At 49.9% G+C, this 213,370-nt stretch overlaps 6 protein-coding genes, 1 long non-coding RNA gene and 2 pseudogenes across 20 annotated transcripts; 3 read left to right on the forward strand and 6 right to left on the reverse strand.

The window, feature by feature from the left end:
• Nucleotides 1–704: 704 nt before the first annotated feature.
• JPT2 (Jupiter microtubule associated homolog 2) lies at nt 705–20,281 on the reverse strand. The gene is made up of 5 exons (XM_036410479.2): nt 20,123–20,281; nt 13,714–13,862; nt 8,884–9,026; nt 3,925–3,973; nt 705–2,933 (listed from the first exon to the last, which is right to left on the reverse strand). Exons 1-5 carry the CDS (start codon nt 20,164–20,166, stop codon nt 2,746–2,748), a joined length of 573 nt encoding a protein of 190 aa, XP_036266372.1. The 5' UTR covers nt 20,167–20,281; the 3' UTR covers nt 705–2,745.
• LOC123651184 lies at nt 17,561–20,116 on the reverse strand. The gene is made up of 2 exons (XR_006739718.1): nt 18,462–20,116; nt 17,561–18,246 (listed from the first exon to the last, which is right to left on the reverse strand). It is a non-coding gene; the product is annotated as an uncharacterized LOC123651184 (long non-coding RNA).
• Nucleotides 20,282–21,748: 1,467 nt separating the features above from the next.
• CRAMP1 (cramped chromatin regulator homolog 1) lies at nt 21,749–97,782 on the reverse strand. Of its 11 annotated transcripts, none has more exons than XM_045571463.1 (23): nt 97,469–97,781; nt 96,660–96,707; nt 95,029–95,375; nt 80,057–80,250; nt 73,910–74,063; nt 66,644–66,727; nt 62,759–62,807; nt 48,914–48,999; nt 48,391–48,514; nt 47,182–47,263; nt 45,539–46,669; nt 41,890–42,070; nt 37,939–38,120; nt 37,758–37,850; nt 34,377–34,458; nt 33,327–33,431; nt 32,918–33,096; nt 32,192–32,260; nt 31,382–31,613; nt 30,463–30,627; nt 29,228–29,370; nt 27,273–27,444; nt 25,689–25,871 (listed from the first exon to the last, which is right to left on the reverse strand). In XM_045571463.1, exons 3-23 carry the CDS (start codon nt 95,372–95,374, stop codon nt 25,837–25,839), a joined length of 3,888 nt encoding a protein of 1,295 aa, XP_045427419.1. In that variant the 5' UTR covers nt 95,375; nt 96,660–96,707; nt 97,469–97,781; the 3' UTR covers nt 25,689–25,836. The 11 variants fall into 11 exon arrangements, with proteins under 11 accessions (XP_036266365.1, XP_045427422.1, XP_045427419.1 ...); XM_045571462.1 differs by having other exon boundaries at nt 96,656–96,707; XM_045571464.1 differs by lacking the exon at nt 96,660–96,707 and having other exon boundaries at nt 45,539–46,670; nt 47,189–47,263; nt 97,470–97,782.
• On the forward strand, nt 72,165–84,048 carry LOC118703493 (annotated as a pseudogene).
• Nucleotides 97,783–99,539: 1,757 nt separating the features above from the next.
• On the forward strand, nt 99,540–186,046 carry IFT140 (intraflagellar transport 140). 3 transcript variants are annotated; one of them, XM_036408875.2, is made up of 30 exons: nt 99,540–99,654; nt 105,191–105,368; nt 109,617–109,838; nt 118,590–118,711; nt 118,894–119,036; nt 120,840–121,015; nt 122,116–122,207; nt 122,702–122,808; nt 123,497–123,642; nt 129,415–129,618; nt 129,753–129,825; nt 131,612–131,703; nt 135,714–135,841; nt 137,640–137,757; nt 139,536–139,666; nt 140,234–140,402; nt 141,899–142,030; nt 145,137–145,336; nt 170,842–171,019; nt 171,797–171,987; nt 172,755–172,850; nt 173,218–173,350; nt 173,761–173,904; nt 174,512–174,640; nt 174,763–174,945; nt 178,407–178,613; nt 178,818–179,030; nt 179,123–179,289; nt 180,993–181,134; nt 185,273–186,046. In XM_036408875.2, the coding sequence occupies exons 2-30, from the start codon at nt 105,222–105,224 to the stop codon at nt 185,477–185,479; spliced, it is 4,392 nt and encodes a 1,463-aa protein (XP_036264768.1). In that variant the 5' UTR covers nt 99,540–99,654; nt 105,191–105,221; the 3' UTR covers nt 185,480–186,046. The 3 variants fall into 3 exon arrangements, with proteins under 3 accessions (XP_036264768.1, XP_045427428.1, XP_045427427.1); XM_045571472.1 differs by having other exon boundaries at nt 99,584–99,670; XM_045571471.1 differs by lacking the exon at nt 99,540–99,654 and adding an exon at nt 99,731–99,884.
• TMEM204 (transmembrane protein 204) lies at nt 146,573–167,227 on the reverse strand. The gene is made up of 3 exons (XM_036408884.2): nt 166,275–167,227; nt 161,012–161,167; nt 146,573–148,277 (listed from the first exon to the last, which is right to left on the reverse strand). The coding sequence occupies exons 1-3, from the start codon at nt 166,552–166,554 to the stop codon at nt 148,033–148,035; spliced, it is 681 nt and encodes a 226-aa protein (XP_036264777.1). The 5' UTR covers nt 166,555–167,227; the 3' UTR covers nt 146,573–148,032.
• Nucleotides 186,047–186,143: 97 nt separating the features above from the next.
• On the reverse strand, nt 186,144–199,416 carry TELO2 (telomere maintenance 2). Its single transcript, XM_036408878.2, has 21 exons — nt 199,190–199,416; nt 198,136–198,471; nt 197,225–197,502; nt 195,617–195,685; nt 195,209–195,356; nt 194,767–194,869; nt 194,459–194,527; nt 194,196–194,337; nt 193,977–194,113; nt 193,423–193,502; nt 193,100–193,201; nt 192,158–192,246; nt 191,855–191,946; nt 191,465–191,581; nt 191,283–191,354; nt 190,076–190,240; nt 189,319–189,410; nt 188,637–188,736; nt 188,399–188,463; nt 188,011–188,126; nt 186,144–186,732 (listed from the first exon to the last, which is right to left on the reverse strand). Exons 2-21 carry the CDS (start codon nt 198,468–198,470, stop codon nt 186,626–186,628), a joined length of 2,478 nt encoding a protein of 825 aa, XP_036264771.1. The 5' UTR covers nt 198,471; nt 199,190–199,416; the 3' UTR covers nt 186,144–186,625.
• LOC118704048 lies at nt 187,425–187,603 on the reverse strand (annotated as a pseudogene).
• Nucleotides 199,417–201,927: 2,511 nt separating the features above from the next.
• Nucleotides 201,928–206,629, forward strand: PTX4 (pentraxin 4). Of its 2 annotated transcripts, none has more exons than XM_036408882.2 (3): nt 201,928–202,690; nt 203,445–204,066; nt 205,776–206,629. In XM_036408882.2, exons 1-3 carry the CDS (start codon nt 202,550–202,552, stop codon nt 206,414–206,416), a joined length of 1,404 nt encoding a protein of 467 aa, XP_036264775.1. In that variant the 5' UTR covers nt 201,928–202,549; the 3' UTR covers nt 206,417–206,629. The 2 variants fall into 2 exon arrangements, with proteins under 2 accessions (XP_036264775.1, XP_045427430.1); XM_045571474.1 differs by having other exon boundaries at nt 203,484–204,066.
• The last annotated feature ends 6,741 nt before the right edge of the window (nt 206,630–213,370 follow it).

Genomic DNA, 213,370 nt, shown 5'->3' on the forward strand with positions numbered 1-213,370 from the left:
GCAGGTCTGATTCTGCAGTCTGCTGTTTTGGTTGAGTCTTGCTCAGGCTCTCCTCCCTCCCCTTGAGCTAGTTAGCATTCCTTGGAACTGCATCTATGGAAAGACATTTAGGCCCAATTTAAAATGAGTTGCTCCAGATGATTTATTTTCTTTCACAGGCATGAGGACACCATGAACACCGGGCCACACAGACTACGTAGTGTGAACTCTACCAAAGCCAAACCAAAATTATTGACAGTTTAACAGAAATGCTCTCACCCCTACTCCATGAAATGGATTTAGCACCATCTCTAATAAATAGTAAGAATCTCTTCTGTGGACTGAAGACCCGGGTTCGATTCCAGTCAAGGACACATGCCTGAGTTGTGAGCTTGATCCCCAGTGTGGGGCGTGTAGGAGGCAGCCGATCAAATAATTCTCTCTTGTCATTGGTTTCTATATCTCTCTCCCTCTCCCTTCCTCTTTGAAATCAGTAATTATATATATTTATATAACAGCTGAACCTTTGGTTTTCAAATGAAAAAAACCTAAATCCATAACCTTAGAGATAATTTTGGGCATCCCCTGGCTAAATGGGGAAAAAAAGGCAAACCCATTCACTGATGAAACGCTGTAAGAGAAGGAGCAGCGGTCAGGCATGATGGAGAATGGATGTTAAGGAAAGTATGTACACCCCCAGAGACACAAAACACCAAACAGGCAAAGACCCTGCATACATGATTACTAACTTTATTTAAACTGTTACACCCAATTCTGCCTTGTAAAAATAAAATGTTCCTATCAAAATTACATTGTGATGTGAGTATAGGTTTGTTGTTTTTGATACAGCTCTAGAAAAAAGTTGGCACCAAATGCACATAAAAAGTTTTAAGGCTTAATAAAAATAGACTGGTAATTTTTCAATGCAGCTTAGAGGCTGATAAGAGGATGCTAAGAGTTCATGGATCCCTGCCAGTGGATGGAACTAGAGTCCTCCTCTCATTTGCCTGACAGTGAGGGTGAGGGTGAGGCCGGAAGGGCCAGCAGCACAATGCCAGCAACCCAATTTGGAATTCGCAAGTTATTTTGTGTATTAAAAAGCAAAACGTAGTTATAAATGGCAGTTCATTTATATCATTAGTGCATTTCATTATAAGTTAAAACCAATTTGTGTGTTTGGGCTTAAAAGTTAATCACCATTTATGACATGTTTTAATGGGGGGAAATATTCTGAATTTCAAACAATTTTCTTAAAAATGACCATTTGAAACATGGAGACAGGAAGTACTTGATAAAGTCACATAAAATAAGTATTTCTTGGCTCCAAAATCGGCAGGAAAACTGAAAGGAGGGAAACTCTTTGGTTGACAAAGCCACATGCAGATCCCAATGTGCCGGGTGTAAGAGTGGGGTTTGGGGGCAGCTCCTGTAGGCACTTAGTGTCTCAGCCACTGGGGCTGCAACTAAACACACAGGTTTCTTTCCTCAATTTTGACAACGAAGGCATTCCCAGCACCTGGCATTAGCTCTGCAGGCACTCAAACCAACAGCCACCACCACACAAACCCTCTCTCCTCTATTTACTGTTCCAGCGTGAGTGATGGAGACTCTCTTAGGAAGCTCAGTGGGAGAGACTTCTGCCTGACAGATTAAAGCAACTCATCTTGCCAGGTCGTTACCTTTGCCGATAAGTAGCATAGAATTTGGCCAGTTAAGGCTTTTTTGACAAACTAATCTCCTAGCCTCAGGCCTCCCAAGTCTCTTCTGGAAACTGAATATGGTCCAAAGGTCCTGCAAAGCTTTATAAAGGGTGGCCTAAGTCAACTTTTCTTCCTTTGGTGTACCTGAGCAACTGACTTTTTTCTAGAGAGGTGTCAGAACAGACCAGAGTCAACAGTCACTTGGTATTTGAGATATTAAAGAACTCAAAGTTCTCAAACATCTCTTCTTCCCAATGCCAACAGGAGTAAAGACGCGTGAAAGATTTAAATAACCAATTATGTATCTGGATAGTGTTTTAGTCATACAGAAGTCAGTGGGCCTTGCAGATAAATGAACTGTCCACATTAGTGGTAAAGAGCTAAGGCTGAACTTTAAGGATGAGAGGAAAAAAAGCCCACAAAAACAATTCACAAGCAAAACCAGTCTGTGAAGAGACCGAGTCCAGCCCCTTGTGAGTGAAAGGCAGATAGATCACCCCAGAGGATCGGGGTTCAAATCTGTCCATAAAGCGTAAGACTGAGAAAACTTTTTGGTTTTTGTTGACAGCTGCCGATGGAAAGCAATCAAAATACTTCAAGACAAGACTGCAGAATACTCTGTGCCTGGTGCAAAGAAGGTCTCGGGTAGCAGCAGTAGTCCCAAGAATGGAGACTAGTGTTTCGGCTTTTGCTCTGCGCACAGGTTGTTTTGGCTTTCTTTCTGAGGCTTTAAACTCGGCTACTGTGTGAAGTGATTCCTAGATACCCGATTGGCTGGCAGTAACCGATGCAGCGACTTGGAAGATCTCACTTCACCAGCTCCCCACCCAGCCCAATGAAAGTTCCTCTCACATCCAAAATGACGTGGGACTGCTCCCCAAGGCGTCACAGCCCCCCAAAAAGAAATGTCTCTCGGCAGTCTGGAAGGTGAGGTCCTCTGTGGGGAGCCTGAGCAGTGGCTTCAGATACACGACAGACCCTCTATCCAACCCCGTTCCTAAAGGAACTATATTTGAAATCCTATCTCTCGATTTTCTTATCTGGCTACAGGGGAAGCAATGCTTCTCTAGTAGAAGGAGATGCTGGATTTGCCTCCAGGTGGATTCAGGACTTTGTTGTGAGATCGAGGACGTGGGCCCAGCCTGGGCTCATGGCTGTCAGCTGTAGGTGTGGGCTGGGGCTCCTGGGCACAGTCTGCTTCTCTTGGGCCACCTTTCTCTCCGGGCTCTTCTCTGGGCAAGGCGCTCATGGCAGCTGTGGGACAAAGCAGCAAACCATCCCGTTAGAGGCTCCCCAACACCTGGATGGGCAAGCTGTGCACACGGCAAGTCTGTGACATAGACCAGCTAGCAAGAAATGCACACGGTAATGGGAAGAGAGAAAAACAGAGCAAGGCTTCCGTCTGTGCCAGGAAGACTCACTGATTATAGCAGAGGCCATTCCTGAACTGGGCATAAAGTTGGGCTCAGTACTATAAATAATCCTTGATAAATTCCCAAATAAGCTCAATACTTCTTTATATTGCTTGTTGGACTCCGTTTCCCTTTTTCTCCACCCCAACATAAAAAGCACACTATCTCAAAGTAAGCATGAACAAAGAGGAAGTCAGTCTTAACTGGAGGGTCTAGCAAGATGAAGCAAGGTTTTCTGGACTTTTTGAGTGAATAAATGAATTCCCACGTATCTTGGTTATCAACTGAGGGAAATAGAGGCAGAAATCAGTGCTGTCAGCTTAGAGAACAACAGTGGGCCTCCCAGTCTGACAGCGACCACACCACGGGGGAAGCTTACTGCCTGGGTGATGGATTATGGAAGCACCAGCTCTCCCCACCACAGCAAGCTTACATTCTTCCTTCTCACCATTCCTGTCCCCGCTCTTCTCATGCCCTTCTTTTCTGCATTAGTTCTGCTGGTGCTGCCCGCAGTCCCGGGACTTGGGATCCCCGCCCTTTCCTACAAGAGATCAGCTTCTAAAATAGGACACCTTTTGTCTTAGGCCCGGGCTGATGAGTAATGACAAGATGGGAAGAAAAACCAGTGATGACCTGTTGAAAAGGTTTCATCAGGAATAGCTGAGCCCATTTCCCTGGCCTTCTTTAAATCTTAAACCCTCAGCAATAAACACAACCTTGTTTTTCTCAGCTGGCTTGCAAGGGACACAGGAATGCTACCTCTCATTCTCTGGGGTGCACCAGTAACTCTTTCAGAGTGACAGCACTTGGGAAGGGACAGGAAACAAATTCACCTGTAGGGTCCAATTTCCGGTCTTCTCCTTCACACAAGAGCACATGGTCCTGCAACGAGGCAAACCCCATGTCAATATGTAATTCAGAAACTTTTCACGCTCATTCAGATGGACGATGGAAATCAAGACATGGATGGAGGATTTGGGTCATTTTTCAACTTAAACCATAAACAAAGTAGCACTGGGAATCCTCTCAACCCGCTGTAGAGCTGCAATGACATAAACTCATTGCCATACGGTCTCAGTCACAATCTCCCAATCAAATCTCTCCTCCCTCTTGTGGAATTATTTTAAAGCAAATTCTAGAAATTTCAAGATGCGGCTCTTAAAAATGTCCTAAAAACCAACCAAACATCCGTAACACACACAGTTTCAAAAACAACTGATTCCTTAAATAACTAATACCTAACCAAATTTTATATTAGGTTATGTTTTCAAGGCTCATCCATGTTGTAGCATGTATCAGAAATGTCATTCCATTTTATGGCTGAATACCCTTTAAGTATGTATAACACATTTTATTTATCCATTCATCTGTTGGTTGACATTTGGGTTGTTTAATAGCATCACTGTAAGTACTGCTATTAAAATAGGTGCACAAATATCTTTATTCTTGTTTTCAAATTCTGGAAATATTGATATATACCAAAGAGGGAATAGCTGGATGATATGGTAAATTCTATGTTGAGCTTTTTCAGAAACTCCAACTGTTTTCCACATTGGCTAAACTATTTTACATTCACAATAGCACAATATGAGGGTTTCAATTTTTCCATATCCTTACCAATAAATAACATGTTATTTTTTGTTTACTTTTATAATAGTCATCCTAGTGGGTGTGAAGTGGTACCTCCTTGTGATTTTCCTGTACCTTTCCCCAAGGACTAAGAATGCTGAACATCTTATCATGTGCTGATTGAAGAAATGTCTATTTAAGGCCTTTGTCCATTTTGAATTGGGTTGTCTTTTGTTGTTTGGTTGTGGAATTCTTTATATATTATCTGGGTAGCAAACCTTGATCAGATATGTGATTTCATATATCCTATGGGTTGTATTTTCATTCTCTTGATAGTGTTTTTTTAAATTATTTTTTAAAATTACAGTTGACATACATTATATTAATTTCCAGTGTAAAAAAAAATTAGACACTTATATACCTTACAAAATAATCACCTCTATAAGTCTATTACCCATCTGACATCATAGTTATGTTGTTGATTCTATTCACTATGCTCTTCTTTATAGGACTGTGACTATTTAAAAAATATATATATATATTTTTATTTATTTTAGAGAGGAAGCAAGAGGGAGAAAGAGACAGAAACACCCATGATGAGAGAGAATCATGGATCAGCTGCTTCCTGCAAGTTCCCCGCTGGGAATCAAGCCCACAACCCGGGCATGTGCCCTTGACCAGAATCAAACCTGGGACCTTTCAGTTCGAAGGCCAATGCTCTATCCACTGAGCCAAACAGGCTAGGGCTTTAAGTCTTTAACTAGATTTTTATTGATTTCAGAGAGGAAGGGGAGAGACAGACAGACACACACACAGAGACACACACAGAGACACACACAGAGACACACACACACACACACACACACACACACACACACCAGTGATGGAATCACTGACTGGATGCATTCTGTACACCCCCCACTGGGAATTAAGCGGGCAATCTGGGCATGTGCCCTGACCTGGAATCTAACAGCGACCTCTTGGTTCATAGGTTGATGCTCATCTACTGAACCAAGCCAGCCAGGCCTGTGGCTATTTTTATAACTGGCAATTTCCCCCTCACTTTCTCACTCAGCACCCCAACCCCTCTCCCATCTGGCAACCACCAATTCGTACTCTGCATCTGAGTTTGTTCATTTACTTTGTTTCTTAGATTCCACATATAAGTGAATCATATAGTATTTGCTTTTTTTTAATATATATCCTTTAAGATTATTTTTATTTTTTTTGTCTTTTTAAAAATATATATATTTTATTGATTTTTTAAAGAGAGAAAGGGAGAGGGACAAAGAGCCAGAAACGTCGATGAGAGAGAAACATCAATCAGCTGCCCCCTGCACACTCCCCACTGGGGATGTGCCTGCAACCAAGGTACATACCCTTGATTGGAATCAAACCTGGGACCCTTCAGTCCACAGGCCGATGCTCTATCCACTGAGCCAAACCGGTTTTGGCAGTATTTATTTTTTTGTTTGACTTATTTCACTAAGCATACCTTCTAGTTCTATTCAAACTACCATAAATGGCAAGAGTGCATTCTTTTGTTATGTCTGAATAATATTCCATTGTATATATGTACATCTTCTTTATTTATTTATCTATCAATGGACACTTAGGTTGCTTACATATCTTGGCTACTATAATTAATGCTATATTGATGGTGTCTAAAATTTTTTAAATTGATTTTAGAGAGAAAGGGGAAGGAAGCGAGGAAGGGAAAGGAGAGGAGGAAAGAAAAATCGACTTGTTCTACTTTATTTATGCATTCATTGTTGATTCTTGTATGTGCCCTTACTGGGGATGGAACCCACAACCTTGGCATATCAGGATGACGCTCTAATCAACTGAGCTACCCAGCCAAGAAAAAAGTTTTTAATTTTAAACTTTTTTTTTAAAATATATTTTATTGATTTTTTACAGAGAGGAGGAGAGAGGGATAGAGAGCTAGAAACGTCGATGAGAGAGAAACATCGACCAGCTGCCTCTTGCACACCCCCTACCAGGGATGTGCCAGCAACCAAGGTACATGCCCTTGACCGGAATCAAACCCGGGACCTTTCAGTCCACAGACCGATGCTCTACCACTGAGCCAAACCGGTTTCGGCAAAAGTTTTTAATTTTAATGAAGTCCTATTTATTATTTGAAATTTTGTTGCCTTTATTTTTGGTGTCATAAGCCACTATCAAATCTAAGGTCAAAGATTTGTCCCTAAATTTTCTCAGAATTTTGTAGCTTTAGCCTGTAAATGTAGGTCTTTGGTCCGTTTTTAGTTAATGTTTGTATATGGCGTAAGGTAAGGGCCACCTTCCTTTTTTGCATGTGCATATCCAATCTCCCCAGCAACATCTGTTGAAGTGACTGTTCTATTTCCCGCTAATGATCTTGGCACCGTGTGAACATATCAATTAACCCATAAGAGTGAGAATTTATTTCTTGGTTCTTAATTCTATTCCACTGGTTTATATGTCTATCTTTATGCCAGTGTCACACAGTTTTAATTATTGTAGTAAATTTTGAAATTGGGAGGAGTAAACCTCCAACTTTGTTCTTAATTTTCGAAGTTGTTCGACTCTTTTGGCTCCCTTGAGATTCCATATGAATTTTAAAATGAGTCTATTTTTTTATAAAAAAAAAAAAAAAAAAAAAGCAAAGTTGATAGGGAGTGTGTTCATAAGTTGCTTTTTAAAAAAAATATATTTTATTGATTTTTCACAGAGAGAAAAAGAAAGGGACAGAGAGTTAGAAACATCGATGAGAGAGAATCATCGATCAGCAGCCTCTTGCACACCCCCTACTGGGGATGTGCCCGCAACCAAGGTACATGCCCTTGCCCGGAATCGAACCCAGGACCTTTCAGTCCGCAGGCCAACGCTCTATCCACTGAGCCAAACCGGTCTCGGTTTGTTTTGTTTTGTTTTTTTAATTAGAATATCCCTCAACTCTGCTATTCATTTCCCATATTTTCGATAACTCTGAAACCTGTAATATTGACTAACATGAGGTTTGATCTCTGTTAGGCCTTTCTTTTTATAATCAAAGTTGGTCCATGATGGCCTTCTATTATGAGTCTTATAGTTTTTGGTTTGTCTCTTGTTTTGTGATGTTAAGAACCACTGATGATCACTGCTTAGATCCACAATTTCATCAGAACTCTGCAAAATGGTGATATCTGAATTCTTTTATTCCTTCTTCACTTACAGGCTAGAGTACTTTCATAAAAGGCAAATTTGCCTTAAAAACTGATATCCTGAAGCACAATTCATGCAGAAAACGCTGTCTACATGCTTGGTTCTGTCTTGGTCGGTGTAGCTACGTTGGTTCAGCATTGTCCATGCTAAAAGGTTACTGGTTCAATTCCTGGTCACAGCACATGCCTGGATTATGGGCTCAATCCCCAGTAAGGGGTATGCAGAAGGCAGCCGATTAAATGCTTCTTTTTTTCCTCTCCCTCTTTTTTCTTCTCTCTCTAGTCAGTAAAAACATATTTAAAACAAACAAATGCTTGGCTGTCTTTTAGCAGTTTTCATGATACTGAGTTGATCCTCTGGCATTCTCCAAAGGTGATAAATAAGATTTAAAAAAAAATAGCCCTAGCTAGTTTGACTCGTGGATAGTGCATTAGCCCTAGGACCAAAGGATTCTGGGTGTGAGCCTGGTCAAGGGCACCTGCAGGAGGCAACCAATCAATGTGTCTCTCTCCCATCGATATTTCTCTCTCCCATTCTCTCTACAAATCAATGGAAAAGTATCCTGGGGTAAGGATTGACTGAAAAAGATTTTTTTTTTAAAGAGTGTAAGTAGGGAACCCATGAAGTCTAAATACTTGGTGAATTTTAGTCCAATGCAGTTGTACTTATCAATGACCATTAAACATTGTGAAATTTTTGTGAAACGTAAACTCATCTTTTGTATGAACAATTCTATAACTATTCTTGGCACTCTTCAGTGATCTGCAGTGATGTGCAGTGGGTAGTCGCTGCTGTCAACACGCTAAGACCAGCTTTCCCCAGGGCTCAGTCATCACGAGGATGGAATCTATTTCTCCCATGACTCAGGGGAGCTTTAAAACTCAATTACTAATGACTGCACCCAGGAACACCAGCGTCACCCTTCCGTCTATTCCTAATAACATGCCAAGGCTGCCTCAGGGCCTTTGAGAAAGAACCTGGCTCAGTGTTTGCTTTTCTTTCTTTTGTGTCTGCTATCTGAATGTAGTCCATACCTTGGGTTTGTTGGGATGCGCTGAGGGTAAAGTAGCCGTCACAGGGGACCCAAATATGTCACTGGTCTTCCCACCAGGGGGGTTCAGACGCTGTCGAGTGTGCACAGGCATTGACTCTTCAAAAATACCACTTCCTTTTCCTCCTGCAGAAACAAGCACAGAGCAGTGAGCAATCCAGAACATCTCCCTGCTCCTGCCTTTCCCAGTCATCACTTCAGAGAGCTCCTCTCACAGTAACCCTAGTCCAGTCACGAGTTCAGGCCAACAAGGCCGGGACAGTGAGAGTCCCCTTTGCCAGGTGCCTGCGGGGCCTTCGTTTCTGGAGCTGAGCTGAACTGGGCTGGCTACTAGAGGCAAGATGGTGAGATAGCATAAAGCGGCTTCCCCTCCCGCCCTAGATTTCTTTACCCCTGAACTTTTCATGTTTTTGTTAGAGAATCTTCTTCATTAAACCAATGAAATGTTCTTTAGTAGATTAAAAGCAAACAGTGCCTAAGTTTTTAGGTCAGACAGAAAAGACGGAATTTAATAACATGCCCTGTTAGAGGCAAAGCTGTAATCTGGAAAATAACATTTAGTAGTAATTTTCTGACCTCACTCTGGCTGGAATTTCCAGTGACAAGTAGATATGTCAGCAAATTACAGACATTTAACATCTTTGCCGCCAACTATAAAAGTCATTTGATAAGACATAAGCAAGATATGCATCTAAGATATCACTAAGGCCTGGCCATGAAAAGTAAATGTTAAAATACAATACCAATAGATCATTTATTCACTGAGCAAACACCACACACGCATTTCCTTTCCACAGGGTGCTAAGCTAAGTGCCGGGACCATTATGATCATGGCCCTGGTACACCAACAATTTATCTTATAGGAGGAAAGAAGATGCATTCCATTAAATAGCTATACGACCATACAGACGTTACTTGGCTGTTTTGTGCCCCGAATTCCTCATCTGTAGAATGGGGATAATAAAAGGATCTTCCTCACAACGACTTACTGTAGCTCATGTGTCAGATGCTTAGAACAATGCCTAGGAAATAAATGCTCAATAAGTGTTGGCTGTATTTTCTATGTGTTGGAATACTGTCCAGTATAAAACAATCTACATAGCACACAACGTAAAAAAAGGGGGTATTCTTTGTTGCTCCCATCTGAATAAGGAAAAGTGATTACAGTCACTTCTTGGCTATAGTGACCCACACTGTTTCCAAAGAAGACCCTGAACACTAAGAAGAATATGAATGACAAGCCCGTGTGAGCTCGGAGAGGAAGGAGGAGGCTCCTCTGGGGTTTGTTCTTTCTCTAGCCTTCAGACCCCTGCTGTTGGAGTGGATTCTAAAGCAGAGTGGATGGCCAGCTGGTGTGGCTCAGTGGTTGAGCATCAACCTATGAACCAGGAGGTCACTGGTTCGATTTCGGTCAGGACACTTGCCCGGGTTGTGGGCTCAACCCCCAGTAAGGGGAATGCAGAGGCAGCTGATCAAATGGTTCTCTCTCATCATTGATGTTTCTATCTCTCCTCTTCCTCTCTGAAATCCTATATAATAAAATCCTAATATGCAAATCCACTGAACAGCTGAACACTATGATGTGCACTGACCACCAGGGGGCATATGCACAATGCAGGAGCTGCACCTGGTAGTCAGTGCACTTCCACAGGGGGAACACTGCTCAGCCACAAGCCAGGCTCATCGCTAGCCAGCCCTCCCCCACCCCTGCTGCAGGCAGACAGTAAGGAGTGAGGAGTCCTGGACTGTTAGAGGGTGCAAGCCAGGTTGAGGGACACTACACCCCCCCCCCCCCCCAGTGCACAAATTTCATGCACCAGGCCCCTAGTAAAAAATAAGTTAAATAAATAAATAAATAAAGCAGAGTGGCCTTCCAGGCCAGCCCTCTAGGGCAACAGTTGCCAACTGATGGTCTGTGGGCTGCTGGTGGTCCGTGAGGTCCGAAAGTTTGGCGATCCCTGCTTTAGGGGACATGTAGAATCATATAATAGTTCATAGAAAGGAGCAACTGGACTACAGTTCCCTGCCTTTGTAGGTTGGGAGAACACAGAATAGTGGGATGGCTCTGCAGGAAAATGTGCATACACACACATTCATATAACATCAGGGTGACTACAAACCTGAACCTTGGCTATGGACCTTCCCAGATACCAAGCTGGGAACCCTGGAGATGGGAAACCAGCCTGCATGGTGTTAAGGACAGCTGAGCTGTGGCCAGACTGCTGGATGGAGACCCTGTTCAGTCACTGACTTGTGAGCCGGGATAAGTGGCCTCATCCTTTTTTTATCCCCATTTTCTCAACTCTAACAGGTATAAATAATAATAATACCTTCCTGGGGTGGTTGGTAAAATACATGAATTAATATAAATGAAGAGGGTAAGCCCTTAAGTAATGCTGCCAGGCTGTTGTTATTAACAGTGTGTTGTTAGCAAAAACGTCTAGACCACAAAGTGAAGAAAAAGTAATGCTTGAGGTAGTCCCCTTATTGCATTGTTTCTGGTTAGGCTAAAGTAAATTAATAAAAGGCTAATATACAAATTGTCCCCTCAACTGGGAGCTCAACCAGGGGGCAGGGCTGGGCAGCCAATCGCCTGCAGCCCCCCCCCCCCCCCCCCCCCCCCCCCCCCCCCCCTCCCGCCTACTGGCCCTGCCCACGACCTGCCAGATGGCTGGATCCCACGTGTACACAAAATCGTGCACCAGGCCTCTAGTTTTTAAGATGAATATTCAACTTAAATTTTTTTTTTAATTGTAAGATAGAAAAGTTCGTAAGACACAACTATCACAAATAAAGACAAAGCAAACACCCACATATATACCAACAGATCGTATAGATACTACCAGCTCACAGAAACCTGAGTGTTCCTTTCACATCACTCCCTGCCTCAATTTTCTAGAATCTACAAACTAATTTCTTTTAAGTTTTACTGTGTGTATGTCCAACCTTAAACAATATAGTTCTGTCTTTTAAAAAATTTATTTTAGCCGAAACCAGTTTGGCTCCAACAATAGGACCACAGGGAGGAGGAACTCGGCAGAAGGAGTCATGCTGGTTGTTAATACACCATGTAATCACGAACAACAGAGGCTTTCTCACTCTCAGGTCAAGTGGGGCCCGAGGGGGCCACAGGGCACAAGAGCTGGGGATCACACCAGGAAAGTTCCTAAGACACAACCATCACAAAGACAAACACACAACCACTGCTGGATCCCATAGAGGCTACCAGCTCTCAGTTCTGAGTAGCACTGTCCCCGAGTTGCAACACTTCCCAGGGAACATGACACCCAGGGACAGCTCCTCGTAAGCACACTGCTGAGTCAAAGCCAAGGGAGCTCGCCTGTCTACCTTCAGGTGCCCGAGGTTTGATTCACTCGGCCACATGACCCACTGTTATGCTATTACTGGTACAAAGGAAGTACAGGGCTGACCACTCCTCGCCCTACACCCATAAACTGGATGCAGTGAGCTCACTACTCAGCAAAACTTCCCGCTTCTCTACTATAACTGTTTCTACCCTTCTCTGTCCCCAACAAATCAAACAAAACACTAGCTTTTGAATCTACTGCTTTAGTTTCTTTAGGTTTGCTCAAGAAGTATATGCACCTGTCAAATTCACACACACCTAGAACTGAAGTGGAGTGGCAAGCAGCTCTAGCCCTGGTTCTGCTTGATTTTATTTGTCTGAAATAATGACTCCTATGTCTAGCCTCACAAATCTTTAAAGATAGAATAGAGCCTTCCTTTCCCTCATGGATAACTAGCTTCTTAGGTAACTAGCGCTGTATGATCACGCAACTGGACAATTTATTAGCCAAGGAAAACAATGTTCTAAGATACTCTCCCACTGTAGCCACTAGAATGTGGGATAACAGGTGTGTGCTAGACCAAGTCAGCCTTTTTTAAGTTTCAATCCCACCAACAAGCTGATTAAAAAATATCCTTCCTTCCTGCCCTGGCCTAGTGGCTCACTTGGTTGTTCTGTGCACCAAAAGGTTGCAGGTTCGATCCCAGTCAGGGTGTGAATGAGGGGCAATTAATTAATTAATGTTTCTCTCTCACATCAATATTTCATTCTCTTCCTAAAAATCAATAAAAACATATTTGGGTGAGGATTAAAAAGCAAACAGCCCTAGACGGTTTGCTCTGTGATTACAGGATCAGACCAGAGGGTCTCAGGTTCAATTCCCAGTCAAGGGCACGTACCTCGGTTGCAGGTTTGATCCCCAGCCCCGTTCAGGGTGTATACAGGAGGCAACCAGTCAAATGTGTCTCTCACATCAATGTTTCTTTCTCTCTCTCTCTCTTTCTCCCTCTCCCTCTCTCCTCTCCCTCCCTTACTCCCTTCTTCTCCCCTCATTCTTTCTCCCTGGGGATTGAGCCCGCAACCCAGGCACATGCCCTGACAAGGAATAGAACTGACGACCTCTAGGTGCATGGGACAACACTCAACCAACTGAGCCACACTGACCAGGGCAAGAAAAATGTCTAAATGTGTGATCTGTCCACAATTTCAGGAATCTCAAGGAGTCCATGGTACAATTGGGAAAGCCTCCCTGCCGGAGCCAGTATTCTACCATCACCGTTTGCATTCTCAGTGGCTACACCCAGCCAATGTCTGCTGATATAGAGGGAAAATTCAAGAATGACTGAGCAACCCTTTCTCACATTCTAGAACTCTAATGGCAATGGATAACCTATACCAGAAGACATGTGAAAGGATTAATATATAAAAAAAGAAAATTTAATCAAAAGAGCAGCTTCATAAGAACAGGCAGAGGCCGAAGGAACCGTGAGTCACAAAAGCCTATACCTGGGGGGTTGGTCCTCTTGGGCATGTTCTGAGGTTCTTGCGTTGGTCCGAAAATATTCGATGCCATCCTGTTGGGTCGACTTGAAGGAACAACTTCTTCTGGACTTCCAAAAAGATCACTCGATGCTCCTCCGGGGGGCTGCATGCCCCTGCAAGCACAGAGCAAGCATGAGAGATGGAGACTGACCTGGACTTCAATGTCCATGATTAACGTTTATGGAAAAATTATACACCGCAACATACCAAACTGGCATGGCTAGTTTACAGATGGCCATATGGCAGACTTCCTCAACTGCCCTTAAGGTTTCCTTAAAAGTTTTCTCTGTATGTCTTGATTATGCCAAAAACCCACTTGAAATGTGTATATTTTAAAAATTATTCCTGGGACTTCTTAGTGAAGTTTCCCTAAAACAGGCAAATTGAACTACATTCAGTAGAACTTAATACAAATTTTAATTAGTACACAGTAAATACATTCAGTGGTGTTTAATATGGTAGCTTACATTTGCCAAATGCTTAGTATATGCCAGCTATTGTTCCAAAGACCTTACACACAGCCCTCTAAGGCAGGCATTGTTTTCACAGACCATGCATCTGAGATAGAGAGAAATCACAAGATAGATCACACAAGGAGTGGCAGAGCCAGGACCCAAGACCAGGCGGACTGCATCTGGAGCTCAGACTATGCCCGAATGCCTCTTAGAGAGCTCCAAGAAAAAATGAGGGGGAGCTAACATTTAACCACAGATCAAGTCTGACCAAAGAGTTGGGTCTTCAGAAGGGCAGCCACTGGCCACTGTGGCTAGTGAGCACCTGGATGTGGAAGTAAGGACGTAAGTGTACTTAACTAGACTATACACCAGATTTCAAAGACAAAAAGGCAAAATATCTCTTTAATCTTGTCACTTATATAGATCACAGGTTGAAATAGTGTTTTGCATAGGTTGAATTATGTCTATTAAAATTAATTTTTCCCGATTTTTTTTCCTTTAAAAAATGTGGCTATTAGAACATTTAAAATTCCTTATTAGTTTACATTTTTTTATTGGAAAGTGTCAAGTTAGACTATGGGGAGTGCCACCAACATCAATCCAGGTGAGTCCTACGAATCTACACCAAGATAATCACCTCTGGTCCTCCAGTCCAGTAAAACCAGTGAAATGTTGAACATTGGATATCAGAGAACACACCTGCAAGCACCACTGTTCATTTCAGATCAACACATATGCACCATGTCATCTCTAAAACATCAGTGGCTGCCCTAGTTGGTTTGGCTCAGTGGATAGAGCGACGGCCTGCAGATTGAAGGGTACCAGACCCAGGTTCGATTCCAGTCAAAGGCACATGCCTGGGTTGTGGGCTCAATCCCCAGTAGGAGTGCAGGAGGCTGCCAATCAACAATTCTCTCTCATCACTGATGTTTCTTTCTCCCTCTCCCTTTCTCTCTGAAATCAATAAAAATAAAACACCTATGGTTGATTAGTTTTAATTCAAGATATTTTATTTCTGAGAGGAAAGAAGAAATGTCAATGAGAATCATTGATAGGCTGCCTGCTACATGCCCCACACAGGCATTGAGCCCACAACCTGGGCAGGTGTCCTCGAATGGGGACTGAGCTGTGACCTTCTGGTTCATAGGTTGACACTCAACCATTGAGCCATGCCAGTCAGGCTGGTTGATTTTTATTATTATTATTTTTTTAGAGTCTATTTAATTAAAGCTGGGGACAGTCAAACAAGGAAGGGCTTAGGACAGAAGACACAAAAGGAGAGAGACTAGACAGGCTGCTTTGGCTCATTGGAAACTCAGAGAAAAGGGGCCTGAAACAGGTTTAGGGGTGAGCCTGGGATGAGCACTGCTGCCCATTGCTCTCTGGGGTCCCTTAGCGTTTAGGAGACGCACGCCCGAGAGAAAAAAAAAGGTGCAGGTGTGTTTTCCAGAGGAATAGTGTACATGAGTGTTGGTTTTAATTTAACACCTACAAAGAATAATGGCATTCCCACTGTTCAGCCAACAATCGCAGTATCTACCTGGAGTATCCCTCTTGGGAGGATTTTTTTTATTGTTTGAAGTATTACAAATAGTAGTATATGTCTCCTTTTCCCCCCATTGACCTCCCTCCCGGCATCCCCCCACCTCCCGGCACATGCCCTCACCTTCCTGGTGTCTTATGTCCATTGGTTATGCTTATGTGCTTGTGTACAAGTCCTTTGGCTGATCACTTACGCCATCTTGGGAGGTTTTAAAGTGAACATTTCAGAAGAGGAAGATCAGGACTTTGAGTCACTGTCGCAATAACTGAAGAATTATATTTTCACAAAGCTCTGCCCGGATACCCCAAGTTTGTCTACTTTCACAAAGCAGCAATACAGTGAATTCATAGCATCTTTTTAGAACCCCTAGAAAGACTTTTTAAAGGCATCTTATAGGAAAAAGAGGCCTACTGAAATTGAGTTTTAAACTGGTGAGTGGTCCAGGCTCTTTCACTAGTCCTAAGCAACACCATTTAGAAATAGATGAAATTATGGAGCTCAACACCACATGAATGCTCTGATTCGAGGTTAGGCCTCACTGGAAACCTACGTAAACACGGTCAAAGATTTAGTTCACAAAAATAGGGTATTTCAATGTTTCCTCAAAAGAGCTAGAATGGGAGCTAATCATTCACTGTAACTTAAAGTGAACAGTTCTGAGATTCCATGGCTGTAAAGCAGGACTGCAAAAAGCACTCGCCTGCTCTACAGAGGGCAGACATGCCAGCCCCGGCCCGGGGGCAGCAGGCCAGCTCTACAGCACAGAAGCCAAGAGTGCAACTGGCAGCCTTCTATGTGGTGCCCATAGTTCCTGTCTGCTTTATGGAGGGCAAAGGGGGGTACCTGGTCAGCAGTTAGCATTTCCTTAAGGATTAATGAAGGGGAAAAAAATTCACTTTGGGGGGATTTTTTTTTAAACTAACCAATAAGTGGACTTCAAAGACTTAACAGGACTGATCATGCACTTTGTTGGTGGAAACGGTGAGGCCATGTGACCCCTGAATGCATTTATAAGTCACTGAGCCCAGTTCACAATGATATTCTTCATATTTTTCTTGGCTAGCTATAGCAGGTACAACATGGTTTGGGTCTTCACAGCCATCTCTTTGAAAAAGGGACTAGAGACCTGTAATCTTCAGAACGAAATTGAATTTAACTCCGTCTCATGCTGGCATCAGTTAAAATTCTCATTTTACTAACTTATTTGAAACATGGTTCTTCTTTCAAACCATAAAGGTCCCAGAAACTTGTCAGATCAGAGTCTGGGTAGACTCATCTTGATTCAAAGCTCTCAGGACGCTTTCTTGACTCTCACATTCTACATTCTTGGATCTCCCCCTCTCACCCTTGCTTCATTCAGTTCAACTCATGTCCACTGAGCACCTATTGCTGGCAAGCCTGTGGCAGACACTGCAGATAGAAAGATGAGTGAGAGCAAGTCCTTGGCCCAGAGAAACTCCAGGTTTGCTGGGAAAATGGAGCTGTGCAGAGGCAGTTTCAGTGCCCTGTGAGCGATGCCACTGAAGCACCGAGTGCTAGTGTAACTCCAAAGGCATCCTTGGAGAGGCCCAAACTGAGTCTGCGATCTCCTTGAGGAAAGAGTCTTTGGGGCACAGGTCAGAAACCACAGCTCTGCTCGAAATGATGAAATGTTAAATTGGGGTGGTGGAAATACAGTGTTTATTCTATTACTCTCTGTACTTTTGTGAATTTCATTTTATTTTGAAAACAAGTGAAGAAAGACTAGTGGTGCCAATGATACCACAGCAGATTCCTGTGCATAACAGCCAAGCTCCCTGAGAAGAGCCAGCAATTATCTCCATCACAAAGGCAGGTACACAGCCTCCTGGGGCAGTTAGACCAATAGCCAGGCTGCCCCTACAGGGTCTCAAATCAATGGGGCCAAGAGGTAAATAGACATTTCAATAAAAACAACCCACAAGGGCTCAATGTGGCTCAACCAGCTGAACTGTTTTCACTATGACACTAGGTTTGGGGGAGGGGGTGGGAATTCTAGTGCTCGAAGACATTTTGGGGATGAAACCACATGGCGGGCTGCCTCCCAGTTACTTCTTCATTTTGTAATGTCCTTTCAATATAAGTCAACAAAGATTTTCAAAATACAAGAGGAACTCAGGGGCATGTGACAGGAAGAGAAAACAGGCAGTTCCGGGACTATGGATAGCATGAGCAGAGACCTTCCATCTTGTCCCTGTGTCATAACTTTTGGAGCTTGGTGAAAAGTAGTGAAACAGACTTGCATTAAATTCCTTACAATTATACACCTTATAGCTTAAAGGAAAGACCTTAGATTAATGATGGCTAAAGGAAAATACTTTCATAGTTCAAAATCCCTTTAACACAAAATCATCCCGCATCAAGAATACAGAGATGCAGGTCTGAGAGAGGAAAACTGGCTGGGTGATCAATCCTACACCACCACTTGGTTCCCTCCCGACAGAGCCAATTAAAGTGTGAATCCTACAACGCTGTAGTTCCCTGGTCGGCAAACTACAGCTCTCAAGCCACACATGGCTCTTTGGCCCCTTGAGTGTGGCTCTTCCACAAAATACCATGGCCCGGGCAAGACTACTTTGAAGAAGTGGTGTTAGAAGAAGTTTAAGTTTAAAAAATCTGGCTCTCAAAAGAAATTTCAAATGGTTGTACTGTTGATATTTGGTTCTGTTGACTAATGAGTTTGCCGATCACTGCACTAGTTAATCAATTCCTTTAAGAAGGGGTCAATGCAAAGCTTCCAACAGATCCCAAGCAGGGCTTCCAATTACATGTAATCATCCAATTAAGACTTCTTTTCCTTCTTCAATGCCCTGAAAGGAAGACTTTTGTCTTTCTTCATAACGTTCTCTCCAAAAATGAATCTCCCAAAGTGTGGAGTGCTCCCTTAGAGCACCAGCTCTGAGCTAACGTCTGTCGCTCAAAGTCAGCATTCTGTCAGTGACTCATGGCGTTTTCTCCTTAGCCAGCATTTCCTGGGCATCCAGCGTCAGGCAGCGTAAACAGGGAGGGGATGTACTCCATGAACACAACTGGGAAAGTGCTGGGGAGAAGCTGGTGTGGGTGGGGCAGAACAGCAGCCACCAGGCACCAGGACCCTGATTCACCCTGAGCACTCACTCCGGAGAAATTTCTGGCTCCTTATCCTTATAGAGTTAGATGCATTGTTCCATGGATTAATGACCACTTACTTCGTTAGGTGTACTGAATACTGACCTAACGCCCCCAAGTTTACAGTCTTTTATTTAGTACCTAGTCTATACAGTATTTATCTTAACGGTGTACACACACACACACTCCCTTCTACTCTGATGGGAAGGCTGGGTCCCTGAAGAGCTCACAGTAAAGAAAACTCTTGGGCATCTGAAGACCCAAACTCCACAATGTAAGCTGGCTCCCCAGTGGCATGACAGACCTCGCCAGCTCTGACAACTCTAATTTATCTGACTTCCCATGCACAGAGCGCTGTGACTTGAAAGCGTGCTGCCCTGGCCACTGCGGTTCATTCAGCTGGGAGAGGTCTAATGCAAAGGTTGCCGGTTCCATTCCAGGTCAGGGTCCAGGCCCAGGTTCCTGGCTTGATCCCGGATAGGGGGTTGTACTTTGCTCTCACATGGATGCTTCTCTCTTTCTCCCCTAATTCTCTAAAAAAAAAAAAAAAAAAAAAAAAATCTCTAAAAAAGAACGCGTGCTGCGGTGTATTCCTGAATGTGGCCGCCCAGCCGAGACCTGCAATGGGAATCTCCGTTTCTATTAACTTGTAGTCCTGCCTAGTTCATCAACAAAGCAGGGAGGGCAGTGCCCGGCCTACCTCCCAGCGCTGCAGGATTAAAAGGCACCGCTCCGGGATTAAGGGAGGGCCCCACCTGACCCAGAGGCAGGCTCCGGGATTAGGGCGGGCTCCACCTGGCTCCCCGGCTGCGGCAGTAAGGAAGGGTCCGCCGGGCTGCCGGGTTCGGAGTGAGCTCCACCTGGTCCCACAGGGCTGCGGTGTCTGGGGAGGCTTTCAGGACGGTGCCCTTCCCCAGAGGCCCGCCCACCCGCCACCGGGCTCCCGCACGGGCACCAGGAGGGCGCCCCGCAGCCCGGCACACACCCGCCTAGTCCCGACGCACGGAACTGCCCACCGGAAGCAGCAGGCCACTCTGCCGGCATCTTTTCGGGGCGCTACAAACGGAACATGTGCGAAGGAGCCCCGCAGGCCCTCAGCCCAGCCGCTGGCGGACCCGGGAGCACGTCCGCGTGTGAGCCCATCTCTCCGATGCGGAAGCGGAGACCGAGGTTTTGTGAGATCACCCGCAGGCCTCCCCGCCGGCCGCGCCGCCCCCTCGCCCTCGCCCACACCGCGCCCGCGCCGTACCTGGAGCTGGCTCGGCCGCCCTCGCTCTCCGGCACATGGAACATGTCGCCCGCTGCTCGATGCCCGGTCGACTGCCGCGTCGCGGTTCCCGCCCGGCAACGCGCAGCTTAGAGGTTCACCAGCCCGCGCTTAAAGGACGACGCTGATGCCACTCATGCCGCCACACCCTATCCCGGCGCGCGGCCCCGCCCCCTCCCCGGACGCGAGGGCGTGTGGAGGGACGCGCTCGCAGCCGATTGGTGAGAGCAGGTGCCGCTGACGGCGTCGGGCGTCAGGATTGGGCAACAGGCCGGCAAAAGGCAGGCTGCTTTCCGAGGTGGGCGGGGTCAGGACGTAATCCGTGCCACTAGCGGCCACGCCAGAGGCCCCTCCCTCTCTCCGCGGGAACCTCTTCCTGGGCGGGAGCCGGAGTGACCTAACCTGCTGGAGTGGGAGGAACAGGGTAAAGTCTATACTTTTCTTAGGCGGCAACCGCTGCCCCAAGGCCTCTGACCCGCTGCTTTGGGATTTTGCAAACCGGTCAGAGACATCCGCTAGTTGACAAAAGGGCGCTAATCAGAATTATGTGTTCAGGGATTCAGCAGTTCCTGTCCTGATCAGTCCTAGGGGGTGGAAAGGCCTCATAGAAAGATTTCCTCAGAAATAAGAGAGCAAGGGGTAAGTTGCGCCAGTTCCCTATTTGTGACTCAAAAGAACAAAACACACAACTGGGAGTGTTCTGTTGCTAAATTACACCTCAGACAGCTCATCTATTCTGAGATATCACCCAATGAAAAGCACTTGAGCTTTTTTGTTGTTAATCTTCACCCAAGGATATTTTCCCATTGATTTTGAGAGTGGAAGGGAGGGGGAGAGACAGAAACATGGATGTGAGAGGCATAGATTGGTTGTTTCCCACACGTGCCCAGACTTGGGCAGGGGTTTGAGCCTGCAACGCAGTTATGTGATTTGACTGGAATTTAATCCCGGACCTTCAGTCTGAGGGCTGACCCTCTATCCACTGAGCCAAACCGGTTGAGTTTTTTTTTAAAAATATATTTTATTGATTTTACAGAGAAGAAGGGAAAGCGATAGAGAGCTAGAAATGTCCACGAGAGAGAAACATCAACCAGCTGCCTCTTGCACACCCCCTACCGGGGATGTGCCCACAACCAATGTGCATGCCCTTGACCGGAATCGAACCTGGTTTTGGCTTTTTTTTGTTTTGTTTTTTTAAATCCACACCAGTGTACATGCTTTTATATATATATATATATATCAACATGAGAGAGAAACATTTATCAGTTCCCCTAAGGATGAGGTGGGATAGAACCTGAAACCCAGGTATGTGCCTGGGTCAGGAATTGAACCTGCAGCCTTTCAGTGCAAAGGACAATGTGTAACCAACTTGCACTGTTTCTAGCCCTAGCTGGTTTGGCTCAATGGATAGAGTGTTGGCCTGTGGACTTAAGGGTCCAAGGTTTGATTCCGGCCAAGGGCCCATCCCCAATAGGGGTGGAGCAGGAGGTAACCAATCAATGATTCTCTTATCACTGATGTTTCTATCTCTCCCTTCCTCTCTGAAATCAATAAAGAAGTCTTTAAAAAAAAAAAAGTTAATACTTAAGAAAAAGGCAGAAACAATAATTATTAGATCAAGTATTAGTATGTATTTATGCACAATAATAAAAACAGATTTACAAGTTAAACTGGAAATTTAAACATAAGAAGTTTAACAGCTTTTGTTTATTATATTAAATAACCAAAACACCTTTTATTCCCAAAATTGGTAAAGAATAAATAATGTAATTTACAATATGGTACAAAAGTAATCAGGAAGGACAGGCATTCCGCTTTATACATACACTGTATATGTATATTTATTATCTATTAAACAAATTCACATCTCAAACAAGCCGAAAACCTTAGATGATATGGCTTAACGATTATTAAAAGAAACAGCAGGAAGTTCTGCTGCCTAGACAAGAAGCTCTGGAGCCGGTTATCCTGTTACAGAATGCAGGTACAGGTTGCTGTAGTGCTTCCAAGACTGAACTGACTTAACATGACTTACATATTACTGTGGGGTTAGGGGAGAGATTTGACAGTCAGGAAAGGTTTGCTGTGGTTTCTTTCTTTCCCCCCTAAGACAAAGTGCACTATTTCCTCACAAATGCATGTGATAGGTCTCAAAGTTTTCAACAACAAAAACCCACAGCAGCTGCTGTTCTCGTCCACTTATTTCCAGTGTTTCTATTCCATAACTTTTCTCTGCACAGGTTTGGATTGGATGGTAAAAAAGCTATTACACTGAAAAGGAAACCCGTCAGTAGTGACACAGGATGATAGTGACACAGAAAGAGCGGGACTCTGAGGCTGAGAACCCAGATGTAGGAAAGCAAGTAGATCAACTTATGAAATGTTTCCAATTATCCCCGCTCCCAGAGCAAGTGCTCTACACCTAGAAGATACAGAGAAATAAAAAATGTGATTTAAACCTCAGGTGGAACCATAAACTTCGATCTGCCCCTGCATTTCCTAAAGAAGAAAATGCTACCCACTGGATAGTCACAATAAGAATTAAGGCTACAACACCAACTCCGTTGAGACCAGACACAATCTCAGTCTTTATAAAAGATGAATCAGCAAAAAGATGCCAGGCATTAGAGTGACCATGGAAATAGGTCTCAGAAACTGATCGATTCTTAATTATAACATGCTCAAATGCACAAGGAAGCCACAGGTGCATACTGAGACTGTCAACTTCCACTGGAAAGGCAGAGAAAGATGCAGCAGGTGGGAAGCTTGGGTCTTTTGAAAATTCCACCCTTTAACAATTAGTTTGTGTGTGTGTTCTTCACCTTGCTTCTCATATCTGTTTTGAGTTGAAAAGGATTTCACTTAAAAAACATCTCCTACAGGTCAACAGAGCTTTTCTTCCGCATCCAACCATACAACATACCCACCATCCCTTAACTTGCCAATTTCTAAATTTAAGTAAACAGGAAAGCTTTGAGTCTCACACCTGGGTTATGCCTGGAGAACTGGCTTGTCACATACACACTTCTCTGGTTGCTAGGGAAGCAGCAGAATTCTCTGGAATTTTGTGAGTTTTATTAGAGGTGAGAAGAGTCAGTCTACTTTCCTCCCTAGCCCACTTCCCCACTGAATGACACTGGCCAGTCAGGTACTCCCAAATGGATTCTACGCCAGAAGCCCAGGCAGGGGCTGCAGCTAATAGCTACAAAAGCTGATCCAAGTCTCCAGAGTTTTTCTCCTTTTAGATGTCACTGGATGACAGGTGCCAGCCTACCAACTAAACTGCCTTGAGGTGACCCTGATGAACAAGCAACTCAGGATCCTTACTGTCTCTGGCACAGTAGACGCTGCCATTGGGCATCACATACAGCTCTAATGTTACTTGGGGTTCTGGTCCCAGACAGGTGAGGAGTATGAGGAAGCTAGTCATGGCCTAAACTTGGCATGGTCCATTATCCTACTGCAGACCTAACACAGTCAGATGCCCAGAGAGTGAGAGAGAGATTGATCCTGATATCGTTCAACTCAATATAAGGTGCTAATTTCAGAAAGCTGATATATTGACCACAAAACACAAGTAGCTTAAAAATACTCTGGTTCAATGCTGTCTATATCTCTTAATAAGGTGGTAGTATATCCCTTTCTTTCATATCTCCAGAGCTTTGAGACTTTTCCTAAGAGCTTAGAAGGCTTTTTTTTTTTTTTTTTTTTTGGTGATGTTGGTGCCTAGAACCAGATCTAAAAGGAAGCCACATTAGAGGCAAAAGCTTCAGAAAGAATTGAAACAAAGAAAAGAAGCTATTGCCTAAAAGCCAACTGTCTTGTTTCCTCCATGCCTGGGAGCAAAAGGGCTGCAAACAGCTGGTGAGACAATGGGGTCAAGAATGTCCACTGTTCTTGTGGCTGGTGCGCGCGCACGCGCGCACACACACACACACACACACACACACACACACACACACACACACGACCTTTCCTCTCCTTTCCGCACAGGCTGCTCTCTCATTGTGGAGAAGACTCTGGAGAAGACCAGGACTGCCTTGCTCCTGCCATTGTGCAGGATCAAGAGCTGCCATATTCCACCAGTCAGGAGAAGAGGAATGATGAGCAACAGAAACGAAGACTGGTTCAGGTGGATGATCCTGTCTGTTGGGGTGGGTGAAGCAGGAGGTGGGATGGTGGCTCAGGAATTACTAGTCCAACACAAGAGCACTGGCTTCTGGCCTCATAATGTGGCTGAAGAGTGAATTAAGTATTGAGTTTCCCAAGGCTGAGCAAACACGGGAGCCTTGTTAGCTCCATTATGGGGAAGAACTGGACACTGGACTACTTGCAGTGGTGACAACTGGTCGCCCCAGGAGGCTCACTGCGTACAGTACAGGGATGTGGTAGTGCTTCCACTGCATCAGGATGTATGATCCTTGTCTGCATTCCCTGAACATGAAGGAGCAAAGTAAGAGACCACTGGGCAAAAGGAGACATGGGGGATTAAACCTGCAGATCACAGTGTGCTCTGCGCTGAGCCAATGAAAGGAAGAGAAGACTGAAAAAAAGAAATTCCCCGGCAAAGTACATTTGTCTCAGATGCTAAAGAGTAACACATCAGAAATTCAAGGACTCTTCAGGTAAGTCTTAACTGTGGTTAAGCAAGTGCTTAGGATTGTCCCAATAAAGAGAAGTAGCATTATAGATCACCTAAGAATAAACTTGTAGATGGATGCAAGAAGGAAACCAACTAAACTGGTTTACCTTCTCATTGTCTAATTCTTAAAACACAAGAAAAACATTCTCCAACCAGCTTAGCAGGATTCTTTTCTGAAGTCCATATAACCTGGACAAGACATGATTTTCCCCCCCTGTCCTGTTCAGAAAACACATCTAGATAGGAAAGCACCAGGCAAGGATCAGTATTTCTGAGGTGATGGCTCCAGTCATGCTGTCCTGGAACCGTTCTGCTGTCCTGTGATCAGTGTCCCCTGTCCTAGGGTACAGATACCACCAGGCAAAGCCCAGGACAGACGCAGCGGTCCCGTCTCCCCCTCCCATCATCACTCTGCAGAGAAGCAGAGTGTGGTACAGGGTTGGCAGGAAGAATGCAGCCGTGACCTGGAGCCTCCTATAGAGAGCAGGAGATTACAGCTCCCCAGGGCACAAGGACTCGGCCGGGGGACACTCCCCTTCCCCTTTAGCTTCCAGAAAGGAAACCCACTAAACTGTCCAACACAACCACCAAGGCCGATGCACGGGCAGAAATGGGGTCATTACACAGACCCCAATGTGAGATCCCACGACTGGCGAAGAATGGCTCCAATGCCGGTGATGTATGACACTCCAGGACTCGTCCTCATTTCTCGGGCCACTACTGCCCTCTCCCCGTTGGGATATAGCTTCCAGCATTTTGTGTATTCTGGGGTGCAGAGGTGTCTCTATTCTGACCATCTTCTGGGGGTCCTGGGCTTGATTTGTATTTTCTCTACACCTATCACAGTTGAGGACTGGACCACCAGCCCTGTAAGCTCTCCTTTGATGCCTCCAGGACGCCCCCACCGCGAGGCACGTTGTATGTTCACTGGGATAGGTCACTGACAGGGGGGCCACTTCCACTGCCATCAAACAGAACCTCTCGGCGGCTGGGCTCGGCAATGGACAGCTCCTGGGCCAAGTCGTTGAATCGAGATATATAATCAACGCTGTTTTCATTCATCATGCACACCAGCTGGGAATCCACGACCTGTGGGCAGAGGACACAAGGTAAGACCACATCAGCTGGTGGTGGCCTGCCACCTAGACTGGAGGAGACTCGCCACCATCAGGACTTCCAGGAGAAGGTGAATGAACTTGGGTCTCTCTACCGTGAGGATTGGAATCTCCCATCGACTTGCCATGTAATGGTGGCCTAGTCCTCTGGGAAGATTCTCAGAATCGCCCATTGTTTTGAACTCTCACTGTTTTGACAAGTGTGCAGGAGAGCCTACTGTGAGCCTCGCACAGCTGGTTGCCGGGAGCAGAGCAGTGCTTCCCTGTATATGAGATCTGTCAGGGAAGACAGTCAAACAAACAGGCCAGCAGCAGAGTGGAAAGCAGAAACTGCGGGGTGGCCTGTAGGAGACTCAAGAGGAGAAAGGGGACAGAGTTTGCATGGAGAAAACGGAAGCACATTCCTATTAGAAGAAACAGCAAGTGCAAAGGCCCTTCCAGAAACAAGAAAGCTGGTGGATGTGACCGTAAGCACAACCGCTGAATGAGAGAGAGACGGTGTACAGCGGGGCCTTGGGTACTGGATTTTTTTTCTGTGGACAAAAACATGGAACATTCTGCCGTACAGTCTTCAGGATTTACTGTCTTCCTCCTTTGCTGGAGTGAAAGCCGCATGAGGTAGGGCCTTTGCTTCATTCACTCAGTTCCTGCAGCAGTGCCTGGCGCACCATGAACAAATTGCATGATATAATGAGATAATAAGCCTTGGAAAATTCTGAGTAGAGCCTGAACCGAATTTTAAATCTTTTATTGTGAGAAATATAAAACAAATTTAAATTTGTTTTCAAAAAGTAGAGCAAACCCTGGCAGTTTGGCCCAGAGGTTGGAGGGTTGGCCTGTGGACCAAAGGGTCTTAGGTTTGATTCCCTGTCAGGACACACACCTCGGTTGTGGATTCAATACCCCTCCCCAACTGGGTTACATGCGGGAGGCAATGAATTGATGTATCTCGCTCACATCGTTCTTCCCCTCCCCCCAAGCCAACACCCTCCCTTCTGCTCTGTCTGGAAAAAAATATCCTCAGGTGAGGATTTAAAAAAGAAGGAAAAAAGTAGAATAGCGACTGTTTTCTCCCCACATATCCATCACCCGCTTCATCAATCTATGGCCCATCTAGGCCCACATCTCCCACCCATTCTTTGCTCCCATCACTTTTGTTCAAATCCCAACATCAGATCATTTCAGCCAAACATTTCAGAATGCACTTCTAGATGATAAGGACTATCAGTATCTAAAAAACACACTCATGTTTTTTGAGTTGGAGAGTGCTTGGTCAGATCTTTGTGTTAAACAACTGCTATTTCTGGAGGTAGATATTTTACTAGCTATGGATTTAGTTCATAAATAGTACCCGTCTTTGTTCTGTGCTGCTCACCTTTGTGTGCAACAGGCCAGCCAGAGATCTTGTTAGAAATGCAGGTTCTGGTTCTCTGGCCCTGGGGTGGGCCCGAGAGTCTGCCTTCTAACAAGTGCAAGGTGTTCTGCAGTGGGTCCAGGTGTGTCGTTTTGGGATGTTTGTGCAGTGGCCCCTTCCGCAGGAGCCAGGGCTTATAAACAATGTCCACACAGACACAGAAGGGAAAGAGACCAGCCTTGTGTGGACATTACAGTCACAGGCTGTTCTCTCAACAAAGGTTCTATGGCCACAGAAACGCTCATTGAGGGGAGGAAATGTACTATATTACTCTGTTTAGTTTGTATTTGGGTGAAATTTCCATTCATGCTACGGGCTGGCTTAGAATCCTCCAAAAAGCCTTCCCACAAGCTCCTCAGATATTAAAACTCACATCAGGATACTGAGAGCTGAGGAGGTCATGGGACACCACAAGAATCAATATATATAAAAGGCTAATATGCTAAGTGCCGGACCCTCTGACTGATCGCTGTGATGCGCACTGATCACCAGGGGGCAGATGCTCAATGAAGGAGCTGCCAAGCTGCAGTGATTTGTCAGTGACAGTTCACGGGTGTTGCACCCTGAAACCAGAGTGTAGGGAGCCCAATTCCTCTCAGAGCCACGCAATTCCACCTTTGGCCATGGGTTATGTTGTTGCTGGGGCACTATTGGCCCCAAATCTGGTTTACTGCACACTTGTGTTTGTGTTCCAAACCCTATGACAGCAACTTTGCAGAGTGCCCTCTCACACTGACCATTCAGGGAATGTCAGAGAGCCAGTTTCAGCCTGTTCTCCATAGGCCAAGCCGAGGGACCCCACCTGCCAGAGGGACCCCACTCACTCCACAGATGCCCTTTGAGCCACAGCACCACCCTAGGTGCGGCCGGCCAGGGAGGACCATGGAGGTTGGCTCCAGGGCATGTCTAGCCCATGTTGCCCAGTCCTGTCCTGCCAGCCACCTTCCAATTAATGTCCTGTCAATGTGCATGAGTCTGTGCACTGGGCCACTAGTCTTACTATAAAATATAAAACCCCGAAGGACACCTACCAACAGCTCGGCATCTCAGGGAGCCAGGATTTGGGAATGCTGCTCCAGTACTTTAACAATAGGACCAAGCCCATGTGGCATTCTACATGTGGAATCTCTTCATTTTAAGCATATCCTCTGCCTAAATTATTCTTTCAGCACATGTTACTTCATACCTTGCCTTATAATTAAATGTACCTGTCTCTCCTCCTTCAATAAGTATACATCCTTGCAAGCCTTTCTTGCTCAAACAACACTCATGACATGTTGGATGGAGCCTGGGTGGCTACATGAGCAGATAACTTGGCCTAAGAAAGAGGGACAACTGCATCCTGGTCCAAAGATGAGGGCCACAAACTGAGCCTTGCCTGCACATCGAGGGTCTGCCATTGTGATTTTTGTTATCATCACCCTCACCGTGAGAGGAGCCTGAGGGAGTATCTGTGCCTTTCCTGCAGAACCCATTCTCCTGCTTGGGAGGCAGCAAAAGAAACGACACAGGGAGGGGCTGTTTGGAGGCCCTCTCCTGTCAGGTACCAACAGTGATGACAAAGTCACCTGCAAGTGCTCTTTACTTTTCTACCAACGGCATCAGCCCCGCACAGAGGCAGCATCGCCTGCCTGAGGTCAAGCGGCTGGTGTAGGCCACAGTGAGAGCCAATCCCTGCTTTGGTCGCCTGCAGAGCTCCCACAGTCAACCCTGAAATCCCAGCTTTTGACGCCTTCAGAGCTCAGCTATTACTTTGTTGTTTACCACTAGAATTTCCCTTCTCAGAAGCCAGAAACCTGGATGTACATGTGCTGGCCCCTGGTTTTAACATCTTGATGAAAAATTCTTAATAACAAACAGGTATGCTTGAGGGACTTGGCCACCTCTGGAATAAGGGCATAAGATTGTGTACTTACCTCTGCCACATCGGCCAGGGATCTGGACACAAACGAGTCTCTCGAGTTTCCATCTAGCAGGCTGGGGCCCAGCAGGGAGGTGCCACTGTGGGTCCCCACTGGAGTCGGCAGCATCTTTCGGCCTTTCTCTGAGATGAAGCTCGCTGCCAAGAGAAGGAGGATCAGCCCTGAGATGGCTTGGTCAGCTCCAGGTGAGGGAAGAATCCTGAGGACTGGAGATTCCCTCGCAAGGCCCATACAGACATTGATCTGCACGCGTGCACACAGTGCTTGGTGTGGAGCTGTAGCCAACCTGGCTTTTCTCAAATGAGAAGCCTTGGAGGGTCCTCAAAGCACATGCAAGTAGGCCTCATATTTTAGGGGCCCTCAGTGCTCCACTGTCCGGTCACCACTCCCACCTCCATGTAATGTGGTTTCCCATTTTTCACGATTTGTATTTGACTTTGCAGAGATCCGTACTGTTCTATGGACCTCTTCTAATAGGAAACACTCATCGGGTGCTGGCTCCCTGCATCACCCAGACCAGACCCACATTCTGGGCCATCAGGTGTGGCGTCCACACAAGGTACTGACCCTGTCCAACATGTGTACAGCACACCCCCTCTGGGGCTGCAGTCTCATGGCCAGTGCATGTACTGGCTGTGCTCTAAAGATGCAAAGCGCATGAATCCCAAACGTGTTCTGGAGCCCCTCTTACATAAGACACTGAGATCATCGTGTCTTTCCCTAACATCCCCTTCCCATCACACGAACGCCTGGTGCCCAACGAGGATGAACACATCCTGTGAAGGTGCCAAACTGGTCAGCATGTCACAAGACAGCACATGTACATCCAGGTTTCTGTCCACATCAGAATACTTTACTGAGAACAGAAAGAGGGAAGCCAATTTCTTCTACCCTGCCGATGGTGGGAAGAGCAGAGCTGGCCGGACTAGAGAAGAGCACAGGGAACTGTGTGGGGAGATGGACGTGGGCTACATCACAACTGGGCTGTGGGTTACAAGAATGTCATGTTTGCCAAAGCTCAGTGAACTGTACACTGGAGGTCTGGACATTCTCCCAAATGTAAGTGGTGTAGAAAAATAAACCCTGGAAAATAAGCACAGTCCTAGTGGGAGTTCTGCCAGATGGCAAGGACAATCCAGACTCTAGACCCCACCGAGTTCACCATGTGGAGCCCTGCTCGTCCCTGCTGGTCTGGGACAGAGACCTGAGCACCCCCCACAGACACTCACCAAACAAGCTGCCGAGGGACGAGTCCGTGGGGTCGCTGGGGCACCACTGGGGGTCATGGGTGGGGGAGGCAATCCAGTCTGGTTGGGGGCTGCTGGATGGCGAAGGAAGACTCTTGGAACTGTCACTGCCATTTAGTTTTGCTGGAGAAAGAGGAACTCCTTCACCTGTCAACCAAAATCCTGGGTCAGAGACGCCACATGGGGGTGAACAGCACTCTGCTTCTCCAACCTTCCACTAAGGCAGCGACTCAGCACAGCCGTGTGCCACTGACCTCTGGAGGTCCGGGATCCCCACAGATGATGAACAACACTGATCTGTGGAGGGGATCCCCTGCAGCGGGAACACATGCCCATCTTGGGGAACGACAATGGCCACAGCCATCACTAATGAGCCAGGCACTATGCCGAGAGCTTCACCTAAATCCCCTCATGGCTGCTTACTAAAGCCCTGTGAATCACATGCTATTCCCAGTTCACAAATGAGGGGCGACCTGCCCAGAGCCACTCACTACTAGCCTGTGAACTCAGTTTAAACTGAATCCATGGCCTGAATCACACCAGCAAGTGCCAACCACACCACTGCTACCAGGATACAAATCCAACCTCCTCCTCCAACTTGCAAAACCCAAAGGCATCCACCTAGATTCATGACTACCTAGGACAACGGCCCATCTAATCCTGTTGGTCTCAAGGCCATGAGCACACACAGCTGTTGGTCCTATTCGTACCTTGTTCACCGGTGCTGCCTCTGCCTCTGCTGGGCAAGGCCATGTAGGTGGCAGGTAAAGTGGGAGTGGCATGGGAACATACGGAGCAGGTTTGGCAAATGCTCATTGGGAGGTCAAGGACAAGCCTGCATCCCCTGTCCTAATGGGGAATTGGTTCCAAGAAGGGTGTGCAGGGGCAGCCTGTTCCTTACCGTATTGGCCAGAGCTGATGGCGATCTCAATGATGGAGTCGCTGATCTGAGTGGCAGGCTCTCCCTGCGAGAGCACGTCCTCAGGCGGGCCAGGCAGGGAGATGTCCAGAAGAGCAGACACGTTAGGCGGAGAGAGCCGAGTGCTGGAGCCCTCCGCCAAGGGCAACTGGGTGGAAAGCCCATTGTGCAGAGGAGCCTTGGATAGCTCAGTTAAGGAGAGGACAGGTGAACCCTGGTGGGAGATGGGCATTGTTCAGACACAATGGACCAATCAATCCCCTAATTCAGGAAAAATCAACCCCAAAAGATGATAACCAAGTGATGGGCAAGTGAACAGAGAGGCGATGACCATAGAAGACATCTCTTCCTTTTTAGTAAGAAACACATTAACTTCTCCAGAAACTACTCTGGGAATTCAGAGTTGGAAGGCCAGGTCAGTTGGGGGGGTTGGCCATGGCGCCCAGGGCATCTGGACCTGCTTTCCCTGCCAGCAAGACAGCTGGTAACACCCAGGCTTCTAGGCACTGCCAGTTGATGATCTCCCCTTAGCCCAAGAAACTGATCTTCCAGAACTGTGTCTGAATCAGCCAGCCACGTGGAAGAGAAGAAAGCTGAGATTGAAGATGTGTGCTTCTTCTATCTAGGGAACCGGAGGATAAAACCACTGGATAGCCGAGTGTCCTTATCACATCCTGGCTACTCACAGCAGGGAGGCTAGGTCTGCTGGCAAGACCATGAGCGTGGGGACTCAGCACTGGAGGGGGGCCTCTGGGGCAGCTATTTTGCTCAGCAGCCAACAGCACACTCTACCTGGAAACCTTCCGTCACTGGCTCCTGCTCAGGCCTCGAGGGGATGCTGATGAATGGATCGCTTGTACCCTACAAGAAAAGATCACCGTGAATGCCCAAGAGCCTTACAATCAGTATGCCAGAACTCTCTGCCCAATGGCTATTAAGCTCCTGAGACAAGAGCCATTCCACTCCCCGGCTTCCCCACAGCCACCATTACAGGAACCCATTGAGGTCTAGGTTGGAAATCTCTTCCTGTGAAGACAAGCAAGCTCACTTCTTCCAGAAAGTGGGCCAGGAAGTCATTGCACTTAAGATTATCAATTCAAAACCTCATAGTCCTCAGGCCGGGCTGGCCGTGAAACCAGAGCACTGAATCAGAGAGGAGTGGCAGTCAGGGGTCACTAGGCCCACTGTTGGTCCACTTGGTTAACCAAGCTGACATCTGAGAAGTCTGCCAACATAGAGATCTTGCTTATCTCAGTTCTGGATTCTCCAGTGTCACCCAGCAAACCAGTCCCCCCTCTCCCTCCTTCCATGGTTCCCCCGAGCCACGCAGAGCTCACGCTTGCCCCAGCCTCCCTGGTTGTGACTCCCCTCCAGTCCATCAGGCCCTTCCCACTCGTGAGGCAGAATTAGGGTCCAGCATGACATCAGCCCCATTATCTCAGCTCCCATCCCTCTAGAGAGTGACCAACCCATCCTGAAAGCTGGTGGTAACTCGAAGAAGCCCTTCTAAACACTCACCCCCACAGTGGGGAGGGGGTCTCCATTCTGGAGGGCGCCAGCGGAGTCCTGACCCGAAAGGGTAGCCGTTGCCTCATCTGAAGACAGTGGGGAGATGCCAGACAAACCCTCAGCATCCAAGACAGGGAGGGGGCTCCCGGGGATGATGCCGGCACTTGTAGCTGCTAAGTCGACAGCACCTGGCAACAGAAAAGACATTGCCAATGGGAGCTCTACTGACATCCCCAAACATACTCCACAGCGCGCACAGGAATAGCCTCTCCCTCTCGCCTCATTTCAAGGCAAGGGAAATAGATTTCCTGTTTTCTCTGGAGGATACTGAGAGCATGGTTTGGGGAAAGAAGAAAACAGAAACATCATTCACAAGCCTCACATGGTGTCTGTCACCATGCCAGTCACCAAAACTTACTGGCCAGGTGGCCTGTGGCCTGAGGAGGAAGGACCTTGGGCATGATCGGCCGAGACAGAGCCGCTTTGGTGAGGGAAGACTGGATGGGCCGGAATGAGCCTCTACCTGCGAGGACAAAAACAGAAGCAGCCGCGTCAAGACCACTCGCCCCAGGGCCCTCTGACTGCATGGCGGGTACTGCACAGGGTTGGCGTCACAGTCAGTTGGGACCATGGAAGCTGAGCCAAGGCGACACCACTGAACATCCCCAAAACATGCTAACTTGGGGAAGTCAGAGGTCAAACAGGCCCCCAATGAGGAGAAAGCTCTGGCACCCATGATGACAGCACCACTGTGGCCCATGGGGCTGCTGAAAAGGATGCTGTCAGCAGTGTCATCCTCTGGGGATGGCCCTTTAAGGGCGATGCACACAAAGTGAAGCTACAAGCTCCTCTGAAGCAGCAAGAGCATCAAATCTTGGACTAAGATTCTGCCTCTGCAATTGGGCTCTTTCCTACTAGGCTTTCTGTAGATGAAAAGAAGGCACGAGAAAAAGCAATAAACAGCTGAATGGGTCCAACAGTCAGTCAGTCTGAAATGTGAAAATCAAGACTGATTTAAAAGCTAAATCAGAGTTATGTTTCACTGAATAATTCTCACTGAAGTAAGAAAATTTACTTCAAAGAGCCAGGGCTCCCATTGACCTTAGAGACCTATCTATGAAGGCCCGAGTTGTACATTTACCCCCTAAAATGCCTGACAAAAAAACAACACACAAAAACCAAACAAACTCAAAACAAAATAACGAACATTATACAGAGAGGGTGGACTGAACTAAGAAAAGCATCCCTAACACGGCTGAGCCCAAGGAGGAAGCTGCTTGCGTTCCACCTGTCAGAGGGCCATGCCTGCCTGGCTCAGGGCCACACTCAGTCTCTGCTGACAGAATGGACAAAGGAATGCTGCAAATGCCACCCCAATAGTCATCAAAGCAAATGCCTGTCATCCCCAAAGATGAGGCCACATGAAAGTAAGGAGTGAAGAGCCAACCCCAGGAGACTCAGTGCTTACCGGTGATGGAGGAATTTGACATGATAGAGAAGGAGCAGACGTTGTGGGACTGGTTTTCAGAAGGTCTAGGAAGCAGGGTTCTCTGTGGAGGGAAACTGCCAATCAGGTACTAAAAATCACTCAGGAAACTAGCAAAGACTTACAAAGAGATATTCCAGACAACAGTGAGCTGAGTTTGTAAGCAGATGGTTCTGGGTTCTAGGACTAATAACACAAGAGGGCCTGGGACAGTCTGAGGATAGCTATGTCCCGTGGACCCAGCAAGCTCTGAACATTGGGTCCTCTCTGAAAAAAAAATCCCGAGGGATCATCCTTCCCCCAGGGAAACTGGAGGAATGTCAGAACCATCAACTGTTAATTCAGAATGTTCTTCTGGATTTGGATGGAATGCAACTAATTATATGTATATGTTTATAACTACTCTATGTGGACTATTAAAAAAAACACATTCACTTATTCTGGGCCTCCTCAAATTAGGGGTGTAAAAATAAAGTTACTGCCTATGACACTGACAGGCTAAAGGCCTGAGGACTTCCACCCCATCTCACAGTCCCAGTGCCCACTCCTCCCTGTCTGCCCAGGACTCCTATCTATACTAATAATATGCAAATTGTCTGGAACACCGTCACAGTAACAGTAATGACCTGCAGGCTGCCTGGGGTGACAAGGCTGGCGGGGTGGTGGTGGTGGTAAGTGAGGGACGACGAAATGACTGAACAGCAGGCTCTGGGGGGCAATAAGGCTGGCAGGGGGGGGGGCAGTTAAGGGCGATCAGACAGGCAGGCAGGTGAGCAGTTAGGAGCTAACGGTCCTGGATTTTTGAGAGGAATTGGGCCTAAACTGGCAGCAGGACATCCCCTAAGAAGTCCTGAATTGGAGAGGGTGCAAACTAGGCTGACGGGACCCCACCCTGCACAAATTTCAGTCACTGGACCTCTAGTGTATGAATAACTAAGGTATAATGTGAAGAACACCATTTAAAGAAATTATATTAGCCTTGGCTAATTAGAGCATCATCCATCCTAATATGCCAAGATTGAGGATTTGATCCCTGGTCAGGGCACATACAAGAATCAACCAATTTAAATGGAGCAACAAATTGTTTTTTCTCTCTTTCTTTCTCCCCCCCTACCCTGCTTCCTCTCTAAAAATCAAATAAAAAACTTTTTAAAATAATAAATTATATTAATTGCTCAAACTGTTATTCATCGAAGTAAAACATTAACAGAAAGTATATATCAACCAAAAAGTGGCTCTGGGGCACAGCTGCATCTCCACTAATGCACAAGGGACATCTATCTCCGTGCCCCTCAGAGGCACCCCCAAAGTGTTGGCAAAGAGTAGAGGAGGTGCCACTGGGGCTGCAGCCTCGACATTAGGTCTGCTTGGATGCTGCGGCGGCGGCAGGGTGACCAGTTAACCAGGTGAGGAGCTGCGGACGTGCCAGCTCTGCTCCAAACGCACTTTCTGAGAGGACTAACTAGGTAAGGAACATTTTAGGCTTTGGGGCCATATGTCCTGTACTCATCTTCAGCTACTCATCTTCACCCTGGTGGTGTGAAAGCAGCTGTGGGCACTAGGGAAATAAATGACTGACTGTGTGCCAATTAAATGCTTCATGAAAACAGTAAATGGAAAGACCACATACTGTGTGTGATCCCATTTATCTGAATGCCCAGAACATGCAAATTAACAGAGACTAAAAGTAGATTTGTGGCTGCCAGGGACTGACAAAGGGGGCAATGCAGGTAATACGTACAGAGTTTCTGTTTGGTGAAAATATTCTAGTATTAGATAGTGGTGATGCACAACCCTATGAAAAATCATCGAGCTGTACACTTTAAATGGGTAACCACAGCCGGGACCGGTTTGGCTCAATGGATAGAGCGTCGGCTTGGGGACTGAAGGGACCCGGGTTCGATTCCGGTCAAGGGCATGTACCTTGGTTGTGGGCATGTCCCCGGTGGGGGGTGTGCAAGAGGCAGCTGATTGATGACTCTCATCGATGTTTCTGACTCTCTATCTCTCTCCCTTCCTCTCTGTACAAAATCAATAAAATATATTTAAAAAAAAATAAAATAATAAATGGGTAACTACATGAGTTATATATCAATAAAGCTGTTAAAATAATCAAATATGCTAAAATCAATGCATTAACACTAAATTACAGTTGGCCCTAAAACACAGGTTTGAACTGTGTGGGTCCACTTACACATGTATTTTTTTCAGTAACTACCTGTACTGTTTTCAAGTCACTGTTGGGAGTCCGCGGATGTAAAGGGCTGACTATATGTATTGACTGACACCATTTTATATAGGAGACTTGAGTATCCGTAGATTTTGGTGCCCGTTGGGCATCCTGGAACGCATCCCCTGCAGATACTGAGGGACAACTTAAGTTTTGAAGGAGTCAAAAGTTATACACAGGTTCTTGACTGTGCAGGAGGTTAGCAACCCTTTCCCCTGCATTGTTCAAGGCTTGTAGTCTACACATACACTACCCAGTTGGGCTTTAGAATACATCTTCCTTCCTAGGACCATCATGCAATCTCTCATTTCTATATAAATTAATCTCAAAATATTTCTAAGGGTCTAACAAAAGAGACCTATGCATTAATCCCAAAACAATGCACATTAATAACTTTCTAAGCCCAAAGTCATACTAGAATTTCAACTTCACCTCTTTAATTCTTTTAGTTCCAAATAAACTGCCCTTTTTCTCACATGTGTCTCATTCCTGTATCTCCCTCTCTGGTCTGCATATGTCATCTACAGATCCACCAGGGTTTATCGTTATGGCTTATCCATATACCTTACCAACTGCTTCCACTGACTACATATTTACAAAGAGACGTTCTGAGCATCCTCAAATATATCCCAATCCAAAACATTCTTAGGAGTCCCAAACTTTCTTTTTTGCAAGTGGTTTTTGTTATATAAAGATTATCTTCTTTGTTTTGTTTAGTTAATCCTCACCCAAAGATATTTTTCCACTTTTTTTTTTTTTTTTTAGAGCCTGGAAGGGTGGGGGAGAGACAGAGAGAAACATAAATGTGAGAGACACACATCTATCGGTTGCCTCCTGCATGCACCCTGACCAGAGCCGGGGATTTACCCTGCAAATGAGTTCTGTACCCTTGACTGGAATCAAACCCGTGACCTTTCAGATCGAGAGCCAACACTTTAACCACTGAGCAAAGAGGCCAGGGTAAGATTATCTTTATTTTCACGTACAGTAAGGGTCACTGCTATTCCTTTATTTATTCTATTTCTAAGAAGGAAGAAAGTGGCAGGGATTATCCATTTCAGTTGAACACTCAAGACACGGGAGAAAATCAGTGGATCGGGCAGCTTGGCCAGGGGGAGCCCAGCTAAGCAAACCTGACCAGTGTTTCTTACCTGAACCACCAGAGGCTTCCGTAGGTGCCGGTTCTGCAGTTTCCGGGGCTTTGGCAAGAAGAAATCCGACTGCATCTATGAGGAAAACAGTGCTCAGTCCCTGAGTGTTTTCACAGCAAACATGGTCTGCAGGCAAGCAAAGGGGCACATTCCCTGCACTTACGCTGATGGAGTTCAGGTGCTGAAGGAAAGTCAGTTCTGTCTCTTTATTAGGAGAGAAGAGCTTCCCATGTCGGCTGTTGGGTGGCAAAGTTGTTGGGACAGCAAAAAGGCCACCATCTGAGTCACTGCTTCCTGTACTGGAGGAACCAGCCACCAACAGGGGTCTTGGAGGGTTTCTCAAACCTAGAAAAGGAGAAGGGAAAGTGAATAGAACTAACCTCACCCAGCAACATCTCCAGTGTGAATGGAGTTCTACTGGAAAGAAAACCAAGAAAAATTCCTGACAACCTGTTCCATTTCCTAGAAAGGAGTTCCCTTTTTCTTAGACCCATAAAACCTGCTTTTCCATCTTTCTCCCTGAAATTCTAGTTTCCATCCTGAGATCATAGCTCTTCCTGACAGGATAAAGAAACTTTACCATTCTGTTTGATCCTTGGTGGGAAAGGCAGCTAGGCATTCATTTTGCAGAGCTACGAGAACCTAGCAGAACATCTAGTGTAGAAGAGAGGCCAGCAAAATCTCTCTTTAAAGATAATAAATATTGCTTTGTGGGCCTGCAGCCTTTGCTAATCTCAACTCTGCAGCTGTAGTTCAAAAGCAGCTACAGACAATATGTGTGTGCACTAGTGAGCACAGCCATGTGCCAATATAACTTTATTTACAACTAGGCCGTGGACCATAGTTTGCTGATGCCTGATCTAAATCTCTAATTATACAAAAAACCGACCCAGAAACAGGGACAGAAAGTAGTTATTTAGGAACCACTATTTTGGAACTCTGCTAGCTGTTTTTATTATCATAGATGCTGCTGCAAAGCACCCTTGATTCATGGTAGAATTGGTCTCCTTCCCTTTTTCTTCTTCTTCTTTAAGACATTTTTATTGATTCCAGAGAGAAAGGGAGAGGGAGAGAGAGAGAAACATCCATGATAAGAAAGCAGTATTGGATTGGCTGCCTCATGCACGCCCCTTACTGTGACTGAGCCTGCAACCCCGCCGCATGTGCCCTGCCGGGACAAACTGTGACCTGGTTCTTAGGCTGAGACTCAACCACTGAGCGACACTGGCCAGGCTCCTTCCCTTTTTTTTTTATCTGCAAATCTGTGAGATTACACTGATACTCATGGTATCCAGAGACCAGGTCCACTAAGCACTAGTATGGCTTCTAGCACTGCAGGTGGATTAATTTAGAACAGTGGTCGGCAAACCTTGGCTCCCGAGCCACATGAGGCTCTTTGGCCCCTTGAGTGCAGCTCGGTGTTAGAAACACTTCTTCAAAATAGACTGGCCCAGGCTGAAAACAGCCGTCTGCGCATGGGCCACGAAGTTTCAATCGCACTGTATATGCGCATCCACACGTGGTATTTTGTGGAAGAGCCACACTCAAGAGGCCAAAGAGCCGCATGTGGCTCTCAAGCCATGGTTTGCTGACCACTGGTCTAGAAGCATCCTTAATTAAGAATGAGGGCAAATATTAAAGAATACATAAAATAAAATTTGTTTTTTAATATATTTTGACTTTTTACAGAGAGGAAGGGAGAAGGATAGAGAGTTAGAAACATCGATGAGAGAGAAACATTGATCAGCTGCCTCTTGCACACCCTCCCACTGGGGATGTGCCCACAACCAAGGTACATGCCCTTGACCGGAATTGAACCCGAGACCCTTCAGTCCGCAGGCCGACACTCTATCCGCTGAGCCAAACCGGTTAGGACAAAAATTTTAAAAACAGAATGCAAAAAGAACAGTCTACCAGCTAGCCCTACTATTGAGTACGGTGCCTATATCTGTGAGAACAACCAATTCAAAGTATGCTGCTGCGTCCTCATGAACTATAGCAAGGAAACAGGATAAAGGTGGAGAAAACACAACTAAGAGCTGCAAGGGATGGAGAACCTGATAGCAGCGGCCCAGTTTCCGTAAAGGCCCCTATGAACTGCTCTCAAGGAAATGGAATCTTTGAGCACTAACAGGCGGGCTATTTTCAACACAGCAAGTTAGAGAAGACGTAATGCTCAGAACATTCACTCACCAAAAAATAACCCCAGAGCAGGAATTTTTAAATGTGTTGCCACAGTATTTTTAAAACATGCAATATTTGAGTATTTAGTCAGAGGCACTAACTTCTTCCCTTAAAAATGTCAAATAAAAACAATGACAACAGCCAACACAATAGCTGTCCATGAGAATGAATCAAAATTATTATTTTTTTGGGGGGTCAGATTGGCAAAACATGTATTTTTTGGCGTGCCACAGAATTTCAGTAATTAGTTGATGTATGCCATCAGACGTAAAAGGCTGAAAATCGCAGCCCCAGAGAACACTAAAACACCAGGTAGTAGGTCTCTTCAGCCAAAAAGTTACTGCAGGTTTTGGGGCACCCATCTAGACCAGGGTAAGATCAGAGGCAGGACCGCCTCGCATCCTGTATGACGCACACTGGTCACCATTGCAGAGACAGGACAGAGGCCCCTGTAACTCTTCAGGCCTGGGGTGGAGGCCTTCTTGGCCACAGACACATAGGAACATTGCAGCCCTCAGCCCCACTGTCCCTGCATCCCCATCTCGTCAGGTCAGTCTCAGGAAGAGTTACAAGACTTTGTTGGTCGAGAGGAAGGAAGGCTCAAGTGCAGCCGCATAGCCTTACACCAGGGACATACAGGGCAGGGACGCAGAACACATGCACATTTCTTTTTCTACCTTTAAAATTCAGGATTCTAGCCATGGCAATTATTGTTTCACTATAAAAATACTAAGCAAGGCCAGGCTGGTGTGAATCAGTGGTTGAGTGTCGACCTAGGAACCAGGAGGTCACGGTTTGATTCCTGGTCAGGGCACATGCCTGGGTTGTAGGCTCAATTCTCCAGTAGGGGGCATACAAGAGGCAGCCCATCAATGGTTTTCTCTCATTATTGATGTTCAGTCTTTCCCTCTCCCTCTCTGAAATCAATAAAAATATACTTAAAAAAACACACACATTTATTTCCTCAAGAACATAAAAAAACTAAACAAAACACAAGAAAATTAAGCAAGGAAAACTGATGCCTCGGGGAAGCAAGTCAGGCTGATCCTGGTTTTATGTAGCCAGTAACCCAAATAAGGACTCTGAATTAAAATGTCACCCAGATATACAACTGGGGCCAAAGGAACACAGTGGACTGGCAGGTCAGACCCTCTCTTTTCAAGGTTTGTGTTGTATTAGTGGGATTTCCCTGAACTTGGGTTTCTTTACTCGAATATTTTAGGTGTAAAGAAAACAGTCTTGCTGAAACCGGTTTGGCTCAGTGGTAGAGCGTCGGTCTGCGGGTTGAAAGGTCCCAGGTTCAATTCCGGTCAAGGGCATGTATATTGGTTGCGGGCACATCCCCAGTAGGGGGTGTGCAAGAGGCAGCTGGTCGATGTTGCTCTCTCATCGACGCATCTAGCTATCTCTCTCTCCCTTTCTCTCTGTAAAAAATCAATATAATATATTAAAAAAAGAAAACAGTCTCATAGACAATAGGGTGGTGAAGACCTGTGGGGGTTTGCAGGAGCTGAGTGGAGGGGGGTTAAGAGGGGAAAACGTCTCTGTAATATTGTCAACAATAAAAAAATGTTTAAAAAGAAAACAGCATTTAGGAGATTCAGAAAGAACCAACCCTTCTTAGCCCCTAAACCTCCAACTCAGCATGTAATGGAGGCTCTGCTGCCCCCCCAAAGGGAACGGACTGGCAAGGGCTGCCTCGTGTTTTCCCGGGCTCATGTGCCCTAGGACCCACAGCCCTCGGTGACAGGCCCACACTCACCCTCCCTTTGAGGAAACGGTGATTTCCGTTTTCCTCACCTCCTCCGGGACCGTGGCTGACTGGGGCCAGGCCTCGGGAATCCCTGCGCCTTCAGACCTGGCACAATCCCCATGCCCAGCAGGGCTCCCAGGAGGTGGGCCCTTGGTCAAAGTGGCCACCGAGCCTCACCTGAGGAGGGACAAGGCGCAGAGCTGGGCGAGAAGGCCTTGCTGTTGCGAAGGGCAGACTGGTTTCTCGGGCAGCGGGGGCTCCGGGAGCTGATGTTCACCACCTTCCCAGGGGGCGTGGTCGACTGTTCCTCTGGGGCGGGTCTCGCTGAGGCCATGGAGCTGGCGTTCGATTCTGGAGCCTAGGACAGAAATGGGCAGGAACAACAGCCACACTCAGCCCGTGAACAATGGTTCTGGAATGAGTGCCCAGGAGCAGGAGGCACAAGAACTCCCTGAAATCAGATGGACAGCAAAGGCTAAGCGACTACATTCCATGGCAAAGGTCAGCATCCCTGCATCACTCAGCAGTGCCAGTTTAAAATCACCAGTCAGGTAGGCACTCAGGGTTCTCCCTCCTGAAAACCCTGCCCTCACTGCCCACAGACAGGTGGCATGGACTGGCAAATCATCAGTAAGTGACTAGAGGAAGGGGGGACATATGGCTGAAAGCAATGAGCATCCCGGCCTGGCCAGGAAGGGCTTGCTCTAGCTGCCAGAAGTTGCTGAATTGCAGCGGACCATAACTAGCCTTTAAAAAAAACAAGCTTAAGATGACTGCCAAGAAACCGGTTTGGCTCAGTGGTAGAGCGTCGGCCTGCAGATTGAAAGGTCCCAAGTTCGATTCTGGTCAAGGACGTGTACCTTGGTTGTGGGCACATCCCCATAGGGGGGTGTGCAAGAAGCAACTGATCGATGATTCTCTCTCATCTCATTTCTAACTCTATCCCTCTCTCTTCCTCTCTGTAAAAAATCAATAAAAATAGAAAAGAAAAGAAAAATACAATTGCCATGGCCTCTTCTTACTGAGAGTAGAAAAAGACATACAGATTTAACCTCTAGAATAGTGGTGTCGAACTCAATCAGAGAAGGGGCCAAAATCTAAAATCCAGCCTAAATCGCGGGCCGAATGGTTTACTGAACAGTCATAAACTGTCATTGTGATGGAAACGCAGAGGAGTGCAGTGATGACAGCGCAGTGCGGGCCACATTGCAAGGCCTGGCGGGACGGATTTGGCCCGAGGGCCTTGTGTTTGACACATGTGCTCTAGAATGAAACGCAATCACAGCTGAAGAGCTCCCTGCTGAGTCAATCCCAAACCCCAGGGGTTTCTCATACTGCTGCCTGAGGGCACTGCCTCCACTCTTGAGTCCTCAACAGAGACACTCCCTTCCATCCAGCTGTTCTCACCCTGGTGCCTTTGCCTACCCTGACCTCCACATTCTCCGAGGTATCCACACCCAAGGCTCACTGGGGGACCTTCCAGTAAATTACAAAACCCATTATCCACAATCTCAGCAGCTCTGCTTGCTCAGAGGTTCCATGCCTCCTCTGTACCTCCCATGGTCCTTCAGCCACCAGCCCTGACCCACCTTGCCCCCCAGCTCTTCCTGCTTAGCTTATTCAATCTGACTCATTATTCAATTGTCCAACTGAGTGCCCAGACGGTGTACCACAGACCCAGGGCACTTGCTCTTGTCAGTGATTCACCCGCACCTCAGCAGGAGGGAGACCAAAAGGCCAGGTTATCCATCTCTAATTCAAGGTTCCCACTCTCAGCTGGGGCATCTTGTCAGCAGCTCTCACACCTGAGAAGCATCAGTATCACCTGGTAGATCAGGCAGAGGGTGTCAAAACATGGTCTATAGCCGGGCCAGTGTGACTCAAGGTTGTGTGTCAACCTATGAACAGGAGGTCACAGTTCGACCCTGGTCGGGCACATGCCTGCTGCCGGCGTGGGTTGCAGGCTCAATCCCCAGTGAGGAACATGCAGGAGACAGCCAATTAATGATTCTCTCTCAACACTGATGATATATCTCTCTTCCTCTCCCTTCCTCTCTGCAAAAAAAAAATAAAAAAAAATTAACACACACACACACACACACACACACACACAAAAAAAACACCCACACACACAAAAAACACACACACAAAAACAAAAAACCAGCACAGTGTATAGAGCCCCAGAACCTGCATCAAGTTCCCAGGTAAAGCCAAGACTTGACAGGGGACAGACCCACTTTGGGAACCATGGCTCTGAGCATTCTGCTTTGTGTTCTGTGCAACAGTATTTCCAACCTGCTCCACTCCCCTCTTCGGTTGGGACAAGGCCCCTACCTCCGCAGTGTTTCCTCCAGCCTTCTCAGGAGCCAGTCCAGCTTGGCCTCCTTCCATAAGGTATTGGACATACTCATGTGTCCCCCAGTCTTTTCCTCACCCTCCAAAAAACAAACTTGAAAACGTTTTTAAACTCATAATCTCTGCCCAGTCACCCAGTATTGCCCATGCCTGACCGAGGGGCACCTCCACACTGCGAAATCCAAAGGCCATCTCCCACCCTCAGGCATGCCTCACCAGCCTCTGCAGCATCCAGCCAGTTCCCACGCACCTCTCTCCCGGCACCGATTCACTTCACCTGCTCTACTGAGAGCCTCTGTGTGCAAAGCATTGCATGGGGCACACTGAGAAAATGAAGAGGAGCCTGGTGGGAGGGTCACACCAGAAACCAAGGCAGAACAGCAAATTCACAGACTGAGTGACTGACCAGGTAAGTGGAAGGTGTGGTGTGAGCTCTCGGGCACCACTTACACTTGGTACTGACTGGGAATCAGTACTGAGGGGTGCACAGTGAGCCTGCAGTCCTGCCTGTCCTCCAAAGCCACAGCATTCAGCTCCCTCAACTGTTCCCCCTGGAACTATGAGCCTCTAGGCTTCTAACCACCACTCACACCCTGCTATTTCGGGAACAGCATGCATTAGGACTCTGCCCTTGTGTCCAGGAGATCCTACAAGACTTTCCCTTCAGCAAAAGTCTCTGCCCCATTTGCAGCTCTGCTAATCGGCCTCCCCTGGTTGGGGTCACAAGCCATGGCCTGCCTGGCACGACCACCCCTCCCTGGGCCATCATGGTCACTCCCTGGGCTCAGGGATCACCCACTCATCTAGGATCTTCCTGAGAAGCCCCAGACACTTCGACTAGCCATCTCCTGGACAGCTACCCATGGAGGCTGGCCTGCAGAGGTTTCTTGGGGGTAGCCCCACAAAGCTAAGCCTCACACGGTGCAGCTCTCAGCCCCAGTATTTCATTTGTCGCCTCCCAGCTCCACTGCCTTCACTGAGGCTGTGCCACCCCTGTCCTCCCAGGACAGCCATTCTAAAGTGCAAACTCAACCTTGTCATTCCTCTGCAGAAGCCTGCAACACTCCTGATACTTAGAGAAAGTCCAATCTGGCTCAGTCCTGGCCACGCCTGCCACCTCATCTCGGTACACTGAACCCTTGGCTGGCATGCACAGGGCTCAGCAGAAACAACGGATCCTAGCAAGGCCCTAAAGGAATGGCCCATTGGTTGCTGTCCTCTTTGGAGCCCTGTGTGAGCCTAGAAGGGAAGGACAGGGCCCTTGTCTGGCAAGAAGCCAAAGGCCCAGCCAATGCTCAGCATGGCCTTGCTGAATAGAATGAAACCTGGTCTGTGAGAACCTGTGTCTCTCTGGTCACTGAGGCCCCGGCCTCCTGCCTTCTCTGAGGAGCCTGTGGGCTCCTGGCCAGCTGCTAAGGGGCTGGGCCTGATTGCCCTCTGGGTGCCAAGAGCCATGCCAACACTCACTCACCAGTCTGGGGTTGACCTCAGTGGAGATGAGCTTCAGGAGGCAGCTGAGGAGGCGCTGCTTGTGAAAGGCGGCAGGTGGGGAACCGCCCGGGGCCTGGCCCTCAGGGCCCAGCTCGGCCAGCCAGTCGTACTCCAGCTGCAGCTTGCTCGGCTTTCCCATCATGAGGTAGACTTCGGCCAGTGTCAGGCTCTCGGAGGTCTGCAGGTTCCAGCCCTCTTCGCGGAGCTGCTGGGCCAGCCGGCTGGCAGGGACATCTTTTGGAGGCTTGGCAGGCTGTCCCTGAGGTGGCGGAAGGTCCGAGGGGCTCACCTTCTCCTGGGGCTCCTCCGCAGGAGCATCTGCTGAGTCTTTAGTGCAAACATCTGGCTGGAGCCCTGGGCTGGGCTGAGGCTCCAGGCCAGATAGGCCACGGACAGGAGATGGTGCCCTGGTCCGGGCAAGGTTGGCCACCTCTGCGCTGCTGGGGGCTTGAGTCTCTGGGGAGACACACACTGAGAGCCGAGAGTCTGCACAGTGGCATGGCTCAGGGAGGATGAGGTCCTGGCAGGACTTCATGTAGCGGGGGAAGGGGTCTAGGAGAGAGAGATCGTCCTCCAACTCTGGGAGCTGGCCACAGGCACAAGTCGTGGCCCTGGGCTCTTGGGCTGGGCCGTCCCCAACCTCTATAGGAGCTGCCGTAGGGGTCTGTCCCCCAGCATCCTGGAGCCCAGAGGGAAGCCTGTCGGGAGCGTTCGGGCTGCTGAGGCTTGGGGCAGCCCCCTCCCCAAGGGCACTTTCAGGGGAACTCTCTCCAGAGCTCTGAGAAGTGTCCATGGAGGGAGGAGGCCGCCCCCCGCCCTTGCCTTCGGTGCCGCTCCTTGGGCACTTCACCTGGCCCCTGGCCGTGCCCTGCCCGCTCTGGATGCCCAGGATCTGAGCTGGAGGCAGCGTGTGGGCATCTTTGGAGCTCTGTTTGCACCGGCCACCCTCCTGCCAGTGCACCGTGCAGAAGGCCTTGGAGTGCACCACACGGGCCACTCCTGGGAGGGGGGTCAGCGTACAGTTCTCCCCTGGGAACAGGTGCAGCATTACTTTCTCCTGTGACGGCTCCACAAACGAATCCTGCAGCTGCCGCTCCGCGAGCGTATTTCGCTTAGCGCACTGTCAAGGAACCACCTGCAGCAGCACCCGCCTCTGGGAATCATAGGGCCTTGGGAAAGGCATGACTCAGGTATTTCCTTCTCTAGGAACCTACTCCCAGCACACACTGTTCTGGCTGTGGACTGGGCAGGGCTGGGAGCTGGCTAAGGATAAGTCTGAAACTATCCTTAGTCATTTGATCAACCTGCTCCCAGGGATGCTTGGGCCATACTCCATGGACCAGATGGTAGTTACTCACCATGTGGAGGGCTGCTGTGACCGAGTTCTAACTCTGCCAGGTCTAAAATGGGACCTCACCCCAAAACCCAAAGGACAGGGGGCTATGGATTTTAGTTCCGGCTGTATACCATCTCACAGCATAGCTGCTACACCACATGGGCCCTAGTGCAATTCTGGGAGTGAGAGGCGGGACAGAGACCATTCTGAGGCAGCAGATGCTGTAGATATGATGGTGGTGGTGGTGCGGGAGGGGGGAGGGGGTTGCTCTAGTAGAAAAAAGATACAATCCGCACTTCATGGAGCTCCCACTTCTGCTTCAAAAATTCAATGAGGCTGGAGACCTTGCGATGGAGCTCCACGATCATCCTAGAGGAAACAATAGATGGGAAGAGGAAAGCTGTTACCATGGGGATGGAATCTTCTGAAGAGCCGCCAAGGCTGCTGGCAGCAAGTCAATGTCATAAAGAGTAAAGGCATCTAGAAAAGGTACCAATGCGGAGCCAGAGCCACAATGACTCCCTTTCTTTAAAATAAACCTTTTATTTTTTATTTTTTAATGTATTTTATTGATTTTTTACAGAAAGGAAGCCAGAGTTAAAACATCGATGAGAAAGCATCATCGATCAGCTGCCTCTTGCACACCCCCTACTGGGGATATGCCCGAAACCAAAGGTACATTCAGTCCACAGGCCGACACTCTATCCACTGAGCCAAACCGGTTTCGGCAAAAAATGAACCTTTTAAATTGAGTAACTAGAGACTCATTCAAAACTGCAAGAAGATAAAGCGGAGACCTATGTACCCTTTACAGTGCAAGATCTCACCCAGAACATGGATGTTGGCACAACCCAGCTTAATAGAATTAAACTATATAAGCACCTTTTGGGTTCAAGGCTGGCCAGCCTTAATTAACCCTCCAAAAATAAAAATACATACGGGAGGAATGAAGCGCACACACACTACAGTGTGGATGCTCAGCACCTTGAAAACATGATGCTCAGTGAGAAATCAGAAAGAAAGGATGACAATATGAGATTCCATTTATGCCTAACATCCAGAACAGCCAAATCTATAGAGATAGAAGGTACATTTGTTATTGCTGGGGGCCGAGGACCAGGGGCGGGGGATGAGAAGCAACTATTTAGTGGATACCAGGTTTCCTTTTGGAGTGATAAAAATATTCTGGAACTAAAATAGAAATGGTAGTTGTACAATACTGTGAATGTGAAAGTACTCAAGCATCCTGAATGGGATATCTTAAAAAGACTAATGGCTAGTTCTATGTTATTTGACTTTTTCCTCAATCTATAAAAATAAAAATGTGTAACTGGAAAATGGTTTGTACTCATGGTGGTGCCCCAACCACAAATCAGATACAAAACTTTAGGGAATGGTAAGAGACACATAGAAAGGAATCCACGAGGGAACCCAAATACCACCTTCTGTTCATTTCCCTCCCAGCTGGCTCCCTACCAAACTCCAAAGGCAGTTACCTGAGCCGAGGGTTCTGGGAGAGGCTCTGAACGCGGGCCCAGGCATGATTGTTCCTTGGCTGTAGCTCTACCGGGACTCTCAAGGGCAGACGCACTGGCTTCTGGTCCTCTTCATCACTTAAGCCTGCGACAAGAAGGGGCAGTGAGAGCCTGGCTAAATAGACTGCCATGCAGAAGGCAAAGTCCTTGGCCAGACAACTCAGTCAACAGGAGCCGTGGACAAATGGCCTGGGAGGCGAAGCAGAGCTGGCAGAGAAGCCCACAAGAACTTGTGCCTAGAGAAGCACCAACAGGCCACTAGGGTACCCACAAAGCCGGGACAAGGATTGGGCCACACGAGGCCACGGGACTCCCTCCTGCCACCACTAACACTCCATCTGAATGCTGTGAGTAGAGACACTGCTTTGGAGCCAAGAATTGCCCATGGAGTTAGGAATGCTGCGACACAGAGCTCGGCCTATCAATTGCTAATGGAGCAGAAAAGAATACACCTTCACCCCACCCCAGCCCACCTTCTACGTACCGTCTGGGTCACAGAGCTTCTTCAGGGCTCGGCACATGGGTGCTTTGATTCGCAGGTTTCTTCCTTTGTAACGTACTGTGGTGGCCCTGGGGAAAATTTTAAGGAAATGTTGAGACCTCTAAATGAAAAGTAGCTCTCTGTCCTATGCAGGGAGGGCCCTGGCTGGGCACCCATACTGGCTTTCAGAGTTCCTGCTCAGTCCCATGGCTCTGGATGTCCAATACTTTCCCACTCACAGCTCACCTGCAAATGGGATGCCTGCCATTCACAGGAAACTTGCCCTGCCTGGTAAGGGGTACAGAATCATCTGCTGTCCAACCCCCTGGAAAGCCCTTAACAGTGAGTCCCCTAAGATACCGGATGATGTACCCTTCACTCCTCCTCCTCAGGGTCCCTTGAGAGTAGGTTTCAACCCATCTCTATGTAACCTCAACTCAACTCTAGGAGACCATATCTCCATATCAGCAATGTCCCCCAGTACCTCTGTAAACCATACTGCTGAGACCTGGGGATATAAGGCACTCCCAGCAGGAACGAGGCATCAAGTCAGTGGGCCTGCTTCAAGTCTGTCTGTCATAGCTGAGGTGACACTGTGTGGCAATACTTTATATCCTATCTAATAGGGAATACGCTAATTGACCCTCACACCATCACAAAGATGGCGGCACCCACAGTCAATAAGGAGGGAACATGCTAATTGACTGACATACCCTCAAAGATGGTGGCATCCACAGCCAATAAGGGTATATGCTAATTGCTATCACACCCTCAAAGATGGCGTCCTCCAGTCCACTCAGCCCCTCAGGGCTGGCCCAAGGTAGAGGCAGGCCTGGGATGGGCTGCCTGAGGTTTATGCTGCTGCTGCTGGCAGTGGCGGCAGCAGAGGTATGATGGGGCATCACCTTCCCCTGATCACTGTGTCACCTCCTGCCCTTGAAGGCTCCCGGGCTGTGAGAGGAGGCAGGCCAGGCTGAGGGACCCCCTCTAGTGCATGAATTTTCATGCACTGGGCCTCTAGTAGTGTTAGAATTAAGAGAAATACTATAAATGAGTATAAGAGCCACAAAAAAATAGTTCTTTCTAATAAACACACTTAGAATGCTTTGGAATTACTCAATAAGGGTAGATTGTTTTTTAAAAATGGCTGTCAAGTTGAGTGTGGGCAAGACAACTATGAAAGACTGAGGGTGACCTGGAAGCACTCTGCAGTCCCACTGCTGTGTATTTCTATGCTCGTGCCACTTGAAAATGCTTAGTCGCAAGTGATGCATCTTAACGAGAGCTTCTAAGATAAAAGCCACCCAGAACTCTGAGGACGGGCCCATCAAAGAAAAGGCCTGGACCAGCCACTGTGTGTCTGGTAAACAAACGTAGGTTTCTGTTTTTCAAAAGTTTCAAGGTCTGTGTATATTGTTTTTTAATCCTGTTTTCTGTTTGTTTGACTGTTCTCTAGAGGCAGACATATAACAAACTCATGGGTGATCCAGGGCTGCGAGGTGCTACCGAGGAGGGAATTGGGAGGAGAGCTTTAAAGCAGCAGTAATTAAGCACCAAGTCGATTCTTGGACAACCTCCTCCAATAAAGGGCTCTGGGGACAGGTGGACTTTTCTGCCCATCACCACTTTTTGTTGCATCTGCTCCCAAACAAAACAACACAGTAGCACACAAGACTTAAAGAGCAGGTGGAGCTGTGTCATGTGGCACCTGTTTGTGATGATCACATTTTCCGTCAAACTGCCATTCTGAGACTTCCTTTTTTTTAAAAAGTGAAATTGAGCAGCCCCCTTTTTATGACTAGATAACCATCTTGAGAATACAATTCCTTTCCTTTTCTCTCAAATGGAAGCTCTATGAGCAGCCTGAGTTTGGAGCCTGTACAAGGTAAAGCTATGTTCAAGCTCATACAGAAAAGGCCTCTCAAGGGCTGGCCCCGGTCCTGGGACATGATCTGTACTCCCCGCCCTCACACACCAGCCCTGTGGCTGGAAGACAGGCGAGACTACTGACAGGCCAGGCCAGCTTGACCTCTGATGGGATGTAACAAAACAGAGGATTCTACCTGAACCCCTGAACTCAAGTGTTACTTTGACAGAACAGGCAATAGAATAAATCCCTCTAAGTGCATGGGAGTCTGGCTTTCCATTCTGAGAGATTTATTTTCTTCTCTGCAAAGTTATTTGGTAAATCCAATAAGCATGCTGCTGGGTCTGTGACCAATGTAATAAGATTTAATTTTGGAGCTTTTCTCAATTCATTTACTCTTTTATCTAATTCTATAAATTTTATAACAAAAGGAGATCCACAGCTAATTGAAAAAGGTCTGTAAGAGAAGCATAGACAGGAAGCTGGTTAAATACTCAATGCTTTTTGATCTTGAATCAAGGCACTGTATTAATTTCCCCGCATCTCCGTTTCACTTTACAAGCTTTTCACTTTGTACAAAAAACTGATGTCTATTGGTGAAAGAATGGACACAAATCAATAGAACTGACTTAAAGGTCTTAAAAAAGACACACTTAGTACTGTCAATTGACTTTAGATGATGGTCCTTTCTATAGAAAAGGCTGGGGCAACTGACACCCATAGGCAAAAAAAAAAAAAGAACCTAGGTATTAACTTTACATCATAAAAAAAAAAAAAAAAAAAAAAAAAAAAAAAATCCAAAGTAGAGCATGGATTTAAATGTCAAACAATAAATCTTTTAGAAGGAAACAGGAAAACCCCTTTGTGACCTTATTAGGCAAAGTTCTTAGCAACAACACTTTAGTCCACAAAAGAAAAGGATGGCAAATTGGATGGCTAATCAAAACTAAGTACTCTGTCCTTTGAAAGACAATAGTAAAGAGAATGACCAGACAAGTCACAGAGTGGAATAAAATATTCACAAATCACCTATCTGATAAAAGACTGGTGTCTAGAACAGTGATCGCCAACCTTTCAGACTCGGACCACCGGTTGGGATCTCTGCTCCAAAGTTTTCCTTAAACCAGCGGATGTCAACCGTTCGGACCTCACAGACAATCTGTGGTTTGTGGACCACTAGTTGGCAACCGCTGGTCTAAAACATATAAAGAACTCTCTAAACTCAAACATAAAAAAATAGGTACAAGATTTGAACAAACACTTCACCAAAGAAGAAATACACAAATGATAAAACAAAATAAAGATGCTCAACATCATTAGTCATCACGGAAATGCTAATCAAAACCACAATGAGTCCAGCCAGCGTGGCTTGGTGGTTGAGTATTGACATATGAACTAGGAGGTCACAGCTGAATTCCTAGTCAGGGCACATGCCCAGGTTACAGGCTCCATCCCCAGTATGATGTGCAGGAGGCAGCCAATCAATGATTTTTCTCTCATCATTGATGTTTCTCTTTCTCTCTCCTTCCTCTCTGCAATCAATAAAAATATATTTTAAACACACACACACACACACTGAAATACCACTTCACTACCACTAGGATTCAAAAGGAGCTACTGGAATTCTCCCTGGAAAGTTCTGGCAGTCCATATAGAGTTAGGCACACACTTACCATCTCCTCCACTGAAGATGTGCCCAGGAGAAAAAAAATGTTTTAAGTTGCTTATTTCTATTAACAGCCCTGTCCCTTTGGTGGATGTATAAACGGACCACGAAACCGCCACACTGGAGACACTGCAGGAAAAGGCGCGACCGGATCCCATGCAGCCACATGGATGGCTGTCAGTGTCTATTGCAGAGCGGAAGATGCCAGCCTCAGAAGGCCACCCGGACTGTCCCGTTTAGATGACATTCTGGGAAAGGCAGAACTACAGGGAAGGGAGAGCAGCTCTGTGGTTGCTGGGACCAGGCATAGGGCCAGGATGATTATAGGAGGAGAGCACAAGGAAACCTTGGATGAGGGAACTCTCTTGTATCTTGGTTGTGGTGGTATACAACTCTACACATTTGTAAAAACTCAGAAATGTAAGTAAAAGAGCTAGTCTGAAAAGGCTACCTGCTGTATGATTCCAACTCTGACTTTTTTGGAAAAGGCAACTATGAAGACTGTACAAAGTCAGAGGTTGCTAGACTGTAGGTTAGAAAGAGATAAATCGGTGGAGCACAGGGGCTTTCTAGGCAAGTGAAACTGCAGGATCCTGTAATAGTGGAGACAGGACATTATGCATTTGTCAAAAACTCTTAGAATGTACACCACCAAGAGTGAACTCTAATTGAACCGTGGACTTGTGAAACCTGAGAAAGACGACACCTACTAAAAAGGTCTCCTCATGGCTAACTGGACTCAAATTTTAAGAAAACAGAAACTCGCCCTGACTGGTGTTGTTCAATGGTCAGAGCTCCATCTTATGCACCGAAACGGCCATGGGTTCGATTCCTGGTTAGGGAACATACCCAGGTTGCAGGTTCAATCCCTAGTTGAGGTGCAGGTGTGAGGCAACTGATTGATGTTTTTCTCTCTCTAGTTTTAATGAAAAGTATGTTGTTGGATGGGGATTAAAAAATAATAATAATAAAACAGAGAGCCTAATAGCTATTTGTTCACAGGAATCTCTCATGCAAACTGCACTTTAGGGAGAAGCCAGCACTGAATTGCCTGGCTGCACTGTGTTTCTGCCATCTGAACCAGCCCTAATAAAGAAGTTCCTGGAATCCCATTTCAACCAACAGAACTGTTTTTCACCATTCAATTGGAGCTGTGCAGCTCCAGCCACTCAGAGCAGCTCTATTCTGACCAATCAGGACAGTGCCTTTTGAACTAACCAAACTAAGGATGTAGAGTCCTCACTTGCTTGAAAGAGCCATCAGTGACCAGGGAAGGGGACTTCTATCCCTATTAGCCAGTTCCCTTGTGACTCTGAGAGCACACCTTCTCCTTCCTCTGACCACTAAAGACTATTCCCTGGCTGAAGATGTCTTGCTGAACACAGCAGTCCAGGCTGGAGCAGACTAGCACAAAACAGACCAGACCAAAGTACCGCATGCAGAGCAGACCCGTGCAATGCAAAGCACATTGGCAAGAAGCAGAGCATTGCCAAAACCGGTTTGGCTCAGTGCATGGAACGTCGGACTGCAGATTAAGGGGTCCTGGGTTCAATTCGGTCAGGGGCATGTACCTTGGTTGCGGGCACATCTCCAACCAAGGTACATGTGTGCAGAGGCAGCTGGTCGAAGTTTCTCTCTCATCGATGTTTCTATTAATAGTTCTCTAACCCTCTCCCTTTCTCTCTATAAAAAAAAATCAATAATGTATTTTTTATAATAAATCTTTATTGTTCAGATTATTACAGGTGTTCCTCTTTCCCCCCTCTTCCCCTATAGCTCCCCTCCACCTGATTCCCAACTCTACCCCATGCCCTCACACCTTCCCCCAACCCCGTCTTCATCCATAGGTGTTAAGATTCTTGTCAAATTTCTTCCCTTCCCCCTCAGACTCCCTTCCCCCTGAGAATTGTTAGTCCAATCCCTTTCAATGTCCCTGTTTCTATTATGTTCACCAGTTCATTTTGTTCTTCAGATTTTTTATTCACTTGATTTTTAGATTAACTTTTTGGTAGGTATGTATTTGATGTTGTTTTGTTGTTCATAATTTTTACCTTTACTTTTCTTCTTCTTCCTCCTCTCCTTAAAGAATACCCTTCAGCATTTCATGTAATCCTGGTTTGGTGGTGATGAACTCCTTTAATTTTTTCTTGTCTGTGGAGCTCTTTATCTGACCTTCAATTCTGAATGATAGCTTTGCTGGGTAGAGTAATCTTGGTTGTAGGTTCTTGTTGTTCATCATTTTGAATATTTCTTGCCACTCCCTTCTGGCCTGCATAGTTTCTGTTGAGAAATCAGCTGAGAGTCGTATGGGTACTCCCTTGTAGGTAACTAGCTGTTTTTCTCTTGCTGCTTATAAGATTCTCTCTTTGTCTTTTGCCCTTGGCATTTTAATTATGATTTTTCTTGGTGTGTCCCTCCTTGGAATCCTCTTCTTTGGGATTCTGTATGCTTCCTGAACTTGTAAGTGTATTTCTTTCTCCAGGTGGGGGAAGTTTTCTATCATTATTTCTTTTTTTTTTAATTTTTAATTTTTTTATTTTTAACCCTTTGCACTCCGCTGTCCCCTCTCAGGGGACATCGGAATTCTAGCATATCATGCAGATGTCCCCTCTCAGGGGGGACATTGCAGTTTATTAGTGATTACGGGGAATTGAGTTAATTCAACGCACGTGTCCGCCGCAAAATAGCGTCGAGTAGCTGGTAGCCAATGCTCAGAATGGTTCGGAGTGCAAAGGGTTAAATATATTTTTATTGACTTTGTACAGAGAGGAAGGGAGAGAGATAGAGAGCTAGAAACATCAATAAGAGAGTCATCGATCAGCTGCCTCTTGCACAACCCCTACCGGGGATATGCCCGCAACCAAGGTACATGCCCTTGACCAGAATCGAACCCGGGACCTCTCAGTCCCCAAGCCGACGCTCTATCCATTGAGCCAAACCGGTTTTGGCTATCATTATTTCTTTCAATAGTCCTTCAATATCCTGCTCACTCTCCTCTGGCACCCCAAAAATCTGGATGTTGGTACATTTTAAGCAGTCCCGGAGGCTCCTTACACTATCCTCACACTTTTGGATTATTCTTTCTTTCTGCCTCTCCCGTTGGGCGACTTTTTCTTCCTTATATTCCATATCTTTGATTTGATTCTTGGGGTACGTTGATCTATAGTTGAGTTTCTGTATATTCTTTATTTCAGACAATGTATGCTTAATTCCTGACTGGTCCTTTTCCATTTTTTTGGTATTCTCTTTAAGGTCCTTGAAGTTCTCACCAAGCTTCTTGGAGGTCTCATCAAGTTTCTCAAAAGGTTTTTAGAAGACTCTTGAGTAATCTTATAAATGTGGTTCTGAACTCTGTGTCGTCCAGTAGTTTGCTTTCCTCCATCTCTCCCATTCGTGACATGTTTCTGTGTCTCCTCCCTGTGTTGATGGAGTGGCTTTGTGTGGTAGGTGACCTATCAGCTTCCCCAATCACCTGGGGTGGTCTCTTTTGGTATATCCCTTTGTGGGCTCAGGGCTAAGTCTTGGTCTAATTAAGCCTTGTTTGCTGTTGGTACTCTGGGAGGAATTGATCTCCAGGCCAATTGTCTGTGAGGACCCGCTGTATCTATAAAGGAAGAACAGCTGCGCTGGAGACATGGTTTATTTCAGTGGGGCTTTGGTGCTCACTGTGTCTGTCTCCCCAATGTGTCACTTATGGGTGTGAGTGTTTGAAATTGACACTGGGAACACTGGCTTCTGGATCTCCAATGGGATTCAATTCAGTTACTGTCTGAAGCCACCCTGCAGGAGCTACAGTGAGAACTACAGTTTTCTCCTGTTGGCTTGGGACTTAGAGGTTTTTTGTTGCTGGAGCTGCAGTTTATATCTGGTTAAGCTGCCTCAATACAGGCCATTCATATGTAAAAGCAGCTGTGTGGTGCCTGGCAGAGTCTATAGAATGTGTGGGCGGGGCCCCAGGGCAGGGTCACAGGGTGGGGTGGGGCCTCAGGGTGGCACAGGATCTCAGGACATCACTAGGTTGGGGCGTGGCTAACAACAATGGCTGCCATCAGCAATCCCTGCCCTTTGTTTCCAAGTCCCTGCTTCCCTGCGCTCCAGTGCAGTAAACAATGATTGCTGCGCACACCTCTGCAAGAGTCGCCCTCAGTTGGGACTGGATGGGCAACAGACCAGCTTCTCCCCTTGGGCGTCTGGGTCCCCCACGTGACCCCAGAAACTGGATTTCAAAGTGATAGGGAGCTTGTTTCCTTTCGGGTTGAAAAGAAAAGCCTCACTGCGCGCCCAGTCGCCGCCACGTGAGCCTCCGTACCTAGGCTCCTCAGCTTTTCAGCGCTTGTGTTCCCTCTTTCAGCCAGCCTTCCCGTGGTTTTGGATAGATGTCGTTTATATTAGTTTTAATTTTTAAAATTGTTCAGCAAGCAGCAGACCAGATGTTTATCTACGCCGCCATCTTGGTTTCTCCCAAAATATATTTTTAAAAAAAGAAAAAAGAAGCAGCAGCAAAACATACCATCAAGGAGGACATCAGAGGTATCTACTGTGTTTCCCCGAAAATAAGACTTACTTACAGGCTTCCTTCTGAGTGAAATATAAGGCATCCTGCCCAAAATAAGCGCCCCCCCCTCCCCCCAGGCTCTGTCTCAGAAACGTTGTGAAACCTAAACTGCAAGGAATTGTGACTTGGGTGAAGAACTCATGGGAGAAAATCACTGACAGTTGCATTGCAAATGCACTGCGAGCAGGCTACCTTGACAAGAAGTACTCATTTAAAGACAGTGCTATTGCTAAACATGAGAGATTTGGTCCACTGATTCTGAAAGCAATGGAGTCACAAGAAATTCACCAGGAAATTCAGGAATTGGATTGTTATGATAATGTTCCAGAAGATGATGACATGATTGTCACTGAATAAATGAGTAAATTCTTGATACTGTAGGATTCAGTTTGTCTGGTTTGTGTTGACAACTACTGTACTACCGTACCGTATACAGGTAATAAATTTCCTTTATTTTCACTTAACAATAAATGTGTACCATATTCTTCTTCATGGAAAAATAAGACATCCCCTGAAAATAAGACCTAGCACATCTTTGGGAGCAAAAATTAATATAAGACACTGTCTCATTTTCGGGGAAACAGGGTAGTTGGAGAGGGGCCTGGCTATGCTATATCTCAACTAAGTTTGTTTTGCTCTAGTTTCTTCTTCTTCTTCTTCTTCTTCTTCTTCTTAAAAAAAACATGTGGCTCATTTTTTCTTTTTTCTTTTTTCTAATATATTTTATTGATTTTTCACAGAGAGAAAGAGAGGGATAGAGAGTTAGATACATTAATGAGAGAGAATCATCGATTAGCTGCCTCCTGCACACCCCCGCACTGGGGATGTGCCCACAACCAATGTATAATACATGCCCTTGACCGGAATCAAACCCTGCACCTTCCAGTCCGAAGGCCGACGCTCTATCCACTGAGCCAAACCGGTTTCGGCCTCTAGTTTCCTTTTTTACCACACCCCAAACTGGGGATTCCTGGTTGGCACTGAATGCTGCTAACAACCATCAACTGAAAGATTTTATTGCAATAGCTAATAATGCATTTATACTGCCTTATCAATTCTAACAAATGTACCATTTAATATCAGATGCTCATAATGAGAACATGTGTAGAGAAAGGGGGTATATAGGAAAATTCTGTACTCACTTATCCTGTAAACCTAAAATGACTAAAAATAAAATTTGTTTAAAAAATGGATACTATGTATCCTGCCTTGCTCCTATATATATAGAACTAGAGGAATGCTTTCATCCAGAATTGGGGGCTCTGCTCCTCTGAGACTCTTGCCAAGACTACCCGGATCCCCAAATTCCTATTCAGCCTGCAGAGGTGCCTGGCCCAACATCACCCCTGCCCATCCCTGTTCACAGATTCCCCCAACCCCACCCCACACTCCAACAAAATGATTCAGTGAGCTCCATTAGCTGCCCTGCCCCAGCTCTACTAGCACTGCATAACCAGCACCCATATTTGTGCCTAGCACACATTTTAAGGTACTTAAATCCTTCTAGAACTTATGATGAACATGCCAGGCAGGAGGCTTTCTGCCTCAGATCTCTCTGTGGCTTCAGATAGATAAGTTTTCACTGAGCTGGCACACCACCTTATGTTGTTCCAAACCCTTTCTTGGGTGTCTCAAAGCACCTCTCCGAGAGATGGCAATGTAACGGGTAGGGCATCTAAGCCCAGAGTAGTCAGGTGAGCAGGTGAGACCCTTAAGAGCTGGAGACACCCAGCTTATGGGTTCCTTACAGCTGGATCACTCAGCAGTGTATCTCAGAGGCGGCACTGCATATGTCCACCAATGGCTGAAATTCTTGTTTATCTTTTTCACTACGTACTGAATGAGGACTACCCAAGCTACCTTGACACTAGCCTCTATGAAAAAGAGCATCTAATTCTCTTGACATCTACTGGTAAATTCAGGTGAAGGGTATGCAGGTGGCTGCTGTACCATTCTATCAATTTCTCTAATATTTAAACTTTTTTTATAACACTAGAGGCCCAGTGCACGAAATTTGTGCATGGGAGGGGGAGATGTCCCTCAGACCAGCCTGTACCCTCTGCAATCTGGAACATCCCTCTCATAATCCAGGACTGCTGGCTCCCAACTGCTTCTGCCTGCCAGCCTGATCACCCCCTAACTGCCCTTCCCTGCCGGCCTGGTAACCCCTAACTGCCCTTGCTGGCCTGGTCATCCCTAACTATCCTCCGCTGCAGGCGTGATCACTCCCAACAGCCCTCCCCTGCTGGCCTGGTAGCCCCTAACTGCCCTCCACTGCCAGCCATCTTGTATCCACATGCAGGCGACCATCTTGTATGTTGGAATGATGGTCAATTTGTATATTACCTCTTTATTATAGGATTTTCTAAAAGAGTAACAAAACAGTTGTCTTGCTTCTTAGTGCTCTTTTATCTCAATGGAGAAAACAGCTGGCAGCAACTAGCATCAATGTCCTTCTTGCCCAGGACCGTCAGAGGGTCTGTGGGACTCGGACTGAGCAAGGCCTGGGGCCTGCCCCAACGTATCAGGCTGAAGTGGAGACCCTTTCTGAGCTACAGGCTGGTGAGGATACTGAGAGGTAAGCACCAACAGCAGTGGTAGGAGCACTGTGCTGACGAGTCACAAATGAAGAATATGTGACCTGCAGACTTTGCTATTTCAATTGAGGGTGGCGTCGGAGCTTGTAGCAAAGGGTAAGTAGGAGCTTGTGACCCAGGGGAGGGGCAGCAACGGTCAGAAGGAAAGGCCAGTCCCTCAGCAGTACTCCTGAGCCCTAGACATCAGGTGCTGTCATGGGGCCTAGGAAAAGAAACAGGAAAGACGCAGAGGGTGCCAGGCCTTCTGCTGGACTCTCCTTCAGTCCAGAGCCTCTGGGCTCTGCTGGAGCCAGATCCTGATGGTGTTTGACACCTGTGGTCTCCAGACCTCACTGAGGGACAGGTTCTCCTCACACAAACTTCCAAAGGCTCCTACAGGGTTTTGCCAACAGCATCAATATACAACAGGGCCCAACCAAGCCTTAAGCCACATGTTACATATTTGTTGCCAGAAATACAGATAAATGTTATTTTTATAAATATATCCCCACAGAGAAAACTTGATCATAGTAATTTAAAACTAATAAAAGAACATCTTTCCCAATATGGAATTTTTTTTTCCTGATAAAAGGACATTCTTATTAAATGTTTTTCTTTTTAAAAGTAGGAAGTAGAAAGTGGGGGTAACCATGTACCCACTACCCCAAGAGAGCCCTGGTATAAGTGTGGGGTTATGTGTCCAAAGGACCTGTTTCAGCCACGCAGTCACACAGGCACTGGCTCGGCCTTGCTTCTGAAAACAATCCTGCCCGACACTGAAGCAGCTCTTCACTCTTTTATATATATTTTATTGTTGTTGTTGTTGTTGTTGTTGTTGTTTTTCAGAGAGGAAGGGAGAGGGATAGAGTGTTAAAAACATCGACGAGAGAGAAATATCGATCAGCTGCCTCCTGTACACCCCTTACTGGGTATATGCCCGTAACCAAGGTACATGCCTTCAACAGGAATCGAACCTGGGACCCTTCTGTCTGCAGGCCGATGCTCAATCCACTGGACCAAACCAGTTGGGGCAGCTCTTTACTCTTGATACCCCTTTGCTAACATGAACACGGTTGTGAGGTACATCCTAACAAGAACGGCTCACCCTGACCTAATTATTTCCTAGAAGTGCGACCACAGCCAGAGGGTTTACATACTTATGAGTGGGACATGTTACAAACTCACGGTCTGTCACTGCTGTTTGCAAACAGACCTCTCCATGCAGTCATGAAGCATGATACCATTTCAATTTCCTTTCTTCTTACTTTGAGCCAAGTGGAGTGCGAATGGCACAAGGGAGGTTTTTGAGAAGACTGGTAGTGTAACATTTATTGTTTCTTGATTTGGTTCAGACCACTTTGTGAAAATCCAAAAGTTATGTACTTAAGGTCTATACATTTTCCCGCAGAAATATCTTAATATTTCAATTTAATATTAAAAGAAACTGCACTGTGATTCTGATTGCAACTGCATGTATAATATTTGTGGATTAATTTAGGGAGAGCAGACCTATTTATAGAACCATGTCTCTCCATGCCATCAACCTGGATTATCACAGTTGGCGTAGACCTTGATCTGACTGAGGTTGTCTCTGTCAGGTGTTGCCATTCTATGCTCCTCCCCACCCCCTTCTTATACTGTCATCTTTAGAAAGAAGTCACTCGGAACAGCTCACCGTTAAGGGAAGGGAGCTATGCTCCCCTCCTTGAGGGAAGAGTATCTACATAAATTAAGTAGAATTCTGCATGGAAAATTAGCATCTTGTCCTTCATTCATTCATTCATTCATTCAATCAATCAATCATCGATTCTATCAGTATAAGCTGATGGAAATCTATGTTTCCTGTAAATTGTAACTCAATACTATATTACTAAGTAAGGAGTCAAAACACATAGTACAATGATGTAGACACTCCTGAAACCCTGATGATTTGGAAACATCCTTCCCATCATCTCACCTGGGGCTTCACTGAGACATCTACTTGCCGAGACTGAGAAGTCTCAACTCTGCTCCTGGGTTTATTGGTACCTTCAGACTGTCAGCTTGGAGCTTTGGTGCTCTCTAACCTCCAGCAGCCCCCCAAAACAACCCTCTGGCCATTTTCAAACTTATCAAAACATTCCTTCCTCTCACTCTCATGTAGGACACTCTCCTCTCTGTGCTATCACAAAAAAGAAAAACTAAGACAGAGCCAAGCAAACTCACTGCATTCCATCAAACTAGCTCCAAAGCAAAGAGCTAGGAATACCTGCTCACCCAACGAATCTGAGACAACTGAAATAAAAGGTGAAGTGAGATTTGCCCCAAAAGACTGAATCACAGAGGAAGCATGCTCCTTCACCTACTAGAGTCAGTAATATCAGAAACCATCACAGCCAAGAATATTTCCCCTACTTAACAAGGTTCCTCAGATGCACATAGTACCACTCAGATAGTCCAAATCTTGGAGCAAACACAGCTTCCACCAGACAAATGCAGGGCAGGTGTAAGGGTGGGAAGAAATATGGGATGCTGGAGCAACAGGTAAATGGAGTGGGGAGGTGACAAATGATCCACAAGCCCATGGCAGTGGCCTCTTTCTACTTGCCTGACGATACCCTCCACGGCTCCCGTTGCCCAACACCACCAGTAGTTAAGACTACCTACACTTCTGGCAGTTGAAGTGAGTCTGTTCTTTCACATGTGGTGGTATGTACATCCTAGTTACTATCATGACTGGCTGCAAAAGGGTAGCAGTTCATAGAAATAAAGCCTTAAGAATGCAACACGAACATCTGTAAAAGCATCCACGCTGGACTAAAGCCAGAGCAGAAGCACATACAGCAAGCCCCATCTAGCAGGAGCTCACACCTGAGAAACAGGGCTCACAGGCCATCCAACCCTGGGCTGGGGGAGACAAGAATCAGAAGTACAGGAAGACGGTGCTCTGCGGATATAGCAGAGGCCAGTGAAGACTGTTCCAAGAGATAGTGCGACCTACAGGACAGCTGAACTTTGACCAGCAGAGTTCTTGGGTGGTGGGGGAGTTGACCTAAGACAAGGAACAGAGTGTTCCGGGTGAAAGCGCAGAAGCTCTGGCGGGGTGAGGGGAGGGACAGGTGAATATTTCTAGTTCTGTACTTCAGAGAACAATGCAAATGCCCAACATGAGCAGGTGGTGTCTCATAATGTAATTTGTACTTACCCAACCTGAATGAGCTCATTCAACTTTGTGGCATTCTTGTCATCCATACCTTTAAACAGAAAAAGAAATAACATGACTTTGGGGCAGTTAGGAATAAAACTAGTGAAGATATAATTATCTTCCTTGTAGAATCCAAACAGAATATCTAAGGTTTTCCAAATAAAACCCCTGTTAGCTGCAGCCCCTCCCTCCAAGTCAAAACAAGGCATGTGCTCTCCACACACCCAGACTTTCTCATGGGACTGCTATCTGACTCTGCACAGATGATCACTCATCCCAAAACACTCTCTCAGACCCCTGGGCTATGCTGAACCTCCACTCGTCCTCAACTGCGAGTTTGGAGACTCCTTCCTCTAGTAAGCACTGCGCCCTGCGCACGTTTCTCCTGCGGGCCTGCCTTAGTCAGCTTTGAGCCCTAGGTCACAGGGTCTGCTGGATGATCAGCCCAGAGACTGCACATTCCCCCTGCCCTCCAGGTACTTAGTACTGTCCTCGGGACATGCGAGAAAGCAAGTCAAGAAACCAGGTAATGGGATAATCTAGATGGTGAATGTTTGGGTGCTCACTGTAAAGTCTGAATGATTATATATATTTTTTTGGCAGGGAGGAAGTAGTACAAACACACAGCCAGACTGAAAACCAAAGACAAGGACAAAACCTTAAAAGCAGCTAGAGAAAGAACATCTCTTCAAGAGGAACCAGGACATAGATGTGACCTCTCACCAGAAACAGTACAAGCCAGAGACAGTGGAACATCTTTAAAGTGATGAAAGAAAAAAAATGTTTCAGCCCTAACTGTGGCTCAGTGGATAGAGCATCGGCCTGCAGACTGAAGGGTCCAGGGTTTGATTCTGGTCAAGGGCAAATGCCTGGATTGCGGGCTCGAATCCCCAAGTGTGCGTGTGCGCGCGCACGTGTGTGTGCGCACGCACACGTGCGCGCGTGTGTGTGTGTGTGTGTACGCGCGCAAGCACCAATCAGTAATTCTCTCTCATCACTGATATTTCTATCTTTCTCTTCCTCTTCCTTCCCCATGAAATCAATAAAATATATATTTTTTAAAAAAACCTTTCAATCAGAATTCTACACCCAGCAAAAGTATCTTAAGAATAAAGACTTCAGATAAATAAATAACTATAAGAATTCATGGCCAACATAATTATACAAAGAAGATTTTAAAAAAGTTCTGTATGCTGAAACCAGTTTGGCTCAGCGGTAGAGTGTTGGTGGGTCTGTGGACTGAAAGGTCCCAGGTTCGATTCCGGTCAGGGGCATGTACGTTGGTTGTGGACACATCCCCGGTAGGGGGTGTGCAGGAGGCAGCTGGTCGATGTTTCTCTCTCATCGACGTTTCTAGCTCTCTTATCTCTCTCCCTTCCTCTCTGTAAAAAATAAAATAAAATTTTTAAAAAGTTCTATAGGCTGAAGAGAAACAGTACCAGATGAAATGATGTTCAGGAAAGAAGGCATGGCCCGGAAAGGGCGAACTTATAGACTTGCTCATTAAAAAAGAGGTCACACACAGACCTGCATTAAGGTGGGCCTAAAGGAAACAAGCACACACAAGTGCAAAGGCAGTTGTGATGCTGGATGAGGGAAGGTCTGGAGTGCTGAGAATGTGACATGGTGGCCCAGCCTGCTGTGGAGGTTAGTGAACATGTGAGCATGATCAAAGGAGTTCATAGGTAAAGGGGAGGAAAGGCCCATCTTCCTGTGTCTGACAGGTGAGACAGGTAAGACAGAAGGCTGGCACCACCCCAACTTTAGGATTTGAGTCACCAAATGGGGCATGGTTCAAAAAACTGCCCTTCAAAGAAAAGCAAACTGGTGGGTACTACAGGCAACCATAGAGTCCCCTCTTCACCCTGTCCCGACACTGGTGCTGTGGCAGATGGAATAGCGTGGGTGTAAAAATCAGGACTGGAGGCAGCATGGAACCTTGTCACTTAACAGCTAAGGAGGCTTGAAGTCATTAGTTTTTCATCAGAATGGACTGTCCTCAGTCCATTTTCCAGACAGGCACAATGCCATCTCATGAAGCTGTTATGATGCTTTACACAAGGTAATATGTGTCAAAGTCCCTGGAATATAGCAGGGGCTCAAAGTCTACTATTTCAAGATTTGCATATGCATGGATTATCTCAGTTAGAAAAAGGAATTAAAAAGCGTGTTCTGACCTCCTGAACACTCACTCACTGAACAGCCCAGAAAGCATTACCATAAGCAGCTATGAGAGGCTGCCATGTACAGGGCACTCTGCAGAAGGCTGCATGTGGAAGCATGTCCTTCAAAAAGATTCACAAAATGACACAACAGCATCCCACCAATTGCATCAGTGGGTGGGGGATGAGAGGGAGAAGCCACACCAGGGTGTATGTGTGTGTTTAAATGTGCAAGTGTGACGTGTAACTGGGCTGAGACAGAGGACCAGGCATTACCATCAGGAAAGAGCAGCCAAGCTGGAGGGGCGCCCAGCATGGAGATGAGCTGAGGTCCAAATGCAGAGGCCGTTGGATCAGGGGGCCAGGTGATAACCCAGGGGTAACAGGAAGCTACCCAAGGGCATGGAGCCAACAAGAGGATGATTCGTATGTAATCAGAGACTGGCTGAGAGGCTCTGGCTGAGCGGTTCAGATGTGGCAGGCATGGAGGAGCGGTCATGAATCATTAACAAAGAAGGTGGTACCCACACACTGCCATGAGAATAAACATTTTAGGTTTAGAGCAGAGAGAAGGTGCAGAAGAGAAAGTAGAGACTCAAGGGAGCTTCGGCGCAACAGTCCCTCTGAACAGACCATTCAAGGCAGAAGCTGGGCGGGGTTTACAAAGAAGTCCTCAGACTGTGGAGAGGACAGGGTAGGGAATCAGATTGCTTGTTCCATTCAGAGCCTCTTACACATTGTTGCCTGTTTTAGGAGAGGGGAGGTCACCAAACACACACCAGATGTGCAGAGCAATCAGTGACTGCCCATCATCCCCAACCTTCTGCTGCCTCCACACCCCCAGCCACCTGCCCATTCAGCAGTGACATGTGAAGTGACTGGTAAGAGGATGTCTATGGTCACCTCATATGCTCTCATTTAACCTTCAGAGTGCCTCTGTGGATGCGTGACAGGCAGACAAGTGAAATGTGCAGAGGCAAGAGTGCACCCTCTTGTATGTGGCCAAATGAGGAAGCAAGGCAGTGGGCACAGGTGTCCAGGGAAGGCAAGAGCACCCTCTACATGGGAAGGGAATCTAGTCACAAGGAGAGGATCGGAACAGTGCAAAGGGAGGGGCCCTGACACTTCAAAGTACCAGTGTTACTAAAGACCGGAAGTGGGGGCTTTGCTAGGTCAAAAGCATCGTAACAGCTTCATGAGATGGCATTGTGCCTGTCTGGATGGCCAAAGGGACACCACAGCCACGAGCAGGGCAATGTCCTCAGCAGGTGCTCACTGGCATGCTGGGACATGCTGGGCAATCTGAGAATGGGCAGGATATTAGGTAAGATTGTGCTCTCTGTCTGAGAAATGTGTTGGGTGTAATAATAGGGCTGTAGGTGTGTAGGAGAATGTCCTGTTCTCAGGTGACAGAGGGTGAGGGATTTAGGGGTGTGCTAGGATGTCTGCAATTTAAAGTCAAATGGCTGAGCAGAAAACAAGCAACTACGTGAAGGGGGAGAAGAAAGGGTGTGACTGCACAGGCAGATGTAACTAAGGTTACCAACCGGGAAGTTTAAGTGCAGGCATGCAGCAGTCATTTCATTCTCCTTCATTGTATATTAAAACGTTTAAGACAAAAGCTGGAGGGAAAACAGAAGGACCACCAGGACCAAGACCCAGTAGTGCCAGGACAGCAGGCCCTGCCAGGAGCCGGGCGGGCCTTCTGGCCGCTCATACTCACAGCCCCCAATCTTCTTGCGCAGTTCGCCATAGCAGATCAGACCATACAGCTCCTGAGACGACTTCTTCAGCCCTCGAGAGAACACTGAAATGAAAGACAGGAATGACGTTTTAGAAGAGGGGAAAACAGCTGTTCGGAGTTGGCCAGATCCTGTGCACAAAAGCAGTGCGAGGGGAACATTCCACACTGCTGATTCCTCGGTTTGCTCACTGCACCTTGGAACTACAGAATATCAACATCAGGGGAGATGGCCAAAGAGTGTATGGGAGCACAGTACTGTTTTTGTAATTTTCAAAATAAAAAGTTAAAACCAAAAGAAGGGGGGGGGGAAATTAGTCCTAACAAGCAGATTAGTCCCCTGGGAGGAGAAAATGGGACGTTCCACACAGCCGGTTCCCAAGGAGGCAGAGGAGCTGGGACACGACCAGCACCAAACTTGTCATCCTCTTCTCTCCATATTTGCAAAATTAGCCTGAGCCCTGTGTGAGGCGGGCAGACCTGGAACTGTGGAAGCTGACCTGTTGTCTCTCCTCTGACCACTGATCTACATGACCTGGGCCTGGGGCTAGAACCATAGCTCCATTGTTCAAGACTGCTCGCACCCACTCTCCAATGTTCCCTAATAAGAGGCCCACTTGTATTTGGGAAGCAACATAGACGGGTAAAGGCAAGGCCACACCACTAAGTCCCAGCCTTTGGATTGAGCAGAAGTGTTGTGAGACACTTCTGAAAGGTTCCTTAAGAAGGCGATTCGGGCAGAATTACGCTTATTTTTCCTTCAGAACTGCTTTCTGGGGCCATCTTAGTCCAGCAAAGTGCTAGGGATGGCAGAGCAGAAAGACAGGAGGTCTTGGGTCCTTGGTGCCTGCCCTGGACCACCCACTGCAGGCATCTCCGACATGAGAAAATGAAATTTGACATGCTTGAGACACTGTTATTTTGAGTTTTGTATTCTATGAAACCAAATCTAATTGTGATTTGGAAGCCCAGCTACAGTGCAATCTGTGTACCTTTTAGATCATCTCAGAGCAGCAAACCATGTCATTTGTCCTTCACCCTCATATTGTTCCTCCTCAGAGACCCCTTTTCAAAGTCCTAACATTCAGCTATGTGTGATTATAATCACAGAAGAGGAAAAGAAAAAAAAAATTAGCAAATGAAGAATAAGTCTTGCAATAAATAATCTAAAACAAGGATTCTGGACCTTCGACAGGCTCTAAAGAGCCTAGGACTCGGCCAACTTCACACACTAAGCGTTCCAGAATGTTCTGAAAGATTCACAGATCTCACAGGGGACCAAAATTCAGGACACTTTAAGATTCACTATTCATGCCAAAACCGGTTTGGCTCAGTGGATAGAGCGTCGGCCTGCGGACTGAAAGGTTCCAGGTTCGATTCTGGTCAAGGGCATGTACCTTAGTTGCGGGCACATTCCCAATAGGGGGTGTGCAGGAGGCAGCTGATCGATGTTTCTCTCTCATCAATGTTTCTAACTTTCTATCCCTCTCTCTTCCTCTCTGTGAAAATTCAATAAAATTATATATTTTTTTTAAAAAGATTCACTATTCAATGAAGAAACAAATATATTCTTTCCTGACAATGGAATATTAGTCAGCCATAAGAAAGAATGAAGTTCTGAGACATGCTACAACCTGAATAAACCTGGAAAACATCATCCTAAGCAAAAGAAGCCAGACACAAAAGGCCACAGGATTCCTTTTACAGGAAATGTCTAGCACAGGGAAGTCCAGAGACAGAAAGCAGACTATGGTTGTCAGGGGCTGGGCGAGGGGCTGAGAAATGGCAGACAGTGCCAAGCCCCGATGCAGATGCCAGGGCAGCACAAAGAGGCAGATGGGCCAGGGGGTTAATGTGGCCAACTGGCTGTCACCACATTAGAGACATTATCAGGACCAGCTAGAGAACCTCAGCAGAGCCATCAGTTCAACAGAAAGCAGGCAGGCACTGCTTGTGAGGGCACATCAGGACAACAGCAGCAAAAAAAAAAATTGATGAGATGCAAAGAAGGTAGGAGAGAGAGAGGAGGGAGAAAAGGAAACACAGGCCACAGGAAGGAAGGACACATGTTGGGTCTATCCTGCAGAGCTTGCCATGGAACCAAGGAACAGTACAGGAATAGAACCCGAGGGCAGCAGACTCCTCCTCTCTTCATCCCCGAGCTCTTCAGCACTGACAGCTACACTGGGAATCTGAGTGTCCCCTGCAGCACTGCCCACTCTGCCATAGCATGGTCTCGCTGAAAGGACAGAACATGCTAGTTCACAGCTCCTGGAATCTTCTCCCCCCCTGCCTCCACACTTTACCCCAGCAGCTTCCCAATCCTCATACAACGCTTTTCGCATTGGAAGAGTTTTTCCAGAAGAGCCAAAGGGGATGAAGGACCTGCACTCACAGACTGACTTTCAGAAAGTCACCCAAGAATATGATACGTAACAAAAAAAAAAGAACGGTGTAAAAGACAACATGGAAGAGCCAAACAGCTAAAACTTATTCCCGAGTGACACCAGAAAGGGAGGGAGGTTGCCTGTGAAGATCACAGATATTAGCAGCAGCACCAGGCTCAGCAGGATCCTGACCAGACCAGCGCTGATATTTCAAACAAGCTAGTGATCTGAGAAACAGTGACGGCTATGGCTGAGCACAGCAGCACACAGACACTGTGTTGCCAACCTGAGGAAGAACAGAACGCTGCTAACTTGCCACAATACACCAAAGCCAGCAGAAAATCCTATGTTAACGGTTTTATGGACACTGAAAGCAAACCAATAAAACAGTATTAGTGAAGGGCCTGCCGAGTCAAACCTAGGAACTGCCCCCAAAAGTGGACACCCATTTCCGTGGTCTGCAGAACGTGGCAATCTCACATAAACAGATATGCTGTTTAACGGTCTTCAACACAATGCTTGTGTTGTACTTCCCCCGTAAAGATAACAGGCTGGGCAGGCGGCCCCTGCAACTAGAGGAACTGGAGTTGGGATGGTGAGCTCTCTCCCAGGCAGTCCCTGGCCACATACAGCAAACGCTGAGACGTGTCCTCTGCGAGGACTGGGACGAGGAGCGCACGAGGTGGCTGGTGGAAGGCTTTGGAGCCGGAAAGATACCTTAAAATGACGAGTGAAAAACAAGAGCATTCCTGGCCAGACAGAACCTGCTGGAGCCAAAAACTAGCTCAGCAGAAAAAAGGCACTTTATACGGGATATTGCTGTGAAGATGAAACTTGCTGTGTGCAGAACGCACTTGATTGCCAGGTGTTCCTCCCTACCTTTATCAATTGTTTTTAAAAAGATGAACTCGTCAAAAATAAATAAATAAAAACACTAGAAGTGGATTTTAAGTCCAAAAGGAAAGGTTTTCATTTAAAAACGTCAACTCAAAGAATTAACATTTCATGAAAAACATGGGAAAAGTCTATGGCAGCATGAATAGGTGGTCTGAAAACTACATTTACAGAAGATAACGGTGAGATGCTGGCCGATGGAGCACAGCTCCTCAGCTTATTGTCTGGGTGGCTTGGGCCAGGGCCTCCAACGCTAAGCCAGGGTTTTCTCATCTGCAGTGAGGGCGACAGAACTTCCAGGGAGAAGTACGAAATGTGCTCAATGATGGGCACAGAGTAGGCCCATGAGGGGATGATGAGGTGGCAGTGAGGGCAGAAGGGAATTCACGGGAGGATTTTGGGAGCACTGACATAGGAGCTCAGTCTTGGAAGGTGAATGGGGTTAGGGAGGACAACAGAGTAGGGGTGGCAGGAGACAAGGCACAAAAGAAGTGCAGGTTAGCAGGAGGGTGGCAAGCCCATCCTGGGAGCCAAGACAGATAGGATGAGGGTATGGGACAGGGCAGGGGGAGGGGGCTCAGGCAGGGGAATAGGCAGACATGGGTCTCGTGTGGAGGGTGGGTTAGAGAGAACAAGACCAGAAAGAGGGAGAACACCAATGACCTAGAAAAGGACCAAGGGCAGTGGTTCTCAACCTTTCTAATGCTGAGACCTTTTAACACAGTTCCTCATGTTGTGGTGACCCCCAACCATAAAATTATTTTCATTGCTACTTCATAACTAATTTTGCTACTGTTAATGAATCGTAATGTAAATATCTGTGTTTTCTGATGAGAACCGCTGCTGAAGACACTAAGACCATCGGAAAACACAGACATTTACATTACGATTCATTAACAGTAGCAAAAATTATTATTAAAATTATTTTTGTTGCTACAGTTATGAAGTTGGGGGTCACCACAACATGAGGAACTGTATTAAAAGGTCAAGGCATTAGAAAGGTTGAGAACTACTGACCTAGGGGGACTGGTCTGAAAAGCTCTGAAACAGACCCAGAGAAACCATGACTGGTGGGTAAGAAATATCCATGAAGATTCAAGGGGAAATCTACTCAGAGAAAGTATCAGCTAACTGCTATCAGCCTGGGGCTTGGGCCCCCAAACAAATTTCTCCAGGGCAGGGTCAGCAAACAAATGCTCAAGGGCCAAATCCTGCCCAGGGCCTCTCTCTGTAAATAAAAGTTTTGCTGAAACATAGTAACATGCATTCCTTTACATTGTGTCTACAATGAGCTAAGACAAGAGAGTGAAGTCATTTTGATAAAGACTGCAAATCCCCCAAAGCCAAAAATATTTATCATATGACCCTTTACAAAAAAAGAGACAGCTTGATTCAAGCTCTCTAGGTCTTTCTAAAGCTGGAGGAGGCAGTCCTGGTCCTAGCATCCTGATGGGTCAGTCCTGATTATTCTAGTTGGCCAGCACACACTGACCAGGCCAGAACAGCAGAGGGCAGGGCAGGGAGGGAGAGAAGGCTGCCACAAAGGACTCACAGCACAGGTTCAAAGGGGAAGTGATCTAACTCAGCCATCACAGTTGTTTTTTGTTTTGTTTTCTTTAATTCTTACCCAAGGATATTTTTTCCACTAATTTTTATTTTATTTTATATATTTTATTGATTTTGTAGAGAGGAAGGGAGAGAGATAGAGAGTTAGAAACGTCGATGAGAAAGAGTCATCGATCAGCTGCCTCTTGCACAACCCCTACTGGGGATATGCCCGCAACCAAGGTACATGCCCTTGACCCTTCAGTCCCCAAGCCGACGCTCTATCCATTGAGCCAAACCGGTCCCGGCTTTTTCCACTAATTTTTAGAGAGTGGAAGGGAAGAAAGGTGGGAGGGGAGAGAGAGAGAAAAACATCGATGTGAGAGAAACGCATCAACTGGTTGCCTTCTGCATGCGTCGTCCAAACAGGGGCCAGGGATCAACTTGCAACCTTGACCAGGAATTGAACCCGAGATCCTTCAGGGCACAGGGCCCACACTCTAACCACTGAACACACCAGCAAGGGTTCATATTCTGGATCAAAAGTGGTATTATTTGAAGAGAAGCATCAGAAATAAGTGAAGTCAGTAAAAGCAAATGTCTAAAATGAATGATCTATGGCCAAAACTGCAGAAATGAAGAGTAAGAGTAAAGAAGGTGAAACTGGCCTGGCAGGCATGGCAGTGCTCACTGGACGCCCGGCTTTCACCAGCTGCAGCTGCAGCCAGCCACAGCTGCTCTCCCAAGATGGTGGCTCCTCTGGGCAAATACTTCGGCATTAGGGGCCAGGTGTCCTGCCAGACATGCCAGGAGGGGCAGCTTCAGGGCAGGGCGATATCTGTCAACCACCAATCCAAAATGCTGGCTTTAAAGTGTCCCTCTTCCAGGGGAAAGCCCAACCTTGTAGGCATCCTGTTCATAAACTTATGTTTCAGAAGTGAAATTGATGACCAAACAGAAAACTCCTCCTCCCCTAGCGTCATTCAATGTCAGCAAACTTGCCGGCAAAGCACAGACAGAGGAGGAAAAACTGAGCCAGGCCTATGCAGTCAGTGCTGGTGTCTCTCTAGAGGGCCATCTGCCCTTCCAGACCATTCACAAGAGCATTAACAACGCTAAATGGCAAGAAAAAACATCTCAGTCATGGGAAATGTTATTACATCCTCATATCAAGTGGAAAACCTTAAAGCAAAGAGGACAGTGCACTGAGCCAAGTACACAAAATAGTTTTAGAGATGTGGAAAGCCAAAAGACACTGCAGCGCTCACAAGCCCAGCAACCACAGAAGGAGGCTGCCCTGTCGCCCTGAGTCCACATCCACGGAGGACTCGTCCAGCATCCAGCCAAGGAGGCGATGGTGGTGGCTTCCGCGGAGGCAGGCTGGGGGAGGGAAAGGATCCTGTCGCCTCTTGTTAACAATGCGCCAGCATCTCTAAGTCTTAGATTTGAACACAGAAGAAACCCAACAAAAAGAACAAGAGAATAATTTACCACGTTAAGCGCCACATCAATCACCAGTGACTGACACTATACTTTCCGTTTGGACCTGTCAGTCTCCAGCCACCAGCATATCGGTGAAATCGGGTGGCTAACCGGAAAGGAACCCACAACAGGCTTGGCGCTTACCGTCTTAAAAGTTGAATCATTATCCGACCAACAGACGGATCCACCATGTCCTCTTCATAGCCCTCTTCTGGATCAGGCTCCTTGTTAATTTTATTTTGAAAATTTCTTTCTGGCTCTACCCTTTCACCTCTTACTTGCATTTCCTAGTTTGTCCCCGCCATTCTATTTTTATAAGTGGCTATACTCGCCTTCTGAATGATTGAAAAAAACTTTTACATCTTCCCTTCCAAAATAAAATAAGTTGACTATGATACTTAAGTTGGGACTAGAACAGCAGACAGACGTCACACTTTAAATTTTCCCTTTTTTGCCCGGCACCGCTTGAATTAGTTTTATTTTTCTTAATGTTAAATATATGTGAAAGTATATTTAAAAATATTAATACTTAGCCGAAACCGGTTTGGCTCAGTGGTAGAGCGTCGGTCTGCAGACTGAAAGGTCCCAGGTTCGATTCCGGTCAAGGGCATGTGCACTGGTTACGGGCACATCCCCGGTAAGGGGTATGCAGGAGGCAGCTGGTCGATGTTTCTCTCTCATCGACGTTTCTAGCTCTCTATCCCTCTCTCCTCCTCTCTGTAAAAAACCAATAAAAATATATTTTTTAAAAAAAAGAGCAAAAAAAAATTAATACTTAACATTATATCAATATAAATATTTTAAAAAAAAGAACATCTCAGGCCACCTGGCTAGGCAAGAATGACACCAGAGAGTGTCCTGTGATTTTTCAAAAACTGCTCCTGACCAGATCCCAGCCCTGCCCCGCAGCTTCCCGGGACACCGAGCCTCGAACGCTCACCATTGTCGAAGTCGATGTACTTGGTGATCTTGTGCCACGTGCGGTAATAGAAGTGCCTCACTTGCTCTTTGTTCTTCACCATGCTGGCGGGCTTGCCCTTCTTCTTATACTTGAGAGCTATGTTGTTCTGGATGGCTTCAAAGTCTTTTCCATGCTGGGAAATAGCCCAAGGTGAAAGCACAGAGGTTAAAACAAGGCAGACACTTCGAGAAAAGGGGACCACTGTGACCACTCAAGTTCTTCACAGCTCTTATTTGTGCATCAACTTCAGCCTTGCTCCCCTTGAACTCAGATTTTCATAATCAAAACGGCTAGAGCAGCAATGGAAACACAGGGCGAGAACTCTCAAAGCAGTGAATATCAAAGAGGCAAGACTCATAGAGCAGGAAAAACATAAAGCTTATTACGCAGGCAAATGGCCCAATTTCTACAGTTCTTTGAAGACCCTGAATGAGACAGCTCTGTGAAACAATCATCAGAACAGAACATGACGGGGGTGTTCAGAGGTTGTGTATCTGGTATCTTAAAATACAAGACATTGACCATTCAGAAGCACCCTCAGCATTTTCATTACATAAAATATATTCTACATTTCAATAGGGATAGCAAATTTTAACATTTAACAAGAGAAGCACACAGACTATGCTCGGAATACATCTATGGATTGTGCCGTTCTTCAACACCTCCTTAAAAAGAAAATTGAATCATGAGGAGGCAAACCTTAGTAAGCCCACACTGAGCGCTGTTCCACAAACTAACAGTCTAGGAGTCTTCAAAACTGTCAGGGTCATGAAAGAGTGGGGGGGAAGGAAATAGAGGACCTGTTCCAGGACTTAGCAGTCACGACAACTAAACGAGTTGGTCTGACAGCTAAGTCCTGATCCAAAAAGGGTGTCTGTGGGAATACCAGCTCAATCTGAGTAAGGCTTTCAGGTCAGTAAAGGTATTGTACCCACAGTGATTCTCCTCATCTGCAGGTCATACTGCAGTTATGTGAACATTGGGGAAGCAGAGTGAAGGGCACATGAGGTTCTTTATACTTTCTTTGCAACGTTTTCCAAGTCTAAAATGGTTTCAAAATGAAAAGTTAAGAGAGAACTAAGATGGAGGTGTAGGTAAATGACAATACTCACCACCTCCCACAACCACATCAAAATACAACTAAAATATGGAACAACCATCATTCAGAACCTCCTGAAAGCTGGCTTAATAGAAATCCTACAATTAGAGAAGTAAAGAAGATAGCACACGGAGACTGGTAGGAGGGGCGGAGGCATGAAACGGGCTGGTCTGACAGCCACATGTGGCATTTTTTTTCAATCAGGAGGGACACCTTGACCGCAGAGGCCTCTCATGAGGTCTCCCATGAGGAGCAAGGGGTCCTAGCCCCACACCAGACCCCCAGCTTACGATTCCAGAGCTGGGAACAGAAGTCCCCATAACTTCAAGCTGTAAAAACTAGCAGGGATTGTGGCCGAGTGTGGCGGAAGCAGCTGGAGACCCTTTTAAAGGGCTGGCGCATGAACTTACATAGCCTTGCTCCCTCTGAGCTTCAGCACCGGGGCAATGACTCGCAGTGATCCAGGGACATATGGAGAGGAAATGGATTGTCTGGCACCAGAGCAAGAACTTGAGGGTGGCTTTCTCCTAAACAGAGATGCTTGCAGGGGCCAGTGTTCCTATGCTGAGACCTCTATCACAGAGCTGACTGACAGTCATACCTGAGTTTCCATCAACCTGGCTTACACTGTTCGATCTGCCCTGGGGATTCCCTGAGACCCTGTCCCATCCAATTTGCAGCCCAATCCAAGCTGTTTGCAGCAGCTTTTCCATATGAATGGCCTGTCCTGGCTCAGACTTTATACTTTCCTAAAATCTCTCAAACAAGCAGCAGCTGACGTCAGCATGCCCCATACCTATCAATAAGAGGCTCAAGACAGCTCGGCCTCTCCTGGGCGCTTCCAACCATTTCTAGCACGACCATAGTGTTCTACACTTAGATGAGGCTTTCAGCAATTATCAACCTGGTGAACAAGAAGTACAGGATACTGGCCTTATGAGTAAGAATTGGACCACAGAAGCAAATACAGTCAGACAGACATAAGATGGGAAAATGGAAAGCTGACAACAGGCTCTGTGAAGAACTGCCATTGAAATGGAGAAAAAGGATGTCAAGGATGATGATGTGGGTCTAGGATTTTTTCACCTCCTCTGTCATGGAGACCATGACCATGACCCTGGCCACAGGGAGGAGTTTAGGATGGGCTCACCCAACCTGGACCCTCCTCAGAACAGTCTTAACTGGAATAGGGGTGGGGGTGGATGTCTTGCCTCTGGGGAATATCTCAAATGGAGAGAATAAGCACAGAAATGTCACCCCCAATGCAAGAAGATGTCAGAGGACAGATGACATTGCCAGCTTGAGTCAGCCCCTCCTTGTCCCTCCCAGTCATGAAAGTCACTCAATCAATCACCTTGTTTCCTGCTGTTGCGCTGAGCTAGGTCTCTGTCAGACTTGTACGTATAAAAAAGGCAATGACAACCTGGACAAACACTGCAGAAGTGACACTTGCAGAGCAGAAGCCTTTACCTCCATACCTCGTAGTTCAAGATGTTCATGGTCATACATGCCTCAGCTAATCAGCATACATCGAGACCCCAACAGAGTCCTGAGTTTTGGTCAAACACACAAAATGACTTACATAAAGCCAGCACTCATATTCTTTCTCTTTGTCTCTCTCACCCATACCAATACACATATAAACAATAACACACACACTCTCACACTATTTGGCATAAATAGTACCAATGGTGGAAAGCATTAAGTTAGGGGTGTCGAACTCAATCAGAGAAGGGGCCAATATCTAAAATCCAGCCTAAATCGCGGGCCGAATGGTTTACTGAACAGTCATAAACTGTCATTGTGATGGAAACGCAGCGGAGTGCAGTGATGACAGCGCGGTGCGGGCCACATTGCAAGGCCTGGCGGGACGGATTTGGCCCTCGGGCCTTGTGTTTGACACATGTGCATTAAGTGATCAGAATAGCCAATTATTACTAATCAAGGGATTCAGGTAACCTCAAAAGAAATACCTAGCCGGTAGAAAAATTAAAACAAGAAGGCTAGCCCAATGAAAAGGGAATGAACTAATACACCTGAAAAAAAGGTAAAGCCAGGTCATTGGGAATTCTTCCCCTCCTATTTTTAATTGACAACTATTGCCAATCGCCCTGTAGAGCCCAAGAGAAAAGGGCCCCATTAAAGCAGTAACTGTCTCAACTTGGCATCAGCAAAGGATGCTATTCTAGGAACATTCCAGGAATCACAAGTCTTCTATGCCTAACAGAAAGCTTAAGGTAGGCAATTTAGGGACATACCGTATTTTTCGGACCATAAGACGCTCCGGACCATAAGACGCACCAGTTTTTAGAGAAGGGAAATGAAGAAAAAAAGATTCTGAAACAAATAGTGTCCTAAAATATTTTATGTGCATTAAAACCCAACATCACAGTCATAAACACATGTAATCAACCCTGTAAAGTAAAAAGCAGTATTTAGAACCATTTTAGAGCCGGGCAAGCACACAGAGACCACACAGAGCCGGGCAAGTAAAAAAACTTTTTTTTTAAAGTGTATGTGTAGGCTATATTTGGACCATAAGACGCAGGGACTTTCCCCCCCCACTTCTGGGGGGAAAAAAGTGCGTCTTATGGTCCGAAAAATACGGTAATCTATATTAAAACAGCCTCTGTACTTTATTCTAAAACTGCCGAAGGAAAAAAACAGAACGCATTTGAATTTACTTGAATGACTCTGCACCTACTAGAACAAGTCTATGTGTACACTTCCTTCTCTTCTTGGACAACTGAGTCAAATGACACCAACACATGGGCATCCTCGATCCGGGACTGGCAAACTGCTCCATCGGCCCCAGGAATGTTCAGAAATTGGCACCCAGTTCTAGCTCTCTGCCTCCGCTTAGGATTCTCCTTTTCTGGTGTCTCTAATGGTTTGAATTTCAAAGCCTGCTTCCTTTATAAAACTATTTCATAGGTGTGGCCACACTTTTCTATCACTCCAATTCCTTCACTATTAAAAGAACTAGTAGCCCATCGCATATTGCACACAGTAGGCCGGGAATTGCAGCACACTGCTGGGAGCCACGCTGCTTCCAAGGGAGACGGGCCGCCATCTCCTCTCCAGGCCTGCGCTAGGCAGCAGAAGCTGGGAACCTCCCCCCTGCTTCTCCCAAAGGCCCTCTATGACGAAGCAAGTGTCCAGCCCCAGCCACTCTGCGCCGCTGCCCAGAGGCCCTCCATTGGCACGGCGATGAAGCATTCTGCCAGGCCATTCACACTGGCAGCAGCCCACCCCAGGACTGGGGGACTCCAGTGAGGCTGAGGGGACTGGGCGCCACCATATTTGTGATGGAGTGATGGTTAATTTGCATATTACCCTTTTCTTAGATAGGATTATTAGATAGGATAAGGCTCATCCTGGCAGGTAGCTCAGTTGGTTGGAGCATTGTCCTGAATATCAAGGCTGTGGATTCAAAACCCAGTCAGGGCACATACAATAATCAACGAATGAATGCATAAATAAGTGGAAGAACAAATCATTCTCAAATTAATAAAGAAAAAAAAAAAAGAATGAGGCTCACTGACTGAACCAACTTACTTTAGATTCTGCAGCCCAGTGGTCGGCAAACTCTTTAGTCAACAGAACCAAATATCAACAGTACAAAGATTGAAATTTCTTTTGAGAGCCAAATTTTTTAAAACTTAAACTATATAGGTAGGTACATTGTTATTAACTTAATTAGGATACTCCTAAGCTGGCCTTTGCTAAAACTCAAGGGGCCAAAGAGCCGCATGTGGCTCGTGAGCCGCAGTTTGCCGACCACTGCTATAGCCCAAAGAGGTATCCTAAAATATGGTATGCACACAAAGATACTCACTGTACTGTTATTTATAATCTGGAAGGGACAGGAACAACACAATGGTTAAGTGGAGCAAGGTTTGGCCAGAAGGTTAACGCTCAAATGTTGGGGGCCACTCACAGTATCTGTCGTAACTGCTCAACTCTACCACCGCAGTCAATATTTGCCAGAGACAATATATAAATAAATGGGCAATGCTGTGTTCCAATAAAGCTTTATTTACAAAAGCAGACAGAAAACACATAGACTATGAATTTACCTACACTTGAGAGTAGAATTTTTATAGGCATGAAAAAAAGTACTGAACAAAAAGAACTATGAAACATCATATTAATGCATTTGACAATAAAAAAAAGCATGGTTACTATCATTACAAAGATTTGAAAACAAAACAAATAAAGTAAAATGGCCGGCAGGGATGGCCATTTCTTTGAGCTATAGCAGTGGTCGGCAAACACTTTAGTCAACAGAACCAAATATCAACAGTACAACAATTGAAATTTCTTTTGAGAGTCAAAATTTTTAAACTTAAACTATATAGATAGGTTATTAACTTAATTAGGGTACTCCTAAGCTGGCCTTTGCTAAAAACTCAAGGGGCCAAAGAGCTGCATGTGGCTCGTGAGCCGCCGTTTGCCAACCACTGAGCTATGGGATCCGGAAGCAGCTTTTCTCCATCTTTAGGACTTTACTGCCTGTCCCAGGTCAGCTTTTAGGACTGAACCGGCTGCGCTGACTGATGTGGCAGGTGTCCTCTTGCCCTTCTCCCTCAGAGAACACCCCTCCTGACTGGCCCACTCCACTACAAGGGGAAGGCCCCCAGAGAAAGGAACCACTCTGCAGTTAAGAATATGTCTGAGAGACAATGGTTAGAATCTGAGAAAAGGAGAGAAACATAAAGAAACTTCCAAATAGCCACCTCTCTAGAACAGCTTTTAAAGTCACATGTTCAAGATGTTCATGGTCATACATGCCCCAGCTAATAGAAGCGATAAAAGGCCATGGTCAGAGGGTGAGGCCTCAGCCCTGGTGACTCACACCTGTCAGCCCGGGCTCCCCATTGAAACTGCTGACCTAGTAGATCTAGTAGCCATGTAGTAAAAAAAAAAAAAAAAAAAAAAAAAAAAAAAAAAGGCAAAGGGAAACTGAAAGAGAAGTACAAGTGGTAAGAAGCTGGGAGTTTGGCTTTTCTGGTCCCATAACTCACCTCATACAGCCCCTCAAAGAAGGTGTTCTTGTCCTCCGTACTCCACGACTCCCACTGTCGCCGGACTTTTTTGCCTTCTTCCTTCTCACCGCCAGAAGATCCTAAATTCCGGGAGGTGGAGCGAGAAGCCCCTGCAGGGGCAGCAGGGGCAACCCCAGGCCCATTTCCGGATGATGATCCACCACCATCAGCTCCTTTGAGAGAAAGAACTATACAGTGATCTGTTCCAAAGAGCTGGAGAGGCTTGGGAAGGCCCCAATGTCTGGGGATCCACTTGCGGTCCCACTGCACGTTCCTCAGTCACAGGCTACAGAATGGCACAGCACCTGGGACCCACTGTGTGCCTAACGGGGCTGTTCAGGAAAGACATCATCCTGACCTGACCTGTGGCTCTTTCCTATGTTTTTAGTGAGAAAAAAAAAAAAGGAGAAAGAGCATTTAGGTGGGATCATTTAAAGAGCACAATGATATGTCCACAATGGAGGTATACAGTTCTTTCCCCTCTGGGAACTGACATCAAACATATTTCATAGTGTCTTTTTCAATGAAGGTTTGGTTGAAATAATTTTTTTTTTAAATAAACAAATTCAAACTCAAGAAAATATTTAAATGGATGTGAAAAACACTGTTTTCTTTTAGATATAATCAGTACTTTAGAAAATTTGATCATATGACCCCTAAATATCTATAAAAAGTCTTTATAGCTTTTGGCTCCAGGAGACCTTGGTGCAAACTTCTTCGGCTGTCCAGAATCTGGGTTTATCTGACACCCGCCACCTCCACCATGCCGCCAAGTACAACCACCAACAGAATCAAAATCCTATACCCCAGGTGCACAGTGGAGAAGTCGGTGCCACATTAGCCCCGGCTCCCAAGATCAGCCCCTGGGACTGTCTCCAAAAACAATTGTGATGACATCACCAAAGCCAACAGATGATTGGAAGGGTCTGAGAATTACAGTGGAATTGACCATTCAGAACAGACAGACCCAAACTGGGGTAGTATCTTCTGCCTCTGCCCTGATCATCAAAGCCCTCGAAGAACCGTCAAGAGAAAGGAAGAAGCAAACAACAACAACCCATTAAGCACAGTGAAAATACCACTTTTGATGAGATTGTCAACATTGCTGGACAGATGCAGCACTGGTCTTTAGCTGTCTGGAACCATTAAAGAGATCTTAGGAACTGCCCAGTGTTGATGGCCACCACCTTCATGACATCGTAGATGATATCAATAATGGTGCAGTAGAATGCCCAGCTAGTTAAGAACTACAAAAGAAAATATTTCAATTAAAGATAATTTGACCACGAATTTAGGGGAGGGTGTAGGAAAGGGAGAGAGATCAACCAAAGGATTTATATGCACGCATATAAGCCTAACCAGTGGTCACGGACTACAAGGGGGTGGGGGTATATGTGGAGAGGGATTTGAAATGGGAATGGGGGATGAGGACAATTATGTGATACCATAATCAATAAAGAAAATTAAAAAAAAAAAGATAATCTGACCACCAAAAAAAAAATCTTAAAACTCTTTTTTGTCAATTACCACCAGCAAAATCTGGTGTTCAGAGAGTGACTACAAATTCACAAATACTTTTAAAGCATCAGTTACTAATCTCAAGAAGAGACCTTAAAAAACATGCTGAAGGGGAAAATGCCATCAGTACAACACAGGGCTTCCATGCGTGCAGTAAAACAAGAACTCTCTCCTCTAGGACAATGGAGGCAATAAACAAGAGTTAAAGGTCACAGATAAAAAACGTTTATGGCCTAACCAAATGCTCCCACCCTTCTAGTTCCTTCCTCTCAGGGAGGAGGACTCCCAGCGTATCCCTGTGATAACCAGCGTTTTCTTTCTGTAGAACTGCAGGACTACCAAACGGGAGAAACGGTTAAAACTCTGAACGAGAGTAAAAATAAGATCATAAAAATGACAGTGCTTTAAAAAGCAGGAGCCAAACAAACGCAGATTATTGTCAAGACGTTCTTTTAAATGAGATAATCAAGAGCTTTTCCATTGAGATTCACTTCTTGGTAGATCGGTGGGCCCTCCCTGGGCAGCTACATGCAGACTGGGGCCATGTGTCTCTCACTCCCTAGGCAGGGTTTATCCCAAAGGATAAATGAAAGGCAACCAGTTTCACACACAAATAAAATCAACAGAAATAAAAGTAATGAAAAAATGTAAAGCCTGCTGATCTATGTAAGCTTTCAAAGACTGTCCTTGGAAAAAACACAGGACACTGGTGCAGGGGTTGCCTGGGGAACAGTGAGAAGCAGAGTCACTCTACACTGCCACACTTTTCAATATGTGTACCATACATGTTAGGGCAAAATAGGGAGTGCCCAAAGACAGTTAATCCCACCAGACAGCTTTCAGAAAGAAGGATGTATTTTCATACATGTTTGAGTCTTTTGTATGGAAAGGTGTATCAGTTTAGCGACGATGGGCTGATTTCCTAGGTAGCAATTTTCAACCTTTTCCATCTCATGACACACATAAACTAATTACTAAAAAATATATTTTTGCTCATCTGACAACAAATAGATATAATTCTGATTCATTCATACAGCACGGCTATTGTGTTGGTTATCGTCACTACATAGGAACTCAATGTTTTATTTTCTTTTTTGTTAATCCTCACTGGAGGATATTTTCCCATTGATTTTTAGAGAGAACGGAAGGGAGTGGGGAGACAGAGAAACATGGATATGAGAGAGACACATTGATTCGTTGCCTTTCACGAGTCCCAATCAGGGCCGGGGATCAAGCCTGCAATCGAGATACGGGACCTTAAGCATGGTCAAACCCATGACCCTTCAGTCCAAGGGCCAACGCTCATGCTCTAACCACTAAGAAGAACCAGCTAGGGCACGTATTGCGTGTTTTAAAAATTCTGCGGCACACCAGATGAAAATCGCTGTCCTAAGGTAACATGACTATATACCAGAAACCGCTGATTTATCACAGCTACCACGTCCAATTTGACAGCCAGTAATCACGAGTGTATTTAGATTTAAAGACTGATTAATTAAAATTAAATAAAACAAAAACTTAGTCCCTCAGTCACACTAGCCACATGTCTCTAGTCATCAATGTCCACATGTGGCTAGTGGTTACTGCACTGGGCAGCACAGAACATTTCTATCAGGCCAGAAGGTGCCATCAGTGCTGTATTTGAATGCTTGACATTCACAGTCCTAAATACACTGTTGTAAAACAAAAAATAATCAAGTTAAGCATTTTATACCTCAGCCTGCTTTCCAGCTGCCCCTTCCCATCCTACATGCACCTGTCACAAAAAGGTAACCCACGTAATCTCTGTGCGACAGAGAAGGCTAAGGAAGCACTGCCCACACAATTTGACTTTGTCCATTCCTCATCAAAGCAAACCTGAAACATGGCTAACTAATGGACCTGGGAGGGGGTTCCAGTTAGGATGGTGAGAGCCTCACAGAGCAAGCTGCCTGTTATTATTTTAAGCAGAGATTTTAGTTTCACGTGAGTCTGTTCAGTTCCATGTTCTGCCTGTACCTTTAGCAGAGTGGTGTTGGCATGTGCACTCTGGGGAGGGCCAGTACCCACACTGGAGCCAGAGCACTGGGGAGGTTTTGCCCCTACCCATCCAGGCCCGGGGAGGATGGCAGGGGTTTGGGAGGCTTTCAAAGGCCAGGCAAGACTTACAAACACGGGAGGTGGAGTAGTGGTTGCCAAAGGCTGGGAGAAATGGAGTGTTATTACTGCATACGTCTGGTGAATATATTAAAGGCATTAACCTGTACCCTTAAACAGAAAATGGACCTGGCACTTCACATGATGTTTGGAACAGGTATGGCAACTTCAGAGCACGTTTCCAGGGATAATTAGTTTCGTTCCATTTCTAGTAGATCAGACTTGCTTTTGTTGGGAACAACTGAAGACCACGTTACAGATGCCATTTAAAAAACCATCTTAGGCCGAAATCAGTTTGGCTCAGCGGTAGAGCGTCGGTCTGTGGACTGAAAAGTCCCGGGTTCGATTCCGGTCAAGGGCATGTACATTGGTTGCAGGCACATCCCTGGTAGGGGGTGTGCAAGAGGCAGCTGGTCGATGTTTCTCTCTCATCGACGTTTCTATCTCTCTATCTCTCTCCCTTCCTCCTCTCTGTAAAATATCAATAAAATATATTTTAAAACAAAACACAAAATAACATCTTAGCCCTGCTGGCGTGGCTCAGTGGTTGAGTGTCAACCTATGAACCAGGAAGTCACGGTTTGATTCCAGCCAAGGGCACATGCCCGGGTTGCGGGCTCAATCCCCAGTGGTGGGTGTGCAAAAGGCAGCCAATCAATGATTCTTTCTCATCATTGATGTTTCTGACTCTCTCCCTACTTCTCTGAAATCAATAAAGGATTATTTTTAAAGCAACCACACACAAAACACTCTTAAATGTAAGTTCTGGTTGACTTGAAGCCCACGATTCCCTTTAGTCATTTCAGGAGGGCTGCCTATCTACCTCCGCACCACCCACAGGAAAGAGTCTCGAGTCATTTTTCACTTCTAATTGAACACTCACTAAACTCTTTTTCCAAAATAATAGCAATTTGCTAACCGGCCCTACAGTCATAGCCTTTGGTTTACCTTTGCCAGCCCACACTGACATTCGATGTACTTGAAAGTAACAGACGTGCATTTAAAAATCCTCCAATGCAGCTATCTTGCTAGCTTTTTTGAGATTTCACCAGATCACAGCACTGGTGACCCAAGACAAGGATGAGTGGTGAAGGAAAACAGACGGGGAGAATTTCAGAGCTGGGAGGGACCTCAGGGGTAAAGTGCAGGATAAACCAAAACCATGGCTGTGAAAGAAGAGACAACAGTCGGAGCAGCTCTGCCAAGATACACGAGGTAGCGAACTGGCTTCAGAGCAGCCAGCCACTCTTGCTGGGCAGAGATGTTCAGCCCTTCCCTCTGATAGTTCCAAATGATACATCCTCAGTAGGCCAATGTAAATGTTCAAGAAAGAAAGCAAACCACCCCCAAATAACCCTTTTTAACACTTGGTACCCATCATTCTACAGCTTATAATGTCTTGTAAAAGTCAAGTAGAATCACCAAGCTTCCAGGTAGAAAGAGCGCCAGGGCATCTGGTCCATCCCTAACATTTCAGATGAGAGACATGCGTCATCGCTTGAACTCAGGCTCAGCCCAGGACTCCAGGTCAAGCATGAAAAACAGGAAGTAGGATAAGAGATGCTGGTGTAACATGATGGTGCTTACCAGAAAAGGCTACCATCAGGGCAGAAAAATTCAGATGAAAATGGTGATGACTTTCTTGAGAAGGAAGCAGGTGAGGAGAATAGAGGTAGAGAGGCAAGAAGTGGAAAGAGAAGACAATTTGAAGACAGGGTGGGCACTGGAATAGGGGTGAGTGCAAGGAGCCTGGCAAAAAGTGGAGGGCCAAAGTCAAGCCTCCCTCTGTGGCTTAGGGTCTGAGGCTACAAAGAGTAATAGCAAGAGTCTACACGATGAGCAGCAGCTAAGAAGCCTGAAGGGAAGAGAGGTACAAGAATAGGACTCCCCACAGTGTGCTCTTTGAAAGCAAGAACAATGTCTTACTTTCCCATGCCCAAGGTTGGCACAAGGCCGCAAACAAAGCAAATGTCAACGGAAGCTCAGAATGTCAACCAAGATCACAGAGCAGGGGCCTTCCCTGGGCCCCTTGCCCGCCCTAGACCCCAGTGCCTCCAAAACAGAGCCCACACTTCCCTCTCAACCCACTTCGGTGCCACAATCCTCCAGTTGCCTGGGTACTACCTGGCTTCTCCTCTTTCCCATTTCCACTGCCATTTCCCCAAGCCAGCTCTGTGCCACATCAAGTAACACAATCTTAACTGCCTCTCCTCTGGTCTCCTAAACCACCAACCCCAGCTACAATCTACCCTCCAGAGCTTGCATTCGAGGGAGGCAGCCACGTGGCCTCAGTCTGCCCTCCCTCTTACTGCCTGAAGAGGAGAAATTCATCCCCGTCTTTCACTGAAGAAGCTGATGCACATGTGAAGCTGCTTATTTCGCAGAGGCCTGGAGCCAAGGGAACTCTACAGCACCAGGAAAGCAGGTTCACACACTGCTACTTTTTGTCCTTATAGTATACTAGAGGCCCTGTGCACGATATTCATGCACTGGTAGGGTCCCTCGTTCTAGCCTACAGGGATCAGGCCAGGGCCAAAACCGGCTCTCCAACATCCCCCGAGGGGTCCTGAGTTGCGAGAGGGCACAGGCCAGACCGGAGGAGGGCTCAGAGCGTGTCGGGCCATCTCGCAGTCCCGACTGGCCAGACCCCAGCAGCAAGCTAAACTACCAGTCGGAGCATCTGCCCCCTTAGTGGTCAGTGCACATCATAGGCTGGTTGAACAGTCGGACGACCGATCAGACACTTAGCATATTAGGCTTTTATTTATACAGGACTAGAGGCCTGGTATGCAGTGGGGTCCCTCAACCTGGCCTGCGACCTCTTAAAATCTGGGACCCGCCGAAACCGGTTTGGCTCAGTGGAGAGAGTGTCGGCCTGCGGACTGAAAGGTCCCGGGTTCGATTCCGGTCAAGGGATGTACCTTGGTTGCAGGCACATCCCCAGTAGGGGGTGTGCAAGAGACAGCTGATTGATGATTCTCTCATCGATGTTTCTAACTCTCTATTCCTCTCTTCCTCTCTGTAAAAAAACCAATAAAATATATATGTATATTTAAAAAAAAAAAAAAAAAAAGTCTGGGACCCCTTGGGGAATGTCGAACTGTCGGTTTTGGCCCAATCCCTGCAGGCCAGGCCGAGGGACCCCATCAGTGCACAAATCCATGCACTGGGCTGGTTTCAGCCCAATCCCTGCAGGCCAGGCCAAGGAAGCCAACTGGTGCACGGAGGGCCTCTAGTGTGCATATAAGATCTTTGGTTAATCTCTCCCACCTCTTACCTCTCCCCTGAGATTTATCAGTCCGTTTTGGCGGGTTCAATGTTTCCATGCCATTGCATTGAATGTCTGCCCCCTGGTGGTCAGTGCACCGGTCATAGCTACATTTCGAAGGAACGCTTAAGCTTTTATACATATAGTTATTATCCACATTTCAGAAATGGGAAAACTGAGATTCTAAAGTCCAAAAGTTCCAAAGTCACTAGACAGCAGAAAGCAAGCCTCTTATTCCAAACCTGGGCATTTTCCTCTGGGGACACACAGCAGTGTGGTGACTACTGCCAGGGTCACTACTGCCTCAGTATTTTTATTACGCACAGAGCTATGGGAATCAGAGGGTTCTAGGATGGAGGCTCCACATCCAAGCCTCAGTCTATGACAGATTAAAAAGCCAAGAGGTACAATGACTTGCCCAAAGGCACACAGCAAGTAAGCGGCAGGAGACAGGACTGTGGAGGATGTTTACCTCTAAAAACAAAGCTGTGTTACTTAATTTAGGTAAGACACAAGATGTAATGACAATCTGTCACATTATACAATGACTCATTGTCCTGAGCTTTCCTCTGCCGTTTGGTGAACTTCCTTCCAAGAGTTAGGAACATTAAAATCTCAAGTGACAGCCCTAACCGGTTTGGCTCAGTAGATAAAGCATCGACCTGTGGACTGAAAGGTCCCAGGTTCGATTCCGGTCAAGGGCATGTACCTTGGTTGCGGGCACATCCCCGGTAGGAGGTGTGCAGGAGGCAGCTGATCAATGTTTCTCTCTCATCAATGTTTCTAACTCTCTATCCTTCTCACTTCCCCTCTGTAAAAAAAAAAAAATCAATAAAATATATTTAAAAGCAAAAATCTCCAGTGACAGACCCACCAAACATAAGGTATTCAATAATGCCCTGAGCCATCCTCAGCTAGAAAGATGATTCAAGTTCAGCTAATAAAAGTGCGGCTCCAGGTATGCCTGCCTTCCACCGTGGCACAGAATGCTCCCTCATCATCCTTTTCTGTGGTATGAGAGGGCAACTGCTCCGTCACCACACACCGACCTCAGGTCACAAAACCCCGTGGTTTTGAGGCGGAAGGCGAAAATGCCAAGATCTCCCACAGATGCCTCTCAAAACATGTGCCATTAGTGTCAGAAGCTGGAATGGCCAGGTTTGCATTCAGAACGCAGCGTTGTGACTGAGGGACACTCTCTCTACCGAGGTCACACAAAGAAAAGGTACCAGCCAATCCCAGTAAAGGTGTCACCTCAACAGAAGAATGCCAAGCTGCCCATCTGTCTTCAGAAAGCTGCTTCACATGCAGGTGTTCATGGGGAACCCTTCCCAACCACTCACCATGCAGTCTGAGAGCCAGTGCAGATGCTCCAGCTGGCCCTCAGAGCCCCTGGGCTCCGTGACATCCTCTTCAATGACCTGAAGATGACCTGGAGCTTGGTGGTCCCAAGACATGTCCCAGTCACCTCTGCATGCCAGGGGTCTCCACATCGCCCCCCCATCCTCAGCACTCCACAAGGCTCCGTATCCTCAACACTATGACCAGGGGCTGGCCTCTAAGACTCTCCTCCTCCTCCCACAAATGTTTGAGAAAAACACAATGATCCCCCACTTTCTGCTGCTGTTCATCCTCACCCAAGGACTTTTTTTCCATTGACTTTTAGAGAGTGGAAGAGAGGGAGGTAGCGGGGGAGGGAGAGAAACATTGATGTGAGAGAGATACACTGATTGGCTGCCCCCCCCCCCCCCCCCCCCCGCATGCACCCTGACCAGGGCTGGGGATGGAACCTGTAACCTTGACTGGGAATCAAACCCTCAAACCTTGCATGTGCTGGCCAATGAGGAACACAGGCTAGGGTGAAACCCCAATTTTTATTAAAACATATGCCCTCTTCTTCAAATAATGTGAAGATTTCTAATGGTCTTATGTAGGTAATTCTTGATAGCCCATCCAAACCACAAATACCAGAGAATGTCTTTTTTGGGGCATTTCTCACACTGTTCTTCAGTGCTAAGAATACTGCAATTACTTAATGTGATAAAATGCTTCTATGCAGCACCACCATCTATATATGACAGAGATTTTTATATTTGCAACTTTACTATCTGAAATCATTCCTATTATCTTTATATTATCATGGAATCTAAAAAAGACACACCTGCAGTCAGAGATAGACAAGTATCACATGATCTCACTCATATGTGGAATCTGAGTAGCAAAATATCCTGATGAATGGAGTGGAACCAGACATGGAAGCATGGAACCGAGTGTGGGATCTCAGAGGGAAGGTGGGGGAGGATGGGTGGGTGGGAGGTAATCAATCAAGGATCTTGTATGCATATATGCTTGGCCCACAGACACAGATGAGGCCATACATATATGGAGTGGTGAGGGCCTGGGGCGGGGATGGGGGGCAGGCTGGAGGGGGTCAATGGAGTAAAAAGGGAACACATGTAATATATATTTTAAAGAATTATTTAAAAATTAGTTAATTAAATTTTTAAAACTTTAAATAAAAAAAGTCACACCTGTATCACATGAAATGAAAATCCTAAAGTATATTTGGTTGGCAAAGGATAATTCCAAAAGACACCACAGAGATTACATTGCCATATTTTTCGGCGTATAAGACGACCCCCTAATTTTACAGTTAAAACATAGGTTTAGGCCTATATTCTATATTGCCACTTCCGAGGCAACACCAGTTCTTTTTTTAATAGACCGCCTCTCTGACTCTGGCCAATCTGAGCAGGCTTTTTACTAGAACACAGTGTAGCTTTGGGTACAGAACATGTACACTGTGTCGTTTTGACATTAAAAGTCAATGAGCACCCTGGACAGTTTGGATCAGTGCTTAGAGCATCGACCTACAGACTGAAGGGTCGAGGGTTTGATTCCTAGTCAAGGGCACGTACCCCGGCTGCAGATTCCCCAGCCCCAGTAGGGGCACATGCAGGAGGCAAACAATCAATGGGTCTCTCTCACATCAATGTTTCTCTCTCTCTCCCCTCTTCCCTCCCTTCCAGTTTCTCTAGAAATCAGTGGGGGGAAATATATATAAATCCTTAGATGAGGATTAAAAAAAAAGTCAATGAGGTATTAGTTTTGATGTCAAAAGTCAAAAGAAAATTTAGCTGTCTTCAAACCAATATTCAAATGTTACCTCATCTCCTCACCTATACTATCTATCCACATCTTTCACAGGAAGCAAATGCAACCTGTACTCCCCTGAACTTACTAATTTACTAAGACCCTCTGGTTTACCAATATATTCCTCTGTCCTGAACAGCTCCATCTTTCAAGTAGGCTGGGCCACACAGAGATCTCCTGACTTACTGTGCACAGGGAGTCATGTCACACCACAGGACCATGTGCTGGCATTATTTATTGTGTCTCCCACTGTGTGCAGCCACCACAGGGGATGGTGCCACTGGGTGCTAGACAGAGTCAGGGGAATGGACTCCTCCTCCTCCTCTTCTCCCAACAGTCTGACACCTTTCAGCAAAACTTGACATTCCTGCTTGGGTGGCCATGGTGGCTCCATGCAGTCACCACTGCACATGACTGTATTAAACCTCATTTACTGAACCAAACCAGGAAGACCGCAGCGCTCTTGTGACCACCGGACGTGTTGGCCTTCCTCTGTACAGAGTATGGAGGGCGGGAACTTGGAAAGAATTTGTGGCCATACTCCACCCAGTTGCCTGGGGCCTGGCCCCCATGCTTTGATAAAGGGGCAGTGACAGTGATGACAGTGCAGACGAGAGGTGGAACTGCAGCAGGCACAGCAGGCAGTGCCACACCTGGAAGGAGGAGTGTGCACTCTCACCACTCCCTGCCCAGTGCTCCCAGAGTCAAGGCTAAGCAGAGCCCACCAGATATAGAGCTATCTTGATTTTAGGCAATCTGCCTTTCACAACACTCTCCTGAGAACACACACAGGACAAAGCCATTCTGCACAGTGAGTGTTAAGGTGAACACACCTTCAAGCCACTATCTCACCAGACCCATTTTGAAAGTAAGGAACCTAAGGCTTGGGCATGTTGAGCAACTTTTCCTTTGCCCCACAGCTGGGCCAGCCACGCAGCAGCTCTGCGGGGAGGTGTCTCCTGACTGCTGGTTCAAACCTCTTTCTCATATGGTTTGTCTCTCAAAGTTTGACCAAATAAGCCAAAACCGGTTTGGCTCAGCGATAGAGCGTCGGTCTGCGGACTGAGGGGTCCCGGGCTCGATTCCGGTCAAGGGCATGTACATTGGTTGCGGGCACATCCCCAGTAGGGGATGTGCAAGAGGCAGCTGGTCGATGTTTCTCTCTCATCGACGTTTCTAGCTCTCTATCTATTTCCCTTCCTCTCTGTAAAAAATCAATAAAATATATTTAAAAAAAAAAAAAAGTTTGACCAAATAAGAGTGAGATATTGCATAAGACATCTTTTTTTAGTTTTTAATCCTCACTGAAGAATGTTTTAAGGGGAGGGGAGATAGAGAGAAATATCGATGTAAGAGACACATCAAATGACTGCCTCCCACATGTGCCCCAACCAAAGCTAGGGATCAAGCCTGCACCTGAGGTATGTGCCATGACCGGAATCAAACCCAGTCCTCTTCAGGCCGAGGCGGATGCTCTATCCACTGAGCCAAACTGGCTAGGGCAAGACAGCTTTTAAAGACACCCAGAAGCTGCAGGCAAAAGATTATGTGAAATGTAAGTATATTCTGTACAGAGACTTAATGATCCCTAAGCACAAGCACAGTTAAGTCAGCTGACATGGCCCGGTTGTGGAGACAGCAGGTCTTGTGACTAGCTCCCCTTGCAAGTGGAGCCAAAGTTGGGGAGATGGGGTAAGAGGGGCAGATAAGGGGCACATGACACAATGAAAACAGAAGGCTCTATCCCACCTCAGGCACGCCCTCAGCCCAACTGTACTGACAGGGCAGGAGCTTGAGGGAACTCCTGGGACCTAAACCAGCTATCACTGCAGAGAACCTTCTTCTCCCCCATCCACTTGCTCAGACTCAGCCTGAAGCCCCCAATCCCAAAGCCAGGCGCATTTCCCATAGAGAAGGACTGGGAGCCCATTAAGCTCGGCCTTGTAAGGACCTGGTTGCAAAGACGTGGTTGTGGTGTTTGCTCTGCCGAGGCAGGCACTGGTATCCCCTTTATAGACAAAGGAATTGAGATGTACTAGTTCATTCAGAGTTGAACTGCCAAACAGAGAAGGGCATGGGGGCCTCTGTCTCCTGGCCCATGTTCTCATGGATCTGTGAATTCTGGTTTTCAGTCTCAAATGCACTCTTGGATCACTCTGGGCAGCACGGTACGGCTGCAGAAACATTTGCTTTGGCCTCAAGTAGAGTTATTGGTTTCACATCTGCAGCATGCATTCCGTTTAGGTTAAGCATGTCATTTAAACAAAAACTTCAGTTTCTGCACCTATTCAAAAGTAAAGTAACTGAGATGCAAGATGCCTGGCACAGAGACCCTAAATCTTAGCCACTTTCTCTTTATCAATTCAAAATTATACTAGAAAAAATTATTTTTCATTGAAGTTGACAAAAGTCTGTTTTTATAAAGAAAACAAAAAGTTGTGTGGACAGAAGCAAAGCAAGGAGGACTTCCCTTTCGCCACAATCTTCTCCAAACTCACTGCAAGATTCTCACGACTGAAAACTGGCAAGAGCAGTAAGTAATCAACCAAAGGGACCTCTAATGACCAGACTGTGATCATTTCTTAATCATAACAGGAATTATATTTTTCTGAAGAGAAATACAAGAAAAATGCCAGTACAGAAAGTTCTCACTTAACATCGTTGATAAATGTTGTGACTTTAAGTGAAATTTTACCATAGTCTTCTAGAGATAAACAGGAGTTAGGCTCCTAGGGCATCTCATAACCATTTCATCAAGGACAGAATTCAAGGGCCTTCTACACTGTTCATTTCCTTAATGACCCGTGCTCACCACCCCAAATGGAGATTTCCATATCCGGTAAGCCAATGCTTCTCTAAGAATGATTTCCAAAGGTTAGCAGCATGTTGTCACAAGGCCTTCTTTTCTGGCTGCTAATGGAGGCCAGGGAGCAGAGGGTGCCCTGAGGCATAAGGAGGGGATGCCCTGAGGTGCTGGGTGTGGAGAGGAGGATCCAAAGGATCCGGCAGCCCAAGCTCAAGCACTGTAAAGAGGGGCCCACGGGCAACTGGCCGGCTGAGTTCTGTAAAGAAAAGGAGATACATGTCCTACTCCTCTCCTAAAAAACACCATTATATGTATAGCTTAGCTTTATTATTTATTTAAAGAAACATTTGCCTGCTAAAGTAGGAAAATACATAAGTTACAAGAAGCACACATTCTAACAAATTTCCATTTTACTAAGAAAAGTCGATTGCTGCTCCGAGCCACACATCTGGGGACAGGAACTAAAAACAGAAGCACCAAGGACTTGATTCAAGGCTATTCCAGGAAACCTTTTTGCAAGTCACACCCAACCATGCAAGTGATAGCAAACTTCCCCTAACTACCTGCTCGCTAGAAATATAGCAACCACTCAAGTTTTAGCATCTCACAGAGACGTAGTCATTTACAGGTGACAGGGCTTTCACACCAGCACCTCGGCTCACTTCGCAGCCAGACTTTGAGAGAATGGAGCAGTCGCTGCTGTTCCTCATTTCACAGGTGCGGACACCTCTCTGATGGAAAAGCAGATTCAAGAGGCCAAGTGAGTAGACCAAGGTCAGAGGGCCAGGACGACAGGCAGTGAGCTCTGACTGGACTCCAGATTCAGGGAGACTGAAGCCACAAACTCTTGAAAGCACTCATGGAGCTTAACTTAGACACACCTGTAACTAGGAATGAAAAGCTATTTTTTTTTACAAAACAAACGAAGTTAGTAAAATAAGTTATTATTTTCCTAACCAATCAGCAGCTATCACATCCAAACTATATTTATGAGGCAAGTTTTCGTTTCTGGGATGAACTAAACTACTTACGTCTTTAAGTAAGAATACTTACATCAAAATTCTTTACCAAAAAATGAGTAAGGCCATTTCAATTGAGAATGAGATAGAAAAAGCAAGTTTAACGACACACATTTGGGTTCTCTTGTTAGTTTCCAAAATATTTACTTTTTAAAACTATCAGGACCATCTACCAAGGAGCTAAGTGAAAGTTTTTTCCATGAAAAACTCACTGGAAATTTACATTACATTTGCTATCTACAAAAGTGCTACATATTTGGCCTGAAACAAAAGGGATGTTAAGAGCAATTCACTTGTACAATTGAAGAAAAGCAGAACGCTGAAACAGAAAAGGATAAAAGAAAATAATGGAGAACCAGCACATCAGAAACAAAACTGACATGTGGTTTTATTACTTTGGTTAGGGATCCTAGGAAAGCTGAAATCTTCTCAATCGCCTCAGAATACCTTGACAAACTTTGTCGACTGTTGTTCTTTTAAATCAGGCCACAAATGTTTTCACTACTTCCTACCCTAGAGGGGAATTCTTTCCAGGGCATCAAAACTCAAAGGACGTAAAAGACACGTCTTGATGCCCTTAATAACTTTTGAGCCTAGAATACTTGAAGTAGAGGATAAAGTGCCCAAGTCAGATCCTGGAATATTTTTGGCTTCTTATCAACCTTCCCCCAAATAAGTTTCAAAAGCCCATTCCTTTGTTGTATCTCCACCATCTGAGGTCTGGCTAAGATGCTGCAGTATTTTCTCTCTCCATTTCTAAACTACTGTTTGCTACACAAAACAGCCTGCATCATCAATGATCCTTTGAGGAGGGGGGAAAAAAAACAACCTTCAAGAATCTATTGTACTTGCCCAAAGACAGGATACTTCCTGTCTTTTATCATGGTTTAAACATAGGGAGGAACAGCCTCTTGGGAGGAGAAACAGGGCACTTCTCCAGAGTGCAACCCCAAATTGGGGACAAATGCAGGAGCGGGATCAGGAGCTGCAGGGAAGGCACGAAGGTGAGAGAGCGCAGGGCACATCCTCGAAGGGCCTGGGGTCCCCCTACCTTTCCCGCGAGGCCCGGAGCCACTGGTGCTGCTGCCGCCGCTGCCCCCGGCGCCCGCCGAGTCCTTCCGGAGCCGCTTGCTCTGCGGCCGCACGCTGGAGCGGAGGAAGTGGTGCTGGTCCTGGGGGCAGGCGGGCGGCGGCGACGGGGCCTGCGGGCCGCTCGCGGGGGCCGGGGCGCCGCCGCCCCGGGGGGTCTTGCCGTCCCTCTTTGTGCCACCGCCGTCCTCGGCCGGATCCCCGCCGCCGGCGCCCTCGCCCTCCAGCGCATCCTCGTCGGCAGCCCGCTTGCCCAGCCTCTTGAGTCCGTCCTCCCCGCCGCCGCCGTCTCCCAACTTCACTGTCATCCTGCGGGAGAGGAGGAGAGGGGCCCCGGTGAGGCGCCGCCGCCGCGAAGTTTAGCCGCCCGCCTCCCTCTCAACATGGCCGCCGTTGTTTGTTCCAGGTCCTCGCCCGGCCCGCCCGCCGCCGCCCGGCCCGGCCGGCCGCCCCGGACCCGGGACCCCGGACCCCGAGCCCCGCGGCCCGGACCCCGGGGCCGAGGACGCAGGGGCGCCGGGGGCACCGGGCGGCAGCTCGGCGGCCGCGCCCAGATGGCCCTGCCCGCGCGGCGCCCGCCCCAGCCCGTCGGGGTCGAAAGGGACCCGGGGTCCCGCGTCCGGGACTCGAGGTTCGGGGTCCCCGGTACCGGCGTCGCGGCCCAAAACCACTCACCCGACGGGGCCGCGGCTCATGGCCTGCGAGGCGAGGAGCCTGCGCGTCGGCCTCGCTCCCCGGGCCGCCCTGGCCGGCTGGGCCTTGGCGCCCGCGCTCCACCCCCCCAGCCCGACCCCTCCCGGCCCCCCAAACGCGCGTGGCACCTGGCCCGCGCACCTGCCCCCCGCGCCGGCCCCCGGAGCGGGCCCTGGAGTGGGAGCGAGGGGCCCGGATCCACCCCGGCAGGAGGGGAGAGGCGCGGGCTGGCCGGTGTGCACAGGGAACTCCATGGCGGCCCGGCGGCCCGGCCGTCCGCCTGCTTATTTTTAAACAGACATAAAGAATAATAAGCTCGGGGTTTCTGGGAATCGTGGTTCCCAGGGTGGGAGATGGGTACTGCCGCGGGGATTTAGGAATTTAAAGTTTTGGGGTTTTTTTGCAACAAAGGAGCCTGTTGCATGGAACACGATGGAGCCATCCGAGAAAGCGATGGCACAGTATGTCCGGGTCCAAATGGATAGAAGACAATTGTGTTAAAACTCTTGGTAACCATTAATAAAAATTCTTCATTAGCACGGTGACCCACTGCCACATGAAATGTCAACAACAATAAAATGCCATGACTCTGAAAAGCAACCCAGAAGACAGACACACTCAGAAATAAACGAAGAGAATCAGGTACTTATCAACATGATAGGCAGGGAAATAATGTGTACGTGCGATAAAGAAGAAAGACAATCAGATTCCTCAACAGGTGTCCATGCTATGCTCAAACTGTGTTTGTCAAACTGAACACAACTGCTAAGGACGAGAACATTTTCCATTTAAAAGGAAAGAAGAACAAGGCATCAAGGTTAGCAACAAAATACAGTAAACAGGGGCAAGGACCTTTCACAGAAAGGTTTGGAAATGAGTAAAAACCATAGTAATACCTACTCCTGCTCTGATGTATTCAGTCACAAAATAATCTCTAAACAGTTTTCATTTGTTGTAATTGATCTAAATCATTTGAATTCGTGCTGGTTAAAAAAACAGCCCACAAAACAAAACACCCTGCCAACGAAAACAAATAGCCAAACGTAAAGCATTTCATTGCACAGGACTTCTCAGTATTCGCTTCTCAACCTTTCTATTTATGTTTAAAGAAATCTGAAAGGACCCAAAAGGGCCTTCCTCTTGTTTATAATGTGGAGAATCCTATTTCCCAGGGGCCTGAAAGCTACCCACCGTCAACACAAGGGCTCAGGCAAGGCGTGTATCAACCACAACCGAATAAACTTGCCTGTTTGCCAGGTTGAATGTTAAGACACTAAACTAAACACCAAAGGACAGAGCTTTTCAGAATTTAAAGGATATCGTCACATTTCTGAGGTTTCCCCTATGGTTAAAGGAAAACAGGAGGATAAAACCTTTAAAGGAAAGCCTCCAACATTACTTCCTGAACCTGCAGAGATGGAATCGCCTCAAGCCCAATCTCAGCTTGACGCCTTTTGTCACGCTTCGGGAAGGAAGAAGCAATGCCTTCCCTTCTCTAACCGATTTCTGGCTGCACACAAAGCTCACTGCCAAGGCAACCCTTCTCGGTCCGGACTCCCCGGAGTCGCTCCGACAAAGCACCGCGTGCGTAACTACTGTGGCAAGGGAACAGGCCGCTCCTCCGCAGCCCTCACCCAAGCAGGGAGCCTGGCATCGCCATGACAGCCGGTCGAGGCGGCCTACCCCTCTCGAGCCCCAGCCTCCGGTCACCTTTTTCATCAATGCCTCGCAGCAGCCTGGCTTCCCGGGCCCTCCGGGGGCCTCCCGGGTGCCCGCAGATCCGGCCGGGCCGGGCAGCCCCGGTCCCCGACTGCAGCAAGACCGCTACGCCGGTGTTGTGCTCCCGCTTCGGAAACAGTCGACCAGCGACGCCTGCCCCGGCACCGCCTGCCCCGGCACGTCCCCTCCGCAGCCGGGGTGCGGCTGACTGGGCTGCGGGAGCCGATGCTGCCGCCGCCGCTCAGCCTCCCGGAGACCCGGCCAGCCGCGCACAGCAGCAGTTCCGGCTACGGCGGCCGAAGGAGACCGCAAGGGCGGAGCGCGGGGCGGGACCCGGGCGGAGATCGCTGGGAGAGGGGCGGGGCGAAGCGCCGGGGACGAGCACGCCCGCAGTTTTCGGTGAGCGCGCCCGGCTAAGGACGCTCCCATTGGCCATCGGTGGGCGCGCTTGCTTGCACGCACGGACGCTGGGCGGGGGCGGGAGGGTGTTGTCTGCGACGCGGGTAATGTTGTGACGCCGCCTTGCGGCTTTGCAGGCTGGTGCGTCTCTTCGGATTGGTCGGACGACAGCCAATAGAATCAGTGCCTGGCTGTGATTGGCTAAGGCCGTATGACGGATGCGTGAGAAGAAAACGCCGCCCCAGCTCCGAGTGTAGCATCCCGCGCGAAAGAAAAAAGTATGGAAGTGCAACCGAGGCAGATAAATACACTTTTTATTGCGTTGAGTGTGTGCTTTTTAAGAGTTTTGTTTTAGCAAGCAGGTAGTGCTGGGCACTTAGGCCGTTTTCCTCCATTAGGGAAATAAAGGAGTGTTTTAAAAATTCGAGTGTTTATGGGTGGGATGAGAGTAATGATGTTGAAGGACAAACTTGTAGGGAGTAGTTAATAAGCCATATTATTATATATATCGAATGCACAATATAATGAATACACACAATATTGTACTACAATTAGTAATGTGATAAATAAGCTATGTGGGAAATCATAATACAATATCTAAGTGCATCTAAACATCGCTATATACCATAAATTTACACAAATTTATTAGTTAAAAATCCTGGGGTGGTGGCGGAGATGGAGGGAGACGGGGGATAAATTGGGGTGAAGGGAGACTTGACTTGGGGTGGTGAACACACAATACAGTGCACAGATGTGTTGTAGAATTGTACACCTGAAACCTGTATAGTTTTGTTAACCAGTGTCACCCCCCCCCCATATATTCATTAAAAAGGGGACATGGCAAAAATGTTCATAAGGCACCTAAGTAGACACGCAAGAAAAATATTCTATAAATGAAAGTGGGTTTTTTAAAAATATAAACTTCGGAGTCTTCCTTGGAGATGCCTATCGCATCTCATGCAGTGGTATCTACACTTTCTTTTTTCATTTAACAATGGATCTTTTTGCCCTAGAAACTTTTTTAATGGCATGACATTGCTTTGTTTTTCAAACCACAAGGTCAGAGCGCAGTTGTTAATACTTTTAGGGATGTCGTCTGTCTCCATGAGTCAGGTTGGTTTCCAATGGGATGAACCCGTATCGTTATTGGCTGACATTTTCTCGCCAAAGGCGTCCATATGTCCCCCAAAGCATTGAATGCGCGTGAGAAATTAATAACTTCAAGGAAGTGTTGGCTTTTCTCAGGAATACTCTGGAACCACCTCTTCCTTAAGGTCAGACAAAGCAGAACCTAGAAACGGTCTGGGGTCCAGAAGACCCAGCAATAAGATTCACAAGAGAAGATGGCGTTCCGTTTCTCCCCGACAGTCTCAGAAGGTGCCTTCCTCCACCTCCTGACAGAACCTAAGCGGTAGAAAAGGTGTAACTACAGGAGCGGATACCAACAGGTTTCGCAACGCTATCACCCCTAGAAGAATTTCACCAGCTCCCTTCTCTGCTCAGGTTGGCATACCCTGGCCTCTTGGCCCCACTAGCGTTGTTGACTCCGTGGCTGAGATGGGGGGGAAACTGCCCGGTAGAACCTTGGAGCTCGCCGCCGGCGGGAACCCGCTGGGCAATCTAAGCCTCCGCACGAACGTTCCCGATCACTTTCGGCTCTTTCCGGCCTCTCGTGGCGCTTCGGGCGGCCTCGGCCCCCGAGTCACTCACTCGGCTGTTTCCGCCTTCCGCGGGCAGCCGTCGTCCTGGCAACGGCAGCGGCGCTGCGGCCGGAGAGGTGAGCGCGGTCCACGGTGGCTGAGGTCGGGGAAGCGACAGATCAGGGGGGGCCGGGAGCCCGGAGGCGGGCGACGTGGAAGCCGGGCCGGGGACGGACTCGGGTGGTGTCGGGGAGTGTGGGGCCGGGAGGAGGGCGACGGCCCGGAGAGCCAGTCCGGGTCCCTCGCCATCCCAAGTTGTTTTCGTCCGGAAATCCGGCCTCCGCGGATCTCCCTTGGCCCCAGGCGGGTAGGTCCAGCCTAGGGGCTCATGGCCACCTCAGTGGCAGTCCAGGTTCTATTGAGGGTCGCGTGGCCGTGCGATTCCCGGGGTAGGGGCTGACCAGGTGGGTTGTGGGGGGCGCTGGCACAGTACTTGTGTCCCCGGGCAGAGAGAGAATAAGAAATACTTTTCTGAGCTGCACCGCTCCTGCCATCTCTCCTTCGGAACCCCAAGATACAGCTGCATGTCCCGAGGCCTGCGAGCTGTGGCCCAGATGCTGAGACTTTGGGAAGTGTCACTACTAATACCTACACCCCCCCTCGTCCACTCAGCCCCTATTTCCTCAAAGTTCCTTCAGGTTTTCTTTGGCAGCATCTCCAAGCAGCAAAGTACTAACTTAAATTAACCAAATACTACGAACCCCTCAGTTGAATGAGCTTAACAGATTGTTTCCCAAAAGTTGGTTTCATGGAGGTGGTAGAGATGTTGGACAGAAAGCTAGAGCCTAGAGGAGTTAACTGATTAGAGCAAATGGAATTTTTTCTTTCCCCGCAAAGTGTATATATTTACCAAATACTTTTAATGTTCTAGTGACCCTGAGTTTGTTTTCAGGAAAAGTCCACTTGTGTTTGAACTGGTGCAATCAATAGATGCCATTGGCAATGATTTTATTGTTAGTCATTTCTCCTTGTGTTTAGTCTGGTAACTTGTAGTTATGCAGATGATACTGTAGAAAAATGTTAAAATGCATTTATGCATTGTATAAATGGACTCACTCACTCTGGCCTAGTAAACCACTTTTTTATTTTATTTTATTGATCTTTTACAGAGAGGAAGGGACAGGGATAGAGAGCTGGAAACAAAGATGAGAGAGAAACATCGATCAGCTGCCTCTTGCACACCCCCCACTGGGGATGTGTCCGCAACCAAGTACATGCCCTTGACCAGAATCAACCCTGGGACCCTTCAGTCTGCAGGCCGACGCTCTGTCCACTGAGCCAAACTAGTTAGGGCTGTAAACCACTTTTTACAGCTAACAACATCAAGGACATCTTTCTTTGGTAATAAATATCTTCATCAGAGATTCACTTACTGGGGCCTGTTCTGTGAAAGGTACTGTTATAGTCCCCCCCTCTGTGGGGCAGATTCCCTGGCAGGGAGTGGAGGATGGTTGACCAAATACACATTTATAATAAAGTCTCTAGGTACAGCGATGGAGAAGTACATGGTTCTGCCGGGCCAGCGTGGCTCAGTGGTTGAGCGTGGACCTAAGAAGCAGGAGGTCACAGTTTGATTCCCTGTCAGAGCACGTGCGGGAGTTGCAGGCTGGATCCCCAGTAGGTAGCCGGCCAATGAATCTCATCATTGATGTTTCTCTCTCTCTCTCTCTCCCTTTCCCTTCCTCTCTGAAATCAATAAAAATATACTTTAAAAGAGAAGTGCACTGTCAAAACCGGTTTGGCTCAGTGGATAGACCGTCGGCCTGCGGACTGAAAGGTCCCAGGTTCAATTCCGGTCAAGGGCATGTAGCTTGGTTGCAGGCACATCCCCCAGTGGGGTGTGTGCAGGAGGCATCTGATCGATGTTTTTCTCTCATCGATGTTTCTAATTCTCTATCTCTCTCTTCCTCTCTGTAAAAAAATCAATAAAATATATTTTTAAAAAATAGAAATAAATAAAAGAGAAGTACAGGGTTTTACGGGGATGCTAGAAATCAAGACAAAGAGCTCCCTGGAAGAAGGGAAGCTTCCTGAGTACCCAAAGGATGAGTGTGGGGAGAGAGCCTCTGGGAAAGCCGCAGGCAGGAGGAAACGAGTAATGTAAACTTATTACAAAGTGATTTTTATTTTTTTTATTTTTTTTAAATATATTTTATTGATTTTTTACAGAGAGGAAGGGAAAGGGATAGATAGCTAGAAATGTCGATGAGAGAGAAACATCGACCAGCTGCATCTTGCACACCCCCTACTGGGGATGTGCCCGCAACCAATGTACATGCTCTTGACCGGAATCGAACCTGGGACCTTTTAGTCCGCAGACCGACGCTCTACCACTGAGCCAAACCGGCTTCGGCTACAAAGTGATTTTTAAAATAAAAAATACAGAGGAAACCAGATTTAATTTTTTCAAGTGTATTATAATTCTTTCTCCATCATTACAACAAATTAACATTTCACATTTTGCAGAGGAATATTTTCACAAAGTAAACTTGTTAAGCATGAATAGGAATTCTCCCTAGTCCAGAATTTAGACACTTGGCTGGCTGCAACATATTAAAACTCACTTTAAAGGGTTTCCTTTGCTATATGAAATCACCAGGTATTTATCTGGTGTACTTTTAAAAAAATTTTTTTTTTAAATATATTTTATTGATTTTTTACAGAGAGGAAGGTAGAGGGACAGAGAGCTAGAAACATCAATGAGAGAGAAACATTGACCAGCTGCCTCCTGCACACCCTCTACCGGGGATGTGCCCACAACCAATGTACATGCCCTTGACCGGAATCGAACCCAGGACCTTTCAGTTCACAGACCGATGCTCTATCCACTGACCCAAACTGGTTTCGGCTAATTTCTTTATTGATTAAGGTATCACATATTTGTCCTCAACCCCCTATTTCAATCCCCCACCCCTTCCCACTCATGCCCCCACCCCACCCACATTGTCCTTGAGACTTTCATTTGTAATTGTGTTGTTTGAAAGTTTGCATAAGGACTTCACTTAAAGAAATCAGAGCCCTGACCAGTATAGATGTCCCTTAAGTGATGTGTGAGTGCAGGAGACCTCTGGATCCTGCCCCTTCTCCTGACTCCAATCCCCAAACCCACTGCTTCTTCAACCAGAGAAAACACCAGGAGCCCTGGTGTTTGTGATGGTGAGAGCACAACCTGGAAAATTTTGCCTTTGTTTAGTATTCAGGGTAAACATTTGAAATGTGACTGTTCACTTATACCCATATGCTTTCCAACTTCTCAATGAAGGGATTTCCTTCTCTGAATCCAAACTGAGTTTTTGCGCTTCCTCTGATACAACTGTTGTATTACTAAAAGCAATTGCCATCGTCCATCCCCTATGCGATAGAGTGACAGAATTTTGCAGGTGTTGAATACTTATTGTGCGTAATTTTTTGTTGTGGTCAAATTTGCATAATGTAAAATTTATCATTTAACCGTTTTTAAGTATACAGTTCAGTGGCATTAAGTACCTTCACCAACATCATCTCCAGAATTTTTTTCATCTTCCCAAGCTGAAACCCTGTATACATTAAACAACTGCCCCCTTCTATCTCAACCCCAGCCCCAGCAGGCCCTGGCGCCCACCAGCCAAAATTGTCTCTGACTTTGACTCCTCTAGGTACATCATATAAGTGAAGTCATGCATCATTTGCTCTTTTTGTGTGTAGCTGATTTCACTAAGCATAATGTCTTCTAGGTTCGTGCATGTTGTAATGTGTCATAATTTCATTCATTTTTAAGGCAGAACAATACTCCATTGAATATGGAATCTGTTTAACCATTCATCTGTGGATAGGCATTTGGATTGTTTCCATCTCTTGGCTCCTGTGAAAAATGCTGTGATGAATATTTATGTACAAATATCTGTCCAAGTCCCTGCTTTTCTCAATTATTTGTGTGAATACCTAGAACTGGAATTACCTAATCCTATGGTAATTCCACGTGTAATGTGTAAGGAACCACCATACTGTCTTCCATAGTGACCACACAATTTTACGTGCCCACTAGCAATGCAAATGGGTTCCAATTTATCCACATCCCCACCAACACTTCTTATTTTCTACTTTTTGGATAATAGCCATCGTAATGAGTGTGAAGTTGAATAATTTGAAGTGATTAGCAAACCACTCGACACATATTCTCTCCTCCACTAATTAGCTTCCCCAAACTGACTCTAGGGTGTAAAAAATTGGGCAGAAGTCTGACTATCATTTCGTTTCATTCACCGTCCTAGCCCTCCCTCAAAGGTACAGTATGCACATCTTTCCTAAAAATAAAGAGGAAGGAAGGATGGGAGGGAGGGGGAAAGGAGGAAAAGTGGGAGAGAGGGAGGAGTCAAGTTCCTATAACTAATGAAGTTTAGCTTCTCTGCAGTTGCTGTGGGTTTGTTCTTGACTTTCTAACAAAGAAATCCTTTTGCCTTCTGCCACTTGAGAGTCAGAGGTGAAGACTGCCTTGGTTTTCAAGATTTACCCAAAATTGAGTACTAGGTTTTTCTACATATTTCCCTTTTATTTTTTTAAATATGTTTTATTGATTTAAAAAAAATATATATATATATATATTTTAATATATTTTATTGATTTTTGTACAGAGAGGAAGGGAGAGAGATAGAGAGTTAGAAACATCAATGAGAGAGAGTCATCGATCAGCTGCCTCTTGCACACCCCCTACTGGGGACATGCCCGCAACCAAGGTACATGCCCTTGACTGGTATCGAACCCAGGGCCCTTCAGTCCCCAAGCCAACGCTCTATTCATTGAGCCAAACCGGTTTTGGCAAAAAATATATATATATATTTTATTGATTTTTTACAGAGGGGAAGGGAGAGGGTTAGAAAGCCAGAAACATCGCTGAGAGAGAAACATCGACCAGCTGCCTCCTGCATACCCCCTACTGGGGATGTGCCCGCAACCAATGTACATGCCCTTGACCGGAATCGAACCTGCAACCTTTCAGTCCGCAGACCGACACTCTATCCACTGAGCCAAACCGGTTTCAGCTGTTTTATTTGATTTTTTTTACAGAGAGGAAGGGAGAGGGACAGAAAGTTAGAGACATTGATGAGAGAAACATCGATCAGCTGCCTCTTTCACATACTGGGGGTGTGCCGGCAACCAAGTTACATGCCCTTGACCCGAATCGAACCCAGGACCTTTCAGTCTGTAGGCTGACATTCTATCCACTGAGCCAAACCGGTCAGGGCAGTTTGCTTTTATTTGATTTGAAGGTTTTGCTAAAAGAGAACTATATAAATATAAATTATCTGTATTATGATGGAAATACAAACGAGCAAGGGTCACGCATGCCCCGGTGGCAGGGCTTTTTTTTGCTTGTTTGGATGGCAAGAAGTGTTACTGTTTTTCACTATCCCCTGGATCATTGTGGTTCCAGTCCCTTGCTTCTCATTGTATATTTTTCCCTGTTAGAAATGTCTTCCAATAAAATTTCCTGAATCGGCGTGAAGGGAAATTTATAAGTTACGGAATGTCTTATGCGTAATAGTTTCGTGATGCTTTTCTTTCCTAATTCTATACTCAGTCATTTTGTAAAAAAAAAAAACACACCCACAGGACCTGGTTGTTTTTCCCCTGCAGGTTTCAACCCTGACAAGGTCTGAGTTTCACCATGGCGCTCTATTTTGACCACCGCATAGAAGCCCCAGACTCAGCTGGATCTCCTTCCCACATCAGCTGGCACCCTGTTCATCCATTCCTGGCGGTGGCCTCCATCAGCACAGCCTCAAGAGGCAGTGTGGATATATACCTGGAACAAGTAAGTACTAGGAAGCAATGATTGTGAGCTTCTGGCTCTTGTCTCTTTTTGTGTGGTGTGTGTGTAAGTGTGTGTGTATGTGTTTGTGTGTGAGAGAGAGAGACGGGGGTTGAGGAGGGAGAGATTGGTGTGGAGAGGGGTAAAGGTTTTGGAGGAGTAAAGGTGGGTGAGATAGAGTGTAGGGTATGTTGGGGGGAGAGGGAGTGTGGGATATAATTGTGTGTGTGTGTGTGTGTGTGTGTGTGTGTATTCTCACTGAGGTCTTAACTCCAAGTATTATTTTACCTCTGCAGTTTAGGTTTGGGGACAGATTTAGGAATGTTTAAAACAGAATTAACAGTCAATTCACAGTCACCAACCAGAAATGGCCCCTCAGCATTGCCTGTCCATCCTGATCCAGTCTCCTGTTGGCTCATGTTACCTATTTAAAACTACTAGCTGCCAGAACAAATGCCTGCAAACTAGGTGGCTTAAAACGACAGAAATGTATTATTTACCAGTTCTGCAGGTCAGATCTCTGAAATAAGGGGCCGGCCGGGCCTCACTCTCTCTGGAGGTTCCAGGGGAGGGTCTGTTGCCTGGTTTTCATTGCTCTGGTTGCCAGCAATCCTTGGTGCTCCTGGGTTTGTACCTGCACCGCGCCAGTCTCTTCCTCCATTCCCACAGGGCTGCCTCCCCTGGGTGTCTCTTCTATTAAGGACACAGCCATATTGGATTAAGTCCATCCTAATGACCTCACCTTAACCCGATCATCTGCAAAGACCCTATTTTCAAATGAGGTCATATCACAGGGACCAGTGGTTAGGACTTCAGCCTAGCTTTTTAGGAATTAACACAATTCAACCCATTGCCAAAACTTTCTAGATGCTCCTCAGATTTTAATTCTCTTCCCCCTTCCCCCAATTCTCAGTGCACAGTGCACCACATACTTCAGCAAGAAAGTCAGATTTCCCTTCTCACTCACTTCTCAGCTCTCTGTAGTCTCCTTGTCGCCCCAGAGACTTCACCCAAGCAGCTGGAGTCATCAGCAGTGTCTGTGTAACAGGCCTTGTGCGTTTGGTTCTTGTCTGATGCCCCTTCTCTATTCTGCTCCACGCTCTTGCAAAGTTCTCTGGGAAACCCGCCATGGAGCTTGCAGGGCTTTCCTCCACCCTGTGTCCTTGATCCAGCCATCCTCTCCTTCCAAACCCGGACTGCTGTTGGCCTGTCTTGAACTGGTCTAGGCCTCTTCTCCCTCTGTTTCCTCTTTCTTCTGTGATCTGTCAGTGTCTATCAGTGAACAGTTTGGAAACCTAGCTCCAGCCCACAGGCTGCAGACTTAGGAATCCAGGTGCCCTGACACCTGGGTGTTTGACACAGGCCTCCAACTTCCCAAGACCAGACTGAACTGAACTTTGCCCCCCTGTCCCCTGTCCCACACTTTCCTTCAAAATCCAAGTGTTTTCCATCCTAATGCCCGGGACAGGCCCGGGGATGATAGTGACACCCTCCCCCTCAGGCAGACTAGCACGGCTTCCTCACTGCAGCAGCTGTGTCCTTCCCTTCCCCACACAGGGCAGAGCCAGCTTTCGGAATCACAGATGGAATCACACACTACTCCCACCTCCCCGCCTCCGAATTGTCCTTTGGGTGAGGATTGGATTGCTGATGTGGCCCCGTGCCCCCAAGGCCTGGCTCTCCTGCCTCACATGGTGCTCTTCTTTCCGTGCTACAAACGCCTGGCCTTCCCCGGTCTTCCAAGTGTGGGTGCTGTGCCCTCCGCCCAGGAGAGTCTCTCTTGATCTTTTTATATGTATTTACTGGAGGCCAGTGCACAGAATTCGTGCACTGGTCCGGTAGTGGCTACCACCGCTGGCCAGGGCCTCCTTCCCTTTCTCCCCCACCACCCGAACTCCTTGAAGAACTCCAGTCAAGGGGACAATTTGCATACTACATTTTTATTATATAGGATTGATTTCAGAGAGGAAGGGAGAGGGAGAGAGAGAGAGAAACATCAGTGATAAGAAAGAATCATTGATGAGCTGCTTCCTGCACACCCCACACTAGAGATGGAGCCCGCAATCTGGGCATGTGCCCTGACCAGGAATCTAACCATGACCTCCTGGTTCAAAGGTCAACGCTCAACCACTGAGCTACATTGCTCGGGCTCTCCTTGATCTTTTTTCTTAATTCCTATATTAGTCCTCCAGAGGGAAGTGGCTCAGTGGCACTTCCTGAGGCAGTCCTTCCTTTCCTCCCCGCCATGCAAGGGCAGACCCTCCTGGTTTCTCACCCACCTCACCAGTGAAGGTCTCATCTGTGGTACGTGGCGGTCTGTGGCCCCTCCAGGGATGGGAGTTCAGCCAGGCCCCGTCTGTCTCATGTTTGTCTAGCCCCAGCACCAAGCACAGTGTCACCCAGCTTCGTTGGAGCACACTCCTCCGTTCTAGGAGTCAGAGAACTCTCCAATATGCATTATAAAATTTTCTTTAGAATGAATATCATATTCCAAAATAATAGCAATTTTAGACAAAATGTTAAAATTTAGAAAATTAGCCGAAACTGGTTTGACTCAGTGGATGGAGCATCAGCCTGTGGACTGAGGGGTCCCGGAATGAGGGGTCAGGGGCATGTACCTTGGTTGCAGGCACATCACCAGTAGGGGGTGTGCAAGAGGCAGCTGATCAATGTTTCTCTCTCATCGATGTTTCTGACTCTCTCATCGATGTTTCTGACTCTCTCTCTCCCTTCCTCTCTGTAAAAAAATCAATAAAATATATATATATATTTTAATTAGGAAATTAAAAAATACAGTTACAAAACAAAGTCTACTTTTTGTGTTTCTAATTGGCACAAGGAAAACTTTAGAATTTCTAAATAATTATTAGATGTTAATAAGGTCACAGATGTAGCAGGTATAACTGGAGATTACTAGAGAGAGTTTGGTAGAAGTACGGAGAACAAGCTGTATTAATTGCTAGGAATACATATTTATACCCTAAACCTATTTCCTTAGAAAATTCTAGAAAACAAAAATATACAAGTACATATTCCATTAGCTAGCAGAGCAGTGAATCTTATATCTCATAGCTTCTGGAAAAGTCCACTATACACTGGTCAGAAAATGAAAGCAAATAAGGCAAGTAACTTCTTAGCATCATTCTAAAGATAACTGACCTTGCAGCCTTGCTGGGGTGGCTCGGCTGGGCGTTGTCCTCTGCACTGAAAGGTTGCTGGTTTGATTCCTGGTCAGGGCACATGCCCAAGTTGTGGGGGCATGTAGGAGGCAACCGATCTATGTTTTGTTCTCACATCAATGTTTTTTTCTCTCCCCCTTCTCCCCCTCGCTCCCCCAAACATCAGTTTTTAAAAATCTTTAGTAAAAACAAAACAAAACAAAACAAAAAAACTGGCCTTGCAGACCCTGAAAAGGCTTTGGGAGTCATCTGACCACAATTTGAGAACTTTGGTTTTGACAAACTTTACCTGGACTACCACTTACTTTATAAATAAAGTTTTAGCTGTGGCCAGTGCATTCAGTGGTTAGAGCATCGGCCTGCACAACAAAGGGTCATGGGTTCAATTCCCGGTCAAGGGCATGTACCTGGGTTGTAGGTTCCAGCTCCGGTCTGGAAGTGTATGGGAAGCAACCAATCAATGTGCCTCTCTCACATTAATGTCTTTTTCTCTCCCCCCGTCCCTCTCACCTTCCCTTCCACTCTCTGTGAAAAAAAAAAATCCTCAGGTGAGCATTAAAAGTAAATAAATGAAGTTTCTTTGGAACTCATTGAAATGCTAGCTAGCACCCAGCGATGTGGCTCAGTGATTGAGCGTCGACCCCTGAAGCAGGAGGTTAGAATTCTATTCCCAGTGAGGGCACGGGCCCAGGTTGGCTCTCTTTCCAGTAGTGGGTGTACAGGAGGCAGCCGGTCAATGATTCTCTCATTGATGTTGCTGTCTCTCCCTCTCCCTTCCTCTCTCTGAAATGAATAAAAACATAAAAATATAAAAAAACACCCTAGCTAGCCTCCAAGCAGCTGTGAGTATGAGATCATACTTTCTGATAAGTTGGTCAGAATGGTCTGTTGTGTGTTAACCTTGTTTTCATAGCTCTGCTAGGACAAGATTGCTGTTTCCATGAAAATGAAATAAAACAGTTCCCTAAGAAACAGCTCTTTATATCTCCTAGCTGATGTCAATCCCCAGTGAGGATTAGCTATAAATTCTACCACCCTGTGTAACGTGGGATTTACCTCTTGTCCACCACAGGGTGAGCATGTGCCCGAGACACACATTGAGAGGCCCTGCCGGGTCACTTCCCTGTGCTGGCACCAGACTCGGCTGATCCTGGCTGTTGGATGGGAGACCGGGGAGGTGATCATGTTTAATAAGCAGGAGAAGGAGCAGCATGCAGTCCCCCCGACGCACACCGCTGACATCACTGTCCTCAACTGGAGCACCAATGGGAACTGCCTCCTGTCGGGGGACAGGGTAAGCAGACACCCGTGAGTACTGATCTCAGATCTCAGCATTTCCCGGCTTATGCCCTTAGGAACCCGTCGGGAAGGCTGCTAAAGACCAAATTATTTGAAATGTGTGGTTGCCAAATGGAGCTGACCCTGTCAGATGTCATGGTAGATTGTGTTTTATATTGGAAGCAAAGTTTGAAAATTTAATTCTACCATCCCACCCTATGGCAGAGGCATGCCTGTCATTTTTTAAATGAAGTTTTCCAGGTAACTATATTCATAAAGATGGCTGAATGCCTCAGGTACTGTCACTTTTATGGAATCACCTAATCACCAGCTTCCCTGAACATATTTCTTCACTGCCTAGAACAGTGGTCGGCATACTTATTAGTCAACAGAGCCAAATATCAACAGTATGACAATTGAAATTTCTTTTGAGAGCCAAATTTTTTAAACTTAAATTTCTTCTAACGCCACTTCAAAATAAACTCTCCCAAGCAGCGGTATTTTGTGGAAGAGCCACACTCACGGGGCCAAAGAGCCGCATGTGGGTCGCGAGCCACAGTTTGCCAACCACAAGCCTAGGAGTCCCTGGTGCTGATGGTCTAGCTCAGGCATTTCCACCTGCTTCATTTGCCCCTCGGGACATTTGGCAGTATTTGGAGATGTGTTTCGTTGTCACAAAGGAGGGGGCTGCTCTACGTGCATCTGGTGGGCAGAGGCCGGAGAGATTGCTCACCATCCTGCAATGCACAGAACAGATCCCACGTGAAAGACCAACAGCGCCCAGGATGAGAAACCCTGGTCTAGACTCAATTTGATTCCCAAATGTACAGCAGAAATGTTGCTGTTTGTTCATTTACCACATGTTTCAGGTAGTACACTTACATGTCTCAAATTTCAAAAGCCATGAAATGCTATGTACTTTGAAAAGCCTCTCCAGCCCCAGCCGGTTTGGCTCAGTGGATAGAGCTTCAGCCTAAGGACCAAGGGGTCCTGGGTTTGATTCTGGTCAAGGGCACGTACCACGGCTGCAGGATCCTCCCTGGCCTTGGCCCTGGTCAGGGCGTAAGCAGGAAGCAACCAATCCATGTATTTCTCTCACATGGATGTTTCTTTCTTTCCCTCTCTCTTCACCTTATCTAGCATCAATGGAAAAATATCCTTGGACAAGGATTAAAAAACAAAAAGAAACTATAAACTTACAAAGAAAGAAAGAAAAGCCTCTCCACCATGCCTATCAGTTTCCCCCTCTACTCTCTGGCATCCATAGCTTCTTAAAGTCTCTCCAGAGTTTCTTCAGATACACACAGGCTCGTAAAAATGCATTCTTTCCCCAACTTCCAATTTTGCAAAATTTCAAATCTTTAGAGGAGTTGAAAGAATAGTACAAGGAACACCCATATACCCTTTACTAGAACATAAATTCACTAGTTATTAACATTTTGACACATCTTCTTTCTATCTATCTATACTAATAAAAGGGTAATATGCAAATTGGTCAAGATGCCCTCACAATAACAACCAAACAGCAGGCTGCATGAAGCATCCAAGCTGGCAGGGGGGCCAGTGAGGGGTGACCAGCCAGCAGAGGGGGGCAGTGAGGGGTGACTAGGCCGGTGGGGGGAAGGGGACAGTGAGGGGCAACCAGGCCGGCAGGGGGGACAGTTGGGGGTAACCAGGTTGGCAGGGGAGGCAGTGAGGGGCAACTAGGCCAGCAGGAGGGGCAGTTGGGGGCCATCAGGCTGGCAGGGGGGCGATTAGGGGTGATCAGGCTGGCAGGCACAATTGGTTAAGGGTGATCAGGCTGGTGGGGGTGGGGGAGAGCAGTTAGGGTTGATCAGCCAAGCAGGCAGGTGAGAAGTTAGTAGCCAGTGGTCCTGGATTGTGAGAGGAATGTCCAACTGCCGGTTTCGACCTAATCCCGAAACTGGCAGTTGGACATCCCCAAAGGGTCCTGGATTGGAGAGGGTGCAGGCTGGGCTGAGGGGACCCCATCCCCCTTGCACAAATTTTGTGCACCAGGCCTCTAGTATATAATAAAAGGCTAATATGCAAATTATCCCCTCAACTGGGAGTTTGACCAGGAGTTCAACCAGGGGATGGGGCCAGCCTACTGACTGTGGCCCCTGCTTTCCCCCTCAACCCAGATAGCCCCGATCAGCCTCCCCCACCCCAATCAGGGGCTTGCCTGCTAGATCCCACACTGCATGAATTTGTGCACTAGGCCTCTAGTATCTACACCACATGTGTCAAACACAAGGCCCGCCCGCGGGCCAAATCCGTCCCGCCAGGCCTTGCAATGTGGCCCGCACCGCGCTGTCATCACTGCACTCCGCTGCGTTTCCATCACAATGACAGTTTATGACTGTTCAGTAAACCATTCGGCCTGCGATTTAGGCTGGATTTTAGATTTTGGCCCCTTCTCTGATTGAGTTCGACACCCCTAATCTACACTAATAAAAGAGAAACATGCAAATTGACTATAATTCCACCACACCCACCAGCCAATCAGGAGGTAATATGCAAATTAGAAGGACAAAGATGGCAGCTGCCCAGCTGCTCCAGGAGTGAAATGGCTGGACGGGGCAGGACACCTGCTATGAGAGGGAGGGCAGGGGGCAAAGTACTCCGGCCACAGGGAAGATGAAGACTGCAGATTCTGGAGTCTGGCCAGAGTCTGCAGTGAAGATGAAGATAGCAGACTGTCTGGAGTCTGCAGCAAAGATGGCAGACTCTGGCCAGAGGGGAGGCCTGGGTCCCGGGTGCCGGAGGAAAACCGGTGCTGGAAGCCAAGGGAAGGAAGGCCTATTGCATGAATCTCTTCGTGCAATGGGCAGTGTGTGTGTGTATGTGTGTGTGTGTGTGTGTATGTGTGTGTGTGTATTTACTCTCCCCCTCCCCCCATGATTATTTGAAAGTTTGTCAAAGACATAATACTTCATTCAGCCCTAACTACTTTGCCACCAAATCCCTAAGAACAAGGATCAACCTTTTTAGGAGTTCAGACTAGTTATTGTGTAGAATATCCCTCAGTTTAGATTTGTTTGCTTGTTGCTTTAAATTAAATATTTTTGGTTGTAGATCTCACACAAAGGATCTTGTCTCCTTATTCTCCTCTCCTTTCACATAAGTGATAACGTATTTCTCTTCTGTCTCTTGTCTTTTTCATTTTCCATGTGTCTTGCAGATCTCTCCATGCCGGTAAACAACAAACTTCCTTTTTTTCTTTTAACCTGCCCTACATGATATGAATGTACTATGATTTGCTTCACCAGCCACGGTCGATAAACATTTCAGTGGCTTCTAATCTTGCTAAACAGACAGTGACACAGTGGCTAACCTCATGCTTTTGTCATGTCACACATGTGGAAGATCAGAGAAATTCCTGGCAGTGGGGTGGCAGAGCCTCAGGGCATGTGCGCCTGTGGTTTGGTGGATGTTCCCAAACTTCCCTCCATGGGGCTTGTATCAGTTCACACCAACGCATAGCATGTGCTTTCTCACAGAGTGTTGTATCCAAATTCAGAATTTTGCCTAGAGAAGCGGCATCTCAGTCATGTTCTAGTTTGCATTTCTCTTGCTATTGAGGATCAGTATCACTTACAAGAGCCATTGACATTTTCTAGTCATATCACTTGCTCCTTCTTCTATTAGCTTGTCCCTTTTTTCTTGATTTTTTCTATTATATTTTTCTACTCAGTTCCCACCTAAAGACATGGCTGTCCCCAGATTCTGATTCCCTTGGTGACCTTTCCTACCTCCCTGCTGTGGAACGCTCTGCAAATTCCCGTAGGAATAAAACATTTCAAGATGATGGAATTGCATTATTCTCATTTTGACTATATTAAAAACACACACACACACACACACACACACACAAAACACACACACACACACTAACAAAATAGATTAACTTAGGCATGGAACTAAACTCATATATATTTGCTGACCAAGTTCTATGAATCAAAATATGTAAGAGCAGAAATACCTAATCCTTCTAAGAAAATCTAGACTATGCTGGTCTTAATTTAATAATGGGCTCACCCCAGCTGGTGTTGGCCCACGTACTGAAGGGCTCAGGTTCGATTCCCAGTCAAGAGCATGAACCTGTGTTGCAGATTCGATACCCAGTCCCGGTTGGTGCATGTGCAGGAGGCAACCAATTAATGTGTCTCTCTCACATCGATGTTTCTCTCTCCCTCTTCATCCCCCCTCTCTAAAAGTCAGTGGAGCCGAAACCGGTTAGGCTGAATGGATAGAGCGTTGGCTTGGGGACTGAAGGGTCCCGGATTCGATTCCGGTCAAGGGCATGTACCTTGGTTGCGGGCATATCCCCAGTAGGGGTGTGCAAGAGGCAGCTGATCGATGACTCTCTCTTATCGATGTTTCTAACTCTCTATCTCCCTTCCTCTCTGTACAAAATCAATAAAATAGATTTTTTTAAAAATTAAAAATAAACTTAAAAAAAGTCAATGGAAAATATATGCTTGGGTGAGGATTAACCAAAAATAAATAAATGAATGGCTCAAGCAGGAAAATAATAACAAATGTATAAGCCAGTGGTCAGCAAACTCATTAGTCAACAGAGCCAAATATCAACAGTACAACAACTGAAATTTCTTTTGAGAGCCAAATTTTTTAAACTTAAACTTCTTCTAATGCCACTTCTTCAAAATAGACTCGCTCAGGCCATGGTACAATATTTTGTGGAAGAGCCACACTCAAGGAGCCAAAGAGCTGCATGTGGTTCACGAGCCACAATTTGCCTCCCATAGGTATAAGCACATAGGAATGCTGCACCACTGAGTGCACAGGCTTGGCTGAGGGTCTTCTTGGCTCTTCCACCAAAAACCCTGCTTTAGGTAGGTTGGTTACCAGTGAAACCAACCCAGACTAGCTGGAGCAAGAAGGTGCACTTAATCTGAGGCCAGGGTCTCCAGGGATGGGAACACACCCGACTTCATGTCCGTCTAGAACCAAGAGTGAGGTGCAGACAGACACAGCTGTCTGCCAGCTCTGTACCTTTTTGTGTACTGTCCTGCCGAAGTTATTTCTCTCTCTCACCCATTCTGTCCATGAGGCAGAATCTAGCTGATGAAAACAAATGAAATCACCTGCTCTCGTTTCAGTTCCCACCAGAGAACACCTGTCCCTCCTCCTCTGGCCCCAATTCAGTTCAGGCCAAGTGCCCACATGTGCAGTAGTCAGCAGTGGCCAGGGCGGTGGGGAGGTCCCTAGGAAAGGGACACTGAGCAGATCTGTGAAATGTCTGTTAGCAGTTCCATCAGTAAAGAAGTGGAGAGAATGTCATGTGAGCCAGGTCTTATTTCCCTGTATGCTTTCCCTGAGCCAAATGTAGGATCCAGTAAATCTACACATGACATAGGACAAGTCAGTTCCTATTGTCATCATAAACAATTAGAGAACATAGCAGGATGACCTGTTCTTTGAAGTGACAGTATGTCAACAACAATCGAATCTAGAACACTACTAACTTCACATCAGTTTCTTAATATATTCAACTCTTGCTCTTCACAAATAGGACTAATTTCTCATCTTTAGGATAACTTTTCTTTTTTTTGGGGGGGGTAACTATTCTTTAGAGCCTTACTGTATAAAATTTTAGTAAACTAGTGGCCCAGTGCACAAAATTTGTGTAGCGGGGGGGTGTGATGGGGGAGTTCCTCAGCCTGGACTGCACCCTCCCCAATCTGGGACCCCTCAGGGATGTCCCACTGCCAGTTGGACCTAAACCAGCAGTCAGACATCCCTCTCGCAATCTGGGACCGCTGACTCCTAACTGCTCACCTGCCTGCCTGCCTGATTGCTCCTCACCACTTTGCCTGCTTGCTTGCTCACCCCCAAATGCCCCCCACTGGCCTTCTCGCCCCCAACAGCCCCCCCCAGCCTGATCGCCCTAAACTGCCCTCCCCCACACCCACCCCTGCTGACCTGATCGCCCACAACTGCCCTCCCTCCTGGTCTGATCGCCCCTAACTGCCTCTGCCTCCGCCCCGCCACTATGGCTTTGTCTGGAAGGACATCGGGAAGGTCTCCTGGTCTAATTAGCATATTACCCTTTTATTAGTATAGATGAGCCCAGCCAGTGTGGCTCAGTTGAGTATCAACTATGAATCAGGAGGTCATGGTTCCATTACTGGTCAGGGCACACGCCTCGTTTTCAGCTTGATTCCCAGTAAGGGGCATGCAGGAGGCTATCAATAAATCCTTCTCTCTCATCGTTAATGTTTCTATCTCTCCCTCTCCTTTCCTCTCTGAAATCAATAAAAATTATGGTGAATGAAGTAATTCTAACTCAGAAGGAATGACAGTGAAGAAAAAGCTCTGAACACAAAGAATTGCCCTGCAGAGGAGTGAGAGGTGCAAAAAAACACTTAGAATTGGGACGAGGAGCCAGGCTGCCACAAAGGAAACAGGACATCTCCGAGTTCACCTCAAATCTCCACCTTGTGTAGCATTTCCAGCCGGTTAGCCAGAACCTGACACAAAGCGTTGTTTGAGTCATTGCCTCCTCCAGAATCAGTGGAAGTTTAACTCGTGATTGTGGTGGGCTACATCTATCCTTTGTCTAAACAAGGTGTGTGCAATCACACATGAATTCACTGTTCCTGGGGTACAGGGACTCTGAACAACTTCCTCAAAACAACAGTCTGGAGGTCTGGACATGCTAAGTATGTCCTCATTGTATTCAGGTACCTGATTGAATTGCCCGTTAGAAGCTTGTATGTGCTAATGAAGATCTCTGTAAAGTCTGTTGTTATGTTAAAAAAAATAAGTCCCGGATGATTGCACTTGAAGGGCAGAGCAATGTATAAGTGTTACATATGCATTGTACACCATCAGGCACACAGCATCCCACAGTGTGGTTCTCTAGGGGGGAGGCTGGGCCACCGGAGAAGGAAACATTTTTATTTTCTAGCCTTGCCTTTTTCACTATGCAAATGAACCAATAATGCATTTATTCTTCATAAAGCTGGCAAAGTCAAGAATTAGTGTGATAATACGTATTATTCATAATATATATAAATATATATTTGTTACATACTATGTTCAGTCTTCGTAACTTTTCTTAGAGATTTACTGTATAACTTGCTTTTAAAGTCAACCTTATTGGAGAATCATATTCCTATGCACAATAAAGTGACTTACCCAGCGTGTGGGGATGGTGGAATCAATGCTGGCTGAATGCAGGGTGGGAGGAAGAGTGTATTGTTTGCTAAAACATCCACTGATCTTGAACAGGACACATGCCTTGAGGAATGTCTGGGCATCCAAACCAAGGTGTTTGCAGACAGAATCCGATGGAAATACTGCCAGGTGCAAGGCTTAGCTCCCATCTCTGGTCGAGGAGCCTCCTAGACCAGTTCCAATGCAGCTGTCTCCTCCCTGCCACCTTGAGCTTCTCTCACACTTACCTATGCTGTTGATTTGAGGCTTTGATGGTGTTTAAATTGAAATACAATACACCTAGCACCCAGATCCTAGTTTCTATTGGTTCCTTCAACATAGGGAACCAGGCTCCTTGATAGCTGATTCTAGGACTGGAGCAGGACAATCAGTTTAGAGCAGTGGTCGGCAAACTCATTAGTCAACAGAGCCAAATATCAACAGTACAACCATTGAAATTTCTTTTGAGATCCAAATTTTTCAAACGTAAACTTCTTCTAACTCCACTTCCTCAAAATAGACTCACCCAGGCCATGGCATTTTGTGGAAGAGCCACACTCAAGGGGCCAAAGAACTGCTTGTGGCTCGCGAGCTGCAGTTTGCTGACCACAGGCTTAGAGAATCTGTAGTGCCAAGAAGTAAGGAAGTGCTCACAGAGTGATCCCACAGAGCTCCCAAAGGCTGAAGCTGGAAGAATTGGAGCAAGAAAATAAATAAAATAGTATTAGATTATAACCCAGACAGTACAAGATAGAGGGGGTGGGAGGAAGACCTGCACAGTGGAGACACCTGACAAACGTGACCTCAGCTAGGAGATCGGGGTCAGTGTCACAGAGACAAGTCATGTTGATGGCATGGACCCATGACCAGATGTGCTGAGAGGAGCACTTTATACATGTGGTCTTCTCCCACAACCACAGCCCCAGTCAACAATGAGAAAAATCGACTAATCCCAGTGGAGGGACATTCCATACCATCCCTTAATAGACCATTAAGATCATCAAAAACAAGAGAGGCTGAAGTGCGGTCTCATCCCAGAGGAGCCTAAGGAGACTGGACATCACATGGTCCTGCTGGGATCCCGGGACTGGAAGAGGACCTTAGGGAGGAACTAAAGAAATTGAATAAAGGCTTTGGTTAATGTGTCAATATTGGCTTATTAATCTGAGGACTGTACCACACTAATGTAAGATCTAATAATAGGAGAAATTAGGTGGGGGTATGAAATTTATTGGAACTGTTTTCACAACTGTTCCACAAATCTGAATCTATTCTAAACTTAAAAGTTTGTTTTAACAACTATATAAAAATGTGACAGTTGTTATCTCCAGGGTATAAGGATGGAGGGGATACATGGGAAAGTTTCTGGTTTCTTCACGGAATACTTGAATTGTTTGTATTTGTCATGGTGCACATGTAGTTTTGTTAGAGAGAGAGAGAGAGAGAGAGAGAGAGAGAGAGAGAGAGAGAGAGAGAGAGAGAGAGAGAAGAAATAAGCGTGCATCCTATTGCACAGTGTCACTCTTGCCTTCCACCAGTCACTCAGTAAGAATGCGTTTCCTCCACATGATGGGTTTTCCAGCTTGGTGTCCTGCTCGTATGGAGGTTGGATCAAAGAGGCCGAGTACAAGGGACACCCCTGCTGAAACACGAATACGGAAAACACCTGACTCACTGCATCTTCCGGCTCCCCCCGCCTGGCGAGTGAGTATGAGCTTCCAGAGTGGACTTGAGTTTAAATCCTTTGTGGGGTGGGCAGAGATGTGACTCCTCCTGACACACCGGAGGGATCATAGCAGTGAGCCACTCTTAGCATCTATAGTGACAGCACCTTCCTACGAGGAGTAACGAGGAACCCTGACTTTCTGGGTCGTATTTGCTTTCAGGGACCTCGTTCAGTTGGCAAAGGCAGCTGTGAGCGGCGATGAGAAAGCCCTGGACATGTTTAACTGGAGGAAAAGTGGCTTTGGAAGTTTCTTGAAAATGGGATCTCAAGAGGGACTGTCGTTCTTTGTCAGCTTGATGGATGGTAAGAAGCTTAGTTTGGGATTCTAGAACACTGAAGCCTTTTTAGGGGTGTCTGATAAGGATATAAAACAAATAGATGGTGTTTCTGCATAAAACAATGGGCTGTATGCGTGCCAATCTTAGAGTGATGCATTAGCCAGCTTTTTGCAGTTATTTATCCAGTATTCAAAGAATGGCTTCACTTGGTTCTGATTAGAGACAAATTGAGCTTTATTTGTATTGAAGGGTTTTCAAAAACACATTTTTATTGATTTCAGAGAGGAAGAAAGAGGGACAGAGAGATAGAAACATCTATGGTGAGAGAGAATCATTGATTGGCTGCCTCCTACACGCCCCCTACTGGGGGTTGAGCCCAAAACTTGGGCACTTGCCCTGACCAGGAATCAAACAAACCATGACCTCCTGATTCAAGGGCCAACACTCAACCACTGAGCCACATGGGCCAGGCAGGATGGGGGGGTGTTGTTTCCAGCCTGTAGTCACCAGCCAGCCTTCCTGAGTGGGACCCACATTAAGTGATTTGAACACAACTTCTCCTTAGTGTAAATAGTGAGACAGGCTGCCCCAGTGACAGCTGATAAATGCAATATGAAGTTAGGAGGAAACTAGTCTTTATGTTCACATGAGACGTTCCCACGTGTGTGTGTGCTGTGAGAAAGAGGCCGAGGAATGAGACTTACATAAGGCGGTGAAGTTAGAGAAGGCTGTGTCAGCACAGCTGGAAGAAGAGAGCGGATGAGAACTGGAGTGGGCTGGGGCTTTTAAGATACCTTACATTTAGGGGATAAAAAGACAGCGCTGGGGGAATTCAGGGAGGTCACAGAAGGGACAAAGAGGCACGCCTGGCTGGCATGGCTCAATGGTTGAGCATCGGCCCATGGATCAGAAGGGACAAGGAGTGGGCACAGTGCATGGGGGTGCAGGGAAGGGAGATGCTAGTGCAGGGGCCCTGAGGAAGAGTTGAAAAGATGGTGTGGAAAGAGATGCCTGAGGGGAGAGATGCTGGCGACTGGAAGAGGGCTGTGCAGTGGGTGTCAGCTCCTCCTTCCACTCGGTAACGTGGGCTTCAAAGGCAGATTATCCCATATCTGTGCCTCGGCTTCCTCGGGTGTAAAACGGAGACAGTGACAGGAAGAGTACCTGGGGAGCTCGCCGGGAACATTAGTGGAGTTAATACACACGCCAGTGCTTAGCATCCAGCCTGCCACAAATATGTGCTGAGTAGATGCTCGTTTTGTGACAGTTAGCCTCTAGAGAATGTTGGACTTTTCGGTTTAATAAGGAACAAGTTCTCTATCAGGAATAAGAGGAGGGGAGACCGGGTGAGGAGGCTCCAGAGAGCGGCAGCAATGAATTGGGAGAGAAACCAGGAGGTGGGCCAGGGCCCGGCACGCTCAGGGCGGGAGGAGAAGGAGGGGTTCCAGGCTTAGGGTAAACCAGCCAACCAACCACGCCCAGGACGGAGGGGACAGACCTAGGGGTAAGGCAGGTCACAGCCTTGGGCCTCAGTGCGTGGGATACAGATGGGCCCTCATGTTAGGGGACCAGGATGAACAAAGCCTTTTGAGTCAGGCGGTCACCAGTGTGAAAGTTTGGATCCTCCGAGGTTAGTTTGGTGGAGGCAGTGATGGCTGGGGCATCAGGAGTCAAGGCTGAACTTACTTCAGAGATGGCAGCCTGTGAGGTCAGATGCAGATGTTTCTGAAATATCTTCTTGGCACATTTTTATAATGAAGATGTTTATTTTGAGAATGCTCCCTGAGAGCAGAGAAATGGCTGCCAGTGACGGTCCCTCTGCCCTCAGGGACAGTGCACTACGTGGACGAGAAAGGCAAGACCACTCAGCTGGCGTCCACAGACAGCTCCATCCAAACGCTCTTCTACCTGGAGAAGAGGGAGGCGCTGGTGGTGGTCACGGAGAACCTGCTGCTGTCCCTGTACTCGGTGACGCCTGAGGGCAGAGCGGAGGAAGTGATGAAGGTGGGCAGAGGGGCAGGGCTCAGGCTGGCTTCTCCTGACCTGATTAATCACCCTTTCCCACACCTTAGCAAGCCTGTCCCACGGCCACTCACAGAGCTGGTTAGTACCATGATGTGCTATAAGACCTTCCGTTCAGGTGGGGGAATGGAGAGCGAAGGAGATTTTTCTGGCGTCAGGGCACAGACAAGGTGAGCCAGGCTGCGCCCTCCACGATTGCTTCACCGCAGCCGACAGACCCGGGTGAGAGAATGACCGCTCACTTTGCAGCAGCCCGTTCGGCCTCCACCATGGAATTGTGGGGAGGGGCATCACCCCACTTCCTGGCTGTGCAGACAAGGCCTGGAGGGGCTCACTCACCACCGAGAACCTCGGGGATTTCCCCCCACGTGTGTCTGTTGAAGCTGCCCCTGGGCACACGGGCACATTGTTCACCGGAGCCATGTACACCCCTCAGCAGGTGTTTCGCTATGGCTACTGAGACATCCCTTGATGTCCTTGAAGGTGCCTCGTGGCATCAGCCCCGGGCCCTCAGCGCCAGGAGGACACCCCTGTCCTGCCAGGTGCTGCTCATCGTTACCTTCCTGCTAGTTTCATGGTTTATATACCAGAGGAATCCATGTTCCTTGGAGAACTCTGAACTTCCCATAAAGATACTCATAGATTATGGAATGGATTGATTTTTTTATAAGTCAGTATTTGACCATTTATGTATCTTCTAGCATAGCAGTTGAAAACATGGTCCCTGAATCACGTGGACCTGGGTTCAAATCCCCCCTGAGCCACTGCAAAACAGGTGTGATGCCTGCCCTGGAGGGCCCGGCGGTCCCTGACCTTGGCTCAGCCTGGTGGTCACTCCGGAAACGGGCCATGTGCCGTGCGCCGGCAGCCACTGTTACTAACCACGTGGTGTGCAAGAGGAGCTGTCAGCGTTGGCTGTGCGTCCCGGAAGGCTAGGCGTGCTCTCCACGTGTTCGTGTTCACCTCGCACTTCCATTAACGGGGAATCTCCAGGAAGTCACTGCAGACCAGAGTCCAGGCTCACAGGCAGGGACAGTTTCAGCAGAAGGACATGCTGATTTCAGTTACTGTTCCTTTTTCAGGTGAAGCTGAGTGGGAAAACGGGCCACCAGGCAGACATCGCTCTGATCGAAGGCAGCCTTCTGGTGACCGCCATCGGGGAGGCAGCCCTCAGGTGAGACTCGACGCTCGGTGATTGGGGGGTGAAAAGTCAGTCCCAAATTGTGATGAATTTTTACAAAGTGGCACAGCCCCGAGATGGAAGAGCAGAGCCCATTGGAGACCCCGGCATCCCCGTCCCACGCCAGGGTGGGGCTGTCCTGTCTGCCCACGGAGTCTCTCTGCCTGGTTTTTGTGAGCGCCTGCTTCTCGCCGCTGTAGTTCCACACGATACTGGCGGCTCTCCTGGGGGCATGTGGTTGCAGATAGTTCTCGTTGTGACCTGGTGTCACACACGCACCCTGTTTTATTAATAGCTGCTCCCTTTGATGACGAACAGGGCACAAAGCACATCATAAATGTAATGGCGGCCTGCTTGTCATAGCACAGTCCCATGGGCCGTGACTTCGTCCTGATCTTACCGCCCACTCAGCAAGTTGGACCAGCCCCGCGGAGCCGAGGGCAGTGCACCGGCAGTCCCCTTAGCAAGCATTGTTCCTTCCCTTGTAGATTCTGGGATTTGGAAGGAGGAGAGAATTACGTTCTGAGTCCAGAGGAGAAGTTCGGTTTTGAAAAAGGAGAGAACATAAACTGTGTTTCTTACTGTAAAACCAAAGGTGAGATTTCGGGGGCTGGCCTAGGGGAGAAAGAGAACCAACCTCCTGCTTTGCTCTTTGGCCGCAAAATGGTGATGGTGGCTCTTTAAAGACTGGCAACTCGGTCGTCATTTGAGTAAAATCAAGTCAAGTATGAGAAAGTAACAGTAAAGCTTTTTATCCCACCAGAAGGTCAAGGGTTTGTTCAAAAGTGTGACCAACCTAGTTGTCTGCAATTGATCTCCAATCTCTCCCAAACACCAAGAAAAAGACAAGTGGTAAATTTTAGAAATATATATATACATACATGTATGTAAATGTATGTATGTATGTATGTATGTGTATAAGTGTACACAGGAGAGGACAGGAGAGGAGATGAGCCAGAGTGGCATTTATTTCATGCCTGCTGAGTGCTAAGTGCTGTTCTGGCATTGCAGACACAGGTTGGCAGGCAGATAGGCCTCCACTCTGATGGGGAAAAAGAAGAAGGAACATCAATACCCCCACCAATCACATGCGCACATGCATACACTGTACCACCAGCGAGTCACCAGTTCCTGAGAAGGAAGATGCAGCAGGCGAGGGCTGGAGAGCTGCTGCGCAGAGGCTGACGGGCTGGCATTTCAGAGAGGGTGGTCAGAGAAGGGAGCTTGTTGCTGTCCTAATCCCTTTTCAAGTCAATGACTGTGAACTTGGTTTTCACCTGTAGGTCTCCTGGCAGCGGGCACTGACAAAGGGCGAGTCGCCATGTGGAAAAAAGCGCCGGGCCCCCATAGCAGCTGGGGCGTGGAGGGCAAAGACATGTGGACCCTTCAAGCTCCTACTGAGCTGGAAGGGAAAATCACGCAGATAAAGGTACAGCTCTACCAGGGCATCAGATACACTCATTTTGTGCCCTACAGAAGTGAAGGAAGTAATCGACTTTGTACCTATCATTGTGATTCTTTTTTTTTTTTTTTTTAATATATTTTATTGACTTTGTACAGAGAGGAAGGGAGAGAGATAGAGAGCTAGAAATATCGATGAGAGAGAGTCATCGATCAGCTGCCTCTTGCACACCCTCCACCAGGGATATGCCCGCAACCAAGGTACATGCCCTTGACCAGAATCGAACCCGGGACCTTTCAGTCCCCAAGCCGACGCTCTATCCATTGAGCCAAACCGGTTTTGGCTGTAAGTGATTCATTTTAAAAGACTATAAAAATGAAGGCCTGTTGGAGTTCAGAATTGCAGAAAAGGGATTGTGGATCTGTAGTAATCTATATTTACTTTCTCTAGCCATCTCTTTATCATCTATCTATCTATCTATCTATCTATCTCTGTTAAGATAGTTTTATAGGGATACATAACATACCAGGTGGTTTTTAGTACATCACAGAGTTTTTCAATCATCACAATACATATTAGAACAGTCTCACCATCCCAGAAAGAAATCGCATACCCATTAGCAGTCACTCCCCACTTCCCCTTCCCCTAGCCCTGTGCCACCACTAACCTACCTTCTGTCTCTGGACTTGCCTGTTCTGGACACTTCAGTGGAATCACACACGGTGGGCATGGACATGAGATTCTTTCCCTGAGCATTACGTTTTCTAGGTTCATCATACTGTAGCACGTGTCAGTATTTCATTCCTTTTTATGGCCGAGGAATAGTCCCCTGTCTGAATAGACCATACCTTGTTATCCTTTTCACCCAATGGCGGACATTTGGGTTGTTTCTACTCTTGGACTGTCACTGATGTTGCTGTGAACATTTATGTACAAGTCTTTGTGTTGACATAGGTTTTAATTTCTATGGGGTATTTGCTTCTTCCTTTTTTTTTTTTTTTTTTTTCATTTCAGTCTCTTTATTGATAGTCTCTGGTGAGACATGCAATCACACCTTCCTTTACTTTAAGCCTGATTTCTTTTAGTTCTTTGAATACATTTGTAATGGCTGCTTTGGAGTCTTTAAGTGCAACACCTGGGCCCTCTGGGGGCAGTATCTGGTGCCTGCGTTGTTTTCTTGTGTGTGAGTGATAGTCTTCTGTTTGCATGGCACTTGATTTTTTTTGTTGTGAGCTAGACATTTTCGTTTAAATATCGTGTCAATGTTGTAGACAGCCTCTACCTTGAGGGGAAAAAGCTTAGTCCCCAGAGGTTGGGAGTGGGGATAGCTACTCTCAGAAGACACCGCGCTGTGTGAGCATGGAGCCGGGCACGGTAGCCTCTGGTCTTCTCAGATTGCCTCTCCTGCTGAGCTGGAGGACAGGAGGAGGGGAGTAGGAGTCACAGACTGTACTGTTCTTACCAGAATTAGTAAACGTACTTTTTTTTTCTTTTTCTTTTTCGATGAGAGAGAGACTTGCAACCCAGGTATGTGCCCTGGCCAGGAATCAAACTAGCAACCTTTTGGTGCACAGGATGACACTCAACCAACTGAGCCACTCAGGTTGGGCTAGACCAGTGGTTGGCAAACTGCGGCTTGTAAGCCACATGCGGCTCTCGAACTGCTGTTCGCCGCTCTGTTGACTAATGAGTTTGCCAACCACTGGGCTAGACTTTCTTAGATAAATGTGTCTTCATTTGCTTTATGCCCAATTTCCAGAGAGTTAGATTTTTCTAAAAAATTTTGCCATTTATGCCTGTGTGTCCCCTGGGCTCTTCACCCTGCTGCCCCGGAAGTTGTCTCTAAGATCTGCTCCGTGTAGCCCTACCTGCTTTGGCTCAGTGGATAGAGCATCAGCCTAGACATCTCTCATCATTGATGTTTCTATTTCTCTCTTCCTCTCCCTTCCTCTCTGAAATCATAAAAAATATATTTAAAAAGCCCTAGCCGGTTTGGCTCAATGGATAGAGCATCAGTTTGTGGCCTGAAGGGTTCCAGGTTTGATTCCGGTCAAGGGCATGTACTTTGGTTGTGGGCACATCCCCAGTAGGGGGCGTGCGGGAGGCAGCTGATCGATGTTTCTCATTGATGTTTCTAACTCTCTATCCCTTTCCCTTCCTCTCTGTAAAAAATCAATAAAATATATTTAAAGAAATATATATTTTTAAAAAAAGATCTGCTCTATGTAAATCTCTTAAGTTAAAATGACCTTAATCCTATAAAAATCTGGAAAGGAAAAACTTATGTAGTAAATAGTGTAGGGATACCCTTTAGCAATTTTGGAAAATTACTTTCAGATCCTCCTCTCAGGCCATTTATAAAAATGAATTAACAAGTTATATATTAACAATTAAAATATTTTACAAATTTGGACAGAATAACTGGCTAAAAATAGCATAGAGTATTATCAGATCTATAGAGAAAACATAACTTTCTCAGATTTGAAGTAATAAAAGTAGTTGCAAAGCAAAGATTAACAAACTGGGTACATAAAAACTTATTTCAAACTGGGCAATGGAGAAAAAAAAATAAACTAGAATTGAAGGAAAATCTGAGCTCTAAAACACTGTATTTCCCCATTCTCAATGCATATTGTTTTCTTTATTTTAATATAAAGTTACATGCAACTTTTTTGTTTGCTTTTACTTTTCCGTGATAGGAGGGAATCTTTTAACTATTTAAAAGAACAGCTATTCTTGCCGAAACCGGTTTGGCTCAATAGATAGAGCATCGGCTTGGGGGACTGAAAGGTCCCGGGTTCGATTCCGGACAAGGGCATGTACCTTGGTTGCGGGCATATCCCCAGTAGGGGGTGTGCAAGAGGCAGCTGATCGATGACTCTCTCTCATTGATGTTTCTAACTCTCCATCTCTCTCCCTTCCTCTCTATACAAAATCAATAAAATATATATTTTTTAAAGAAAAAAAAATAAAAGAACAGCTATTCTTTTAACTTATAGCTTGCCTTTAGTGATATCCTATATAATAAAAGACTAATATGCTAAGTGTCTGGTTGTCTGGTCGTCCATTCAACCAATCAAAGCGCAATATGCTAATAATACGCCAAGACCACTCAACTGCTAGCTATGACATACACTGACCACCAGAAGGTGGTATCTCCAACCAGTAGGTTAGCTTGCTGCTGGGGTCTGGCCAATGGGACTGAGCAAGATGGGCTGGACATGCCCTGGAGCCCTCCCATGGTCCTTCCCCAGCTGGCCAACCTCCCATGTCCCCTCCCCAGCCCCTATTGTGCATCAGTGAGGGTCCCTCAGCCTGGTCTGCACCCTCTCATAATCTGGGACCCTTCAAGGAATGTTAGAGAGCCAATTTCATTCTGATCCCACAGGCCAGGCCGAGGGACCCAACTGGTGCACGAATTCATGCACCGGGCCTCTAGTCTTAGAATAAAGGACATGAAGAAAACTGACATTTATAAGGAAAATATTAAGTGTGCTCTCTCTAGAGTAGGGGTGTCGAACTCAATCAGAGAAGGGGCCAAAATCTAAAATCCAGCCTAAATCGCGGGCCGAATGGTTTACTGAACAGTCATAAACTGTCATTGTGATGGAAACGCAGCGGAGTGCAGTGATGACAGCGCGGTGCGGGCCACATTGCAAGGCCTGGCGGGACGGATTTGGCCCGAGGGCCTTGTGTTTGACACATGTGCTCTAGAGCATACCCACACCTTTCTTCCTTCTTGGGCATGCATCTTTGCTTTTTTTCTCCTAAATCCCATGAGATTTGCATCCAGGGGAGCAACCAGCAGCAGCAGCTCATCCCTGGTGAGTCCACACAGCTCAGTGTGGCTCACTTCTTTCCTTTAACATATCTAGAGAGCCAAGGCAGAGCACCACCTAGGCTCTCTCCTGTTGTTTTTCTATTCTAAGCCCTTTTTTGTTTCACTGTCCCCAACTTTAATAAACGTACTCTTAAAATAGAAAAGAAAAATACTGAGAGCTTTAATGGGAAAAATGGTGGAGCTAATTTCCTAGGACTAGTTAGTAGAATACACAAAAAAACGTGTAACCTCATTAGTAATGAAAGAAATGCCATTTAAAATAATAGAATAAGCCCTGGTCAGGTGGCTCAGTTGGTAGGAGCATCGTCCCATACACCAAACAGTTACAGGCTCAATTCCTGGTCAGGGCACATGCCTAGGTTGAGAGTTTGATCCTCAGTTGGGGTTCATATGGGAGACAACCAATCCCTCTCTCTCTCTCTCTCTCTCTCTCCCTCTCCCTCTCCCTCTCCCTCTCCCTCTCCCTCTCTCCCTCCCTCCCTTCTCCTCTCTCTAAAATCAATAAAAACATATCCTGAAGTAAGGATAAAAATTACATAATACAATAGAATGAGCCACACTAACCACACTAAAGGACATAAAAGAAAACAGCAAATGTTAGATATATCATGTTTCTCAAAGGGAAGCCTCAATCTTGTAAAAGTGTCATTTCTGCCGATACCAGTTTGGCTCAGTAGATAGAGTGTCGGCCTGCAGATGAAAGGTCCCAGGTTCGATTCTGGTCAAGGGCATGTACCTTGGTTGCGGGCACATCCCCAGTAGGGGGTATGCAAGAGGCAGCTGATCGATGATTCTCTTTCATCGATGTTTCTAACTCTCTATCCTTCTCTCTTCCTCTCTGTAAAAAATCAATAAAAATATATTTTAAAAAATTAAAAAATAAAAGTGTCATTTCTTCCCAAATAAATCTATAAATGACATGTATACACAGTAAAAATAATGACTTTTTTTCCTGGGAGAATTCAACACAGTAATTTTTAACTCATCTAAGAGAGCAGATAGCTAAGAAGAAAAAAAAAAGTATAAACATTTCGAGCATTTCTGTATAATATACCAGAATATATCTCAAACTTTAGCAATTAAAACAATGGTTATGACACTGGCCTGATGGCTCAGTTGGTTAGAGTGTTGTCCCGATATGCCAAGGTAGTGAATTTAATCCCAGATCAGGGCACACACAAGAAGCAACCAATGAATGAATCAATAAGTGGAACAAAAAATTGTTTCTGTCTCTCTCCCAGCTCTCTCTCAAATCAATAAATAAAAATTGGAAAAAACAACAACAGTGGTTCATCAGGAGTAGATAAATATATCATTGGAATGGAGTAGGAAATCCAGAAATAGATTTATATAGATGGAAAGTTTAATATGAAATTATAAATGTGCCGTTTTATATCAGAGGAAAGCTGGATAATTTAATATGTTATGTTAGGTTTGATATGAATTTTAAAAAGTAAGCACCTCTAAAATTAACATCAGAAAGGTAAATTGGAGCCCTGGCCGGTGTGGCTCAGTGATTGAGTATTGTTCTGGGCACCAAAGATTGCTGGTTCGATTCATACCCAGGTTGTATTTTGATCCCCTGTGAGGTGGGTGCGAAAGGCAACTGATTAATATTTCTCTCTCACACCAATGTTTCTCTCTTTCTCTCCTTTCATCTCCCTAAAATCAACAAAAACATTTTTTTAAAAAGAAAAGTAAATTATAAATGTTCAACCAGTGAGAACAGACACGAGCTAAAACAGCCATATGGGTAGCTACCAGCTTCATCACAATTCTGAGTATCAGTATTCTAAAATTTTTCTACAAAGCACGCATTGTACACTTATAACACTTAAAAATAATTTTTTAACAAGAAGAAATAGTGCTGAGAAATTGTTTATGCATCCTCATATGTGTAATATTTTCCTCTCCTCTGTTCACACTTCTGGTTCTTTCTCTCCAACGTGGAAATGAAGTGGGGCTCCAGGAAGAACCTTCTGGCCGTGAACAACACGAGCGCCGTGGTGATCCTCAGCGCGCAGGCCATGTCCTCGCACTTCCACCAGCAGGCGGCCGTGGTGCAGGTCTCCCCGAGCTTACTCAACGTGTCCTTCCTGTCCACGGCGTCCACGTACAGCCTGCGCACAGACATGCACGTCAGCGGCGTGTTCATCACCAAGGTACCTGCGAGGCTGCCCCAGGGGCCGGCTGGGGTCTTTGGTGTAGACAAAAGACCGGGTCGGTGGTAGGGTCATTCAGGATGGGAACGGGCCCAGATGGCAGGCTGCCTTTCCATTTCCACGATCGTTTTTAGGATGCTCTCGCCGTCTGGAACGGGAAGCACGTGGTGGTCTTTGAGCCTTCTGGAGCCATATTACGAAATGCAGGTAGGAATGCCCCGCCCCCACCCCAGCAGAAGGGACACACAGCACCGTGCTTTATTTGTCACCATCCAGTGGGGTGGGATGTGCCGGTACTGTGGTGTGGGCAGAAGGCTGGCACAGGGCCGTGAGGCTCTCACATCAGTCCCCATGCCTGTGTTTCCAGAGTCGCTGATGCAGCTCTGGCCCTGAGCTGCCAGGGCCTCTCGGACCTCCTGGGCCTCACCCTGTCAAAGCCCATCAAGGTGGTTGAGAAGCACAGCTGGATCCAGGGCCAGCGAGCCCTCTCAGGCTCCAGGCCAGTAAAACAGCTCAGAAATGAGGCTGCACGGACACATATCACAGTGCTGCCCAGGGGAGGGAGCTGCTACACGCCTGACCTCTGTGCTGGTTTCAGGCTGCACAGAGCAGTGAGCCCCATAGCATCTTGGCCAAGGCCAGCCTCGGTCTGCAAATGTCAGGATGGATCATCAGAGGCTCCGTCACTGTCAAACAGCTCTCTGTGTCCCGTCAATCTCGCCAGCTCTGCTTCTCGAGGCAGCCTTACCCTCCACTCTTCAGCACATGCCTGTATGAGTTTCCTGAAGCTGCACAAACTCAGCGGCTTAAAAAGAAATCACTCTCTCACAGTTGGAGAGGTGAGACGTCCAAAGTGAAGGCGTCAGCAGGGCTGTATCCCTCCAGGGAAGAATCTGTTTCTTGCTTCTTCCAGCTTTGGTGACAGCTGACAATCCTCGGCTTGGGTCACATCATTCCAGCCTCCACCTCCACTGTCACGTTGTTCCTGTCTGAACTCTACCTCCCTCTTAACAGACACACTTGTGATTGCATGTAGGGCCTACCTGGAGAGCCCAGGATAACCTCCCCATCTCGAGACCCTGATGTCTCTGGCCATGTAAGCCAAGATTCACAGGTTCCGGGGAGGAGGACGCGATACCTTAGGGGAGTCGCTTCCAGCCTAGACAGTGACCGTGAAGACGTGCTCCTCAGCGAGCTAGCTTCACCCATCCTGCCCTCTTCCCTCTCACCTCATACTATCCAAGGATGATCCCTCTATGTGTTTAGTTGAACACCTCGTACCTCTCTGGGGATGTTTGTGCTGGTTATCACCTCTCTCCCTCATACCATTCCCTGTTTGTTTTTTTCCTCTGCTGCTTTGTGCCTGAAATTCTCTCCTAACACTTTCCTTCCTCTACCTTGTACTTGGCTGGCAATGGACATCTTTTCCTCTCTTCTAGTGTAGACCCCCTAGGGGCAGGATGCACTTCTTAATTACTCAGAAGGACAAACAGCACAGCAGGCACCTCAAACAGCTCTCTATGTCCCATCAATCTCACCAGTTCTCTGTTTCAGCAGGCTGCCTTTATTTTGTCTTGTGTGTAGAATCATCTCCCCAACTAGATAAGAACCTGTCTAGAAACTAGTCCAGAGACCAGTGCTTGTGGCCTCCAAAGTTCCACATCAGTTAAGCAGACACCTGCTTAAACCATTGTGCATCGTAGGTGCTGTGCTGCCAGGAAGGAAAAGAGACACCGCCGATGCGTGGTGCAGGGCCTAGCACTGCATTTCTACACCGGGCCTGGAGCCTGCACGAGCTGCCCCTGCCGGCTGGGCTTTGGGCAGTTCCCTGTCCCTCGGAGCCTCGCTTTCCTCACCTGCAGCATGAAAAAAACACACCCTCACAAAACTACTACGAGGTCAGGGGCAAATTAGGGAACGCGTAAGAAAATGCTCTTTAAACTCTGAGGAAGCATGAAACATTTAGCTGTTGCTGCCGTGTTTATCTTTGTAGGTACCTTTCTGTGTGAGTCTCCAGCGTTGGCAATGCACGAGGAAAACGTTTACACGGTGGAGCCAAATCGAGTTCAAGTTCGAACCTGGCAGGTAAATTGCTGCTGCAGAACGAGTGGGCTCTGGTGAGGAAGACAATCAGGGCAAACTATCTCCACGTCAGGCCAGAGCCTGCACACTGGTGTCATCCAGACAGATCCGGAGCTTGGCTGTAAGACTGGATTCTGGGCTAGCTGCTCCATCTCTAACTGCTGTGACTTCAGAAATCAGTAGGCAGGGCCTTTTGCAGTGAGAAGGGTTAGATCACTGGACCTTGAGTACATGGGATTGTGGAATGGGAGGCAATGTTTGCTGTGCATCCTGGGGGCGAAGGAGCCATTAGTTTAGGACAGTGGTCGGCAAACTCATTAGTCAATGGAGCCAAATATCCACAGTACAATTGAAATTTCTTTTGAGAGCCAAAAACAGACTTCTGCACGTGTGCCACGAAGTTTCTATCGCACTATATGTGCATGCCCAAACGTGGTATTTTATGGAAGAGCCACACTCGGGGCCAAAGAGCCGCATGTGGCTCGCGAGCCGCGGTTTGCCGACTACTGGTTTAGGACATACCGTGTTTCCCCGAAAATAAGACCTACTTACAGGTTTCCTTCTGAGTGAAATATAAGGCATCCCCCCGAAAATAAGGCCCCCTAGGCTAAACATGAGAGATTTGGTCCACTGATTCTGAAAGAAATGGAGTCACAAGAAATTCACCAGGAAATTCAGGAATTGGGTTGTTATGATGATTTCCAGATGATGACATGATTGTCATTGAGTAAATGAGTAAATTCTTGATACTGTAGGATTCACGGTTTGTCTGGTTTGTGTTGACAACTACCGTATTACCGTACTGTATACAGGTAATAAATTTCCTTTATTTTCATTTAACAATAAATGTGTACTGTATTCTTCTTCATGGAAAAATACATGGAAAAAGACATCCCCTGAAAATAAGACCTAGCACATCTTTGGGAGCAAAAATTAATATAAGACACTGTCTTATTTTCGGGGAAACAGGGTAGTATCTTTGGACAGGCCTTTCTCTGCGTGTGTCTGAGGGAGACAGGATGGGAGCAATTCATGCCTTCAAGTGACAGACCTCTAGCACTATTCTGTTCCCTCTCGGTGGTATGAGAAACTCTTACCTGTCCTGCCAGTGTGCTCAGTGTTTAGCATCAACCCATGAACTGGGAGGTCGGGGCATATGCCCAAGTTCTGGGCTCGATCCCCAGTAGGGGACGTGCAGGAGGCAACTGATCGATGATAATCTCTCATCATGGATGTTTCTCTCTATCCCTCTTCCTTTCTCTCTAAAATCAATAAAAACAAACAAAGGTGAGAGGTCTAAGGGCCTGGTGCCAGGCGGTGGGCTTGGAGATGAGGCCCAAGTGGAGGGAGGGATGAATCAGTTGGTGAGCAGTTGAATGGTGGATGGCAACATAGAGGGAAAAATTGAGGGTGTTCATCCAAAGTTATTTTTTCCATTGATTGTTGTAGAGAGCAGGAGGGAGGGAGGGAGGGAGAGAAACACATCAATTGGTTGACACTCACGCGGGCCCTGACTGGGTCTGGGGATCGAACCTGCAACCCAGATGATGCCCTTGGCCGGGAATGGAATTTGTGATCCTTCAGTGCACAGGCCGATGCTCTGATCAGCCAGGTCTGAGTTTTCTAGTTTGGGAGTCTGGGTTAATTTTAAAATATATATATACATATATATATTTATTGATTTCAGAAAGGAAGGGAAAGTGAGGGAGAACTAGAAACATCAGTGATGAGAGAGAATCATTGATTGGCTGCCTTCTGCACACCCCACACTAGGGACTGAGCCAGCAACTTGAGCATGTGCCCTCACCTGGAATTAACTGTGACCTCCTAGTTCATAGGTCAATGCTCAACCATTGAGCCACGCTGGCCGGGCGTGATGCCTTAAGGTGGGAACTACAGTAACTAGTGCTGGGTTGGTAGTACAAGGTGCAAGGTACTAGGTGTTCCTTGGACACTCTTCAGAGATCTCTAAGAGCTAGTTGGAAATAGAGGTTCTGGCCCTGGCCGGCTTGGCTCAGTGGTTAGAGAGTCAGCCTGCACATCAGAGGGTCTCAGACTCAATTCCCAGACAAGGGCATGTACCTGGGTTGCAGGTTTGACTCCTGGTCCCAGTCAAGATGCATGCAGGTTTCAACCAATCAGTGTGTCTCTCTCACATTGATGTTTCCCTCTCTCTCTCTCCCCTCCCTTCCACTGTATCTCTAAAAATCAATGGAAAATAATATCCTCACTGCTTGGTTGAGGTATTGGGAAAAAAAAAAAAAAAGGAATATAGATTTTGGAGGTCAGGGGCCGGATCGCTGCTCTAAAGCAATACATTGGGGAATTTGGAATACATTGCCGTAAAGATGGTAGCTGAACCAATGTAGAAGCAAGGCGAGTTCGGGTTTGCACGCTGGGCGCACGGAGTGTGAGGAGCAGCAGAGGAAGAGGTCGAGCAAAGTAGGCTCTTACACCCACCTGTCATCATTGATGCGGCTGTCCTTGGTCCAGTCAGCAGTTGCCTGTGACTCTTCTCTTGACGCTCTGTTTAAGCAGCTGTTTGCTTATTCCACAGCATTTATGAAGCTCCTGATAGGTGCATCAAAATGAAGATCAGATTTGTTAGTTTAGAATTCCTCCTTCCCTGCCCGCCCCCAGCCATTCACACCTCAACCCCAAGATTCCCGGACAGTTTGCATAGGTTTTTGCCGCCTCGCCTGCTCTCAGAGTCTCTCTCGTTTAGTATAATATTATGAGCTCACTAAGTGCAGTTGGAATCCTCCCTGTCGTCAGCTTGCTTCCTCACTCTCCGGTGTGCTGGGACGATGCCCTCACTGCTGCCAGGCCCAGCCCTGCGATGCGCTCAGCTGGGCACACCTTGTGCCCTCTCCCCAAGCTCCCAGGGACACGCTGCTCACTCTCAGGGTGCCCGCGCCCACCCCGGTGCTGTGAGGTGCAGGCACTCCCTGACCACTGCTTGGACTGAGCCAGGAGCCTCTTTTAACTCAGAGGAGCAGGGTCAGCTGTATACAAGATAGCAAAGCCCGAGCTCCGCCCAGCCTGGCTGTGGTCACTCTTTCAATGTGCTGTTAAGAGTGATGTTTTAAATTAAATGACATTTTAACACTTTTTAAACTATCATTAACTATGAAATGCCCTTTAGAGTCTTCCAGCTTCACTCTGAACAAAATCTGACTCTTGCCCTCTTTACGTGGCTCCTGGCGTGCACGAATGCCCCCCCTTTCACACACACACACACACCCCCCCCCGCAGGGCCTCACCATGGCTTGTTCCTTCCCATTTCAGGGGCCTTGGGGTTCCCAGCTTAGCTCCTCCTGCTCCAGTACATGCCATCAGCCCCTCCTGCTCTAGTACATGCCATCTCCTGTCCCTGAAATGACGGCCCACAGCCCTCCAGATAGCTGGCTCCTCCCCTCCCTCCGTTTATCGCCTCCAGACAATACTTATTTCTCAGACATTTTGCTGAAGTGTGAGATACATCAGGAAAGCGGCCATGTCGTTCATAGTGTTCATACAGCTCAGCGAGTTTTCACACGTGGAACAAACCCATGATGTAACTGCCATCCCATCCACGCCCTGACCTCTCCCCCAAAGGCAGCCACTATGAGACACGTAGCATTTTAGAAGCTTTCCCGTAAGATCTATGTAGACAGGGCCTCCTAGATCAGCCCAAGTAGATGGGATTGACCGGCTCACCATTAGCCTCCTGTTACCGGTACCTCTCTAGCACTTTCTCAGGTTGAGCTTACATGTGTATTTGCTTGTTGACCTGGTTGATGTCTGTCTCCCTCTCGGCACTGTAAGCATGAGGGGTTCCCTGGGGGCAGGGCCATCTTCCCTGAGTCGTGTTAAGCCCAGCAGGGTGCTGGTCACACAGGGAGCCATCAGTGCGTTGTCTGAGAGCATGAGTGGGGCACCCGAGATTCTCTGTAAAGACTAGTGATGTTTAGTCATAGAAGGGACATGCTACACAGCAGCTTTTCTGAGTTCCTGTTCTTTCCTTTCCTCAGGGGACCGTGAAACAGCTCTTGCTCTTCTCGGAGACGGAGGGGAACCCATGCCTCCTTGACATCTGTGGAAATTACCTGGTCGTCGGGACAGACTTGGCTCACTTTAAAAGCTTCGATCTTTCCCGAAGGTATTACAATACCTTTTAAAAGTTAGGATATAGTGTGGTGGGTATGAAATGGAAAGGAGCTAGAAAACGCTTTATGTTCTCGTTTCAACATTGACATGCCACTAAACTTCTTAAACACCTGTTTTGGCTTAAATTCTCAATCTTTCCATGATGGGGAAGAAGAGGGGGTTGAACAGGTGGTGCATGGGGGATTTCTTAGGGTAAGGAAACTTCAGTGTGATAGATACAGAGCATGGTCTGTTTGTCAAAACCCACAGAACTTCTCACAAAAATGGGCAAAGCATGTGCACATTTTTTTTTTTTTTTACAAATCTTTTAGATTGGGGGATCCCAGAATGGAATGCGGAAGGTGACAGGGCCTCCACTGTATTACAAATGCATGGAACGAGCCCACGGGAGGGCATGTGGCTGACCTGAGCCACTGGGGAACGCGTGGCAGCTGTAAGACTAAAAGCACCGGGACTGCACGCAGCACGGCACTCTGGCTGACAGAGTTAATTCCCACAGGGGTGCAGGGTGACCATCCGGTATAGCTTCGCTGGCAGTGAGCAGTGAGGTGACTTGAAAAAGGGTGTTGGGAGCTGTTTCCAGTTTGTTGCTCAAAATAAATAAAACAGCATTGTATTAAAACCCAAAGTAGAAAATAAATATCTGTGAATTCATACTAATATAAATAAGTGACGAAAGTAGAGGAAAGAGACATATAATCCACAGAAGAATTGCAAATAGTTTATATAGATTCTCCTTCCCATGGAGGGGAGCATAACTCACCGCTTTGTAAGTGTGGGCTGTACATAGTGACGTCCTCCCAAAGCGGACAGTATGGGGAGGGGGAAAGGAGTCACTTTACAGACATGACCCCAGACGGGAGAGACATCACAGATTCGTCATGCCGATGGCAGAGACGCCCGATGTGATGAGAGGGAATGGCACTGTACCTTTGGGTTCTTCTCCTAAACCCACACCCCAGGCGAAGCATGAGAGAAACACCAGACGCTTCCTTCCCACTGGGGGATGGGACACGCTACAGAACAGCTGACCAGTCCTCCTCAAAACTGCATGGGCATCAGAAGCAGGAGTCCAGCCCAGAGGAGCCGAAGGAGGCCTGATGAGCAGAAGTCCTGTGGGTCCATTAGGATCCCGGGACAGAAAGGGTGTTAGGGAGGAACTGAGGAAGAGTGAACAAAGTAAAAGAAAAAATCATGATGAGCAATCCCAGGGTGGTTTATATAGGAAACAAACTGGAACCAGCTAAACAGGGGAGTACATTTTAGTTCATCCTGTGAGGGAGCATAAAGGGTAATATGCTAATTAGACCAGATAGACCTGATGTCTTCCAGACAAAGCCACTGAGGCTGCGAGGGCCAAGGAATAGGCTCCGGGACTGTGAGAAGGGGCAGGCCCAGCTGAGGGACCACCCCTCCCCCAGTGCATGAATTTTCGTGCACCAGACCTCAAGTGCAGTGATAATAGTGTGATACAGCAATCCCGATCTGAAAGGAGAGATCACAAATTGCTGCAAGGGGAAATGCAAGAAGGCAGGAGGAGGAGGAAATTACGTATTCATATTTGCTGATAAGAACGTGAGAGCTTTAAAAGTTCACCCTGCATTCTGAGCCTGGCCCATTGCCCGTTTCCCGTGGCATAAGGCACCCCAGAGTGAGAGCAGCTGGGCCACTGGGCGGGGCTCATTTCTGTGAACAAAGGTTTGGGGTCACCGGAGAAGCAGGGCTTTCCTCTGACGGGCTGTGCACTGCGACGCTTCGGTGAGTTCGCTGACCCTGTCCTTGCCCTGCAGGGAGGCGAAGGTGCACTGCGGCTGCAAGAACCTGGCCGAGCTGGTCCCTGGCGTGGGGGGCATTGTGTCGCTCAGATGTAATGCCAACGGCAACAAGATCAGCATCCACCCCAGCAAGGTGGGTGCCCATGGGGCCGGCCTCTGTGCCTCCTCCTCGGTCTCCGTTAGCTGCTCTCACAGGACCCTGGGCCTTCCTGTCTGTACCTTTTGCGTCCATCCCTGGCTCTTTGCATCCCAGCTTCCATTTCTCTTCCTCTTTCACCCCATCTCCAGGGTATCCTCTCCTCCGGCTGCGCCCTCTCTCTCCTGGTGCTCTCCTTGCCCTCCCCACCTACACAGCTTCCGTTTTCCTGCCTTTCTTCCTTTCTTATTTCATCAGAAATGGGTTTCTTCTTACTGAACTCCCGCCTCTGCTCTTTTCTGTCTCTTTTCATTGCCCAACTAAACTCCTTCGGCCCTGGGTTCACAGGATTGCTGGAGAGGGCGTGACGTCAGGGTGTAGGCACCTGTGTGGAGGGCTGAAGGCAGGTGACGGAGGGCATGTTTGTCCTGCTCCCGGTGGCTGGTGCCTTGCCACCCACCAGCATGTTTGTGTTTTCATTCGTTTGTGCTCTTGGTCACGCATTCAAGAGTGGATTCTGGATTGCTTCCATACACCAGTGCGCTCTGCTGGGCACTGTAGATACTAATTGATCAGTTAGACAGGAGGATTTGGCTCCCATTGTGGTTGAACAGACATTGGTTAAAGGGTGAGGCAAACAAGTACACTTTCACAACCCAGTGAGAGCTGGGAGGACCGTGCCGGTGCCTGGAGAGTGAGTAACAGGGAGGAGTCGCCGTCCAGGGAGGTCAGGAGGCTCCCAAACGAGGTGATGTTGGAGCCAAGGTGTGAACTCCAATAGAGTGAAGTCTACCTAAGTTCTGGGCATTTGTTGCCCCTAGCAACCAAGCTGGTTCCCTTTTCTGGGTTTCTTTTGTGTGGGCACATGTACCTTTCCGTGTGAGGATCAAGAACAAAGGAGAGAGGATGAGTGGGATGATAGCATTCACAGTGGTAGCTGTGGCATTGTGCACCTAACACTTCCTTTTAATGAGTGAAGAGACTGAGACAAATTCTTTGTCAGAGATGTAGCTGGCTGTGCCGCATGGAGAAGGGCTGGGACTTGGGAAGAGCAGACAAGAGAGGCTGGCTGTGCACGGGGCTGACCTAAGGGAATGTCTGCAGGGAGTGGAGGGAGTGTGAGCCTGGCTGGTGAGCAGGTGAGAGGAGAGTTCAGAGCCCGGGATACTTGGGAGAAGATTCCCCGAGGGAGGGCAACCTCGTCCCTTCACATGGGTGCAGAGCAGTTCCTCAGACGCCACATCACCCCAGGGAGCTGCATCAGAGCTGGCTTATCCCAGTGGTCGGCAAACTCGTTAGTCAACAGAGCCAAATATCAACAGTACAACGATTGAAATTTCTTTTGAGAGCCAAATTTCTTAAACTTCTTCTAATGCCACTTCTTCAAAAGAGACTCGTCCAGGCCGTGGTATTTTGTGGAAGAGCCACACTCAAGGGGCCAAACAGCTGCATGTGGCTCTCGAGCTGTGGTTTGCCAATCCCTGGTTTATCGAATCCAGACTCCTTCTTGTTCCCGTGGTTAATCCTCCTCATCTAAAATGACATCACACTCAAGTCAATACTGAGAACAGCTGTAGTTGACCTTCACAATATTTGGGGGTTTATTTTCAATTCTCTGAAATGATAAAGTAGCAATTCAACAACCATTTTGACAGTAAGTGGACATTCAAGTTCTGTTGCTGGAAGCACTCTGGCCAGAGTGGCCTGGGGGTCACTGACATCAGGACGGGTTTTCTCAGACGTGTGCTGTGAGCTTCTGGTTTCTCTTCCCCCAGGCTGACAGCAGCCCCGATTCCAAAATCTGTTTCTATGATGTGGAAATGGACACGATGACCACCTTTGACTTCAAGATGGGACAGATTGATCCGAGCGAGACATTGTCCTTTAATGGACAGGAAACGAAGAAGTAAGATTGTGGCCACACAGGCGCATGGAGCCTGTCCCTGCCTTCATACTCTCTGGGGTGGGGCTCACTGTCTTTTGTCAGTTGCCTGCCTTCTTTTGAGATCTGACCCACTCTTTGCCACCCAGCCCATTTTTCTCCCTCCACTTCTTCATTGCATTCCGGGCCTGTCAAGCAGGGAGATTTAAAGGAGGGAGGGACCAGGGATAAATGCAGCGTCACACAGGTCACAGCTGGAACTGGCGCAAAACTGCCCAGCAGGGGGTGCTGTCCCACCTTGAGGTCCACCCCCTGGTCCCAGCCTTTGGGACCAGCATCAGGGACCTTGTGCGTGACCTCTAGAACCCAAGCCTCCTTATCTCTGCCATCAGACTCCATTGGGACTCTTTCGGGCACTTGTTTTAAATGTGGAAGAATGATCAGACAGGCTGCATTGCAACATGGTGTGCCAGTGTGCTCCCAGGCTGGAGCTCAGAGGAGGCCTGCTGACGCTGATTGGAGGGTGGCCTGAAGGGGCTGCAGAGGCTGAGAACGGGAACGCACTCATGGGTTCCCACGGGTCTCTCTCAGGAACCCTGCCTTCGGGGACGGGAGGCTGGCGCACCTTGTTCCTGTGAACCACTTCTGGGATCAGAGCGAGCCCAGGCTGTTCGTGTGTGAGGCCGTGCAGGAGGTCACGGGAGCCCAGCTGCAGCCCGCCGACAGAAAGGCCCATGCCAAGGACAGCGCCAGCCCCACGGTACCGCACAGCCTCGTTTGCGTTTAGAGGCATGGGGACTTTGGACTTACGGGTGCACAGTCTTGGTGGTAAGGTTTATAGGAAAGTTACAGGGAAATTCATTCACGTGGAGCATGAATAAGTGCCTGTGAAGCCTCTCCCGTGGGCGGACACGAGGAGGCTGAGCCCACCCTTTGTCTTGTCTGGCTCAGGGAAATACTCTGTCCTCCGGTTCTCTCCACTTGCTGCCAGCATATCCTGTGACTGAGCCGCTGAGGCAGCATGCTGACTCCTCATTCATTCCACAGCCTGCCATGGCGCTCAGACAAGGACGATCCTGACCAAAGCAGCCTCCTCCCCTCAGTCACGCTCTCTGCTCTCGCCACCCGCTCCCCACGCTCTGCAGGGTCCCCCTCTCCCTCCTGATGACTCTCAGGGCCGCATCCCAAGGGCTTGGACTCTGACACCTTCCAGTTCTTATGCATGGTGGTTCAGATGTCTAGCATTCCCTGGGAAAGCCCAGCGGTTTGCTGGGCTGCTTTCTAACCCATCTCTTTCTAAGAGAATTTATACGCAGCGTCTTCAATAAGTCAGCAAAGGTCAGCAGTCCTCTAATTTTAGGGGCTTGTCTCCCTGCCGAAGGAATTTCCCTTCGGATGCCCTGAGATTATCAGCAGTCTGTGTCCTTACTCAGAGATTTTCAGAAGTGGATCCAACCATTGGTTCTGAAACACTGAGTGGGAAAGTGTATTGAGGGAGCACCTCTTCATTGGGTTGAGAGAAGCGAAGACATTGCCCAAGGAATTTTATTTTCCTCCTGGGGGAGGGCCTGGTGACAAGTCTAGACAAGTGATAGGAAGGTGCAAATTGATGACGATGGAGTGTACTGGTCCACGTGAAGGGCGCTTTCTAGCAGTTTGAACAGATAGCTCTCTGGGTCCTTTATGAAGATGATGAGAAAGTGTAGGAATTCACACGGCAAGAAAAGGCTCCGAGGCCTCCTGCTGCTTTCCCTTCAGAAGGGCTGCAGCCGGGAGCTGCTGTGCTGAGACGCGTGGGACAGGATTGGAGTCCCCGCCTCCTCCCTGTGCCTTCCCCATCCCCTGAAGGCTGTGGCAGGAATCTTTGTATCGTTTCTCTGGGTGGTTTGAAATCGGAGTAAAGAAACTGCAGGGATATCTTTTGGAACATGAGAGCTCTTCTGAGTTTCCATCACCAGCTCGGTGGGAATGTCAGTCTTTGCTACAAGGACATCAGTCAGTGAGAATGACATGGTGGCTCTTGCCAAGCCGGATGAGGTGCATCCTTCCAGAAGATGCGTCCGTTTGTCCAAAGTACCGGAGATGGCGGTGGAGGGCGGTGTTGCCATAGGGCCCGGGCGAGAGTGGATTGTCTTTGTCAGAATGTGCTCACCCTGTCTTACCTGTGTTCTGTGTAAATGCCTGGGCAAGGAAAATGGGATTAGACACAAAATAGCAGTCTATTGCCAAACTAACAGCAGTCTCTCCCTCTCCCAGGCGGAAGCGCTGATTGTGTCCTTCTTCATTTCCGAAGAGCATGGCTTCTTGCTGCAGGACAGCTTTCCACGGCCCCCCGCCTACCAGTCTCTCCTGGGCATGGAAGTGCCCCATTATTACTTCATGACGAAGGTGCGAGTCTCGTGCGCGCCCGGCGTGTTCTTGAGTCCCTCTCCTGGCGGGGCTCGGGTCTCCCCAGGGCTGGAGCCGGGCGCCTCTGCTCACCGCTCATTGAACAAGGCACGCCGCCTGCTCTGGTTTGTCCCCTGAAATTGCAGCAGGGGTCAGGAGGGTCAGGGGACGGCTGTGCTGAGGAGGCAGGTGTCCTCCCAGGGGCTCCCCCGAGGGCACCACACCGGCAGTTCTCCTGCCTTTTTACTCAGCGGTGTTTTTTAAATTGTGTATTCCTAGAAAGCTTAGATGCTACAAAAAAAGAAGTAAAGACCAAAGATGATGCAAATCTCCATAGACCCAGTCCCCAGGGATGGCCACTGTGACCAGGCTGGCATGTGGCTTTTCAAGAGGTGTCTATACTTACCTACGTTTGTGCGTGTCACACACACGTAGGTTTTTTTATCTGTGAGGGAACAGGGTTGTTTTCGGCACACACATGCTCCTGCTCCAATGAGGCTACTTTGGCCGAGTTACTTGCCGTCTCTGGGAGTTGGTCTCCTCGGCTGCATGGCCCCCGGCCTCTGCAGGTCCCCTGATGAGCTGAGTGTGGGTCTGTGGCTCTGAGACTGCCAGAAGCTCACGTGTCGTGGCATGAGTGATGGAGACAACGAAACTGGGCGAGAGTGGTGTATGGACTGACGTTGACTTGTGATGAACAGAATGATCTTTGTGGAAATTGGGAATGGGCTCGTGTGACTTTTCCAGAATCCCTGTGCCCTGTTGATGCAGGTTTTCTCAATTCTTTATTTGAAATAGGTTGGTTCCCCCAGACAAGCGTTTTTCTGAATTTCATTTTGTGCTCCTTTGGCATTTCTGCTCTTGGATGTGAGAACTTAGAAGGCTGTGGGAGACATTTGGATTCTTTCTCTTGCACTACTCCCTCTCCCCCCCGTTGTTCTCACATGTGGACTCTGGCTCCTCTCACACCTGTATGCGTCTTTCTCTTGTCTCTTGTCTTCGCTGTGCTGCTCTCCTCGTTGTCTCAAGAGAGGAGACGTGTGTGATGCAGTGTGAGATGACTCCCCACTCATCCTCTGTTACCTTAACTCTGCCCTCTTCTCAAGATCTTGCTACATGTTAAGCTACAGTTGTATGTGAAAATACTGCCCACCTCACCTGTGTCCTCTCTAGTCAGATGGATCAAGGATATGACCCCATATCAGCTCCCCACGTCACCCCGGAGCGCTTGTCCTGGCCAGACGTGGCAGGAACAGGCTGTCACCTGATGTTTGCTTTACAGGAAATAGCTTACCCACACTATTTCCAATGTGGGAATGTGGGAAATCTTATTAATCTGACTCTGAGGTGCTTGTGGTGAATGGCCATAAAGCACTGTATTTCTTTAAAAGCTGCTCTTTTTCTGACTGCTGGCTTATGTTTACTTCCCTTGGCCACGCCCTGAAGGTTTCTGTCCCCACACTTGGGAGTCAGCAGCCCCGGGCCCCCAGCTCCCCCGTGGAGCCAGGCAGGCGGTCCTCTCTCCCCGGAGAGCTGTGTGAGAGTGAGTGTAAGCGCTGGGGCAGGCGCAGGCGAAGCGGAGCCCTCAGGTGCTCCTGCCTCTTCGAGAACTCCCGAGTGTGCTCACAGGAGCTGGGCTCTGATTGGGTCACAGCAGGGCTGATGGACTCAAATCCTGCCCTGTGATTGTTAAACCATAGCGGTCAGCATTGCCAGTTGTTAGTTGTACATTCACACTTCCAAAGGTTTCCCGTTTTATGCAAAATAATCCAAACCTCAGCCTCCTGCCTAGTGTGACCCAGCCTACAGATGGCCATGAACTCTGAATTTAAGCTGCCCTGGGTTTCTTCAGGGTCTTTGCTTATGTCCTGGTGCCTGGAAGGGTCTTGCCATCCACGCATTCTATCAGTGTCTCAAGGCCCCGGTCAAGTACCCCCTGGAATTGAGGACCACAGATGAACTTGAGAAGTAACCGTGAGATGGAAGAGCTGCTGGGAACTGAGCAGGTGGTGGAGACTAGCCTTGCAGAAATCATAGAGTAGCACAAATTCAGGCCCAGTGACGTTCAGGGGCACTGATCCAGGAGAATGAATCATGGATAGTGTGGGTGTACATCAGAGAAATGGATCCTGCAGAGAGAAATAAGTAGACTGTGGGGAAGACAGAGAGTGGTGTGGGGGGGTGGGAGGGAAGGGGAAGGGTGCAGCCTGGAGGAGAGAAGTGGGCGTGCAGGCAAAGGCAGCACCCAGCAGTCAGGAAGGAAGCCAGTAGTTGACCGAGCTGGTCCCCTCACTGGGTTGTATTTCAAGGTGCCAGGTGCACAGAGGCCTCAGGCAGCCACTGTAACATCGAGTTTCCGCTCAGACATTCTTTCTCTCCGCACACCTGTCTGGGGAGCTCTGTACCAGGTTGACATTTCTTCTGAGAAAAGCCAGTGGAGGGCACTCCACTAATTCAGGTTATCATTTTGGAAAATTCCACCTGAAGTCATGATGGCATTGTTTCATCTTAAGATCTTGTGCACATGTATACATGCCTGACTTGATAGTAAAAATTTTCTAGTTTACAAAACAAACATGGTAGGTGGGGATTTTCATGTGTGTGTGTGTGTGTGGATATTTTTTTTCCCCATTTATTTTTAGAGAGAGGAAGGGTGGGGGAGAGAAAGACATTGATGTGATGATGTAAGAGAGAAACATCAATTGGTTGACTCTTGTTTGTACCCAGACTGGGGCTGGGGATCAAACCTGCAACTCAGGTATGTACCCTTGACCAGAAGTCGAACTTGGCAATGCTCTAACCACTGAGTGCACCAGTCAGGGCTGGGGATTTTCACAACTATTTTGTAACTTTCGAAAAGTTGATATTAGGGAACCAGACGTTGAAAAATCATTTCCTGTGCATATACTTGCCTTTGTTTATCTGATATCTGAAACCAGAGCCAAAAGCTCATTTCAAATGAGGGCTGGTTTTGTTGCATTTGCCAGGGCCTCCTGCTGACTGTCCCTCCTGCAGAGGGACCCCCATAGCTGACATATGAGAGAGGCTTAGTGTAGATATTAGCTGTACATGAACTGACAAATAATCAGTGCCCTTTCTCAATCAGCCAGGAGAAGCAGACAGAGACAACTTGGTGGATGCCCAGCACAACCGCGTCCCCCAGATGGTGGGCAGGAGGCCCCTGCGAGATTTCGTGGGGCTGGAGGACTGCGACAAGGCCACCCGGAATGCCATGCTCAACTTCAGCTTCTTCATCGCCGTTGGAGACATGGATGAAGCTTTCAAATCTATCAAACTCATCAAAAGGTAAGAATTCCGTTCTCAGAGGTGTCGAAGGGATGTGTACACTCTTTTGTTACTTTCTGTCCCCTTCTATATGAGATTCTAAGGATCATTAACACCTCTGTGACTCTGTCATGCTGTATTCTCTGTCTTTTCACTCAGTGAAATGCCACTGCTTATGCAGGCACCAGGACACGTCTGGCGTGTGTTGTAGAGCAGTGAGTTTTGGTGCAACACAGCTGGGTGTAAGGAGCAGGTGAGCCTGGCTCTCAGCCTCTGCCATGCTTAGAGCCTCTTGGGCTGTTATTTAGTTATTTTGATTCATTTTATAGTGTCTGGACACTTCCTAGTAGAAAGTTCTGCAGTTGCTAAATATTTGTAATACCTGTCCTTCTGGGAACAATTGCTACTAAACAAAAAATGGATCTATATATATAAAATCTTAAGCAACCTTTACGATCGGTTGACCAAACGACTGGTCAACCGATTACTATGATGTGCACTGACCACCAGGGGGCATATGCTCAATGCAGGAGCTGCCCCCCTGGTGGTCAGTGCACTGCTACGGCCAACCTCCTGTGGCTGGCCAACCTCCTGCAGTCCCTCTACCCTGGCCGGCTGGCCCTGATCAGCCCCGATTGCTGGCCAGGCTGAGGGACCCTACCTGTGCACAAATTCATGCACCAGGCCTCTAGTTTGATAATAAACACTCAAAACAGTACAGTGAAAATGCAATTAAAATTACTCTGAAAAAAGTCAATCAAAGCTGTCTAAAAGCAGCTTCCACTCTGTTCCTGAGAGAATTCAGCAATTCTTCTCAGGGACATTTGACAGCTTTCAGTCTTGAAAGGGTAGAAAAATTATTACAGAATGCAACAAAAGTTGCAAGAGAAAGATGGAAAATTAAGTTGCCTGGAACGAGCCTTCTTCATCAGCAGTGATGGTTTCAGTAACATGGAAGCGCCTTTCAAATTAGTGTGCGACCCTGGTTCCTTGGCTTCTTTTCTAAAACAGGCCTAGCCTTGTTCCAGCTGGGAGGCCTTTCCAATACTGGCCCTGTGGACAAGAGGACTCTTGTTGGAAGTGAACTTGAGTAGCTGGATGGCGCAGCCAAGCCTTTCTCTGCTCACTATTCATTTCATATAAACACAATCACAGGCTATAATCAACCACTTGGCCAACTTTAAAACTTTAATGAACATTTATATAATCATATACATAATATTATTAAAATTATACACCTTAAATATTTCATTATTCTTTAAAAAAACAACACACAATTATTTTTAGCATATGATTTGGAGCAGATCCATTGTAGGAAAGAACTCAAAGGGAGGGAGTTCAGATCTAAATGTTCCCATGAGCCTACTGGTTGTAGGGCAGGCATCTGGCTGTATCTACACTGACTGCTAGCTTTATTACAGATGATTAGGCCATGGATGCTTTTAAATCATCCTCAATTGCTTTATGACTCTTCGCATCCGCATACCCCAGATGGTGAGCAGGACCATTTGTTATGACTATCCTGGAGCGATATGGTCTTTGAATTCCAAACTGGCCACCTCACTTCTCTGGAACGTTACAGGCAACAAAGCTAAAAGTTTCTTGGGGTCGAAGGCTCAGCCAAGCGACAGCCAGGCCTTACGCTGGCTTTGCATGGCACCCCCGGTGCCCAGGGTCAACTTCCTGGGCCAGAGGAGGCGACAGTGATTCTGCTTCTAGGTGGCAAGAGGTCAAGCCATGCAGTTACCAAAGGACTGTCCTTACAGGTGTCATCAGGCAGTCATTGATGATGTGGGCCAGTTTTTTAATGTTTTCTGTTCAGCTGAACAGGTGTAAGAGCCGGGTGGTTTGGAAATCGTGTAGCGTCGTGAAGGTGTCGCCCACCAAGTGTTTGACTGAAGAGAGGCCAATGGTTTTATGTGGGGGCAGTGGGCCTCTCTCTGAATTTCTTTAAACGAATAGACTTTCCTGTCCTGCTCCACTCATTGTGGATCTGCCAGCGCATGGCCACGGCATGCAGAGTCTGAGGGAGCGTGGGCGACTGAGGCTCGGTTGACCAGAAACGAGAATAAGGACATGAGTAACCCGAGGTTTCACTCCCACCAGATCTTTAAAAATGCCTCAACCCTTCTCTTACTGCTAACCCACAAAAAACACATAAAATAGACCAAATTCCTTTTACCACGTGGCGGTGTAAGGAGATACAACACACATTTTAGACAGTGGTAAGAGGTTTCTGTTTTATTTTAACTTAGAAAAATAATCAGGCACAGACAGACACTACTAACTCCTTCTTGTCCTAAAGCCGTAACCATCTGATTATAGATTCTGAGCCCCTCGAGGAAAATACAGCCACTTCCAGAATATCTGCCGGGGTGTTCTGAAGAGAGGGTGGCTGCCCATGCCCGTCCGAGCGGGCACAGAATAAATTAACCCCAGACCAGGGCCCTGCGCCCCTCACGTGCGTCTCGGGCCCATCGCCGTGCGACGTGCGTGCGCGCTAAGCCAGGTTGTGAGTGGGTCGGGGGGAGGCTGGCACAGACGATATATGATCATATATTTATATAAACATAGTAAACATACCTGTGTATCGTACATATGCATATAGAAGAAACCATAGGAATCGCCGCCTCCACGCAGGCGGTCCCTTGGTTTCCAGACTGTTCCATTACCGTGGACACTGGTCCAGTGCTGGGCAGGGCCCTGCCTGGCACCCGTCAGCACGGCGACTCCACGTAGTCGTTGTCCAGCCCACGGCGAAACCGAGCCGTCAGGGAGCGGCTGATGACGATCACGCGGGGCGCCATGCAGTCCTCTCTCCTGTGGAGAATGTTCCAGATGAGCATGGCGGCGGCCAGGGTGGCCAGGAGGCAGGCGCCGATGTTCAGGTAGCAGGACCAGGACAGGCTGGTGTACGGGCCGATCCTGTAGAATGTCACGAGCCCAATGACCAGGATGAAACCTGTAAGTGAGAGACAGGTGCTGAGAAAGCCTTTCTCTGCCAGGAGAAGCCTGCGGAGCATCCTGCTCCAGGCAGCTGTGCTTCTGCCCTGCCCTCTGCGCGCCCCGGGCTGGAGGGGAGCCCCGTTCCCAGTGCTGGCCTTCGGGGCGGAGGTGCCCTGCACGGGCCCACGTGGGTTGTCATGGCCTTTGCGTCTGTAGCTGGGGGTGGGCGGTGCAGTGTGCGCCCGCTAAGCCCTGCGCCGGATCCTTGCTCGGGGCTTAGAGAAAGCAGTCCGGCCATGCGTGCTTCCTGGACCCTCCAGGGGTCAGGCTGCTTCCGGAGCCCACCGCCCCGTGAAGGGGGCACTGACGCGCGCTCTCCCTCACCCCAAACAAACCCGGTTCGAAGTGAAACAGACAGTTTTCTAAATCCCACTTAGTAACAACTTGGATTGGTGTTTAACTTGGTCTGAATTCCTGTTCCTAGGCCTTTTCTCGTTCTTAGCATTTGCTTCTAAAGGAAATAGAGACTTTTCTTCAGAACTCCAGGTGGCCTAGAGCCTGCATGCTTAGGCAGAGGGCAGAGCTGAGGTCGGAGATGTGTCCGAGTCTCCTGCTGGCGCGTTTGGCTTCTCCTCTTACTTCTAAACAGATGCAGCTGGTTCTGGAATTTCCCTCTCGCCCATTATCTCTCTTGCCCCCCACCCCGTTGCATTTGTTTAGAAGGGGAGGGGGCTGTGCTGGGACCGTGGCCAGAGTATTCCACTGATGGCAGTTCCCACAGTCTGGTTCACATTTATTTTTTAGTTTGTTTCATGTAGTGTTTTTTAAAAATATGTATTTTTTTATTTATTTCAGAGAGGAAGGGGGAGAGAGAAACATCAGTGATGAGAGAGAATCATTGACAGGCTGCCTCCTACACACACACACACACACACACACACCCCACCCCCACCCCACCCCCGCCCAGAGGAGACCAAGCTCGCAAGCCTGGCATGTGCCCTAACCAGGAATCTAACCAAAATCTCCTGGTTCATCGGTCGACGCTTAATCACTGAGCCACACCGACTAGGCCAAACTTGTTCACATTTAGTTCATAGCTACGGTAATACCACAGCATCGTTGCTTTAATAATATTATCTTTAAGGAGCTCCAGAGACTTGATTTTATTAATTCTTGCAATAGGAAAGCCAGGATTTTCACCCAGAACACTGCTGTGAATCCAGGCTAGAAACCCCGACCACTGGGATGGGGGAGAGACCACCACTGCTCTGCTGTCAGGAAGCTGGTCCTGTCCCTGAGATGGTCACACTTCTCAGCTGGGAGGAGCTAAATGAGGCAGAGGAAACTAGAAGGGGGCCAGGGGGTTGAGCGGAGCCATGGCTAGCAAGAGTGAGGACAGAAGCAGAAGCAGAGCCCTGGGAGGCCGGGGGAGCCCCATCTTCTCCCCCAGCACCCCACCCTCTGTGGGCTGGCCGAGGAACCAAAATGCCTGACAAAGACATAAGTTCTCTGTAACCCAGCATGTCCAGATGGGACTCTGGCCCCGCCCAGGCCCGTCCACGTTCCCTGCCTTACGCTCTGGCCAGGCTGCTGTTGCTATGGTCCCTGCCTGCCCTGCACTGTGACATCCATACGTCTGTTCCTGCTCGTCCCACCCCACGGCCTCCCCTGCTTTCCTCAGGAAACCGCGTCATGCACACCCAGCGTGGCCGGACCGGAGAGCCGCCGCGATGCCAGCTAACGGTCCTACCAACCAGGGTACACGTTAGTGCTGGGGTGTGGTGTGGGGGACAGGCTTGAATTTTCTAAAAACAAGCATATGGTCTCATCATCACGTACCTTCTAGAACGTATGAATTAAACATTCACCTACCTCAGTCATGCCCTAAACAATGGTGACAGTGACTAATCTCTATTGTAATTCTCTACAGTTCTCTGTGGAGCTTTTTTATACATGGAAAGCTTCTGGATATTTCCTTTCTGTTAAAAATAATTCTGTTTGTCATGCACACGGACAAAAAAAAACCCTGTCATTTCTCTCTCCCAGGGAAGGGTGCATCCTCTGCCCACGATTTAATGGCACCGAGTTTAGCATTAGTGCGGACAGGAACTGCAGCCTTTTTCGCGTTATAAGAATGAAAATGCTTTATGTGTCCGCCTCATTTTTACTGTCTTTGGGCATTTTTTATCACCCAAGGGAGCTTGTTATGCTTGGTTTCAACAAGACTCAGAAGGATGGGCAGGATGGGAGCTTTGGGAGAGGGAGTTAGGACCCAGCTTACGTCTGAGAGGAGAGGAGCAAGGCCCTGACTGGAGGGGGCCCCCAGCAAGGCCCGGGGGAGCCCTCGGGGAGGGCAGCACTGAAGGAATTTACCAGAAGGTAATAACTCCACCAGAAGGAATTTACCCAGAGAGCAGCCACACACCCTGAGGGGGGACACTGACACTTAACCTCTGCTGTGATTGAAACCCATTTCTAGTTATTTATTTATCTTAAAAGAATTCTTTTTAATTTTTTTTATTGATTTCAGAGAGGTAGGGGGAGAGAGTGAGAGATAGAAATATCAATGATGAGAGAAATTAATTGATAGGCTGCCCCCTCCACGCCCCCCAGGGGGGATCGAGCCTGCAGCCCAGGCATGTGCCCTTGATCAGAATCAAACCCGGGACCCTTCAGTCTGCAGGCTGAGCAAAACTACCTCGGATTATTTTTAAATATATATATATATATATATTTTTTTTTTATTTTAGAGAGGAAGGGAGAGGGAGAGAGAGATAGAAATATCAATGATGACAGAGAATCATTGATCAGCTGCCTCCTGCAAACCCCCTATTGGAGTTCAAGCCTGCAACCCAGCCATGGGCCCTGACCAGGAATCCAACCATGACCTCCTAGTTCATAGGTCAATGCCCAACCACTGAGCCATGCTGGTTGGCTGTTTCTCTCTACTTAAACTAAGCTTCTTTTTGTGTTGGGTGTGTTATAAGAATATTTTAAAAACCTGTCACGTGGCTTCGGCTGCAGTTGTACAGCATCATTGGTCCTAACAGAACAGTGAGAGAGAATTGGGCCTCTCTGGCCTCCAGGGCAACCCGCTCTCCCAGCTCAATTCCTGTCTTGAGGCTGGTTCACATCACTGAGGAACACAGAGAGAGGACCTAGAATTAATTACCTTCCAGATCTTTCAGTGGAGACGTGTGAAGTATGAGAGCTGGATTGAGAGAGGTGACCCTGCTCTAGAAAGGAGTGAAAGGCGCACACTCCCAGATGGGCAGGATCAGGAAGGGAGGGAACACAGTGCGGCTCAGGTTCGAACGGCGGGGTCCCACCCTCACTGAGCGGGAGCTCAGGGCAGCATGGTGTTGCCTTAGATCTGCAGTTCCTGTCCTGGGGGTTAGGCTGGAGTGAAACTGCTGCTCTCCCAGGAAACAGCTGTGCCCCAAATGTGCAGTGTCTGAAACTCGTGTCCACGGACACAGTGGCCCCGGGCAGCCGGGACGGGAAAGGGAGCCCGCTGCTCTGGGGTGGGCGCAGAAACCTGGTGCCGAGAGGACGTCCCGGAGACACAGCTCTCACACGTGCCCTTTGTGTGTGGTTCTCACAGGCTCAGCCACCAGGCTGCCTTTTAAGAAAACCCGAAGAGGGAATAAAAGTATAAAAAACCAGGGAGCCCTGGCCGGGTGGCTCAGTCAGTGGAGCATCATCTCCTACGCCGAAAGGTTACAGATTCAGTTCCCAGTCAGGGCACATGCCTAGGTTGCAGGTTTGAACCCTGGTTGGGGCATGTATGGGAGGCCACTGATGGGTGTTTCTCTCTCTCTCTCTCTCTCTCTCTCTCTCTCTCTCTCTCTCTCTCAATTAAAAACAATAAAAGACCCTTGGGTGAGAATTTAAAAGACACAGGGAGTGGCTGACGCAGTTCAGGCAGCAGTTACCTCCCGGGGGAGAGGCGGCCTCCTCATGTCTTACCAGGGCACACATGTTTCACTGAGTTCTTTGCGTACATAGTTCACAATAAACCATTTAGAATATCTTAGAAGTGCACCTAATTTTAGATTCTTTCATTAACAAGCACTTCCTACGGTCCGTCATGACACTGGCAGTCCGCCTCTGCTTTCACCTTTCCACAGCCGGTTCTGAAGCAGATACTAATACTAATGCACGCTTCTCCTCCAAGCGCACCGTCAGCTCTGGAAGACACACATCACGTGCCCCCCACGCACAAATGCTCTGTGTGGCAGCTGCTGCCCTCGGACGTACCTCAGCCTTGCCCGGCCCCGCCTCAAACCCCCTCCCCTTCTCTTGTGGCCGCCCCGTCTCTGTCACTCTCTCTGCAGCCACACTGGTGCCTCCCCTGCCTCTGCGATGCCAAGTTCTACCTCCAGGGCTTTCCTGGTGCTGCCATCCCTGTGTTTCAAGAGCCCTGACGAGAGGGCTGCCTCTGTCATCAGGTCCCGGGCCCCTCGGCACTCCGTGTAAGCTCACAGCACGGTGCCTCTTCCAGCTGTTGTCCCTGCAGCTGGAGTGCGGCCCACTATTGATCTCAGCCTCTCAGAGAGTCACCCATTCTGAGACAAACCCAAGGAGATCCCCTAATGCAGAGTAGAATGTTCTAGAAGTGTGGTCACTGGGGAGGAAGACGTGATGAATAGCAGCTTCCATAGCAAGTCCTCTAAGCTTCTTTTTCTCGTTTGTTTTACTACATTAATCTATTATTAAGAAACAATTGCAATTGTAACTAACTTTGCCATCTTGACTGGAGGCTCTTCTGAGCCTCTTGGTGACTACAGCCTGTCAGAGGGACAGGACCCCGGCCCCCACAGTTGAGTAGGATGTCACTGAGCGTGCAGCCGGGCTGCCGTGCTGGCACCTGGCGCTGGTTACTACACGGTGTGGTTGGCAGACCTACTGAGATTCCACTCCTGTGTGCGTGGGGCAGGGCAGGGGGGCTGAGGCTCAGAGACTTGTCCTTGGGAACCTGGCATTCTTCTGGGGGCGATAAAGATGAAATTAGTCACTATAGCATGGCCTGCCCTGTGAAAGAGACAGAACACGCGGTGGGAGTGAGGGCGCAGCTCTGCCAGTGAGCAGGGATGGTGGCGGGGCGAGCCCTCCCGGGGAGCAGCCTGCGACACCGGGGACCAGCGTGTGGAGAAAGCACTCTGAGCGCCCAGTGGTGCAGATATTAACTCCCGGAACTCTCCGCAGATTTCTAACCCCCGGACAGTCCCAGCAGAGTGGCAAGACTCGGATGCTGTCCTGTGCCCACAGCTCAGGGCTACTCAACTGTACTGTCACTTCTTAACATCACTATTGTATTTTGAAAGTAAGGTAGGCTGTGATTTAAAAAAAAAAAAATTATGGATTTCAGAGAGGAAGGGAAAGGGAGAGAAACATCAATGATGAGAGAGAATCATTGATCGGCTGCCTCCTATTGTGGATTGAGTCCACAACCCAGGCATGTGCCCTGACCGGGAATCGAACCAGTGACCTCTTGGTTCCTGGGTTGACACTCAACCATTGAGCCACACCCGGCTGGGCTAGGCTGTGATTTTGTAACCATTGGAATCCGTTTATTATTTCCTCTCTATGTTTAGCTATGTTGCCTAGAAGGTACACAGACTGAGGTTTCAGAGTGTGTCTGTTTTTCCCATTCCAAGATGAAAGAACGTTCAGGGTATGGATAACTTATTCAAGAAGTGTCTGTTTGCCTTGGTCACTGGCACCACCAGGTCACTGGCTCAATTCCCAGTCAAGGGCACATACCTGGGCTGCCAGCTCAGTCCCTAGCCCTGGTTGGGGCATGTGCAGGAGGCAAGCAAAGTCAATGGGAATATCCTCAGGCGGGGATTAACAAAAGAAAAAAGAAGTGTAAATTCACCTGTTCACAGACACCTTGGGTTTTGCCATCTCACCCTGAAAACACCATCAGGAAAGTGATAAAGATGGCAGGGCAGGGGCAGTGCACAGCCTGACAAATGGCGTCAGTGCAGAGTGAAACTGGACGAGTGGTGCCTCCTTCTATCTCATCAATTGTCTTGAAAGTCCAGCCGTGAGCAGCACAGGCTGCTGTCAGCACAGGAGTGGGAGTCTCACCTCCCAGCTGGTGTCACTCAGAGGTGAAGTAGAAAGGAAGCGTTATTACATTTACATGACTTACTCTGTGTAAAGATCAGTGTTGGCTTTGCATTGTTTTAGTTCAGCATGTAGTCAGAGAAGGGGTTTGCTTCCCTCACATTAAAAACAAAAAACAAAAACACATTTAGAAAAACCCTCCTCTGCACCAGGAAGGTGCAGAGAACCTTCTGGAACAGTGGGCACGGGGGCCGTGCTGCGGGGAGCGCCCAGGCCCCACGGCGGCTCCGTGGCAGGGCCGGTGCCAGGACACTCGCACCCTCCTCGCCAGGGACAGCTGCTAGACAGTGTCCACTGGGCCCAGGGTTAACAATCGCCTACCCTGCCCTAGCCACGGGGCTGTGGGCACTGAGCGACTCAGGCAGCGTGGGGTCTTCTGTGGGTGCCATGTGTCAGCAGTAAAAAACCACAGAGACATGGGAAGGCAGAGCCTGTGGGCTCCCTGTGCACCACCAGCCTCAGCCCAGACACCAGGAACCACCTGTACAGACAGTTCTGAAATCACACTAGCCTTTTGCTTCCATGGAGCGCCCTGGCTGAGGGGGGCATGGTGTTGAGCTAGGTATGGGGCTTGCTGGTCAACCTCAGATTTTCTGTTTCTGTTGCAGCCTGAATAGATCCCCCTCTCTTCAGAGTTGTCCCTGGAAAGACTTGGCAGTGAGGTTACTGTTTGTCCAGAAACAGACCAGAGGGGAGAGTTTTAGCAAACACACCAAATTCTGCTCATGGGGCCGGTTCCATCCGCAGGGGTTTCTGTTTGCAGAGGCAGCAGCCCCTTCCTGTGAGCCGGCCTCCCAGCGGGCAGTGTGATTCACAGCTCAGCCTGCAGAGCGCCCTTTCCTTTCTCTTCCTTCCTGCCCGCTTCCTAGGGCGGCCGTGTCTGTCACGGGGCCTTCCTTTGGAGTGACTGTCAGCACACGCAGGTGGCACAGTGGAAGCCGTGGGGCTGACCCCGGAGCTTCGCCCCGCACACCTGCCTCCGCATGCACGGCCGCTGAACGGGCAGCTCTGGCTGAGGCTTCCAGAGAGAATATTTGCAGAGCAAACTAGCCAGTTAATGGATCCACTCAAGGCACAGCTGTGGCTGGGATCTTCCTACGCTGTGAGCAGGAAAACAGTGGCTGTCCAGTGTTCCTCCCTAGGGGACGGGTTCTGGAGAAAGGACAGACTGAAGATGGTACGATTGATACAATCAGACACGTCCGGTAGGAGCCGGGCTCGGAGCAGCGGTGAGAAAAGGGAGAAGGAAGAAATGAGAGGTGCAGTGGGGATGTAGGCTGGGGCATGGGACACAGATGCAGAAGACAGAAAATTATCCAGACCAAGCAACACACCTGTGTATTGTAAAACACAAAACCTCTGAGAAGGCCCTGAGCCCAAGAAATCAGCAGAATCCCCCTCACTCCTGAGATGCCAAGACAATTACCACTTATCACCTCGACTGGCCTCAGAGGACTGAGAAAATCAGCATTCTCAGGGGCGGGGGTCAGGGGCTCCTTGTGTGTTTATAGGTTTTGCCATAGTGAGAAAAATTCTAATGATTTCCAGAAATGGAAAGAGGAAGCCAGCAGACGAGTCCACGTGAGGCTTTTAAAGCAGCTTTTGACCGGGTTCCTCAGTAAACCCCTCTCTTAGTCATCCTGCTTACGCTCTCGAGGGGACTGGCCGAGGCCAGAGAAGGAGCGCAGCCCCGAGCCTGGCGCCGGAGGTGGTCATGGGAGGACTGACATCCCGGCCGCAGCGCGCATGTGCAGGGGAGAGCTCAGTTTGCAGGTGACACCAAACTCTCCAGTGCCAGTCTTAGGAAATTGGGTCACAAGTGGCCAGCGATAGACAAGTGCTGGTCCCGTCTTTGGGAGAGAAGCACAAGGGATTGGCCTGCTGGGCAGCCCCATAGAGGAGTTGAGGAATTTGGGGGGATGTCCCAAGGAGAGCCCAGGGCCGCTACGAAGGCAGTTCAGAATGAGACCTGAGCCGCCGGCCTCCGCAAAGATGGGTGGGTGCAGCACCGGACACCGTTAGTACTTGACCTGCATCGTTTCGCTGTGGTTATTGTACTTTGAGGAAAACTGTAAGTTAGAGGAAGGTCCAGGGCCGCTCACATGATTGACAAGGAGGCCAGACTGAAACTTCCACAGAGATGGAGGGTGAGGGTTAGTATGATGAGAGTGGATAAATCATAAACTAGGAATAATACCGAATATTAGGATAAGAAGCCCATGGATGCCTGAGAGGTCAGCCACATGCTTCAGAAGAAACAGGGCGAGGAATGTGTGGCTGGCAGCCCTGTGGCGCTGGGTAAGGGCAGATGGCTTGGGGAAAGCCCGCTTTGGGACATTGCGAAGGGACTGTGTTCTGGGTGTCACAGGCATGGAGGGGTACAGCCCGGGACACCATTTCTAGGGTCCTTGATGCGGCAGCACTAGGGAATTTTTTCACGTATATACTGGCATTTTCCAAAATGGATCGGAGGTGGCATACGTTCAGGCTTTGATGAGCAGTGGGGGTGAGAGAGGAGGGCTGAGGGAAGGAGTACATGAGCAGCCTGGTCGTGGGGACCCCCATTGCATGGCCCCATCTTGTCATCAGGCAAGACATTGGCTCCCAAGACGAGGGGGACAGACTACTAGCCCAGGGCTGTCAGTAGTGGGGTGCAGTCCTCCACCCCAGGGAGAGCACCAGCAGGCACTGACGAAGGACGGTGAGCCGAGAGGGACCCGCTATGCTTCCAGCCTGAGGGAGCACGTGCGGCCACAGGCTCTCAGGCTGGGACTCTGGCACACAGGGCACTGCCCCCGAGGCTCAGTGGGCGCCGAGGAGTCACCCTTCAAAGACGCAACCTGACCCAAGTACAGAGCCCTGGGTAGCCGCCAGATCATTTGTCCCACCTAAAAGTGCCAGCCGAGGGCCATAGTAGTCAGTCCTGCTAGCCCACAGTGAGGGCCGCTGCAGGAGGTCCCACTTAGGAAAACTCCAAGGCTCCCCCCAACCCCCTGCAGCATTCTGCCCCGGACAGTCTGCCCATGGCATGGGCTGGGGGCGCACTAGGGGGCTCCGGCTCTCGCAGCAAGCTCAGGCGGAGGCTGTGTCTGGGGACTGAGCGTCTCAGTGCGGTGTCCTGCAGGGTCACAGTGGAAAGTCAGAGTGACGACAGCAGCAACCACAACTGAAGAGGGGCTGCAGGCCTGCGGTCAGCGCCGCCTCCAGAGCCAGGCGCCGGCTCGTGCCCACTCTCCCCACACGCCTGGGAAAGCCACTGTTCTCTGAACCCGAGGCCCACAGCTCAGCTGCAGCCTGCGCCCCAGTTTCACTTCCTGCTCCAGGAGCCCGCACAGTGGTCATCTGCGCTTGTCGGGGTCCGGGAAAGGCCGTCCACCTCTCGTGGTGGCACCCTCTGACCTCCCCCCACAAATTCGGCGCTGCTTTCCTCGCTCTGACTGCCTTTCTGCATACATCAGTGAGGCCACAGACATGAAGAAACAGAGGAGCAGCAGCGAGAGGAGGAGCCAGGAGGGTCACGGAGAAAGGAAGGTGTTAGAGTGAGTCCGATCGGAGCTCGCGCCTGTGGGAGGCCCTCAAGGCAAGGCCCAAACATGGCAGCTGCTGGCTCGGGGGCTGGGATGGCCCACAGCCCTCCCCCCTGCAGGAGCCTCTGGTGTCAGAACACGAGGGGCACGTGGTCGCAGCCTCGCTGTTCGTGGCCTCCAGAGAGGGCTCTGCGCTCTGAAGTGGGATTACCAGCAGTTGAGTGGCAGGAGAAAGAGAGAGGGAAGCCTGACCGTTGGTGTCTGCCATGTACTGGTTATAACAGGAAGAGCTGGGGGGAGGGAGGGCCAGGACTGCAGAGCCCCTCCCTGCTGGCTGCACCCTCTCCTGCCCCCGGCTTCCAGGGGCTCTTAGACACCCCGTGGGGCTAACACGCGGAGTGCTTTCCCCAGGGAAAATGCAGCTTTTCACAGCACATCCAGCTTATGGGGTGAGGATGGAATAAGGGGCAGAAAGGAAATTTTTTCACCTTTAAGGTAAATTAAAATTACTCTTGGAAAATGCTGCAAAGAAAGTAGACACTTGTATGCGGTGGCCTGAACGAGATAGAGCAAACTGATGGGGTGAAATGGCTGATATGTCATAGGTTTTGATCCATGAAAACGGCCATTTTGTCGGGTCCCCAATGCGACCTGGCCCTTTGGAGCCGCAGCTCTGAGGGGCTGAGACTGTCCTCGCACAGAGCCAGGCCAGGCACCGTGTGAGTGTTGGTTGTGCCCAGAAGCTACTGGGAATGAATGAGCAAGTGGGCAGATACCCATCTCGGGAGGCAGGGCCAGGGCGCCCGGCTGGCAGCATGTGCCGCCTCTGCCTGGCCCCAGCTGTGCCCGGCCCCCGTTTCGCCATGTGCTTTCCCTTCCTCGGTCCTCCCCTGCCCACCCTCTGGCCCGGCACTGGGGACTCAAGGTTGGCTTGCGTAACAGGTACTAGCAGGCATTTCCCCCTCCTGGGACAGGATATCCTGGCGCCCTCCAGTCTCTCCCTGGCTGTTTAAAACAGACCGGAGCACAGGAAAAAACCTAACTCTAAAATTAGCAGCATGATAGAAGAAAGGCCCGTAGCTGCATTCTGTACTGTTTGTCAATGAAACACGTCTAAACAGGGCCAAATGCATTTCCTTTTTGGGCAAAACAGACCTGCTGGGAGTACCGGGCAGACACCAAGGGGAGAGGCTGGCTGCCTGGGAGGCGAGAGGGACACTGCGGGCTGCCGCTCGCCGCTCCTGGCTTTTTCCGTCAGCCTCTGCCTGACTTTGTCAGCAGAGCCCGGTCCGACCTTTCCAGCGGCGGTGCTGGCCTGGACATGCTCAGGAGGAGCGCGTGCTCCCCGCCCCCCCCAGGCAGGCCCGGGCCTCGGGCAGCCCTCCCGCTGCCAGGGCTGCTACAGGACAACTCGGTTTTAGTTCACGGGGCTTCCCCCGCCCTTTGAATTTTTAAAAAAATGTTATTTGTAAATAACACTGCCTTGTTCTAAAATAAGAGTTTGCAGGAAGTAAGATGTCAGTTTCACACCAAACCCGCAGTATTTCTCCGAATATCCCTAAATACATGTCTCAAAGAAATTCTTGAGAAACACTGCAGTTGAGTGATTTGATTATCCTGCTAAGAGTTATTTTCAGATCAGGAAATGTTACTTTCATTTCCTCCACGCCACCAAAATGTCTGTTTTTAATCTAGCTTTTCCAATCACGTCTCAAAATCTTCCACTTCCTTCTAGAAGGGATGGAATGTCAGATAGTCCCACGTGATAGCAACGAGCTGATTCGCTGAGGCGAGAACCCGGTTCTGTTTCACAGCCCCCGGTTAGCAGAGGGCAAATGGGTACTTTTCCTCAATCTCTTGGAATGCGGGGTTTCCCCCACAGCCACGGAGGAGGGGGGAGGCAGGGTGCTCAGCGAGCCGTCCTCCCGCCTCAGGAATTCTCAGAGTCAGTCCAGTGGGGGGCAGACTTCCTCCCTGCTTTGCAGCTGGGTGACCCCAAGTGTGGATTGGCTCACGTGGACAATAAGTGATGGAGCCAGGATGCAGTCCGGTCCCCTTCACACCAGCCCTGTGCTCCCCTCTGGTCGGCCCTCCCTGGCCCCTGCTGCGTCCAGCCCGGGGAGGTGGCCTGCTCGGGACCACACCGCCTGCCATCCGCGGGCGGGCGGAGGCCCTTCCAGTCACACCCAGGCGCTTCCCGGCCCAGAGCACCTCAGCCTCAGGCTGGAAATCGTGTTCCCCAGAAGGATGAGGGCTGGGACCCATTATTCCTAGAATGATTCACTCTGACTTCCCGGCGGTTTCTTCTGCCGGGCTCATTGGAACTGCACCTTCCACACCGGGACCAGTTCTCCGCCAAGCACGTCAGCCACTTCGTCAGCCTGCCCCCTGGGACCACGGGCCGAACTCTCCCCCAGTGGGTAGTGGAAAGCCTGCGCATCCAGGTTTCCGCGGTGGCTAACCCTGAGCCGGCCAGAAGGAGCGGAGGTCGGGAGACTCCAGCAGAGCAGCCCCTCGCGCTGCCTCCACGGCCACCACGTGACCTCGGAGCAATCCCATCACTTACCCCGGCTCTCACCCCCCAGGCCACACGGGGGCTCAGGCCCAGCCCGGTCACCGACAGCCACCCCCGGGGGCTGCGGGGGCCTCCCAGCTGTTCCAGAGCTCACTCCCCCTGGCCCTGCCCCTGGCTGCCTCCCCCGCCTGGCATAGGCTAGGGTGGCACTCGCCCTCCTGCCCAGGGCAGGCTCCGCACCCTCTCCGGAGGGCGTGAACCCAGGCCACAGCCACAAAGGCCTCGGGGGCAGAGAAGATGCTAGAAGCCGGACGTTGGAAGACAGCACGTCATCCCCAGTCAGCACCTTGTCTCAGAATGGAAAAGGGCCGAGGGCCACGCTAGAGATACAAAACCACTGCACTCGAATGCTGCACTCCCACCCCCAGGCATGTTCCTGTTTGCTCCTGCCCACAGGGACGGGTGGGCAGGAGGGTGGCCAAGCGGGTCGCCTGGCATTAGGAGGCCACAATGGGCTTTCCAGCCCCCACAGAAGCTGCCGCTGGATTGCCCCTCGGGCGCGGGGGTACGTACTCGCCAGCTGGAACGCAGCGGCCATGGCCTCCTCCCAGCACTGGGAGTCCGGCGACAGCGGGGGCAGGCCCGTCAGCCCCAGGATGAAGGTGAGCTGGCCCGCAGCGAGGGCCACCGTGGCAACCAGGTTGCAGGCTCGCATCATGTCGAATTGCACTGGAGGGGCGAGAGGAAAGAAGGCAGGCGGTCAGCGCAGGCGGGGGCTCAGGCTGGGTCTCTCTCCTCCTGGGGCGCATCCCTCCGTCTGCACTGCAGCCTCACTGATCTCCCTCTGCCCCCCAACCCAGGCTCCGTGTGCTCTTCTCCCCAGCCTCGCCCAGACCAGGAGTGAGGTGCAAGGGACGGGCACACAGGGCAGAGGGAGGATGGAGCAGTGCTGCGGGGGAACCGCAGAGGACAGGCAGGGGCATCGGGTCCCTTCCCACGGCCCTTCTGGACAGTCTCGGGGGCCACCACAGAGCCAAGTGAGGTCTGCCAGCCTCCTGGTCTCCCTCCCCACCCCACCCCCACGCCAGGCTGGGAGGGTTCTCTCTGGCAGCCAGAGTCAAAACGAATGGAGGTGCAGTGCCACTTCCCGCCATGGAGGGAGCGCCCCTCCTCCCCATTGTGTCTCAGCTGCTTCCTTCTTGCCATCCGTCTGTCACTCTCAGCCTGAAGGACTTCCCCCTTCCCTAGTCCCAGGCCTCCTCCCAGTGCCCGTTCCAGCCTGGGGGTGGCACACTGGTTCTGGGGCCAGGATGAATGCCAGAGGACAGTGGCAGAGGCCCCGCTCCTGGGAAGCAAGAGCAGCTTCTAGGAGATCCCAGAGCCCAGGGCCAAGTGCCAGGAAAGGGGGGGGGGGGGGAGAGAGAGAGAGAGAGAGAGAGAGAGAGAGAGAGAAAGAGAGAGAGAGAGAACATGGCACTAGATGCATGACAGTCACCACCAAATTAAGCCTTTCACCTTCCTGAGCGCTGTGGGTCTGCTCTCTCAATCACTTTTCTCGCAGGCACAGCCCCCCACCCAAGCGAGCTGTACTTCCCCATAACCGAGCTCACAATCTGTATCCTTAGACCCATGGTCGGCAAACTGCAGCTTGCGAGCCACATGCGGCTCTTTGGCCCCTTGAGTGTGGCTCTTCCACAAAATACCAGGCCTGGACGAGTCTATTTTGCAGAAGTGGCATTAGAAGAAGTTTAAGTTTTAAAAATGTGGCTCTCAAATTTCAATCGTCGTGCTATTGATATTGGGCTCTGTTGACTAATGAGTTTGCCGGCCACTGCTTTAGAGTAACCATAGAAACAACAGCCATCGCTGTAAGTCCTGACACTCCTCTCTGACCCTTCCCAGGGCCAGAGGCAGGGCTTGGCGAAGCTGAGGGGCTCCGGGTGCCAGCAGGGCCAGGCCTGGCCTGGGGTGGGTCCGGGCTGGGAGGAAGGAGCAGGCGCGGGGCTGAGAGAGGCGGCGGTGCTCCTGGGGTCTGTGATTTCCTCCGCCCCCAACACTGAGGCTGGGGCTCCCCCTTTCTTCTTCACCCTGATTTTCTTTGCAATTATTTTTACCGTTTCTATGACTGTACACGGGCTCTGCTTCTCTAAAAGATGTAGAACTTAGGGGGTGGAAGTGACCTCATAGATGAGGCTGTTACACACGACGGAGGTTAACAGCCAGACCCAGAGAAGCCCGTCCGGTTTCCCAAGCTCAGCCTTGCAGGTGAGGAAAGATGTGAATGAACTGCCGGCTGAGGAGGGGAGTGGCCTGGGGTGGACACGAGCACCAGGGGAGCACATCTTGGTGCAGAGACCACGTGACCGCGGCTCCCGGAGCCAGGGCACAGCACCGGGGACCCTGGCCAACCCCTCCCGGGTCCCGCCTGCTGCCCTGCCCGCTGGGCATCCAGCGTCATCCTTCCTAGCAGCTCTGTGCACACAGCCCTGCGCTGCACACCCGGCAGTGGCTCCATTGCGGGTCCCAAGCTCACAAGCCACCGCCTAGGCCCTGCCCAAGTCCTCGCAGACCCATATTGCAGCCGCCCAGAGGCTGTAAGGATGGGACTTGGCGCTCAGAGACTGGCCCTGCGCCTGAGGAGATCCCTCTCCGAGGCCGGCATCCACCACGCCCAGGCATTTTCCAGGTTCCAGCACTGCCCGTGTGCATAGCCTGGGCAGCAGTACCTGGAATTTTTTTAATATGTTTTTATTGATTTTAGAGAGAATGGAAGGGAGAGAGACAGAGAGAAACACTGATGTGAGAACGAAACATTGCTCAGCTGCCTCCTGCACTTCCCACCACCACCACCACCACCACAGGGATCAAGCCTGAAACCCAGGCATGTGCCTGAACTGGGAATCGAACCAGGAACCTCCTGGTGGACGGGACGATGCTCAGCCAAAGGAGCCACACCAGCCAGAGCCAGGGCCTGGATGTGAAGGAGCCCAATGTGAATGTGCACGGATGTCATCGGCCGGGCAGCATGTGGCCCACACCCCGTCCACCTCCATTTCCAGGGAGACTCAGGCCCCCACCTGGGGCCGGAGAGCACCCATCACCTATGGGCCGGGCATGTGTCCAGGACTTAATTACGTTTATTCCTGATGCATCTCGCTTCAGAGAAAGAGCGTCAGGTGCCTGGCAGGATGCATGGGATATAGAAAGATGAAAAATGATGAAGAGAACAGGACCAGAGTAAGACTGGCACCGGAGTTAGGTTGTGAGATCTCTTTGGGAGCCAAAGGGGGCCCTCAAGCCTCCCATGTTCACCCCAAAAAAACCTCACAGCAAGGAAAAAGCCACCTGGTCGCTGCATCCTGCCCAGAAGCATCCTCAAGGCCGGCCCAGGGCACCTGGGGGCAGCGGAGGACCTGGGCTGGCCCCTGTGCCGCTGCCCGCTCTGCTCAGCACCCCCCGCAGCACACAATCCCTGACCGAAGCTGAGTTATGGCTCCTCTAGATGTTTGCCAGAGGCCATCGCCAGGACCTCTGGCTCAGAGCTGGCCAGAGCCTCCTGCTGTCCCCAGCAGCTGCCCTGGCTGCCTGCTGCAAGGTCTGGAGTCCCTGGGCCAGCCCGGCTCTCTGGGCAAAGCAGGGCCAGTGATGTGTGACCAGGGACATGCGCGTCCCCTTGGCGTCCCTAGATGGGTACTGAGGATCGAACTGTGCGCCAGACGTCAGCTCTGCAACTCAGACCCCACCGCCCTGTCACGGACGAGATGATTTGTCCGAGCGACAGCTGGCTGGTGGGAGGTGTTTGTGTAGAGGCAACAGGCAGCGCACAGGGACCCCCTGCTGCTGTCTCGTCTCTGTGCCCAGCCAGGGAGTGGGCACAGCGTGGGCTGGGCTTTTCCTAAGAGTTAATGAGACTGGGCACCGGCCCGATTTAAGGCGGTGGAGGAACCCCAGCCCCCGGCCCCCAGGCCAGGGTCCTGGCTCACTGCTCCCTGTTCACGTCACAGGGACCTGGTGTGAAGTTGGCTCACTTTGCTCAGTTTATTGTTGCTCAAGAGAAGCTTCTGTAGACATTTCCCTTGTTCTGGATAAATATTGGATGCTCAGAGATCCATTAAGGGTAGCTGCCACAAGCACCATAGCAATGGCGGGAGGATATTTTTAAAGTTGGTCAGGTCCTGGCAGTGTTGTTTGGTGGTTAAAGTGTCAGCCTGCATACTGAAGGTCACAGGTTCAATTCCCAGTCAAGGGCACGTACCTGGGATGCATGCCTGAGACAGCCAGTTGATGTGTCTCTCTCACATCAATGTTTCTCTCTCCCCTTCTCTCTACCCCCTCCTTCCCTTTCACTCTCTCTAAAAATCAATGGAAAAAATACCCTCAGGTGAGGATTAAGAGGGGGGAAAAGTTGGTGAGGGAGCTTAGCAAGTGGTCTGGGAAGGACAGCCAACCAGGGCGGGTGAGTGGGGATGCTCAGGACACACAGTGGGGCAGGAGGGAAGCGCAGCGTGGTTGGCTGTGTGGTGGTCAGGAGGACTCCTGTGTGTCCTGGCCTGAGGTGACCAGTCCTTAGCCTGGGGACAGAGGGAATGGACATACGGGGGGCCGGGCACGTGGTCAGCGTGGGGTCCGGGGCAGAATCCTTGAGGCCCAGGGCTCCCCCTCCACGCTGGGCCTCTGGCTCTCATTGCTCCTCAGGACAGTTCCCTACCAGAAGGATCGATCTGGACCAGCCAGTTACAGACACCCAGTCCACCTGCATCTATCCGGTGCCCCACACGTCCCTGGGTTCTGAGAGCTCCGAGGGAAGTCTGAGGTCATTCGTGCACTTGATCCGTTAGAGAGACGTTTTGCTCCCTGCTTGTGTGTCCGAAGCCACCCTTCGAACCGACAACCCCTCAGGCTGTGGTTGGGAGTCCGAGTAGACAGAGTGGGTTACCTGCCCCCAGAAACCTTGGCTGAGCCGCGTGCTTCCTGCAGCCTCCGGTTTTTGTCTGTGAAATGGGACCACATCCTCCACCCGGTCTCCGTCCCAGGCCAGGGTTCCGAGCCCATGCGGCTGGGGACAGCCACGCACCGGCACGTCGCCTGTTGGCATTGCGTGGGGACTTGGGACCCCCTTGACAGCGCCTAGCCAAGGCCCAGCTGCAGTCTCGTGTGTGTCCCATTTCCTTAAAGACATGCGCGGCCCTCAGAACCAAGGACACCCACCTTGAAGTTAGAGCCGCTAGGTCATTGGGAGACTTTGCCCATCAGCCTCCATGACTGTGTAGGTGAACCCTGATCCTGCTTTCAAAGCCAGGTTCCCAGCTTCCCGAGCAGTGACAGACCCAGTGCCCCTCGGGGCCAGCTGGGGCCTGCGACACCCAGGAGGGGCAGAGGGGCCGGGCTCTCCCCGGGGCTGCCTGCCACCTTCAGCACCCTGGCGGCTCTGGAATGAAGTCAGAACTCAGCCATGTGTTCTTGAGCTTCTTGTTTATTTTTCTTGTTAACAATCTTAATTTCCACCAGGGAAAAAATGTATATATATATATATATATATTTTTTTTTGGTTTGGCTAATGCATTTGTTCTTTAGCAAGTGTATGCCCGTGAAGAGAACTCTGTCCTGAAGGACAGAGGCAGGCTTGAGCTGAGTAGGACTGAAGTGTGCCTGTGGCTTGCCAGGGGAGGGTGGGCATGGAGCTCGGGGCCCACCCGGTTCCCCAAGAGCCAGCGCTGCCCCTCAGACCAAAGCACCCCTCACCCGTCTGCAAACACTCAACCCACGTCGTCTGCATGCCACGCAGGGCTGGCGGGCCCTCCCCGCTCTAAAAGGAGACAGAAAAGTGAGCACTTACGTTTGACGGTGCCTCTGGACTCCTGGAAGCCTGCGGCCTCCGAGCCCCAGCCCAGGGCCTCGCAGTCCCTTGTGTCCGCCTGCCCGGGCCTGGTCCCGGGGCTCGGCCCTCCCCGGGCCCTGTCCACCAGCCAGCAGGACCTCCAGAGGCCCACGCTCCGCTTGCGCCCGTCCTCCAGCGTCTGGTACACCCAGTTGGGGGTGAAGGCTGCCGCATTGTTGAGGATGAGGGAGACCAGGGCCACCAGCACGGCCGTGGCCACCAGTTTCTGGACAGTCATCGCTGACTGCTGGTGCCGACCACTCGTGGAGAAAGTCCCAGTCCTGGTCAGCTGCTGTGGCCCGGGGGAACCAAGACGCGGCTAGGGGCGGCTAGAGGACATCACCGCTCATTCTCGGAGGGGCGGGAAGGGCCGTGCGGCAGGTGCAGGTGAGCCCACCTCACGGTCCTCCTTACCCGCCTTCCTGCACCTGGAGCAGGGACAGACCCGGTCTGCAGGTGGCCACGTGGCCCATCCCGAGCAGGACGCAGGGCACCAGCGAGAGCCCCGGGTCCTGGATGCGCCGTCTTCCTGGGAAGCTGAGGCCGGGGGAGGCGGGCGGCCTCTTGCCCCCCACGCGGGAGAACGGAGAGTAACTGGGGAGGAGACGGGCGGTGGCGTGCTGTCAGCCGGCCTCACTCCTTAGAGCCGGCTGCGCTCCGAGCACGGCCCGTGCGGGAGGCAGGCTCTGAGCGGGGCCGCAGGGAGCAGCGCGGGTTCAGCAGCCGCTGTGCTGCCTGAGCCCCTGCCTGGTGCCTCCGACACAGAACGGCTGGTCCTGGAAAGCAGCGAGCTGGCTGTGGGGAAGTGTGTGTGTGTGCGTGTGTGTGTGTGTGTGAGAGTGTGTCTATGGGAGCGCGCGCGCGCAAGCGTGCATTTTCCCTCTGTCCCTCGGCAGAGAGGAAATGGTTGTTTTTGAGGCTGTTTTTGGTGAGCTGGAGGGCGTAGCCAACTGCAACAAATAGCTGCCTGCCGCAGCCAGACACTAACAGGATGTGTTTCCTGATAGGAAAGGCAGGGGGGCCTCTGAAGTCCTGCTCCATGACCCTCCTCCCCGGCTCCTCCCCATCTTCCTCTCCGAAAGGGAGGGCTGGGGTGCCGGCCCAGAACAGGCCCCCGGGCCCACCTGTCCGTCTGGGACGTGGCCAGCCTGGCACTCGGGTGCTGCCCACAGCGCTCGGCGGTCTCCTGCGCCGGGTCAGGGACAGCGGCAGGACGGTCAGGGCAGGCAGCACGCTGGTGACCAGCTGCCCGCCCAGCCCAGCACAGAGGTCCTGCCCGCCCACGGTGTGCCAGGACCCCCTTGTCCTGGGAGATGCAGATGGAGGAGGGAACTGCTCAGAGGGGAGAGCAGCAGAGGAGGGGCATGTGTGGTAGAGGTGCCCCCTTAGACGGGCCTTTGTGTCCAGCTCAGACCACCTACTGCCAAGATCTGACCGACCCCCTTGGAGAACTACAGACCAGGGCGCCCAGCGAGGCCTGAGGGGACTGAATGTGGGGTCTGGCCTGGGCTGTTAGCCACTGACGGGGATGTCAGTCTGCACAGCGGGTAAGGGACCAGGCCCGTCACAGTGGGGTGTGCTGGACCTCGATCTGAGCCGTCAGCTGCTGGGGCTTGGACAGGCCTCCTGCTCTGCTCCGAACCGGCAGACCGGCACAGCGGGGGCTCTGTGCCACCACCTCGGAGACCCCGCCCAGCGCAGGGCAGCCAGCCAGCCGGGGCCCCAGAGCAGCTGTCTGAGGGAAAAGGAACGTCGGCAGCATGGTCCGTGGGCTTTTGCCGACAACGTGAAGCCCCTGAGCTCCAGGCGGTACAGCACGTGGTGCCTTGGCTGTTTGCTGTCTTCATGAGCTGCCCCAAGGTGTAGCGACCAGCACCCTCACAGGAGAGAATGTTGGGGCTCAGAGAGGTCCAGAGATGATGCGATGACCTCAGCGGCGGTCAGCTGTTCTGGTCTCCTCAGTCCTCACCTATCACCTCCCCACTTCTGGAGCTCTGGAGGGTTCCCAGCCGTGGGTACCAAATGGGCCGCCCAGCCGCAGAAGCCCTGGCCCTGAGTGCTCTCGGTCCCAGGGGTGCTCAGGCCTCTGGGTGCCGCCTGGGGCCCGTGGGTGCCGCACACAGGGTGAGGCTCCCCACGTCACTATGTCTGCATTCTTTGGAGAATCTGGGTTCCGAGACATGTCTGTCCAAATTCTCTGCGGGATTTGACCTATTTTAGGATTTTCACCACTTTCCATGGCCTGTGCCAGGAGGAAAGGGGCTGTTCCCACTCCCTCCCTGTGGTCCTGGCTCCCGGTTCCCAGGACTGGATGGGGCCGGCCTGGTGGCTTTGTCTGCCCTCATTCCCACGGGCAGCCCCTCCTCTCAGGGGGCCTGGGGCGAGGGGTCCGAACACAGAGCAGTGGAGGGAGGCCTCGGAAAGGCAGTTTTCCCCACGCCTCCGTTAGAAGAGGATCACATCCTTGTGGATGTGAATCTCTGTTTCTTAGGGAGTCTTTAATGGCTCGTTTCTGATAAAAAGCAGCTCACGGTCTCAGAAGCAAAGCTCTGGCTTTGCTTGCCTGTGGAGCAGCCACTGGGCCAGCTCAGCCAGCTGCTCCCCTGGCTGGACCGGGAAGGGCCAGGATCCCTTGGAAGTCCTCAAGGGACTCTGCCGGGCCGTCAGGCCTGCACCCCAGTCATTTCCCCGGATTCTGGCTCATGGTGGAGGGGGCAGGGCAGGGAGAGCAGCAGGCCTGGTAGCTGCTGGGCTTGAGTTAGGAGTGACCCAGTCCTCAGAGGACAGACCCCGGCATCCATTTGTCCATCCTGTGACCACAGGGGTCCCGTGGGAGATGGAAGCCGGGCCACGGGCCTTCCTGTCCTCCCGAGTTCCCTATCTTGGGTCCTGCGTGGGGTCCGGGGCAGCGCCTGCGTGTGCCTCCCGTCCCCGCACACGGGCACACAGGACTGCTTATCTCAGAGCAGAGAGGCGGGAGGTTTGGCCGCATGTGCTGCTTGGTAGAATATGAGGCTGTTCATCCTCCAGTCATCCCTGCTCCGGTAGGGGGCCTCCAGGGAGCAGGCTGAGAAGAGGGGCCTCTGGGGCTGGATCCAGCCGCTTCTCAGAGGACAGGCTTTCCAGAAAGTTGGGCCGGTTTCAGGCCAGCCCCTCAGCTGCCCCGTCTGCCTCGCGCGCAGGCGCCTCTCTCAGTTGATGAAGTGCAGATGTGTGTGCTGTCCACAGACTGCCAGACAACAGGAAACTCTCGAGACTTGATGGAGACAGGCAGTGTTTGCTTCTTGGGATATACATTGGATGCACAGATCCCAGACGCGCACACGGGAGCTGAAGCTGCCCGGGGAGAGGCCGCTGCGCGCGGTGCCGATGCTGTGCTGGAGGCCAGCCAGGGGCTCGGCCAGCCTTGGGTGGACGTTCTCAGCCGTCCTGCATTCAGCTGTGCCGGGAGGCGCCTGCCCCCCTGTGGTTGGGCAGCCTGGCCCAGCAGGAACACCCAGGAAGTGCTTCCAGCACACGCTTTCCCGAGCTCTCACTTGGTGGAGACTTAAATCCAAGGACAGAGCCCTTTGTCACATAACACACAGCACACCCGATGCTGCTTTTAGTGCAGGGAGGCCCAGCAAACCCCAGTCAGGTCAGCAGGGCCCTGTCCTCTTCTCCCAAGAGTGCTTGATACAGACACTGCATGGGAGACGGGGAGACACGCAGCCCAGAGCTGCCCGCTGGGAGATGGGGATACGTGGTTCCCAGATTCCTCTGCTTGTTCAGGGTGCTTCCAGTTTAATTGGATTCCGATATCAACCATTTGCTTTCAAGACAAGGCAGAGGGAAGGGAGAGGGGACAGAAGGGTCATCCTGAGCCCTCATTGTCGCCCTCACACTGGTCTCTCACCCCCGTGGCATAGAGTGTTTTAAATGAGGTTCCAATCATGTGAGACCTTTTGGAAAGGGAGCATAAAGGGCCCCGTGTCGCCAAAACCGGTTTGGCTCAGTGGATAGAGCATCAGCCTGTGGACTAAAAGGTCCCGGGTTCGATTCCAGTCAAGGGCATGTACCTTGGTTGCGGGCACACCACCAGTAGGGGTGTGCAGGAGGCTGCTGATTGATGTTTCTCTCTCATAGATGTTTCTAACTCTATCCCTTTCCCATCCTCTCTGTAAAACAATGAATAAAACCAGCCTGTGTGGCTCAGTGGTGGAGCCTTGACCCATGAACCAGGAGGTCATGGTTCGATTCCTGGTCAGGCTCCATCCAAAGTAGGGGGTGTGCAGGAGGCAGCCGATCAATGATTCTCTCTCCTCATTGATGTTTCTATCTTCTCTCCCTCTCCTTTCCTCTCTCGGGGGGGTATGTGGTCCCTAGCTTGCCATATTTCCTATGGGTGGAGCCCATTCAACTCCCATTTGTCTCCCTTCTTAGTGACTATGCATGTCCACCGAGGTCCCCGCACTGCCTGGCAGTGGTCGAGATGGGGCCCAGGGTTGGGGGCTGAAGCTAACGGGGCTGCCTGTCCTCTCCGCAGTGAGGCTGTCTGGGAGAACATGGCCCGCATGTGTGTGAAGACCCAGCGGCTGGACGTCGCCAAGGTGTGCCTGGGCAACATGGGCCACGCCCGTGGGGCGCGAGCGCTGCGGGAGGCGGAGCGGGAGCCGGAGCTGGAGGCCCGGGTGGCCGTGCTGGCCATCCAGCTGGGCATGCTGGTGAGTCAGGCGGCGGACGACGGCCCGCCGCCCACAGGGTGCCCCTTGCTCCTTTGCCGGCTGGGCTCAGGGCCAGAGGACCCGGCCAGAGAGGCGGGGCCCCCGCTGGCTTTCCGGGGCGCCTGCTTGGGACCTAAGAGGGAAGGCCATGGCATGGTCTTGTCTGGCCCCTTTGGTTGCAAGGAACACAAACCCTCTTAAACTAGCTTAAGTCAAAAAGGAAATGGGGTCCCCAAGGAGCCCCCAGGCCTCTCCCCTCTGCTGGGTCTCCTGCCTGCCCTGCATGTTCCTGGAGCTCAGGGCCCATCTAGCCCAGGAGGCCTAGAGAGACTGACAGACTGAGGAGGCAGGAGTTGAGTTGCCAGATTTTGGCGGGGGGGGGGGGGGGGGGGCTGTGGCCGGGGCAGTTCAGATGGCCCGCACCACGTGGGGGGGGGGAGGCGCCCCCCCTGAGAGGAGGGCTGTGGGGACCCATGTGTCTGCTGCTTGGAAGCACTGAGCACGCCTGAGTGGTTGGCCGTGGCCCCTGGTCTGCAGGGTGAGCGCAGGCTGCTCCGAGGGCATGGCAGCGGGTCGGGCTCAGCTCTTCGTGGCGATGGAGATGCCACATCGGCAGGTAGCATTCGTCGTGTGGGTCTCAGACTACAACCTACAGTGTCCGTCTGTCCTCGGCCGGTGTGCGTCTTAGCCCTGGGCCGGTCGGCCGCACCGGCGGCGTCTGCGGTGGGGCCTGTGGGGCCGGAGCAGGGGCTGCACTGACGTGCCCTCCTTCCGCAGGAGGAGGCTGAGCAGCTGTACAAGAAGTGCCAGCGCTATGACCTTCTCAACAAGCTCTACCGGGCCTCCGGCCAGTGGCAGAAAGCCATCGAGGTCGCCGAGCACCAGGACCGCGTCCACCTGCGCACCACCTACTACAACTACGCCAAGCACCTGGAGGCCAGCGCCGACTGCAGCCTGGCCCTCAGCTAGTGAGGAGGGGGCGGGGGGCGCGGCGGGAGACTCTCCCACTCACTCTGGGACGGGCCCTGGTTGCCTCTTGCTTTTCTCTCGGCCCCAGTGAGGTGGCCAAAGAGGTTCTCAGAGGAAGAGTCCAGACAGAGGCACCTTCTTAGGGCAGGTGGTGGCCTCAATGGGTGTCGTCCAAGGGGAGCTTGAGTTGCTGCTTTAAGAGAACCTCAGAGCCCTGACTGGTTTGGCTCAGTGGATAGAGCATTGGCCTGAGGACTGAAGGGTCCAGTTCAATTCTGGTCAAGGGCATGTGCCTTGGTTGTGGGCACATCTCCAGTGGGGGGAGGGGGGTTTGCAGGAGGCAGCTGATCCAGCTGATTGATGTTTCTCTCTCATCAATGTTTCTAACTCTCTATCCCTCTCTCTTCCTCTTTGTAAAAAGTTAATAAAATATATTGAGAGAGAGAGAGAGAGGGAGAGAGGGAGAGAGAGAGAGAGAGAGAGAGGCAGGGCCACGGCTTCGCCTGGCTGCCTCGGTTCTGGGCATGAGAAACCTGGGCTCAGCTGGGGCATTGCTGCAGCCGCGGGCCAGCGTGGTGCCTGGGGGCCCGGCCACAGCTGAGCCCTCTCCAGGGCAGGCCCCGAGCAGCGAGGAAGCCCCGCTGTCTCCCGACAGCAGCTCCGCGGGCCACAGAGCTATAGGCGGGGAGAGGGGCTCGGGCCTGTTTCCATGCACTCAACACGCCTGAGAGCGTGGGAACTAGCTGCTGCTCCTCTCCTCTCGCAGCTACGAGAAGTCAGACACTCACCGCTTCGAGGTGCCCAGGATGCTCTCTGAGGACCTGCAGTCCCTGGAGCTCTACATCAATAAGATGAAGGACAAGTGAGTGTCCCCCACGGGGTGAGGGAACATGGCCGGAGGGGCGGGGGGCTGGATATGCATATGGGGGCTGGGGGCCCCGGCTGCTCAGGGAACCTCCTTCTGGAGCTTTGCACGTGAGAGTGCGAATCACCCTCTTGGTCCCTCAGAGCCAGATCCCAGGATGCTGGGTGGAGGACGGCCGATGGGAGGGGGAGTGGGGTTCCTCTGGCCGAGGTTCCTTCAGACCTTGGGCACCTCGCTCTTGTCCACCTAGCTCCCACGCCTCCTGCTGCTGGTCATGGGAAGTGCACGCTGAGGGTGGCATTCGGGCCCCGGGGGCTCGTGGCCAGCGGGAGTGGGGCCTGAGGGACGCCTGGGCTGCCGGCAGGACCCTGTGGAGGTGGTGGGCGCAGTACCTGGAGAGCCAGGCAGAGATGGACGCCGCGCTGCGCTACTACGAGCTGACCCAGGACTACTTCTCCCTGGTCCGCATCCACTGCTTCCAGGGCAACATTCGGAAGGTAGGCGCGTCGAAACCCGTGTGGCTCAGAGGATAGAGCGTCGGCCTGAGGACTGAAAGGTCCCGGGTTCCATTCCGGTCAAGGGCATGTACCTTGGTTGCGGGCACATCCCCAGTAGGGGGTGTGCAAGAGGCAGCTGGTCGATGTTTCTCTCTCGTCAACGTTTCTAACTCTCTATCCCTCTCAATTCCTCTCTGTGTAAAGTCAATAAAATATATATATATATATATGTGTGTGTGTGTGTGTGTGTGTGTGTATATATATATATATATATATATATATTTTTTTTTTTTTTTTTTTTTTTAAGAAGAAGAAGGTAGGCGCGTCCGGGGGGGGGGGGGAGTGGGGAGGAGTGGGCCCCGCGGGGGGATGGGCTGCAGACAGACCCCCGGTCTCTGCTCTTTTCCCAGGCTGCCGAGATAGCCAACGAGACGGGAAACTGGGCCGCGTCCTACCACCTGGCCCGGCAGTACGAGAGCCAGGGGGAGGTGAGGCAGGCAGTGCACTTCTACACGCGCGCCCAGGCCTTCAACAACGCCATCCGGCTGTGCAAGGTGGGTGCCGCAGGCCGCACGCCCGGAGCAGCGGGCGGGCGCAGCGGAGCCCAGGCGGGTGGAACATGAAAAACGGTGCTTTGTCATCGTTTCGCACCATCGACTGCGAGATTTCCAAACAGAAAAGTTAGAGAATCGTATCGTGAGCATCACATACTCCCATCTGGCCTGGTGTCCGCCACTCAGGCCTCCCTCTGCCTGTCACACTCGTCTCTGTCCCTGCTTCCCCATCTCTGTCCCTCCTTCCCCGATCTCCCCTCCCTTGTAAACTGAGGCTGGCTCATTGCTTATGGCCTCGCCAACAGGAGGCCGTTCGCAGAGAGCTCCTGCACACTGCGCGGGCCATAGCGTGTCCCAGCCCAGGGCCTCGCTCCTGGAAAACCCAACCTGTGGAAGGCCCTCACGTAAACTAGTTCCCACCACCGTGTTCGGTGTGATAGGGCGGAGGAAACCTCTGAAAATCCTGCCGCACACACCCAGTAAGACACGCCGCTCCCTGGAAACCACGGTCCCGTGGACGGGTGTGTCAGACAGGGAGGATGGGCCCGCACAGCATCGCTCAGACCGGAGCGGGAACCACTGAGCGCTGCCCACCCCCTTCCCGCAGGAGAACGGCCTGGATGACCAGCTCATGAACTTGGCCCTGCTGAGCTCCCCCAAGGACATGATTGAGGCGGCGTGCTACTACGAGGAGAAGGGCGAGCAGATGGACAGGGCGGTCATGCTCTACCACAAGGTAAGGGGCAGCCCGGCCCTGGACCCGAAGGGACGCGCGCACACGGCTCCCAGGAACAGGGGGCCTGCCTGGATGCAGGGGGACCGCCCCGGCGGCCGCTCAGAGCTCCCTGCTGTCCGCAGGCCGGCCACTTCTCCAAGGCCCTGGAGCTGGCCTTCGCCACCCAGCAGTTCGGGGCCCTGCAGCTCATCGCAGAGGACCTGGATGAGAAGTCGGACCCGGCCCTCCTGGCCCGCTGCTCAGACTTCTTCCTTGAGCACAATCAGTACGAGAAGGCCGTGGAGCTGCTGCTGGCAGCCAGGAAGGTAGGAGGCGGCAGGGCCCCCCAGGCGCACGGCGGGCTCCGAGGCCCCGGTCGCCGTTCCCGCAGGCGCAGCGCGCTGGGCCTCACTGTCTTGTGTTCAGTTTCCTGAGGGGGGCGGTGGCTGCGGCCTCCCCCGCGCAAAGGGCTGCGAATGAGCCCACCTTTACAGCCGACCCGAGTGAGGGCTCACTGCCATTCCACCTGTGTCTTCACGTTGTAGCCAGGGAGTTCCGCTCTTCTTGTTCGTGTGGGTGACAAATGCACGCAACAACATTTAAAACTTACCGTCTTCACCGTTTTTTAAGTGTCCGGCACAGTAGCAGTGGGTGCGTGCACATTTCCATGCAGCCAGTCTCTAGGACTCTTTCATCTTAGCATCTCGTCCCCATCAAACAACTCTCTCTCCGCAGCCCTGGCCCCCTCCGTTGTACTTGCCGCCTCTACGAACATGACTGCCCTCAGGACAGCATATGAGCGGAATTACACAGTTTTCCCCCTTTTGTGACTGGCTTATTTCTCTGAGCATAATGTCCTGGAGGTGCATCCATGCTGTACCATATTGAAGAATTTCCTTCCTATCGATATTTAAGACTGAATAGTATTCCTCATTTGCCTGTCAGTTCACCCATAGATGGACACTTGAGTTATTTCCGTCTGTTGACTAATTGTGGATAATGTTGCTATGAACATCGGTGTACAGATATCTCTTCGTGACCCTTCTTTCAATTCTTTTTGGCATTTATTCAGAAATGGAGTTGCCAGAAACAGAATGGTAACTCTGTTAGTTTTTTCCCACAGTGGCCGCACTATTTTACATTCCCACCAACAGTGCCTAAGGGCCCCTATTTCTCCACATCCTCACCAGCACTTGTTATTTTTCTAATTCATAGAAAATTGGTAGTAGCCATCCTCATAGGTATATGCACTAATTTTTTTAAGTAGAAAAGCTCTCCTTGATAGAAACTGAATAGAGATATAAATTTGTTAATCATACAAATTTAGCCTATCCATTTATTATTTTTTACTCCTTTTTATAATTTTGATTGACTTCAGAGAGGAAGGGAGAGACAAAAACATCCGTGATGAGAGAGAATCACTGATTGGCTGCCTCCAGCATGCCCCCGATTGGGGATGCAGCCCAGGCCTGTGCCCTGACCAGGAACCAAACGGTGACCTCGTTCATAAGTCAGCGCTCAGCCACTGAGCCACGCCGACGAGGCCAGCCTATCCATTTTTTAAAATTGATTCTAGAGAGAGAGAGAAAGGAAGGGGAGAGCCGGGACCGGTTTGGCTCAATGGATAGAGCGTCGGCTTGGGGACTGAAGGGTCCCGGATTCGATTCCGGTCAAGGGCATATACCCTGGTTGCGGGCATATCCCCAGTAGGGGGTGTGCAAGAGGCAGCTGATCGATGACTCTCTCATCGATGTTTCTAACTCTCTATCTCTCTCCCTTCCTCTCTGTACAAAATCAATAAAATATATATTTTTAAAAATAAAATAAAATATATTAAAAAAAAAAAAAAGAAAGAAAGAAAGGAAGGGGAGAGAGAAATAGTGATTTGTAGTTTCACCCATTCATGCATTCATTAGTTGATTTTATTTGTACCCTGGCTGAGGGTTAAACCTGCAACCTTAGCATATCTGATTGACACTCTAACCAATGGAACTAGCGGGCCAGGGCATGCCTATCCACCTAAAAGATCTTTCTTCTGCCTGGCTGGCGTGGCTCAGTGGTTGAGTGTTGACCTATGAACCAGGAGCTCAGGGTTCGATCCCCTCTCAGGGCACATGCCCAGATTTCGGGCTCCATCCTCAGTGGGGGGCATGCAGGAGGCAGCCAATCAATGATTCTCTCTCATCAATGTGTTTGCATCTCTCTCCCTTCCTCTCTGAAATCAATAAAAATACCTTTATACCATTAAAATAAATAAGAGATCTTCCTTTCTGCAGCCAGAATTATGCAGTTTTGTTGCTCACTACTGAGTGATGAAGACATTTTTGAACAAATGAAAAGGCACCTATTGTGTTCTTGGTTAGAAAGACCCCACAGATGTATGTACATCTGATCCTTCCTAAGGCAGTCCCTCACCTAACCTGAGAATTAAGAGAACACCACCACTGGCTCTCTGTAGCTGGATAAGTGGACTCTATAGTACCACAGTGAAAACAGATACACTGGAATAGCCAGGGGAAACCTAGATAAGAAGACTAATAGAGGTCATTAAAGTATAGCAAAGCTAGAATAATTGGGGTCTGTGCTTGATCAGCGGAAAATATTAGATATCTATAATAGAAGTAGAACCATGTATGTATGCATGTTGAGTATGAGATGCAGGGGCATTCACAACCGTGGAGAAAAGATGAGCTGTTCAGTAATGGGACTGAAAGCCAGGTAGCCTCTGGGAGAATCAAAGTTAAATCCTACTCATGTCCCACATCCGAGTAAATTCCTGTGGGTAGAAGGTGTAAGCTTGTCAGTGAAATAGCAGTAGTTCCACCAGAAGCTAAGAGATGTCACGTGGTCTTAAAGGAGGGAAGGCATTCTCTATGATTTAAACCCAAAGCCTTAGAGGAGAAAACTCATCAATTGGACCAAATTTGAAATTAGCACACGGAGGAAACACCATAGAAAGCAAAGATAAGTAATAAAATGGAGGAAAATATATTCTATCTAAAAGCTCATTTTCTTCATATGTATAGTTTGTATAAATCTATAAGAAAGTTACCAAAAACTCAAAGGGAAAGAACAAAGAATATGGATGGATACTCAATATCACTTATAATAAGCTCAAAACCCAAGGAGATTCCATTTCTCATGAATTAGGCCGGTAAAGGTAAAAAGGTCGGAAAGCCCACCAAATTGTCCTGGGAAACAAACAGGCTGTGGGTGGGCACCCACGCAGGCCTGTCACAAGTAAAATGACATCCCCTTGACCCAGCACTTCCTGTCCTCAGGAGTTACCTAACAACACATTTATACACGAGAGTGGCATAAGCACAGGGCTGCACCAGCAAAAGATAGCCCACTCCCATTTGTCAGCAGGACGAGCTAAATTAGCTGTGGTTCTCCGTGGAGCAGACACTACACAGCTGTCAAAAGGAGGTGCAGTTCCCTGTATACTGAGATGGAATCATCTCCAAGACACAGTTCTTTTCCCCCCGGGACATATTGAAAATATGTGAAAATATAAATTTTTTCTTAAATTTTAAAGACATTGAATTAACTAAACTCCTCAATTTAAAAATTTCAAAAGAATTCCAGAAGAAAATGAATTTCTGGTTTCCTTTTTCTCCCACAACAAATGTAAGATTCTTTTGAGCCCCACCTTTCCTTGGTAGCCTTCCAGAATGTCAGCAGCACGGGAGGCAGTGAGATGCCCCCTGAGCTGGCCCCGGCTGCCCCTGCGGAGGGGGTGGTGGGAGGGTGACGCCCCGGCTCACTGTCTGGGGCCCCTTCCCAGTACCAGGAAGCCCTGCAGCTCTGCCTGGAGCAGAACATGACCATCACCGAGGAGATGGCCGAGAAGATGACCGTGTCCAAGGACTGCGCAGACCTGTCGGAGGAGTCGCGGCGCGAGCTGCTGGAGCAGATTGCCAACTGCTGCATGCGCCAGGGCAACTACCACCTGGCCACCAAGAAGTACACGCAGGCCGGGAACAAGCTCAAGGTGAGCGGGCCGGGGCACGGACTCCCTTTGGTCCTGAGTTTAACCCAGTGGGGCGAGCTTTCCCAGCTGGGTTCTGAAGGGTGCCTGAGGGAACCGGGAGCCCTGAGCCCGTGCCTGGCATGGACCCAGCAGGCGCCTGCCGTAGCGGGGGTGACGGGCCGTGCTCCGAGCTCCCAGCCTCGCCCTGGCTCCTCCTCCTCCCAGGCCATGAGAGCGCTGCTCAAGTCCGGGGACACGGAGAAAATTGTGTTCTTCGCGGGTGTCTCGAGGCAAAAGGAAAACTACATCATGGCGGCCAACTACCTCCAGTCCCTGGACTGGCGGAAGGAGCCGGAGACCATGAAGACCATCATCAGCTTCTACACCAAGGGGCGAGCCTTGGACCTGCTGGCGAGCTTTTATGATGCCTGTGCCCAGGTACAGCCCCTGCTCGCAGGATGGGGGCCCTCAGGATTGGGGTGGGAAGGACAGTCCTCGGCCCCTGGGTCCTGATAGTCTCGTCTGCTCAGGTGGAGATCAATGAATACCAGAACTACGACAAGGCCCACGGGGCACTCACTGAGGCCTACAAGTGCTTGTCCAAGGCCAAGACCAAGAGCCCCCTGGACCAGGAGACCAAGCTGGCGCAGCTCCAGAGCAAGATGACGCTGGTGAAGCGGTTCATTCAGGCCCGCAGGTGCGTTCCTGAGGGGGCTGGGAGGCGGGCACTGCACCTTAGGCCCCAGCGAAGCCCTGAGAAGCTCCCAGCTCCTGCTCCTGCTCCTGACTCCCCTGCTCCCCTCACTGCCAGGGACCAGAGCCAGGTTCAATATCCAGGGAACATTCTTCAGAGGAACTTCCTGGACACCCAGACAGGAGCGTGTCTGAGTTCTTCTTGAGGGTCCCCTTCAGTCTGAGGCATTGCTTGGGAAGACTGTTCAAGAAACAAGCAGAGAGCAGTCTGCGGGCGGGGGCGGGCGGGGAGTTCTATGAGAGGGGCTGCTGTACCCCGGGAGGCAGGGACTGTGGTGGTCAAACCTATGCTCCCCGCACGGAGGCGGCGCAGAGCCTGTGGGAAGGGGGCTCGGGCAGCTCGTTTTCTCTGTAATTAGAGGAGAGACCACAAATCTGGATTTGTACATGACACCAGTTTCTACTGGCAGCTCATCCAGCTTTTCCAAGAGCCCACTGTGCAAGCAGCAGCTCAGCTTCTGTCTACGCCAACGAAAGCGCTCTCCTTACCTGAGAACGGGCCCCTGGACGCGTTCCAGTCGTATCTGAACGCTGCCGCGCAGAGTGGGGCTCTTTTAGGGGCACCGCCCACTCGGCTGCCGACTTTCTGGAATGTCTGCCGAGTCTGAGACTCAGGAGGGAGAAGGGAAGAGATTGGGCAGCAAGGACTGTGCAGCCACAGGACGGAGTGGGGGGACTCGTGAGGGCCAGAGGGCAGCCTGCCTGGGGTGGCCAAGTGGGGGCTCGACAGGAACGGGCCAGCTTGTCCTACTGAAGTGGGAGCTGAGCCCCTAGAGCAGGGGTCCTCAAACTTTTTAAAGTGGGGGCCAGATCACGGTCCCTCAGAGAGCTGGAGGGCCGGACTATATGAACTACTAATTCCTACTGTAACACCTCGGCTGCGCTCACTGCCCAAAAAACCTGGCGGGCCGGATCAGACTCCTCTGCGGGCCGCATGTGGCCCGTGGGCCATAGTTTGAAGACGCCTGCCCTAGAGCAAAGGTGGGAACATTATCTGCCAGCGGCCATTGGATGTTTATAACATCATTCGCAGGCCATACGAAATCATCAACCTTAAAAAATCAGCCTGCTGTATTTGGTCAAACCATTAATTATCTCACCCCTAACGCCTAGGCAGGCCAGACCCAATGATTTCCTGGGCCTTATACGGCCCGAGGGCTGGACGTTCCCCACCCCTGCCCTAGAGGCTCCAGCCAACAGCCCTGAGCCACATCCTGCCCTGGAAGCCCATGAGGCCCTTGTGGTTCTGTCCTCACTCACATGCCACTTGCTGCTCTCCCACAAGCCACACGTGTGTCACTTTACGGCCTTTGTTCATGCCAACCCCCTGCCCAATCTCCTCAGTCCCCCGGCTCCCCCCCGCTCCCCGGGGCATCACACTGCCCCGCTGTAGACTGTTTCCTGGGCAGGGACTAGGATTGACAAATCTTACAGCCACTCTGAGCAGTCAGTAAGTTTTTGTTAAGTGAATGAGTGAATTTATAAATGAACTCCTTAGTTATTTTAATTCACAAGAATTACCTTCACAAAAGATTTGTCCCTAGTAATCTGTGATCTCCTTTTGGGCAGAGGGCCTGCTCTGACCTCTGACCTCTGACAGCCAGTCCGTGTCCGGCCCCGGGCTCAGGCTGTCTCTGCTCTCGGCAGGACGTACAGCGAGGACCCCAAGGAGTCAGTCAAGCAGTGCGAGCTGCTCCTGGAGGAGCCAGACCTGGACAGCACCATCCGCATCGGAGATGTCTATGGCTTCCTGGTGGAGCACTACGTGCAGATGGAGGACTTCCAGATGGTGAGGTTCAGGGTGACGAATGGCTCAGCTTCCCACTCGCAGCCTGCAGGAGTAGGGAGCTCACACACCTCCTGTTTTATGGTTTTTATTTATTTTAGCCTTTAAAAAATACTTTTTTTTTATAGAGTTCAGAAAGGAAGGGAGAGGGAGAGATGGGAACATCAATGATGAGAATCATAGATTGGCTGCCTCCTGCACGCCCACACTGAGTATCAACCCGCAACCCAGGCATGTGCCCTGACCGGCCAGTGAACTGTGACCTCCATGGCGCCACATCAACCGGACTAGCCTTTTTTATTTTGAAATAACTTCAAACTAAGAAGTTACAAGAATAATAGAATCCAAGTGTAGTTCCTTTACCAGACCATCAGTTTTTAACATTTTGCCATATTTCTTTATTCATTCTGGATGTATGAATTGTATACACGAAATGGGCATTTTTTTGAGCCATTTGAGAGGTTCGGACCTCCTGCGATTGCTAACACTTACGTAGACACCTGGGTGCTGAATTGCTGGGTCATAGGGTGAGTGTATGTTTAATTTTCCAGGAAACTCCCAAACTGTTCTTTTCTTTTTCATGAATCGTATCAGGTTATTCTAGTCTTATCGAACAGGAACCATTCTAGTCTTAGGAACCAGGCCATCTCCTGTACCTTCTGAGAGAGTTTATGGGAGACTTGCGTCATTTCTTCCTTACCTGACAGACAGAATGGGGACGTGAACCTACCTGGTTTGGAGGTTTCTTTGTGGAAGGTTCTGGTTATTCAGTTTAATGGAGTGGTTCTCCAACAGTTTGGACCCTTTTGTCCTAGGAAAGCTGTGAGGACCCACTTTATGTGAATTATATCCACCAATATTAACTGGGAGGGGTATTTAATCGCCTTCTCGGGTCTTCGCAGATCCTCTTTGGCTTACACCGAGTGCTGTTTCCTAACAGTCAGTTGCAGGGAGAAACGGAAGCCTTCCCGCTGTACAGCTTGTGCATCAGCCCATGGGTTTATCTTGGATCTTGTACGCCTACACGATTTTGTAAAATCATGTCGGTCTTTTGCAAAATATTGGTTCACTGAGTTAGACAAATGTCAATGCATTTCATTATACATATTTTTAAATTCTCATTTGCTGATATCACCACCCATCTCATCAGAAAAGTCTTCTAAGTATTGTGAAAATCTCCAGCTCGTGGTGCCCTGAGATTCCAACTTCGTTTGAAACCTCACATTTTATCCTTGGCAAAAATACTGTCAGTTACTATTTTCTTTAAAGTGACAGTTCATTTTTGAAAAAATATCTGGTGGCACATAACCAAGTCTGAACAGCCAGTTTATCTCTTGGTCATTTTTACAAATAAGAATGATGTTCCATGCAAATAACAAACTTCGCTCACAACCCACGCCAGCGTGTTTCCTCATCTTCACTGGCATTTGGTATGATCAGCCTCTGCTCTTTCAGCCATCCTGGTGGGCGGGTGGTGGAATCTCATTGTGGTTTTAATGTCTTCATGACCAAGTGACTCACCGGCTGTCTGCATACCTCCTCCTATGACTGTTCAGATCATTTTATGTGGGTGTTTGTCTTATTGTTGATTGTGGTCTTTGTAAGTTCTAGATACATTTCCTTGATCAGACACGTGGTCTGCCAGCTGTGAGTCTAGGGCCAATTTCATCGCATCACCAAGGCAGTACCCTCCTGAGAACTCTCGGGGCCCAGTGCTGGCAGGCTGCCCACCTGGCTGGCAGATGTGAACTACCGGCCTCTGTGCTCGGTCTCCGGGACGTTCCTCCCGCTCCTTTCTGGCCCTGTGCTGTCCTCACACACATGCGCTGGTCATTACTCAGATAAAGACTCAGAAGGACCCTCGGTAGGTCTGGAGCATGCGTGCTCACTTTGTCTCTCCCCCTTCCCTACTCCTTCAGGTTTTCTTTTTACATTTTGTTCTCAGCAGTTTATGGTGATGTCCGTGGACATCATCTGGATTCCATTATGTTCCTCCAAAGAATATTACTGTTTGTTTCTTTCCCTCCCTCCCTTCCTTCCTTTCTGTATTCATCTTTGCTCAACTCAGAGTCTAACTCTCCCCCACACTAGGCAGCTAGAATCTCTGCTCAATACTTGAGGTCTGGCCCGGCTCCTTGAAGTTTGCCCCCGTCCCTAATACTCAGAGTGCAGAGTCTGACAGAGGGCAGGGTGGACGGAGTTCACACTCAGAGTGTGAGCTCCCCCTCAATGACCCTCCTTCCCAGCATTTCCTCACATTCCAGCTGTTCGGCTTGACTCAATTCTGATGCTGGTTTTTAAGCCAGTGTGGGTTAAGGGTATCGGTTTCTATGTGCCTTTTTTTTTTTTTCTATGTGACTTTTAGCTTCTCACAGCAGCCCTGGCTGGAGCCTCGCATGTGGTAAAAGTGGTACAAGTTACAATTAGATGGAAACTCGCCTCCTGCTCCTCCGGCTTCCACCTGTCAATTCCATCTTCCTGCCGAGGCTGTTCCCAGGGTCCTTTAAGTTATTTTTGTGTGTGGGAAGGTTGGTCTGACATGAATTACTCTGCCATTACCGGAAGCTTTTCTCCTCATTCTTTTCCATCATAATCCTCTGATAGCCAACACGACAGTTATTCCTGGACGCATGTTTCCTTTGTATTCCAAAGGGTGTCATACAGATTTTGCTCTGCCTGCCGCATCTCCTTCAACCACCCGCTGCATTAACTAGCTGCTAGCAGACTGTTTTTCTGTGAGACTACAGTGACCCCAGGGACTCTCTCGGTTCCCCTTCCTTAGTCTCACAAACTGAGTATTGACAAGTAGGTTTCAGAAATATTGCTAGTGACCTATGCCAGCCTCCTTAGGCTCAGGGTTCCAGAATTCACAGGAAATTTCCAGAATTCAGCAGCAGCTCCCTGCAGTGAGAAAGGTCAGCACCATGAAACCCGGATTTCCTAATCTGAGCACTTATTTCCTCTTTGCCCCTCGCCATGTCCACTCACTCGTGTTTTTGTTGGGAGAAAACAACTCTAAATCTAATCTCGACAAGGAGAAAAAAATGAAATAGAGATAAAATTAGACTGTGAAGATGCTCAGACCACTGCATCCTCTGCCCTCCATTCCCCACACCAATCGTGCTGCATGTGGGAGGCAACTAATCAGTGTGTCTCTCCCTCCACCCCCACAACTTCTTACACACCAGGGAGACTGAAGGAAGGATGGTTCACATTTCCATCTTTTTCATATATGTTGGGGCATATGTGAGTCTGGCCAGTTTGGCTCAGTGAATAGGACTGTGGACTGAGGGCCCAAGGTTTGGTTTCAGTCAAGGACACATGCCTGGTTGCAGGCTCGATCCCCAGTAGGGTTCATTTTCTTCCCGCCCACTCAGTTCGCACTGCCTGTTGAGAGTCAGGTCCTGACAGCTGGACAGTAACATCCTCAGGGGTCAGATGTGCTGTCCTTCATCTGTCTTTGGTGACCATGTCTTCTTTCTAGAAACTCTTCTCCCGCCTTTATTGAAGAAATCAGCTCTGAGACCAAGCAGTTACACCGCTGGGTCCTTTCTGACCACCTAGCTCTTCCCTCATCAGCTCTGCTTCCTTCCCTTCTCCTCAGTGTAGGCACTTCTTTTTTAAAAATTAATATAGTTTTATTGATTTCAGAGAGGAGGGAGAGAGAAACATCAATGATGAGAGAGAATCATTGATCGGCTGCCTCCTGCATGCCCCCTAACTGGGGATCGAGCCTGCAACCCAGGCATGTGTCCTTGACTGAAATCAATTGGGCCCTTTAGTCCACAGGCCAATGTCCTATTCACTGAGCCAAACTGACCAGACTCGCATATGCCCCAACATACATGAAAAAGATGGAGGTGTGAACCCGTCCTTCCTTCAGTCTCCCTGGATGTGTTACAGATCCTGAAAGGAGCAGGTCCCAGAACACACACAGGCGCGTGCTCCCAGTGCACCTGCTCAGCCGGTCCTGCTTTTCACAGCTTACAGCGCCAGCCTCAGAGCCCGTGCGGGCTGTCCCTGAAACCACCACTCCCTTCAGAAGCAGGGACAGCTTTCCTCCGACCTCCAGGATCGGGAAGGGCGTGGGCCTTGGTCCTGATGTGAACTAACCCAGTGACGGCTGTTCTGTGTGACGCAGGCCTACAAGTACCTGGAGGAGATGCGGAGGCGGCTCCCGCCCGCCAAGGTGTCCTACTACGTGAACCAGCGGACCGTGGATGCCGTGCACCAGGGCCTGGGCATCCCCCTGGCGCGCATCGTGCCCGAGCGGCTCCAACACAGCAGCATGGAGGACCCCAAGGAGGTGGACGAGGAGGTGATGGAGGAGGTCGAGAACGACCCCTGAGGGGCTGCTGCTGCGACAGCTCTTCTGGAACTTCCCGGTTACCAACAGCAGCAAGAGCCAGTCTTTTTGAAAAAACTGTTTGTGTTTGAGTGCATAGCTGGAGGGCCCAGGGCCCAGGCCGCCTGCTTAGAAGGCAAGTGTGCAATTCTAAGCCATCCCTTCCATGTTTCTGGTTCTTTGGAATTTTGGTTTAGCCCCTTTACTGTTGAGGGAGTTGGTTCATTTTTTTCCCGTGGCATTCTCCAAGCACAGATTATGAAGCCTAGGAAACTTCTAGAACTTCGCAAACTGAAGATGTTAGTATATTCACTGTGCCTCCTCCCAGCACCCAAGAAGGCTGCTGGACATGCACCCAACAGTTTCCAGCAAGAGACACACAGTCCTGACCACAGGACCATCCTGAGCACAGAGCGTGGGCCAGCGGGTGGTTCTCTGTCAGGCAGCCTGTGGCCTGGCACCAGCTCCCACTGTGAGGGAGGAGCTGGCACCATGACATCTTGAGGCGAGGGGGACCCCGGCCTCCACCCACCGGCCGCTGAAGCTCCTAATAAAGTTTATTTCCTCAGAGGCGTGTCCCCGTCCTGCCCCACGTTTTCATGTCTCCCCTGCAGAGGGCTTGTGTGGGCACAGAGGTCCCTGTCCGAGCAATGAGAACCACAAAGCGTGGGTTTGAACACCTGTAGCTCCTTTTTATTCTTCTCTGTTGTTATTTTTTAACATCACCTGCCTTAGGTGAGGAGGGAGGTTGAGGATACATTGCCAAGAAGCTCACAGGGCTCAGCAGCCCGCTGCTCTGCTCTGCCCATCTCGGCAGCTCCCACCGGAGCACAGCCAGGTCCTTCTCAGCACCCTCCTCTCCTCCCCTGCCGCCGCCTGCAGAGCCGGCTCCTCGGGAGCCCCCCGCCCGGGTTTAGGGTGCTGTCGTCGGGGCAGTGCCCAGAGGCCCTGGCGGGACTTCTAGCTGAGCTCGCAGACCTTCTGGGCTATGAAGGCAGCACAGGCGGGGCCTCCTGCCTGCACGCTCAGGACCAGGCGGACGGCCATCCCACGCGTGGCTGCACCACCGAGTCCACACGTCAGCCTGGCTCCTCCGGCCTGTGCTCAGCTTCCTGGCCTTCCTCCTCCTGGTGGCGATGGTGCCCGGGGCTAAGGGGGAGTCAGTGGGAGGAGCTTGTCTCTGAGTTTCTCCAGCAGCAGCAGTGCCTTCACGGCCAGCATTCTGCAGTCGTCATCCGGGTCCTTCTCCGCCACGTCTGCCAGAGGGAAACCAGAGCACAGCAGTGCACGGTGCCGAGCAGCCAGCCCTCTTGGGCTGCGTTTCATTAAGTCTTCCTGAAGGAGGCCCCCTGGGGCCCGGCGTGGCCAGCTGCCCTGGGCTTCGGGCCCCGGCACCCGACCCTTTGCTGAGGTCCCCGGTGAGGGCAGCACCTTAGATGCCACCAAGGGCCCTGCCTGGGTCCCTGAGCAGGAGCAGCGCCCCCCTCCACCCGGGCTGGGAACTCCAGGAGGTGGGGAGGCAGCGGGGAGGATGAACGCACTCCCTCCACAAAGCCACTCCAAGGAGGCAGCGCTCGCCCCAGCGGAGGAGCCTGCACCCAAGACAATGGGCGAGGGACGCTGGATGCCACACGCCTGCAGCACGAGACCCAGAGAAAGCCCCGGCATCGCCCAGAACCGTGCAGACATGTAACATGAGACAATCAGAGAAACCCACACGGGCTCTGCACACCGACCAACGGGACAAAGACACGGGACAGTGGACTGGAGGAGCTGGGGATGCAGGGCAGCCGGGACCCAGGGGGGACCTGGGAGCTGGCAGAAGGAAAAAGGCCGTCCTCGTATCACTGGGCCTTCAAGTGTGGCCAGAGACTAAATGGTCCAGTCCCAGCCCCGTATCCTGAGGGTAGAAGTTGGTGGGCTCTGAGGCCGGCTCAGCTGGCTACGGGTGGGAGGTTATGCATATTACAACAGACTTCTTTTTCTTACCCACCGCCACAAATTATGCATTTGAGTTTCCCACATTCGGGGAAATCACGGGGGTCAGCACGCCGGAGTGCAACGGGTAAGCCTTGCCCTGGGAAAACCACCTTTGTGATCACGTTATCGCCCCTGCCAGGCACGTACACAACAGACTTCTTAAAAAGACCACGTAGGTAAGGAGGATGGGGCCACAATATGTCAAAACACTAATAATCGATGAATCTAGAGAGGGACCATAGTGCTCACTGTATGAGTCTTATAACCTGAGTTAGAATTTTCCAGAACGAACACAGATGCCATCTCCCACATCAGGGCACCTTCTCTCAGGTACCCTTCAGGACTCCCCAAAGTGACCCCCATCCATGGCCACGTTCCAGTCCCCAGCCTGGGGGACACTCGTGCAGACAAGGAGGGACACGCACACAGCGGGGGACGGGCTCGCTCAGCTCTGGGAATCCCACGATGTCCCCGGCACCCCGACAGCCGCCGGAGCCCCCGGCTGCCCTGGCCTCCCGCCCACCCTGCACTGCAGCCTGGGGCCCCGCGCTCACCCGCCAGCCACGCCCGGGCCTCCAGCAGCTCATCCGGCAGGTCTTCCAGCAGCCGCTCAGCCGGGACGCTGAGGAGGACAGAGGAGACGGCAGACAGCAGGCCCCGGCGCACGTAGCTGCTGAGCAAGGTGAGGGCTGAGCCCCGAGGGAGCCACAGGCTGGCCAGGGAGACCCCGATTTTCCTCCGAGCACGGCAGCCATGCCCGCCACAAAGCACGCCTGGCCCTGCCTAGCTAGCCCCTTCCTCCTCACTGCAGGGCCACGCTGCCTCACCGCCACACCCAGGAGCCGCCCTCAGCTCCCAATGTCCACTCTCTAGGATCCAGAGCCCACCCGTGTCCACGTGGGGCCACTGCCCTCGGTCCCTCGGTCCCTCGGTCCCACTCACGCGTCACCATGGAAGCGAAGGGCCCACACGAACTCCAGCAGAGCCTTGCCCATGGACACAGCCACCTGAAACGGCAGAGGCCAATGGGCATGAGTCCTGGCACCCAGCAGTCCCCAGCCTGGACACCTCCTCAAGTCCAAACACTCCAGTCCCAGGGCCATGGCGTGGGCCACGGGAAGGACAGACGCTGGCGCACACTGCGCACGGTGGGGCCGTCTGCTGCCAACGCCCAGCTCACCGTGGTGTTCACAGCCAGGTACATCAGGGCCCCTAAGGTGTGGGCCAGTCTCCCGAGCACCAACTGGTCATCCCCCAAAAGGTCGAAGGTCACCAGAGGCCTGCAACACAGAGTGAGGTGAACGGCGCAGGTCGAACACTCGGCCAACTTCCCAACCGCCTGGGCCAATGGACATCCCTGCCCCCTGGACGCTGGTCCTCACCGCCTGGCCCCACGCGGCACCCGGAGCCACGCGGAGGAGGCGTCAGACACACACCCAGTCACCCTGCGAGGCCCCGGCACAGGCCCCAGCCCGGGTCAGGACGGAGGGGCCGTGCGCCTGAAGGGAAGGTCTCCCATCCCGGGCCCTCCCCACCAGCGCCAGAGGATCACCCCACGCGTGGTGGTGGCCCAGGGGGCGCGCTAGCCCACTCAGGCTGAGGCTGGACCTGGAGGGGGGGGCAGAGCACTCGCAGCATCGCGGCAGCACAGCAAGGCTCCGGCCCCACCACAAACCTGACATCTGTGACAGAAGACGTGACGCCTGATGCCCTTGCCACGTCATTAACTTTAAGCTCCAAACAGCCACAGCCAAAGTCCTGATCCTGCTGCTGCCTAAGCCCCACCTCAGGCCCCACCCCGGAAGCCGCCTGTCCTCACAGGTATCCAGGGCTCGTTCCCCAAACACGGGCTTCCCACTCACCTGTCAAAACCCTGGATGAGGGGGAAGAAGAAGTAGCCAGCCACTGCGTTGAATTCGTTGGGGCTGCCAGCTAGCCCCTTCCTGGGAGGGCCCTGCCAATCACACAGGAGCACATGGGTGTGGAGTACGGCCTCCCCTCCCCGAGCAGAACCCTCTCGTGGAGGGGCCGCCCTGGGCCCTAAGGGCGGGATGCTGGTAGCACCCAACCCCATGACGACCAAGAATGTCTCCAGCCCCAGCTGGTCGGACTCAGTGGATAGAGCATTGGTCTGCGGACTGAAGGGTCCTGGGTTCAATTCCAGTCAAGGGCACATGCCCGGGGTTGCAGGTTCGATCCCCAGTAGGGGGCGTGCAGGAGGCAGCCGATCAGTGGTTCTCTATCATCACTGATGCTTCTCTCTCTCCCTCCTCGCCCTTCCTCTTGGAAATAAACAAAAAATTTTATTTAAAAAAAAATGTCTCCAGACATTTTTTGTCAAATGTCTTTGGGGGTCAAGGTCAGCCTAGCCTAGGCAGATGCCCAACAAAACCATTTCTGCTGACAGAATTCTTGGGCCCTTTTTTCATACCTAATTCTGCATTCGCATCTTAAAACCAGTTCGGTTTGATGCCCTACTACAGCATGTCACGTCACTCAGCTTGTGCCCAAAACTCTCCTTTCAGAGAACACCAGCACTGGAGCCGCCCCGTCCCGCAGACGGGCCTCCAGCCTGCCCGCAGTCCCCACCCACGAGGTCCCGGCCGAGTCCCGGCTGACCTGCGAAAATCGCCGCGTCTTCCTTCGGATCCTCTCGTCCACCACGGCCCGCCAGGTGGGAGCCCGGGCGCAGCTGGGCGGGCAGGTGGGGCCCGGGGAGCCACACGGGGAAGTGCTCCCCAGGCGCCCGGGCCGAGACAGCTCCTGGGCGGCCAGAGCCAGGACCTAAGGGAGAGAGAGACGGGCAGCCGCCGTCGCTCTGGGCAAGGGCAACACTTTCCAGCTCCAGCAGCTCCGCGTCTTCGAGGGGGAGCTTCAGGGAGCCCCGTAGAAAGCCAGTTCCAAGTATCTCAGAATCACTTCGCTTTGTGGGGGACAGGAGGGGGAGGTGGGCATGCTCCTGGAGACCAGCCAGAGCCTTCACTCCCCTCCCAAGGGCCACTTCTCTTCCCAAAGCTCATCCGGTCCTGACCGCTGTCTCCCAGGAAAAGGTAACGAACGAAGGCTACGTGTGGGTGGGCCCTGAAAACACACGAGGGGGAGAAGCCAGACCTAGGTGGCCGCAAGCTTGACCTCCCTTATAGGAAGCACCCGGAACAGGCAAATCCACAGAGAAGAGCGGACTGGTGGTTACAGGGGGGGGAAGTGCTTGTGGGTGATGCAAGATTTTCTGGAAGCAGACAGATGGGATAGGCACACAAATGTACCAAGTGCCACCGAGTTGTAAACAGTAAAATAGTGTATTTTTTGTGTTGTTGCCAACCTCTCAGATCTCACAGACCAATTGGCGACTGCTGCTCTAATAGCATGTAGCATCTTACTCAGCGTTAAGGGCACAGTTCGGTGACACTAAGCACATGCACGTTGCAGCGCAAACATCACCACCATCCACCTCCACCCAAAATGATCCTCTGTCCCCACTAAACACTAACTCCCCAGCCCTCCCTCAACCCATGGCACCTAACATTTACTCTTGAGATTTTAACTCGTTAGGATCTCATGGATGTGGAAACATACAGTATCTGTGCTGTGCCTGGCTTATTTCACTTAGCAAAACTACTCTCCAACGCATCCAGGCTGCAGCAGGTGTGAGAATCCCTTCCTCGGTCACACAGATGCTGGTCTCAGGCTCCGGTCCAGAGAAGTTACTCGGGAGGCCTCTGGCTCTGCCCACGTAGATTTTGGCAAACACCAGCTCCCTGGCCCGGCCCCTCCTGGGAGGGCAGCTTGGGCCTGGCAAGAGGGACAGGGGCCCCCGGGCACTCACGTCCAGGATGTCCATGCGCTGCCGGAGGCTGTAGTTGACGGCGTAGAACTGTGAGGTCAGATACTCCGCCACCTGAGCCAGGCAGATGAGAGGTTGCGGTGGATCACAACTCCACAGGGAGGGCCCCAACACAGACACTAGCTGGGGGGGCACAACCCTGGCGCCCACAGCCATGGACTCACCGGGGCCGGGGCCGTGGCGGTGACGGCCACCAGGGCCCTCTGGCGCAGCCCCTCGAACCCCGCCACGCTCGTCTTTTCCTCCAGGAGCAGGAGCACCTGGGCCAGCTCCACGCTCACCTGCAAACAGTCAGGGCGCCTTCAGCCCCGGCCCTGCCCGGCCCCCACAGTCTTCCGTTTTCTTTACGATGGAAGGGACACATCTGGGACAGCCTGGGACTCTGTTCTCCCCTTCCCATCCCAGCAGAGGCCCCGGACACAGGCCTCCTGAGGGGGCAGAGAGCCAGCGAAGCACACAACACGAGCCGAACCAGGTTCCCTGAGGGCTCATGCTCCTCCCGGGACAGGGCTCCCTCCCATGACCCCGACAGCCCAGCCCTCCTGCCCGCTCACCTCCCGAGTGGCAGCCGGGTTCCTGAAGACCAGCCCCTCCAGGGCCCGCAGGGCTGCCTCCCAGCGCTCCCAGTCCTCGGACGTGGTCAGGGCTGAACCCAAACAGGCCTCCATCATTCCTTGGCCCTGACCTTGACCACGGCAGAGCCTGAAGCCAGGGCCTGGGCACTGGGCAGCAGGCAGGTGAACCCCCAGAACATGAACAGGTCCCATGGACCAACCAGCCCAGGGCAGGCTGTGCTCGGGGCTGGGTCCTTGCCACAGGGCACTCAGCGGGGGCTCACCCCATGAGGAGAGACCCACCTTCCACGCAGTCCCGGACGTACATGGGCGCCTTGCCACTCTTCAGCTCTTGGTCCCCCGACATGTCATAGGGAACAAACTCATCATCGCTGTGGAGGAATCAGACACAAGGTGCCTGCGGGTCACCCAGGAGCAGAAAGCAGGCAGGAGGGAGGGCCTGAGAGCTGAGGCCGGGCACCCTCCATCAACAGGACACGCTCCTGAGTCACCAAAATTCATGTCCCAGGCCCTGACCAGGTAGACCAACGGGTCAGAGCGTCGTCCCGACATCCTGACATGCCAAGGTTGTGGGTTTGATCCCGTCAGGGCACATATTAGAAGCAAACAACGAGTACATAAATAAGTGAAGAAACAAACTGATGGTTCTCTCTCTCTCTTCTTTTCTCGTTGTCTCTCGAAAACAAAAAATAGACTGGATGGTGTGGCTCAGTGGATAGAGCATCGGCCTGTGGACCAAGGGGTCCGGGTTTGATTCTGATCAAGGGCACGCACCTTGGTTGCAGGCTCCACCACAGCCCGGGCCCTGGTCAGGGCTTGTGTAGAAGGCAACCAATCAATGTGTTCCTCTCACATCAATATCTCTCTCTCTTTCCCTCTCTCTTCTACTCTCCCTAAAAACAATGGAAAAATACCCTCGGGTGAGGATTAACAAAAATAAATAATAAAGTAAAATAATAAAAAATAAGAATTCACTCTCAGTCCCTGAAGCTTCAAGAATGACTGACGAGGTAAGGCTACAGTGAAGCAGAGGCCCTCCATGCTGGTCTCATAGTGGGCGAGACTGGTGAGAGCTCAGAGCCAGTACGGCACCGCGGGCTGACCCATCATTTCGAGACAAGCGCATCACTCCTCGAGTTCACCTCGTGGCTCTGACACCAGCACGGGGTTTCCCCAGGCCTCAGTGCCTCCCCTCCTCCCTACCCCCCAAGATCTCCGTCCTACCTGTCAAGCTCAGAGTCAGAGCCCTGTGGCCGCACCTGAAGGACTCCGCCCTCTTCCGTCTGCTTGTCAGGGGTCTCTGCAGCGTCTGGAGTGACGGGTGAGCTTTTGGGAAACAAGGAGGAACCCTTCAGGGACAACCTCACAGGTTTCTGGTCCCAGAATCTCTGCTTCCCAAGGAAACACGCCTTCCACCCCAACCCTAGTCTTCTTAGCTTCTGTCTCAGAGATGTGGGTCCAGGATGACAAGAGAGTCCAGCACGCATGCAGACACAGCCCCACCCGGCTAACCGTGCCCAGACCTCCGGGTGGGAAGAACTCCTCACCCCGCCTCCGAGGGGCTGTCAGCAGCAGGCTGCGGGGCGGCCAAGGCCAGCAGCTCGCAGCTCAGCTCATCCTCTTCATACTGCAAAGGAAAAGACCTGGAGTCAGCTGGGGTGCGACTGGCAGGAGCAGCAGAGCCAGGGCCCCTCCCAGGCCCTCCCACGGCAGCCCCAGCCCAGCCTCTGACAGCCAGAGCCTTCCGAGAGCAGCCTGCTAAGGCTCCACCTTGCAGAGGGCCCACCCGTCCTGAGGGAGCGGAGGATGAGAATTCCAGGGCACAGTAAACGTGGCAATGCCCTGAGGGGTCAGTGCGCGGAGAGGAGGGGCTGCCTAGGATGACCTGAGAGTTAAACACCCTCACATCCCCTGGGGGACCTGCTCGGGCACAGCTGAGGGGCGATGCCTCCACTGGCTCTATGCTGTGACCCCTCAGGAGGGCCACCAAGGCCAGTCCGCACCAACAGAGCGATGCTCCGTGAGCACAGCCCCAGGAAGGTGAGGCGACATCGAGGCTGGAGCGAGCAGCCTGGGGAGGCCACGGCCCTCGCTCGCTCACCTGGAACTTCAGGGGGGGCCCCTCAGGGTGGATCCGGGCACTGGCCACCTCGGCCACGATCATGCCCAGGCGGCGCACGGCCGGTAAACTGCTGTCCAGGCGGCACTTCACTCCTGCCATCAGGCTGGCCAGCAACTCTGGGAAGACCAACGCATCCATGCTGAACGTGCCGTGGGGCGGGGGGGCACTGGGGACCGGGTGCCCGGGCCGCCCGCTCACCGTCGCGGCTGTCCTGGAGCTCAGCGTCCGCCAGGTGCGCCAGGCAGATGAGGACGGCTCTGCTGACGTAGCGCTGCTGATCCAGGGGTGCGTGGCGGATGGCACTGCTGCTGCCCCACGTCTCCATGAGCTCCTTCAGCGCCTGGCGGGCAGCAGGACCCCGGCCTGGTCAGACGGCCCCTGCCTCCCCTCCGGCCCCGGCAGGATGCTCCCTCCCCGTCCCACTGGGACGCCGCAGGGACTGAGGGCCAGACGGGACTCGCCTGTACGAGGAGTGGGCGCCGCTGGCTGTCCACGGCCAGGTACCCCAGCAGGCTCTGCAGCGCAGGCGTCTGCAAAAGAAGCCGGCATCGCGGCGCTGTCTGCCAGGCGGATACCAGCCGCCTGCCGCCCGCGTGGCCAGAGCTGCCCGGGGAGCCACGGGGTGTCTGTGCCAGATTCCCGGAGCAGGAGCGGGTCTGGGCTAACGGACAGGCATTTCCCAGAAAGAGCACTGTCCCAGCTACACCTGCCAGTCATCTCTCTGGGGCCGGAGCCAGCGGCGGCCCACAGCCCACTGTGCGGCACTCACCGAGTGTCGGTACTGCAGGAACAGAAGCTTCTGGGTCATCACAAACCGGGCCTTCTTACTCTTCAACACCAGGTTCCCCAGCAGCCGAGAGAGAGTGTGAGGCCTGTGAGGCACAGGTGGGGGGGAGGGAGTTTTAACGTACTGGCCGGATCCTGGGCTCTGCGAACCCCAGGGAGCCCGGGAGAGTGTCTCAGCTGCAAGTGGGTCCTGAGTCTCCCTCTTCCTGATAAACAGGGAAGCCAGGAGAGCCCAGCACCTCAATGCATCGGCCTGCATCGAAGGTGAAACACTTGGCCTGGAGCAGGGCTGCCACCCTGCCCTACGGAGGACCAGACACTGACTACACGCAAAGGGATGGCAGGTAAGGTGTCGCCTGGCCCCCACCCTCCTCGCCTTCTCGGAAGAGAAGCATTTACAGCGGGAAGGGCACCTTGCTTCTTACCCAGGGGCAGTCTCCACCAGCCCCGTCAGCACGGCCTCCATGGCCCGGTCGGGCACGCATTCCACCAGGCGCCAGCAGACCCGCTGCCAGAGGCAGCTGCCCCGGGTGAGTGCCGTCAGCCTGGGCACCAGCACGCCCAGGATCTCCTCTGCGGGAAAACAGCAGGGCTGCGGGGCGTCCAGTGTCTGCAGCCCACGGGCCCACTGGTTGCATAGCCAAGCCCCCACCCACCAAAGAGCCCAGGACAGCTAGCATCAGCCCGCCCACGACCAGGCTCCGGCAAGGGGACCGCTGCGGCTTCAGGACACACAGCAATGCTCCCACCCGCTGTCCCCTCGGACAGCCACCAGGAGGAGAGGGGAGGGGGCCAGGACATGCTGCGGCTTCTCCCCAGACGGAAACACTCACTCTGCCTCCCGTAGACACAGGCTTTCCCCACGACCTGGGACACAAAGGAGACGGAGCAGTCTAAGCCGCCTAGGACAGGAAGGAAATGGTGGTTGTAAAGGACAGCTACGGTAAGGCTACCAAAGGATACCTGACAGGTAGGGCCAGACCTCATTCCTGGGCAGGCGGACTCCGTGTTACAAACATGTCAACTCATTCGCTCTACACACCAACCATAACCATAACAGGATTGTTCTAACTTGGAGAGCCAGCAATAACTGTTTAAAAGCCGTTACACTTCTCTGCCCACTTAGCTGTCACAAGGATCCTCCGAAGTAGGGATGAGTGGGGTGGTGGCACCAGGAGAAGCACTGAGAGAAGCCTGGCTGAGGCGGTCAGCTACTCATGGACGCAGGTAGGGCTCTGGGCCACCCACAGAGGGGAAGGGAGGAGACAAGGAACCGAGGAGGGTGGGCAATACCAGCTCCACGAGATCAGCCAGGATGATGGAGCCGGCCAGGCTCAGACAGGACCCCCGCACAGTGGGAACGATAGAGATTCGGAGTTTGTGATCTAGAGAGGGGCACCTGAGCAGGAGGACTTGTGTTACAAACATGCCAACTCATTCGCTCTGAACCGACCATAATCGTAACAGGATCGCTCTAGCTTGTGACCAGTTCAGTCGACCAAACAGTCTGGGTACCTTCAGAACATCCTAGTGAGTGTATCCATCATCCAGAAAAAGCAGTGGGGCTGGGAGGCCTGGCAAGATAAAAGCCTCCCCTCACTGCGGGTCCCTCCCCCCAGACACGGATGCTGAGTCCTGGGTCTCCGTGAAGAAACACGCGTGAAGGGCCTTGAGCAGCACCTGCCGTGGCACCGGCTCCACCACCTCAGCTGCTGGAGCGCTGGACACTCCTGACCCCACAAATGACGCTTCAAAGACGTTGTGATGAAGGGGTGAACAAGAACCCGGGTCCCATAGCGCCCCCCAGGCAGCCAAGGTGACCGGTGACAAAGACACTGAGAGACTCGAGCTAACGAGGACAGGCAGCCCTGAGGCAACAGCCAGGTCAGACGAGCCCTTGTCACAGGAAGAAGTTTCCAGATGTTCCCACTGACACCAAGAGCCCAGCAGTGAACACCCATCTGGTTGGCTTCGCCAATGTCCACCCAAGAACTGAAGAAATCATGTCCCAGCCAGTTTGGCTCAGTGGATAGAGCATAGGCCTGCGGACTGAAAGGTCCAGGTTCAATTCCGGTCAAGGGCACATGCCCATGTTTCGGGCTTGATTCCAGTGGGGGGTGGGGGCGGTGTGCAGGAGGCAGCTAATCGATGATTTCCTCTCATCACTGATGTTTCTATCTCTCTCTCCCTCTCACTTCTTCTCTGAAACCAATAAAAATATATTAAACAGAAAAAAGAAGAAAAAAAAGTCGGTTCTACCTCCAAAGTCAACAGCCAAGAAGTGGGTAAAACTTCAGCATGTGGTTCATTACCCAAACAAGAGACAATGTCTGACCCACCAACAGCACCACCCAAAGTGCCCAGAGGCCAGGGAGATGAGGGGATGGCAGATCCAAAAATGGTTGGAAGAGGGTCACTTGGGGGGACGAGGGGGCCCTCACCTCGGAGGGAGTCCACGACGGCCTGCAGCACCCGCACGGCCTCCTCCCCAAGCAGCGGGTAGTAGCGCTGAGGGAAGAACTCGGCCAGGTTCTCGTGCTGCAGGCAGTTGGCCAGGCGGTCGGGCAAGCCCACCACCCTGACTAGGAGCGCCTCCTGGAGCAGAGGAAAGGCCAGCTCGGCCTGCTGCCGGCACTGCCCCTCCATCACAGCGGCCATCCTGCCCGCCTTCAGGAACCGCGCCAGCAGCCTCGCCATCTTCATCAGACGGAAACTGGGACTGAACCAGAGCAGGTGTGATGGGTAGAACCCCAACCCCCTCCATCCTCATCATCCTCGGCCGATGGGAGTAGCAACAGCCGTCACTGAACAGGTAATCCCAACAACTTAACTGGCCCTATTCCCTCCACACACACACTGAAAGGAAGAGTATTTAAATCTCACTAAGTAGCTGAGATTACCAGCGGGGCACAAGCCCCTGCTGGGCCCAGGGCAGCCTCCTGCCTTGGAATCACACTGGACACCGTCGCCCTCTCCTGGCAGTGCTTCTCATATGGTGCTTGCTTTCTTCATCAGCCCCGCCTTCCAACCAGGCACCCCACAAGGGCTGTCCTGTGCTCTGATGTGGAATCTAGGACCCAACCCAAGTGAGGGGTCCCGTGAGCTTGCTGGGGCACCTAAGTGCCTCACTGCAAATCTGGGAGCCACGGGGTGAAGGAGAGGGCGATGGCGATGCAATACCACCTGACACTTCCGTCTGGAGCTAACCCACGGCCTCAGCCGCAGGGACTCAAACCCCCTCGTCGCAGGGTTTTAATTTGCAGGTGCCCTGTGACTGGTTTGCAATCCTTCAGGCCTTGCTTATGCTTTGGATGGGACAAGCCACCCCATAGTGAGCCCCAGCCCCACTCACCCAGGGGTGTCCTCTAGGGCCTCCATCAGCACGAGGAAGGCTTGGTCAGCTGGGCCCTCCAGGAAGAAGCTGGCCCACAGCTCCTCCAACTGGCCATCAGGCAGCAGCCCCAGCCAGTCCGGGCTCAGCTTGCTGACCAGACATCTGAGAAGGGCAGAAAAGTGGAGCCTGGCAAACTCCTCCTGCTCCGCAGGGAGGGCCGGGTTCTCCGTTTCTCCGAGATAACGCTTCAGGAACTCCAGGGTGGAGAAGATGCAGCCTCCATCCTCAGAAGATGAAAGGGTGTGGACCGCCTCGCGGACAGTGAGCCGGACCGAAGACAGCACTGGATCCATCCTGTTCACAGGGAAGCACATGAAAGTGCATGGAGCCGTGGGCATCCACACGGGACCCAGTCTCGGAGAAGGAAGCATCTCCCATGCACTCTCAGACACCCCCACCCTCTGGCCTCTTATTGTTAAGTAAACTTCCTGGGACCTCATTCCTCTTCACCCCTACTGTCACCCAGCAGTATCCTCTCCCTCCCACCTCTTGCTCTGTTTTCACCAAGAGCCCTTTTCAGGACCTGAGGCCCTCTATGGCACTCTCTACAGTAGCAGGTCAACCCGTATGGGGACAGATGCCAGTAACTGGAGAAGGCAAGGGCAGGGATGCTGGTAAACATTCCACACACACAAGACAGCCCCCACAAGAGAGGATTCTCCAAACCAAATGTCAACAGTGCTGAGGTTGGGAGACCCGGTCTAGAGGCACCCATCAGTGCACTTCCGACTTTCATTCGTCTTCCTTTTCAGAAACCACCACCGTCTGTGAGTAGTATTTATTTCTGGTCGAGCGCCCCGGCAGGACTAAGTACCGTTAAGCAGGCGCCAGACTGTTATCAATGCACCCAACCTCTTGAAAGGCTGTATTAGGGGCCCCACGGGGTCCCCCAGAGCCTGGTGTCTCCCGACCCAGCCGGGTCTGAGGGCTGCGGGACGCGGTGTGCATGTGGCTAACAGCGCAGCGACCAGCGCGTCCCACGCCCCCTCCCAAGCGTGCGGCAGCAGCCCACCTCGTGGAGTGACAGGAGGGGCCTCGTGGAGCGGGAGGGGTCTCCGGGCCGGGAGGAGGGCCTCGCGGAGCGATCAGACCCCGCGCGGCCGCTGTGGACCCGCTGCCCGTTCACTGGGGTCGCCGAGACCCAGCTCTGGCTGGCCCCCAGCGCGCGGGCCGGAGCGCGGGCTCGCAGGCCCCGGCGGCGCTGCCGCGGAACTTCTTGGAGCTCGTGGGTCAGCTGACCGGCCCCGACCAATCCGCGAAGCCCGGAAGCCAGAAGGGGCGGGTGCGGGCGCCGCATCTGCGCCTGCGCTAGACAGGGGGCGGGGCCTGTGCCGGCGGGGGGGGCGAGGCGGGGAGGTCCCCTGTGGGTGCGGCCACGCGCCGGGACTTGGCTCGGAGCAGGGTTCCTCGGGGCGCAAGGGGGCGCCCTTCTCCTCCCAGCATGTCCTGGTTACCGGAGTGATCTCCAGCCCTCGCTCAGCTCCGGAGCCCAGTTCGCGTCTCCACACCAGCTGGAGCACCGACCGTCCCGAGGCAAGGCCCTGCGCTCCAGGATACGACGACCTTGACGGGAAAACGCACTGCACACCCGGAAGCAGTAACAGCTGGAGTGGGATGGGGATTCATGACTGCAGTGCTGTGAGCCAGGGCCCTGGAATAGGAGCTGTACGATCAGCCCGTGACCAGCAGCCACAGTGGCTCTGGAAATGAGCTGAAATCAAATAAAAGGTCGCACCAGCCCCGCCTGTAGGCAGTAGCCGCCGCAGTGCACAGCGCAGGTAGGCTGCCTTCAGTCTGGGCAGAAGTGCCTACGGGCAGGCCCCGGGAGTGATCTGGGAAGACTTCACAAGAATGTGCCATTTCCGCCCAGACCAGTGATTCTCAACCTTTTTCATCTCGTGGTACACATCAACTAATTACTAAAATTCTGCAGCACAATAAAAAATATTATTGGCAGATCTGACAAAAATAAGTATAATTTTGATTCTTTCACATCGGATGCTATTGTGTTGACTGTTGTCGTTTTTTGTTTTTTATTTGACAGCATAAGGGAAAAGAGGTCAGTGCCCCAACTAAATAGTCAGGTATTGCATGTTTTAAAAATTCTTGTGGCACACCGGTTGAAAATCACGGCCTGTATGTCCTTCTGAAAAAATCTGGGAAACATTTATTCATTCAACTTACATTAATTAAATTGCCTGCCATGTGCAACAAGCATTCTTCCAGGTAAGGGAATGAAGCAGATAAAGTTCCTTCTCACATATCAAGAGAGAAAATAAAGTACATGAGCAATACACCAAATGGCAAATAGTTGTAGGAAAAAGTAAGCGGATAAGGAAATGAGTGACTAATGGCCGAATCATTTTAAAACGTCTGCTCTGGGTGCATTTGGGAGAATGGACGATAGGGGATTCAGGGAGCCAGCTGGGTGGCTGGTGGGGGCCAGGTGGTGAAAACTGGCTGATGGGGATATTTCTGCGGAATAGAATTGATGGATTGAATGTGGAGTGTGACAGGGAGGGAGGAGTGAGGATGGTGACATCTTGAGACTCTCTGGAAATTCCTCCCAGTCCACTTATGGATCTCCACTTCCTACATCGACTGCAATAATCCTCTATTCCTCTGCTTTCCTATGATTCTGTAACTTCTCACAAAACAGTGCACAGAAGATCAACTTCTTAAGCCTTTACAAATCTGAAAAATGCCTTTATTCTTTTCTCCAGGTCAATTTACACTTGAGGGGGGTGCACAATTTTAAAATTTGAAAACCATTTTCGCTCAGTAATATTAAGGGTTGCTCCTCTTTCTTTGGCGGCCAGCAGTGCTCTGCAGAAAGTCTCAGTCCTTCCTGTGTGACCAGGTGTCCTGCCTGGACACTTTTCAGATCCCCTGTCCTCGGTATCCTGGCACTTGATGAGAGGAGCTGTCCTTTCTGAGCAATTGCTTTAACTTTGCCTTTCAGCTGTGTGTGGGAAGGTGGGGGTATCATAGTTTTTATTTTTATTTTTTTAGTATATATTTTTATTGATTTCAGAGAGGAAGCGAGAGAGAGATAGAATCATCATTGATCGGTTGCTTCAAGCAAGCCCCACACTAGGGATCAAGCCCAAAATCTGGGCATGTGCCCTGACCGGGAATCTAACTGAGACATCCTGGTTCATAGGTCCACGCTCAACCCCTGAGCCACGCTAGCTGGGCATCATCGTTTTTATATCCAAGAGCAACTTCCTTTCTGATTCCATTCTTCGTAGCACCCACTACTTGCCTTGTGAACACAACGCTTTTCTTGTTTTCCTAAGGGTATTAATTAGAACCTTCTTGAGCTTTTCCTTGGCCTTCTGGGTCTCCTGGGTCTCTTCACTGTTTGGGCAGATTTCTGTCACTCTTTTCAGAGGTTTCCAAGTGTCTGGTGATGCTTGGCTGAGCTTTCACATTCAGCAGGAGAGAGTCAATAGGGCTACAGAAAAGGGGGACTAGCCGAAACCGGTTTGACTCAGTGGATAGAGCATCGGCCTGTGGACTGAAAGGTCCCAGGTTCGATTCTGGTCAAGGGTACGTACCTTGGTTGTGGGCATGTACCCAGGAGGGGGTGTGAAAGAAGCAGCTGATCGATGATTCTCTCTCTAATAGATGCTTCTAACTCTCTATCCCTCTCTCTTCCTTTCTGTAAAAAAATTGATAATATATATATATATATATATATATATATATATATATATATATTTTTTTTTTTTTTTTAAGAAAAGAAAAGGGGGACTACATCATGCAAAGACCATTTTCCAAATAAGGTCCCATTCACAAGTACTGATACAGAGGTTAAGACTTGAACCTACATTTTGGGGGTCACCATCCAGCCCACTACACAACCTGTCCCCAAAATAAATTATGGCGGCTCCCGGTCCCGTGTCCTTTGTCTTACACGAGGGAGAGATGTCCTCATAGGATGCCCTGTTCCTGGTGCGGTGCTGGGCCCCACTACAGACTTGGATCCAAGGACCCGCTGGCCCCAGCCAGGTCCTGTGTCCTGCTTTTACTTCCTTTGGTGGGAACATGAATCCCTGTGCTCCTGCGAAAGCAATCACCCCGGCCGCCGCGGAGCCAGCCGGCCCAGGGCCTTCACCCCATGGAGCTATTTTCCAAAGACACCGCATCTGTTTTAAGCTTGTCTCCTTGGGAACCTCTGACTCTCCCGAGCCCGTGGGCTGGGAGGCACATGCCTTTCATTTGGTGGCAGGAAGTATCTGACTCCCAGCCAGAGTCAAAAAAGGAAATTTCTCCACTGAGAGCTGGAGGGAGCACAGGCTGAGGCAGGAGCACCAGGCAGGCGGCAGCATCCTACACGTTGGTGGCAACTCCCGCTGCTCTTCTCAGAATGGGCTGCCCAGGAGGGACTGCCCTGTCTTTCCTTCTTGTTTTTGTGCCTGTCTACCTGCATGGAGCTTGGTCGCAGGAAGCCGGCCCTGCAGGGCAAAGAAAACCGTTTTTCGAGAGGCTCCGCAGGCTGGAGGAACAGGTAAACACCCACCATGCAGGGCAGGCGGTTTTGTTTTGTTTGTTTGTTTTGTTTTTAATTGGCAACAGAAGGACAGACGTGACGGAAATGGAGTAGTGAGCTTTGGCGCTCTGGGGACACAGGCGTGGAGTGTGCAGTTCTTTTTATCAGCCGGTGTTATTTTCCCTGCGGCTGGAAGCCAGCAGAAAGGTTCCCCGGGCCCGGGTTCTGCGGACAAGTAAGGGTTCTGACACATGAGGGCTGAGTGAGAGTCAGAGGCTGGGAGGGGGTAGGAAGTCCCCAGGGGTGCAACCAGGCTGTCGGATCTATGGAGGGGTGGGGGGAGGGGAGAGAAACGGACAGGGCAGGGGAGTGGAGGAGGTGGCAGCACTGGGCAGCGGGTGAGGTCTGCAATCCATTGTGGAGCAGACACTCCCATGCGGGTCTGTAGCCAGTTCCCGCCCCGCATGGGCCTCCAGTGCTCCCCGCTTTGACCCGCGTAAGCAGTTCTCTCAGCCCATCCTGGTGTCCACACACCCACAGGGAGGACCCTGAGGGTCAGGGGTGAAGCGTAGGGGACCAGGCTGGTGGCCTGAAGCCCTCACCCAACACAGTGCTACCGATGACTTTGAGCTGGTCCCCCCCCCCCCCTCCCTGAACCCGGCTGGGATGGGGCTGGCCATGGCCGTTGGTAGGCACCACAGAAGCATGGCAGGGAAGGCTTGTTCGGAGCCCTCCCGGGCCCTGCCCCCACGGCTGCCCTGTGCCTCTGCAGTTCCGGAGGTTCCAGGAGGTGACCTTAACACACCTGCAGGCCGTCGCCAGGAACTACAACCTGTCCTACAGCATCGACGCCCGGTTCCAGAGCTTGGCCCAGGAGAGCCAGGCCTTGGCTCTGGCCGTCAACCAGTCGCAGGCCACTGTGCAGGGCGACCTGGGCCACCTCAAGACCTGGATTCGAAAGACACAACGCAGAAGCCGGAAGGTGGACTCCAGGCTGCTGGCCTTGGGTGCCGCCCTGCGGGAGAGGACCCAGCAGCTCACTCGGGAGAGGAAGGAGCAGGCGGCGCAGAGGGAGGCACTGTCCAGCCTGGCCCTGGACATGCGAGCCCTGCAGGACACGCTGGCTCACCTCACCGGCGTTGTCCAGAGCCAGGGTGCCAGGCTGGATGCTCTCAAGGAGTGGCTCCCAGTGGCTTGCCCTGGCACCACGGACCCTGCCCGGCCTGGGCTGCCAAGCCAAAGCTCCCTGGAGCTGCAGGGGATCAGGCAGGTGCTCAGACCTTCCCCGGAGCCCCTGGGCCCACCTCGGGATTTCGCTGGTCGTCTCCAGGGGACACGGGAGCCGCCAGGCCCAGGCGGCCAGCGGGCATGGCGCCCTGAGAGCCTGGGAGAGAGTAAGTACCATGGACCTGCCTTCCCTTATCCACCCCCTCTCTCCCGCTCACTGACTGAGGCATTGGCCTCTGTCCGCTCCAGAAGCCTCTCCCCTGTCCTGTGTGGAGAGAACACTGGCTCATGCCCCACTACCCCAGCCCAGAAGAAAGGGGCCATCCCGGTGACCGCCAGGCTGTGGGTCCCCAGCAGGTCAGGCCAACCCTTGGCCTGGGCATGAGGGGTGAATGCACACGTGGGGTGCTGCCTGGCATTAGCACATTGGCCTCATTCGGGCTGGCAGGATCCCACCGATCGCCACAGGAGCCTCTGCAGGGCCCTCGCTCAGCTGGCACCCCGTGGGGCTTGTGCCCACCTGTGGAGGGCCGGGCCTTTGAAAAGCCAGCTCTGATTTCCCAGGTGAGGGCTTTTCGACCAAAGCAGTACTGACCTTTGGGGCCAGACGGTCCTTCGCTGTGGGGGCTGCCCCAGGCTTTGTGGGGCGTTTAGCAGCACCCCCGGCCTCCACCCACTAGGGCCCCTCTATCTTTGACTTGTATTTTTGTCTAGGCTGCTCCCGCTGTCTTGTTTAGCAGCCTCTGGGGCCCCTTAATCTGAATCAGGATTTCCCTTCACCCAGGACATGCTGGTGGCCTCGCCAGTAAGACAGGATCAACCGCTGACCTTCCAGAAACTGCTAGGGCTGCCACAAAATGGATTTGACAACCAAAACACCATGCAGACCCTGCTCGATGTCCCTGGGGCACAGTCAGCTCTGGTTGAGGACCGCTGCCCTAGATAATGGCAGGAGCCCCCAAGGCAGAGAGAGGTGCTGGAGGCCCTCCATCCTCACGCTCAGTGGGATGACGGTCTAGAAAAGCATGTTCCCAGGCTCTGCCCCAGCCTGCCAGTCAGAACCTCAGACCAGGTGCAGCAACTGGAGGCTCCCCCTGCTCCCACCCCCACCCCACACCCCACACCCAGACAGGCAGATCTGGCAGGAGGTCTGGTGGGCAGGATGGTGCCCCCCAAAGACGTCCATGTCCTGACGCTGGGACCCTGTGGCTATGTCACCTCATGTGGCAAAGTGGACTATGCAGTTGTGATTTTGAGATGGGAGATGACCCTGGATTATGGCATGGCCCAGGGTCGTCGCAGTGTTCCTAAATAAGAGGGAGGCAGAGCATCAGGGTTCGAGGCGGGTCGGACAACAGAAGCAGAGGGCCCAGGGATATACTTTGAAGATGGAGGAAAGGCCCTGAGCCATGAAGGTGGGCGTCTCTGGAGGCTGGAAAGGGCAGGAACGGGCTTGTCCATGGGTCCTTCAGAAGGAACCAGCTCTGCCAGCACCATGGTTCTAGCCCAGGGAGACCTGTGCTGGACTTCTGGCCTCCAGGACTGAGGTACAAGATCTGTGTTTGTGCCACTGAGTTTATGGAGAATTCTCGCAGCAGCCACAGGTGACTCACAGAGAGGCTCCCTCATGGTGAGGAGTGTGGGTGCGGCCTGCCCCCTAGCAAGGCACGTAACTGCCTGGTCTCCGTCTTCCTGCCTGTCAGACGCAGTCCTCACAGTTACTGCCTGATGAAAGCCAGCTGCTGGGGCCTTGGGAAAAGCCTTAGGAAAAGCCTGCAGCATGTATGTTTCTGGCTGTTTCTGGAAGCTTCTGGGTGTTTCTGGGTGACCTTGTGGTGCCTGAGCTGACTCTCCCGCCCCCCTCCTCTGTTTCCAGTCTGCAACGTGGGCCCTGCACTCGTCTTTCCAAACACCTCCACGGAGAACGTGGTCTTCCTGAGCCCCGGCTTCCTCTCAGGCCTGCGGGCCCTGTCTGTGTGCAGCTGGGTCCGAACAGCCTCGGGCCACCTGGGCACCCTCCTCTCCTACGCCACCGCCGAGAACGACAACAAGCTGGTGCTGCACGGCCGGGACTCGCTGGCCCCCGGCTCCATCCACTTTGTGATCGGAGACCCGGCCTTCAGGGAGCTGCCTCTGCAGCCGCTGCTGGACGGCCAGTGGCACCACGTGTGCGTCATCTGGACTTCCCTCCTGGGCAGGTACTGGCTCCACGTGGACCGCAGGCTGGTGGCCACCGGCTCCCGCTTCAGGGAGGGCTATGAGATCCCCCCCGGAGGGTCCCTGGTGCTGGGCCAGGAGCAAGACATTGTAGGGGGTGGGTTTGATGGCTCAGAGGCTTTCGTGGGGAGCATGGCTGGCCTGGCCATATGGGACCGGGTGCTGGTCCCCGGGGAAGTCTCACACCTAGCCACGGGGAAGGAAGTCCCGCCGGGCGCCATCCTCACACTGGCCAATGCCGCCTCGATAGGCGGGTTTGTGCGGAGGGTGAACTGCACCTGCCTGGAGCTCTGCCCATGAGGTGTCAGCCCCCCCCCCCCCCCCCCCGGGAGCTGTGGTCATGCTCCGGGCTGGCAAGAGGAGCAAGTCTCCAGCTGTGCTCAGCCCTCCCTGACCCCAGCACACTCCACAGAGGGTCCCCACCCAGCCTGGGGAGCCAGGGGCAGGATGCTGCCCCTGGGCCAGGCACACCTGGTATCTAACGTAGAATGTGGGCATTCCATGGGGCGGGGGGGGGGGGGGGGGGGGGGGGGGGGGGAGATAACCTGAGCGGGGCAGAGAGGGCGGTGGCTGAGACTTGAGTCAGGGTCCCTAAGAATCGCATTCTTTCCCTCGATGCTGCTGCTGCCTCTCTGTGTTATGCCATCATTTTAACAGGCCGGGCCAGGCTGATGGGAGTGCTGGGCCCCCGCGGGGCCTCCTCGGGGTGCGGGGCCACTCCCATTACAGGCTGCTTCTGTGAGAACTGCTTTCCCAGAAACTGCACAGGCAGCATGTGAGCTGTCACCGCAGCCTCTCGGGGTGGCTGTGGAAGTTCCCTTTGGTGGCCCTTGTTCCAACGTCTCACAAAAAGGGCTGAGAATTTATTTCCTGGCCCCCAACACCACCGCCCCCCACTTGAGGGGAGTCCTCGGAATCCCCTCAAGGCCCTGTGATGGCGGTTGAGGTTACCTAAGCCTCTAGGAGAGCGACCCTACAGGGAGCACAGTCTACTCAGAAATAAACATGAACGATGGACAGGAAATGCTTTTAAAGCAACTGTCTTGGGGTAGAATCACATCCTGTAAAAGTCACTAATTTTAAGCATACAGTTAAAAAATATTTAGTAATTTGCCAAATTGTGCCACCATCCCCACAATCCAGTCTTAGAATATTTCTGTGGGCCCCACCCCCGAAAAAGTCATGCCAATTAATGGTCACTCCTGTCTCTACCCTGCCCCTTCCCCCCAGCCCTGGCAACCCCTGATATGCTTCTGCGTCTGTGGGTTTGCCTGTTCTGGACATTTCAAGGAAATGGAATCATGCAGAGGTTGTCCTGTTGAGTCTGGCCTCTTTCACACAGCAAACGTTCTCCAGGTTCATTCATCTTATAGTGTATGTGTCAGTGCTTCATCCCCTCTTATGGCTCAGTAACATTCTCTTGTAGTGGGCCAATTTTGCTTATCCATTCAGCAATTGATGGGTATTTGGATTGTTTCTGGTTTGGGGCTATTGTGAATAAAGCTGCTGTATACATTCTCATATGAGTCTTTGTCTAGATATGTACTTTTATTTATCTCCAGTGGATACCTAAGGGTTAGAATTGCTGGATTATATGGTAAATTTGTGTCTACACTTGAAAGAAACTGCCAAACTGGTTTCCAAAGTGGCTGTATCATTTCACATTCCCACCAACAATATATGAAGGTTCCCATTTCTCCACACTCTTACCAACACTTAATTTTTTTGTTTGTTTGTGCTAAGTCATGTTTAAAATGTGTAGCTTTGGGACGTTGTATTACAAAAAGCTGTTTTCATATACCTGACTAACAGCTTAAAATTTACCAGACATTTACTTCATTTTTTAGCTTGACTGTCTAGTAAATCTTTAGCTTCATTAATTTTGGCTGCTGTATAAGGAGATCTTCCCTTGTCAGGTGATTTAAAAGCATAATTCGTTGGTGAGCATCGCTTATTTTTCCTTTATTGGCGGTAGGGCTTACACCTACCGTGTTTCCCCGAAAATAAGACATCCTCCAAAAATAAGACCTACTTACAGGTTTCCTTCTGAGTGAAATATTGGGTCGGCAAGTAAGTAATTGCGGATTTTTTAAAGAAAATCAAAGACAATTTTTTCATGGAACTAAATAACTTTATTCTGTAATGTATTGCCCATTTTGATCAATGACCTTTTGCCATTTTTCAGGCAGCATCATAATCCCACGTTAAAAAAAACTTCTGGTTTTTATTAGCAAAAAACTGAATCAGGTACGATTTGACATCATCATCATTATTGAAATTTTTACCATTCAAGGAGTTTTGTAAAGATCGAAACAAAAAGTAATCAGATGGTGCAAGGTCAGGACTATATGGTGGATGTGGCAAAACATCCCAACCAAGCTCCATTAATTTTTGCCGAGTGACCAAAGATGTGTGTGGCCTTGCATTGTCATGATAGAATACAACACCTTTTCGATTTGTCAATTCGGGCCGCTTTTCTTCAACTGCATTGTTTAATTTCGTTAGTTGTTCAATGTAGACATCAGAATTGATCGTTCGGTTGGGTGGTAAGAGTTCAAAGTAGACAATTCCTTTGTAATCCCACCAAACTGATAACAAAACCTTCTTTTGATGAATATCAGCTTTTGATGTTGTTTGAGTTGGTTCACCTGGCCTGCTCCACGATCTTTTCCGCTTGATATTGTTGTAAACAACCCATTTTTCATCGCCAGTTATCAGTCGTTTTAAAAATGGATCATTTTCATTACGTTTCTTTAGCAAATCGCAGCTGCTAATGCGTTGCGTTAACTGTGATTCTTTCAGTTTGTGAGGAACCCATGTATCGAGTTTTTGAACATAGCCAAGTTGTTTTAAGTGATTTTCAATGCATGTATGTGATACATGAAGCTTCTCTGCAATCTCACGTGTTGTACTGTGACAGTCCGAATTGATTATTGCTTTGATTAGGGCGTCATCAACTTCAATTGGACGACCAGAGCGTTTTTTATCTTTGAGTGAAAAATCACCAGAACGAAATTTGGCAAACCAATTTTGACACTGCCGTTCTTTTAAGGCTTCGTCACCATAAACAGCACATAACTTTTTATGAGCTTGCGATGCGTTTTTCCCTTTGTGGAAATAAAAAAGCAAAATATGACGAAAATGTTCCTTTTGATTTTCCATTTTTCATTGAACGCCAAACGAAAACTACAAAACAGATCAAAAAACTTTTTTTACTGATTAACAGCTGAATAGCCAACTATCAAAGAACAAAATGTGTTTTACATTTGTACTTCGTCTGCAAACCTAAAAATTCAACTGAAGCCATATGTGTGTGAAACCCGCAATTACTTAGTTGCCGACCCAATATAAGACATTCCCCGGAAAATAAGGCCCCCCTAGGCTAAACATGAGAGATTTGGTCCACTGATTCTGAAAGAAATGGAGTCACAAGAAATTCACCAGGAAATTCAGGAATTGGATTGTTATGATGATGTTCCAGAAGATGATGACATAATTGTCACTGAATAAATGAGTAAATTCTTGATACTGTAGGATTCACAGTTTGTCTGGTTTATGTTGACAATTACCGTACTACTGTATACAGGTAATCAATTTCCTTTATTTTCATTTAACAATAAATGTGTACCATATTCTTCTTCATGGAAAAATAAGACATCCCCTGAAAATAAGACCTAGCATATCTTTGGGAGCAAAAATTAATATAAGACACTGTCTTATTTTCGGGGAAACAGGGTAGTATTATTGCTGCTTCTCGTTTTGTCATTTTGGGTTTAAACCCTCCTCTGTAATAGCCACCACTGAAGGCAGATTTTGGTGGACTTTGAAAAACTTCTTTTACTTGAGGCTCCATATGCTTCATGGCTTGCAAAGCATAACGGCCTGCAAATCTTGCAGCAGCAATGGTCAACCCAACGGCTCCCACTGCACTGGCCGTGGCTCCGGCTCGGCTCCCCTGCCTCCCAAGAGCGCGGCTCATCCCAGCACCAAATGCCGGGCCACCCGCACCCCGCCGCTACCAGAAAGCAAGGGTGCCGCCAGCGGGGGCCAAAACCTCTGTCTTTTGTGTAACTTTTCCTTTTGTAGAATCATTATATTAAAAGATCATACAGGGCATTGCATTTAAAAAAATGTCTTGGCAATTAGAATAGGCATGGTTTACTTTACGTTTCAGTGCAATGTAAGTTAACCCTATAATCCTGGCATTTCCCCCAAGAAGACCCCAATGCACCTCCTCTCCCTGGGGAAGGTGCCCTAAATTAGTCCCTTGGGTCCTTTAGCAGGGATGCTATCCCTGCAGAGCTCTTTGTGGCTCCAGCAATTCCAGGCCTTCAGCTGACTTAGCCCAGAGCCACCACACCCTCCTCAACTCCATGCCCCCCACCGCCAACGCCACCTTACATGAGTCAAGGTCAGAGGAGGCATTCTGGACCTGGAAACCCCCTGGGTGGCCTCGTGAAGGCCCCCTGGGCCACTGGCTTATGCTTCCCTCTGCACTGTCCCAGGACACACCCGTCTCCTCTGGCCTTTTCTGGAGCCTTTACTCCACCCCAGTCTGGTGCTGAGGGGGGCGGGGTGACATCTTTCCTTCGAGATGACTGGCAATTTGACTACCATTTCCCGAGGGACAGCAAGGTCCGAGGTATTAAAAGATTATACAGGGCATTGCATTCCACCTCTCCCCTGCTTTCGAGTGCTTACAACACCGAGGGGAACTTATGTCACCCTTCACAGCAGCGTTTTGCTGCATGTCTGAAGACCCTAAAGCCATGGGAATTTGGTGAAGGGGGTATTCACTCCGGGCTGTGCATTTGGGACATTTTGTGAGAATGGGGCCATCCAAGAGTGCAAAATGGCTGCAGCAAAGGCTTGGGGTGGGGTTGAGACAGCTTAGTGGGAGCTCAGATGGGTGGGAATTTGATACCTATTGACCTGTCCAGCTAAGGGGTCTGGGCTCTGTCCCACAGAACAAGGAGAGACTGTTCAGGTTTTGGAGCAGAGGAGTCTGATGACCTCACATAATCCACCATTCTTGTGGGATCAGCAGCAAAGTCCATGTGCATTTTGAAGCATGAGCCACGTCCACCTGACCCATCACATCTTACCTTTGACCAGAGTTTGTTGGGTTTCTGGGTAAGGAGGACAAGAGGACTCAAAGCCCTCCTTCTCCTCCTACGGTGAAAGCTGTTCCTGACAAGATGCCTTAGCTGTGTTTTCCCTTCCCCCGCCGTTTCCTACCCTGGCCCATTTGTCCTCTGAAAGGGCCACTTGTCCAGCAGAAGGACAAGTTCAGGCTCCTCACCTGTCTGACAGGGGCGACCTTTGGGACCAGCCCTGCCTTGTGTAGCCACAGCGATGGGCCACTCTTCCCGCACAAGTCGGCCATTCCAGGAACTGTTCTCATCCTCCATCCACCCACCCACACCCACCCCTGCGCTCTGCTCAGCTCTTTTGCCTGCCTGGGCGCCTTCATACAAACCACACTCAGCCACTCAATCAGTCAAACCAGTCAGGTCCAACCCTGCCTGGTGCTCAGGGCCTTCTGTGAACCAGCTTCTGTGCCCTCATACTCTAATGGGGGGCCAGCACTCTGGAAACCATCACTGGAAGGGGCAAAGCCAGGTCATACTAATGAGGAAATGCTTTCTTTGAAAAAACGTTTTCAGTATTTCCTAAAAAGTGTTGCCCAATAATCCTAGGGAAATATACAAACCGGTTGGACCTCCTTCCTCATATTTTGGTTTTAGTTTTGGTTTTATTTTGAATTATATGGTAAAAGGGGTTCCCTTATCTTCTCAGCCTCAGAGACTCTAGAAAAACTGTTATACAGGAGCAGAGTAGGGATGATGGGCAGGTACAGAAACTCACCAGGGTAGATGCCTAGCAAAGAGCAAAACTGGGAAAACAAGAACCTCACCCCAGGGTAACCTATCCTCCCCTAGCATATCACAGGTCATGCAGCTTGGACCTCTGATGTTTCATATCAATGATCAGGCGGTTTAGACCCCCCTGACCTTTTCCTCCCTAAAGATAACATCTAGGCCTCAGTTGTGTTTCAGCTCTAGGCCCTGAAAAGCAGCAAAACCAGGTAAGTGACACCTTGGCTGCCTCTGGACCAGTTACATTGACTAATGACTCTCTGGCCTGGCACCAACCAATCAGTGGAGACTACAACCCTGAAAGAGCTCAGCTGGAAAGTCCTCCCCTCAAATTTCCACCTGCAAGAGAGAGAAATATGCTCATGACAAAGGATCCAATGCATGCTCTCCATCCAAGAAGCACACCAGGTCCATTCCTTTTCCTCTCTTCTCCCCCTCCCACAGGCACATATCCCCTAACCTCTAAGGGACCCCATGAGGCTTGCCACCAGGGGAGCAATGGGCAGTGGCAGCTCATCCTGGGCTGACCCTCTGAATCTGCCTCCAAGGTCCCCTTTCTCTGACTTCCCAGTGAGCCAAAGCAACCCAGCCTAGGCGCTCCTGTTACGTCTCCAATGCCCTTCATTGTTTCATTGTCCTAAGTATATTTTTGCTGCCACTCTGGACCCAATACCCTTTGGCTCAGTGCTGTGTAGTCCTTCCTTTTGGTTATCCCCAACCCCCAACCCCTTTACCTTAAATAAATTAAATTTTATTTTGGAAATTTTCAAACCTAAATAAAGTGGTGAGACAAATACATTCCATATCACATATATCTATCCTAGATTCATCGTGTTAACATTTTATCACATTTTCTCTCTCTGTGGGTAGCTACATGTTATGATTAATTACCTTGTGAATCACTTGAGATTAAATTGCAGATATTACATAACAACATATTCTCCCACATATTTCAGCATGTATCTCCTGAGACCAAGCTTTTCTGATACACCTTTGACTAGAATCGAACCCGGGACCCTTCAGTCCACAGTCCAAGGGTCTATCCACTGGGCCAAACCAGCCAGGGCAGGAACGTATTTTCTACAGGAATGCCACAGGAGCGATGTTGTGCTCTGCCCAGTGCAGCACTTCTGGAGGCCTGTGGCGATGCCAATCTATCATGGTGATGCTAATCCTGTCCTTGATTCAGATGGCGTCTGTCTACCAGATTTCTTACAGCAGGTTTCTCACAGCAGGTTTCTTTTCCTTTCTTCACTGTAAGTAATCTGCAGGAAGATACTGTGAGACTGCGTACATCTAGTGTCCCAAAAACCTTAACCCAATGGCTTCAGCTTTCACTAACGATTCTGGCCTAAATTAGTCCTTTCTACGGTTG

The sequence above is a fragment of the Pipistrellus kuhlii genome, unplaced genomic scaffold (genome assembly GCF_014108245.1).
Source record: "Pipistrellus kuhlii isolate mPipKuh1 unplaced genomic scaffold, mPipKuh1.p scaffold_m20_p_4, whole genome shotgun sequence".
Classification (NCBI taxonomy): Eukaryota; Metazoa; Chordata; class Mammalia; order Chiroptera; family Vespertilionidae; genus Pipistrellus; species Pipistrellus kuhlii.

Excerpts from the sequence above, each read along its gene's own strand:
- JPT2 (XM_036410479.2), bottom strand. The coding sequence starts at position 20,166 with ATGTTCCATGTGCCGGAGAGCGAGGGCGGCCGAGCCAGCTCCAG. Across the intron at positions 9,027-13,713 it reads CAAGAGGACCAACCCCCCAG|GAGGAAAAGGAAGTGGTATT; the intron begins GTATAGGCTTTT and ends TTGTTTCTGCAG. Across the intron at positions 3,974-8,883 it reads CGCATCCCAACAAACCCAAG|GACCATGTGCTCTTGTGTGA; the intron begins GTATGGACTACA and ends GCCTCGTTGCAG.
- PTX4 (XM_036408882.2), top strand. The coding sequence starts at position 202,550 with ATGGGCTGCCCAGGAGGGACTGCCCTGTCTTTCCTTCTTGTTTTTGTG. Across the intron at positions 202,691-203,444 it reads TCCGCAGGCTGGAGGAACAG|TTCCGGAGGTTCCAGGAGGT; the intron begins GTAAACACCCAC and ends GTGCCTCTGCAG. Across the intron at positions 204,067-205,775 it reads CCCTGAGAGCCTGGGAGAGA|TCTGCAACGTGGGCCCTGCA; the intron begins GTAAGTACCATG and ends CTCTGTTTCCAG.
- TELO2 (XM_036408878.2), bottom strand. The coding sequence starts at position 198,470 with ATGGATCCAGTGCTGTCTTCGGTCCGGCTCACTGTCCGCGAGGCGGTC. Across the intron at positions 194,870-195,208 it reads CTGGTGGAGACTGCCCCTGG|GCCTCACACTCTCTCTCGGC; the intron begins GTAAGAAGCAAG and ends TGTGCCTCACAG. Across the intron at positions 189,411-190,075 it reads AGACGCGGCGATTTTCGCAG|GGCCCTCCCAGGAAGGGGCT; the intron begins GTCAGCCGGGAC and ends TGTGATTGGCAG.
- CRAMP1 (XM_045571461.1), bottom strand. The coding sequence starts at position 95,374 with ATGACAGTGAAGTTGGGAGACGGCGGCGGCGGGGAGGACGGACTCAAG. Across the intron at positions 42,071-45,538 it reads CTGAGGTCAACCCCAGACTG|GCTCCAGAATCGAACGCCAG; the intron begins GTGAGTGAGTGT and ends TTTCTGTCCTAG. Across the intron at positions 25,872-27,272 it reads CTGGCCTGTTGCACACAAAG|GTCGTGGATTCCCAGCTGGT; the intron begins GTGAGCAGCACA and ends CTCTGCCCACAG.
- TMEM204 (XM_036408884.2), bottom strand. The coding sequence starts at position 166,554 with ATGACTGTCCAGAAACTGGTGGCCACGGCCGTGCTGGTGGCCCTGGTC. Across the intron at positions 161,168-166,274 it reads GTCCAGAGGCACCGTCAAAC|TGCAATTCGACATGATGCGA; the intron begins GTAAGTGCTCAC and ends TCGCCCCTCCAG. Across the intron at positions 148,278-161,011 it reads CGCTGCGTTCCAGCTGGCGA|GTTTCATCCTGGTCATTGGG; the intron begins GTACGTACCCCC and ends TCTCACTTACAG.
- IFT140 (XM_036408875.2), top strand. The coding sequence starts at position 105,222 with ATGGCGCTCTATTTTGACCACCGCATAGAAGCCCCAGACTCAGCTGGA. Across the intron at positions 140,403-141,898 it reads AGGACAGCGCCAGCCCCACG|GCGGAAGCGCTGATTGTGTC; the intron begins GTACCGCACAGC and ends TCCCTCTCCCAG. Across the intron at positions 179,031-179,122 it reads TTTATGATGCCTGTGCCCAG|GTGGAGATCAATGAATACCA; the intron begins GTACAGCCCCTG and ends TCGTCTGCTCAG.